Source organism: Tauraco erythrolophus, chromosome 4 (genome assembly GCF_009769465.1).
Source record: "Tauraco erythrolophus isolate bTauEry1 chromosome 4, bTauEry1.pri, whole genome shotgun sequence".
Taxonomy (NCBI): Eukaryota; Metazoa; Chordata; class Aves; order Musophagiformes; family Musophagidae; genus Tauraco; species Tauraco erythrolophus.
The window spans coordinates 67,356,806-67,645,163 of record NC_141468.1 but is presented as its reverse complement, the minus strand read 5'-3'; the positions used below and the strand labels follow the sequence as shown (position 1 = coordinate 67,645,163).

The following is a 288,358-nucleotide window of genomic DNA, read 5'->3' as shown; positions in this document are numbered from 1 at the left end:
GCTGTCCAGAGAGGTTGTGGAGTCTCCTTCTCTGGAGATGTTCAAAACCCTCCTGGACGCGTTCTCGTGTGATCTGATCTAGGTGGTCCTGCTCCAGCAGGGGGATTGGACTAGATGATCCTTTGAGGTCCCTTCCAATCCCTAACATTTTGTGATTCTGTGAAAAGTCATGATCCACTCACAATGAACATAGTGAGAAGTGGACAGCAGCTTGGATTCAAATTTGTCTGTATCGCTTGTCTACTACTAACTCTTTTAAACTAAAATTAAAATGCAAATATACTATAGCAACTGCGTTTCTACGTGACCTGTCACTTGAGGTCTTATTCATTCCTGAAGATACAAGGTAAAGTCTCACATGCCAAAAATGCTATTTCTGTTCAAAAGTTATAAATAGGAAAAAAACCAAGCATGTAGATATAGCACGTCACAGTTGACACCTACACCATCTATACCTGAGATCTGAAAGAAGTGAGTGTGCAAGCAACACCAGAAGCCTGTTTTTAGAGACCTCTCCCAAGCGTCATACACAAAGCAGGAACTCAAGTGTTGATTCCCTCCAAAAGCCCACCCAGAGCCAGGGCTGGATCTCATGCTAGTAGGCTGTGACACTTGTAACCTTCCTTCTATTCCTTGAGCCCCCAGACCTGGACCCATTTCCCAGTGAATGCTGCTCTGACTGCATTTGGGCACAGAGAAGTGCTCAGTTCAGCTGGGCATTGGACCAATCCTTCTCTCCCAAGGATACAATTCCAAGATGTAGCCTATTGCCATGCCCCTTTTTTCATCTTATACTCCATATTTGCATTATTGCAGACATTTACAGCAGAGGAAGAGCAACAAAGCCCTTGCTTCAGTGGCGCACAGGATCTACACTACAGCCACCCCAAGGGAGCGAGCCAGCCTAAATGGAGCAGAGAACACACAACGATGACTCTCTAGTACCGCTCAGAGGTTCCCAAGGTAGGGGGGGGGAAATAAAAATAAGGCTCTACTTTTGCAGATTTTGCTTATATATGTTATGTAGACATGTTATGTGAAACAGTCTCTGAAAGCTGACAGGGATGGGACAAAAGCTGTCAGTACATTAGATACACAGACAGAGAAACAATCGGCCCCAACTCTGTCACTTCAGGAAAAGACTCTGAAACCTTTTAGGGTAGAGGACTATGTCACAGATGGCATAGGCCTAAAACAGATGGGATGGAAAAGGACTTGGAAGAAGATGATGATCAGGAATGGAATGGGCCAGGAGACAGAGTGACAAGCAGGCTGTGCATTGAGGAGGATGGCTGATACAGAAAATATCTGGATATGAAGCTTAGCCCAATCAACTGTGCTGAAGACACAGGGGCTGAGGCAGTCACTCAAACACCCTGAGAGCAGGCAACTAGTTTCTGTGTTCTGACATTTTTAGAAACTCAGTGAAGGAAACAGAGAAAAATAAATCCTTCAGAAGATTCTCTTCTCAATTCAAGATGATGGTAGCTTAATTAAGCTGGAACTTATTAAGGGCTAGACTGTAAAGAAAAGCATCCTGTAAGATTTCAAAGGATGGAAACATAGAATTTAATAGATATTACTACTAAACCCTACAGAATTTAAATGAAAACTGTTACAGGTATATGTCAGATTTCCAGCTGCTAGAAGATCTGAATAATTTGATTCCCCCTCGTATAAATATTTACATAAGTCAGAGGCTGCCAAGGGATTTAAGGATGGGAGTTCTACGTCAGAAGAGTGGGATTTCCAGCATCTATTTCCAGATCTGTGATCCAGGCTACCCCACCCCACTTCCTCCTCTCATCTCTCACTGCCACAGGATAGGCTTGTTGTAAGAAGCTTTCTTCCAGAAGAAGGTTGGATGATTAAGCTACCTACCTCACAAGGCTCACGGATTATATCTTCCTCTTTACTGACCCTGAAACAACCTTTGAAAGAAAACACTGAACTCTTAATGACAAAGGCTGGAGACTGGGGGCAGGAAGGAGCAAGGAGTTCAAGCCATTCCAGTGCTGAGCTGACAGCAGCCTGTTCCCAGGATGCTCCTACCAGTTTTTCTCGTAGCAATTCATCCTCACAGGCTTCAGGAAGGCTGTATGTAAACACTTCATGCAATCAGGACCTCTGCACATCACCCACACCCTATAAAGCATCTAATCTTGGCCTTCCCTCCAAAGCAAAGACAATTCTGATTTAGACAGCTTTTCACCAAAGCTGGCCCCTAGCTATTTTGGTTTCCCTGCTCCATGGCTAAAGAAGACACACAGGATGCCTAGGAAACGTTGCAGTCTTAAGTGCTACATCAGTAAAACCACAACATAGGACTAATTTCCCGGCAGCTCCAGGCTATCTTACACTGCAATAAAGTCTCTTTGAAGAAGTAAGAATGTTGTCCCTTCAGACACAAAACTTGATCAGGATGTCAGTCCGTGCATGTGGCTGGAACAGTAATGGAAACAGCAATGTTTCTACTCTTAGTTCCTCCAAGTACAAAGCTAGTTTAGTATCCCTTGTCCCTTTCTCTTTTAATATAACACTGCATGCCCTTCTCCTCACCTCTACCAGCATACGCTGCTATACTGTAACATACAAATTGACCAGCAGAAGCACAGAGATGGGGCACAAGCCTGAATGAGACAATTGCTCGAGAGTCACAGAATTAGTCTGTACAGGAATTACAGAACGGTTGAGGTTGGAGGGGACCTCTGGAGGTCATCTTGTCCAACCTACTTATTCAAGTAGGGCCTCCTAGATCCAGTTGTCCAGGACCAGTCCAGATGGCTTTTGAATATCTCCAAGGATGTAGACTCTCTGGGCAACCTGTGCCAGTGTTCAGTCACCAGCTCTGTGCTCTGCCAGGAAGGGCCCCACGGTCTCACACCGGACACCACAAGCAGGCCTGGTTTTGTACAAGGCTGGACACTCACAGGCTCAGTCAAATTCTCTCAGTGTGGTGTGGAGTTTTTGCTTCTTCCAACCTTGGAGCATCCACATCCTTGCATGGCATCCATGCTAACGTGTGCAAGTTTTACAGCTAAGACCCAACCAGTTATGGAGGCAAAAGTCTTGTGATTTAATGTTTTGTCGTGTCTGCTCTTCAGCAAGATACGTCACTAAAGGGAAGGCATAATTATTACAGCTTACACAGTGCTGTATTTCTACATTTTAATTCTCAAAATGGCTTCACAGAGGAAGAGAAACTGCTTGTGCTTTACCCGATTGATCCTACTACAGCTTCTGCGAGGCGGAGTACTCCCACTCCTCAGATAAGACACAGATCGACAATGAGGTCAGCTTTGTGATTACTCCTGGTACTGGCTTTTTTTAAGCAGAGTCAACATTAACAAGTGAGTTTGCTACAGAGAGGGGAAGAATATAATATAAGCAGGTATGAAGATACAAAGAAATGTAGGAAGAGTAAGCAAGGCAACACCGCTGAGGGTGAAACTACAGGACTGTCTCATGAAGGAAAGTGTATGTGGAAAAGTAGGATCAAGCATAGCAGAACAGTTACATCAAGTCTCCACATGAAATCAAATCTCTATGCTTCCTCCCCATTGTCTTCATTTCTTGTTTATTCTGTTTCAGGCGAAAGGATTAGAAGACTAACAGAACTGAAAGTCCTGCTGCAGCACACCTGTATCAAACACCTCACCAGCAAAAGCAGATTGAAAAATGAGCCAAATCTCTTAAAGGGGAAAAGAGAATGGCCCTAGCTCACCGGCCAGTGCACTTGGTACAAGAGCTGTTGTTGGGTCAGTTCACAGCATCCTTGCATTGATAATCTGCTGCCACAAGCATCACCACCCTGCAGGTACAGAGAGATCAACTATCAAATGCCATAATTACAAATAGGAAAGCTGAAAGGACAGCAGCTTCCCTCTTATTCGGATGCTGGCAGACTGAGAGTCTGAGCCTACTAAAATAGGCCAATATCTTCCTTATTATCAAAAAAACTCCCCACTCTCAGTCCCTGCACCACTTCCTCTTGCCTCTGATGTAAAAAGGCCTACGATGCTTTTATACTCCATTCACTTTGTCTCTGCCCTATTTCTGAGGTCCCTTCGGCCCAAGTTTGCATATCTCTGAACCAGTGGCTGCGGTTACGGTTTTGATCCTTTCCCTGGCTGGTTTAGTTGCCTTTATTAGCTGCAGCATGTCTCCAAAGTGAGAGCTGTTTGTCTCAGCCGTCTCTCCTTTGGCATGGAATAACACATAGTACAGCTGATTCTCTCCCTAATTAGAGGACTTTTAGCATCTTTAGAATTACATATCACTGACAGTTCTCATTCATTCAGTCATGTAAGCATCTTCTCCTCCTTTGATTCTCAGTTTAGGATATTTCTGGCACCTCAAACTATTCCTTCCATATACTCTCTACCCAAAAAGAAACCCACTCAAAACAAACAAAAAAAATCAAACAAAACCCCATGCATATGAATCTCAATCTTTTCTAATAACTTTCCTAATTCCTCATTTTTATCTCCTGTGGTTGTTATACACAGTCCCAGTTCTTAATTTTACTGCATCACAAAGACACAAGATTTGTGCAATTTGGTCTGAAAAATCCAGTGCCCTTTCTGGTAAGGTAAGTTAATAGGTAAGGCAGTGAAGAAATGCCAAAGAGAAAATACAATTCATTGTCTTACTAGACCAATTACTGGCTACTGATTATTGTCTTATATACCACATATGAAGGGGAAAAAAAAACAACACAAAAATTTAGGGTTACGATTGTTATTTTAAAATACTCTGGAAATAATTTTTGATATGAAGGAATAAATAGTAACAAAAAACAAAACAGTAAAACATAGGCAAGAGTCTGTCACAGGTTGCTTTCAGGAAAGAACCCTGACAGTCTCCAGCAATAAAAGCCACAATTTTCTAGCCAAAGATGAAACCTAGAATCCTCATCCTCCTCCCCCTCAAACACGCTAAGCCTTTTGTTACAGCACCACAAGGAAGCTCAGGGGTGTTAGAGAATGGTAGGACAGGCAGAGGTACCATAATGATGAAAAAGACCTAGCTAAGAGGTGTCGAGCACCCTGAGAGAGGAGAAAGTGAGTCTTTCCAGACATCCCGACTTGACCTGGATGCTGAAGGCTTCATATCAAGTGTGATTCAGAATACAAAGAGACTTTTATAAATCTCGGTTGCTGAGCGCACAGCATAGTGTCTGATAGTGGCATACTCAGGACTGGCAGGAACAGTATTGTCCAGTTCATGATCTAGATAGATTTAGCAAGCTGGGAAATATAATGCTGGGGGAAGGTTTCAAAGCGAGTTCCATAAGTTTAGCACCAAACTTTTGTATTTTCATTTAATACAGAAAACATGAGAGACCTAGGATGAAAAATTTTACATTCAATAAAATTAGCAGGTTTTCCTGCTAGCACACTTTAGGATCATGTCATCGTAAAGGAAGAACTGGATAACCTTTAGGGATGGAGGGATAACAAGTTCTGAAACTCAGTAGTGTCAGAAGCAAGATCATGAACTTGGGAGCTAATGGAAAACTGCTTTGAACCACCAGCTCATCAGGTGGCACAAGTGAGAAAAGGGAGTTTTAACAGAGATCCTAATTGCTGCTATGATGAAACCATTTAAAGAGGGTATGTGAATTCAGAATTTATCATACACACAGGGCAGGAGGTCCTGTTACCTCGTTCCTATTCTTCCCCCCTGTAATCAACCTTCAGAGAAGAAACATTTGCACATGACAAAATTCAGAAGATTTTCTTTTAGTTTAGTTTTTCTTTTAATATAGGGATTGGCAAGTTTCCAAATTTAATATTTTTAAAACACCTAAATTTCGGAAGTTTGGGAACAGTTTGAAACACTTTGCTCTACTTCACATGCTGTCTTCTGGGACACCAACTTTATCTCAGTGACAATTTGTATGATGCCAAGGAAACATCCCTCACCTTTGTTGACTGAGTCCTCCCGACATCTTTGTGAAAGAAATGAAAAAATAACCTAATGAAATCTCACAGTGGCTGGAATACTTATCTATACTAAATTCCCCCCTCCCATTTCTTGGAGGGGAAGGGTTGTTTACTTAATCAGAAGATTACATAGGTTGATCAAAGGATGAGGGGAATCCTCTCTACCTCACGCATCCCATCTGCATGCAGATTTTGGAGTAGGGCCTCATTGAAGCCCAGTGTATGGCAACACAAATGAACTACTCCTATATTAAGTCACCAGATGTAATCCTGACAGCAACTCCAAGCTCTTGGGTTCCTCCTCCTCCTCTGATCTCTCTCTTTCTCCTGCCTCCTTCTCCCTTTGCTTTGATAACTTTGACAGCCAAGTTCTTGGAGAGTTACTCCAGGTTACAACGTGTCACCTTTAATGGAATTCAAAGCTTTAATTCAGAAAGTGGCCACTCTTGACCTCTGGCCCTGCTGCCACCCACTCTGCCACCCCCCTCCTTTCTCCATTGCCATGGAAATGAATAGCCAAGCGAAAAAATGGGAGCAGGCAAAGTCTAAAGCTTTTCACAGAGCCCCCAAAAGAAAGATGAATGAAACTCATTCATCACCGAGCAAGGGACCCAGAGAGCAACGCTGACTGAAAAGCAAGCCAGAGGGAGAGCAAGCGAAGGAGAGAGACAGACCGAGACAGAAAAGGTTACCTCATGCAGGAAGTTATGTGCGTTGAAAAAGAAAAGCACAGGAGGTGTGAAGGAACATAGTTCACTTTCAAAAACTGCAGATTCCACCAAGAAAGATGCTGTTATTTGGGGAGGAGGGGTTCTTTCCTCAGTCCCTTCCTCAGACAGAATTTCTTGTCAGACTACCAGGAAAGGATGGAAGTTTGAGGGGAGAAGGGAGAAATATTTGAAAAGAACATGCAATGAAAGCCTAAAGGATCAACAACTCACTGCAAGTTAAAAATGTAATTAGAAACAAAGCTGTGTTTGTAGTGTTTAAATTCCCTTCATTCAATGTCCTACTTCAGAGGTATTTTGCCCCCAGTGCGTACACCTGCCTTTCTCCCCGCCATCACCTCTGTATCACACAGTTTGATTTGTCTTGATATGTGATATCAATCAAATATCACGGCAATTTTTAGCACTAGGGAGCAAATGCACTAAAGAGGCAATAGCTTACTCACTCAGACATAGCACCTGTTTCCTGGTGTGTTCCTCTAATTTCCCCATTTCTCACAACCTCCCTACAACTGCCTTGGCAAAGAGGTCCTTCTTTCAGGGCATCTGAAACAGATGCATAGAAAAAGAAAAAAAAACGTTAAATGACACCATGCATCCTAACGTCAGATGAACGAAAATGTGCTACTGCGTGCTGTCCTACAGAGCTGAGGGAGCTTGCTGATGCCAGTGACAGAAAGAAAGGGAGAGGAAGAGAAAGGAAAGTCTGAAATGCAGCAGCTCCAAAGAGCTTATTTGCCTGCACCACTTGAAAAAGAGATAAGCAGGACAGAAAGAAGGCAAGCAGCAGTGGCAAGTGATTCCCTAAACCCAGTATCTTTAGTGAAGATATTAGGCAAGTATGTCATAGACTATACTAGGATACTTACATCATTAGTGACTTCCCAGAATAACCAGTCAAAATTCATCTCAAGCATACCAAAAATCAGGCAGAAGCCAGTGGGGCACTTTGGGATGTTTATGGGAGAAAAGCTGTAGAAGGCAGATCTCAGTCAGAGGTAAATTCTTACCTAAGACTTTCTTCCTGCCTTACCCTGACAGAGAAATGAAAATGAAGATGTTCTTTTCACTGAAGGCCAGTCCAAAGCTTACCCGTTAAGTACAACTCAGAAGAGAGCCGACCTAGACATTACGTGATAACTCCAGGATATAGTTGCCCCTCACAGAGCAATTATCATTCCGAACCATGAGATTCTTTTTCCTCCTTCTGAAAACTAATCGGGCATGATTCTCTTTCATTCTCCCTATCCCTTTGCCACAATTTAATTCCTTTTTTTACTGTTCTAGTGAAAAGACATCACCCGAGAGGCAGGAATCATTAAACTTCATCCATTGTTAATATTAATAACATTCTATGTCTATGTCTACGTCCATTGTTAATTCAGTGAACAAGATGCCAAGCCAAGCTTGCTGGGAGAGGCATTAGCACCTCTGCTGGCCAGTGAGCCTGGACCCAGGGCTCATACTTCAGCTTCAGTTTTGATAATCTATATTACCCTCTGTGGTGGCTCATCCTCTAGCTCTAGCCTGAGCTACCCTGGGCAATCTCCAGGGAAGGATGTTCAGGCGCACAAGGAGAAAGGTTCATTTCAGCTGTGCCTCCACTGACGGTACAGGCACAACCTCCTGGAGCAACTTGTCTCAATGGACAGCTCACAGCTACTGAAGGGAGCATATATAGCCCGTGAGTCACAATGAGAGGGACCCAGTATATTTACAGAGCCTTCTGAATAAAGAAAGATAGAAGTGACAACTTGTATACAAACAAACTGTAACTAAAGCAGACATTCTCCATTGCTGCCAAGGCTCCCTTCCACAGCTATCGAAACATGTCTATTAAAAATGGAAACAGGCACAGAAAACACTCCTTTTCATCTGTCGAATTCCTACTACTGAGGTGGGGTTTTTACCTTGTTGCTCATTTGCCCTTATTGAGGAATCATTCCCTCCAAATACCCAAAGGCTCACTAAGACCACAGTATCACCTATTTAAGCTATCAAAGCCTACTTCACCACAGAAGGATGCTAGCGCTGAAGGCACAATACAGAATCGCTGATACCTCTGTATGCTTTGTCCTTCATGAGAAGCAGCTCTGCAGGTGTAGAAGATTCAGAAGTCAGGCTACAGGCTCAGACCACGGACAGAAGGGAGAGCACTGCAATACGGCAGATGGGGAAAAAAAAGAGCTTAAGCAACCTTACAGTGCTGCTCCTCCCAACTTTGCCTCATGCGCCCCACTACTCTGGCCTGCAGGCCTCTTTCTCTCTCCCCACCCCCATGGACCTGTAGCTTTGCCTCTTCAAAAGCCACCTTGCAAACAGAAAGAAAGAGATCACTTAGGAAAGGTTTTGCTGGTCATCAAAAATGACTATTTGGTCAGGGCATGGCAATAGTTAATAGGATGATGCTCTTCCATATAGGTAGAGCAAACACACAGCTCTGGTCTAAAACAACCTCTTTTAGTGCTAAGAAGAGAAAACAGTAATATCTTAGTGAGGAATTACCCTCTAAATGGTTCTTCTCTCTGGTGGCCTCAGGCTAAGGCTTTGAATTGTCTTGAATGAAGATGTCTCAGGTTGATCCCTGCTTAATTCCAATTCCCACTGTAGGGAAGTTCAGGTCAGCTCTGTACTGCACATCTGTTTACATTAAATGCATAGATTTTGGTAGCAATCAATTGTGCCACAAATGGCTCCACAGAGGTGGGAAGCCTCATTTGGGCTTCAAAGTAACCAACTTCCTACAGTAAATTAAAAAACATCGGTCCTCCAAACCATGAAAGACACCTGCATGTCATTAAGTACTTAATGCTGAGCATACAGCTTTCTGGGTCACCATCTGTTCAGCACAAGCACCAGCTCCTGGCTGCTGTTCCTCAGTTCAGTGTGCTCCAGGGTTTGAACTCTCAGCCTTGGCAGCTTACAATTACCCAAAAGGTAGCATGGATGGATCTTCTGTGTTAACAATACAAATCAAAAAACAGTGTCCCAGAGAGAACAATTCACCCAGGCAGAGTTCAGTAAAGTCTGCTTAAGGATTAGGAGCTAATCAGAACAGCTCATAATGTATATGCCTCTGTTTGTTGTAGCTACTGCTGCCCTTCTAATCTCATCAAGATGTCTGCTTACCTGCAATTATCTGGCTCTGGTAATACTTATTGTCTGTGTTTAAACAAAGTTCTCTCTTGTGCTAGAAGGTTTGCTATTTGGACAACTACTCACAGAAGAAAGTTCAAAATTAACATGCCCTCACCTAAACAACAAAACGTGTTGAGAACACTTCGAGTAGCAATAGGAGGAGCTACCTGCATAAAGCTAGAGAAGAAACACCTCATCAGCTTTAGAAATCCAGAATGACTTTTCCTTTGCTCCACAGGAGCCAGGTTGGCCCAATGCTGGCAGTTCTATCCAAAGTTTTCAGCCTAGAGTTTCAGCCTTTTGAAGTTGAATCACCAGATGGTTCCACTACAACATCATCATCATCATTAAATTAGGCTACATTAATCACAGAGATAAAACAAAAGGCAATGGGTCCTAATGGTCACTAGGGAAGCATGACCTTTGCATAAAACAAAGCAGGAGAAAGAGAGAACAGAGGCTGCTCTAAGGTCTGGAGAACTGATGTAGGCTATAACCACTTTGCACATCACAGGTTTACAACTTCTGCTTTTTGCCCCCTGTCCTCCCCACCCAAGTTGTATAACACAGGAAAATACAATTTAAGGAAATGTACTTTGTAGAACAGTTCCATAGTCTCAGAGAGAGGAATAAACAAGTTTTTCTCATTTGGGAAAATCCTATTTGGGATTTGATATTTCAGAATCTTCTTAAATAAAGCCAGCACTTTATTATAACTATAGCCCGTGCTCAAATTGAACTAGAGTTCAAAGCTGCTAAGCTCCTCCATTCCTCTCAACGAGAGAAAAATCAGCATTTCTCTTGATTCTGGAAACAGAACTAGCTTATGCACACGACTAGAAAAGCATAAATAAAGGTCCCTTAATCCCATGAGCAAAGGAAGCCAATAAAGCTGACACCCTCCTCCTCTCTAATGCCTGTTGTTTCATCAGTCTTGCAAAATCCAGAAGACCTCCTTATCTCTGCATATCTTGCACATTCCCCAACTAAAAGAGGGCAAAAAATAGCACATAATGGTGTGGATACTCTTCTTTGAACAGGCAACACCTTAGTTTGATCTAGTTTATTTCACTGTAAAGAGATCTGTTTACATTAAAAATTGACACAATCTACCTATCTCACAAACACATCATAGAATCATAGAATGGCATAGGCTGGAAGGGATCTTAGAGATCATCTAATCCAACCTCCCTGTCATGGAGGTTTTTCTTCATTCAGATTCACTTTTCCAAGAGGCTTTATACAGGCAAGAGCTAGAGACGGTAAGACAATGCTTGGATAGAAGCCTTTTGTGCTACAGGACCAGGGTTTCAGGCATAAGGGCTGTGGCCTGCCTGTCTGCTATTAGGAAAATCATTCTTGATTGGGAAGGAAAGCACATATTTAGCTATTATTCCAGTAAGGCAAGGTAAGTATGGCGGGGGCGGGCGGGGGGTGGGGAAAGGGGGGGAAACAACACACACTGAAAAAGGAAGGAATAAGCAACTCTATACTTTGATGGTAAATGACTTCCCAGCATGGCCCTTTTAGTCTCTATAATGCACGTTTGTCTATTCACTCTGTTTTTCCCATGATGTTTGGCTCTATTCTACTAGGTTTACAGCAGCTGACTTACAATTTGATATGATAAAGGGCAACACAAGAGGTGTGACTTGCAACATGTTTCAGCCTTTGCAGGAAGCAAATTGGCACCTAAATTACAGTATTTGTGTATTACAGTTAAAAGAAGAACTCTATTACTTGTTAAAGCAAGACACATTTGCTATCTTTCAAAACACAGACATCTGCTTCGCTGACCTGCCTACATTTCACCTCTGAGCAGCTGAGAAAAACTCTTCCGTCAAGACTAACTGGATGTCCTTATGCAAAAGCCCCAAGTTAGTTCCTTGTACCATTCTTCTAGAATCCACGACTTCGCATTTGCTGTCTACACTTCATAGATGAGGAATCCACTGCCTTCTGTGAAAGCTTTTGTGAAACTATCATCCTGCCTCCCACCATCGACACTGTAAAATAGTAAATTAGTTTGTAATTGAATTTTTCTTATCATGGTTTTCCCCAGTAAGTTATAGAGGCCTTCAGTACTTGTTATTTTTCTTCCCTAAAAGATATCTACAATGTGACTATCTGTTTTTCTTGAGCCTGTCAGGCAGACTAACCTCTTTAAGTCAAAGAGCAAACTCTCCTGCCATAAATTTGTTGGAGAGTTTTTCCTTTCCTTTCTTTTTTGCATCTTTTGAAAATGCTGGCACCCACACAGAATGCCTTATCCTCATAGCTCTCTCATCAGCACCACTGCCCTAGTCTGGCCCTCTTGTGCACATGCCTAAGAATTGTTTTTAGACATTTCTCTACAGCGTTACATTCAGAGCTCATCTGCCAATGCCTACTTCCTATGATCCCTAAAATCCTTTTTAATCACTGCTTTCCAGATAGTTCTCACATATGGAGCTACAAAAGACTAAAACATGCTGTGATAAGACACCTGTATCTTTATTTTTAGTCCTGAAAACACAGTGGGGAAAACGTCACCCATCCCTAAGACAGACGTAGACAGGGGAAGAAACAGGTGGAAAGAGGCTCCCTGCCTTTTCCTGGCACCTTTCCTCGTTTCCAGAAAGGTAGAAAGAGGTCCTCGGCAGCCTCAGGCTGTTAATAACGATGCCAATGCTCAGTTAGTAATGAGTTTTGCAATATTTAGCATTTTCCTTGAAGACTAAAGTCTAATTCTTCATTAATTTTTAAAAGAAAATAATAAAACTGTATTTTCAGTCTTTAGCTTTAAAGAAAATTCTTGAAAGTGTGACCAGCGGGTTACATTAAAATAATAAAACCTATGTAGAAGGCCAGAACAAAGTATCCCATCGTTGTTTTGGTTTTTCTTCATCTAGTGATTTTTAGGCCAATATCCTGACAGGAAAGGGGGAGGAGTGGGGCTGTCAGTACTGTATTCAATGAGTATAATTACACTGAATTAGTGCTAAGAGGTTTAGAGGGAGGAAAAAAATACTATTCCACAGAGTTAATATAAAGTGGGCTTTCATGTACATACAAACCCACAAGGAGCAAGCTACTGCCTGCTGAGACCTATTTGAGAGCCAAGGGATTGATCGGACTCAGCCAGCCCTTGCTTAAGAAAAAGGCTGCAGTTGTGAATTACTGTAAAGCAGTATTCACATGATTGATGGGTTTACCCCCACCACCACATTCGTTTCAAAGATCTATTTTGTCTTCTGTGGCGATGGTGTGAATTAACCCCTCTCACCACGGCTGGCTGGATTTTGCAAGACCAGTCCAAGGTCTAGGAGCTCGATGAAGCTTTTATCTTATGCAGCAGTGTGACTGGGAAAACAGGAAAGAGATGATTTTTAACACCCAGGCTTATGAGGAGCACCATAACACCAACCTTCTCAAATAGTCTGCAAACTTTCTGCCGTCAGACCAGCCAGCTCCTCACCTGCCTGGAGAATCATCTCTGAAGGAGCTTTGCCTTTGATCTCCCTTGCAGTCTGATACTCCACCCACTGGTCCTTACATCCGACGAAGCATAAGGTATATTTATTCCATCTCTCACCTTTTTAACCCAACTTGCTGTCAGCAGAAATTTTTTTTTCTTTTTCCCCGTAGAGAGCAAGAGAAAGCGTGAACACTGTATGCAGTAAAAAAAACAGAGACTCCAGGTAGATTTGTGATGGAATTTCTCTTCAAGCCTCTGGCGATGTGAAGTAGTTAGAATGGCCAAGGGAATGGGGGAGAACAACCAGAAATGGAGGCCCTGAAATCTTTTGAGTTGACAGTATGACACAGAAAGCCAGATTTCCATGGAAGCCCAATCACATGCCTGCTTAGGAACAAGCCCACAGCATCTCAGGAACAGCTTATTCAGCCAGGAACAAATCTGTGTCAACTGCAAACTGTCCCGTGCTCTTCCTAGTTCCCAGGAAGGTACTACATACATGAATAAGATTTCTTTTTCCTTTATGAGGTAAATGCTCAAAAGGAGATGGGAAACTCAACAAACAAACAACAGAGCATTAAATACTATTAACTACACCAAGCTGGCTGCAGGCAAGCGAAACACAACCTTCCCACGCATAACTCTGCAAACGCGCTTCACACTGTGTCTGCACCATTTCATTCCTCTTGCCCTGGACTTCCATAAAACCATGTGTCTTATCCTACAGCACCTCCTCTGTATTCACAGTCCTGTTCTAGCCACAAGGAGAAAAAAAAAGGATGCATTGCCATCTGTGCTGCTGTACTCCTACAACCACACTGCCAACATTTCTTAATCGCTACCTGCAGCATCCACTGCTCCCCACAGTGTGAGAACCCTTCATCCCAGCTCCACCGCTCCACCTGCCATTCCAGATCTGGCCCTGGGAAAAGGACATAAGAACACAGCAGCTTGGTTGGTTTTCCAATGAACGTTAGGCTGGGGGGGAGCTTCTTGGTGTGTCCTGCCTTGGTTTGTCATGGCACGTTGCAGACATTCTATTCTCTGTCCTTAGGGTTAGACCACCTCGTAATCCTTTTCGGTCCTTTCTTGGACACCATCATCATCTGACTTGATAGTTACGGCAGATGTAGCAGGAATCACAAATGCCAACCCCAAATGCTGCAAGAGGTCTCCGCCTAAAAAACTCAGCCTCCAAAGGGGCAGTAGCTGAAGTAGCACCAAACAGGGTCAAACACATTCCAGCCACTACACTCGATTCTCAATTGGAGGTACAAATTCTCAGGCCAAAATGCGTCATGACTGAAAGCATCCTGTAGCTAGGTTAGTCTCTGTACATCAAAGTTATTAGCGACCCATACAAGCCCCCACTAAAGCTCAGCTGTCCTGGAGTGACTGGGTTAGCAGATGAACACTCAGCATCCTCAGCAGCATACAGAAACTGCTGTCAGACCTTCTCCTGCTATCCTACAGCCATGTTTCCAAATTTTATGTGCATGCATTTTATTAACCCCAAAGGACAGCAAGTTTCATTTCTCTGTGAAAAACTCTCTTAATTGCAAAGAAACCATCCAATTTGTCAGGATCATTTCGACTTACTGTGCTTGTGACCCCTATTGCTGTGACTTGCAAGTTCTACAGGCATGCTTTCTGCTCCAGCATGCCACCAGGGAAGGAGAAGAACAGGATCAACATCAGGCTACACCACGACCTCACAGAGCTGTCCGCAGCCTGCAAACCACACATATGGAAAAGCACACTGGAGACAATGCCATGAATCCTGCATGAGCCAAAGGAAGGGAACACGAGAGCAGCAGAGTACATTATCGGTGGGCTAATATGACACTGCTGTTTAAACAGCGACGTCAAATCCCATAGACCCACTGTCCAAAGCCGAAAGCTCACTCCAGTCCCTGGAGGCCAACGGTCTTTGTTTGTACCTGTCGTATGACAAGAACATTTCCATTGAGCCCTGATCAATACACTGACTGTATGGTTCAGTCCAGCACCAATAGCAGCTGGATGTGAAACACAGGTGTGCTGTTAAGAAAGGTCAAGTTATTTCATTTCCAAAGCCTATGCTTAATGGAGCACCATTAAAACCAGACACATTTTTCTTCTCCTTCTACCTAAAGAATGATTTACTTTAAAGAAAAGCTACTTGTTTTCACCCCTTCGTTTGCCACGCTTAGAGGTGTTGTAAGCAAGTGATCTAAAAGCACCATCATTAGAAGCAGAAGGTTAACTGCAACCTCGGTTGACGTCTGTTACTGCTGATGCTGCGTGTGTCATGGCAAAAGCTGTAACGTGTTTAGCAACTCACATGATGACAAGGAGCACTAAGCCCTTATGTCCATTCACAGCACCCTACATAAAAGCCACTTGAGCTCATCAAGAATAGGAATGAGCTCTTTCTCAAGTCCAGCCCAATCCAGTTAACAGGCTTATATGGAAATGCTGAGAGACAGGGCTTACAAGCGCCAATGCACCTAACTTACTTGCACTATTTTGCTAAAAATTAAGGCAGAATGATTGCATGCACTGCCTAGCTGAGGTTCATTACTGCCTCTTTCCTCTCTATATATTCTTTTACAGATGTTTTTCTCTAAAGACATGAATTTAAGAAGGGGTTCAAGTGGCCTTTGTGATTAGTAATCACTACTATAAATCTTGTTCCACTAGCACACACACACACAAAAAAATTCTGTTAAATACAGAAGCCCATTTCTGTCTCCGTGGTCAATTAGCCTTCCCTTCCTGCTCTTGGCATATGTTTGCGTAAATTGATTTGCTTCTGCTAAAGAGATGCCAGCATGCATCAAAATAGAAAAAAAAGATGCAAAGAGGCTTTGAGATTGTTTGTTGTGACAGTAGTTGGTGATAACACACTACTGTCCCCTGTATCCCTCACTCCATCTGTGCACAGCGACGCAACCTGGGGAGGGGGCTGTTCCTGACCTTCTGCTGAGGAGCAAACACACACAGGTGCCCAGACCCTGTCCTCCGCACCATCGCAGAGCACAAGGGATAGCTTCAAAATGAAAGATGAAACAAAAGATTCCTCCATTCAGAAATCCAAAGATTTGCTTTGGGATTCATTACTCAAAAGGTAATAACCTTAAAGTACCTGTAACCTCAACTTGCTAAGTCTTGATTTTCTATAACAGAAATCAGGAGGAACAGGGTGGAGGGAGGCATTAATTTTGCACAGAACATGAATAATTCTAGGAGTCAAATGAAAAACATTTTAGAATTATAAGTGTTACAATGAAAAGTTAGTATTAAAAACATTCTCTGAGAGAAGCAGGGAGACTAAGTCGGCATCAGATTAATTGAACACAGCCAGACTTCAGAGAAAATGGGTAGTTCTCACAGGATATTCCAACTCTGACAACATACTTGTTTTCAAATAGTTGTCCATTTACCACAGCTGGAAAGAATCAGGGCATCAAATTAGATGTACACGAGTGCAATCAGCTTGCATTTCTGATACCGCAAACAGCTTCATGGAGCACAGTTTGCTCAAGCGTTAATCAAAAAAAAAAAAAAAAGCAGTAACACAAAAAGTGTTAATGACATTATATAACCAATCTAAATCACAATGAGCCTACATACATTTTTACATACATATTTAGTTTGGTGGACTTTACATCAGGCCTTTAGCTCAAATGCTTAGAGGGGATTCTTCTAAAAGGAGAAAACATACGATCTTGAGCTATACTTGCACACATACCAAGTAAGAAAGAGGAAGAAGTCAGAAGTACGAATCTGACTTTTCAGGAGGTATGTTAGGGAAGTGTTTTTGACTACAGATTCTGAGCTACAGTCTTGAGGATGCTAGAATATAAGCCTTCAATTCAGACCAGAGACGATCAATGTAAAATACTTGATGATCAAATGATGATGACATTATTATTTTCTACAAATATGAAAACATGATGATTTTTATAAATTATTTCTTGTCAGTGTAACCAATGCGTATGGTGGCAGCTGGTTTGAAGCTTGCAGAAGGAAAGGCTACAATGAGTTAGTCCCAAAAAAAATGGAAAAGAACTGATTCTAGGAATTCTAGACTAATTTCCAAAAGGGAGGGTTGCCACAATTCAGATACGTTTCCATAGGATGTAAACCTAGAATTCTCTCATAATCCTTTGAAATCTTCACCCCAAAGTTACTACGTTATTATGGTGGTTGCTACAATTGGGAGGTTGTTATCAGTCCTAAGAGAATCAGGCTTCAAGAAACACAGTATTTGGGAGTCACTTCTTTCTGTTCCCTGTGACCCTTCCTTTAATAAAACATGCAAGGAATGAGCACAGATATTCTGAAAGGATGCCAAACTGCAATCACTGATGATACTCCTGGCTGCTCAGGAAAAGGAAAAAAAAAAAAAAAAAAAAGAAAAGACCTCTTAAATGTAGTTTAAGAATTTATTCACTCACAGAATAACCTTAAGAGAAAGAAAATGGAAATCCAGCCCAAGTGAAACTAATAGGAGAGAACAACTTTGGCAGGTGAAATGCAAAATGGAGATTAAGAGGTCCAAGAGCAAGGTTGAGGAACAAGGAGGCAAATACATAGTGACAAGTAATAAGGCATTCCTTAAGCACAAGGGAAACTGGAACTCCAGAAGAGCCAGTGGGTCCTGCAGACTGTACCGCGGACTACCCTGACGCAAAGAAGTCAATGAAGGCAGAAAAAGAGATTGCATAGAAGTTAAATGGCTCCTCTGCTTCAGTTTTCACTTTGAAGTAGGGAAGAGAGATGCATGCCCTAGGGTATACAAGTAAGGAACTTGAGGTAGAACTGCCAGACAGAGTTAGAAGAAATAAAATAAACAGGAAAAAAAAAAAAAAAGAAACAACTCCAGAAACTCAATCGCACAAAACTGCATTTCCAGAGCTGAGAAAAATCATTTAAAGGCAAGGGTAAATGAGCTAGCCTGAAATAGAAGCCTCACAAACTCAAAAAGTCTAAAAAAGCACATTTTTCACAATGATAAATCATGCCTCACTAATCTACAGGAAGCATTTAAAAACTTATCCTGGCTATTTTTCACCAGATGTAAACTATTTGGATTTTCAAAGACTTGGGAAAAAAGCTATTAAGAGAGCTTGGTAATCTTGGGATAACAGGTAAGGTCCTGTCACTCTTTAAATATTAGTCAAGAAACTGACAATCCCAGGGTATAAGAACAATAATCAGTTCTTGGTATGGAAAGGGTGTTGTAGCATCCCAAGTTCAGCCTAAAAATCAGCGTTGTCAAAGGCATTTATGAAGTATCTGAAAGAAAGAATGAAAAAGAAGATAACAAAACGTGCTGCCCATATAACATGACATTAGTCAACAGTACAGAGGTCCTTGTCCTCACAACTACCCTGGCAACAGGACAATACAAATATCCGATAAAATTCACCACAGATACATTGAATTCTATTGGAATAAAAAAATACATATTCTTACATACCACTATATACCAACGATTACTGAATTAACTTTTAGACATCAAAAAAGTTTGGGAGGCAAAAGATGCCATATCCTTGTGCTTAGTGGAAGAGTCATTCCAGACTAGACAAAACTTTAGAATAGTACTTCTAAAATTTTAAACTGTAATATGAAAAAAGTATGACTATGGAAATTATAATGTAATTATAGAATGACAGGTTAAATTTCAAGTAAATGTGCTCGCTAAAGTAAGGGCATGAATTGTGAGCACACTTGGAAATAAACAAGCCGAAACATTTTGCTCATTTAGAACTAGGTGTGGGGCTGTAAAAGGCCACTGAAAATGAAAAACATGAGAGAATATCTAACATTTATGAAGGGTGACCTATTACACGATTTAAATAGAAGAGAGGTTAAAACAAAAAGAAGTTGAGGTTACGAAAATAAGGACATTAGAGACAGTGGAATTCAGAATTAAGATTAAGGAAACCTCAGCTATTCAGGGTTATGGAAATACATCTTCAAAACCAAAACAGCTTGGATGTGGTTTATCTGTCTGGGGAAAAACCTATTTCAGATCTATACACATTTAAAGCTAAGGAAGGCGAACGCCACTTACAACGAGTTTTAAGTAGTTCACATAATCCTGGTTTTATGAAACCCAACCCATCGTCTTCCATTCGCTTTAATATCTCGTACAATTGGACTGCTACTCATAGGGCATGATCCATATCTTAGAAAAATCCAGACCTATTTCACAGCCTGATACAGCTTCTGTTATAGAAGCAGTAGCAGTCTTCAACGGTTTAGCTTTGCAAAGCAGCAACACTGGGACGGGACAGGAATCATAGAATCATAGAATGGTTAGGGTTAGAAGGAACCTTAAAGATCATCTGGTTCCAACCCCCCTGCCATGGGCAGAGAAATCCTCCGCTACACCAGGTTGCCCAAAGCCTCATCTAACCTGGCCTTGAACGCTTCCAGGGATGGGGCATCCACAACTTCTCTGGGCAATCTGTTCCAGTGCCTCACCACCCTCAATGTAAAAAATTTCTTCCTTATATCTAATCTAAATCTCCCCTCTTTCAGTTTAAATCCATTGTCCCTATCTGAGCAAGGAAACTACAGCAGTAAGTGAGGCGGCTCAAAGTGGGCAGCTCACCTGGGACCAGCTGCCTCAGCTTGTAAATTCTGCTACTCCAAAATGGTTTTAAGCCTAGAATACTTTTTTAAACCTAGGGCAATAGAAGACAGACATAAATGAGATTTAAAAAAATATCCCTTTCATTTCACACAAATCACACGCTGCATCAGGCATGGAAAACTATACTTGTTCTCTGCTAAGGGTCTCCTTAACACTGAACAAACGCTAAAATGTCTTTTGCAACAGAAGCTATGATTATATAGGGAGAAAAAAGAAAAAAGAAAAACATCCCAAACACCATGTCCTGTGAAGCAACTGAAAAGACCATGCACAAGTCTTCGGGAAAAAATGGAATGAAATTTCCATTTTTATTCAATTCTGTAATTGCAGTAGTAATAATTGCAAAAAATAATTAAAAATTGTTACAATCGTTTATCATTATTTTGTAAACAAATAACTTTGTAACACAAATAATTTTGTAACAATTTACAATTATTACAATTGTTTACAATTCTTACAGTTATATTCTAATTTTCAAAGGTATACTTTGAAAAAAAATTTAAACTGATCAGGAAAGCATAAAATCAACAAAATGCTCCTCGTTTCCCATCGCTGTATACTATATCACTCTTTTTGTGAGACACCGTGATCATAAAAATGCCATAATGAACAGCATCAGCTGGACATCATAGGGCATCACGAAGAGCTTACTGTAGCCAATGTATCTATCTCACATACAGACTGAAGATCATGTTTCCATTCCCTCAATACCCATTAAGTGCTGCAAGTGTGTGTATCTTCAGGTACACACTAGAATTTCACTGACCTGGAATAGAAAGCTTGAATTCAGTAACTCAAAAATTTCCATTTTGATAAGCCTTACATGAAATATTTCAACCTCAATTTTTCTTGACTTAGACAGATAATTTACACTTCACAGACTTCTCCTGCTTTGGGTTTTTTGTTTGTTTCAGAATTTCCTATTTAAATAAGACAAGAAATCTCCACCTACAATTACTGGAGAAATCTCAGTTGGTAAAATCCCAACTAGAATTAGAGCCTTATTGCTGAAAGTGTCAATACAGAAAAATATGAACTTGTCATTTATAGTATGTGTTGCACAATTGGAAACTCTAAAGTTGCCTAACACATTTTGCTACACATCCCTACAGTTTGGCAAGTTTCTCCGAACAAAGAGAACTCGCTTTTGATGTGTGTGTGTAAAGCACAATGTGGGGGCAGAGTGTCTACACATCTCCTCCTTTTTCGATATAAAAACGCACAGTCTCCATGTCCACTCAACCTATAGTTGTGGTTAGCACAAGAAAGAGGGGCTCTTATTTAAAAGACTGCTTCCTTGCAGATATAGTCATAAATAATTCAAGCTAAACTATAGTACATTGCAATTAAATGAACAAAGAATGTGCTATAATATCCCATCTTTGTTTTTCAGTCCTTTCCCTGTATGGCAGTACTTAATCTCCAGCCATTCTCAAGAGCCTTCACCTTTTGGGAAAATTAGTGCAAAGACGCTGTACTGGGGCACAGAGGAGCAGCCAAAGGAAGGCCAGGACCATGTAGCACATTATGCTACCAAATAGGAAAAGGTGTTTGTAAATATTATCTCAGTTGCAAAATACTAAAAGGATCTATAAATGTTTTCGAAAGCAGCCTCAAAATATCTTTTATAGATCAAAATTATGAGTAAGGGATTTCACCTACTTCTCCCCCCATTCCCACCCCTTTTTGATCTTCAAATATTTTCATCATGAAAACATGATCAATTTTGCAGGTAGTCAGGGACAGGGAGAGAAAACATTCCCCACTTTCCTACATTTCTGATTCCAGACAGGCTTACAAAACCATTTCAGACATTAAGTCCAGAAGTCTTCTCCCTTCAGAGGTAAAACCAAGGGCTGATCCCAGCAGGAAGACAGCAGCTTCCACCTCTCATCAGGATAAAGTCAGAACCTTCACAGTATCAGACGGTTGAACCGGCACAGGTTTTGGCAAGGGGTTTTGCCTGGCCCACACTGTGCCTTGGAAAGGTACAATTATTGTTAACATGAACAGACAGAAGCAGTTTACATCAGAACGTGGAGGAGAAAAACAGCTTGCCAATAATTTGGATTTTACCAAAAAATACAGAAGCAGCTCATGCTTAAAGAGATGCCCAGAAAAATATCAAGTGAAGCTGCCAAAGGCCCCATGGTAAATGCATTGCTATAAAACTTATCACAAGAGATTTCACCTCCACCAACTCATAAAGGGCCTGCACTTGAACTGTATCGTCAGAGATTTTCGTTTCTGCTAACTGTGTTAATCTTATAAATCGAGGCATTGATCAAGCAAAGGTTTCACATGCACTTTTACATTTACATTGATGTCCAAGCACATTCCACTGTTCTCAGCGAGGTGACTCATAGTCCATAAAGCTGTTCCAATGCATGAGATGTGCAAAGACTATAGGTCAAATTACAAGCGATTAAGAGAAGAGACTGACGCCTCTTAAAACACATACACCATCAATCCTAACGAGTATTAACGAGTACAAAACACAAACTAAACTCCATGTCCCACTTAAAGACAGGTTCTTGAGTTAACAGCCATGAAGGGAGTGGAGCTTGCCTTTTCTTCTTTATCACCTCATAAACACAGTTCCCACGGTATTTTGCAAGCACAGGGAAATCCCTGAAAACTAGACTCCATGTAGATACCTCTATTTAGGCAGCCAATAATCCCTGCAGCTCTTCAGATATCCTCTGCTGAGGGATGATCTATTTATGATTATTACCAGAAGGAAAATAAGAGCAGCCTTTAGGCTCCTCTGAATTCTGCGGGTCTTTGGTCAAACTGGCCAGAGGATCACCATACCGTAACTGGCTCCCCCATGGCTTTCTGTTGATTTTTTTGGTTTTTTTTTTTGTGTTTTTTAACTTGCTGCATAAGTAAGCCTAGAAGAGGAGGAGGCCTGCAGCACAGAGTAAGTATGCTAATGCCATATCATACTAACTGCCATGCCAACGACAATCACACGCACACCCGCTCACACGCTTCTGCCAAATAATGACTTAAGCAAACATCAACTACAGAGATTAGCAAAAGCATCTGACAACGCGCAAATCAGACAAGAAACATGGGCTGAAGGGACAGCTTAGGAAAGTGAGGATTTAATAAGTGAAATGACATGAAGATCCTGCATCAAAGCTTGCAGTGTTTCTGGAAGATTTCTGAAAATACTATCTGTTGGCCTTCGAGATTTTTTTCCACCTCTTGGTCCCTACTACATATCAACTGCACCCAGGCAGGCTTCTAATAAAAGCATGTGACTCTTGTGCAAACAAAAACATCTTTGTGACCTCTGGGAAGGCAGCAATCCAAACAAACAACCAGGCAGTCAGGTGGCACAAGCTATCATGAAGCAGTCATTGCATCTCAGGGGCCTTTCAGCAGAACCAGAAGGAAAGTTAAGCTACTACCATAGAAGACTGGGTTTCCAGGAGAAACAACCCTAGGTAGATAGAACAAGCTTTTTTTGTTTAATACAGTGAAGGTGGAGAAACTACTTTTGAATACGTAATTTTTACTGTTTCGACTAGAACAAAGGAGTTTCCTATCAGAATTAAGGCAGAGTATCAGAACAATCTCTTGATTTATCTTTAATTTACTAAAAGGTGCTTCGTTCCAAAGGCACTTTCAATGAAAGTAATGAGATTTTGCTGCAAGAAGTGCAAGAAGAGTCACAGCCATTTACCAGCATCATAACTCATTTGTGTCTTATTTTAAAGAATTTCTCACCAAAACAAAGGGGCGGGCACCCTTTCTAAATCGTAGGTGAATTCTATAGTCCTTATTCTGATGAAACACTTGCTGAAGCATTAACTTTGCCTGAATAACGGTTGGAAGAGGCGTGCCTGGTTTAGTATTAGTCACTGCTTGACAGGAAGAATATGATTCTTAGTGAGCTGAAAAAGATCTCAATATGGAAATGGAAGAAGTTCAGTTGTCCAAAAGCAAACTGTGACCTTGTAGTGCTGTAATGCTGCAAAAACAGCACTGTATTAGAAGTGCCATCTTTCTACCAAGGCTATTTCTAAGTTCCCTCCTATATCACTTTCAAAGACAGTAGACATTTCTTAAAAGATCCATCCATTACCGTCTAACAATGTGCCTACAAAAACATCACAGAAATGTTAAAATGGGCATTTTGAGCCTATGTCACTCTTCCCACTGTTGCTTGCATGCTGTAAACCTGTAAAAAAAAAAAAAGACAAAACACCTGTAAAACAGTTCCTTTTAAATACAAAGTTTTTGATACGAGAACTACCTACACACAGTCTTAAGCACAGTTTGGATGCTCCTGCCACAGAGGCAAAGATACTCCAGATTGTGAGCCTTCTGTTGCTGGCTACAGATGGGTGCATACATTTACATTGCACTCCTAAGACTCTTTTGCACTTTGAGATACATGATGTGTGAGAAGTATAGCTGAAAAAAAAAAAACAAACCATAAATAAATCTGTTGTACTAGTGATCCAGGCGAAACAAGGAAGCCTTAAATGCAATAGTCAGATCATCTTTAGCTGGTTATGAAATTAATGTCATTGTTCTCATGGCTCTGAGAAAAAAAACACAAGAACAAAACAGGTTTTGTGCCTGATATCCAATGGAACTGAATCTGAGAAGCCAGTTCAGTCATTTTTATTTCTTGCAACCAGACAGGGACGTTCTGACTTCCAGATATCTACATATTTACTGCTTGTGTCAATACACAGAGAATTCCTCCTGTCTTTTATACCCATAGAGCACAATTAGCTGACTTTTACCTTTCTAATCCTTAGGGACAGCCTAAGGCAACACAGAGATGCAGGTAGCAAAGTCAGATGGTGAAGACAACAGCAGAGTGGTCTATCTTCCTTGATGAGCTCAGAAGATCAAGACCAACTTTTCATTCTAGCCTGAGAAATAAGCTACCTTCAACTTGTTGCCGACATCCCTAGCACTGTGCCTGTCTCCACTGCCAGCTGGACCAGCCCCACTAAGACAACAGATCATCAGCCCAGGTGCGTAGAGAGACGTTTGCTGAAGGAAAGAAGAGCCCATCCAGCCTTCTCTTCCCTCCCAGTTGTTCTGTCTGGTTTTACTCCCAGGAGGAGAACTTGTACAGATAGTGAGTTGCTCCAAAAATATCATTTGAAGACGATAAAAATTCTATTTCATTTACACTGTTAGCTAGCTGTGGACCAGTGCCAAAACAAGCATTTGGACTGAGGTATTTCAGAATTTTCCCTCTTTTTTTTCCTTCACAGCAGGTACTTGATGATGGCGTCATCTACAACTGAATAGGAGATGTCTACAAGGTCCAAACTACACTGGCACTCTGCAGAAACTAACGAGGAAAGAAGATTTTTATAATGCTCTTGTGAAACATGTAATGAGCTCTGAAATAGTGCTGGCAGGCCTCAGAAAAGAAAAGTCCAGTTTAAAATTGAACTTCGTAGTTTACCAAATGGCAGTGGACTGGAGCCCCAAGCACTATTTATTTTCAGAGACTATTTTTATCAGAAAACCCCAAACTCCTGTAATGCTCTTCTGCTCTAAAAGTTTTTACCCCTCTGTTGTAGCTGCCATGCAATCAATGGCACTTCCCAAGCAACATGCTCCCAGGGCCCAAATTAACATATTAATACCTTTTTCTTAATGTAATGAAACTGGATTTTGCCTCCAACATCAGCTCTACTCCTTGCCTCCAGAGGTTATCCACAATGAAACCAGAATCTGTTATTCTGGGAAAGCAAGGAAGGGCAGAGGCTTTTTGGAGTGGAGAGACGGATGGGGTTGAAATCACCTGGCAGCATTGGTAATATATCTAGCTCTTTATTATATTCACATTCCCCCTTCTCATCTCTCATGAAACTGCCTACAGCTGTGATCTCTCAACCTTTGGTCTGAAAGACATTAAAAAGCATTCTGCAAGATGACTAGAGTTTTTTAAAAGTCACTCCCACATATATAAGCAAGCAAGGAAATGAGAAAAGTTAAAAAAAAAAAGTCGTCACGGTGCCACTGAAGGAGGTAGAGCCAGATATTTAAACGGTTCGGTGATTCTGTTCCTTGGAATAAAATAAGGTGAGACATATTGGCCTAGAGAGTGTCTAGTCTGGTAAAGTCCCACTGACCCTTTCCACCAAGTAATGTCAGCCATTGCTGAAAACTTAACAAACTGAACTACTTCAATACCACTATGTCAAACACCATCTGCAACATGGTCTTTTAAGTATTAAAGGTCCTTACTTTTCACTAGTGAAAAAAACTATAGGAGCCTGAAGAGGGTTTGAAAAGTATTCATGAACTTGGCATCGCAAAACCCGTTCTTCTGGCAACACAGTGCAAACAAAATTTTAAGCAGCAAATTCCATACTGACTGCCAACTCTTATTTCATGGGTTGGATCAAGCTCATGTTAAAGGTAACAGGATTAAAAAGCTTCTCCAGATGACGACCACCTCTGTTCGATACAAGATCAATGGTTTGCAAAGCATATTATAGTTTAAAAAAAAATCTACTGGTCTTTATTTAGTGTCTGTTACTGTTGGCACAGATAACAGGTATCAGTCCCTTGGAAGTTAATGACACACAGGAGATACGCCTTTTCTCATCTCGTTTTGTGTCTGCTGCGTCAATTCACAGAGACGCCACCACACTGTTTCTTACGCAACTACAATGCTCCGTAGGTTATTGTAGTAAAACACAAACGTCCACATTACAGAAGACACTGCTCGCTCCTTTAATTTCATTTTTCTACAGTGTTTCTGCTGAAGAAAGTTGATGTGAGACAACTGACTCAAATTTCCCCCAACTCTCCTCAAATGCACATTGAACACTTGACAATGCCCACTTTTCTGTTTTCCTCTCCACGGCTCCATTGGAGAGGACTCTCTGCATTCAGAGCAGCACAATGGAGAATGATTTCCAAAGCGTTAACTTGGAGCCATTGAGACTTGGATGTTTTCAAAATGACTCTATTGTGCTCAAAAGATTCTAGACTACCCCAGCTACTCTAGAAGAGAGTTTTTTTCCCTTTCTCAAAAGGTCCATCCCTCGAGCCATCCCTGGAGTGCATTGTTGGGGCTGATTCCTTAGTGCAGCGAGTTCCATCAGTCAAAGCTCAACAGATACAAATAATATCAGGATATGGATATAAATTAGTGCGACAGACCCTAAATAGTTTTGACAGGTTTGGTAAGTATATATAGTGACACAGAATGCTATTCCTGCTGTCAGACATCAATATGTAGACAGAAGATTGGAGGCACCATGGAAACTCAGTGACATAAGAGTGGTATTGATTGGACAGAAAACGAGGCTGCAATTTAAGCTTAAGGCTGCCAGAGATGCCAAGAATGGAGAATGACCTCCAGCAGTGAATTTTCAGCATAAGCTCCCTGTGAACAAGCCAGTCCAAGAAGGATAAATCAGGGACAAGCTCACCAGGGATATGGGTCGACCAAATGCAGGCTACCCGAAGCAGATGAGAATCACTCTGTGTGTGCACGCGTTACAGTGACCTAGTTTGGTCAAAGAGAGCATTTTGAATGGTTTATTATAGAGGCTTGAAACAAAGAGATTTCCTCAATTGAAGTCCTGAAATGAAACCTCTAAATGAAAATGCTTTTGATACACTGATCAGCGAGAGGTTGTAAATATTGGAGCAAAGCGTACATTGTTAAAGACCAGTTCCCACAGAAAACACTCCGGTTGGGAGTGTAGGTAATGAGGGGGCCCAAACAGAGCAGGAGGTTTGGTGAGCAGTGCCAGCTCCATCTCTAACGCCCTGGTGTTACACTAACGCACTCGTTACAACACTTGATAAATCGTATCCTCCCTCCTGCAAAAACACACTAAAATAAAACGAGAGTGTGAGTTAAATGAGTGCATTTTCAGAGCTCCTGTAAAGGATTAATTTTAGTTGCTATCTGAGGACTCGGGTACAACCATTCCCAGAACTATCGAGAAGATACGTAGGACTTGTCAGGGAAGTACCTTGCTGGAGCCGTGGCTGCAGGACGTCAGCTAAGTAATAACATACACATTAGCGACAGAGAGATGAATCTACACAAAACATCCTTAAGTACAGCTGTGTCAGGAAGAAGATAAGCCTCTAAAGTGTCCCTGGTGTCAGTATGGGTGTAGAGGAACACAGGCATATGGTACTGCGATATCAGTGCTATGTTTTGTAATACTATAGTAAGACCAACCTTCCGCTGGCAAGGGTGCATCAGCCACAGACTGCATCTCAAATAACTGGTGACAGACATCTGGATAATTGCAAAAAGTCTGTTTTTCTTAGGCCACTTCTACACTATAAACAAAGACTCATCATTTGTAAAAGAAAGATTTGTTGCGGGCTTCTCTTTTTTTCCACCCAAGAGCTTGCTCTGGAGCACGCTAAAATCAGTAAGTTTCTGTCCTTCAATTTCATCCAAAGCTTCACAAGTAATAAGTCACCAAAGAGTTTAGCTTAGCCTGAAGACAGGAGTATATTAAACCCCTGCTTTCCTTCTCTTTAGGAAGAGTCACTAAATGATGCAGCAGGATTTTTGTTACTGCTTTTTTGTTATTGTTGTTGTTCATCCTCTCCAATGAAGTACCCTCTCCATTCACTTCCAAATTTTCATTACTACAGCAAATTAACAAATTTTGTAACAAATATGCAGGTTCCTCATTCCCTTCTGACCATTTCTCTTAAAAAAAACATTCTGACTTTTTCTCTTTTTAAAAAAAAATATTCTTATTTCTTTGCAGGAAGGAAACAGAAATACATAGAAAAAAATCATAAAATTTGCTTTGTAAATCTGCTCAAGCACACTCTCCAGAAAGTACAAAAGGCAACTATTTCTTCATAACAACTTTTTGTATATCTTTACTTTCTCTCTCTTTCTCTCCATTCCTTCCCTCCTTCTCCCTAATACGAGCAATTACACACTAAGTCTATTTCCTGTCCAAAACATTGAACTTTGCTACAAGTTCAAAAAAAAACAAGGCCCAGAGGGAAAACAAGGAAAGAGCAGAGAGTTCATGAGTTGATGAGCCACAGGTAAAGTGTTCTTCCACTGGAATACAAGTCCTTTATAGCAAACAGGATCTACTTAAACCAGCTATCACTCTCTATAGTTGCAGGGTTATCTCACAGAGAAAGATTAGTGCATGTCATAAACATTTTCACAATGCTCCCAAGAACTAGTCTCTAGGGTTTACATCCAAGAATCCAGCTTCAGCACGTATCACTAAGCTAATGCACAGTAGACATTCGCCACCAAGCCAAACCACTTGCAGTGTGGAAGTCAGAGGTGTACAGCACCCATCTCAACACATAAGAGGAGCAGATGATCTCCCGAAGAACTGAGACTACTTTTTCCCCTGTAAAAAGCTCTAATATTAAAAAGGAGAGGATGAAGAGGGGTAAGGAGTTAGAAGCATCAATGCTGGAGACCATAGCACGTTTGCAGTATAATCTGTATGCTCAACAGGAGGAAACTCTGTTTTCACTGTTGTTAACTCAGATTTTCTCCCAACTGATGCCTCCAGAGTAAATGGAAGATGCAAACTAATGACGACAGTTTTACATAGATGTATCAGCACTTGCTAGATTCGGTTGTTCCACCAGAACTAAACTAGGAGTAAGAAGGCAAAGTCCCAAGAAAACAATATCAGTTAAAGTGCTCGGTCTGAGAGTACAAATTAACCTCATTATCCCGAGTCTCAGCCGGGACATTCCTGGCACAGGACAACTGGGACCTGCAGGGGGTTTGCCGCTCTGGGGTCACTCCGCTGCCCTTTTGTCCCCTCGAAACGGACCAGCCCGAGGACTCCCGCCTCCCTTCGCCGCTGGGTCACGTCCCCACCGCCACCTCGCTCCTTCTCACCCTCCTGCCTCGGCTTTTTAACGCCCCCACTTACCGACCCACCGCCGCCACCCCGAGCGGGGCGGCCGTCAGGCGGCCGGGCGCGGCGGCTTTCCCACCACGGCACAGCGCGGCGGGGACCGCGGCGCCCCCGCCACCCCGTTCCCACTCCCAGACACCCCCAGACCTCTCCCCCTACCCTGCCTGCCCCTCGGGCAGGTGTCTCCGCGGCCGCAGGTGCCCCTCACCACCTCGCTGGGCCCGGACTCCCACCCAACCCCACGGCCCCTCTCGCCGGCAGCTGCCGGGCGGTAAGAAGAGGCGAGGTGGGACCGGGGATGCGGAGCCCCGCTGGGGCAAGTCTCCGGGAGCCGGGGCAGGGCGGCGGGAAGCGCTTCCCACCCTCTCCCTGGAGGAGCGAGCGCGGGGGGCATCGTCCCTCGAGCGGACCCCGGGAACCTCCCTCGGACTTACTTCGGGCGGCGAAAGGCTCTTCTCCCGCAGCTGAGAGGGGCGAGCCGCGGGCGACCCCGGTGAGCAGCGGCTGCTGCTGCTGCTGTCGCCGCAGCGCGTCCCTTCGCTTCCCCACGAACGGGCTCGCCGGCCGCCGCCTCACGCCCCGCTCCTCCCGCGCCCCGTCTCTCTCTCCCGCCGGAGATTTCTCGCCGAGATTTTTATACTGGAGGCAGGGAACCTGATCCGCGCTTTGACTCAGCACAGCCCGGGCTGCAGCGAGGCGGCGAGACGAAGGAGGCAGGCGGGCGCCGGGGCAGAGCGAGCGGCCGCGCTGCCCCCTCGTGTGATGCGGTGGGGGCGCGTCCGCCGGGCGGGTCACCCGCTGGGCAGCCTCGCCCCCGCCACCGGGGGGCTGGGGGGGCGGGACGGGGCCGCTCCGCCGGCGGACGGGGCTCGGCGGCAGGTCCCCCGTGTGCCCGCCCCCGAGGGAGAGCCCGGCGGGGAGGTAACGGGCTTTTAAGCCCAAGCGACTTCCCCTCCTCTTCTTCACGGCACCCCCGGCGGCTGAGAGGGGCAGCCGAGGGCGGGGGAGGTGCCCCCGGCCGGTGCGGGGGCTCTCCAGGGCTTCATCTACCTTTCCAGGAACAAATATCCACAGCTTTTGGCTGTCGGGGTATGGGGAGCTTTAACTTTAGTCTCACTGACCTCCAGCTTGCCACTTAGACCGTGATGATTTTGGACTGGAAATACTGCTGGGAAGGTAAAAAAGACAAACAAACAGAACCCACAACAAACCCTCCCCACCCACCCATCTTTTATCTTGGGCTGAAAGTGCCGTGAGAACAACTTTTGTCATGGTGTTTCAACCTTTCTAGTTGCAGTGGTTGCTGGAGTTGTATCAAGGCTTTCACTTAGGAGCAAGCTTTTCCAACTTTTAGGTTCATTACATCCATTGAATAAGAGTGTTCCCCAATCCACAGTTTAATTTAAAACTAAGTGGACTTGTTCCAAACTCCAGGCAATTTCTGTGTAATTCCTGATCCCCAGAGCAAGTCTCTGCCTCGATTTGAAAGACTGAGCCCATTGACTTCTTGGGTCTCTGCTGGGGTTGCAGCTTGCAGCTCCTGCTCCAGGTTTGCACAGAAATCCAGTTCAGATCCTTCTCCTGTTTCCAGAGGAATGAGCTAAAAAAGTAATTTGTCTGGCACCGTACACATTGCATCATCTAACACCTACCATCTGTGACAATGAAAAGCACTGTGCAGCTAGTCCCTGTGCACCCACCTGGAGTCTTTCTTAGTAAAGTAAACTATTCCCTTCCATCCACACCTTGGCATCTTCTTTTCATCACACAGTTATGTGTTTAGTCCTGGCATGGCTGTTCAGGATTTACACCACCGGCAGATTTAATGACAGTGATGTAATTTAAAAAGAACAGCTTTGATTTGCAGTGTAAAGTGGTGGCTTGAGATGGAGAAAATATTCTTTCTAGCATCTGGACAAGTGGAAATGAGCACTTAATAGCAAACTTCATCTTCACGTCTCAGACTATGCAAAGTTGAACAGATTCTTGACAGCCAGCTTGCACCTTCCTGAGGGCTTCTCAGTGCAATCCTGTCATCTCAGTGCTAAGCACCACGAACATCTAGAGAAAGACACTTTCTGTCTAAAAACACCTGGTAGTGGTTGACACTTTAAGCTCTTGGAGTTTCTCCATACAACCACAAAAATGCATTTCAGAGGGTCAATCATGTCTGAGTAACAAAGAGAAAGTAGGAAAGAGGACGAAGGCTCATCCTTAAGCTCACCTTGATTGAAACCAAAACTGATAGCACCAAAATGCATCAAGAGATCTCTTCCTTTCCTAACAGAAATGTAAGTCTTAGCTAAAACACTGAACACTTAACATTTTCAGCTTTTAAGAAAATGAGAACTTGCTGCAGAAATCAACTGCTTTTCACAGATAGGTATGACGTTAGAAGCCTCATTTGTCCACTAAATTTTAGAAGCAATGTCAATAGACAATCTTTGAGCAAACTTACTCACAGCTTTTCTCCGTATCTAATTTTCCATATCTCAGAAATTAATATCCTGAAGCTGAGTTTACATGCACAGAAACTAGTTTTGTGTGATACAGCTTGAATTTTGATTCAGAAAGTGCAAAGTAAAACTGCAAACGAGGTTAGCACAGCTGCTCAGAGAACAGATTATGGTCTGAAGCACCTGTGGCTGAAACAGAAAGTATCTCAGTTTTCAATTGACAAAAAGTAAACGTGTTTTAATGTAAATAATATTTCTGTCTCAATGGCACCTTGAGGCTTAACTGAAGTTTCCATTGCAATAAGCACTATACAAGTACCGAAAGATATTCTTTGCCCCAAATTGCCCACTATATTTGATGCCTTTGATATTAATGGAGTATAACACTTGAATTTCTTGACTGAAACTTTGCTATTGAGATAGAACTTGTAAAGACAGAGAAGGAGGTGAGACAGTTGGTGAATATAGCAAGCTTGGGAGGATCAATGTAACTTCTTTTGCCAAGAAAAAGCCATGAACTATATGTTAATCACAGCCTCAAATGTGCCTATCATGCTGGTTCTCAGTAGGAAAGAACAGGACAGCATAGAGAAAAGGGTTTGATGAAAGATAAGCTATGACCATTTACTTGCCACAGGGATATTTTCCTTATTGAAAGTACTGTGAAGTTGGAGAGGCTTATTTCAAGAACTTCTCTGCTGTTTTATCTCTCCTGACTTTGTTTTCCAGCCAATGCTTTATTTCCTACATGGTGTCTGGAACTACAGCCTAATCTACATTTCTTGTGACATATAGATAAATTCATATGGAAAAAATAGTTTTTGACTATTACTTTTCTAGTCTGGATGTACAACTAACCTAGAAGGGAGAACTTGCAGATTGCCAATGACACTTACCTTCAAAATCCTTGACATTTGTTTGCAGCTGCTGGTTCCACTCCGATCAAAAAACAGAGGTGAGGAACAGATTGGCAGCTGTCGAAGTCCAATTTCTACTTTCATGTTTCCTCTTTGCTATGCCAACCAAAAATTTGCAACCTAATGAAAGAGAGATACAGGCCTGAATTTTGTTTTAAAAAGGAAAAATGAAGATTAGGGCTGTAAGAAGGACTTATAAATGGACTTCTGATTGATGCCACATACAAATAGTCTCATACACAATCCAAAAGTATTAGATTCCAATTAGAATCCCAATTCAAACAGTAAACATTCAAGGCAATTTTGGGGAAAAAAGCTCTCAGTGTTAGATATGGTTTGTGACAAAATGTAGAAAGCCACTCATAATAGATTTCCTCTCATTGAGTTTCTTTCCTTTGAAAAGAACCAAATTTTCCCTTTGAAGCTGGAGGTTCTCAGTACTTTTAGGTAGTCATTTCACTAGCCACCTGAAGAAGATAGTTACTTGAATCTCTTCAGCTTCTAACAGGAGTGTGCTTTTGCACTTTTTTTCCCAAAGATGCCCTTGAAAAATTCCGCTCAAAAGCTCAGACTACAAAGTTACAGGGCAAGGCTTTATGCGATTTGCTCCCAAGAAGCGCTTTACTGGTTTTGGTCCCACTGCTAAGCAGAATGAGGCTCTACTTTTCAAACCACCACCCCTTGCGCACCAGTTAAAAGGTCAGCTTGGGCTGAGCTTGCTGTGTTTGTTTCAGACACACTGTAAATATCAATTTCTTCCTCTCGCCCTCCCTAGCCATCAGCAGCAGCAGCTCCAGGAAGATGTAACATGATGCCAGGAAAGCAAAGAAGAGAACTCGACAATAGTTTAAAGATTTTTTTTTTCACCTTTTGCTCCATTGTTGTTCCCAAGCTATTGAGCTGCCAAACCCTGGCAACAGAGTGCCCTGCATCCCCACTCCCATGCTAAGATCAGATTTCCATTAGTGATACTGAATTATTTAGTGAATGCATCGAAGATTGAAATCAACTGCTTCTGAGCTTGGGTACTTTCTCACTCTGTCTTTCATTTCAAGTCCACACAATGACAGGCATATTGTCACAGAGACCACCAATATTATTCTATAATCAGAGTAGAAAAATCCATAGAGTTCAAAAATAATAATTCCTAGCTCACTCTCTAGTCTTAAAGTAATCCAGTATCCATATAAAAAATCAGATTTCCCACATGTGTGCAGAAGAAGGAAAACAGAGAGCATGAATTCATAAGAGTTATTCTTTCATGCACATATGCTAAAATCTGAAGATATTTGAAAATGAAGTCAATGTCCCAGAACTTGGTCTTAAGCTTCAGTCACCAAACCGTGAATACATGTTGTAACTTTACACATTTGACTGATTCTATTTTCTACAAGGGGATTAAAGCTCTTGTGCTCAAAATTATTCATGTGCACACATCTGCATGTTGCAGTTTGAAATCCACAAACATAATGCCACACAGCAGGCCTTTCCAGATCCCCAGCATTTAAAAGACTGCCGTTCATATGTTGGCTTCTCTTACCATTTTCTTCTTTTGTGCTGGCAATCCTGGGAATGGAAGTCCTACATATCCAGGATTTGAAGTCTATTATATACCAAAAAAAAATCTATGGTAAAAAAATTGCTGCTTTGAGTACACTATCACTTTTTTTTCCTATTTAAATAAACATGTTTGTTTCACTTCAGTTTTATAGTTTGGGGTGAAGTATAAACCAAAACAAAATGGCATTTTATTTTGAAGGGCTGAGTAAATGCTACCAATTTTGTTCTATTTTCAGGGGTTTTGTCACTATATATTTCTCAGTAAAAATCAAAGCAACATGCAGAAACAAAATGTTCTTCCATCGAAACAGAACCAGTAAAACTGACATTTTGATTTGGTTTCAAACTTCTGGCAGAAAATTACTGAACAAATAGAATGACAATTTCCTTTTCGGTTTCTCTCAGGAAGAACTTGGTTTGCTAATACCTATTTTTTCTCAAGGCACTACACCCACGTGCCTAACTACTCTATGAAAGGACTGGCTTTAGAAGAAGAGAAGGTAGTATTTATAATCCCACCAAATCAGTCCTTGATATTTCGTTAAGACAATCAGCTAGTATCACTCGTAGTAGTAAATAGCTTTCCCCTAGGCACTGAACTGAAATGGTCAATTTCATTCTTGGTGACAAGCCAGCAATAACAAATTTGAGGTGCTAACTACATAGCAGGCAAGTGATTGGAAAATGAAAAGTATTCTGATCGTTTGCCTATAAGCTGAATCATAATATGCAATCATTTTCCACTTAAAAGTAAAACTAGGGCAACCACATTTTGAAATACCTAATCACTACCTTTCATTCTAACGATGCTTATATAATTAAAGAAATATTTCTTAATATATTCCGTTAAGAATGAATTAATACTGTTGTGGGGAGCAACCATTAGGACAGTCTTCATCCCCAGTATGATGCAACCAGCCCAACCGTGAGCTGAATGTATGAACAAAGAAGAAACGACACTTATCAAAATTTTCTCTCACCATTTAAAATTGTTTGTTTATCAATTTGTAAAAGGTTCACGTGTGTAATTATAATGATGCTGAACTTCGCATTTAAAGACAAATGTAAGTGGTTTTGACAAGTTTTCCTTATGTGTAATCAAACGATGAGATGTTCTCCTTCAGTGCAAGTGCAGAACAGACAGCTAAATCCTTGATTATGAATTCACAGCAATAAAAGGAACACTGAGAATATAATATTGACAAGTACTTACCAAACATGTTCAGAAATACCATTACTTAGACTTCTTTGTAGCTGGCTCTTCTAAAACTTCAGTGGCTTAGCCTCAATACACAGTCAAGCTCATGAGCTTACTATTTCAATGGCTACCGTACAAGATTGCATATATCAATAAAGGGGTTTTTTCCACTTTAGCTAGTAGCACTCACCATAGTAAAATCAAGCCTGCAATGAGACTGACAGTTGCTGAAGTAACAGCAACTCATCCATAAAGTAGGACATAATAAAATTCAGACCCTAAAAATTGTCACTCTGAAGGATGATAGGGTTGCAAAGTTCTTCAGGTGATAACTTGGTAGCTAGATATTTTCAAAAGAGAATAAAATAAAAAGTGAAAGTGTGTTAAAGCTAAGTAGTACCCTGAGGAGGATATATAATAATATATAATAATATTTAGGAGGTATATAATGTATAGATACAGACTCACACACACATAATGAGAAACCAACATAAAGGTTTCTTGTTAGAAACACAGGAACTGGGGGACAAACATCTATAACCTGCGCATGTGCAATGCCTCATTAGTTAATGTAATGGCCATGATTTTTCCCCCATAAGAACAAAATTAAGTACATCTGTTCTTAACTTACTGGCAATTCCTGCTTGAGATTTGAGCCAGTTGCATGGCCCTCATAAAGCACAATACATCTTTGATGGAAACTCCTGTGGGATGTTGTTGGCTTCAACGTCAGCTTGATCTAGGTTTTCATGCTCAGGAGTTTAACAAAATGTGGCATCATCATTCACAGACCTAGACCTGGACTGGTTGTTATTAAAAAAAATGAACACATTAAAAGCCTTTAATAGTCACGTTAAAGATGTCATACTGATGTCGAATTACGGGGACTACTATGGGCAATGCTAACACTTCTTCTAAATGATATGAGACCTAGTTGCCAGCCTTATGTGATTGCATTAGACACGCAGTGTTCAATAGCAAAAAGTGAACAAACAATGGGGAGAAAGTCCTGATTCTTTCACTCCTGCTTTTTTATGGAAAAGTTCAGAATAGAAATGTTAAAAGGCTGTTAAAACAAATCCGAAGTTAATAAAAATGTTCAGAATACATGTTAAAATGTATAACATAAACACATATTATAATATATAATGCATGTAAATACTTTAAATTTGGAACCTGTCTCATGAGGTCTTTTTTTTTTTTTTCACATTTTTAACTCTTGGAACTGTCAATATAGTGAGAAATACTTAAGAAAATAGCCATACTTACATTACATGTTATTTTGTTTCTCCTCCAGCACATTCATCACTTCAGTGGCTCCTTCTGCACATCAGGAATTTGGAGGAGGTAAGAACACCGAGGAAGGCATCTTACTGTACAGAATAAATTCTGATGCCACTCAAACAATCTTAATTTTAGGCTCATTTTGAAAAAACTAATATAGTTTTTGCTGGTAATCATTTTGTCTATACCATTAATTTTCAGAGTGAAATTATGGAGATTTTAAAAGGAGGCAGATCTGTTCAAACATACCTGGTTCAGCTTTGAGGAGCTGGAACAATCAGAGTAGCTGTGTACAATCTACAGCTCTTTTGGTCTTTGGGCTTATTATTTCTACTGAGAAATGGATAGGAAGCAGGGTCTCATCCTCCGTCTTCAGAGATCCATCAGGAACTTAATGCCTTTTGAAGACTCCATGATATTTTACTATTATATATGCAATGTTTAAAACAAAGGAACACAATCTTAGCTAATGTCAGTAGTCCCTTTTGTCCTAGTTTTAGTATTAATGCTAATTAGTGTAAGCCATTATTGATTAAATTATATTAACAGGCTTCCAGAATCTAAGAAGGCAGATGAACTTTTACTTCTGTAGCAATATTCTTGTTTTTTCAATTTGCTTTTCTACACTACAAAAGATTGCATATATGTCTACTTAAAGATCTTCAGAATTGTTTTTGCCTCCCCAGGCTATTGCTTTTCCAATTATTCAGGCTAAATACTAAGATATTGCAAAGTAGACTTTTTCCAAACAGTTAGATTGAGCTCCGTCTTCCTCTCTATATCTCCACCCTCTTCAGCATTCTTCCTACCCTCTTTAAATATCCTACGTCCTTCTCTTTGTCTAAATGATGCTAATATAAGATCCTAGTAGGACAGCGTAAATAATGCATATCTAGAAATTGCACCATTGTGAAGGATTTGAAAACAGCAACACAAGATTTGTGTTAGGAACCACTGTTAACTGCCTAAAGGCAGTATGATATCTAATGAAATGTTCAAAATACGTAACAAAATGTTCATGTTCCCAGTATAATTTACTTATTTATGTTTCCTCCATCATATTTTTTTGGGAGGTGGAAAATAAGAGTCTTTAAAAAGGAGTTTGTATGAGTCTATGACCCTGCATCACTGTTGTTGTCTGTACTCTTTAGTGACATGTTTCAGACTTTGATTAACTTTTTTCCTTTTTTCTTTTTCTTTTTTTTCTTTTTTTTTAGTGTGACATCTGTTTTGTTTCAGCTGTCTGGTATAGGAAATGAGGAGCACTTTCATAGTTGGATTGCTTGTCTTTACTATAGCATCTACGGGTACCATTCATTTTCCAGCTGAAATATTGTTTTGGAATGTTGTAAAATGATACTCCCTTTATGTCTCAAATTATTCCTACAATGTTGGTCAAAAACTGAGAAACACCTAATTTTGAAGCACAGTCCTAGGACCAGATCACACGTGTAATTCAATGCTCTTTATATAATGTTTTTCCCCTGGTTGTCCTGATGATGAAAGAAGTGCTGGGAATTTATGAACTTATTTAACAAGTGTGGCTTTTGTGGGTTATTTTGTTCATGAAATTGAAAAGTGAAGATGGGAGAAGTTCCTGCAAACTGATACGCTACTTGATCTGGCCAGGAAAAAGTCATCCTTCATGAAGTCCTGGTTTATTAACAGGGATAAAAATTTTATTCAATCTCATATGGACCCGCACAGCTGGATTTCTCCCCACAGCCTGTCTAATACTCAGATTTATTCTATAAGGAATGCACAGATCAGTCTGTAGGCAGACATGCATTCAAACTCTCCTTACTGTGGCGCCTATTCTCACCTATGATTTTCCCCAGTAACATAATAAGCCGGCTGCATGAATGAGTCAGAAAAATAAGCTATCGCTTTGCTAGAAGAATTGATCTAGGAAGGGAGTTTAAGGGAAATTTTGATGGGTTTACTGTTATTAAAGAAAAAAAAAACCCACAACAGGTAAATCCATTAGAATTTACACCTTCTCAGGCTGTGATAATGATGTGTTCAGAAAACTTCAAGATCACAGGTACTCAGATTCACTGAACATCAAGCTATCGTTCATATGTCACAATACCATTATTGATTCAAACTCTCCTCTGGTTGTAACTTTTCAAAATTCAAATCTCACCCACTAAGATTATTGAGCAGAATTTGAGAAAGGCAAATGACATCATTTTAACAGTCAGATGCTTTGTTGTTTGGGACAGTTGAGAAGAGGAAGAGCACTGAATTTGGAACCACTTCAGAATATAGAACATTGCTTAGCTCAGGTTGTCTGAAAAATTAAGACAAAATAAAGAAAATGGAAAGTCATTTCCTGTTCCCTGTATGCAGAATTTTTTTACCAACCTTGTGGAAACTCTAACATTCATAACTGTAAAAGGCATTAACCAAATATTCTCCAGCTTGAAGAGGTCTTGTTTCCTCCATCTCATCAATACTTAAGACATGGGACAAGACTGAACTCCTATTTTTGACCACCATTCTTATGCCAAATTTTGCATTATGACCTCTGAAAAGTATTTGCTTAATTAACATATGAAGCAGATTAAATTACTCACTTCTGCTCAATGTTTGTTTCTCTGTGGCAGAGAAATTTTTTTTCTGCTTTTTTTTTAATACATACTTTGGAGCAACAGCTAGGAACGGGCATATTTATTTCAAGAAAATGAGTTTGAAAGGTTGAGGCAAATGAAAAAAGAAGGCTTAGAACAGTAGCTCTACTTTAAGTATAATTAGTTTTATTTAATTGTAGTTAATAACTATAGCACATTTCATTTGAGAACCAAAAGCTTCATCAATGTTATTGTCTGCTGTATTCTGGTGGCAAAACTGATGGTTAAGAAAAGTTAAATCTAGCTTTGCTTTTTTTTAAAAAAAAAAAATAGTAAGTGAAATAAACGCTGAGTCTTAAGTTCAAGCCTCTGGATGCTAGCTTGCCTCTGTGTGTATATGTAGAACACGTGGACACTCTCTACCACCAGAGTTTCTGCCCACGTGCTGTGCCCACTGCCATCCCATGACAACCAGTGGTAGCACAGCTTGCTCTTTTGTCTTGTGGCTGCACCAGACCTCGTTAGACTCCTTTATTTCATGGCTGCACAAGAAAACAATGACGAGAAAATGACTGAGACAGTGGCAGATGAGGCTTGAGTCAAATTGCTGAACTGTATCTACAGCATGACACCTGCATAGAAGCCTGCACCTAATAGCCTTGTGGCAGGAAGATGAGGAATTACTTACCTGCTTGCCTGGAAATTGCATTTGCTTCTTCCAGTCAAGCACACTGCTTCTCCATGGCCACATTTAGGTAAGCATGAACACAGCTGTACTCTGGAACAGATCATTCTTTAACTGTTACGCTTAGCTCACACTGAGATAAAAACATTTTGTTGTTGTTGTTGGCCAGTACGCTGGTGTTTGATCTTGTGGGGTAAGCAGCTCTGTTTTATTCTATGGACTAACAGAGGACACGAGCCCTAGACCAGGCCCTGTAGTGCTTTTCAACACTAGGCTGGCTTTAAAAGGCACAGAAGGAAAACAAAACAAAAGAGAAAACATTTCCATATCTATTGTTTTAGGGGCTCAGAATCAGACTTTTGCCTTGTGTTATGTGCATCAATGGAAAGAATGTGGCAGGGCTGCAGGCTGTCCCCTCCTTGTCCTCCCAGTTTTCATTTAAAGGCCCAACACGTTTGTGAAGAGCAAATCTGTTTCCTATTTTCTGCACAATAGGGATGCAACTTTTAGCTTCAGGGGACAAAAAAACCCCAACTCAAAGCAAAGTGCATAAGTTCATGAAATAACTCTCAGCACAAGAGAGACTGCAGAAACTAGAAAATTCAATAGGAGACATATCATGCAATAAAATTTGCCAGATGTGAAGTTAATGTAGTGCGAGCCAAGAGACTTGCAGGTCTATTCTTTTTTCGAGCAGTTATTTCCTGGGTGTCTTTGAGTAAGTGAAAGAAACCTCTCTCTACAAGTCACACACATTTTATGTTGCCTCGGATTACCAAAGTGGGGGCAATAACAGTCCATTTGTCTACTCATGCTCCTAGTTCCTTACAGCAGATACTTTTTCTTTCTTTCTGATTTTATATAAACTCAAGGAAGGCCTTGATAAGATCTAAATCATGATCCTAAACACAAGGATGTGACCCTGAGCACCCTGGCCTAACTTCAAAGTCAACTCTGGTTTGAGTGTGGAGTTAGAGCAGGTGTCCCACCAACCTAAATTAGCCTATGTTTATATTTCACAGCAATAGAAATTCAATGTGTGTTTTAATAAGCAGAAAGGTTTGTCATGAAAGCCTGCACATTGCCAAACTGTGGCTTTGGGACCCAGACAGCTTTCCACAGTTCCTAAAGCCTTTTTGTGGGAGGTTACTCATGGTGACTCCCACATCCGTCATGGATTCAGCAGGCTCATAGATCTGTGTGCAGTTGGTGAGCCATAACCCATCTCTCACACTAAACAGGAGGTGCAGCCAAGCCTGTTTCTGAAGTGAGATATCAAGGAACAGCAAAGACAATTTGTGAAGGCAATCAAGCTGCAAAAACTTCTCATATTGGTTAGGAAAGAGGTGAAGCAGCAACAGGGAGGTTCAATATGTCTGTGTAAGACAAAAGTGCAGATCTGAGACAGTTACAACTAAGCATCACAGTCTGGAAGCAGAAAGTTCATTTCTGACATCAAAAAGCTTCATCTCCCCAAGAGACAGGTACCAAGAAAGAATCTAAAGCAGAAAAACTACCTCTGGCCAATTGCAATGATGTTTCTGAATTATTCACCATTCCCAAGTCCTCGAATCCAAGGCCCTCACAGATGTCTTTTTTTTGATGGCTGTGTTGAGACACTGAAAAAGACTGTTATTTAGAAGGATCTGTGAATCTATATTCTGGAAAGATTAATATCAGTGTTTGCTAGCTTAAAAAAAATTATATATATAATCCAGATATTGTATTACTGGCTTTTCAAAATCAGAATACAGAAACTTATAGAAGCTTTAAAAAAAAAATATCTTAAACATAAGAAGGTTAGAGGGTATTGATACTAATATTCCAAATCAAACAATGCCTCATAATTCCAATTAGCCCTTATTCTCTTCCCCCACATATGCACAAAGATGCTTAACTTCTGGCTAAAAGTCTGACCTCCTTCATTCCTAAATGGGGAAAACACCTCAAAAGATCTGCAGAGCGTGGCAATACCCAACTAGGTGTCCCAGGAGAAGGTCACTTTTTAGAGATGGGCACTACAAGTATAATTCAGCTTGACTGGAAATCTAGTGCAGGAATTTCAAGGTGAATTGTGGAGTCATGCTCTCATGCAGCTACAGACCGACTGCTCACATGGTTTTATAATGGGGGACATTTCAATCTACGAGTTTCAATCTATAAGCTGTCCATTGGTTTACCATAGCATTAATTCTGGTCACATCTATGAATACGTATCAAATTTCAGGCCCTCACTGCAACATCAGGTGGCACATAACTGAAAATTAAAATGGAAAAGATTAAGTGACTGAAAAGACTATGGAGAACTTTTAATACCTGTGTTGCAGTGAGAAACTGTTACATACCCACTGACCCCTTATTCTCAAATCATCTTGGACACAACTGATCATATTTGCCCTTCCATGTTACATTTGGTAAAAGGCAGAGAAAGAAATAAGGAAAAAGAACGAACAGCCAGAATGATGACTCCTTAAATTTGTATGGTGCCCTGCATCCCAATATGACTTACTTCAGGGATGATACCGAGACCCATTAGCAAAAACCAGATACTCCTGGATCTAAATTTATATTCATAAATGGAGTGAAAAAGACCAGAGCTTGTTAGAATATCATCAGTTCTGTCAGCACAGAAATTTGTGCGATACATACATGCATTAATAGCAGCAGGCAAGTGATCACACCCTATTTCTAGCAAACAATCCTCAGCCTACTAGCTAATTATGTCAGCAATAAACCCCCAAATTCTGGACACCATACATGAGTCTGAATCACATAACAACATTTTTTGACTCATGGTAGTTCAGGCTGGACGAGGCTTCAGGAATCCAAAATACCATTCACAGCTACCTTTGTAATCTTACTATTTCATTTTAAAATCTCTTCTTCATTCTCCTATCACCCTTAAAAACAAAAACAAAAACAAAACCCTCCAGCGACTATGTGCCCTCTGTTTTTTGTCCAGCATAACAGAACATTCATCTAAACTAACCTATGTCCACTCTTTGGTGAGAAGCCTTCTGCTTTCCTCTAACTTCTGCAGAATGCTGCATCCCAAAACGTCTCGAATGAGAGTGCAGTTCTGAGTTCAGCACACAGAAGCCCTGTGTGTAGTTTCTTGCCAAGCCATTAGATGCTTTGGTGGCAAATGTAGAACAGACTAGGCTGCAATCAAACATTTTCTGAGAGTTGGTGCTACTGATTTTTGTTAGCTCCCTGATTAGATAGCAAATTGATAACAGATATTAACCAGGTAGTGCTTCACCTGGCTTGCCTGTCACACTACAGATTGCCCATCTGAGCTCAAGTCCCAGCAGGTAGCTCCTGTTTCATATCCATAGCACTTCAAATCTTTATTTTTCTGGGTTTTGGGATTCATAGTTCACCTTCCTACCTGTGGGATTGTTTGCCGTACTGGACGAGAGCAGCAGGACACAGGCAGTTGCCATATTCACTTTAACTCCACATTCACTTAAAAGCAGTTCCTGACAAACACACACACACAGCTAACACACTGACACATCCCTAGTGCCGCTTAAGATTACGGACAGACGGAGCAGAAGAAGAGAGGGAGTAGCTCAGGAAGTTTCCTTGTCCTATGGTATGCCCGCTGTGAACTAATATGGCTGCAAATAGAATACTTATGTATCAATATCAGCCCTTGAACGTGAAAATATGAGACCCAACACCTTGAAATTACATGACCACTTCCAATATTTCCCTATTTTTAAACTTAACTACCTTGGCAACATCACTTACAAGCATCGCTACCTCGTTTAAAAGGTCCCTTGTGAGCAGAACCACATTTTAACTGCAGAGAAATACTGAAGTCACTTGGCTGCAGTGAAACTGCAGGGGTTTGGGTTTGGTTTTTTTTTCTTTTTTTCCAAAGCAAATGATACCTGTCAGGATTCTTTTTTTTCCTCCCAATAATAGATTTTTTTCATTGTAGTTACATTCCTACTATGAAAGGCTTAGCTTTTTAAAGAAACAATTAAAAGTTATTACATTTCATCTGTAAAGAAAGATTGCATGAAAAATGGAATTCCCTACTTTAAAAAGTGTATTAGCCTATGAGAAAGCTATTTTTATATGTGCATGTGTGTATGTGTATATACATATACAAATTTCACCCGCTTTATGGAAGATTTTTGTAGGGTAAGTTGGCTACAAATCAGTCCTGAAGCAGCTGACAGAGCTGAAATATTAAGGAACGAGGGCAAAATGTAATGGATGAGCAAAGCAACAGCTGGACTCTCTTCCGAACTGCATACATGTGCGAGGCCACACACGTTCAAGAATTTGGGGTGCAAAGCCAGTAGGATGTAAAGCTGTACTCTCATTTTTTCGTAAACGCTCCACCGAGCAGCTCTGCCTGCAGGTGGTGGAACACCTCCAGATGTTGCTGTGAGGGCAGCTCTGAGCACATCAAAAAGTATCTCTTCTCCACGGACATTCCCAGAGAGCAGCTGGCAGCCATTTGGTGCAGCTCGCTGCTGCGAAGGACCCCAGGGAAGTTAGTGCTTTGTACCACAGCTCTTAAGAACATCAAAGCTGTGCTTGGTAGCGCTTTCTGGCTGTGCAGAAAGGCCCAGTGTAACTGGACTACATGCTCATCCAGCTCCAGCCAGTCTTGCACAGGCAGAACAGTTAGGGTTCTACTAACTACTACTATTAATAACAGTGTTCCCAGGCTGAGACAGCAGGAAAACGGGGCTTAAGATATCTTTTAAAAGAGACAAGTGCACAGCTGGCTGCTGGCAGCAGCGGTGAGCATCAAAGGGCTCGGTGCAGAGGGGGGAGCCAGAACCACGTGCAAGGGAGGCGTTTTGTGGCAGACACTCCCAGAGAGACAGGGCAAAGGAAACATCACACGAGGACTCAGAAACACGATTTCAGGATGGGAGAGCAGAGACAAGGGAACCATTAGGAAATATCAACTTGTGTGGGAGAGAGGCCACGAAAACTCAGTGCCAGAAACGGTGCAGAAGCTCCTGAGTGGGGCAGGGAGGGCAGCTGCTGCTGAAGATAAGAAAGCAAGGAACAGCAGTGATAGAAGTTTCCTCAATCACGTACAGCTGGGCAGAAACAAACAGAGCCATTATACGCTCATGACTTAGTCTAAAACAGTGTTAAACTGAGAACCTGAGCTAAATTGAGAGGTGAATCAGGGAGCGCGCGCTGGAGAAACGCTCCTCAGACACATAGCTAAGACTCTGAGGTGACCTATATGCCCATGTTATGGTCCTGTTAATCTCTGCTGGATCTCTTCCACACACACTGAATGCTGTGCTGACAATCTGAGTTTAATGATGGACTGAGATTTCCCTGGAATTATTAAGGGTGTCATTAACCTTTTTTGTTACCATGAGCTTGAAGTTGGCTTATCCAAAGGCCTAACGCTCCCTTCCAATCCACTCCCTGCCCCACCACACACACAATAGAATTTTGACCCTTGCAGCCCTTTCCTCCACTCCCCCTAACTCTTCTCAGCTTTCGAGTCACACCAGTCTTATTGCTCTACCAGAAGCAGCCACCCAGCTCTACTGGCAAATAACACAAGGAAACTCAGCCCAGCCAAGGCATGCGCTTCTTCACTTTTATTCTGTACATTTCCACACAAGTCACAATACAGAAAAAGTGTTCAAAAGGAATAGTAACCAGCTCTTTCACTGTATACAGATTTCCTCCTTCCCCCAGTTTAAAATCTCCTTGTTTAGCAACACAGTGATCAAGATACTTTGTATAAATAGAAAATGCAAGAAAATCAGGGAAGAAAATACTTTCTCACTTTGTTACAAAAAAAAACCCTCCCCCTTCCCATATTCCCCTTCACTGCTGATTACCTGGACCCTGATTCTCTGTTAAACAGATAGCTTCATTTTGTGGGTGCTGCTGCGTGCCTCGGACTCCTTTTGCCAGCTGGCAGCCTCATGATGCACAGCTCTGGGGCATTATGCACGGGGTCAGGCAGCATAGAAGAGCCCTTTGTGATGTTATTACAACTCCTGGAACAGATGTGGGTTCAGATAATAGGATATGTACACATACTGGAACTCTGGATGCCCATGAAATGTTGGCTGAACACGTGCATTTGTTATTTGACTTTACTGCCTAAGGGGATTAAACACACTATTTAGTGGTCCAAATTCTGACCTCTGTCACACCTTGGTTCACCTGGAATGAATTCAGTGTAGAGGAGATCAGGATTTGTCCTTTATCCTTCCTTCACCATCTCCAGGAAGCAATAAGTGAATATCCACAATATAGGCCAACGGAAACTCAGCCTTTCCAACACGATGACAACTCCTTCCTTGTTCCTTTTTGCAGGAGACACCTCCAGTTCCCAAACTCTTCACTAAGTGTTGTCCTTTCTTTATCAGTTTTCATCTCATTTGCCAAGTGGCCAGAGGAGATGCTAGCATGAAGGCCAGAGAGTCTGCTCCCTCAGATGTTTGGCTTCATTCCCCAGAAACCATTTGCATCAACAAACTCAAGTGGTGATTTCTGGGCTCTTGAAAAAGATACTGTGATGCCTCAATAATGGGATAGAGGTAACAGAAAGAAGTATTTCTGAGACGAGCTCTCCCAAATGAGACACTCTGTGCTCAATGTACTCAATATGATGGAATACAACTGCTCTAAAATTTGGCAAAATATTATTCTCTGAAGGGAGGGTAACCACCTGAATGCTTTCATTGACTAGAAATATCACCTGAGTTAAAATTTTTAATACAAGATAGCTCAAACATTAAAATCAAGCATGAGAAGCGCAAACTAGCTCATTAGAAACTTGTCATCCTCCAGCACTCTTTACTATTCCAATTTAAGCCAGCTAAACTAAAAAACATGGGACAGGGCTACTTCCAGTATCCTTCAAATAATGGTTCTAAAAAAAGCAGGATACTATGTGGGAGCAACATTACAAGGCACAACAAAAACCTCAAATACTTAATATACAGCAGGTTTTGGCCTCGTAACACAAAGCACCTTACCCGTGTGTGTATGGGGAGATGATATTATCTCCATTTTACCGATAAGGAAACTGAAGCATGGGAATGTTAAATAGCTTACCCAAACTGACTCAATGACAGTGGCAGGACTAAAACCTCAACTCCTTGATTTGCTGCCTTCTGTTCTATCCCTTTGACCACAGTACCTCCAGAGAGATTTGCTGATGAATTATAACACGCAGCAAGTGTTTTCCTTATTCTGTGATACAACCATGTGACACACAGTTAGACTTCTAAACTATCAGAAGACAGAAGCATATCATTAAACAGAGTGATCATTTTTTGCATGACCTTTATGTTTTGCAATAAAAAAACAGGTCAATTCTCACTCAGAATAAATCCCCACTGAGCTAGCAATGACAGTCTCATAAACCAGCTTCAGTCCTTACGTACATCGCATTTTCATTAGCACACCCTTGCAGCTTGAAGGGTATTTGTGTCTGCAGGAGAATCATGTTTCCCCACAACGCATCTTGGGTTTCTCCAGCGCAAGGCTGCTAAGCCATAGCTGTTCTAAAAGCTGTGCAGAAGCAAAGTAGCAATAACAGTGGCACAAAGGCAGGGCTGTAGTTTTTAGCAAAATGTTCTGCTCACTGACTCAGAGAGGACACGGAAACCTCCATGGACTGCCAGAAGGTTTGTGTGGGAGATGCAGAACACGAGTCCTCAGCTATATCACTGGCTAGACTTTCCAAAATCTTTCAAAAGCCTCCTGCTTCCAAAAAGCTGGCTGCATCCAAAATGATTGGCACAGGGTTCACAGAGCAAAATAATACAGGCAGAAGAAAAATAACCTTCATTTCACACTGGGAAAGCACATTTCACCTTGTGGAGATTTCTACAGAGAAACACTGGCAGTCCTATACCACGTTCCCCTCCCCAATGCGCTGCACCCTGACAGGCCAGTGGCCAAGGCTGGCAGCTCGCAAGTCCATTTGGAAAGGGATTTAACCCTTAATTATTTCATTTTCCAATAGAGTTGCAAGACACGGAGCATATGGAACCCACAGTGTGAGGGTAGCTAGATGGCACCAATTCCCAAAGGCAGTCCCACGCCGGCTGCTGTGGGAGGAAACAGGTAGGAATCCTCATCCTGGGTCTGCCCCTGCTCTGGCACCAGGAAGAGAAACACATTTGATAAAAAGAGCTTGGAAGAGCCCTTGAGACAGAAAGGCAGTTCCTGCAGGCTCACTGATGTCCATATGTATTTTACACTCTGCCTGGCATGTGATGGGGTGTCTGGAATAGGAAGCTTCCAAACAGACGTTATTTTTGCCAGCAAGGTGACAGTTGGATCTTTCTGCACATAAAGCATCCCTCCCTTTCCCTTTCTCTTTCCCTAGCTCTGTGAGGTGCAGCAGTAAGCTAGAGAGAGACAAAGCTCCCAAGAGCTGCTTAGTGCTTTGAAGGCTCAGCCACTTATTTTTTTTCTCCTAAAGCTGTTGCATGATCAAAGGAGGCAGATGGAGGAGAATCACTCTGGAGTGACATGTAAACGGAACAAAAACCTGATAAGACTCTGCCATCTCCCTGTGATTATTCTGAGATATATGCTGAGCAGAAAACTGTACGGTAGCAGGGCCAGACGTTTTGCACAAGAGACCAGCACACTCACTCACCAGTTGGAAGCAGCTGAGGCTTCTTAAAAACACATCATGGAGCAACAGGATCACATTTGCCCAGGCAAAGATTATTTAACAGGAAAAGTATAAAGGGAAGCAACATGAGAATAGACCCTGCCATTTTTTTTTCTATTGATCTTAAAACTGAGTCTGAAGAGGTTGACATTAACCCCTCAAGTGTGAAATACCCAAGTCCATCACACTTCCCATCTGCTTAATCTTGAGACATTACAACTGCCCTCAGAGGTGCCTTTAGTGCTGCAGGTTTAACATACCTCTAGTATAGCACAATTTCAACATGCTCTACCCATGTTTGGGCATGGTCAGAGAAGATCCAGCCATTTATGACTGATCAAGCAGGAGTGTCCTAGAGGCAAGCATATAAGTAGGATTTTGACCTTTACTGTCAAAAATAAAGGTAGCATGAGCTGAGGAAAGAAGAGGTGATCACAGAATGATTTCAGTAAGGAAGGTCTGAAAAGGGAAGAGAAAGAAAAGAGCATTGAAGATTATTTAAAATCAAATTTAAATAAAATTATGTTCCTTTGCCTTATTGCCATTAGCTGCCAGCAACCTCACTTCTTTCTCAGCTTCGACACGAATGTAGTGCTCCCACACGCCATGGAGATAAGGACAATATTACAACACAGCAAGACCAGAGGAGAAAACAACTCGCGGCTGCACCCATCTCCTATTAAAACAGGCACATCAACAACAGTTTTCTCATTCTGATCAAGAAAGAAAAACCTGGTCCTGGGGAAAGGGCAGAAGTGGGGGACAGGAGAGGAAAGACAGGTGTTCACTTTGTGTCCTGTAGCAATACTGCTTTTGATGTGTCATTGCTTCCATTCATTTGAAAGGAAAACCTCCAGTACGGCTAAGAAGAAGGGAGAGATGTCATTGCACAACTTGGGGCTTATGTCTCACTTCATGAAGCCTCAAGATTTGCAAATAGAAGGGTGTGCCCCACCAGCCTGTGTGGTGATCCCTGTGGGGACAGGAATGGCATGCGCTCTGTGAATGGATGACAAATATTGGGAGCAGTGAGCTTAGAGAAGAAATGCATTCATCTCGCTTTATTAAAAGTGGATACATCTAATTATGGTACATAATTACTCGTTACAGTGATATTCATATTCAATAGCTAGCATTGCAACTCCCTACCCAGAAAATAGCAGTGCTTGTGGAAACCATTCTGTGGGGTCCCCATTTCCAGGGACCAGCTTAGCTTTGCTTTTCTAATTTTGCCTTCTTTCATTTTTTGTGTGGAAAAAAAAAACACAAAAAGGAAAAAAAAAAAGCCCTAGAAATGTGGGAATATCTATTAGAGTCTAATTAGCCAAGTAGAAATCACTCATGTCTGCTGCATCAGGCTCAAGAGCTTCTTGAGCTTCTTCTCCATACCTGCAAACCTAACTGGTTCCTACAGTTCCTAGACAAGACATGGATTCCTGAATACATGTAGGAACAGGTGATACCTTCTCCCGCTGTTTGGCCACAGGCTGAGGAAAAAGTGATAATTGAAGGTCATTAAGGCAGTTGGAACCAGAAGGCCATTTTTCTCATTAAAATAAAGTGTAACACTAAGAAATGAATTGCTACTGTGGTTCACGCATTAGTAGTTAGATAATTGCTGCAGCACTTGCCATAATGGAGCACTGGATTGCCACCACGTACACTTTGCTGAGTGGTAGGTTACACATGAAGCAGCCTCCTAGACAGGGACTAATTGAAGAGCCAGGTGTTACGCTTTGCCAGCAAAAGGAGGCTGGCTTTAGATGAAGTAATTACACATGTAGTACTATATTGCTAAAATAAGTAGTACTTATTTCTTGCATGTCAAAATGCTACAGCTTATACATACTTTGTATATGAAATGCTGGAGCTCTTAACATATTGGTGAACTCTGAAATAGCAGTCACAAACCTGGGTTCTGTTTCTAGTGGATGAGGGCAGCATAATAGAAATAAATTTCTGAAGAAAGTAAGTCTTGCTTTCTACAGTATTCATCTTCTTGAATGTGTCTATCAAGAGAATCACTACTGCCTTAGATCCTCAAAATCTCTTCCATGTAGGGGATTCAGAAGCATAGGCTGGCTGTTTTTAAAGGGCTAAGCATCAAATTCTTTCCTGAATTATAGATGTGTTTATGTTGAAACAAATGCTTTTGTTGCAAGGCATCCCCCTGCTTAGACTTTAGAAGTCAACACATGCTACTTCAGAATAAGGGATTTTTAAAACGAGCTGCCTGTCTTTCCCACTCTCTGAGTAACTAGATACATGTGTACTGCATAGGACAGATTGTCTTTTTTTTTTTTTTTTTTTAAGAAAAAGTAGTCTGAGAAACAAGAAACTGCAGCTGAGACTGGAATGTGGCACCTTATAAATAAGGCAGGAGACAAGATGCACTCTGATGGCTGAATACAGTAAGGTTATTCAGCTCTAAGCCTGCCTAATCACTGAAGTCAAATGTAATGAATTTACTGATGTGATCAAGGCATGGGTGAGGTAATTTTTCCTTTTTTGCAGGAACGGCACCATATGTGGGCCAGGAAATCCCTTGGCTAAGCCGGGGGCCATTGCTCCAGTGCACATGGACAGGGAAGGAGAGAATGTCACTCTCTGAGGGCATCACCACAGGCAGCAGTGCTGGAAACATGCTGGGGAGGGAAAGGGAGGCCCCTGAGCTCCGGTACCTACAGAGGATCTCAGGTAGGCAGCTCGGAGAAGAGTGGTGCCACGGCACAACTTGGAGTATACTTAGCCATGGTTACTGCGTTGACTGCTGGATAATCCATAACACCCAGGCCAGCTTTTAAATCGAATTAGAAGTGAGAAACTGCCCAAATACTTAGCCTACTTCTGGGCAGCCCAAGCCAAGTGCCGAGCTGCTGCAGTCTGTCTGCACCGGTAACTCCTCAGCAAAGGCTGAGACATCCTGACTCCTCTGTATATTCTGTTCGTCCCAAGAGCTGGGTGCAGGGCTGGTTTCTAGCTCCTCTTGAGGCATTTCCAGAGTGCAGCCATGAGCTGCACCCTACCCTTCAAAGGGACTTCAAGCACTGAAGCTGGAGACACACCCTCCACATAAAATTCTAGTCTTCATCAATATGCTAGCAAGCCACTTTTAGCACGTTACTGAGTCACTGTCGCAATCAACAGATTTTGGCTGGCAGCTCATGGGATTTTCAAGCTGTAGCCATCTATTACTAAGCAAAATAGTTGCCTACATTTTTGTTAAGAATGCAAAACGAAAAAGTGAGTACCACAGTCCACAGGTATCCAGAAACACATAGGTTTATGATAAGCTGTTTCCAAGACTGCTGAAATGACTGAAGATGCTCACATTTAATGCTTTAGATTAATTAGGAAGAGAAGAATAATCCAATGTTGCTTTGGCTTAGATTCAGTGAGGAAAACAAAGGGAAGAAATAATGTCCATGGAATAGAAAAGAATAGGTATACCAGCGGTAGAAACATTACCTTCAACACAGTAGAAGGGCTCTTACACAAAACCTTGAACACCATTCTTAAAAAATTCTTCTCCATGGATGTCAGTCTAGCGCAAAAGAAGCAAGAAGTAGGGGAAAGAAAATAACAGACCTCAAATGGATCAGCATGAGGAACTGCTTCCTTCTTGGAGCACATGGAGTGCAAGGACAGAGTTGTCCTTGGAGTGTTTTCAAGGCATCCAAATTCCAAGCATGTCCATACATTTCTTGAGTACCATTAAACCCCCAGCAAGCCTGAGACTAACAATGTACCTTGCCCATTTCACAGCTTTTGCCCAGAGTCAGATCATGTCAACGTGCTTTTGTTATACTAGAAGGGCCAACACATAAGCACACCCCACAGGAGGCATCTGGGATGGCTGAAAGGAAAATAGCCACCTTCTAGGTGAGATTGTGTGTCAGTGACTTCCACTACTATGTGTGTCACGGTCACAGCAAAGACAAAAATGAGCAAAAGAGGCCATTAAATACTACTCAAACAAACCTCCCACAGCCACACCACCAGAAAAAACACATGTGCCCCATCTATTCATCCACACCACCACCAGCTCTGCAAATATAACTGGGATGATCAATGGTAACAAAACATCAATTTTGTTCTATTCTCTTTATGTCTATAGTGTTTCTATATGACAGTCCTCATGTAGCAGGGGACATCTCATGTAGTCCAAATTCAGGCTATGGCACCATGAGTTGACACAGTGTTTCTGCTGCTGCTGGGTAAAAGCAAGGGTGATAGGTGTCAGCCAAAACATCTACAGACATCTGAAAGTGCTAAAACACAGACAAGTCATCACGTGAAATGGTGAAAGAGCCACTGTAATCTGAGGCCTGTTTTGCAACGGGCAAAATTTGCCTTTAACTCCTGTCCTACATGAATAAGTCAGTCTCACCTCAGAATATTGAGGGATGCTATAATTAGCAAGAAATGTATGACATCATCATGTCTTGGAGAAGACAAAGATATCTCTAGCATTGAAACATGAAATAAGAGTAACTGATGCTATTAAATAACAAAAGTAAGTTTATTTTATGAACATTATAAATATTTTCTTTGCCTCCATTTAACTCCAAAATGAGATAGTAAAACAGTACAATGGAACAATTCAGGAGCTCCTCAGTTCTACTGAAAAGGGTCTCCTTTAATAACAAATTAAAATGGAAAATGACATTTAGTCAGTCCAGCAACCTCAGCAGCTGAGCATCCCTATGTATTTTGTCATTCAAATGGCATGGTTCTAAAAGTGTGTGCACATGTGTGTGAGAGTCTATATATATGCATACTGATATTTATAAATGTACATATATATAGTAATATACACACACAAATAGACACAGCCACAGAACAGACAGTTTCAGTAAATCAGAATGTTTTACATGTAATTTAAGTGAATTCCCAGTTGCATACTGAAATTTGGGCCCTGCACAGTGCAGACACAATGATACTGTACTAAGTTAGACCCCAAGTGCTCAAGAGATTCAATACGTACGTGTCACCTTTAACTGCTGCAGCATCTGCCTGCTTCTGGTGGCTGTCCAAAATCGAGAATCCCACGGCACTTGAAAAGGGGTAAGAAATAATCCCGCAGCATCCTGGCCCCACATTCCTTCCCTCAGCAAACAAACTTCTGATATCCCTGGCTGCATGGGAGCCATTGCAGAAAACAATATACGTACTCTGTTATCTACAAATACAATATATCACTAGAATCTAATGCATTATATGTGCAGTGTTTTGGGACACCTTGAATATTAAAGGCACTACATAAAGCCAGTGTCTGTCTTATCTCCAGTGCTGGGGTTTATTTTCAGCTCACAGTAACTGCTTCCTACTGAGCACATAGTGCAGGCAGCTTTCCAGAGGCACAACAGGCTCCCTCTGATCGTGGCATCGTACTCCAGCTGCCAGGGAAAAAGCCAAGCCAGACTCTCTCGTGCGCTCTAAGCTCCTTTGAGCAGTCCAAACGGCACAAAGGAGTTCAGGAAACTTGCTCATCCTGCCCAGCTGCTCCGGAGCCAGCCCCTGCAGCAGTCACCCCACAGTCACAAGGGATATCTCTCCGAGGGGAGGGATGCTGGGGACAGAGCGGGACCAGACCCAGCTCCCTTAGCATAATTCACACATGGCTTCTGGAAGGTATCTGTGATTAGAGCAAACCTTTGCTGCTCCACCTGCTTCATGGGACTAGAGGACCAGGGAGCTGCAATGGGCTCATTGACCGTCCTCTGCCCAGGCACCAGTCTGGCCTCAACACAGGACAGAACCCAGCCCCTGGCATCATTGAAGCTTCCTGCGTTTCTCACTTCAGTAAAACAAAGCAAAAAGATAAACTCAATGCTAATATAATTCTTATTTTTCATCAAATATCTCAAAATATTACAGCAATGTCTTTCCTCACAGCTGAGGAATGATGCAAGGCCTACCATGAAACCACAGCATGAGGATCTTCCTTGTGGAAATTTCACATACACCAAAATTATACTCTGATTTTTTTATTTTAACAGTTGCCAAATTCTGTTCTAATATATACACATACTGACCTTTGTCACAAGCCCCTGGATGATTATCAAGGGAAGGAATTTGGCTTTCATATTTTATTTTTTAAACAAGAAAGGTAAAGACAGAAAATAAGACAAAATACATTTTCATGTCGCCATTGATCTATAGATTACAAATATATATAGTTTCCTTCCAGAGGAAGAAATACTAAAGAAATATTTTGCTCATATCAAATGAACTTTTGAAAACTGAAAAAAAAAAAAAAAAATTTCAGCTCCTCCCTCTCTGTCAAAACAATCACTCTTGGTTAAAAAAAAAAAAAAGAAAAAGAAAAGAACCACATCCATTTCTCTTCCACAACTTCTACCAAGGAAGATAAACTTATCTCAATAATGACCTGAGTTATTTTCATTGTTTCCAATCTGCATGTAATCCTGATGATCAACATCTACCAGAGACCTACACCTAGTAAGGTGTGTGAAAACAAACACCGGTGGATCTTTCAAAACAATTGGAAGAATTATGCCAAAAGTGGGCCGTGATCGTCTTCAAGGGGACTGGTCAGACATAGTGGAAGTGGAAGCTCTGCTATTTCTGGCAGCTGAGTTGTCTGTACTGATTGAAAACCTGAAGGTGAACATTTTGTGTATGCCTGTATGTGTGTTTGCCTTCTCTTCTTTCGTCGTTACAATCTTTGAGGTAAGACAGAGAGCAGATGAGTACCGAAGACACGGTTTACAGCGGCTGAGCAACTTTATGTTTCCGAGCCTATAGTGGGTAACAAGGCAAAGAGCTGCTGCTTGTCCTTCTTCAGTGGGATAAAACCTCTCTGAAACTCTGTTGTCTTGAGGAATCAGATGGCTTACAGGTTCAGGCAAAGAAGGTTTTCCTATTCCCAGTGTGACTGGGGCAGTTCTCATTCATTTGTTGACAGCAGCAAGCCTAGGCTGACTGCTGATGTTCTAGGTCTCCTTCCTACCTCTGGCCGTAATGCAAAGGGGACTGAGTCCATAAGTCAGTCCATCAGAACCCCCTTCGTCTCGCACAGATCTTTCCCCAGTGTAAAACTCATATTTTCAAAAGCAAAAAAAACCTATGAACTTTTAGGCAGGCCTGAAAACCTGAGCAGAATTAGGTCGGTTATTATATGTGCAATGGTGGCGTGAGAAACCTTACTGGTAACTTTCTTCTCTGCCACACAACGTGGTGTATCCCATATAACTCCTTTCCATACAAATGACTGTCTCATGAAGATACCATAACCGTATACCCAGCAACAATGAGGACATTAGGTTTTGTTACTGCTGTAAATCTAACTGTGCCACACACCCTGGGAAACAAGGCAATAGGCAGAGACCTCTCCAAAAGCGAGAAAACTCCCCGGTGATGGAGCACGGAGGACGCAGCTTCCGAGAGGACGCCAAGGGAGGGAATGCAGCCAGTGAAAACGTTGGGTTTTTCCTAAGGGCATCCAGAGCTCCTCAAAATTTTGCTACTGCCTGACCATTTTTGAAGACTTAACACAGAGATAACAGGTACTATTTAACTGATGAGAAGTGAGGAGAATGGGAGAATAAAAGGAATGCAGGAGGACGGCCTGGTTGGGTGTTTTAATGTCCCAGTTAGTTTGGTTCCCCCACACCTTCTTTTCTCTTTCCTTTTTTTTTTTTTAATAAATTGTACAGGTGAACATGAGAGAAGTTCATGCTACTTGCTGGAAGCAATAAAGGTAAGTTTCCATGGCCCATGGATTCCACAGACCTTTGAGTGTCCCGCCTCATCCATCATGGGCTAACTTATGGAACCTAACCGTTCCGTGGCAAGACTCAGTAGCCCTTAGAAACTGGCGGCATGTCCTCAGGTATTTTTCACGAGATTGAAAGACACGTTGATTCCATCAGCTTCTTCCTCACACGATGCCCAAGCGCCTCAGGTGCAGCCTTGCGTTTTCCAAGGATCCTCTTCGATGTTTTCAGACATCAGACTGCTGTCTCCAGATCCTCGTGGGAAACCATTTGGTAGTTTTGTCTACTCTCCAAGTAGGAGGCCAGATCTGGGTCACCAGCTTGCTGAGCCCTGTCGCGAGGTGTCTTACCCTACAATAAAGAAACATGAAGAGAAAATCTTGTGCCAACGTATTCAGAAGAACAGATGAAAGCATGACACAGAGAAATTACTACAGGAACTATAGAAGCAAATTTGCAGAATTTACTTATTTGTTGTACAAGTCAAGTTTTTTCTGTCAGAGTCATGAGATTCTCAAGATTTCCAAAGTCCTTGTGTGGTTTAGGACAAATTATGGAGTACAAGGACATGCTATTTGATACATCACACAGAAGGGCTCACATGCTGGAAGGAACTGATTTTTCATTCTAGGGCTACAATCCCTGTGTGAATGAATACGATGCACAGTACTGTAGCTAACACTTGAAAAATGCACTTCACAGACTACACACTTTGCTAAGGATGTGGAGAGAGATGCCCAACATTTGAAATGAGTTCAGCTTGTCTCATTCTATCTCAAGTACAAATCATTTTTCAGTGCATCAATTTGCTACTCCATTATCTGGGCTACCTTACAAGTACTGTTAAATTGGACCACAAGTCTTGATCCTAAACTATGAAAAAAATATTGGAAACGCCTTAACGTATACCCACAAAAACATTCTGGCTCCTTGAATTTCTGGGCCGATGATGATTAACAAGTAAGAAGCCACTTGACTGGATTTCAGCTATTGCAGAAATTATCTTTTGCGATGTACAGTATTCTCATCTGAAACAGACGTGATCGCTTTCCCACTTATAGACTACCTCATTCAGCATAACAGGGTAGGAATTGTTTTCAGTTATCTTGCTGCAATGAAGGTGCTTCTGACTCTGGAAGCCAGAGATCCATCCACCTCTCAGCTGGTGACCACAGGATACTTATGTTCAGAAACGCCAGAGAGGCAGCTTCTGGACCATGTTCCCAAGTGATCGGATTGTTGTATTGACAGCATATTCCTAGGGTTTAGTTTTGCCCAGACATCTTTCTCAGCCAAGCGTACACCCAGAGAGGGCCGTGGTTAGTGTCACATCAGCGAGCATAGCAGTGAGCAAGGGCACAAGAAAATGGTTAGCCATCCTCACAAAGCAAGTCAGCCACAACAATCAAGCCTCACAGACACTATGCAATCACAGACCAAGGCTCCCCCAGGTGGTCCTTGCCCACAGGCCTCTCTTTTGACTACACAGGAGGAGGATGTTGCTGTGCCATGGAGATGCCTCATTCACACCCAACACACCAAATAGTCCGAGGCCAGGCTCTCACTATGGTGAAGATGACCCACGTTGGGGACTGAACTGAAGTTTCTTGTACTTGTTTAAATCAATACAGTTTTCTAAATCAGAATAGCTTGTTTAAAAAGAGCTGCTCTTGGCACGCACGAGGAAGCTTCAATCATGCACGCAGCAGGGACGGATGCTGATCGGTCTCGCTTGGCTGCAGTATTTTATAACTGGTTGATGGGGCTGGGTTACCTTGGAGTCCGTCTTTCTCAGAGAGGCTCCCGCATCCACCAGGATCTGGCAGACGGCACGATGGCGCTGGCAGGCTGCCTTATGTAGTGCTGTCTCGCCCCTAGACCAAAGTACAGAAACCAGCAGTGAGACACGTCACACCAATGTGCACTTACGAAGTATGAGGTGCAGAGGACAGACAGAGAAGGATGTTGTATTTCTGCGAGGTTCCCTCTTGCTAGCAGAGGCAGACTTGTGCACTCTCTCCCTTAGCATCTACATCCTTCGACTCAGCAGGAAAGGCTGCAATGCACAAATAGCAGACGAAGAACTTCTGAGGAGTGGGAAAGAAACACGCACAGGTTTTATGTATTCAAAGGACTGAATGTCACATTCTTATCCAACCACCAGTTCTGCTAATTGCTGCAAAGGCAAACTAGCCATCTTCTTATCTCACAGCAGGCAAAACAGCAACAGTGTTTGTTTCTTCCTTAATTTTCTTTCCTCAAACTCATTCTTGGATGCATCCTAGAAAAATCCTGCCCCGTTAAAGCCATGACTGGTGTGCCTGCTGCCCTGGTTCTGATACCTTGCTCTCTTGGATGTATGCGAGCAAGAGCTGTGTTTTTGTTGTCCATCACTGTACTAGTGAGCTAATGGGGAAGCTTTAACATGTACTTTTCAAAACAGAAGGTCACATAGTAGGAGCAGATTTATTGCAAAGCTCCTTACACAGACTGGGCCTACGTGTAACAGGATTCCAAGACTGATTGTAGTACTAAGGTTAAAGAAACCTATCTAAATTTGCCTAGGAAGAGGAGGAAACTATGCTTTGAGTGGACTGAAAAGGTGTTCTTAAGACTAGTGTTCAACAAATAGGGTCATTACATAACTTCCAACATAACAAATGACAAGAAATACGTGTAGTAGGACAAATCTTGCTCCTACCTATCCAGAAAGTGAGAGTGCATAAAGGCATTTCAGCATCAGTCCACCACAGTGCAAGTTGAAATATGAATAGGTAAACTTGTAATGAATCTGCCTCTGCTGCATGAGAACTAGATTCAGAATGGGTTACTATCTGATTTCCCCCTGAGGATCAAAAGATAAATTCATGCTGCCAGTTATGGCTTGAATCTTCCCTTTTCAAGAGTTCAGCAGAGGGACCCTTGCGAAGGGAAGCCCGCATAGCCATGTTCACTTGCACTTTAGTTCAGTGGCTGTACTATGCTACCGGATGAAGAGAAACAGGCAGTCCATCCAGCTTCCATCACCCCTGGACTGCACACATGCACCTTGTGCAGAACTTTTCTATCTTTCTCCATTAGCAGAGGAGGGCACTGTGGGATGAGGAATGATAGGTTTAACTCCTATGAGAAAGGCTACTTTTGCTTCCCATATATTCTGTATACTTCCCAGGATTATTCATGCTTCCCTTGTATACTCTTTGCGATACCTTGATTGTAAAACAAGACATAGTGCAGTTGATAATTGGAAAGTAAAGTCTTTTTTTTTTAATATAATAACAGAGGTGATTGAAGTTCTAACTGCTTGAGATAAATCTTCATCTGCACAGGTTGTGCTCACTTGGGACAACTAAGGCAGAGCACTCTGGATGAATCAATAAGGGACTGATGAAAAGGTGTAGAGCAAGAAAAGTAATGTTCTGATTTCTGGAATCTACGCTTGAGGTTGTTTCCTCAGTAACTGGATTCTGGAAACATCAAAGCACAATGCAGGACTTGTATTCCTCTAGAAAGATTAAGGAGGTGTGGGAAGCAATCGAGAGGAAGTCCTTTTTAGAGTCAAAGAAACGTTTGTTTTAGTCCAGAAAGCCACATGAGGTGGTTGCTGTTTAGGTTTAGGGGGACTCTTTTTTGCTTGTTTGTTTTTGAAGAGATATGTCATTTTACAAGCTTTTTTATTTAAAAGTTTGCCCTTGAAAAACAAGAGAAGTCTGCTAGGGTAAAAAACATAATGTGAAGGGCAGAGTAGATTGTACTTACGTTTCACTGTCTGTCATGTCCAGTAATTCAGACGGACCTGTAAAAAACAGTCAGGTATGTCAAATACCATTTGTCTGCATGACTAGGAGAGTATGACTATCAAAAGATTCCCAGTGCATAAAAAGAAGCCAAATGAAAGCTCAAATTTCACGAATATGCCAAACATCAAGGTAAAATTTGCTTGTGCAAGCCCTTGCACCAGCAAAATTCTGAATGCACAGTCACTGCTGGAGTGTCAGCACCAGAGAGTGGCTCCCTCTAAATTATACTGAGAATGAATATTCATGAAGTTTATTTTCTCACTCTTCACCTTGTTCAATTAAGTGGTTCACATAAGTACAGTGCATTGAAAATGCTGATATACTGGAAACCCTGATATACTGCAAGTTAAAATCTATTGTTAGTAGTAGAGGGAAAATGTCATTAGGAAGTTGAAATTAGCCAAATTCCGTCCTGAATGACATCCCTGTGCTACTCAATTTAATAGCATTATACAGAATGTAGATCAGGGTGGAATATTCCCAGCATTCTTTATATTGATATGCAAATTCTGTACTCTACTGGTTAGCAATGATCAGGAAAGTAAGATTAAGAAAAACAGAAAAGATTTTTGTTAAGTAGGACAAAATAATGCGTTCATGCTAATATTCTTTTGTCCTTGATATTCACTACAGGCGGATGTTTATAGCAGCAAATTCCATCACTGAATTACAGTAATATGGAAAAGCTAGTATCTGGATAGCATTTGAAAGGAGAAAAACCTTTCCCTTTGCAGTCTGGCTTATTATTCTTCTCTCCACTGCTCTGGAGTGTAGTGTCAGATGTATGGGGCAGTTAGCAAGGGGAACAGTGAAACTTTACAGGAATTTTCCTTCCTGTGTATGAATATTTCTCTTCAGCACACTTTGACTTTGAAATTCAAGAGTCCTCAAGAGCTTACAGCAAATCTCACCTGAAACTGAGGAATTTCACACTACTTGCTTACAAAGGCCTACACACAACCTCTCTACACTCCTTTCACTCTGAGCGTGCGCCAAAATGGATCAGAGCAGCCTGTCACTCCCTCGCTGCTTTTACAACATACGCATGCAGTATCACGGGGGGCAGCTGGCTGCCTTGGCTCCTGAAGCTGCAGGTAGCTCCTTCGCTTCATCTTCTGTCATCACGAGAAAGGAGTTGTCAAAAAACATAGGATGCTTCATCCCCAGCACACAGGCATTACATACCTACCATGGCAGTTCTCTAAATTCGTTAGCCACTGTCAATTTTTAATGCACGGCACCCTGACTGTACCGCCACACATCCTTATTTCCACACTTGGCACTCCTCCCTATTAAAAAGAAGAATCACTCAAGACCTCTGAGCTCCCGTAAGCATAAAGAAGGATACGGGGGGCTAAGCAGGGCCTCTTGTTGAGAGGAAAGTAACTAAAGAGCCTGAGAAACTAAAAAGAAAAAAAAAAAAACCACAGATAGAGAAAAAGACTCCTTTACATCTCCCAGAAGAAAATCACATTCTCTCAAAAACAGAGGCAATTCCCCATGGCTTACTGCAATGTCACATCCCAGGGACAGGTAACCAGGAATGGCCTGGTTAGAAAGTACACTGCCAAGTAAACTATTATTTCTCTTCATGGATGGTACAAGAAAATGTTGTGATGCAAAGGTGGAACAGGGTGACTGGGCTGGCTGCATTGGGCATAGAGGCACTTACCCTGGTAAGCAGAAAAAGGCATTAAAACATTAGAAGGAAGGATAGAAAGAAGCTGGAAGAATTAGATCTGAGAGGTAGCAGAAGCTGGGGCAGAGTAGGTCTGGAGAGATGGGAAGCCAAGGGTGAAGCAAAACTGGTCTGGAGCAGGAAGAAACATCAAGGCGAGGACAGAGGAGTTGAGTGCTGAGGATTGAGCGGGCCATCTGTGAGTATGGACCTAAGGAGGTGTCAGGTACAGCCCACCTGTGCACGAAGGATGCTCTCCTGGATACTGTCTCAAAGTATTTCACGGGAGTGCTTTGACTCCATCCCAGTCATACCTAAGGGCCAGATACTGGGGCTAATCGATTAGCAGCATAATGTGGTACCAGGATTCATTCATTTCTTTCTGTTTGGGCTGTCTCTGAAGCTGGAATGTCCCAACTCACACACAGCCTGAGCTGTGCCCTTTACTTCTTTATTTTATTTTCACTTGTGCTTCTCTTAAACCGTCTCACGCCCTCCTCCTAATTCCTTTTCCCCTTCTTTTTCGGATCTCATTTTTACATCAGTCTCCCTGGCGCTGCCAACCGACCATTCCAAATCCCCCTCTGCCCTGGGACAAAAGCTGCACAGATGTGGGAAGGGCTGGCACTGGGAAACCTAACGGCACTGTCATCCTGACCCAGCGGGGAGGCGGCTGTTTTACTCTGGGACAAGAGGCAGAGAAAGAAAGGGGGACCAAGGCACAGAGAGAGAGAGGACAAAATAACCCAATAGAAATCCGGAAGGGAAATGCATGAGTGAGATTTCTATCAAGGAAAACAGCAGGGGGGGAAATAAAAACAAAAGATAGAAATGTGTGGAGAGGTGGAGGGAGAGAAAAAAAGAAAGAGAGAGAAAGAGAGCGAGTGAGTTGGGGCTAAAGAATGGCAGGATGGGGATGGGGAGGGGGGAGAAGTTTGCATGAAAGGAGCTGAAAAGCATGACACACTGAAGGGAAGCCCAGCTGAGATCATTCCCTTTCCTTAACATCTCTGATAGACTGTCTGTGTGGAATTATTAACTTTTCTCCTTCTCTCCTTCTGCCCCCTTTCACTCTACCAAAGCCCATCTCCAGTTTCTCAGGAGGCAAAGCAACCTGAGCTGGGGATGGGAGGAGGGAAGGGAAGGAGACCCTCAAAAGCAGCTGCGCTTTAGCTGAGCTCACTACAACATAAAAGAGAGACTAAATGACCATATTTCAGAGGCATTTCCAAAATATACAGCACCATGCAGACCAAAAGGCCTCCAGGCTGAAGCACACCCTGCCCTCTCCAATGGATATGGTTACAGCTACCCACAGGAGACCCACAGCTATTAACCCCTGGCAGTCCCTTGTCCAGTCTGTCCTTCACAGAACTGGGGAAGAAAGGTATTTGCTTTAAGCATTAATGTCAGATACTATCAGCATTTCTGGGTGTTTATCTGTCAAAACTCTCTTTGCTTAATAACTTGATTGATGCTGTTATCAGGGGGACAAAACTGGATTTTGTTCCTTACCTACAAAGAGGGAATTTTTTTAAAATAATAGTGATCTACAAAGTCAGATCTATTTCAAGCCTTCCCTCAACTCTACACTCCTCATTTTTACCTGATGTGAAGATTAACAGCATCTGTTTTTTACTGCTAGTGTCTTTTAGCTCAGAATTTCCACTGCAAAATAGAGGGTAGTCAGGCTATGGGAGCATGCTTTCTGTCATAACTATCTCTCAGCCATGTTGACCTAAAATTTGCTAAACTTACATATTAAATTAGACTATTTTATACCTTGTGCCTTCTAAGAAAACTAAGCTGTTTTCTGCTGAGGCCCCTCACAAATGTCCACTACCTTAAAATATTCTGCAAATCTAGATATACTAGTAAATGTCAGGCAAACTCACTCTTATTCAGCGTTACTTTCTGATGACAATTCAAACTTTATCTCTGACATACACCGCTGTCATGGCAAAATTTGTTTCCCAAAAGCCTTCTTTGGAACTCCTGAATCTGGTCAGGATGCAAATCCAAATTCACTGATGGCTCTTCACTGTTGACTTTGCAATGCTAAAAGTAACAAAATCATCCTGCTTCTTACCAGATGATGCTATCTAATGGAGCAAGGACATTGAGGTTTGAAGTCACAGAAATGTTCAGGATGGGATGCTTTACTGACTGACTGTTCCACCGTAATTTCCCACCACAAACCCCTATGGCAACTGTAAACTTCTTTCCTCTTTTCTGTTTAAATTAAAAATACCCTAGATGAACTACAGAATTCTTGTTAGTCTTTTGAGCCTCTAGAGAAGAGAAGACAAGGAGAAGGTAAACCTCGGAATGTCTTGTGTAATGGTTATAAATTATAAATAGCTCACAACTTCCAGGTAAAGACTCCAAGCCAAGTTTGGTTCCAAATATGGATGATGATTTAGGAGGTCATTTTTCTAACGGAGCTTCTTAAGTCCTCCCTGATTCTGTTTGTCTTAAGCAAGTAAATAGTTAACTCTTCTCTAATATATAAGCATCAGCGTGTGAGACACTTGCTGACTGCGGCATTAAACAGAGGTGGTTCTGATACCTACTGAGTTTGGCCCTCAGTTTCAAGCTAAGTGTTCCTTAGTCCAGCTACAGACAGATCTCAAAAGGTGACCCTTCTACTACAAGCAAACGACCCCTGATTTCGGAAGGCAGTCTTGAACAACCGATAGGTCTGTGTATCTGCCCTTCCTGCACAGGGGACAGGGAGAAACTGCTTTGCAGGAACAGCAGCCAACGCAACTGTTCCTGCAGCAGCAAGCAGCTGTCGTCCTGACACCTACTACATTGGTGCTTCAGCTGCTATTCCAGGCTTGTGCAAGTCCACTGCTAAGTGTCTGGCAATCGTGCACAGCAGTCTCCTTGTGTGACTCATCTCTGCTCTTTCTAATTTAAGACGGGTTATTTTCCTCCCCTTAACATCTGAAATCATTCCGATCAAGATTATAGTATAACCTCTCACATTAACGTCCCCTCAATGTTTGCAGAAAACATAAAGCCATCTCCACCAAGAACAGTCATGGCATCACTAAACCACTTTCTCTCCTACATAATCCCTGAGTTATGGGCAGGAGGCAATTCCCTGCTCCCGTATCACATTTCATTCACACCACTAGTTTCACACTAGGCAGTTAAAATTCCTGGTATAGTGGGATTTGTCTTGTTTCATTGTTGTTGTTTTTTAAAGATATTCAGAAGATTTTCCCTGTGTGATTAATAATAGGTTTTCTGTGCTGTGTGCTGGAGGGTATTTTGCAGTGGAACTCTTATTAACTATCTCCAGCCATGTATGGGAAGCAGACAAGCTACAGAGAAAGTATGACTGGGCAGAGATAATTGCTAGAACAGGATTAAGACCCATTTTTGTCAAGGGTGGCTATCAGCAGAAATGAGAAGCTAGATACAGGGAAAGCCTCAGATATTAGTAGCATTAGTTTGGGTCTTATACACTAATTAATGTTGAGAAGATGCCAGATGCCAGAGAACGCAAGAGAAAAACACGGACATTATGATGATGATGATTCAGCAAGAGAGCTCATTTGTGACTGAGAAGTGCCTAGGGTAGAAGTGAGTTTCGTTAATTGCTTGATGGGAGGAGAGAGGAGGCTCCTGTTAGAGCATTGTCCCATGCATTCTCCAATCCCCAGAGAATGTTAAACAAACAATGCATTTGGAGAAGCCCAGAGGAAAGCTGCAAAAGCTTCCTGCCATCCTTGGGGATAAAGGGGAAAGAGGAACTGAGCTGACATTTGCTCAACCTTCTGGTTTGTCTTTGTCTAACAGTCCGTAATCCCTCACATTTCTCTATTTACTTCAAAAATTCCCATGGGTTCCCTGCTCACATCCTCACCAGCTTAAACGATCTTGTTCTAAACCTTCATCAAAGGAATGGTACCTGAGTCAGACTGTCAGTAAGTTAAGGTATATGTGCCCAAAAAAAATTCTGGAGAGGCAGCCATGACAGTGAATTGGCACAGATTGCACACTGTGAGAAGAGACCTGAGGCAGTAAGAAAATGAAGTGAAATTATGTCTGTCTATAGAATTCAGAGGCATGTATATGCAGTGTGACTAATGAGATAATCCAGAGAAGTTAAATAAGAGGTAGAGTTAGCACTGGTCAGACTTGTTAAAATGGGAGAAAACTAGCCAATATTTGGATGTAAGAGCAACCACACTTAGCTATCCACGTGTAGGTATCTATACACGAAAGAGCAAAGTAGCACTTCAGACCCCTTGAGGCAGGCATCTGGGGCACAGTTCAGTTGCCCACACACAGGTATTTCGTGCCATTTGATATGCCTGTGGACAGGTCTTGGGATGCATTTGGAATGACAGGGATGCTTGCTTGGGCTCCAGCTGCCAGTCCAGTATAGGTCTCCTACAGGCCTTGTATGTTATCTTGCAGATGTCCTGGATCTCCAAGGGCAAATGATATTATTTATGTTTAGGTAAATTAATGAAGCATACAGGTAGCTGTCAGTTGAATCACTTGCTGGGCTGCAATGACTGCTTTGACTAGGATCTCCCTTGAGCCAGTCATGCTAGAAGTCTGCTGCTATTAAAGATGTCTTCCTCACTTCCATCTGCCACTGAAAGAGGACAGGTCTCCTCTAGCGCCTCTGTCATACAGGAACAAATGAATTTGAGGTCCCTTCCAATCCCAAACATTCTTTGATTCTGTGATTCTGTGTGAGTCATGAATCTCCTGACAGTACAGGGACTTAGACCCATAGATTACATGGCACTTACATGTGAACATCTAAATTTAGGAGTCAAGCTCGTGCTAAATCCCACCCCAATTAACACGAACGTTAACAGATGGATTATTGCCTCTTCCTTTCCTGTGAGTTGTGCTTTTTTCTTCTCTCTGTACAATTTCTGCAGTAACTTCTGAGCATTAGCTAACACTTATTCCAATTGCCAGGGGCAGTCTCTATGTTTAGCACTAACACTGCTGCTGAAATAACGTAGCTGATTTTGACATCCAGAAGTCAAAACAGCCATTGATATTTTGAAGAGGGATCAGAGAAGAGCTACAAGAAAGTTTAATGGACTAGAAAACAGTGCAGGAGGCTGATCACCGGGACTTTAGCTCTGCATGCAGAGTAGTGACAGCATTACTGTACCATTCTCCAGCAACCAGTGAACAAGATTATGGTAGTTCAGCAGGCAGAAACTCTTAAATGTGACTGCCTCAAATGTATGTACGCACACAAATTGCTGCATAGCCTGTGTAAGCATGCCTGCAATTCTGTTACTGATAAAGATTAAAAGGGTCAAAAGGAAAAAGGGAAATAGCATGATCAGAGCTCAGAAATATAAAATGGAGATCACAAATTTTTGTCATCATATGGTCTTGAATCTAACAGAGACATAATAATGGAAGGTTGGAAGGGAAGCTAGGCAAATCCAGTTTAGAAATAAATGCACAGATTCCTAACCAGTGTGTTATTAAATACTGCAATAATAACAATAATCAGATGGGCTCTTAATTGCTGTAAATGTTTGAACAGAGATAAGATGCTTTCTACAACATATGCTCTAATTGAAAAACAAAGTAGTTCAGAGGATTCCTATACCAGAGGTTCTAACTAGAGCATCACACTGCTTCTTCACAGCCTTCTCAACTGATGCAAGTGTGGAAACACCCATCCTCCCCAAAAGCTATCTTTGGTTTTGCTTCCACACTTTCCCGTTTTTCTGGAGCCATCACTGTCATTGCCACCATATTCCCAGCCTCCTGCTCACACATGCTGCAAGGGGACATTTTGCTGAGGGTGACCACAGATAAGTGAGGGCACTTCCAGTCGTATGGTGTGGTTTTACCTGACTGACACTTGGCTGAAGTACAGCTCTCCGTGGCTTTGCCCACCGTGACTCACCATGCTCCAGGATGTATTTCACAATCTCGCTATGTCCAGTCTTGGCAGCATGGTGTAACAAAGAGCAGTGATCAGGTCCTTGGATTAACAAATTGGCTCCTTTTTTGCAGCATTCTATGAACTGGAAAAAAAACAACCAAACAACAACAACAAAAAAAAAAAAAACAAAACAAAAAACCAAAAACAAACAAAGAAAACACACATATAGAAGGATAAGATGGTAGCAGCAGAAAAACAAACATGCAGGCAAATTATTTACTAATTTTCATAGCAGGTCAGTACAAAAATGGAATAAAATAAAAAACATTACTTTAAAGCCAGCTTTTAGGCCTCAATGAAAAAATACCTGAAACTAGAGGTATTGACAATTACATGAGCTAAGAAGAGCAGGATGTTCTTCCTAAACAATGAGACATTGCTACTCCACTGGCGATGAATTATTCCTTGCTAGCAACACTTGCAAACCATTTCTGGTGAAGCTGCTGGGAACTTTTAAGATATATGTATTTGATAGAAAATTCTGGCTTCTCTACTGAAAATTCTAATTTTTCCTCAGCACAGGAGACAAATACTTTCCAACTAAACCAGAAAACTCCAACTCAGAAATCAGTAGGGAGGTGGGGTTCAGTGCCCCATGTCTCCCTTCTCGCCCTCTGTCCCCTACCCAGAGCTGGTGGAGGAGGAAGCACTGTGCGGGGTAAGAACAGGCAGGAAACGGCAACCAACCAGGTCCCAGAAATGCTGCAAACTCTGGAGTGGGGAGGGGGGTTGCAGTGCAGATCACTGCAGAAAAGAGGGAGAGGATTGCAATAGTGGGGCATGGTTTATGATGCAGTACATCGGCAGAAGGGCAAGAAGTTTCCCTGCCAAAGCAAGCGCAGGCAAAAAGTCTTCAAGAAGCAGAGAGGGGACAATGTTTTTATGACTGCTGGTTGAAGGACTGCTCCCTAGATGCTGCAGTTGCAAGCGCAGAGCTATAGAAGGGGCACCTGATGGCAAAGAGTTAACCAAACCATACTGTCATTTTTACAAATGGCTCCAAGCTGCCTTCTCACAGATAAAATTGAAATCATTAATCACAGTCCTCACCCAAATTCAAAGGCATATTTTCAAATCCTGATTTGGCTACTGAAAAACGCAGCCTGAATAACTGTCAGACACGGAACTTCAGACTTTGGGCACAAAGCAGGTTTGCATGGGTGCCTGCTCCTAACAATACCAAGACACTACATGTTTTGAGGCATTCATCAGATGATAAAACAACAAGCTGAGGTTTGTTCTACCTGGTCTGGTGGTTGCCTAGGCAGAAGTTATGAAGTCTCTAGTAACTCTAGGGGTTTGGCCACCAACCTCGCTGCCATAAAATATCTGTGTAAGGCTGTTCAGAGCTACCCTGCTGTTCAGTCTTGCATTTGCCAGTATAGTAATTTCCCTGTTAGCAACTGACACGTTGCTCTGTGCAGTGTGCTATGAATCCTGGGCTGAAAAGTGCTGTCTAACACCAGATCCTATTCACTCGAATTTCACATCTCACCTGACGGATGTGTTTCCCTAATATTCAGGGCTTCCTGGAAAGGCTGTAAAATGGCACTTGCCAGCAGTCCCTACAGCAGTCCATTGATGTTTTGAGCAGAGGTGTGATAAAATTTACAGTATATCAGACCTGCAAAAAGCTGTGAAAAAGCGGACACTCAGTGCTCTGTACTCACCTTCAGCAGGTCACCAGCTATGACTGCCTGTAAAAGTGCTGCAAAAGACAAACAGAAAACTAATGTTAGGCAGAAAGGATTATGCATATAGCCTCGCAGCTGAGATCATAGCTCACAGCATGTGCAAGTTAAGACCAATGCCTCAATCCACTTGCATTCTCATATACTATCAAAACCAATGCGAACCCTGCACTGGCAGGCGGATGGAAGGCTGTCCATGTTGCATGAAAGCTGTAGGGACATCAAGCCAGCCTTTCCAATGCTGCCCTGGAACTGTATGCTTCTGTCTGAATTTTTGCCTTGAGACACTCCAGGGACCTTTCAACAGTGTGCACAGAGTGGGCCCAAGTCTCTGGCACCTGAGTTGCCACTGAAGACATCAACGTCAAACACAGAGAACCTGAAAGCATCTTTAGACCTCTCAGACTTTATTCATACCGATGGCTTAGTGGTCAGTCTCAAATGCATTGAGAGTCTCAAGTTGCAGATGATTAGGTGGCAAAATAGAAATTTCTTAATAATTATTTGTATTACAAAAACATTTTGACATGCCAATGGGTAGCAAGTACCCCAGGTTTGGCAGGCAGGGTCAAACACAGAGCAGGAGCCAGTCCTCACCTTTTTAGCTGTTGTAATTTAAACAGACACAGAAGGAAAGAGAGATAAAGGCTCACAGAAAGGCAGGACAGAGCTGTGCGCAGAGCTGGGAGCTGCTCACTACCTGCTGCTGTCTGACCTGCACCTGTTAAAAGGAAGAAGGAAGGCAAAAGCCTGGGACTCTCTATTGCCCTATGTATAGGCTGCATTCAGCTAAAAACACTGTGGTGGCAAGTAACCACCAACATGACGAGCTGTTACAAATCTACTGCTATGCAGCTATTTTCTTCTTTTTTCCTCCTTCTCCCTATCATGATATATATAGTAAAAAACAGTTAGGAATAATCTTTCTGAGAAAGCACTTACTTAGTTTGCATCTTAGAAAGCATTAAACATCTGCCTCAGTTCATACTTTTTGAAGAGTGCCTAAGCCCATTTCTATCTTCGAGTCTAGGCAGTGCAATCAAGTTAAGCATTTGCTCAAGTGCCATCCTTGATAAAGATGCCAAAACCTCACACAGGGAGGAACAAAGGAGAAAGAAAACCATAGTATAGCCTTGCCTCTGAAAAATAACACACAGGAAACTGCAGTGTGAATTCCACAAGGAGCTTCTTATGGCTTCAGAAATGACAACACATCCAAGTTAAACACTGTAGAAGAGGAAGGGTGTGCAAAGACAACTCAACAAATGTCTCTTTCTTGGGAAACACCTGGGGTTGTGCATGGCTTCCTGGTCTCAGCAATGTCTTAGGCCCTGGCCACGCAGCAGCAGGAAAAGCAAAATCCCAGTCCAGCCAAGTTCTGACTTGGGAAAGCAGTAGCAGCCATTCTTGTAGCATTGGATTTAGGCCAGTTTTACAGTGGTCATGAATTAAACTAAGTACTGCAAATCCCTGCGGCATCTGTGGGACCGAGGGTACACAGATTTGAGGAATGGAAAAAGATAAACACCAGCAGGTAAGAGCTAGAACTGGAAAAATACATGTACATCTTTTCTTCAGATTTCATGATCAGTGGTTTATGTCCTTTTTTTTTCCCAAATAGTTCTAATACTGGCTCAGCCCAAATTAATAGCAGAGCACAATTTAACCCTGTGTCATTCATTTTATCTTTTCATCTTTTCCACTATCTTACTGTCAAATTTATTCTGTGGGCTGCTACAGTCTAGACTTGTATAAATATTTGCTCTCCTCACACAGATGAAAATCAAATGAACTGGTGATATCAGTTTTTCATTGCCTTCTACATTCAGTATTTTAAGACATGGCTTCCCTGAAGTTACCTCCTAAGAGGCAGAGATACATGTATTTTGTGCAAACCATGCTTAAGATTACAGTTCAGAAAAGCCAGGAGAGAGATCTAGAAGACTATGAAGTGAAAAGAAAAGCCTAGCAAGCTGTGAGAAATCTTCTACATTGAGTATCCGTAAGCAGAGGTTGGTCTGGTGATAAGGCTATTAGGATAAAGCAGCTCTAAAACACATTCAACATAATTAGACCAATCTTTTGCTCTCTTTCCTAAGCCTCCAATCCAGCAAAGCTTTTAGGCAGGTGCTCAGCTTTGAGCTAATCACATTCTTTTCACCAAGTCTACCTACACACTTAAAATTAAGTGCCTTGCTAGAGTAGAACATATTGCATAAATGAATACATTAGAGATCAACAAAACCAGCTGGCATAACAAGCAGATTAGACTAATGTAAAATAATTCAGTGCTGTAAGCCAGGATGCTGAAAAATTTTGAAGTTATTGAACTAGAAATGGAGAAAGTTTTTTTAGAATAGGGAACACATTTACGCAAACATATGAATATTGCTTAGCACACTAACCCCATAAACCCAAGCGAGACTGCCGGGCATATTAAGGAGGAGGGTGAAGATGGCAAAAATCACCTGGTTGTTAAAGAGGTGGTAAAACAAGCAAGCAGATGGCATTGACAAGAGAGAGCAGACTGAGAAATTGGACAAAAATGCTGTTAACATGCAATGCCAGGCTGGCCTAAAATTAAAAACATTAAAGTGAGAATGGTTTTATTTTTTCTGAGCAACACTCACCACTGGTGTGATATATAGCATGAATTATGCAATTGTTTTATCATATCATAAAATACCTTCAGGTCTTAAAGATGCCTCAAAAATTACTTAATTTAATATGCATTTAAACCAAGTCATTATTTTCTCAACTTCTCCTAAGACAAGCATTTGTCATGACTAATAAAAATGTTTTATTACCTTTTTCATTTATTGAGCAAGCAGATTTATTGCTGATGAAAGACAATCGCTTGACAAGACTGGAGACTGGAGTGCTTTGTCCATGTAACAAGGAAGCACTCGGCTGTGGTGGTAGACTCCCCAGGCTCCCTTCTTAGCAAAGCTCAACCCTCTCTACCGGTACACCCCTGCGGACAGCCCCTGCTCTATCCTGGCCCCATCCCTGACCTCTCTGCTGAAACTGCCAGCAAATGTGTCAATCATTGCCCAAGGTGATGGATCTTGACAGAAACAGCTACCTGCTAGGATATGGGCAGCCAGAAACGCAGACTATGTATGTAACAGCTGCTAGAGACTAGCAACTTTTAGTTTCCACTGGGTGAATTTTGAGACAAGGTTCTAACCACCCCTGTGGGCCAACTTACAAAAGAAACTTCATTTTTAAAAAACAAATGAAAAAAAAAAAACAAACAAAAAATCACCCTAAAACAAACAATCCCCCCTCCCCCAACTTGATTTATAAATTAAATATTGAATAGTTACAGGTGGATAATGCACTAACAGAAAAAAGACATGTTAAAAAGGTTGCTGATTGAATTCCAGTAATGCTACGAGTTAGTGCATCTTGAGACACAGGAAAAACACCTGCTAGTACATCCACATATGCCAAAACCAATACTTTTCCTGTGGCATGTGTCACTCGTTATTTCTGTGTTAGTGCTTACTGTTTCTATTGGAAAAAGGTATTTTTATTTATATTCTAAAAATACGTGTTAACGTCACTGAGTTACAATAACTGTTTTTGTTTCCCAGTCATAAAATTAACCTACTAAATCACGATTTCTCTCAGTTCTGCATGTGAAGTCAGCAGCATTAAAACGGTGCTGCAACATCAGTCATTAAACACTGGGAAACAGACAACGGAGGCATGAGGTGTTTGTATCCAGTAAGTTCACAAGCTGCAAGATGCCAAGGAGGTCTCACAGGGCTGCCTGGATGGTCAGAAGAGAAAACAACCCTTCATAGAAAGCAATCCCTGCAACAGTTCCTGTTGTGTGTCTTCCTCCACGGACTACAGAAGTTCTAGGGAAAATGATGTCCAACTTGCATTACTTACATTAAGAGCCAAACTAAGACAGAGAGGGGATCCTTCAGAATGGCATGATGCCAGGAGACACGTCTGGTCACGAGAATGACAACCAAACAAGGACAAAATGTGGGGGCCTCCTTTTAAGAGTTTCTAAGATATAATACTCCTGGGACCAGGCAATGCTCATGGTCTCAGAAATTTTGGGAGCTCTTTGTATAACATACAGGTGCAGCATGAGGACGTCTCATATATAAGGGCTAACAAAGACAGACCCATGACTATAACACGTCAAAAGAAAACAGCAGGACAGGAACAGAAGTCATCGCCACCATCTTGCTCACTTCAGAAGCAATGAAAATTCTCAAAAGTATCACAAATAAGGAAAACCTCAATCAACAATTACCCCTTCCCATCTGCCCTGCAGGAAAACTCCCTCCTGATCCCAAAGCTGCTGATCAGCTTAACACACCAAGGACATAAGCAGGGCTCAGCACCAGGCTACTGTCATGCCAGAATTTTGCTGCTAAAACACTTTCAGAAAGAATATGGAGAAAAAAATTCTTATAAACTCTTCTAGGTAACATCTCAGGATTGCAAGATTCTTTGTTTAAAGTAGGTTGACATGGAAGATACTTAGTAAGTTAGTTAAATAATCATTAGTGAGTCAGTGAGAAGAGTTGGCTTTCACTGGGAACAATCTCAAAGAACAGTACAGTTCTGCAGTCTGCCATTGTCAGCGGTACTGGAGTAATGTCTCTTTTTATATGAGTAAAAGTTATTCATAAACCATAAATATCTTCCAGATTTTACCAGTGAGATTGCACACCTGATCTGACTCTTTCCACACACTACTGCTATATAAACTAAGTCACAGTGAATGCTGATAAAAATGTATGACTATTTTGAAACTTTCCTACATCTCCAGGTAATTCTTTAGTGAGGGTCTAAGAACAGACACTGGAGGGAGCAGAATTATTTAAAACTATGTTTTAAAGTACAAGTACCACACAAAGGAGTTGTCATATCCAGTACTAAACCGCAGCAAATCTGAGATTTATGAATGAAATGTGCTGTGAAAGCAAAGTATTATTTTCAATAATACATCTTACCATGGGTTAAAAATTACTACAATGCATCTAATCAGTGTATGACAATGTTTAAGCACATGGGAAATTACGGCAGAAGTCTACTACCATAACTCCAACAGAATTAGGGCTTATAAAATCTTCAGTGCTTTCAAAAGACGCAATAAGACAGCTGATGATCTGAAGTGATCAGGACCTTGTAGAAACCTCATTTATCATAGAATAGTTTGAGTTGGAAGGGACCTTAAAGACCCTCTAGTTCCAAGCCCCCTGCCATGGGCAGGGGCATCTTCCAGTAGATCAGGTTGGTCAAAGCCTCATCCAACCCGGCCTTAAACACTTCCAGGGATGGGGCATCCACAACTTCTCTGGACAACCTGTTCCAGTGCCTCACCACCCTCAGAGTGAAGAATTGCTTCCTTAGATCTAATCAAAATCTACCCTCTTTCAATTTAAAGCCATTGCCCCTTGTTCTATCACTATCTGCCCTTGTAAAAAGTCCCTCTCCAGCTAGCTTTCTTTCTTTCTTTCTTTTCTCTCCAGCTTTTGATCAGGTAGTGCCTGCCACTGTCCAGCCCTTTCTAAGACACAGCTAATGCACTGATTCAGCACTTGGAATTGATATGCCATCCACATTTCAGTGTTAAATGTTTCTTACTGGTTAGAGGCAGCTAATAAAAAACATTAGACATTAGAGCTTTGGTGTGGGGCCCCCGGAATTTAAGTCTCAGTGTCCACACCATCTCCTGCTAGATTTGCTCAGGGTAACTCTTAAGGAACACCTCATGAAATATTGCCTCACTCAAACCTTGCTGAGATGATAATGAAGAAGAAACTGCAGCAGAAGGTGACCTCATCAAATGTCCTGAGAGTTGTTAAACTCAACTTTGCCTATCATTAGCTTCCACAACATTTCCAGCTCTTTATTTCTGCTGTAGACTTTGTGAAATTCATAGAGTCAGAAATTTAAAGTAATTACTGTTTTACACGTTGAGAAGTTAAAAGCTGACCCTGACTAGAAGAGTGCTTTTACACAGCTGGAGTCTTCTGAGCTGTTAAAGATCAGCATTACAGAAATGATAAGAAAACAAGCCCTCGTTCTTAATTTCCCACTAGTTTTATAGAAATCAATAATAACTTCTAGTTCAATCATTCAAAAAGCTAAGCTCTCAAGTGAGTGTGAAGTCCATATAGATTACCATTCGGAAATATATTATTTTCTCTGTAAACAACAATTTGCTTGTAATAGCTTTATACAACCCAGTAAAGATCAAATCTAATATGAAAAACTGACAGTGACATAACTTACCCAGAAATGCAAAGAACTGACTTTTTTCTACTCTAGCCATGATTTTCAGCCTTGGCCTGCAGATGAAAGGGGTGCAGGGCGCCATGGGGAATTGGTTTGCAGGCTACTTCCCTTCTGAGATGACTATGAAAAACAAGCATCTAAGATATAGAGCAGCACATACACTTGACATTTCTGAAGGGTCAGCCAGTACCATAGAAAAGCTTTAGAGATCCATGGTGAAGAAAGGTTGCAAATCTCTGCATTTGTGTTTTTACAAACTCTTTACCTCTTCCCAATATTTAACATGCTTTTAAAGTCACAGAAAAAAGACCCTTTAAAATAAGTATGCTAAACTGTCTACATAACTGAGAAATTAAATGACAAAATTAATAACGCTTTGTTGGAATGACTGTGAGCTTGCAGGTCTTTGATCTACAGACAATCTCAAGACTCACCAAAGCTGATGATGCTTAAACATTTCTCTTTGAAGCTAAGCTGAGTGGAAGGAGCAATTAAATGTTTCTTCATCTGTTTTATGCACCTGCAAGTACTGGAAGCAACTACTGAAGACCACGAAAAAAAAGTAAAAAAGTTAAGCCTTGTGGGATGAGGGGTCTCCTAGGTACTGGCAAAAAAAAAAAAATGGTTAAAGCTTTGTGTGAGTATAAGGGAGGCAAATGGCTAGCAAAAATAAAAGCAGCAAAAGCAAAATGTCCACTATGCAGACTTGTTTGAACTTCCAGAGGAGGGCCACGAGGATGATAAGAGGGCTGGAGCACCTTTCCTATGAGGACAGGCTGAAAGAGTTGGGGCTGTTCAGCCTGGAGAAGAGGAGGCTCCGGGGTGACCTGATAGCGGTCTTCCAGTACCTCAAGGGGGCCTACAAGAAAGATGGGGAGAGGCTGTTCAGGAGGGCCTGTTGTGATAGGACAAGGGGTAATGGTTTTAAAATAGAGGGAGGTAGATTCAGATTGGATATTAGGAAAAAATTTTTTACCATGAGAGTGGTAGAACACTGGAACAGGTTGCCCAGAGAGGTGGTGGATGCTCCATCCCTGGAGACATTCAAGGCCAGGTTGGACGAGGCCCTGAGCAACCTGATCTAGTTGGAGATATCCCTGTTTGTTGCAGGGGGTTGGACTAGATGACCTTTGAAGGTCCCTTCCAGCCCTAACCATTCTATGATTCTATGATTCTGCACAAGAAAATCACTTCTTCTGTGTCCACTGAAAAAGGATGTTACATCAAACAGCTGTCTGACTCTTACAACCAAATTTTCTTCCTGATAGAATGGGGCAAAGGTCCAGAATATAGGCTAATTGGTTAGGCAAAACAGGCTGCACCAAGACCCTATAAGGGACACATGCCCCCTTTGGAGCCTGTTATTATAACAGTGCACAACTTATATCAAGATAAGGACACAAACATTTGATCCTATCATAACCATCAGGACTGAATTTTTCCTTACAGCTGTGTACATGAAAAGCCGTGTTCAGGCAAAAAATAACCATTTTAACGAGAACACCCTGTAAAAATAGCCCCAGTACTGCTGGGGAATCTGCCTGAACATAAAGCTTAGTAGTGCTGTTTGACTTTTGGGTATACCTGTGTCAGGTGTTAACCTCTATCTTGTTTTCTTTTGAAGCTGATTTTTACCTCCGCATTGAAGTAAAGCTGACATACAGTAAAAGAAAAAAAGTCTCGCACCAAATAGGAGAATATTTTTGCACAATTTTTAAACTTTGGTGCTGAGCAATCAAAATGGAACATCTTCAGCAAAAAAGATGGCTAACAGACCAGGAAAACCAGTTTCACATTTTAATGCTCAAGAAACAGGCTGCATTATAACTGAATAAGGGACATTTTGATGAGGCACTTGATTGCCTATAAGTCTGAAGAACAATCAACTTTAAAACACCAATTAAAGCTTAAAAAGGAGGAAAAAAGTCTCTCACTAGCCATTTTAGAAAGTCTAGCCCTGTATGTCAGCAACATCTCTTCTCAACATCAGCCATGAGAAAGAAGATGCTGGCAGTCTACATCTGGAGGAGCTGCCTGGCGTGGGAATGGGGAAAGGTTCTTGGACTTGCTATGAAATGTGAGGAGTTCTATCTCAGCCCAAAGACGGTGTAAGAACCATGATGGAAATATAACAGCAAACAATACATGTCGTTTAGAGGCTTCTGTCTACAACATAGTATCTCTTATATTGGCTAAAGCAAAGATTCATTGATTTTTAATTTTTTTCCCAAAAGTATTTGGTTTTGCTGCCACTACCCACTATCCTAAAGAAACAGGTGGTAAACAAGATTTCCTCACAGGATTTCAGCTTTGGGAAAGGCTAAGGCTTCTTAGGGAATCCGAGAACAATTGTACCTGTCTAGGTAGCTCACAACGGCAGTGCTGTGGGACATTACTTCCACGAAAGAAAACCAAATAAAGACTCTGAGAGCTCAAAATGCTCCCAAGAGACCAAGAAAACTGACAGTGCAGCAACCTGCTGCAAGCAAAATCTCAAAAGCACATCAGCTGAATAGCAGCCAGACACAGACGTCTGATGACTATTCAGCGAGCAGAAGATTGTGAAGGCCTTCACACAGCATCTCGAGCTAATTCATCTGTACAGGTAAACGTGTGCATAAGAACACATTCTCCTGTGGTTTGAGAGAACATTTTGAAGCATGCTGGCCCTCTGAATCAGTCACACCTCAAAACCATCTATTTCTAGGATTGCACAAATAAGTAGAAAATCCTTCTAAACATTTGTGGGTTGTCCGTCAGCTACAAAAGCATGCAGCCAGTGCAGATTCAAAGGAGAGAACTGACGCAGTTTTGACTGCATCGGTTTGCCTAACTTGGGAATAAGACAAAAATTTTAATATGCAAAAAATCATCCATTACTCAGGTGGCTATAAATATGCATTACAAACCTTTGCCTTTTATGGATTTTAGATTCAAGCAACACAGAGCATCAAACCACTGTTTAGAGAGGGGAAAAAAAGTAAAAATAACCACACAGCCTTGCTAGAGGGAAAGAAAGGCTAAATTCTCACACAGAAGTCCCTTCATACAACTCTGGAAGGATAAAGAGGCTTTCAAGCAGATGTAAATTACACTCAAGCTGCCTTTAAGGCCCCATTTGCACTGTCAGACTAGTTTAAAGGTACTTTGATGCCAATTAGAGTCCACTCTGAATTGTTTATGTGGCACTGGTGCTGAGCTAAGAGTGCAGTTGATAGTTAGGAGTGGAAGTATTCAGACCCTAATGCTGAAATTTTCCTGCAAGATCATTTAACTCAGATTTACAAAAGGAAGGGATGACCGTAAAGAAAAAAGACTTCTTTTGTAAATGGTCCAAAAACCCAAAGAACAGCTGCAGATAAACTAAGCACCATCTGGCAGACATCATCACTTTTTTTCTTTCTTTTTCCCTTCCACCATTTTTACTTTTAAGCCAAGACAGGAACAATTAATGTCATTTTCAGGAGCGATGTGGTGGAGGAAAATGTCTCTGATCAAGCAAGATCACGAGGCAGGGAAGACTGGCTAACTAATGCAGTAACTTAATCAATAGAGTAGCATTACTTTGGCCGGAAGAGAGTTCAAGGTAAAATAATTAAGTGATGGTTTGTTTTTTATTTTAAAAGAAAAAGGATAGCAAAAAAAGGAACATTGTGGGCCACACTGTTCCTCCCCCTTACCTGACTTGGCGGGCCGTAACTATCACAGGCACTCCGACCACACTCCCTTCAGGTTTTTGCCACTGCAAGGCAATATTGAAGTAACTCTTCAATAAGCTAGGGCTTCACAGTAGGACTAAATAATCTGAAAGTCAGTTCAAGCATTTATTTGCTGACCAGAGTCTTCCATGGGTGGAGCGAATTGTTTTCTTGTTTTACTTTAACCAGTTTCCACTCGTATCTAACCACAAGCAGCCTCCGTCAGAAACAAAAAGCTGGAAAAATGTAGGCTGCAAGGTTACCAAGGGCTTCTGCCTGAAAATAGGTGCCCTGATTCAGACAACAGACTCCTTACTCCTACTTCCTCCTGAGTGGAAAGGGATAATGACAGTGGCCATCTAGAAAGAAACATTTCCCGGTTTTCCTCTATTACTCATTTAGATGCCCACATCTGCTAGACGTCTTCATCTCAGCTGCCTATTGACCCCTCATCCTGCTTAGATATGATGAGAGGTGGGGTGCAGGAACTTTTTAAACGTTTTGGGCAGAGAGGACCTCCCTCAGCTCCAGAGAAGCGCTTCGACAGAATGCTTTCTCTTTCTATGGTTACCACAGGTCTGCATCAATACCAGCCTCTGCTGCGCTAAAGAAGTAAATGAACAAACTCAGAGCAGATCCCCAAGCACCAGTTGGCTCAGCTGTCCACAGACATACTTTCAAAACACTAACCAGGAGGGCTTTCTTCCCAAAGTGGCTAATTAATCAAAATAAATACCTGCAGTCAGGAGCCCCCCCACTGTACTGTCTTTGATTTGTTCAGAGAAAGCATTCCAAGACATCTCAATTTGTTGCTAGGTAAACGGCTGCAACATCACCCTGAGGAATACAGTTTCTCAGCTGGAGCTGCCTGAAACCATCACTCTCTCTTTTGAAGGAATATGGTGTAAAAAACAGAGGTGCTTAGGTACTACTTTTTTTTTTTTGTTAAAAATTCTACCAGCACTGAAATGTTTAGGTTCATCTGTAGTACACTGCTCATCCTTTTAGTTAGGATGCTTAAAAAACTCTTGAAGACAACATCACTTTGCAGACTATGACTAGCAAGACTAGTAGGCAGTGGCTCCAGATAGAAGAAAGAAGGTTGAAACAGTGAAGTTCGTGTTCCCACAGGTCACCTGCTAAAATAGGAAATCCCATGTATTGGAGGCCCCAGGAAGCGTTCTCAGCTCTTGTGCTCTTTTCCAGAGCTCCTACAGCCATCTTCCTCCTCGCATGGGTTCAGACTTCCTCTCTTTAATGGAGCAGACTGCACTGGAGCAAATACAATAATGCACAGGACATTCCGCCTCCAAGGCAGGAGCAGATATTGCATAGCAAAGCATTTTGCTGTGTGAGATGGGGATGCCACTGCCTTCCATGCACATGCTTGATAACTCCCTTATAACTCATACAGCAGCTGTCTCCATCCAGAAGACATCTAGAGACAGAATTACACGTCCTGCCCCAAGCCTCCAGTTTGAACTTGGGCCAAGTCATCCCTGTGGAAAACTCTTCTAACAGAGGCTAACTTGAAGGTCAATATTATAAACTTGCTTCACTTCTAATGCACTCCTGGCTCTACACAAATCCCTCCTAAGGGTAGCACATCCAGGCTGAATGACTCTAAGTATCATCATGGAACTACCATCTGCCAGAATGAGTGTCATTGTTCATCTTTCCAAGCAGAAAAATAGTCCCTCATCTTCAGTTTTTGTATAATATTATGACATTGTAATAATCAATTCTCTCCAAAATTTCTCTTTTGAATATATTTGCCTCTTGTCTTACTTTCTCAGTTGTTCCCTATTCCTTTATGGATTTGAAATCTTTTGCAGAAAAAAAAACCCCTACAAACCCTTAGTTTAATCACACCAAAGCTTGCTAGAAGTTATGTTGATGCAGAAAAAAAGCATGTCTGCTAGAAGCAAACAAGGCAAAAAGCCCAGTTTCATGGGTTTATAGAGAAACAAGAACAGCAAGAGAACAGAGATATAAATATTTGGAACCTCCTGTCTGCAGATCAGAATGCAACTCATATGCATAAGGATTAAGCACTGGAGTTGACTGCTACTTGAGGTGCATTAGTATAGCCACTTAAAACTTTGAATAGTTCCATCAAAGGCAAGGTTCTTCTGTTTGAAGTTAGGCAAAGAAGTATTGAGCTGCATTATCTTCAAGTCTCTGTTAAATAACATGCCAATGTCCACATAGCGTTAATAGCACCACTCAAGAGTTTACTGGTATGGTTTTTTTAGAAGACTGAAATGGAAATGGAACTCATTGTACTCTTTTTAAGAACATTTCCCTCAGCTGCTCAGGTGATGATGAAGAACAGCCAACTCAGTTACACAGGGTAACCAAAGAATGGTAAAGATAACTCTGATGAAGCTAGACTAAACGTAAAGTAAAATATAAGATTATTCAATGCATTAGCAGTGGAAAATTTGCACAGATTTCTGCAGGCCAGATGCAAATAACAGTGAGAAGGGCATGATCTAGCATACATACAATGTACAGTGCAGTACTGAAAGGTGCTGGATGAAGGAAGGCTTTGGTAAACCTCAACCATCCACCTAACAATAACCAGGCAATGACTGTGTACCGGCCAGGCAATGCATTAGAAGTCTGCATTGCCATCACAGTACCATACCCGATCTAGAAACAATGGATATGGTTTCTTTACATAACCTCCAACAGCTTCAGACCTCCTGAGCGTAAGACTAGGATTTTTATAGAGTGAAAATACAGCAAGTGTTGCCATTCACTATCAGAGGAGCTGGCTGTCCCCTCCCTCATGACATCCACCAGGTCCTTTTGTGGCCTTGCCATGTGCCCATTGTTGGCTCTCAGCTAGTCCCAAAACCCAAAGAAAGACCATTATCCTCCAAGGCTGCAGGGCATGTAACTGCACCAGGGCCCACACAACTGAACAGATAGCCCTTCCATTTCATTCTTCACAGCCATCACTCTATTCTGCTGTCTAAACTACTATGCTTTAGTATTTGCTTAGCTTGTTTCATTTGTCAGTCAGTTAGGGAACGAAGAGGTTCTGTCTCCTCTTTCTGTGGTTTATTTTTTGTTTTATTAAAAAATAAAAGGAAAGAAGAAGATGGATTTCACTCTTCAGTTACGTATTTTCTAACTACCTGTACCAAGAACAAAGACACAAACCCAAAATCTTTGAGAGGTTTGGAGTTTTTTTTTCTTTAGAAGTTCGGGATTTTCTAGCAGTACTGTTTCCCTTTCTGTGCAAATTAAAATGGCTCTGTTTAGTAACTGATAAAGGTGCCCTTAACACGTGTCCACAACAAGGAGCATTGTGTGCTGTTAACAATTGTTGAATAGATGCCCAGTCCCAGACAGATGGTGCTTTATCCTCACCCTCTCTTCAAGACAGCATAATGCGTTGTCCTGTCAGGGATTAATGGAAGTGCCACTCACATTAGATGCTAATTCTGGTAGCAACTCTGTTACTACACTGCACTATGCTGCACAGCTACTGCCTGCAACTAATGCTTGAAGCAGGCAGTCCACACTGGAGGAGAAGCAAGACATTCAGAAACCAAAGTGAGGAGCATAATGCAAGAATCTATGCAGAACACAACCTCATGGTAAAGGGGAAAGAGATATTTGAAAAGGAAGACAAGAATGATGGAAAGAAAAAAAAAACAGAAACCATAAAAGCAAAAATGAGGACTGAAGGTTAAAGCAGGCAAAATAAAGATTAGGTACCAAATAGGAAGTTAAAATAAAAGATCTAACACAACAGAGCAAGTGTCTTTTCTCAGTAATGGCTAATGCATCACATCGTTAGAAAATCAGCACTGGAAAGGTACCTCATAGTAGGGAAGAGCAGCTGAAACACAGGACAGAGTAATGGCAGTGAGGGTACGTTATTCTACAGTTGGATCTTGCCCCATGGTGCACCCCAAAGCACAATAAAGTTATAAAACTACAATGAATGTTTAACATCTTGAATAGGCACACAGTTGAGTACTTATTTAATGAAAATAAGAGTCTCAGAACTGACTCCTGGATATCTACTCCAAAAAAAATTGGATCCTCTCTTTTCTGTTTAGATAAGAGATTTCAGATCTAAGACTAACCTGAGATGCTTCCACACATGCATAAAGTGGACTGAGGAAAAACCTAGGCTCAAAAGACCTTGTGCTACAGCACTTTTGTCACATTTTCATTCTAGTACTATGCTCATTTACCATGGTCTGTATGTGGCATAGCAGGAGAGAGGAAATCCAAGCATTAGACCTCTCTTTCTGAAAAGTTACTGGGGCATAGGAAATCTTTTGTGTTTGAGAGAAGCTCCTACATATTTACATGGATGACGAATCTAGTTAGATACTCCACGGTCATGAAACACAAAACTTTTAATAACTAGCACTATCTCATCACTAATTGGTCAAGGGAACATAGGTCTTTCACTCTGCATTTCAGAGGAGGTTTCTTATGGGAGAAAGGGAAGAAAGGGAAGGAAGAGGTTATTCAGACATGTTTATCAAACCTGAAAAGCTAGACCCTGGCAGCAGATGGTAGATGGCAAACAGTAAGATTTTGTGAAAAACTAGAACAGTATAAAAACAGTGGAAAGAAGGAAAGCATTATGACAGCAGGAAACACTAAAGTTTAAAGATACACAAGAAAATACATTTACACTGTCTGTTGCTCCATTAACAGATAAAAAAGGAGCAATAAAATAAATGCAAGGGAAATTAAAAAGCAAGAGCAGTCTATCACTAACAAGCTTAGGCACCAACAAGCAGCTTGAGTATACTATATATATATGCACTATACTTTGAAATAGTATATTAGACCATCACATTTTCAAATTTCTTCTGATAGCTGAAGAAATGGGGTACACTGTTAACTTCTCACAAGTCTCCAGTACTCTATATTAAGAAGCTGTAGTTGTGGTAAAAAGTAGATGAACTATTAAACAAGCAAATTACCTCTAGTTCACAAAGTCAACGAGTAGTAAATCACAGGAAGTTGATACGGAACACCAGGAAATTAAAACTGCATACTTCTGCCATTCTCATGCTCTTATTTGTCAGGGGATCCACTGCTATCGGACACTAGGAATGGACTAGACAGACTAGGTATATCTTTGGTCTGACAAGTTTGTCCATTTTTATGTCTTTCTTTATAACTTTCTTTAGTAAGAAATGACGTGTCAAGGAGATGGAAGAGAATTTATTAATGACAGTATATTTGACAGCCACTATACCGAACTAAAAAGATCTTGGCTGGAGCCAAAGACAATGTAGGTTGATACCTAAGTAATCACTCCACACTCCATGTGAACATACTTCAGTGACACACTTGCAGGCTCAGACCTCCTTACATCTCCATTTGCAATAGTCCTTACTATTCCCCATCCGGACCTTTCTTGAATAATACTTATTGTACTGTAAAGAAATTTTGCTGATTGTGTAACTGCACACAAATTGAATGCCAGAAGAAAATATATATTTATTTCTTTCGCGATCCAAAATAATATTCCTGATTCAGAGCTATATGTGATGAATTTTCTCCTCTCATTTACAGTCTCCTTTTTTTTTTTTTTCCTCATTTCTTGTGCAACTCTGCCTGTGCAATTACTACATCATTTGCAGTATGCCTCTGGATTTCAATACCAATGCAACCATACTTTGATGTACTGTAGAGCTCTAAGCACCTAAGTTTGTCAAGTTATTAACCAACTAGTGACTGGATACTCCCTCTTTAGTCCATAGGGAAAGATCAGATCCTTCAGTCTCCTTCAGAGCAAGTATATTACCATAACCTGCAACTCTTGCTACTCAAGCCATGAGATTTTTGCATGTAGAAGCTCCTAGCTGCACTAAATGCCATACAGTGATTCCAAACTGACTTTAGTGGTAACCTAAGATAACATGAGTTCAAGCCTTTAAAGCATAATACACCCTCCTCTGCTACAAAGGTGCTGTCCTATAAAAGTCATACGAGATCAGCTCATCTTCACAAAAATCATGTATCGTTCTTTAAGCCCACACATAATTTTCCATAGGTGAAGCCCTATGCAGTTGTGTGAATAAATTGCAAGCACTTGCAATAGTTCCATTTGAGTGAGCAAAATTCATTTTACAAATAACTCGAACGCAGGCTTAACTTTTGCCAGCCCCAACTAAATCAACTAAATGAACTAGCACTTGATGTCTAGAGGTGAACATTGTTTGAGCAACATCAAAGTTTCATTTTTATAAAGCAATTTTTTTCCATCACAACTGTGTTAAAAGACAGCTTACTAGCTAGTCTTTAGGCTCATTTTTAACATGGTATTAGTATCTATAAAACAGATCTTACCTTGATCTTCTGAAGAGACCGGTGACCTGGAATAAAACAACAAAGCCCAGTCAATCTTTGGTATGAGAAGGCCACATGTAAGGTTCAGTGTCACTGTGGAGAATGGGATATGGAGGAATTTGAAGGTGTTATTCTTTATTCTTTAGAATAGAGGGCTTGGAAGGCATCTGACAAGGAAAGAGCGGAAAAGGGAAGGGACCTGCTCTAGCAACAGTTTCTGAAGAGCAGAGTGGCTGTATGGAGTCATGTCCATAAGGCAGCTGTCAGCTGCACTGTTAAGAACTCATGCCTAGAGTTTCTGTAGGTACTTTGCAAAAAACTTATCTACTACTGTTACTGTTGGAAATAGCTGACATTAGTGGTAAGAAAGTCCTGATCCTCCAGAGATTACTGAAGTGACCATAATTAAGTGTGGGCCAGGAGAAAAGCTCACAACTATGAGTGGCTGAGGAAGTTACAGCTTCACAGCAATTCAAAGTCATTAAGGTGGTCATTTTTCTTACCACAAGTCAATGTGGTCGCTAGCATAAAACACTAGTCATAATTAAGAGCAGTTCATGCCATCTTCACAAAAGCAACATAAACAGACAAAAAAAATAGAAAAAAAAAGGTCTGGACAGATGCAAGCACAGTAAAAAGCAACATAACAGCAGCAACACAAGATTTACACGATACTCTAACCATTAGCTTAAGCCTCTGATAATACTCCAAGAGAGTGAGGGGTTATAAAACAAGATGGACCCCTCCACACCCCTGCTGATGAACAGAAGGGCCCCACTGAATTCCAGGGATTTGTGTCACAGCTCCCATCACTAAAGATTGCACTCCACATCATTCTGGTCAGCACCCACAACAAAGAAACATAAAGAGGTGTAAAGTATTGGCCCTCCATTTTTCCCTTTGCTGCAGTAGATTGATTGGCTTAGCAAAACTGGGCCTAATTGTACAGCCAAATCTTGAATGTGCCTTGGTTATTTAAACCAAACTGATGGTGCTCAGTGGATTGGACCATTGCCTCAGCACTTCCCCAGCAATGATTTTCAACTGCATATACAGCCTTCCCACCCAGGTAACAATGAGTTTGTTCCTGCAGTGAACGGGACAACCCATGCTTCCTTGCCAAGATATATTTAATTTTGCACCAATGTACAAAAATAACAAATTACTAAAGATTTAAAAACGTTAGTGTTGCCAGCAAACAGATCAAAGCTGACATATGAAAAGCAGCCACAGAGGGGTGAAGGGAAAAGACGGAACAAAGGGGAAAAAAGCAGATGTATATTTAACTGAGTCAGCAGGGGCTGAGGGCTGGAGGCGGGGGAAAAGAAGGTTTAGAAAGCTGGGATTTAGAGAAATAAAGGAGCTGAGGAAGGAGTCATGATCTCATTCCATAACATAGGTCTGAAAATGAAGGTTGAGGGATTACAGGAAATCAGAAGCAGATATGCAAATATGTAGATGCAAACAGGAAAGATGGAAAGAAAAGAAGGAAACTTTTCTAATGAGGTATGCAAATTTTCAGTTTTAAAAAAAGAGAGAGATTTGCAAAGAAAGAGGGGAAAGAGTTACAGCACAGTTGGAGCAATGGTCACTGTGAAAGGGAAAAATGTGATTGCCTAATTAAGAATTCTGACTGTGCAAGAAGCCAATGTGTCAGTATGGATCAGAATTAATTAATCCTTTACTCCCATTAAATCCTCTGATTGCTGCTGAACATCCTAGACGTATCTTGCTCTGGTGCCAACCAGGCCAGCTCTGCCCATGCACTTCAGCTATGTCTGTGGAAATACAATAGGAATGCAGGTAATCCAGAGGATTAGTAGGCATCACTAGGACTCTGTCCCACTGCTTGGACCAGTTAGTTAGAGGCCTTCCTCCACAGTCCCCAGCAGAAGCCCTTCTGAAGGTCGAAACTCAACACACAGTGTTTCCTACAAGGTTAAACAGTGCAGAATGGGCCACATCAAAAGGTACAAATTTTTAGTTACTTAAAAAAATTTTACATGCAGAAGTCGTGCCAGGTTCCTTAGCTCACGTATCGTGACTCTCCACCCACTTCTGCTGCAGTATCCCACAGCATCAGCAGAATTTATTCCTTTGTTTTATTTCTTAATTGCACAGTTTCATCACCTTTCAGATCTTTGTTTGAAACAATAAAGTAAACAGTACAGATTATCCTGTAATTTGGCTCTTCTTTATGCCTAGTAAAACAGATGTCATTAGTTCCTTAAAGCATCAACAACAGGAGAATACCACTGCCTTCTCCATTAAAACACTGAAGAGAGGGATGAAAAATATATTTGTGCATATTGAATGTAATGAACATTAGTATGTATTTTTCAAAATACTACTGTCACATACTTTGTTGCCTGCCTTGAACACAGTGGTTGAACAGTAACAGTAAGAAATCTAACAGGTACTACCATTGCTAATAGCAGTGTTTTCATTTGAAAGGCTTCATCAAGCTTCTTCTGGCTTTTGTAGCCTGGTATCCTGAGAAAAGAAGGTTTATACAATCACAGCATCTTGATGTGTATGTATGCACGTGTCTACCTCACCCTAATAAAGTTTGAGCTTGTTGGCAAATTTCACCCTTCATTAACAGAGGGGTTGGAGACCCCATTCGTGCTTTTGCAAGGAAACACAATAGCATAAGCACAAGCTTTCTGATGCAGCTGTGAAGCCACAAAGGGAGGTTTTGAACATCTCAGCCGCAGGAAAGCCTCAACGAGAGCTTCCACCATTGGAAATACCAAAGCCACAATAAACTAAGCTTCCTTTGTTCGACTACTGACATAGAAGTATTTTGGCAAAGAGTAGAAGGGAATTTCAACATTTTCCTGTGATTTCAGGCCGTACATTTTCGCAAGGGGGAGGTTTTCCAAACCATTCAGGTACTGGCCTAACTACACCAAGCAAAGTCTTGCTGGTAACTGTAATGTAAGGAAGTGAGGATGCTGAAAAGTCCACAATAACAGTGTCAGGCATTTTGTGCACTGTCTGATCTACCCCATGCTTATGACAGGCTCTAAGGGAGGAAAGAAAGAAAGCCTAATGACCTGCTCTAAACCACATACACTCACTCCATAGCCACAGGGGGCTTTTCTGATAGGAAAAAAAAAAATAATCCCGTGGATGCTCATATTTCCGGTCACACATCTTTCTCTCAGGTCTGTAAGAAGTGTGAGGGACATGCTGTGGCAGCATTAGTCACCAGATGGGTGTCCTGAGAAGGGAGGATTCTCAGCTGCTCATATCCACACAGTAACCATCTATCTAGCACCTGTCAGCTGCCCTCCTAGCACGATTCTAGCTGTGTCATAAAGAAGCCACTTATCTTTCTCACATCTTCCATGCCTTAAAAAAAACGGAGACAAGTCAGAGATACTTCAGAAGAACTAATATGCTGTCAAGATCTGTGGTCCCACCTGGGTAAAAACACTTTGCCACACAAAATCTTGAAGACATTTTCATTTGGTTAAACAAAACAAATCAAACCCCCAACAGCTTCAGGAAAAGGTTCAGGCACCGCAATATCCTGTTCTTGGCCATTTCAGAATGGAAACACTTATTTTTTATATCAACTGTTAGGTTTTATTCTGGTTGTATATTGGTGTAAAATTAGCTTGTAGAAAGAAAGGCTTGTCACTTTCCCAGGAGGGTAAAGACAGGCTAGATTGTCTATGACTGGCTGCATTTCCAAAATCATGAGATTAAATTAGCTCTTCTATCAACAATGCTAACAATGCTCTTTCCCATACATAATTGTGACAGGGAAGTCGAATTTCAAATATTTTCACCAAAGGCATTAACCTGACTTTTCTCCTGCCCTGGTTTGACAGATGCTTCAGGAAGAGCTGTTGCTGTAATGACTAGTTAAAGCGAAGACAAATATTACTCTGATGACAGTAAAGGAGATCAGAAGGGAGGAAGAGGGAAAGTATGTTGTCATCTCCATGCTGTTTGTCCCCTTCCTTTCACTATAGGTCCTGCAGTAGTGTTCTCCTGTTGCAGAGTGGCAAGCTCTACTCAGAAGAGATAACAGCACTTGCTGTCTGCAAGGGAAAGCTGCATGTTGCCTGCTCCACCACTCCCTACGCAAGCAAAGCAGTACCTTTTGTGCTTAACACAAAATGCATAAGGATTTCGCAGGAAATGAGGTATACATATTTAGAAATTTATTAAAAAGCCTGAATAATAATGTAAAAAGCCCCTAATCATACGTTCACCAGACTCCTCCAGCAAATTGGAAGACTTATGATTCTGAAGGCATTGAGACATGCCCACTGAAAACTGCACTGTGCCTCAGAGTTAATGGTCTAATCCAAAGCTCAATGGAATTTTTCCCGCTCACTCTTACAGGCTCTAGGTCAATTGCCAGCTAAAGTCTAATCCCCAGTATAGCCGAGACAGCCTTCAGTATCATACAAGTCTTCCCCAAACACTCACAGCTGTTTCCAAGTGCACTCTCCAATGTGCAAGCACTAGATTTATTCAGCACTGGAAGGGTGGAAGAGGGAATATTCATTTCTAAGGAGGGAAGGGCAGGGACTGTCACAATTTCAAGCGTAGTCAACTGAGGCTTAGGTATCTGGAGAAATACAGCCAGCCTCCAGCAGATGAATTCTAACAAAATTTCAGCAAATAGGTACATTATTCATGAAGACAAAAGTCTCTGGAGAAACAAACTCAGAGCTGATGTAAGGCAGCTATTTTCATCAATAAACCTGTAGAAGAAACCATCTGCACCAGGTCTATTTAAAACCATCCATTTACAATTTAAAGGCCAAATAACAACCTGTGTGCAGCAATTCTTCTGGGTTTTATGATCGTTCTCCTTTTTCCCTGCTTAAGCAATGTATTTCTGCAAACCTTCTAATTCAGTCTGTCAACAGCTGCCTGTGACAAGGGGAGGGGAAGAGCTTTCAGATTAAACCCCTTCCCTCTTATTTTGCATGTACATTTCTCAGAATAAAAAGTGGCATCCCTGTTGGGATTTATGCACATACTCCCTGACTGTAATCAAAGAAAATTTTTAGCACGTTAGGTATCTTTAAAATAAAGGTCAAGAAACCCCCTCATTCAGCTGTCTGTGTGAATGCCTCTGGGACCGCAAGTCCCCTGCAGCCCAGCTGCAGACAGTGCCTCGTATCTTACTGGTAGCAAGGCAGAACTGCTTCCTTTCCTGGTCCCTCAGCATCTCCTACTTGAAGGCGCTCCATAAGAGTTAAAGATAATACGCAGCCTGGGTATCACTGTTTTCTGCCATGACACTTGATGAAAAATAAAAGCCTAAGAATTACTGAGAGCTCCCCCACACTTCTACTTTGACCCTATGCATGCCCAATCCAGAATGACCTTGACAGGCTGGAGAATTGGGCTAGCAGCAACCTAGCAAGTTCAACAAAGGCAGACGCAAAGCCCTGCACCTCAGGAGGAATAAACCCATGCAACAAGACAGGCTGAGAGTCTAGCAGCTGGGAAACAGCTCTGCAGAAAAGGATGCAGGGTGTTAGCAGAATACAGGTTGAACATCGGTCAGCAGAGCTCCCTGCAACAGCAAAGACCAATGGCACACTGAGCTGTATTTGCACAAGCATAGCCATAAGGTAAATGGAACTGATTTTTACCCTCTACTCAGTATTTGTGAGACTTGAGAAGAAGACAGACATTGACAAACTGGATTGAGTTCCACAAAGGGCTGAGATGGTGAGGGCATATGAAGAGAGACATATGAGGAGAGGCTGAGGAAGCTGAGTTGATTCAGTAAGAAGAGAAGGCTCAGGGAACATCTTATTGCTGCCCTCAACTACCTAATAGGAAGGTGTAAAGAAGACAGAGCCAGAGTCTGCTTGAAAAAAAAAAAGAGGAGAAACAACAGTCACAAGTTGGGACATGGGAAATTCAGATTGGATATTAGGAAAAAAAAAATTATCATATGAATGATCAAAAAGAGGAACAAGGTGTGCAGGAAGATTGTTGAATCTCTATCTTTGCAGATATTCAAAACTCATGTGGAATAGGCTCTGAACAACTTAATCGAACTGGACCTATTTGGAATGGGGGTTTGTGTTAGATGACCTTCAGAGGTCCTTCCCAACCTAAATTTTTCTGCAATTCTACAAGTCTCTCTACAAAGCTTTCTGCTTTTACTATTCCAGCTTTCTTGTCATTCTGTCCTCTCAAATTTTTCTCATGGACAATGGCCATACTGTCTCACACATGTGGGAAAATGGTGACTGGAAAAGCGCCCTGAATTAAAAAAATTCCATTAATGTTATTTATTATTTTGCAGAAATTAATTTGGACATGTCCTGTTAATCCGTAACAACAATCTGGAGACCCTATTTTCTTCTAATTTTGCTAAAGACAAAGCTTGATACTTTTTCTAGCATCTCTGTAACTTTCTTCGGCAGCCTCAATCTATACCTGCGCATAAGCCATTGCCTCAGGCTGTTCACAAACAGTCCAACATACAGGAATGTATCTTGGTGCTTCTTAGGAAAACGAGGGCAGCTCAGATGTATTCCTCACTGTGTCTCAGGCATGTCTGTGTCCCTTATATTGTTCCATATCTTTTCTCATTACTGTCTAAGTTTTTCTCTCTTACCATTTCTCTGTCCACTATAGAATGCTTTGAAGGCTTGGAGCACGACCATGCAGCTATACCTGAAGTTGCACTGACACCCAGAGGAGTTGCCTGGGAATAACTGCTTAACAAGGGAATAAAAGATTTTACTGCAAAATCAGATGCAAAGCCGAACGTTAACGTTGATTTAAAAAAGAAGGAGGAGGAGAGAGAAATGTTCTAACTCATTCACCTTGAAAAAGATAGTTCTACCTTAGAATCAAGGTCAAAACATGAACTAAGAAAGCTGGCTTGTTATTTACTTGAAAAAAAAAAGGTATTTCCAAAGGACCAGCAGTATCATTGTAGGGTGATCATGAGTTGTTTGGTTTGATTTTCTTTTAAATACTTGGCTGCTTTTTCTCTTGTCACCACATGACACCAAAGCATCTCAGGGGAATGTAAGACATTCGTTTTGAAGAAAGCCTGCCCCAAGCTTCTTTGAAATGCTATTCTTCCATTTCCAGATATGAATTAAATCTTCAAAGTCCTCAATGACTTACCTATCAATTGCTTGATGAATTTGGGCTTTGAAAGGCAAAAGAAAGGCAGTAGCTGATGTGGGTCTAACCCTAAAAGAAACAAAGTGAGGTCTAGCCACACCATGTAATACTTAGGGGAAAAAACAGACTGAATGTCAAGGGACTGGATGCTGTTTGAAACAGATCTTTATTAAAAAGACCTGGAGCAGGAACTAAAAGGGCTAGGCATATGCACTTCCTTAACATACTACATGAAAATCAAAAAAAAAGATGCTAGATGCAATTAGGTAACAAATCATCTGGCCTCTTTCCTCAACAACGGATCTGTGCACATTTTTTACATTTTCCAGGAAAAGATTATCCCAGAGGTCATTTTGTTATGACTTTAACTTTTTATTTATCCCAGAGAAAGGAATTATTTTGATAATCACAAAGTCATGACAGACAAGCACATCAAGATACACTCTCATTCAGAAGACACATTCCCGCTTGGTCCTCAGGCTAGACGGAGATGAAGCACAACAGCTACTCGGTATCTTAAGACACCATCCAAATAATCTTAGGCCAGTTTGGGATTCTAAACAATCTAGAAGCTACCCTAAGTGTTGTGATTGTTACCACCAAGCAAACCAGTCACTCCTGATAAATAGTCTTTAGTGGTTTGGGGAGAAGAGAGATTGAAACACAGGAATCCTCAGAAAGACATTCTTGCAATTCTGTTCATAAGTAAGCGTCTTGATTTTCACGAGTGCTAAGCATTAAGCAACCCTCACTTGCTTTTCATCTTTTAAAAAACAAAAATTAAAAAATCATCTCAGTTAATGTGCACAACACTCAGGTCCCAGACAGAGCAGAATTACTGAGCCCTTTACACTTCTGCTACAGAGCAATTAACAGAGAATAAAATTTTTAATGGGAGTTTCAAATACATTTTGTGCTGCACTTTTAGATGCCGAGCACAGAAACAAGAACCTAGGAGTCAGGATCGCACTGGCTCCAAGCCACCTCTGGCTCTCTGATTTCAGCCCTTGGCATAATTTAGCCAGATCCATCTGTCCCTGCTTGCCCATGGGCATCAACACAGCCAGGAACCTCAGCAAGGCTGAGTGTTACAGCCCCGATCCTCGTGTCTTTCCCTCCCGTGCACACATCTCTGTGCCAGCACTGCTAAACGCTCGCTCAGTCTCAGCCTCCGAGACAAAGCTGTGGGTTTTGGTGCTCCTTTCCCAGGACAGAGGAGCAGCAGGCAAGCAGGGACAATTTGCTTCAAAAGGAATTTGCTCATTCCATTTGAATGCTTTTTAAGCTTTCAGAAGTTTCTCCTCTCACCCGAGAAACCCTTTGGCAGGCATTTCAAGAAGACACAGTACCTCCTACACCAGGACATAAAATTCCACAGCAAAGGGAATAAGACACACATCCTAGACATGGAAAAGCAAGGGCAGCTCCCTGTAGAGCAGCCGTGCCAAGACGCGCAACCTGGGAAACATATTCCCTGTCTCTCAGCTGTTCCCAGGTGAACTCAAGAATCTTTCCCCAACCCAAGCACACTAAACCCAGCCCATGTTCACAGGTACTTTCTGTTTCAAGCAACATTTTCCAGAAGAAATAAACCTCTTTCATGCAAACCTCCACCAAGCAAAAAACAGCTCACTAATATATTTTTCAAGCAGCCCTAGTGAAAACCCTCACCTTTCGTTCAATGAGTCAAGTCAAGGCTCATGTCAAAACATTACTCCTAGCCTCATCCAAACACTCTGAACATTGTGGGTCTAAAATACTAAATTGCAAACCTCAAAAGACAACTTATTTTCACATGACTATGCCTTGTGTCTAGCTTTTTGTTGCATGGTATTTTGACATTTTCCAGTTTTCAGCCACAGCTGAAATCCCAACATGCAGATATCTGAAGAATTAGAGAAAGTTAGCAAAGGTTTGACTTTTTGGAGTTCGATGCTGTCAACTCAGGCAAAGTAGTACTTCTGAGTGATAGTTGAGAGCGGTTATTTACCAAACTACATTTCTATTCTCTTTGCAATTCTATTAAACCAGAACTTAGGCATACGAACAGGGTATCAGTAAACAGTCTGAATGCATATTATGAGATGTCCTAGTGTGAAAGCTTGGACACACTATGTATTCCAATGTGTGTGTTACATATGTACAGGACTGTGCTTCGTACCCATGCCCTGAAGCTGATTAGTTTTGGCTTTGATAAGACAGCTTGGTACTGAGTGAGAGCACATTAAGAACCAGTCTCCTCTCCGAGCAGATGGCAGCTCCTTATGGCAGGGACAGAGTACATGGACACAGGTTTGCTATTCCTGTGCAACTCTCAGAAAACTAGGACTGGGATGTTTTGGGTTTTTTTCTTGCTTCAACTCTTACAAATAAGTAACAAGTACACACAAATACAGACATACATATTACCTAAAACTACAAGGTTCACTTGTTTTCCAACTTTTATTGGACTGGAAGCCTGCCGTGCTAGAGGATATTCACCCTATATTTATAACAGTGCTTAAAGCAAGCCCAGAAGAATACATGCTTTCTTTCTGTCAATCATCCTATATCACCCCAGTAAACCCAGTGCCTTTAATGTCACTGGGGGCCATAGGTCTGCTGTTTCCACTCCATAAAGCCGAAGAGAGGGATATTCACATTCTATAGTGCCATTGTTGGCTCCACTCTCTCCTCTACCCTCCTCTTGCCAGGCGCAGTTACCACACGCCTGACGTTTGCAGAAAAGCAGCAGGCCCTAAAGATCAAATTATCAAATGTCATTTTCTTTTACCCAGCCAAACAGAAAACCAGGTTACAAGAAGTGACTGTCTTGATATGTTCCCCTGACTTCTTTGCTGCAGAGCTTCTTTACTTCTCAGCGCAGATTCTGCTTCTCAATACAAGGGCTAAAGTAAGCAAGCAAGGATGGAAGCAAAGGGGAAAAAAAAAAAGGATAAAGAAAGAGTTGTAACAAGAAAAGAGAAAAAAGAATGAACCCTGCTGCTTTAGCCTTGGCTACCGGCCAGAGAGTGGAAAGCAAATTTATAGCTGTTGTGGTAAACCACAAAGAAAACCAAGGGATCTAGCTATCTGTACTCTGTCAACATCAATTTTATTCTTTAAACACACTCCAACAAAAAACACTTATATTCCACATGGAAAACTCATTTTCATCCATTATCTACTGGAACTATTCAGAAAACATTTTCAAGCCAGGTGGTATTTGACTTTTTCAACATCCAGGTAAGAAGGTCCCTTTGTGAAGCACATGCCTATGCCGTGGCTTGAAATTACCCCAAGGAGAAGAGGAGAACTGGACTGCTTGCGTTTCCCTTTCGGAAAGCGGGATGCCAGTCAAGAAGTAAGATCTCTCTAAGGAAGCCAATTTGTAGTCTCATGGTGTGTGGGAGTGTTTTGCATGTCACTGTCTGCCAAAATAATTTGTCAGCAGAGTGAATTTCCTCAGCTGTGCATCAGGTGTTGAGATGCTACAAAAATCATTATGAGCTCTCATTCTGAGGGCTCAGGGGCAGGTGGGTGGGAAGAGAGGATGCTAAAATCCCACCCAATCCACTGCAGAGAGCTACATTCTGAATAATAAAATTATTTGGTAATAAATACTGATGAGAAAAAAAAAAATCCTACAGGACGCAGTACGAGATGTACTCTATTTCCACCACATATGGAAGGGGCAGAAACACAAATCCACCTCATCAAATGTGCCTACTGTTGTTAAAACCCCTTAGCAATTCGGCACCTCAACAGTAAAGGCTGCAGACTTAATTCTGGAAAGAAACAAACACTCTTTGCATTGCACCCACGTACATAAATAATGCCAGAAACATGCAAATCTAAACTAAATTCCAATTTCTTCCTTTTCCAATTGCTGGTAACGAAAGCAAAAGCAAAAGTCGGTGTCTTAAAGATCAGTTTTACTGGGAGAGGGGTTGCCAGGATGACATACAAGTACCAAATACTAATGACTGTTGTAGAAATTTTAATAAGTAAAAAAAATGTTTTTTCTACATCCCAGTACTGTGTAGATAAGGCCAGACATTGGCAGTAGTGACATAAAAATTCTACTAATTAAAAGGGGAAGAGATGATTAAATAACGTTTTCCATGTATTCAATAACTTAAAGGTGACACCAGAAGTTGCTGAAAGTTCACGTTAAACAGTTTCCAGAACCATCTGATTCTTGCTGTTTGCAAAGGTCCCTCAGGTCTGGTGGGTGCAATCACCGTAGAGCCATGGCTCATCCCCTGACTTAGCAGGGACTGTATATGGTAAGACTTTGTCCAGTCCTGTTTCCTTATCTTCAGACATCAAACAAAATGCCAGGATCTTCCCATGCCCAGAACCATCCCTAAGATGCTACCAACATGGCTGAAGTAATGCAAAGCCTCTTGAATCCTGAGTTGAGAACATCTGTTCTCGTGTTTACTTCACATACACAGCCTGCAAGTGATACATTCAGGGTATATGAAAAACAAATCTCATGATGGCCAGTCTTCATTGAACAGATATTTTGATGCCAACATTCCTCTTCATCCCCTGTGATTTTAATATTGTTTTTGTTTCCAAACTGTGTTCCTTTTTTCTGCAGTTAAGTCACGGTGTGTTTACTCATCAGATGTGTTCAGGAGTCCCTTCTCCTGGCTATGACAGGGATGAACATGACTAGAACTAGAAATGTTGCTTGGGGAAAGTGAACATGGATTAAATGACAATGTAAGAGAGGCCCAAAGCTAACTTGTCAATTCATGCTTGTCCAGGCAAAAGTCTTATTTCCAATTTCATGACAAATCATTTGACAAATTCATATATATTTTGTATGTACACTTGTACTTGAGTACAAGCTGTATAAGCAGCTCCAAAAGAAAAAAGAAAACTTATTCTAGAAAAATTGTAAAAGCTAGACACTCAAATTAGCATTCAAATAGTAACAGATACCAGCAGCAGTAGCTGTCCTTAAAGAAATATTTGAAACCTCACAGGCTGCAAAAGCAGCACAGGGCACTAAGCAAGATGTTTCTTCATTATCAATATGGAAAGAGTATGAATTTCGTTGGGAAGTATTTCTGTCTGCAGTGCTACAGTCTTCAGATCGTTCTTCTATTCAATGATTGTACTACAAAATAAAAATAACTATCCTGGTTTTGAGTCACTCTGTACTGAAATGACTATAAAGAGAAAATAAGAGATTCAAACTATTTCTCGAAGGGTTTTATTTCAGAAACACAGGAATCTCACAGAGCGAAAACGCTCCTTTTTGTCATCCAAATTCCACCATTTTTAAGAGCCTTCCTATTGTTTATCAGGCTGAAATTTTTTTATGGATGGCAAGAAATGAAGCTTCAAGACAAATTATTCAAGCAATGCCAAAATTCTGCTAGATTTTCAATGTTACATTGTAAGTTTTTAAGGGAATGAGAAAGGTAATGAGAAATTTAGCTTTTTGGAACCACAGGCACATATTTTCAAGGTACAATTCCAAAGGAAACTCATAACTATTCCTTTTTTCTGCACTGAAAAGCTCCAAAAATGGCGAAGGTAACTAAAATCTTGAAGTACATGGGGAAAATTAATACGATAGGTGCATAAAGTACATTAAATTCACTATTTACCACACCTGGACACTAGAGTGTAAAAAAATTAACAGGTGCTGCCTTTGTCAAGAAAGTCTCTAGAAATGGGGGTAGGAGAAGATTTTCAGCAGCAACAGAAGAGAATATTTCCTAATGGTGAATAAATTGTATTCTCTATCAGGAATGTGCACAAGATTCTAAGAATTGTGACTGCATCACACTGACAATAGTGAGAGCTTTCAAAACACAGGACCAGGCTCCACACTGAGATGCATCACCTTTTCCCCACTCAGTCTCACTCAGGGAACTTGCTTTCCCTCAAAACAATTTCTTGTCTATATGTTATATTCTTTTAATTCGGGGTTAGTTTGGGTGGTTTTTTTTGCTCTCATCAAAATACTTTCTCTGTTTAACCCATGTTTACCTTTCCCTGAATCATTCTGAATTCTCTCTATATCACTTTTCCTCTTCTTTGAGTCCTCAACTTTCTTTTCAGTAATGCCCCCTCCTTTTTAATATCACTTTCCTAGCAAGAGGAGGTGAGCTGCTTTAGGCAAACTTTTTTAATGCTCCACTTTAAGGCAGTGTGAGTGACACCTTGCAAGCTATTTGTCAAAGTGTCTAAGACATCAGAAGAGAAAGAAAAGGGACAGTTGAGCATGAACAGACACTGCATTTTGTTATGCTTAAATTCTGTTATAAGGACTACACAGGAGAGTACAGTGAAGGTGAGATGGTGATTTATGCCTTCACTCAAATAAGATTTGTTTGAAAGCCATCAGTACTCATGGAGCCTCATGTGGGATTTTAAACAATGGAAAGTAGTTTGCACAGGTGTACAAATAGCTGGTTAAAACACATGCACTTCACTCTTGTGGCTTAATCTTACAAATGCAGCTTGAACTAAATCTGAACTAGAAAACTAATTCAGATTTTGCTACAAAAAAACACCAGGGCAGACTACTCTGCCTATTTAACAGCTGATGCTGAGTTTTCCAATGCAAGAGTTTGAAGGAAACACTTGAATTTTTCAAGCCTTCACCAAGCTTCAAAATTTTAAAAGTTCACTATCATTAGGCAGCTCCTGTCTGGCATGTTCAAATCCTAAGAGTGACCTCTTTATATTTTCTTAACTTTCACTAGATGATCATTCCTTCTCCTTTCTACAGGCAAACTTGCATCCCTGATGCTTTTCTCACCTTGTACCACACAAAGGTTTCTCTTAAAAAAAAAACCAACCACCCTAAACCACCTTTCAACATCTGTACTGTAACACTGATTTCCTGGGCAATGATCTGATTCTTGTGGCTAAGTTAAAACACTTGGCATTTAGCCTTTTTCTTCTTCCCTCTCAGGAACTAGGTTATTATTGCTTCATAAAGCAGTGCCTGGGTGATATTGCTAGCTAATTAATGTCTATTTAGTGTAAAGGCTGCAGCCGCTTTCCAGCCCCTACAGGCGTTTTTTTTCCTCTCCCTGACAGGACCAGATGGCATTCTGGCCAACCTTCGCCCACCCTTCATGAGCCATGCACTCAATTCAGACAACGCAGCTAGCAGCTTTGGAAACACATTACCATCACAGCTGGACAGATGCTAGATGAGTGGTTGTTACTGCCCCAAACAATGGGAAAATTAATGACTTCAATTAAAAGATGTAGATTAAATGTCTACCAAGGTATAGTCACCTTTTCAGTTTTGTATGCTATTGTGATTTTTATTTTATTTAATTTTCCAGCCCTCATCACATAACAGGGTGACAAACACACAATTAGGAAGAGAAATACATGGCCAACAACAAATGCTTACAGCGGGCTATGAGTGGATGATCATCCCCATCTCACTGCACCATTTGATAATAGGATAAACCAGCATGATGAAGCCAGACATGTTCAAAGGAAGAGTTCAATTGTATGTTTCAGTGGAGTCAGCCCAGAATACTTGCTTTTTTCAAGATCAAACACCAGTAGTCCAAGTAATCGTCTTCCTGTTGTTTTTTTGTATGCACCCCACACTAATTTGGTGTTCCTATTAAGCTATGATCTGACCCAGCTCCTGGTTACTGCATCAAGATGCTGTTTCACATCCTGCCCACTCCACACATCAGTCACACATCAAAGAGCTGTCAGAAAGTGAGCAAAACATGAAATACCATTAATCAAAAGCCACCTGAAAATTAACTAACATGAAGCTCACTTAATTAAAAAGCATAAATAATTTTCTTTCAGAAATACCCCTGCCTCAAAACCATTACATGCTCAAAAGCAACACCAAACATCATCATTATGTTTAGATCACATAATTCTCTACTTCCATTGATGGAAATAATTTAAGGGATGTTGCTATTTGCATACTTTGTCATTTTAGCTACACTCCTCACTTGTCAGAAATAATGAGTTCATCTTAAAGAGGTTATACATATAGAATCACAGAATGGTTTTGGGGTTGGAAGGGACCTTAAAGATCATCTAGTTCCAAAATCCTTGCCATGGGTAACGACATGTTCCACTAGACCAGGTTGCTCAAAGCCTTATCCAACCTGGCCTTCAACACCTCCAGGGATGGGATATCTACAGCTTCTCTGGGCAACCTGTTTCAGTGCTTCACCACTCATAGAATGAAGAACTGGTTCCTCAGACCTGATAAAAATCTCCCCTCTTTCAGTTTAAAGCCATTAATCCTTGTCCTATCACTACCTGCCCTTTTAAAAAGTCCCTCTCCAGCTTTCTTGTAGGCCCCCTTTCAGTTGCTCTTCCCTTATCCACCAACACTGTAACGCCATTGTAGGCAGCCAGCAAATTTGTCAGGCACAATTTGCCCTTAGTGAAGCCATATTGGCTGTCGCCAATCACCTCCTTTTTTTCCATGTGCCTTAGCTTAGTTTCCAGGAACATCTGTTCCATAACCTTGCTGGGCACTGAGGTCAGACTGACTGGCCTGTAGCTCCCCGGGTCTTCCTTTTTTTTTCTTTTTAAAAATGGAGGCTATGTTTCCCCTTTTCCAGTCGGTGGGCACTTCACCGGACTGTCACAATTTCTCAAATATGACGGATAGTAGCTTAGCAACTTCATCTGTCAGTTTCCTCAGGACCCACAGATGAATCTCATCAGGTCCCATGAACTTGTGCACCTTCAGGTTCCTTAGATGGTCTTGAACTTGATCTTCTCCTATATATATATGTATATACATGCACACACATACATACACATGCATGTATATATACTGATGTCGGAGGCTCTCTAAGCAGCCTGCAGCTATGCTATGATCAGCTGTGGTTTAATCTGCTCCTAACATCTGAGGAGGGTCACTCCCAATCCCCATTTGGGAGAAAAATGACCACTGAGAAAACAGCCTCAAGCCCCACTGAGTCAACTGATGACACTTTCTTTCACAGCGAGTCCCCTGTCACTTGCGAAGTCAAACATCCAGAAGCTTGGAAATACCAGAGCTCATGTCATCTGAGCATCATGCTCCAGTCCTGTTGCACTCAAGCATTTTGACAACCTTTAATCACATTGCCACCCACTACTTTCTTCTATTAGACTCTTGCCTCAGCGTTTAAGTAGAGTCCTGCTTGATATCCTTTTGTATTTTGTACATGCAGTGCGCAGCATGAAGATTTATTTATTTCACACTACCAAAACTGTGCACAGGATGTAAAATGATTAATTTCCCTCTAAGCATCTCACACAGAGTCTCCCTATAGTATCCAAGTTTCTCGTGACCATGAAATTTACCCTCACTGTGCTCCTCTATGGTGAGGTCACAATATTATCTGCATTCTGCAGCTGGGAAAATGAGAGTCAGAAGGAAGGAAGGCACAAAGTTTCCATTAATTTTAGTAATACAACCTGAGGCACACAGCCTATTTCTCAGTTTCCAGCCCTTCACTCTCTTTCAAAGCCTCCTTGTAACAGCCTCTCAGAAACTCAGTCAACTTCACAGTGGACACACGTAGAATGAGAAGCCTGTTGTTACTGGCCATTTGAGAAAAGTTTGTCCTAAATCTGCATCATTCAGAAATTCTGTGAGGGAAATTGAGGGGAGAAGCCAGTCCTCCAGAACAGCATTCAACAGCCTTAACTAATAATATCTTGATTTCTCCACAGATATCCCTCGCCTCATTTACTATACACCTCCCAGCTTGGCAGCAAACGAGTCAGTGTCTAAACATACTTCGGAGCTTGCCCATCATTATCATGAATAATCTGCATCAGCCCAGAACTCCAGACTCTGGAGAGAAAAGAGACCTGAGCAAGACCCTTAACCTGTCTCTCTCCCCTCTTACCTATCTGCACCCCATGTCCTCCTCCTTTCCATTATTCCCATTCTGTGCGTCCCCTGTGCTCCTAATTGCCAGCTCCCATCCCCTAACCCTGCTGCTCAAGCTCCTGCACACACTCTCTTTTTGCTTCTACTCCTTTCACTCTTGCAACCTCTTTTCCCTCTTCCTCCACACACTATTCCTGACCCATCTCCATTTAACCATGACTGCTGCTTCCCTTTTCTCCTTTCCACTGGAGATCAGCTGGTGGGCAGGCCTGCAACCAAGATTAAGCACATAAGGGTATAACTCCTCCGTGAGCACATGCAGACAGAAACTTTCAAAAGCAAAGCTCTTGATTCTGAGGCATCACCAACATGTGTGAACAGCCTCACGACCAGGGCAAGCTTAGGGGTGCTTTTCTCAAGACAGCAAAACGCATCACTGGCGACATTTTATTAAATGTCAAGCCTCCAAAACTTCATTCCAGTGAAGTTCATTCCACCACCAGCTTTAAAACATCTCTGGAAACCACTGCTGGATTTATTAACTTTAAAGAAGGTAATTTAAAATAGCACATTTCCCACAGATCTTGTCTTCAGAAAGAACTGACTTCTTTGCTAAATTTTTAACTAAAAGAAAAAGAGAAAGAATCAATCAAAGACTGAGTCTTACCATGAAAAATGTTAGCCAAAACAATTAAAGTTTAAAGAAGCTATAAAGAAAAAAATTTCTTATAGTAGGCAGTGACAGACACACTTTAATCTGGGCAATGCTGCTGACTTTGCTTGTAATTAATAAATCTATCAGATAAGCATAATTGTTCCAGCTAAGCAAACATTTCCAGTCATGTTGATGTAAACAAAATCATTTCTCTTATCAACTAGAAGTTAGTCCACATGTTGTCACCATCTCTCCACACTGCCTAAAAGTGGCTAAGCATAATTTTTCTCCCAGCTTTGCCAGCTCCAAATTTCAGGCCCTGCCATTCCAGTCTGTGGAAAACTGAACCTGAATTCACCACCTTTTGCGTTGCAAAGAGCGAAAAACCAAGAATTGATCCAGAATCCCCCAGAGTAATGGAAGAAAACCAGGTGTTTTCTGGCAGTACTACCCGGATCGCCCTTTCTTCCCATGACACCTCCTTCTTTTTCCAGCAGTTTCCATTTTGCTGGAAAGTTTCCAGTTTGTAGCCACATAGCTACGCAGGCTCCCGTCAATGCTGCATCTGCCCTGGAGCTCAGCATACACCTTACAGCCCTGTTCTGCACACATCAGAGACAGAAAGATAAAGTGAAACAAGGACCAAGTGTTCACTACTTCTAATTTTTCCATACTAAGTTTTAAACCTCATCCATAGGGATCCATATACAGTAGAACTAGAAATCAAAAAGAGAAGTGATGTGCACAACCATACATTATGTACTTAGGGGGGAAAAATAACCCCAAAACACTGGGATTTTTCAAAGCCAGCAACGGAGTTCAGACAGGTGTCGATTTTGGCGGCAATTATGGACCTACTGCTGGTTTTGAAAATGTAAAGTGAAAAGACCAAAAAGCTGAGAACTACTTCTAAAATAGGCAAGACGAATAAGAGATGCTCTTGCACAAATCTGAACGCAGCAAATAGGATTGCAGTGGTAGACATCTCTTACATGAGCAAGTCACCAGCAACAAAAACCACTGTTTAGTTATCCTACACCAACAACAGTATCTCTGGTCCAAGATTATACAAAAACTATTGCCTGCATCTTCAGAAGTAAGCAGCAACTGTAGAGGTTTCTGTTTTGTCAAATTGCATCAGAGCTTCGTGAGTGCTTCGATCTTTCTCATAACCAGTTGCCATGAAGGTTCCCTTAGCTGGAACTTCAGGCATCCAAAATAACGTATTTACTTTTGGAAACTTGGATCTAGGTTTATTAAGAGTGCAGAGTGCCACAGAGAAAGAAAAAAACAAAGACAAGAACATATAATAATGGGAAAAAAGGGAGAAACAGAACAGAGGAGCAAAAGAGAAAAAGCAAAAGGACTTCTGTAATTTCAGCACGTCAGCACATTTCATTCAGCTTAAAGGAGCTGTTAGAAGTTGTCTGTGGTGATGGCGACAGTGCATCATCAAGCAGAGAAATGCAGAGGGCTCTTACTGCAGCATATGTGTCTGGCTGGCGTCCTTTTGTTTGTCAGGTACCTCGTAGTGTGGGGAAATCTTGCCAAGGCCACTGTCGCTCAGCATCCTCTTTCGAACCGCTGGGTTCCACCGATCTGATATTCTAGGAAGGGAAGGAGGAAGAGAAAGGTATTCACCCCTCAGAAATTACCTGTGTGAACCACTTTGAAGGTCTCTTATGCTTACAGGTTCCCAGCATTTTTCAGCCCGTAGCAAGCTAAAATAGCTTAATTCACTATGAGTACGAGACTGTTCCTAAAGATGAATAGGAGCATTTCTGGTCTGCCCAGGGGCTGGGAAGAAACAGAGACACTTCATCATGACTCTTAGGCACAAAAGACTTCAGAGCCTTATACACTGGTATCAGAGCCCTGACCATGTAGACAAGGGGTTTGTAACTCGATCGATACAGATTTATGGTGGGGCAGATAACACTCAGAGGGTGTGAGGAGGTTGAAAGGTTTAAAGTCCATTAATCCTGCTGTGTGCTGGAGGATGTCTAATGGAGTAGATATGATTCCACTGTCCTTCTGTCATTACTATGGCTGCATCTGATCCTGTCCTCAGCTCCCCATCTAAGATCTGCCCTCCCATATCTCTCAGCCCTTCAAAAAAGGGGACCAGAAAAGAGATGCTCAACTCTAAGCTGTTGAAGGCCACATCCCAGCACCACTCACCCAGAGGCCTGCTCCACTACCAGATCAGGCATTCCCGGTGGTGTCCCCACCTGCTGTGACATTACCAGCTCTGGGTCCAGAATAAAAATCTCGTCCTGCGAAATTTCCGTCACAAAGTGCAAATGTTCCTGTTGGAGTGATACAAGGAACAAATAATGAACCTGCAGCATCACTGGTCTTTCAGAGCACCCAGGTAGCTACAGGAAAGCTGGGTGCACACCAGGGTCTCTTCACGATACTCTGTCTGTGTATTTATAAAGTGCACGCAGACACACATACACTAAAACCAACGTCACTGAAGTCACCAATAAATACTTAATCGATTTCTAGCTGAACAAGATTCCCAACCAGCAAGCTCCACATGCTCAAAAGGCTGCTACTGACTATGTCATTCAGCTTAAAACTGAAGATCTACCCAAAAAGCTGAGGTTTGCCTTTCAAAATGAGGACCAACACCCAAAGTCTGCCCTCCAATGACAGCTGACAGAATTTCCATTGTTTGAGGGTTCTCTCCCAGACCTCTATTGCTTGTATATCCTGGTTTTGCATCTCCGTTACCAGAGCTCTCTTTCTCAGTCTCTCTTTTTTGTTATTGACACAGAAGGCTCACTGTCCTGCAAAAATCACCAAGTATAAGCAGGCCTGTCTACATAAGCAAATGGGCAGGAAACTGCCCACAATGTGTGGCCTGGGACCATCACAAAGTATTGATCTTCTCCCCACAGAAACACAAGGCAGAGTAGTAGGAGGGAAAGATGACCATTTGTATAGAGTCAAGTATCAAAGAAATGCAGAATAAGGCAAATGGAGCCACATTGTCCAGTTTAGCCTGTAGCAGCATCTTCACCCTTGCTTTCCAAATGTTAAAGTACAACTAAGCATTTATACGACTGTGTGCAAAGAAGGTCCATGGTGGCTACATGCAGACACTGAACCTGAGACCTCTGAACTAAAGCCACAACTCCTTCTGCTGGAACTAAACCACCAGCTGCTTTTGCTAGGAAACAAACATATGTTCATGTGATCCCAAAACAGCTTACACAGTTCTCAGGGAGACCAGATACAAATGACCACTGTGTGAAATCAACAGTTGGCATTTAATGCTGAGCCACGAATTGGTCTGTTCTGGCTACAACTCGGAAACATTAAAAGCTCTGTAAAATTTTCCAAGTGTCTTTTAGAAAATGTGTTCAGATTGTCAAATCTATACCACAGATTTGAATCCTGTGGAGCTACTTGCTGTTTTGAGGTTCTTTGGGAGTATTTGATACAGCTCTGTTCGTAATTCTCAACTAGTAACATCATCTGAATTTCCATAGCTATTCCATCTCACACACGCAGGATTGGGACCTCTGGTGACTAAAACCATCAGTGAAAAGATAAATACTCTAGTGTCACACAGGTGCCCTTAGTAAGACTTGATAAGGATGACAAATGTAGAAAATTCTGATATATATGTCAGATCAGTAGTAAACAGCAGGTCAGATGGCCAGTCGATATAAAATTTCAGTGAAATGATGTGAATTACATCAACTCAAAAATGTCCCAGAATTTTTTCTCTACTTTTCATGAGACATCAGTAGTATTTTAGAATACACAGGAGGAATGGCAGATGATTCATTTTAAGCTGTGTTTGACACAGCTTTAAAAAAAATCTACAGAAACAGTAACCAAATAAAGATTTACCTGAGATCTGTCAATGCGGTAAAAACGATCAGCAGAAGTTGCTACAAGACAGAGAAACAACAGAGCCACAGTGAAGAAAACGGTCTGAGCAGAACTGCACAAACAATATGGGCTGAGCTAAAATCATGACCACGTACAACAACCTCTGTGAAGTCACAGCTGTTTCACAATAATAATAATCCCATTCATTCATTATGTCCATATTCCTATCCCATTAAATGGTGAATATAAAGGTGAGGCTTAACAAAACAATATTCACTGAAATTATTAACTTGAAATAAAGATTTTTAAAACATATAAAATGGATTTCAGGCTTATAAGAAGAATTGAATACATTAAAAATGTGGCAGAAAAAGCTGCATTGTTCTGATGAGATCATAGCAAGCATATCATGAAACTGATGGGCCTAATAGGATTAATTCAAATTTTGACTCTAAAGAACAATAACATACTTGGGAGCTCTTTGTAAATCAAATGCATAGCCAAAGATATTCACCCTGAATTACCAATATGCTCAAGTAAAATCTATGCTACTCATGAAAAGCACATGAAAACAGGGGAAATTCACTAAATAAATCACTTAATATGAATCATGTGACTGCCAAATATTTTATATCACTAAACCCAGAAGTATTTCAACACCAATGAATGTGCTTCATCAGATGAGGGGTTTTTGTTTCCGCTTTGAATTTAGTTTGGCCAGTGAAATCAGATTTGCTCATTCTGGAGTTTTGACACAAGAGCACAGTGATGTAGCATTGTAGTTTTTGGCAGTGCAAGGGAATATCAAATCCCTCAAAACAAAAACTGAATGCATCTACCCACCCAGCTTTCTCCAAAACCCAAGCAGATTCTCAATATGTTTTTTATCAATTTCATGAGAGACAAGGAAGAGTGATTAGAAATTGTCACGGAGAAATTGGTTTTGTTTAGAATAATAAAAATTTCAGTCCCCACATGCTAAAGTTTTTGCAAAAGTAGATACCATCCATTTGAGCTGCTAATTCCAGTGCTCTGGAGCCTGACTGTAAAGCCCAGATAAGCCGTTTGCTTTGACAAAGTCTGGGTTAAATAACAGTGCTGCTCTCCAGAGAGTTACATGAAGTGCAGTCTTCACTGAAGTGCAGGGAATGGAGGTACATTTCTGTCATGCAAACTACCTAAACACCTCCTTGGGGTGACAAAGCTACAGCAGACATTTTGATTATTAGATGAAGAGCCTGTTCCATTTTTCAGAGGGGAAAGGGAGGCACCCAGCTCCCATTTTTACCTGCTCAGTGTAAGAAGAAGGAACAGTTACCCCTCCATGGTTACACTCTTGGACACGCTATCCTTCACACGCACACCAGAAGCGAGCAGCATGCTAGGCATGAGAGAAGGAAGATGCACTTACCATCTAGGAAGCACCATCTAGGAGAGAGCCTCTGAACAGAAAGTACTCTAGGGAAAGAGCTTTCTTGGTCCTGGATAGGGCAAGGAAATGACATAAAAAAATAACAAACTTTTTTCTCTAAAAAGGACTATTTTCTAGGCTTTGCTTTTTTCATTTTGCTCTACTGACATTGCACAATGTGTAAAACCTACTGGATTTGCTCCTCACTGACAACAGAATTTAACTGCAACATAGAAAAGAATAAACTGACATGGTTAGCTTCAGTCATATCCTCGGCTATCATCTCTTCAGCTCAGCAATACCAAAAAGCTTTGTATCAAAACCAGCTCTTTCAGCTGTTTACAGCCCCCTTTATTTGAGGAGACACAGGAATACAGAGAGGTGAAAGGGATTAAAGAAACAGATCAGTATCAAATAACAGCCATGAACTCTGATTTTTATGTTTGTTTCTTGTGTGTCTGTCACCTTCCTTTATTCTAGCTCAGTATTTTTACACTCTTTCCCTCCTCTACCAATCTGCCACTCAATGCGATCACCCACTTTGTCTCTGGTGTGTCCCAAATGCACGTAAGGGTAAAAAAAAAGTGTTATCCTCTGTGCCCAGAATACAAAGACTGCAGACCTGGGGATCACCATCAGCCAATCTTACAGACATCCTACACCAACATGTTCCCATTCTAGCTATAAAGGCCTGCTCCTTGAGAGCCTACAGATGTTACTTCAGGAACCAAACCAAATGACTGGGAAGGAACGAAGACCTTCTTCCTGACCTGTACTCACCAAGGGGGTCAAACAGGCTGCCCCTTGTACTTTTTCAGCTCTGAGCTGAGGAGGCAAAATGGATCTCAGAAAGCACAGAGTGGTCATGGTTCTGCTTCATGCTGCCAGTGGATGGCCAGTCAACTTCCTAAAGCCACTGGGACACAACATTTAAATACAAATAGATTTACACAGGACAAAACACAACAGCATGGATCTCGGGCACACCCCCAAAATTTGAATTAAGCAAGATTCTATCCTTATTTACATCTGCAAACAATGTAAATTCAGGTACATATTGGCTCAAGATCAAACTTTATTCCTCCCTCAGACAAGAGACTACAGACTGATACACCAAATCACAAGGCAAGAAAACAAAAAGCAGAAGTGAAGGGGAGAAAAGGCACCTTTAAGAAAAGTATTGCTGTGCACAGAAAGCATAGAAAGTGCATAATGTATATCTACATATACTCATAATATGGGCATAGATTGACGAAAACAGACTAGGGTACAATGGTATCTTGTTGGAACTTCTCAGAATATCACACAGAAGCCCAGTACTTTTCCTGACAGCAGGATGCAAGGCAAACGGTTTTTGTATTGGGAACTGTATCGGACAGTATTGTATTGGGAGCTATATCAGACAAGTAGTTTTTTGAAGGTCCACCACCAGAAAATAAAGGCTGGCTGAAAGAGCAAGTTCCAAAAAGAAATTTCAAACAATTATGGGTTTTCAGTCAGAAGGGACAACAGTGCTACGAATGCTTAACCCCTAGCATAACACAGAAATCCACCGCTCCAGCCTGAGCTACAGCAGATCTTTTAGACAGCACCCACTCTGAGACTCCAAGTGACACAAAATCCACCATTCCCTCAGGCAGCTGGCACCATGTGCATGGTTTGAAGGAGGAAAGTGAGGCTGCTTTGTATACAAGAAGAGGAAAAGTGCAGAAACACCAACATAGAGTTAAAATCAAAGTTTGCAGTGTATCAAACGTTCAACACATCTGGAACATTCATACAGATTCTCAAAAGTTCTGTTTCCTATATATTTTCCTCTGTTTTTCCCCCTCTAGTGTTTATAACATTAAGAAAACCTAGAAGCAATAGATACTTCTGAGCAATTTATCTTAGTTTTGTGAATCTGACATATTTCTAAAATACTTCCTATTTGAGTAGCCATGTGTAAGAAAAAGTTAAGAAAAAAATAATTACTATATCAACAGAAAAATGGGAGTTTCATCAGTTCAACTCTCCAGACTGCCCAGACGTGTGTCAGTAAGACCATGGGGAAGAAGCAGTTTGCTTTGATTAACCTAGGAAAAATCTCACAGAATGCTGTTGTCATTTCAGTCTGACTGGGTAAAACAATTTCCGAACTGATTACAAAGCAAATAATGCCCTCATAAGTTCAGAGGCAGACATTGCTCTTTGATTTACATAAAGGTACCTGACACTTTTTCAGCCACCTGAGAAAAAAATGAGGTCATGCTGATGTTGTATGGATATGCATAAGTTCTTGTCTTCCCCAGCATTCTGGTCAGCAGGGTGCCTGCCTGCACTGTATGTTGTTTTCAAACAGCTCTGATGATGATTAGTCTTTTGCATTTTGATGGATACTCATTTTTCAGCCAGGTGAATGCATATGGTATGATGCTGCTACAAAATGTTATTAATTACATTTGATATCATGACAACTTTTACAAGATTCATCTTATTAGCTTCTGCCTCTGGGATTGACTGGAACCATCTACTATTGCCTTTCCTTTCTGGTTATCCAGGAAGAAAAAACAAAGACAGCTCCAGACAACTCATCTATAGTCTCCTCAGTGTCCCAGAGTTTGGCTATAGTTCTGGCAACAGCTCTTGTCTGAAATGTTACTGCAGCAACTTACAGACTTTGCTTGACTAAAAAAATGTATATACATAAATGTCTTCTGATGCATGACACCTGCATCTATAGCCACCCTGACAAAAAGAAAACAGCCTGAATTCTCTTCCATATTTAGACTCCAGGATTTTGCTTGGTCCCATAAACATTGCTCTTAGGTACAAGTTTTTATCTCCAACCTCCCTGCATTACAGAAGAGATGAAGACAACGACAGTATAACATTCCATAAAGTGAACTATTGCTGCACATGGAGATCAAATGACACATCTCAGTGGTTCAAGTATCAGATTTAAAATACACCTACATCTTCCTCTAAGATGGGCTTATGGAGTTACCGGATGCTTAGGTTTGCTTGTATTGCCACTGAGGTGTATGTGGGAGAGTCAAGGGTTTTCTGAAATCCACTAGGTTTGCTAATGTCTATATATCTACATGCACAAAGCTTTGTGCATCTTAATATTTAGCCCACTATTTGCGGAAAGGTGAGGACTGGGATACAAAGGACAAAAGGAAGAAAACATCCAAAGATAACAGCGCATACTAAAAAGGTACGTGATACAAAGAGGAGATGGGAGTAAAAATTCATAGACCTAGCTGAGCGCATAATGCTGGGAAAATGAAGATAGAGATAATGCTAGTAAACATAAATACAAGTCACAAATAGCATATTGTGATGTGCTCTTTCCAAGATGTCATTACAGTTCAACTGCAGAGCTAGCTTGGGAAGTCTCAGGCTCATGAGAATGATATTTTACATGCATTAAACTTATTAGAGAAACAAAACAGAATGAAAAACAACTCTAGCTTCGTTTTTTTTATTTGCACCTGGGCTTGCTGATGTTGTTTCTGCTGACTCCTCATGTTTTGAGCTGCAGAGGAATCACGCAAGAGAACTGCATTTATGAAATGTAAAAGTACCCATGACACTCTATTAGCGAGTTAAGAAGACAGTTCCATCAACTCAAGTACCTTACTCATGCCCTTTTATCCCTTGTTTTTCCACTTTTGTAATATGTAGAGTGATACTGACAAACGTGGAACAAACCCCAAATTAACCTAACAAGACAGTTTGTAGAAATGACCCACTGAGAATAAACCAATGTTTGAAGAATCCAGGATAAACAAGTACTGAAGACAAAACACAGAGGGGCGTGCATTCAAAATGTAGCATCATAAAAAATTGATAGTATGTCAGAGGTTTCACACTGATGTGCACTAGAGGAGATGGCTAGGCAATTAATTTATATACTGCTATAACTATAGAGGTTAGAGCCAAACATGGGGCTGATTTCCAGCATTTCATACTCTCTTTCGGCCTTCCCCATACACACAGATTTAGTTCTTCATTCTACCTCAGGCAGTTTCCTACACATGGAGCAGTCAGCAGCCACTTAGGTTAGTTTATAATGAGTGGAACAGAATAATATATGCTGTTTTATTAGCCAATTCGCTAGACATTAGCACTGTGCTAAAACTCAGTTCCAGCGCAATGATTGATACAAATGTCAAAAATATGAGACTAAAATTGGACAGGGAAATGCAGAAACAAACCATGAACTGATCAGAAGAAGTCAACTCCAGGAAAATGCGCCAAATTGCATTTTCTCGTAGCATTTTCCTGCATTCAGCACATTTACATTCAGCAGCATTCTGGCCAAACTGGAATTCTGTATCACCCAAGTAATCATTAAGCCCCAAGAAATTATCTGCAATTTCACTGCAATGGGTTCCCATCAGCTGGATCTCTGTATGCTTTCTCAGTGAACTCATTCTTGCTTGTGATAGTTTGATGTGTGGGGGGGTGTTCTGGTGGCAGGGGAGGGGATTTGCTCCCTGTGCCACCAGATCTGAGTCCCATCCCCCCCGGGGGAGGTTGAGCCAAATTGGCGCCTCTGCGAATTGCCCTATTTAAGTTGAGACAAAGGGGCGGGAAAGGGCTTTTTGCTCAGGAGTGAGGAGAGAGCAGGAGGGCGCTGCCCTCGCTCCCGGCTCCCGGCCGGGCGGCTGCCCGGGCCCGGGCCGGCGCCATGTGCTCAAGATGGTGCCGGGGGAGCCGCATGGGTGACTCGGTAAGCGCCCCGCTCCCGGGGTGCCCGCCGGGCCGAGCTCCTCCAGAGAGGATTAATATCTAAGAGAAGACAACCACAACGACCGGGTCAGCCAGGATGGAGCAGGAGGAGGTGTACTGGAGCTGAGGTTTCCCTTGCAATCGGTGTGAGATGGCAGGCGGCCCCCCTGCAGCCAGGGTGTACTCGGCGGAGCAGCGACCCACTCGTGGCCTGTGGAGAAACCCACGTCGGGAAGGAGATGCCTGAGCCCGGGAGAGGTCGTGGAGCAGGGGATGCGCGACCAGGTACTGTTAACAATGGGGCATGGAATGCACGACGAGGTCGTGGAGGCATCTGGAATCCGTGGGACGGCCGACGCGAGTGGCAGCAGCTCCCTAAGAGGCCGAGACTGGTAAAGCCCAAACTGGTGCGATCCATGGGGAAGGATTGCAATCCTGCGGGCAGGACTCATACTGGAAAAGTTTGGGGACTTTTTCTTCGTGAGTAGGGGATCCACCGAAGCAAGGGAAAAATGGTGTAAAGACTCCTCCTGCTTTAAGAAAGGCGCGGCAGTTAACAGCATGGATGAACTGACCTGCACTCCCCCATTCCCTGTCCCCCTATGCCGCCGGGGGGGAGAGATAGAGCCAGGAAGGAAAGAAAATAGGGGGTGGGGAGGTTGTTGTTTTAAGATCTGGCCTTGTTTTCTCTTTTCTCCTCTCAAGTAACCGGTTTTGTTCCCTTGTCTCCTGTTAAGTAACTGTTAATAAATTGTTTTGTTTTATTAAGAAAGCCTGAGTCATGTTTTGCCCGGGACCATGGTTGGTGGGTGCTCCCTCTCGGTTCTTGTCTCGACCCTCAGTCCAAAAAAACCACGACATTGCTGATCCCAACAAGACTTGCATCGTTAAACCTAGGAAAAGGCTATCAATCAACACTGTGCAAACTTGTGATCCTAGTCACTGTGCCAATTGACTGTTGTTTGCGTCAAGTCTCTGTGCTAATGTCAGATCAGCTCAGGAGTCAGTAGAGGTAGTCTGAATTAGTTTACTCCCAATTTAAGCACTGTGCAGCACAGTATTTTACTGAGAGAAGTATGCATTTGAATGCACGATACTTCCAACTGTAAAGGCAAGTTCCGTATTGAATAGTTTGTACAATAAAGTAAAATGCACAGAGACACTGATTTTAAAAACTAGCCATCTAAAAGTAGAACCTGTTTATCACCTATAAAAGACACTTTTGTGCTCTGGATGGATTAAAAAACTACTCTGAAGATTATGTTAAAGTAGAGGTAGGTGACTGTAGTGCACAGAATTAAGAGGTTAGCCCTGCTAGCACGACTTTTTTCTCAGTATAGAATTTAGCACTACAGCTACACAATATAAGATGTTATTGTTCAGTTTCTCAGACAGAGAAACAATTTTACTTTTGTCATTTGTCCTACAGGACACATTCTCTTACTCACTTCAATATGCAAGGAGCTGCTATTGCAATACCACTTGCACCATCATGCTGTGCTAATGTTAAAGATAACTTCATAAGGTTTGCAAGGGAAAGAATTGTCCCAGAGAAAGCAGAACACCTCCAACATTTGAGGGTAGATGATAATAAAAAATTCATCTAACATAGAGGTCTCTAACAAAAAGAAAACCTAAGTTCAAACATAAAGAGTGCAGTGCACATTGTTAAGCCTCTTTTTGTTCTGATACTAAAAGGAAAGCTTATCTTACCTGGTAATGAACTCTCTGTGTAGTAGAAGTTACCGACTGAAGGTCCTAGTAGGAGGATGAAAGACATGCCGATGATGAAAAAAATTAAAGCAACAAGAGGTGTTTGCAGTTCTACTATCTGAAGTGGCTGGGTAAACACAAATAGTTTTGCAAATATTTGTCACCAGTTCTAAGTATATTCAACAAACGTCACAGAATAGTCATGGAAAGGTCACTTAAACTTTGGATTTGCTTGCATTTGGTCAAAAAAAAAGTTTTTAAAATATAGAAATTATGTTAATGGATCTTTACCATATCAGAGCCCTATTTGTTTCATTAAAATATCTGAATTTAGAATGTCAGCAATAAAATAAAAGAAAAGATGCTAAAATCCAGAAATCCTTTCTGCAAATATTTCTAAATAATTAATGCACTAAAGAAAACCACTGGCAGTTCTCCCTGGTTTAAGACAGCCTCATGTCAGAGAGGTCATATCAGAATGACCCTGGTATTTACAGGGTTCAGGAATCTAATTTGTTTTAACAGAGATTTTGTCAAATAGTTTTAGCTCATGACATAGCCTTCCAAAATGCCTAGCCTACAGACCATAGCTCCCCAGTTGGCATGCAAGTTGGCAGAGTGCAGAAAGCCCTGGCACCTCCATTCCCAGCAAATGGGTCTGCGCTAAAGCAAGCTCACAAAAAAAAGGTAGCACAAACCCTGCAAAAGTTTGGAGAAATGCAGTTCCTCCACAACTACTACGGGTAATCCAACCAGGACTTCTAGCTATGCTTCCTCCAGAGCTGTAGAACTACTCGCCACCCAATACTGGCCATATTAAGTTGCCTGAGCACAGTCTGAGATCACATTTGTAATCTGCTGAGAACATCATCACAATTATTTCATCATAGTTTTCTATCACCAATTATCTCAAGTATGCATCACCTTCCAATATGTGTTTATGTCTGGTAATAATAGCCACACCTCGGGTCTGAATGTTCAGAAATGCGTTTGATGAAGGGAATCCTGGCTGAAATACAAAAATGTAAAAGCCTGTAGCAAGATACTAAGGCTCATATTCAGGCTGCAAGTGCAGAGTTTCAAAACCGCAGGGAAGTCAGTGGCTTCCAAAGAGTCCAGTGGGAGGGATGAGATTCATAGCTCCTATGTAAATTTTATTTAGAAACCTATGTAATGTACTCACACTTGTAAATGTTGTTGAAAAATGTCGGTAAAAGATTAAAAACAGTCAGAGACAGTATATCAATTAAAATCCATTAGTTTTATCACTCAATGCATACACACTTAAAATTATTCTGTTAACGTGGCATTTGGAGTCTCCATTTCTCAGACTGTATTGTAGAATGTACTCTTGTGAGACAAGGTGTTCAAGACAATAAGAGCAACATTATTAGCTGCATTTCTGTATATTTGGAAATATGTAGTTGGTATTTGTAGTCTTTATTGGTGTCTCAGATTACTCCATGACAGTATTAGAGAATGACATTTGCATAATTAGATTGACTTAAATATCATTATGTTTATCCTTACATAACACACTTTCTAATCATTAATTCGTGTAATTTCAGCAAGGTATGTGGAGAGTCCTGGTATTCCACTCCAATTCAAGGAGAAGTAAACACACCTATCCGTGTCAATTCTGTTATCTTTTACAAGGAGTCAGTAAGACTTTTCATTTCCTATTTAGAAAATTTTTCATATCAGAACTCTAAAGTTTTGTTTTCAGTGATAGGCAAACTGCAATACTCTTAATATATAGTTGTTGCAACTGTTAGACCTCTGCACTCAGAACTGAAAGAAGCACAACATAGATTAATATATGAAACCTGAATCCACAGAAACCTCACCTCTTGTAGACGGTCAATGTACATACGACAGGTCTCCAAGTCACAATCTCCTCGTACAACTATAATTCCTAAGGGAATGGCTGAAAATCAAAAACAAAGAAAAACTTCTTTAATTGAAGTCTCTTGAACTTTAGAAGATTTGCAATATACTTCATGGTTGTTTTTTTCATAATGTCCTCACAAAAGCTTTCTGCTCTCTAAAATGTAAGTCATCTAAAAGCAAGAAAATATTATTCATCATCAGTTTCACCCGTTTATAATTATCAAAGATTCTGTTTTTCAACTGCTTTCGTACCAAAGAAGCTAAACCAGATTCAGCTGAACTGTGTACTTCATCATCTAATGTCAATATCAATTATTAACTGCAAAGAAAGGCAGATATCCCAGGACAAGAGTTTAGGGAGGGGCTCTTATACATCGAAAAAAGAGAATAGTATTTCCTTTTCAGAACTCTTAAGGTATATAAAAATGATTTAAAGAAATGAAAGAAACAGTCTGAAGTCACAGCCTGATTTCAAAGAAAACTGCACCATGTTATTCTGATGTAAGGTTGCTTTCAAATCAAAACAGACATTATTCCATCTACACACAAAATTGACAAAACATCTTCATGTTTTCTCAGAGAAAAAAAAGAGAACTTGTAAAAATACAGCAAATCATTCTCCTCGACTGAAGGCAGCATTTATAATAACAGGGGATTTAGGTTTCCACAATCATTCTGTTCTGCCAAAAAAAACCTCAAATCAAACCCACAAAAAGAAAAAAAGGAAAAAAGTACATGTCCACAAGGAAGGTACCAAGAGAGCTACCTACTAAGATCTCATTAAATAGAAAGAAAATAGGTGAAAACTCTTGAGTACCTGATTTTCTAAAACTGAATCACTGAATAAAGTTCTTTTTTTCTCCCTGGAGGGTCTTTAATCAAACAACGGTCAAAAAAAGTAGAGAAGCAGCAGAAAAGAGATATAAATCCTCATCCGAAGTATTCCAGAAGGAGAGCAGAGTATCAACTCATAAACAATTTTGGTAACTGAATAACAAGCAGCAACATAAAGTCACTGACAGTTCTGAGATAAATAATTAAAAAAACTGTGCTGCAGCCCCTCCTGTCATTCAAAAGAAGTTCATTAAGAAGGAGAGATATTTATCTACTGAGACACTCTTCATTCTGATAAGAGAACAAGACAGCACTAAAAGATAACGGAGAACGTGGCTTATATTTTTGTGGCTCGCTGAGGCTAGAAGCACAAAGAGAAGCTCAGTGGTCCCAGGGAGGAGAGTAGGGAAGCACCTACAGCAGTCAAGGTCATTACGGGCCTCAGAGACCAGCGCAGGGCTCTGGGCACACACCACCAATGCTGCCAGCGTTGCGTTTGGAAAGCGATTGGAACAGCAGAACAGCTATGAAACTGGGAAAACCAGAAACAGGGAAAAAGAGCTGGAGGGAGAAACAAGAACATAAAGAAAGGATAGGCAGGAAGACCAGGGAAGAAGGGAAGAGCTGACACTTCTGAAGCGACTCTGACGTGCGATAGCGATGCCATTTTCAGAAAGGCCGGAAGGGAACAGTACTCATTGCGACCACCCAGAGCTTTTCATTACAGGACAGAGACTGAGACCAAGAGAGTGGAACGAGGGTCGGTCTCAACATTTGCTCTAGGTGCTCCAACGCTCTGGGTTACAGGCTGATTCTCTTTGTTTAATGTTTATTATTGCTTAACTTGCTCTGACAGGAGATCCTTAAGCTCTTTGTAGAGAGAACTTAATGGCTATCTAGTTCCAATTCAGCAGATCCCTCTGCAGCCCTTAGTGAAAGAAGTGCTTGTTAAATTCATTTATAGCACTAAAAAGTGAATTGCAGCAGACACGACTACACCTCCAATAGCTACAGAGCACCATAGGGAGCTACACTACTGGCTCATAAACTGCCACCACCGATTTTGCCTCCTTTCCGTGGAATTCCTTTCTCATGGAGGAGTATATGCACTTAACAGGGACCAGAACTTTGACCTGCTGAAACATCGCAGCTAACACAGAACTCAAATCCATAACTATCACCATTCCTAACAGCCCAGAGGATAAGGACTTTACAAACATTTGGAATTCTAAAGAAATCCACCAAAATGTCTGAAAAGAAAACACTCATATGCAATAGATAGTTTAGCAGTGACATTTATGGGCCTCATATACACGAATGAAGAAGAAAGTCGTGATTCAGAGGCCTAATTAAATTATGTCCCATCTATTCTTGGTAGTCAGAATAATTCTGGAATTCTGGGCTAGGTGATTGTTCTTAAGAAGAGATGTGTGACTTTTGCTGCTTGGAAATCCTGAATAAGCACAAGGTATGGCTTTATGGGTCAATGGCTAGCTAAGGGATAAGGTGTGTGAGGCGAGTCTCAAATGGTTCCATTCCATATGGTTCATACTCGCTTGAATATCTTTTTAAGTCATTACTAGGTAACACTATAGTATATGCTAAAATGTTGCTTGCCAAAGGGGTTCTTTTTGTGGGTTTTCTGGGGTTGGTGTTTTTTTTTGGTTGGTTGGTTTTTTTTGCAAGACCCATTTGGCTTTCAGCAAGGAAAATGTTCCCAGCTCTCATTTTTATCATAAACCACAGTAAGTACAAACAATGCACCACGAAGCCAAGATTTTCAAAGTGCTTCACAATAGCTGCTGTTTGAAAGCAAAAACAAATCCTCATGATTGATAATGAGATTGAAACTATGGGATTGTTGCTCATTCTAAATATAGGGCAATGCTTTGCAATAGGGGCAAAACGAGGTAAGTTACGATGAATCAGGTAAAGGCATAAAGTTAACATGCATGGCATACAATATCATTGTGGGCACTTCCTTTCAGGAATAAATAAAGTTCTACCCGTTCTGAATAGCCTTGTGTAGACGAGGACGTGGACAGCACAGAACAGCGCTGTGGAACACGGTGATAATTAGATATGTCAGGTGAGAGATGGGAGGACAAAGTCTTACATTAGGAGCACAGGCACTGCAGACTAACTTTCCTGTATTCCCTCACACTCTCCAGTCCTGTGAATATATGGATATATCTGGACATAGGAATATGCCAAAAATAAGGAATAGTCTCAAATCTGGAGCCAATTCACAGCATTCAAGCGCCAGACATTTTTCTCCTGAGGCGCTTGTTCTTCTGGCTCCTTCCTTGCATCCAGCTCCCAGTTTTCTTTGTGCTCTCTGATGGTGGAAAGGACTTTGTCCAGGGAGCTGTAGATACAGACTCTAACGCTGCAGAGGTGAGCAGCAGTGCAAGAACCCCAGGAGATGAGACAGGCAGACAGTTGCCTCATATTCTGAACCAGTACTGTGGAAAGCTTTTTGTTCCCAGCAACACTAACCAAAATCGAGTATCAGCAGGAGGAGGGTGGGGTAGCTGCAGCAGTATACCTAGCATGATGCTCTAATTGACTGCATGATTTCCTAAATCCTCATGAAATTAGCTATGGAATTTATAAACAAAGAAGAAATCTTCCACCTATTAACTGCCCAGTACGCTAAATACCTAAAGCTAGTGAACTCTTTAATAGTACTGAGAACAAAAATGGAAGAAGCCTGAATAAACTGCATATGACACCATGCAGAAAAAATAAAATTCAATTAACTTCCCCATTTATTGTTATGAAAGGATTCAATTTGTGATCTAAACACCATGATTAACCCACTCAAATCCCAAACAAAACAGCCTCAAGACAGATCATTATGGTAGCTGTGAATGCCAGGAAAACTCATTCTGATTCTGAAATACCTCAGGGGACTGGGGAGATTAGATATTGGGTTGTAAATGTTTAATGTAGCAAATAAATGATCCACTACTGAAGACGTTATGAGAATGTCATTTTCCTGAGGGGTTTCCACAGATATTACAAATGTGAAGGACCAAGTAAATTCTTGGGAGATAATTTGAAAAAATTCAGACATTTACATTAAGAGGTTTGGCTTTCCCAGTATGGTTTTAACACAACTGAGTTTGTATAAAAGGATTTTCTTACCACGGAAATCTAAGCCATGTGTCTCTTCAGATCCCTTTTGCTTCTTATATTGACAAAAACTAAGCCTCCTTAGGTTCATTGGTTGTTAGTTTTCTTGGCACTAGTGGTCCAGTTTTAAAACCTTCATGTGTCAGGAGGTGAAACAAAATGGATGTTACCAGACTAAACCAGATCACATTTGAGAAGGTGGTCATCCCCTCCAGGGGACTTCTCTAATACCATGCCACAAAAACCAAGAAGCTGCCCAAGTCAAATGAAGAGAGAACTTATCCCAAACACCACACAAAAGGAAACAGGTTATAGAAAGAAAACTATGAAGAGCTGGGAATTGAAACTGTCAGGGAATGGATATCACAACCAAGCTGAAAGAAGAGGTCTGGCTGAACAATGAGTAAGGGTTTAGGATTAAGAAAAGGAACAGGAACCTGAGCTATGAGATCTGCAGAAACAGCTGTTAGAGCAAGGCAGTGACTTTTACACAGCGAAATTTAGTAGACAGTCTATAGGTAATTCTGCCTTCTCCAGAGCTTCTGCAGATAAGCCATCATGTCCCCTAAGAGACCTCCTGACAAATACGTGACCATTGGTGCTTCCTTTACAGGATGGAAGAGGAGGTTTGTAGCTACACAACCCATCTCACCTAAATCCATCCAGATCAAAGTTGCTTCCCAACATAAGCACATTTCCTTCAGTGGCTAATCTCCCCTGTCCCGGCTCCATCTGCTAATTCAAGTTCGCCTCATCATAGTAGTCACCTAGCAGGAGGTCTTCTGCTCCCCTATGTCCTTTGCATTATGGATATTCAGGATGTAAATACAAAGTTCTCAGTGTTGACCTTTTCTTATTTAGCAAGTTGCTCAAAATCACATGGAATAGTCTCCAAATTAACTTCACCTGCCACAACCCTGAACTTTAAAGTATCAGAATGCATTTCATAGATCAGTGATTCTCAAACTGCAGTAAGTATATCGCTGGTATGAGGAAGCTACAGTATCTGTACACGTACACCTCACAAATGACTCACAAGCTTGTCATTCCATGTATCTCTGTGTACCTAGGATAAGAACTCCTAGGATGACCTCGAAACTCTCACATAACCTACAGAAATTAAAGACAGGAACATATGCAATATAGACATCTGGCTAGACATAATCAGAGAGAGACAAGGATTTGAGGTTAACATCACAGCATGTTACACGAGCCCCCACTTCCCCCCACACACAGAGCAAGGAGGCTGCAGAGAAAAGAATGATTAGATTGCAGATAGTTTGTTATACAAACGGAACTAAATATTCTTCAACATTGCTTTTTAATCTAGTGTCCCATTTTATTCAAAAGGAGATAAGGAACAGCTGCCTCTATGTAAGAGACAGTGTAGGAGACCCAGAACTGTTAGAGCTGAGTGTTATTTCCAGAACTGCCACCACTGCAGTCAGGTATGATTCCTCCTTAACCTTAGTAGTACAGAGCAAACTAGGATTGGTTCACCATGGCTAAAGCATACAAATCAACAAATTAAAGGCAGTAAGAACTGATATATTCTATTAAAGAAAACCACAAAACACAAACCCTTGTGCAACTACTGTTGATGGTGAGCTATTTCACGGCTCCATCTTCATGGTGCAAATCTACAATAGTGTTGTCAGGAAGGACTAAGAAGGGTTGAAGACCACTCAGTCACTAACTAGTTTATAGTTGATTTATTTGTTGTAGATTATTTTTAAAAATATAATTAAATTTGCAACAACCTCCATTGCCAAGAATTTCTTAGTAACATCAGAAACGGGAAAATAGGGTGTCATAAACAGAAAGATTATGCAATTTTAAAAATAACTCAATTGTTTCCCCACAATGCTACTTTGGATCACACTTTCCTGCAATAACAGGAAATCAGAGGGAATACACAGAAGATATGTGGACAAGAGAGACAATTAAGTTTCGTCCCTCTAGAAACATCAATCCAACTCATTTTTTGGATATGATTGTCTTGGTTATGGTCATGTAATGCACAATTATCACATTGGGCAGAAAGTGGTGAAGTTGGTGACTAGGGTGATAAGTGCTTGGAGCATGTATAGGGAGGTGTTAGAGAAGACAACTACATTTGCAGCGAAGAACATTACAACATAACTAAAATGCCAACATATATCCCTTTCACAGAAGGGTGCATGAAAACATTCACCTCTCCTCGCTGAAGGATCAATAAGCATCCCCTGTACCATCATCAGTCATCTCACAGACAATGCTGAGATGTTGACAGAAGAAAGAATGAAGGAGAAAAGAAGGAGCATGGGGAAGGAAGAAAGGGACAAATCAGAAACAGCGTCTTGGTTAAATGCCAGCTGCAGTGACAAGAGAAGTAGAAAACAACAGAAGGAGAATGGGCTAAGAATGGTCATGCCCTTCAGAGGACAAAATGACATTCTTTAATTGCTCAGGAGGTTTTCAAAATGAGGTGTCTACCTCCAGCAGAGCAAAGATTAATCTTTATGGAACAGTTTGTATGACCAGTTGTTATATGTCGGGAAGTGCAATTTTAGGTGAAATAGTTGATAGAACCAAATCAGTATTTCAAACAAACAAGGGCAGAGAAATGTATTTACTGAGAGCTAAAATGATCCAGATTATTACACTGATGTCAGAGCTTTCAAAACTCTATTATGGAGACATGTAACAGACAAAAAACCATAATAGCTTCTTTGCTATTTTTCCTTCAGGGATAACAGTATGACTTGTTATTAACTGGCTCCCTTTTCCTGTTCAGATTGCTGTGAGATTCTGGTTTGGTTTTCAAATGATTTAGGGAGGTAAAGTGCTTTTAATCCTGTGGGCAGGGAATGGATAGTAAGTATAGTATTCTGAAATGAAGTTGTAGGTATTCTGCCAATACTCAAGACTCAACCAAGTTGCAGGTATTCTGCCAACCAAGACTCAAAGACTTGAGTCTTTTGCAAGCATCTAGCAAGACATACCTGTACCTGAGAGCTACAGTGGTGCTGAAGGAAGCTAACCTCACTGGCAGTAACAGGCCTTGTAGAAACACTATTGTAGAAACAGGGCCCAATACAAGTGCTCTTGTATTTTGCTAGTGTGCAAGCATTATCTGCATTTAAATTTTTAATTCAGACTGACAAAATTTCAGTTATTCACCTGCCATGGAAATGCATTTATTTCCACTCCTCTCCTCCCATAATCACTTTCTTTGGTAAAGAAAGGCAAGTTCTTCTCCTCCCTCAGCACTCCCCTCCTAGTAACTTCTAGTGGCGATGCTCCATGAAATGATTTGCTGATGAGGACGCAGTCAGCAGGCTTATTTCGTTTAAATATTTAGCATATGATAGAGCCAGGCAGCCAGCAATCCATAGACCTGCCACCAGAAAACCATTTAAAATGTATCCAATTAGCTATGACAGCAATACTATTAAAATGGCTATCTGCTCTTCTTAAAAGGAAGATTTATGTGCTTTTCCAGATTCCTTCCTCATAAAAACTTAAGTTATGTAATCCTTTAGTGTAGCCATGCAGCTTGATGGCTGGCTATGCCTCAGTTCCCAGAAGAGATGCAAGCATCTTGCAGTAAGTCACAGGAAAACTGGGATGTTAGGTTTGTGCTCAGTGAACCACAGGGATTTTCCATTTTTTACTTCATGGAATTCAAGCAGCTGGCTAGAATATTTAAAACGGTTTGGTTTCTGACAGTTTAGAGAACACTTCTCTTCCTGTACATAATTTCCTTTAGTCACAATTAGCATCACCCAGAAGTCCTCAAATAAAGCTCAGCATCCTGAAAACTAAAGGTTGGACAATTCTGATAGGAGACACTTAAGCTATATGTCCAGAGATGTAGGTTGATGATCATCAGTGTATGCCATAAATTACATTTTCTTACACAGGACATTCCTAATCACTGCAAAGGGTAAGGTGAGATATCTTTTCCGATTTATTTTAGGTTGATGGGGATATTATTTGCTTTCTCTTATTTTAATGAAACAGTAAATGCACAAGCATTAGTGAGACAGCTAAAGGAGGACAGGTAGGAAAAACAACTTCATGAAACACATCTGGGAAGGATGCTCCAGTCCAGCTATGTTATGCTATTAAGCTGACCATGCAGCAACTTGATAAAGAGACAAATGGTCTTACTTTAAATAGCCTGCCAATGCCTGAAAGCAATCATTTTAACTTTTGGTAGACAAACATCTACTTTTTAAATGAAAACCTCTTACGCACACATCCAGCAAGTGATCAAATGCATGTGTAATCTAAAACCAAATCTCAAAGGTTCTAGATCATTCTCTGGCATTTTTTATAATGTTATCATTATGGTTTTTTGCAGGTGACAAAAACCGTAAGTACTCATTTACAACTGCAGTGACAACAGTGTAAAAAGTTGTATATTTTGTGTCAGAACATGTAAATGGCTCTTAAGGACTACATAATATATATTAAATATACACAAACAAAATTTACATCCATAGTGAGAGTGGATGAGGACAGTTCTCCTTGGATGGGAAACCACATGATGAACTATCAAATGAACCAGATTGTTTCTGAGAAAGTTGGACAGATGTGGGTTCAATATAGCTTGAAGTCTACTTAAGGTCAAACTCTCAATCTAAACTTGAAGCAAACTCCTCTCTAGTGAGCCATAATTCTCATCCTGTTAAAATTCTTCTCAGTTCAATGATGAAGGCTTTGATTGCTTTAATTATAACCAAAATCCACTAACAGAAACTTCAGAAAAGGCTGTCAGGACCTACAGTAAAATTTAAGCCGTTTCAACTCTTTTGCTGGAAGCAGAGCTGGTGAACTGGGAGAATAAGGAAGGGTGGGACTAGAGGAATGAAAGTGAAACAGTTTAACTATCTTCCAACAGTAAGATAAGCAAACCAATTAAAAGGATTGTCATCCTGTAATTACCAGACAGTTCTTTATTACAGAGGGAGCTGAAGCTTTGTTGCACAACAAACGGTCGTGCTTGTAATTTAATATGAATAATGAGCCAGATGCATGAACAAGACTATTAAATTGTTATCACAAGCAGCCATGTCTCTCATTGATTAACGACTGTGTGTCACCAAGGAAAGAAACTCCATTTTTAAGTATGGATCATCATCATCAATGTTGCCAAAGCAACCGACTGTCTGCTTTTGACTTACCCCTGAATGTGGCAATTAAACCATTACATGAGGAAACAAAACAGTGATTATTCTCTTCTGTGGAAAACTGAAGGCTGTTAAAGTATAAGGGGGACTGGGGAAGCCAGATTTGTTTCCCAAGATAAAAGCACCTTTGCAAGAACCACATTCAAGGTCAGAGCATATTCTCAATATGCAATTAATCATGGTAGCCCCCCAACTCGGTTTCAAATTTGATGCTAATCATAAAGTCTTGAATAGTTTCATGCACTACTAGAAACCCATAGCACCAACAGAAATACATGAATAAAAAAACCCCAGGGTTGATAATACTTATTTTACAGTAAATAAAATCAACTTGCAGAAGGCATAGTTAAGTAAGGAAACAGATGAATTCTCTATATATTCTTTTTATAGAGAGAGTATTTATGCAGAGAGAATACGTGCATGCATATATACAGACAGATGAATATACACTCTATGTGACTCATCCAAAAATGTATGCTTGACCCTGTGTTTGGGGTCTTTTTTTGTTGTTGCTTTGGGGTTGAGTTTTTTGTAATGCAAGATTTATACAGAATATATCAAAAGCAGCTACAACCTGACTTCTTCCAACTTACAAGCTTCCCGGAGTTTTTCCTTGTCGTAATGTAGCCCCTCATATTCCTGTAAATTAATCCTGTTCACTCTGATGCGCAGGCGATCTGGGATGGAATGAGGACTGCAAGAAAAGAAGAAAGTTTCTTAGACAAAGTGTTCCACGGAAAAACAAAATGAAAACAGGATACAAAGTGATTTTAATCTTTTCTGAAAGAGGAAAAAGAGCAAGCCTCTTCAAACCTGGGCCAACTACTTACAGGCCCATCACTGCATTTGAAATTATGACAGACCCCTGCACAACAACATAGACATAGACTGTAAATGACAAGTGGGATCAAGGAGCCCATTTGCTGGCTGGGTGGTCTGGAATTACAGAGGTTTTTCTGAGTTCTCTAATCTCAATATAGCCTTCCCTCCCCTCTGCAATTTGCCTTTTTTTACATCCCTAGGGCCCTACCACAGCCAGTAGATCTGCCAATGCTTTCTTGGGAAGTCTCTCAGGACAACCATTCCTCTGCTCATGAGAACATCCACCCTCATACCCCTGGAGGATCCTCTTCCAGCATCTCTGTTCTGGGAAAGAGGTAACAGAAATGTGACTAAGAAATGGATTTCCACAGTAGTGAGTCCAATACACAGAACCCAGGAGGCCTTTCAAAAGCAAGTAGCAGGACAAGAACCTCGGTTCTACACATTTCAGTCAGATTTAGATGTCTCAACTGTCTATATAATAATTTTGAAACACTCAGTGGGTCCCTATCTATAAACTTAAGTGTCCATATATTGACAGAAAGTTGTCCTGAAAATCTTTGGTTTGATTTCATGCTGGCTTCCACCTTACTGTAACCTATTATTTGATTTTGTAAGTTGAGCTAAATGCTACATAAACTAACTTGGTCACAGCTGTCTTTTCAAGAAAGATCGATAACCTGTGTATAATAATGCATATATCAAATGTCTGTCCTGTAAGAACTGGCCCCTGGCTCAGTTAAAAGTAGATTCTTAATCCTGTACTTCCACCAAAAGACCATCTATTTTCTCTATTTTAATATCATTAGTAACAGAACTCTGCCAGTGGTATCACCACCAAATACACATGCCCCCTTTAAAAGTTGAAATACTACGCACCGTCATAAATATACAGGCTTACTTTTTATTTTGTCTCAATTTTAAGATATATGACCCACAGCATTTGCACTGCTAGTTTAAATGCCAATCAGGACAAGCCACATGTCAAAAATGTAAAGTTTTTCTTTCTTTTTAAACAAGTAAACAATTTTATTTTTGACCTGAAAATACTACAGACCTGGCAAAACACATAGTTTGTGGCATCTCTTGGTAGAGCAATTAGCAATTATTTCAGCTTTAGCTTATTACATGCTTTCTGTTGATATAAACAGCTCTGTCACATATGGACAGATGAAAATAAAGATTGAAAATCAAGTCTCAGTTAAAAAAGCTCTATCAGTGCAAATACTCTTTACCTAAAAAGTGATAAAGCATAATGAATTGAGGATGCTTACACTGGAGTGTAAGACAACATGCTAGAAGGAGCTGCACTGAAGAAATTCATGTTCTGAATAGGAGTTTCTACATTAATGATAAAAATAAAACTAAGATACACAAAGAATATCTTAGAAGAAATCCTAAATGCTTAACTGTAGCAAGACTGATACACTCAGTTTTTCCTGCGCTGATTGGCAGGGACTATTGCATCAAAGTGCCCCAGGAGATCAGCAAACTGCCCATATTTAAGATAAGAATTTGCAGTTTGATAACAGACACCTGGGATGGTGACTTCCAGCACAGTTTCAGGGGGCAGCTTTCTAACTCAGGTGCCCTTATGTTATCTTACAGAACAGCACTCTCCACCAGCAGGCTCTGGAGCTGGCTTAGCAATCCAGAGAAGATGAGTCCATGTAAATGGAGGGGAAAGGTGCATAGATGGAACAAGAAGATAATTGCACTGAGTCTGACACTTTTTTCCTTTCTTTCTTTTCTTTTTAAGACGAGTTTAAATGTCACCTCACTGGCTGAGAAACAAACCTGGTATGAGCAACTATGTTCCCTTCCAAATTCTGTAAAATGTGAGTTCAAAAAGAAAATCATAGGAGATTTTCTTTTTTTGACAAGAAAAGATAAGAAAATGTTTAAGTCAGAAAACATATGAATTTAACTGTATAGTCTTTGTCTGAGGGGAGAAAAGAATTCACTGCGTGTAGTAGGGTTCATGAAAATGACAGACTGACAGCTCTGAAAAGTGAAGTCTTATGCACTGGTACAATACAGGAAGCAGCTACATTGCTTTTTCCATAATGTTCTGTCCCCACGTTATGATGAAGGTAGCTCAGTCTTCCAGCTGATCGGTTCACAACCCGGGGGTTGCTGGTAGCTGTGGGGAAGCGACCGCTTGTGAATTACCTTTACTTCTTTGAACTGAGCTGGGAGGAAAAGGAGTAGGGAGACAGGAGAATTCAGCAACAACTTATTTCTGTTGTAACACTCGACCATGCTACAAAAACAGCCATCCTCACTATGTGCTGAATTAAGCCAACTGTAAACTCTACCCAAAGAACTGTCTCAAACTGTTGCTTCTCCTGAAATCAGAACCAAGTCTACACTGTTATGTTGAAATCTTTGAGCAACCCAAGTTGGAACTCTATAAAGTATGCTTTCCAATCCCCAGTTCAAAAGAACCACTTGATCAAAAGCTGATAGTCCTGCGCAGGAATTACTCAACCCAGCACAAGGGATGTTTGTCGTCCAAACCAGAACCACATGATAGCCGCCCCCTACTTGCCGTTTTCCATTTCTTCCTTGCTACAAAGTTCATCTGTGTATGATGCTCAGACCCTCCCTTCCACTCTATGACCCTGTGCTGTGGTGTCCAGTGCTGCTCTCCATACTAGATGGAAAACTCTATCACAGGAACTTTGCATGTTCCTGAAGTGAACTAATTTTAACTCCTAGTAGAAGATCATTGACTCCTTTTTCTCCTTGATTTGTCCTTTTAGATCTTCCATAGCAGATATCTGAGTGATACTTCCTTTCAACCATCCATTGCATCTCATCAGTTTGGCTTCCCCAGCAACCTACTGGTGTCCTTCACTGTTAAGAGATGAATTTCTGTACTTCTGTACCTCTTGCACTGCCCATGCACTATTTACTACAGTTATGAGATCTTTAATACTTCCCACTCACAATTTTACTTCTCCTTCCACACACTGGCCTTTCTCATGTTCCTTGGCGGACTACAAGACAGGAGTGTGCCTGATACAGACAACTGGGAGACAAGCTCTGTTGTGGGAAATACTGGGGTCAAGGAAGGTGATCCTCTCCCCAGTTTCCATGTATCCCTGTGACTTGTCTCAGTCATGTAATTGTTTCCATTTCCAGATATTGAGATGAAACAGTTCAAGCAAGCTTGGGGTCACTGAAAAAAATCAACTGTTCATTAATATTTTTTTGTCCGATCCAGAAAAATCATCATTGAATCAGAAGTGATTTTAAAAGTTGCTGTTACAATATTTCTGTTTGGTACTCATACGTTACTATCATGTTTGAGTTTTCAGAATTTTTTTTTTTTTCTATGGTCCCTGGTTAGGTAACAAAAATAAAGGAAAAAAAAAAAAAGTGATATAGCCAAGTTTACACACCTAACTTTTGACAGAGGCAATAATTCAACAGAACTCTTCAGCCCAAAATGCAATCCCTTATTTTAAGGCCATCTACCTTCATTTGAGTAAAAGTTAGATTTTCAATAACAGAACAGTGATTTTTCTGTGTTGCTTCATTCCCTAGAATCCCACCTGGATTTTTTACTTGTAGCTGAAAATGAAATGCCTGAAAATATTTGGATGATTGTCTGAATAGTTATTGCTACAAATAATTCAAACAACTGTCTATATTCTCTATGAAGGCTTTTTTTAAATTATCATTCAGACCTTTTATTTCTCTGGGAAGATAATGTAAGAAAAGTCAGCAGAACTATCTTCCTTTTATAGTGCTTTGCTTGTAACAACTCATTTGACACAAAAATACCAGGAATACTGTGTAAAAGCAGTTATGGTAGTAGTTTTTGTTTCTCAGTGTTTAAGCACACATTCAAACATGAATTTTCTTGGCCACCATTATCAATTAAGTAGTGGAAGACTGTCCTACAACACAACCGGCCTCATTTCAAACACATCACCACTATGGATCTCATGAAAGGGAGAAAGGAAAGGAAGAGAGAGAAACAGCTTATCCAAGTGTATGTTTGGAGCCTTTATGTCATGGTGAAGGGATGGTCATGTTGACCCTTTACTCAGTGCTCAGGAAGACCTGGGAAAAGGCGGGGGGTAAGGGGGGTGCAGGATGTTAAGCCTCATGCCAACATCTGCCAGTTCTTAGTTAATTACCATCTGTCTCCTTGCAACCTCCCTGTGAGGACAGAATAGTGTTTGGATGTCAAGGGGAAAGAAAGACAACACCGATTTCTGTAGCTATGCTGACTCACTACTTAATGCCACGTAAGAAAGGAAAACATGCACCTTCTCTTTATAGATGATATTTTCTGGCTTGAAGACAGCAGCAACCTATTGCATTTCCAGCATCACCTTCTTGAGTGAAATTAGTCCTTTCATCTGAAAGGGAGCAGTGAACAAGCCCTTTTTATTTGCTTGGGACTGGAGGAGGAAAAAATATCTAAAAATCAACAGCAAATCTAATATATTTTTGTTCCTCTCTCCAAAAGCACCTTTTAACTAGAAAATATCTAAAAGGTTACTTCCCATGCTTTTGTAAAAAGTATAATTTTTTGGTACATCAGTGCACTATATATCTTCAAATTTGCTTCTGTAGAAAAACACCAAGACATCATCTTAAATATAATATATTACCCGAGGAGAAATAGTTCCTTTCCAGGTTAAGTGTGGGAGGGTAATCTGCTGGCAAGTGTCAGAGTTTCCTGTTCTCCTGTTTCTCCTCCTTTTTCTAAAGGCATGGAACTACTACTACATAAACAAGCTGTGTGCACCAAAACATTCAACTGGAGAGAAACAGGACTTCCCATTTTGCCCATTTGAAAAGTTTAGTTAATCTTAGTTATAAAAATGTACCCTTGGAAACAGAAGCTTTCTATAGAAAATAAGCTATTATCAGAAATATGAATGCTAAGAGGTCTTTTCTACAGGGATTTTATATACTTGGCTAAATCCAGTTACAGGTAATACGTTCATAAGTCACACCTATATATGTATATGTATGTGCATCCATACACCTATAAATATGTGTATATATACCTACATACACAAAAAAGCATTTATTCAGTGACTGAAATCCGATGGTTTCGTTCATGATTTATTTGCAAATACACTTTGCTCTGTCAGAATATGGTTGTTGGCTGACCTTATATTAATGTCTCACTGAATTTTATTACCTATTCAATATAGCTTTGACTTTAAAATTCACTATGTGAATATTCATTCTTTGTGCTTCCACACTGGCAATTGATACCAGGGACTATTGTCTCATCATCCAACTAATTAACTCATTCACTCACAGAACTCATGAGCTCCATACAGTGCTCTATTTAACGCAGCTGAGGAAAACACTTCCACCATAAATACTTCTGTAGCCTTCACAGATATTGGTAATAATCCATATTATTATACAAATTGCAAAATTTATCTTGTTCAGACAAACTCAGTGTATTCAGAAACCACAAAGCATAAGTACATAAGCATGCCCATGTAAAAGCTAATAATAGGGTGATGAATGTCACCAAAAGCAAACATTAGCACAGTATTAATAGAAATGGATGTTTCTAAACACTGCATAAAACAACTTGCTCAACTGTAAGGAGAGGAAGAAAAGCTTTCCAGATTCAGTAGTAAGTAGACAATTTATAAATAAATTTGAGAGGATTGATGCACTGCAATTCAGCCTAAAATATTTAAATTTCTTACACTTATTATTCTTCAAAATGGTGCACTATATAGTCAATGAAAAGTAATTTACAGTACAGATGAATGAATTCCATTACCTCCTAAATAATCTAATTAAAAACCTCATTCCCCAAACACACCAATCCACAGAATTACATCCTAAAGGTCATATACCCCATGGGATCATAAATACAGATTCAGATCAAAAGAAACATTCTATTCATTCACGTTGATAAGCTATAATGGTTTAATTTAAACAAAAACTTAAATATGAAACTTCTCAAATTGGGAGCATAGATAGGCTAGTTCACCATTTTGGATTTTATCTGATCGACTTTTGATTAGCATGGACCAAAGTGCATATTCAGGGCATTATTAAATAACAATCCAAATGAGCTTTGTAGAAAAGCTACGCTTATAATTTAGCTGGAACAAACTATAAAAGATTCTACAGAGATATTATGAAGCCCTCTCAAAATTATTCCACTCGCATCAAAAAAATACGTAACTTCAGTAATAGATAAGTATTTTCTTTCCTTTTTTAGCTGTAAAATGGTTGACCAGTACAAGGAAATTTTATTACTTTCTATCAGACAAACAGCATTTGACTTTTCCACAAGAACGCAGATCACCTAGATATTGAATAATTCTTATTATAACGAAAAGGGCGTGTTTTCTGGAAATTCTTAAAACTTGTAGACATTCATTAACATAAATAGTTAATTTAATTTTTGTGGTTCTTAAGTCTACTGTTCTGTGAGAAGATATCCATTCCATGGTACACCAGGTTACACATCAGAATCAGAACCACTCTTTTTACAGAGGTAGGTCTTAGAAAGTCAACACCATATAGCATTTTGGGGATTGTAGAAGTGTTACTATCACCACCATCACCTCCCCCTCCAAAAAAAAAAAAAAAATAAAAACCAAACCACCAAACCCCAAAACTCTAAAAACACAGAGCTTTGACAAGAAATAACAAGAAGGGCTTATTTTTTTAACAATCCCTTTCATTCTACCACTTGTTCAAACCCACAAAAGCCAAGCCACAGGTACCTATTCTGAGACTACCAGCAGGACCTAATCTACTTCCATTCACCAAGAAAACACACTCAGCCTTTGATGAAGCTGTGACTTCCTCCTCTCACCCCTATTAATCATCCAGCAACAGGCAAGAGGATGCCAGCCAACTCACTTGGAGCACAGCTGGTTTTCCTAAGAAACGCGCTCTTGCCTCCAGTCAACCAGCAAAGAAAACAGGCAGAGGGAGCTTGGGTCCTGCCCCTGGCACTCCTGCACAGCAACCTGATAACACTTCTGCCATGCCACCAGGTTGGTTCAACTGGGAAGACAGACTTTTAAATTATCTATGCCCTAATCCTTGTATCAATTATGTATGAACTCTGTGAACGATTACTTGTGCTTTGTGTCTGCATAGAGAAAGGAAATAATAATAAGAAACAGTCCAACAACTCTACAGAATCCAGGGACAATTTTCTGATAGATCTTCCAGAATGCAGACCACACCAGCCTACACACAGACAGATTTTAATATGGTTCAGTAAACAGAAAAGGAAACCTTCTCCTGTCTCTTCCTCGCAAAAAATAAAGTAGCACAAAAAATTAAAAAAAAAAAAAAATCACACTCCTCTGGGGCGTGTTTGCAGTGACAGATTAATGAATTACCTATCTCCTAGAGAAGAAATAAACATGCAAAATTAATTAAACGTTCCAGTGTTTAGAACAATTGGAAGAAGGAAAGCAGTAACCAGAGGAGAAAAAGAAATTAACCTTACTTTTGGGATCTCATTCGCAGAGCTTGGAAATGATACATTCAAAATAAATGTGTTTTTCACAGCATTTATCTCCTTAAAACATAATAACTGCCACAACAGAGCAGAATCATCCAGCCTTTTCTGATGGAAAAATTTCAGTGCTTCACAAAAGTCCACTGCTATTTTAAGTCAAAGATCTTGCTAAGCTCTTTACCTAATAAAATATCCCTAGAAATATAAGATCCATTACATTTTTTTTACTTCTGTTTGATGAGTGTTACTCCAACCCAACGCTACTAAATCCTTTTTCCACTTTCTTACCACACACCTGTTTCACAAAGTGCTTGAGCATTTTGCTGTATAAAGGCTACACACACTCGCATACACTTAAACACCCGCTGAAGTGCCAGGTACAATCCTGGTCTTCATTTTCTTTCTCCTTCACCATGCCAGCTGTAGTTCTCTTGCACTTTACGCTGCCAAGCACAGTGGATTCTTCAACAGTAATGATCCCACTAAACAGAAGCCCAGATGCTAAACAGGAAAAACTGACAAAGAAAAGATGAGACTCAATTCCCTATAATTCATGTAATGAAGAAAAGGAAGAAGATATACATATATATATGTATAAAAGCATTTTCATCCTTAACTATGCATTTGGAAAATAGTTCACTCTAACACTTTCTCCCTTATGCCTGTCTCCTACTATTCTTTACCAGGATCTCCTCCTAAAGACAACATCCATATTCAACCTAAGCCACAAAGCTGATTCTGTTTGGCATTCGGATCTCTGAAAGTAAAAAACTATTTCCTATTACTCCTTTGCTGTTCACACAGGTTTTATATAATGCAACCATTATACTTTTTTAATAGAGTTTACAGAATAAACTATTTACCAATAAGGTGATACTTACATTTTCATTTACGCAAATTTCATAATCAAAAAAAGATAAAATCACAGCATATCCACAGTGCTTATTTCATTATAAAAGGACAGTAACTGCTACGTAAGTCAATTATGTTTTATTTTTCAAATGGTAATTTTTCTTCAGAACTCCTTTGCATCAACCACATGATGAAAATATACTCTCACAGATGCATCTTTCTCTTCTCACTCAACAGCCAGCTGGAAAATGACAGTCTTTACTCTCCTTTTAAAAGAGCCACAACTAAAAATACGACACTTGTATTTACTTACACACCCTGTAGAATCATAGAATGGTTTGAGTTGGAAGGGACCTTAAAGATCATCTAGTTCCAGCTGTACTTGTGCTTGGGATTTCCCTGAGCCATGTGCAGGACCCTGCACTTGGCCTTGCTGAACTTCATGAGGTTTGCACAGGCCCACCTCTCAAGCCTGTCAGAGTCCCTCTGGACGGCATCCCTTCCCTCCAGCGTGTCAACCACACCACATAGCTTGATGTCATTTGCAAATTTGCTGAGGGTGCACTCGATCCCATTGTCTATGTTGTCAATAAAGATGTTAAACAATGCCAGTCACAATACTGATCCCTGAGGAACGCCACTTGTCACTGGTCTCCACTTGGGCATTGAGCCGTTGACGGCAACTCTAAGTGCAACCATGTATAAACATTTGAAATGGATCACACTGCAGTTCTACCGATTCTGCAGCAAAGACCATATGTGCCTAATAATTTTGGCTACCCCAAGCTCCCACACATATCCTGCTGCAGAAAACCTGAAATTTATCTAAGATAGGCTGTATCCATAGCCAGGCCTTGCAGAATCTGCCCTGCTGTTCAGTACTAACCGGAAGTCCGGCTCTTTCTATATTGTTCAACAACAACAAAAAAAGGAACATTTGAATCTCAAAGCCATCACAATGCAAATTATATTTCCGTAATACCTCATGGGTTCTAATTTTGATTTGCCAGACACATTAATTGGCAGCCACAGTGCAGCAGCATGCTTAATCTATTTTTACAGATTTTAAGATACAGAACATCTTTGACTTAAAAATTAGTTTGGGGCTCAAGAGTGTGCTGGTTTTGGACGGGATAGAGTTCATTTTCTTCATAGTAGCTAGGATGGGGCTACATTTTGGATTTATGCTGAAAACAGCACTTATAACACAGGGATGTTTTTGTTACTGCTGAGCAGCACTTACACAGTCAAGGCCATTGCTGCTTCTCACCCCACCCCACCAGTGAGTAGGCTGGGAGTACACAAGAACTTGGGATGGGACACAGCTGGGACAGCTGACTGCAACTGACTAAAAGGATATTCTATACCATATGATGTCATGCTCAGCATATAAAGCTGGGGGAAGAAGAAAGAAAGGGGACACGTTTGGAGTGATGGCGTTTGTCTTCCCAAGTAACCATTACACATGATGGAGCCCTGCTTTCCTGGAGATGGCTGAACACCTGCCTGTCCATGGGAAGTAGTGAATGAATTCCCTGTTTCGCTTTGCTGGCATGTGCAGCTTTTGCTTTTCCTATTAAACTGTCTTTATCTCAATCCATGAGTTTTCTCACTTTTACTCTTTTGATTCTCTCCCCCGTCCCATCAGGGGAGAGTCAGTGAGTGACTGTGTGGGGCTAAGTTGTTGGCTGGGGTTAAACCACAACGAGTCTCTCTCTCCCTGCCTTATCCTGACAGCTGATATCAAATGAGACATTCAAATGAACTGTATCAAAACTTGGAGGTCATTTTCCAAGGGATAATCCTCAACTTGGGAAGAATATCCATTCTGCCAGACCACAGCTTACTTGATGTTCTGTGTAAGCAGTAAGGCTTATCTCAACTTTTTTCTAGAGGCTTGCTTAGAAACTGAACCAGTGAGACAAGTTATTCGTATTACTTTCTGTTCCTCAGCAAAATACAGAAAATGTGATTCAGGGATAAGGCACACTGAATTGGAAATCTTTCCTTGTTTGCAAGATAACAATGAGGAATTTGCAGCTTTCTGAAATTTCACAGAATCACAGAATGGTTGAGGTTGGAAAGGACCTCTGGAGGTCATCTGGTCCATCTCTTTGCTCAAGCAGAGGCCACCTAGAGCAGGCTGCCCAGGATCTTGTCCAGGCAGCTTTTGAGTATCTCCAAGGATGGAGACTTCACAACCTGTCTGGGCAACCCATGCCAGTGCTCAGTCATCCTTACAGTAAAAACATTTTTCCTGATGTACAGACAGAACCTTCTGTGTTTCAGTTTGTGCCCATTGCCTCTTGTCCTGTCACTAGGCATCGCTGAAAAGAGCCTGGCTCAGTCTTCTTTGGACCCTTCCCTGTGATACCTATAGACATTCACGAAATTACATCTAAGCCTCTCTTCCCCAGGCTAAACACACCCAGCTCTCTCAGCCTTTCCTCATAGGAGGAATGCTCCTGGACTCTCTCCAGTAGCTCCATCAGTCTCTTGTACTAGGGAGCCCAGAACTGCACACAGCACTCCAGGTGTAGCCTCACCAGCGCTTAGTAGAGAGTAAGGATCACCTCCCTTGACCTGCTGGCAACACTCTTAATGCAGCCCAGGACAGTATTAGCTGCCTTTGCCACAAGCATATGTTGCTGGCTCATGGTCACCACAGCGTCTACCAGGACCTACAGGTCGTTTTCTACAAAGCTGAAATTTGGCCTTAAAATTATTCAATCAGTTTTCCCAAATAACTCTTGGTTTGTTAAACATTTTATACGCCATCTATTGCACATGCTTAGTCTTTAGAACAGAAAAGTGTTTGTGGGTTTTCTTTTAGCATATACCATTGACTTTCTTCTATGATAGAATAAGAATCATTCTTGGAATCAAGTTTCTCCTCTGAATATCTGGATTTGTAGCTCTGAAATTTGTTATTTTCCAATATGTATTTCAGATTCCTTTGTTTGATAGTCTTAACCTGTTTGAAAAGATATCCATTATAGCAGTGGCAAAGCAAGAAGACAAAAGGGATGTGAACACAAAGCAAAACGTGTTTTTTTGACTGAATAGTAAAAAAGCATTTCTGAAGACAAATTACACTGCCTGAGATGACATATCATATTAAGCTGGGTTTTTTTTTGTTTGGGTTGGGGGGGAGGGTTGGTTGGGGTGGTTTGGGAGTGGGTTTTCTAGTTGGGTTTGTTTGTTTGTTTTTTCGTTTTTAAATTGTGGATGCACACACATTTTCATAATATGCCATGTTTCCATAAACGGGATGAATTAGAAGACACCAACATACAACAGTACAATGGTACAAGTGTTTTTAAGTGCCAATTCACCACATCTTTAAAAAGACATTAGACTCTTGAATAACTTAGCTACTGTCTAGCAAGTTAGTACAATGGGGTTGCTGACAATCAAGATGTTGCCAAGGTGGGGGGGTCCTCCATCTCCAATGCAGCAGCAGCCAACATCACATCACTTCTCTGAAGAACTAGTTTCCTGTTTTGGTCAGCTCTATCTGGAGATATGGCTTACAGCTGAGTTGGTTCACAGTATGTTTTTGACTAAAAGCAAGGGAGAGAAAGCGCTCATCTCAACTGTTTCCAGGGATGGTGCCTGGTACTTAATTTCAGACATACCTGTTGCTATGGATTTGTCTGGTGAGCCGGACTTTTGACTGAACCTGTGGTCATCATCACCAGACACGCCCTGCTCACTTACTTGTGTACTGTGGAACTGTGCTTTTGCTGGTGAGACCACACCCCCATGTCTGCCATGCTTTCACCCACTTCCCAATTGTCACTGGATTTTACTGCCCCGTCTCCTGGTTGAATAACACACAGGGCAATAGCAAAAAACTATGGAACTTTGAAAGTAGAAAATAGTCAGATACTCACACAATGAAGGAATCGGGGGGAGCTGAGACTCTTCTCAGGTCAGCAGACTGCACTTTATGGATACTATAGGCAGCAAGAAATGAGTGGTCGGCAGAAAGGCAGCACACAGTGTGGATAGACAAGGAAAAAGGCAAGGGTGAAGGAGAGAGAGAGAGAGAGAGAGAAAGAGTGGAAGAGAAGAAAGAAAGAGAAAGACATACAACATTTAAACAGAAACAAAAGGAATGTGTCACATAAAAGTTGAATGAAGAGACATGCAGAGCTCCAAATTCACACTAGGAAGCCAAGAGCAAAAGAGGACATGCAAACAGAGAACATCACTGCTACATGGCACACTGGAGTTTTCTAAAGTACATGAGTGAGGAGGACCAATGACAAGCTAGGCACATGGCTATACAAGGAAGGCAAGGAGCCCAAGGATTTGTTCCACAGGCACTGAAAAATTTCAAGGCAGCAGATTTTGGAAGCAGGTCCAGAAATGCAAACAAACATCAAAGCCAAGATCTGAATGGATGGAATTGTCTCCAAAGGTTGGCCAACTTTAGTTAACGTTTAAGAAAAATAATACCCTTACTGACGATTTTGTATCCACAATGACAAATTGCTGTCTCCATTCTTCTTTCACGTACCTTAGGGAAACATGCATTTTATATATAGTGACTCCCAAGACTGACTCTCTTCTAGTGTTTATGCTCAGATGGTCCCTTTGTTTCTCTAAAGCGTATGGAATGTTTTATCTATAAGTTCTTCCCTCTTCTTTCTCTTCCATCATGCAGGACATTCTTCCTCAACCCAAAGTAAAAGCCAGTGAAAGTAAAATAGTGTCTTTTGAGATTCAGAAAGTGATCATTAACTGAAACTTACTGAGCAGCATACTAAACAGTAGTTTCTAATCAGAAAATGACTCCTAGAAAACAGAACTACAGCTTCTCTTCTTATTCTACATACATTTTGCTTATACCTTACACGAGAACCACATTCTTGGCTTGATCACAGAAAACCAAGCTCTATTTTGTCTCTTTCACATATTACCATGATCAACAGTGGAGAATAGGAACGAAACTTAGCCAGCAAGTCTTTTGAAGGTAAGAGAATAAGAACATAATTCAGTCTTTTGCAGAAAAACTGAGTCTGCTGATCTCATTGTAGCAAAAACTTGCTTTTGATGGTACAAACAGAAAAGACATATGAGAAGAAAAGAACCCATCTTTTTTTCCCCACAACCTACTATCCATAACCAAGTGTGAATAGTACCACCTTATGCTGTATATTCCTTGCATGCAAAATGTTGTTTCTGGCTTGAAATATTTTATTAGATTGTTACTTGTCTCCATTGTATGGAATGCACTGTAGGATGAGGAATAGATTATGCCTGCCTTTTACATTTGGACAGCCTCCATTAGAAACAAATTAGAAGCACTGTAACTGTATTCACCAAGTAATGACTTTCCTCCATTATGCTTCAATTAAAAGCTTTAAAGTTATCAGAAGAGTACAAACCATAAACAGGTCTTCCTCACCTACTCAAGAGTACTCACATGATCTGCATGTGACATCAAACCAGCTTAACTTTCCAAAAGGAAATACTAAAAAAAAAAAAATGAATGCTTGATGAACAGTAAGAAGAAAGATCACTAGTTGCAGCATGAATAGTTTGGGACAATTAATATACTAAGAAATTTCTTTATAGAAAATTCAGCTGCAAAAGATGAAATAACTGAATAAAATATTAATTGTCAGTAATTTGCCCAGCTACGACAAAATGCAGCATATTATATTTACTTGTTCCCTAATAGCTTGGATGAAGCTTTTCATGCTGCTGCTATCAACAGGGAAGGGAGGCTCCTTCAGTTTAAGTAGCTCCGTATAAACACTGGATTTTTATTCCTTAATTTGATTCCATAGTCAATTTTTTTTTTTTTTAAAGACTAGGAACTTTTACACTGTCAAAAGTGCTGCTGAATTTTTCCCCACACCTTGAAAAAGTCAAATTTTTCAGTAACAAATAAAACAAGGACTCTTAATCTATAGGAGCTTCAACCTTGTAAGTCTGTGTAGAACCACATTGAGGCAGTTTCTGTGCAATTAGAAGGTGCTGAAAGCACAACGGTGGGAAAATGGAAGGAAAAACAGGTCAAAGAAGGTCAGATACCTTTTTCTCATATACAAGTGTCCTTTCAGAGTGTCTACAGGTTTTGAAGGACAACAGCTGCAATCAGGATGACGGGTAATACTTACAGTCAGAAGAGAATCATGTTTCTAAAGCCCTTCCACTCCCAAGTGAGAGAAGCACGAAATCTTTATTCTTCTCACTCAGCTACATTACATATGAGCTCTTCAATTTTAAAATACTATTATTCCCTTGAAAGTCAAGGCAAACAACAAACTCACTATCCTCTCTAAAGCCCCTCTTCTTAAAACCTCCAGAACAAAGAAAACAGAAATATAACGTAAGACTGCTTCAAATTAAGTATTTTTCTACTTATAACACTGGACTAGCTAAAACTCCAAAGAGCATTCCTACTGCTCTCCTTATCTAGCAATAACATCAAAGCCAACAATAGCAGCAACTCTGCGTTACCGTGATGAGAGATAATTTTTTAATCACTTTCCTGGCAAGGAGCTCAAGAACATCTGTCTAACAATTAGTAGGATAGCTCCAGACCCACTTATCTCACACATCCAACATTCAGATGACAGTCATAAGAGAACAATCTACCACGCTCAATGAAATATAAGGCTTTCTGGGAGATTTCAATGGAATAGGGAGATATATTCCAGATATCAAGCTAAGAAACATAGATAAACATATGTAATTGAAAATTTTCTGTCTTGGAAATACTGCAAATCAGCATCGTATTGAATGAACTTCTTACAATACTAAATGCTACCTAGAGTTTAACCTTTAACATGCCATTTACTTTTTATCACACCAGGAAATTCAACTCTTCTCTCTCATTCTCCTTCAACACTTGAAAGTACATACACACAGAGATATATAGGTATAGATGTAGATATAAATATATACACACACCATTTATGATACCTGAGGCTGTGACTACAGTGCCTGACAGATCATTTGTGTTTTCGCAAGACATAGGTCTGCAGGTAAATATCTCAGCCAAATCAAAGGACTGACAGCAATGTAGTGTACCATAGCACATTGAAACCAAGCTAAACCACAAACAAGATCCTCTTGACAACTGGCATATATTATGAATTTGTATTTCCCTACCACAGTTTAAACTCAGATCTCAAAATCCAAGCCTAAATATGCTAGTTATCAGATAGAAATAGCAGGAATTTTCATTTTACATTTGCATTAACCTCCCTCAGCATAGAAGAAGATCCCCAGGATTGCTCTTTGCTCAATCCTAGCTTTTTCAAACAATTGAGTTGAGGTTGGATGAAATCAGGCATCGCGGCCCACAGGCAAGAGTCTGCTACTCTTCACTGCTCAAGAGAGATGAGTATACCTTCTGTATTTTCCAGACAAATAGGAGTTGCACATTACAGACATGGGCTTCTACTGAAGCTTCAAGCATTAGTCTCAATAAGAGAACACAGAGTGCTAAATTGAACAGGAAGATACTGAAAGTAACCAGGGAGGTTTTGATTACATGAACAGATTGACAACCAGCTCTAAATTGCTGAAGCAATATCTTCCACTAGTTGATATGGTTGAAATACACAGATAACCTTTAAGATACCTGAAAGAGAACAGGCACGCCTGAAATCCTGTCTGTTTTCTCCAGTTATATGAGTTAGTCTAATGAAAGATATTATATCTCTTCATAAACTTTGCCTCACCATTACAGCTGCAACAGCAAAATCCTCCACCCAACTCCCCAGAAAATGAAAACCTCAGTGTATGGATGTTTGAACAAAATGTGATAACTTTAGCTCGGTACCTTTGTAGAAGGGACAGACTGGCTTGCTTCACTTTAAGAATATGTGATGAAAAACAGCAAAGGCACTTACTATGATGTCATTTATTTTAATGGCAATGAAGGCCTTCTACATGAGAAGTACAATAATCAACTTTACAAAATAATCTAAATTATTTTATTGGATGGGCATTTTTATAGGTTAAAATTTGATTTTTTTTTTTATGTTAAAATATCTCTGCAGTACTTAGAAATAATGTTTAATTATGAAGGAATGGCAGTCCTGTCTTTTCTTCTTCACATGTTCCTGGTTTCCAGTTATCTTAGATTTTCTCTGTTCATCTTTAGACTACTCATTTCTCATTTGGGTTTTTATACTGGAGCAGGATTCCCTAAAAAGTTCAAACAGCCTTTTCCGGACCTCTAGGTCCTTCTCCATAAACAATCCCAGGCAGCATGCTCCCACATCAGAGACTACAAGATGCCCTGAGTAATTCTAGATTGTGGCAATTTGTTATAGCATCTCCAATAGAGCTTAAAAAGCAGATCAATAAAGTCAAGAAAATGAATCAAAAGAACTTCAAAGGCAAATGGCATACGTATGCAGAACTGCCTGAAGCCAAGAAGCACACTGCTGAGCCTGCACAAACCTCTCTAAGTAACTGAAAGATACAACACCTTTCTAAAAGCAAGACAGAGGGCAACCCAGAATATAAAAGAATTTAAAAAAAAAATCAGGTAAGTATTTACAATATGGTGGAAAGGGAGTTCAGAAGGCGTGATATTTATTTGTTTTATTTTGTTTTTTGTAAATGCTCTGCAAGTCCAGTACATGCAAAATCCATGACTAAATATGCTGCCCCAAAGGGGCCTCCTGCCATTAGGACATGCACATATCCAACTCACTCATTCAGCAAAGGCATGGATGTTCTCCTCTTGCTCTTCTGCACCATGTTGGCTTGGTTCCTCAAGGAGATTCGAATGAGTGAGGGAGCCAATCGACATGGTTCACCATCCACTTGCATGGGAATAGACTTGTATGTTAAAAGTGTCACCTCACGGCACTGATGTAACCTCTCTCCGTGACCACCCACTTGGAGAGCAGCCTGAAAAAAAAAAAAACCCAAACACAAGAACAACAACAAAAAAACCACACATATAAGAAAAAAAAACAGGAATGACAAAGAAAAGACACCTCAGAACAGATAGCTGAGGCAGTTAAATCCAAATGCAGTTTTGCTGGCAGCATTCATTACACAGTGTTCCATGTGTGAGGCATTCTAACGAGTCGCAATAAATATATTTTCACTCCAGAATCGCAAAGCAGAACTTAAAAGTTTCACAAGGCAAAGTGGTGGGCAACAAGCAGATATCTAACCATATGCATTGAACGTCTCATCATCTTGGTATATGTCAAGTATATTACACACACACATACAAACACCTACACTCACGCATGTGCAAGTAAAAATGAACAACTGTGTTTATTCTTGAAGTTTTCTATTTGTTTTGGTTGATTTATTTTTACACTAACAGTAATGCTACTAATTATTTGCTCTTTAAAACAATAACTCTAATTGGGTACATCTGCGAGACAGAAAAATGATTTCCCCTTCCTGAACAGAATACAGTCCTCAATGTGAATTAGATAAATCTAAAATCTAAAATCTAAAATCCTAATAAATCTAAATGAAAGTTTACACAGCAACTCAACCTTGAGACTAGACAGACTGAAAAGAGCAAGCGGAAAGACTTTGTTTAAAACAATTAAATACCATGGCCAAGAATGCATTCCAAAAAAACGTAACAAGGCAGACAATAAGCAGATCCTTCAAGCTCTAAGCAGGCATGTTTGGGCAGAAATGTATTTTTTTAATTTGTAGGTGACTATTACCTCTCATCCATCAGATGCAGAAAAAAAATCCTATATTAATATACTACTAACAGAAAGCAACCTAAACACAAGTCAAGACCTTAATCCTGCTCTGTGTGCTTAATATTATGGATCAACTAATAATATGGTCAATAATAATCATAATAACACTTCTTACAAAGTACTTCTCGGACTTCTCATTACTTAAGTCTCACAGACCTTCTTGAGTACAATCAAGTACATCTGGGAGACATATAGAGCAAGTTAGGATATATCAACACAATTTAGGGTTACAACAGTTCCTCGGCATCACAACCAACGTAGATTTGCAGACCCTCAGTTCTGAAATAGGCTTCCTTTAAAGAGAAACAGCAGCTGCAAGAGCCCTACTACTTAAATTCAGTTAGTACACACTAATTAGACTTCTGACAGTGTTTTCAGAAACACACCCTAAAATCTTCAGGGGTGAAGTAACAAATGTTCATTCCACAACATGTAGTAGGCTAATAAACAGAATTCTGCTTACTTGTAGGTTATTTCCTTAATCCACTAGATCCACCAAAAAAAAAAAAAAAAGAGAGGTCAAAAAAGAACCCTGAAGCCAGACTTCTAAAGAAATGATTGCTGATCAAGGCAACCTTTTGCTTACTTTGAAGATTAGATTTGTCTGAATTTCTCTTTGAGGAAGCAAACACCATTATCATGAGTATTCACCGAATGCAACATGCACTGAGGGCAGGTCACACAACAAATGGATGTGTGAGTTTAGTGAAAACAGGCTTATCCATGTGAGCTTTAACCTAGTCCACACAAGACATAGCAACAACAAAGGCCAAGAGTATGGACTTAAGCATGACTTACACAAACCTGGCAGGAAGCCTCGATACGTGCCTTCTGTGGGCCACACTAAGTCCTAGCTGCAGTGCCTTAGGTAGATTAGCGCTAGCACGAGGACAGCTACCAACTCTGCATTTAATCATCCTCGGAAGAGACTGCCACTTCAGCGCTGTAATAGTAGGACACTAGGGTATTTACAGTGAGATCGCTTTTAGAGTAACTCAGCTTTAGTTCACCTTAAGGACAGCACTGACAGAAAGTGCAATGCCAGATCAAAATTGTTGGTTGAATTTGCTTTGCCTAGCAGAAGAACAAGAGTGTTAACATTTGTGCCAGAAATATGACTAAATTTTCCACAACCATTACTAAATTTTCACAACATTTTTAGTGGTCACATGGAAACTGTATGGGCATATAATTTTATATGATATTTCATATTTGTTTCCAGTAGCCACTTTCACAAAAGAATTTGAATTTTTATGCCATAGATTGAAAAATACAAAAGCTAAAAAGAAACAGCAGTAATTATCTGACCATAGAACATGCCCACAGTAAAAACATGCATGGATGCTGTTTTTACTGTAATAATCTTGCAGTTTAACTTGGGAGCACTGTGCATGCAAATTACCCATATTTTGCAAAGATTACATTTTTATTACTAAATAACACTTCTTTTATTAGAAAGCTACAATTCGTTCCTCTCATTTAAAACCTGACACCAGAACATGTTTTGGCCTCAGCTGACTGAATATGTGGGATCATGGTGGTTTTTCAGTAATGAGGGCAACTTTGCACTCTGTAATGCCACCCACAGAAATCACCATGTCTGGCAGCACCTGCAGGAAGGGTAGCACCTGCAATATACTCACCAGCGAGGCCATGGTGAACCCAATGACTTCAATGTAGCCATCATCATGACGTTGAGGCTCAAAGTCTCTGTGATCTCCAGGATTTCCCCAGGGCATTGTGCCAGCACAATACCTACAGAAAGAGGTTTGGAAAGCAAGCTTTGAGAAAGCAGTTTGCCCTGATGGGTCTTGACTGGTCGCCTGACTAGTAGCCTGTTCTGCTGTCCTTCAGAATTATCCAGCTATCCATTCCAGAATTCAGTCCAAGGACAATTAAAAGTTGTGCTGGCAAGGACTGGACAAAAGGGAAAAATTTGTCTCTTGTTTCCAAGCTGGTACACCATCCATAAATTATCCAACATAACCTTTAGCAAGTTCCTTTGTGAGAGGAAAGTTGAGAAACACCAGGAAACATATAACAGAGCAGCAGCTCTTTATTCTCCCCACTTGCTTTGCTTTCTGCAGATGATCCACTGAGCCAGAAAGCTGCTTAGCCCCTATGCTAGGCAGGCATGGAGCTGCAGCAGCAACTCCAGCCTTGGAGCTCCATTTCCTCACTCCCTGCTGGCTCGGAAGCTCTAACAGCGTAAGGAATGCAAAATGTTTCATAGCTTGAGAAGGCAGGGAGATATAAGAAGCAGGAATAGATGCAGCTACGGCATCTATCTACCTGACCACTAAAGAATGAATGTAAAAGTGAGCTAAGAGTGTTAGAAGGGGGAACTTTGGATAGGTGACACCAAGTAGAAACTTGCAGTGAGGGAGGGCAGTGGAGGACTCAAAGGATAAATTGCTTGGCACTGCATGTGGAGCAAAGTGGTAGGTTGTCTAAAGTAGTGTTCTCTAAGGTGTGGTGCATGCACCACAGGGAATGTGCAAGAAAAATCCACAACTGGCAGGACAATTAGGATGCGTGAAGAAAATATTGTTTGCATTTTTAATAAATAATGAAAAAAATCCATTAAAATAGTGTTTGTTTCATCTGTATCACATGTATTCTTAATTTCTATTTTTATGTATGTAATACATTAGTACATGTATATAATTTATAAATAAATATATGTATATTAGGGTGGTGCTTAAAAACTTTTTTGCTGATAGCAATACACAATCAAAAAAATTTTGGAGACTACTGATCTGTAGAGTAGGAGATAGAAATATAGCTATTTTCTTAAAAGTTGCCTATCTAGGACACTTTCTAACATGTTAAAAAAGAGTATTTCTTTCAATGGTTTAGTGTTCCTTTACCAGAAAAATATTGATCCTTTCCCCCTCCCCACTTCCTGCCCCCGCCTCCTTTTTCCACACTCCACCTCTAATTAAGCAAAAGACCAGGCATCTGTGTCTTTACCGTCTTGTTTGCAGGTTATGTGCACAACTTTTGAAAGTGAGTTTGTTAATCGTTTCCACTACCACTGTATCATGATATTCAACTTCTTTTAAAGGATGGTTTAGCTGTACCCTGAACTCAGATCCCATTCCATATTGCTAATTAACAGTATTAAAAGCACCTAGCTCCCAAGAAGGCAGCACAGTGGCAATACTCTTTCTGCTCATCCGCCCAGTCTACTACAACTTGTAGGTATCTTATTTTACTTTTTTCAGTTCTATTTTATAACTGCAAGCATCTGTCTTGAGCTTACCTGGGTATGTTTAAAAACACTATACACTGGAACTTCAGCTCCTGGATCTTTGGAGTCAGGTCTGTACCATCACACTACAAAGCCAAAGTGACAGAGCACAGAGAAATTGCTGAATGGAGCCACAGATAAGAGAAGTGTTGCTGCTTTGTAACAACTTTCCCAAGACTTTCCTTGGAATGTGTTGCAAATGTCATGCTCAAAACTGAAAAGTAACAGAGCCATTAAACTCTCACCTCGCTCTCTCTCCCTTCCTCCCTCTTCCCACAGTACTATGACACAATTTCTTATACTTACCACAACTTTAACATGCTTGGATAAATCTCTTGAGCTTCTTTGCAGAAAGTCTGTAAAGGCTGCCTGCAATGGAAGTAAGTGCAGGAATTGTCATCAGCCCTTCCCCTCTTCTCTTTCCTCATTTCTTACCCCACCACAGAGCTGATTACCAAATGCCATCCTTTCATCAGACTTACTCTTTCTTGCTCTATGGAAATATGATTTTATTTTTGTTTTTCTTTAAATCATGTTACTTCTGCTTTTGAGAGGTTAACCAGAGAAGGCTCTTGGGCATCCAAGGATTTAAATGCAAATTCTTGCTTACATACTTGTTTCCATGTTTAAGGCACATGGCTACAGTGGGAGTCATCATCCAGAAAGACATTGTGCTATGCATTATCAAATTAGCATTGCACTCGATAAAAGCATTGTCCATGCACCTCCTGAACACAGAAGTGGGTAATTTTATTTGCATATTCAGATATGAAAATGAATCACTATGAAGAGCTGATCTTTGCCCTCCACTCCTCATGACCCTACACATCCAAGGCTATGCCTCAAAGCTACCAAAGATACAGGCCAACACTTGAGGAATTTCTCTAAGGCGGTCAATATCAATGTATTGCCCAAACCCTGAAAGAAGCAGAGCAGTTTGTTGAGAAGCTTATAAGCCAGAAGCAGGGGGAAAAAGACATGACCAGTACTATGTCCAAAGGAACAGCATTTCTCTCACCTGCTAAGCACTGTAAAAAAACAGTGCTTCAGGTACTTTCCAACAGACACGTGTGTGGGGCATTGCCAGAAACAGTGTATGTGCACTTTAAATTGTAACAGGCAAAATGAACGGGCATGAACTCCTGATGTGAGAAAGTGAGAGGGAAGATACTTAAGAAAACATTAACACAACTAAGTTTGCATCATTCTGTAAGATGAATCACAACTCACCCCTGCATAAAACATTTTATTTCTAAATCGGCTGTTGAATTTCTCTGGATTTGCTTCTGTGAAAGGATAAAAAGGAAAAATACAAACACCTTAATAAAACAAGTGGACTCTATCGTACCTTCCAGTTTCTGCTAGCACTGTAGTGCTTTTAGCACACATCCCTCAGTGAAAATATTAACATAAATACAGTTTTCCTGTGTGAGTCCCCCATTTGTGCCATTATCTGCTATCAGATTTCAAACACTGATATTGAATTCTTCCCCTTTCCTGTAGAGTGAAAATAGATGGAAACATGAACAAAGAGGTAACAAGAATACAATCAGTTAATTTAGCATCTCTCAGACTATTCATGTTATGACCCCTGAGCACCATTTGTGAGACTTATATATCTACCAACACAGACAGACCTCTAAGAACTACTAGAAATCCATGAAATGCTAACCCATGCTTTGAAGCAGGAGTAAAGCATTAGTAAATTACCAGATGAAACAGACACTTAAATTCTGATGTGTTACAAAGAGGTACTGAGGAATAGACACCTCTACTCAAATATTCCTCCAGAAAAAAAAAAAAAAAATCGTTACTCTAAAACCTATTTAGAGAGTTGTTTCATTTTGATTAGACTCTAAGTGATGGAGAATTTTAATAGTCCAGTAGTAATGCACATCTACTGGTTAATTATTCTCACCTTTAAAATAAACGTGGGGTTTTTTTCCTATCTTGAACTTTTCAGACTTCAACTGCCAACTGCTAAATCTTATTATAGTTCTCTGTCAGATTAAAGAGCCCCCAAGTATCAGATAACTTCTCCTTGAATAAATACTTACAGGCAGTGATTAAATCACCTCTTAACCTTCTTTCCGATAAGCTAAATGGAGCTCCTTTAATCTTCCAGTATACGGCATGCTTCCCAGAATACAGGTCATTCTCGTGCCTCCCTGGGAACTGCTTTCCTAGCCTGTGGCAGCCAGAGATTTCAGAAGCAGCCGTTCTGGCACTCTATTCAGTGTTAGTACCAACCAGGTATCCTTGCTCAGTAATTCTCTATTGAAAACATCGAAGTATCAAGATAGTCCTTCTGGCTAAAGCATCACACCGGTGCAAACACTTCCAAATTACTTCTTCTCAAACGACCACTTGAAATCATGTTTCTTTGAAGCCACTACATCTCACAATATAAGGCTCCATTTTGTAAGAATAAGCTACTTACTCCGTGTTTCTTGTTTGATTGTTTGCCCAGCTACTGTTATCACCCATTTGTTGTTTTGCAGGTAAGCCAGGAACACAGTCAGGGCCACCTGTTCTTAAAACGATTAATTTAACTGCATAAGTAAATCTCATCTCACTTACTGAGCTCACAGCTCTTTAAAGAAAGTCTCAACATTCCAGGCTAAGAAGCGGGAAGCTCCTGAGGCTCAGTGCCCATGCTGCACTTTCTTGATGTGATTATCCCCCAATGGCTCTGGGCAGCAGCCACCAGGTCACTGGCTCTTGCATGGATCTTATGACAAATACTGACCAGAACCAAAGACTCAGCTTGGAACTGGTTAATCAGAAAAGGAGCCTTTCTGAGGTCAAGAACCTTCAATATACTGAACTGCTCCTACCTCTGACATAGCAGATGAGCATGGGTAGGAAGGGAGGACTGCCATGCAGAATAGAGCCTAAAGCTGACTAGGGTGCAATTTTGATTGTAGATCACTGACTACATATACAAGGCTCACTCTATTCTCACTCTTCTCAAGCTATCAAGAGAGCAGGAAAAGGCAAATGTTATCATGTGTGTGTGCGTGCACGAGTGGGAGTGAAGGTGTCCTGTAAATGAACAGTCCTGGAGAGCTGAGGGAGCAAACAGCATGTCAGCATGGATAAGGTAAATTGCATCTCCCTTGATCCACCAAAGCATAAAGATAACGAGGGAGGAAACCGTGACTCTGGAGACAGTCACTACCCAGAACACTTCCTGAGGAAGCAGAGCTAAATACATTAGGCTTGGAGACAACCCTCAAGGCTCAATCTGATTAGTCACAAGAAAAGTGTAGAAGTTGCCATGGAAAAGGCCACATTAATGTACAGGTTCCTCCGAGACACTGCAATCGCTCCTTATTCTAAATATAACAGTTGACCAATCTCTATTGCATAAAATGCCCTGATAGGCTGGAAGTTCAAATCAATATAATTTATTTCGGTTTGGCGGGGAGAGGGTGAGGAGGGGGAAGAATGAGGCACCATGGTGTGTGCTTGTTTTAATACTACATGTGATTACAATAGCTCCACATAAGTAACTGCATACAACTACTTATCTTAATGGACCAAGTGCAACACCCATGAAAGTGCTTTAAGTTTTGCTAAAGGTTTGCTAAGAGTTCCTCTGGATTGTCATAAATTGTAAATGAGATGGGAATCTGTTTTGCACTGCTGAATTCCACACTAAACACAGTAAAACCCACACACCAGCAACACCTCCAAGGCTACAAGCTTTTCTCTCCTAAAACACATAGGACTCATTTGAGTATTTTAGCATTTGAGAGGGGAAGGAAGATACCAGCGCTAATGACTTGTAAGAGCAGACAATTGTGCTGTGAAAAGCTCTCCTGGCCACACATACCCGCTCACAGACACACAGCTTGCTCTGCCAAGTATTTTTTCACCCATGTAAATTTTTAAAACACTGGCGTCTCTGGAATAACATCCATTCTTTATAGGGCTCCATTACTTCATTATTAAGTAATGCCTCCATTAAGTGAGAAAGTAGCCATGCATTTCATCTATACAGTATATTCACAGTCACATTAGCAATGCATAGTGATATGCATTCATTAAAAAAATGCATACAGCTGTCATCATTCATTCCTGTGCCCTTTTGTGGCCTCTCATTATTATTCCTAAAGCTTGGAGCAGTCTTAAACATTATTAAATATGCATTAGCTCATTCCATCAAGAATTCTGCTCTTTATTTAGCATGGCATTAGAGTGCTATCTTTTCATCTTGAAATGACACTCTGGTAGTATGAAAGTGAAGAGAAGGGAGGCTGTCATTCAGAAAAAATACTTGCATATGAAGCTGAAATGACCAAAAGCTGAACACAGACAATTGAACAAGGTTTGTTTATATAAGCATGCTTGCCTAAACCATATAAATGGGGCAGCTCACATCAGTCCAAAGCTCACCTGTTAAGCCACATTTGGATCTATATGGGGTGGTACAACTGCCCTTGGTGAGGGGACAGAGAAGACTCTACAACAGCTCGAAGTCCTGACAGTTTTGTGGATTTCATTAAAACCTTTCACTTGCATAGAGACACTCTGGGTCTGCACCAAGTCCCCTGATATTATGCTATACTCATCCATAGGTAACAGCTCTTCAGTTTGAGAGCACAGTTATCCTCCTGCTACCCTGCTACTTAAACGGCTTCGCAGCTTTTGTCCTCCCTCCAGCTCCACACTGGAGGGAAAATTGGCACGACTCGTATCTGGTTTCCTACTATTCTGATATTTGTGCATCAGCATAAACTTCCTTTAAATCTGTACTTGGTATATCTTTTAGAAGATCAAAAACTTTTAAAAGCTCCTTTTCTAGCCCTTTTCCTCCAGTGAATGCCATTTTTCCTTGTACTGTTTTCATTTTTAAAGTCCTTTGGAAACTCATGATACAATCACTTTCTTCCTACTTGTGACTGTATATTGGATTTTTATCTCCCAGCTTTCCTTCTGAACTATAAGAACAGGATGTTAAATCCAACTCGATTTGTAATTCATAACATAACTGCCCATTCCCAAGGCTAAGGAAATAAAAAGTTCCTATTACCTCTAGATTCATGGAACTCCAGTGTAACATGTGCATCAAATCCAAGGCTGAAGTAATTATTGAAGACACTGAGTGGAAGCTGTAATTGGATAATCAAAAGACATGTGAAAATAACATGAACTAAACATTCCATGACACACCAGGAATCAACTACTTTAAATCTGGCATATCAAAAAAAAAAACCTAAGAAGAAGAATGTGGAACATGTTAGGGAAATGTACGCAGAAGGTTGCTCTGAAGGTTAGTAATAGCTTGTGGAATATGACCAGATACAAAAGCCTAAAGAACACAAACACATCTACAGTGCCTTATGATCATATATGTATCTTTGTAAACACATCAAAGGGTTCTTTATGTTGTCATCGAGATTTCTCACAACGATGCTCTACTTAACATGTCAATACAAAGGTTTTCCTAATTGCTGGCACTTCAAGCTCAGCATGGTGAATGCAACTCAAGCTGTGTTCTTCCTGCATCACATATAACCAGGAGCAATGCAAATTCCAGACAAGAAGCCCTAATCCTATTGAGGGTGCATGAGACAGGGAAGCACACATCTGTCCTCTTCATCATTACACATGCCCAGCAGGGCTGTAGAGAGAGAACAGTAGCATCAGATAGATAAGCTGGAAATTCTAACTGAGAAGAGAAAAATGGTTCACAATGATTTTTTAATGATTGTAACACTTTCAATATCTCCAGTCCAAATGACATATTACTATAAATGTGATTCCCTCACAAAGATTTTCCCATTTTTCAACTATCAGGATCACATGGAGACCTTGCACACAAAGAAGTTAAATTCAAAAATACACTATTTCTTGCTGTAAAGTAGGAAACAGTTGGTATCCATTAGCAAAATCCAAAGGAAGAAAATTCTACATCCCGTTTTTATATTTATATCTCTAATTTAGGAATCTAATTTAGGTGGTCACAAGGTTGCTTCTCCTGCTACTTCACGTTAGCTACAAAAAAAAAACCAAACAACTACAACCTTTCAGATAAGATGCCAGGGATTTTTGACAGGACTTAGTTCCTGAAGTAAATGCTCAATGTCTGAGACTTACAAACAACAAATAAATGGCTGGTATGTACTATGTTTCGCACACCTCTGGAAGCATTGACACATGAAAGGAGTAAAAGGAAGAAATGCAACTAGACAATCGAAAAGTTGTAGAGCTTCCCAATTGTGCATCTTATAGAGTAACCCAAAGATGCTCTTAAGCATCCTGTAGTCTCCTTGGGAAAAAGAAGGCTCTAACCTTACGTGCCCCATCTTCCAGCTCATCCTGTGGCAAATCAGGGTTGCGCTCAACCTGGAGATTCCAGCGGTCCAGCTGGACAATGGTCCCATCTTCTACATGGCACAGGATCTTGGACACTGGCTCATCTGTGTAACCCTGACAGCAGAGGGAGTGTCACCAGAGTATCAGCCATGGACAGTGAAAGAAAAGCAAGTCACTTGCCAATTACCTGGCTGACTTCCCTCCTTTCACAGAGGCCAGATCAACTATTCCTTAGAACACCTCAAAGTATTGCTACGTTTGGATACATCAAGCATTTTAACAAGTTATTGCTGAGGTACACAAGTCTTGGACAGGCAAAGTAAGACCATATTGAGACGAACTCAAAGTGTATTTGCCTTGTCTGGAGTACACTCCAGTGGTGTAGTGAAGGATAAACATAGAGAAATAAAGTTTAAACTATGCTTAAATTAGAAGCCTGCACATACTCCTCATTCCTTGGCCTGAAATACCAGACAGATACATCCGTATACACTTTTATTACACAACTACACGGCAAGAAATTCAAGATCCCAGACTGGAAATTGAACCAAACCATTGTGCCTAACTGAAGCAGACCTTGGACACAGCCCTGCCTACTATTTTAAACAAAATGAAATGTCACCCTACTACACAACTAAATCAGACCGGCAAGTTGAGAGCCCGCACATAAGGATACCCCTGTCAGTGCTTACCCCACCCCAGTTGAGGGTGCGGGCAAGGTCATTCCCAGTGCCAAGCGGAAGGACAGCCACAGGAGGCGGGGGGCTGAGCTGCAGCTCGTCGAGGATGGAGAGGATCCAGCCCACCTATGAAATGGAAAATGCAGAAAACTGTTAGTCAGGAAGATTAAAAGGGACAGGAAAAATAGAAAAAGACGTATTTTGATCATATCCCCTTCACAGAGAAGATGAAGTAAAACAAAAGGGAGAAGGAAAAATGAGCATATCTGAAATTTAACTCTGCAATGAAAACATACAGAACTACACCTGACTAAGGCTGCCTAACTATTGCTCTGAAAAACACTGTATTGAAAAATGAGCGAAGAATAGTACAGATGATTCAAGATGACATTTTTTATGTGTCTGTATGCTAAAAGAAACTCAACTTTTGACAACTGTCATGAAAGAAGATGTGAGAAACACATTAAAACAGTGTGGTATCTCAGAGCATGTCCTGGCACTAGAAGAGAGACTTGCCCACAGGTCTCCCATTCCCCAGACAAGACCTTAGCACTGAATTATTTTACTCAGTGCAAAGCATAAAATATACATATTCTAATGATACACACACACATATATATATATAAAAATAGAAGACTAAATGACTAGAATAAAAGACAATTCTAATGCTCAGGGTTGAAGACTTTGGGTTAGAACAATGAATCTGTCTGTTTTGTATCATAAGCTATTGGTTATTTTAGAGAGCTGTTTCTCTCTCCTGTCTCTATTCTGGACCACATAAAACTTTTAAATAGAAATTTAGCCAGAGGGAATAAATTACTGTAAAATATTTTGTTTTCATTAAATGGTAATTTCCAAGATGACAAAGAAGAGTTCCTGAAAATGTTCTGAAACTTTTTATGACTGAAATTCTTGCTACAAGAAAATATGACTATTTCTTAAATGATTTCTCACTTTTACAAAAAAAAAAAAAAGAATCAAAGTCTGTGAAAGAACCTGTGCTGCATTTTTAAATAAATAATTAAGGGAAAAAAAAAAGATCATAAAATCTAATCTTTTTTTTTTTTTTTCCTGACTCCAGTGTTCAAAGATGCAGCCTCTACTGAAAACGTAAGCTTTTAAATACGACATAAAACTGAAATCCTGACTGCAGCTGGACAGGATTTTTCCTCCTCCAACTATGGCGGGAGGAAAAATTCCCAAATCCCTATTACTATGATTCCAAATAGGTTCTTATCCCAAACTAGGGTGAAACCTGAGCTTCACAAGAGGTACCCAGCATAACATTGGCATTAGGAACTACAGCTGAAATCTGACGGAATGGAGAAGGGTTGGCCTGACAGTTATAGCAACTGCTACCCCATTCGGTATTCTAGGGTATGTCTTTCTCCAAGTCTCTTGAAGAAATTTAATCAAGTACAAATGGCATTTATCAGACAGTTGTTTATCATAACCAGTTGTACAATTATTAAAGCGTTCATCCGGGATGTGAACCCACATTAGAGCTCATTGTCTGACAACAGTCATCTGAAGCACTTACAACTCTCATGAACTCAGATGTCACCAAAGGTACCTAGGTCTATCAGAGGCACCATGGTAGGACTAAGTAAAGTCCTGAAGAGATTTTCAGAGATAAGTAATCCTTTACCTTTCAAAATTCTATCCTTCAGTATTGGTAACAGGAGACAGAATAAAGACTCCCGATAACTTCACTGGGGCCGGGACTTCTTAAAGAGTCTCTTGTCATTAGCCCTTTGTCATCACCACTGACTTAATCCATATATCTGTGATGTCTCAGCCTCCCACTGGTGCAGGTAGCATTACAATACCTATCACTTTTGTAAATGCTTTTAACTGATAAACAGAAACTTCAAATTACTAATTTATAAGCACAACATTGCTTTTTAACTTGAAGTCATTTCTAAGCCTTGCACGTTAGTTTTACAATCAAGGATGACAAAGACTATAATTTCCCTGTAAACAGAAAGCTCCTGACTGCTTTGAAAGCACAGCTTTCCACTTATGCCCTGGAAAGCAACAGCAAGCAGCGATGATGGAAAAGTTAAAATAAGTTCTGATTCACCTCCATAAAGCGAGGTAACATCTGGTCTCATTGAATATTCACTAAGACCATTTGAGTCAGATTTTTCATTTCTAGATGTAATGGCTTTGGGAATAACTAGATATTAATTTGCTTCAAACTGAGCAGCAGCGAAGGTAGTAGTGGAGCACTGCTCATACTAATGAGAAGGTGCTGCCACCTGTCGCTTGCACTGCTCAGCAAAGGGAGAACAAAGGATGGTCAAACTCAATGTAGTTGCCTTAATTTCTATTTTAATATTTTCAGGATGAAATTCCCCCCCCCCCCTATTAAAATATCAGCTTCCTCGGGTGGAAGAAAAAGACTTTCAGAAACAGATTGAAACACTTTTTTTGCACCTTATGCCTCCTGCTAAAGCAATGTCTTGCAAGTTTCTCAAGGAAAGTTCACAATTCAGTAACAAGTAACATCTTATTTTCCCAGGTACCAGCAACTCAGTAGACTAATCATGGGTTTTTTCCTTCACTTTTGTAGGGGAAGCACTGGTAGTAATAACACCTATAGCTGCAGTTTTAAAAGAACCCACAGAAGCTGAACAGAAAATACCCCCAGAAATTCAAGCAGAGATGCTTTAAGGGTGGGGGTCCAGCTCACTGCAAAAAAAAAAAAAAAAAATCCTCCCTGTGCCCTAAATATCTACATATATCTATCCTGGCCAGCCATTGCACCTTGCAAGCAGTAAAGTATTTTCCTTACCATACTTGCTGTTACAACTATTATCAAATGTACATTTGGGGAACTGAGCTTCACAGAGATTAAAGGTCAGTTTTTCAACTGTATTTAAGCACTCAGTGGCACAGGCTTATATTTACAATATTTCTAAGTACTGAAAAGAGTAATGTGGTGGTAATACCTCCATTACCACTCATGGCCTCCAGACCTTGAACTGTAAAGCCTGTCTCCAACTGAAGGTGTCCAAATCCTTTGTAGATTTGACCCTATTCACTTATCCAAGAACACACAGAAAATTCAGTAGCAAAGAAAAATGATGAGCCTGGATCAGCCAGATCTCAAGCTAGTACTATGACCAATGTGATATCCTTCCTCACAGATGTTTTGTAAAGAAAGCGGGGAAACTCACTTTCTCACTTTCACAAACCCTATTTGACTGTACTCGGACATCATGGAAACAACAGTAGGAAGGAGTGGAAATTAAGATTTAAGTGTCTCCCAGACACTGACTTAACCTGCTAGACTCTCAGATCTGTGTGAACATATCAAGAAGAGGCTAGCAAAGTTAGTCTTTATTCTTTTTAAGCTGTACCAAATCTTTATGCATAAGCAGATGGGACCTTGGAATTAGGATCTGGTCCTACCACTATGCAGACAGGTCACACAGAAATTATTTTTTTTAAAAAAAGCAGATTTCACGAACATAAGGTAGGTTATCCAGCTCTGCACGCATCACAAGGTGGGAAACTCACAACTGTGAGGAATTTAATCACTTGGCCGATGACCACAGGGGCTGCCAGGCACTGGCCACCTACCGTCCCATCCCCACCGCAGGCCAGGATCCGCAGATTTGGCACTTTTCTGTACAGCTCCAGCCTGGCCAGAGGAGGGAAAGGGAAAAAAGGGAAAAAAAAAGTCAGAACAATAACGCAGGCACTTTTTATGCATTTTTCTGAGTAACAGTTCAACCGTCGCTTACTGTATTTTCTAATATTCATTATTAAGAACGTGGGTGGAGGTAGAAAAATAAAATAAAAAAAAAAATCTCAGCGTTACCAAAAGACTTGGCAGTGAGGAGGCACCAGCCCTGGCAGCCACAGGTGGCATCGATCCCAACCAAACCTGAGCCCTGTGGCTAATTTCACATCTTCACACACACACACACAAAACCACCAGGATGTGAAATGGGGTCTTCCTCCATGGTCAGGCAGCACCTCCTGAGAAGTATTTGATCAGTTCAGCATGTTCCCATGCTAAATCTGAAAGGCCAGATTCTTATGTTCTCTCTGGAGATGACAAAAGTTTAAATTTTTCTCTTATCCTAAAGAAAACACATATAAACATTGAGTTTTTTTAAACAAAATTTAGTGTTCCTCATCAGGATTTGCTGAGCCACCATTTCTGAGGCATATAGAACACGATCACTTCTTCAACTGATAAATATTTTTTTAACACCACAGAAGGCAAGAACATCTAATAGAGTTCTTTCTCTGGATAGTTGATCTAAGATACCAACTGGAGAGCCAAAAAAGGGCCTGTTGAAGACTTGCTCCTTCAGTTGCATGAAAAAGAGACATAATGATATACCTCCTAATGGAGGGGGTACATTCACATATAGAGAGCTGAGTGACCAGAGGACCTAATCCTCCTTTAACTCCATTACACAGCTTGGAAAACCATGTGTCTGTCTAAAAGCTTTTACACATTATGAGAGGATCAGAAGTGGAGGTGTTTCTGCAGGGAAAAAAGCTTGGGTGTCTTGAATAGCAAATATGTGGACTGCTCTTACACAGGTAAATATTTGATTTTACATTACTACTACCTTTTGGTGCTGCCTAACTTGTGAAACTAGTGCTGAACAGATGGTTAAGTAAAACAAGGATCCCTGTCTCAAATACCATAGAAGGACAGTCTCTTAATCCTTCGCAGGGAGAATCAGCTCTTTAAAGACACATCTTCCCTCACTTGGAAGAGGCTCACACTTCAACTATTTCCCAGATAAGCTGAGTTACTCAGCAAGCAGAGATAGTTGCATGCTACTGTCATGTATGGAAACCTGGAGGCAGCCTCACTCCATTGCATTGCTCAGCCATTAGGGAATGGTCAGGACCTGAGATCAGCAGCAAATCCGTCTTGAAGTCATCTGGAACTGGCTGTGTCTGACAGCTCCTGATCTCTTCTCACAGAAGCCAGCACTGCAGCCCTCCTCGCTGCTACCAAAGCCTGAATACGTAAACCTCATGCACAGTCTACTAATCTACCCAAGCTAGACCTTTGCCTGCTTTTCTGATCAGAAAATAATTATGGTCCGTAGTGCTGAAGGTTCAACAACTTACGCATCTCTTGGCCCTTCCTGAGAGAGATCAAAGACCTGCCGTGGATTCAAATACCACATAAACATTTGGAGAACCTTGGTGCCCTGGGAAGAGAGAAAAATCAAAGAAAAGGAAATTATGAATAGTTTAATGATTATTAGAAATAGTAGTGTTCATTGATAACTATATTTGGACTGCTTTTCTTTCTTCTGTGCTTAATAAAGCAAACAAACCAAGAACAAGACAAACTAGAAAGTGGCATAGCAGATGACTGCTCTACAGAATAGCAACCCCCCAGTCCGGGCGGGGTGCACACACATACATATAGATGAAATTTAACAACAGATCACTAATAGTTCACAAGAACAGGCATTTGGAGTCAGACCAAAGGTTCAGCTCCCACAGCAACCTGTTCTCCTGCCTCTCACCACCTGCAACAAGAAGAAATCTCTGTTATCCCACACCAATCTCAGCCATCCGTGACAGTAAGTCGAACAAGCTTGCGGGCAAAGTCACCACCACATTGAACAGTGTCCTGCCCAACATCCAAGCAATGGCATTGCTTTGACCTCCATCATCACCATCAACATTCATAACTGTAGCCCTCTGCCATCTAATGAAACAGGAGTCAAGGACTCTATGGGTTACAGCTGGCACAATGCTCCTTCACTCAGCGCAGTGTGGCCAGCATATGACCTAAAGATATAATTTCAGCTTTCTCAAACTTTGGGGTTCATATTCCAGACACTCAATTTCCTTCCATCATGTTCTGCCCAGACACAAAGTGGCAGGATCTCTTACTAGCGGAAGAGGGCTAAGAATCCTATGGGGCGAGCTTGTACTCCAAAGTAATTCAAGAATGCCTTTCAGACATGGCCTGGGGAGTGCAAGTCAGGAATTTTCAATAGCTTCCCCCTTCTGAGGGATGGCTCTTCTGTCTGACATCTTCCCCTAAGTGGAGAACTAAGAACAGCAGTCAAAGTACCTAGGAAAAGGTATAAGAACAGAGAAAATAAATACAATGTTTGCTGTAGGTATTCTGCCAGCCTCAGCTATTTGTAGTTCATAGAACTCTTGAGCCAGAGGTGGGTAAAGGACTTTAGTAACCTTCAGGGTTTTCTCTTCCAAATCGCTCCTTCAGCCGGTGTACTTTTAGCACCCACAACATCCTATGGCAAATTTTGCAGCTGAACTACACACTGTGAGAAGGACCAACTTTTTTCTTTGTTTTGAATCAGAGTCTTAGCAGTTTCATGTGATATCCATCCTAATTCTTCTAACAGAGGAGAAAGTGAGCAGTGGCCATGCTATTCTCCATGTTCTATAGGACTCTGTTGTATCTTACATCAATCCTTTCTTTTCAACTAGAAGGCTCAGTTTATCAAAAGGCACTCAGATTATTCAATATTCAAAAAGTGGCAGAACTAATCTGGAAAACATTCAATTGGATAAGTTTTAATTCTAAGAACCCTAAGAAAGAAATCTGCCGCATATTAGTCACTACAACTTGTTCTTTATGGTACAGTACAACACCAGGAATGATTTTTTAAATGCCATAGGAATGGATCATTTCACATTCATCAATTTCACTAGGCTTTCCTAGTAAAATTAAATCACATTTTGGATAAAAGCCTAAGACTTCATTGGCAATCTAAATTTTCCGTGAAAAGCTGAAGTCTTCTGAAAACCTCCGAACTATCATTTTAGATTCCTTTCAAGATTCTGAAGATAGGAGCACAACTGCTCAAACACTCGAGTATCCATTCCATCCATCCAATGCCACTGAAGTGGAAAGGGCATTCGGCAGAGCAAGGACCACTTCTGGAGGACTGCAGCTCAGGCATAGATTTCTATCTGACTGACCAAGAAATAGTCTCATTTACAGAAACACTGTTGTTAAACTAAAAGTTTGTGACTCGGATCCAGGTGATGTTCTTACCTGATTCCCTCCACTTTTTGGATTCACAAAAACCAGCAGCGGCTTCATGAGTGGAGAAGAGATAGGCTTTATCACAAATGGCCGACCTTTGTTATCCTGAGAAACAGAAGCAAGAAACAACTTTAGTACAAGCTATGTATGTTTTCCTGGCATAGCACATGCAGGAGACTCAATCTAGCGCTGCCAAAATTACCTCAGGTACTGGAAATGGTACAGCCATGTTAATGTGGTGCTCAGCTGGGACTAATTTATCCAGCTGAGACAACTGAGTAAGAAAATGGGGGCAAGGGGCAGTGGGAATCACTTTAGGACAGCACAAAACTATTTTAAAATTTTACTCAATGTTATTTCAAAAAAACCCAATTATTCACACAGTGCTAATTGCGTGTCAGACAAAGTGCTATTTCTAATATGAACAATTACCCAACGGAAAATAGAATGAAATAAACTACCTATTTCATTAATTCCATCTAACAGACAAGCTGTATCAGCATTTATTTGCAGATCATCTGCTCTTGAATTCTTGGCCTTGCCGCCCTCCCACCCTTGAACAAATGCCACAGGTCAAACATGAAGTGTCAATGAGAAAATTATTTATCCCTCTACTCCCTATGCCTGTAGGACACCAGAGAGCCCAGTAGTGAGGGCACTCCTCTGGGCTGTGGCAGACAGATTCAAGTTTCTGGTCTGCAGTTCTCTCACCACCCAAGTGAGGACCTTAACCAGACAGCCCTGGTTATGCAGAGGTGAGTCTCCCTCCATCTCTCCTATATAGATGAAAAACAGCCTCATAATTAATCCACTAGGCAGGGTCTGGAAACAAGGTCTTCTATAAGCTACGTGGTAAATCAAATCATCAGATCATTCATCTGTTTTTTCTCTCTCTCTGTGACCCAATGTCAATTTTCACACAAACAGAATATTTCCAATATGAGATCTCCTGAGGGAGACACCCTCAAACTGGGCCAGACCCTTGCATCAGTGCACTCACCGTGGATTTCACAACCTCAGTTTCACACCCCTGCTCTGCCTAGTGAAAACCAAGGATCTGAGCTGAGTCTCTTACATTCCAAAGGAATGCTGTTTCATTAGGCTGCTGGTCCTTCTGGAGTCTGGTATGTTGTTTCTTGAAAAAAAATCAACTCAGCAAATAAAACTTCTCATACAAGTTTTACCAAAACCGATCTCTTCTCACAACAAGTTCAATAGCGTGGAATTTTCCGGTGGAAAAAAATATATTAAGCACTGCAGTAAAAAATATAAACTTTAAAGTCTACACTTAGACATTTAAACAGGAGACTGATTTCCAAAACACTTGAATACCTACTTCATTGCCTCTTTTGCTAGCTTTTCTTTTAAAAGATGTTCTCTTCTTTCGCCGTGTTGAAGTCTTTAATGAGTTCTACATCAAAAGAAAAAAGAATACATGAAAAGCAAAACAAAATTTAGAAGACAGGCCCAGACAGAGCCCCTTTACGAAGCTCCTCCATGCATGTCCACTTGGAGAATGATAAGAGTATCTGGCACATGCTTGAGATTTAAATTACATGCGCTGCATGCTTTACACTTCCACACCACCGTTTATGGAGAAAGCCACACACGGAGACCAGACTGGTGCTTTGGAACTGGAAACTTTCCCACGCTGTGAGGGGGAAAAAAGATCAGATGCTCCCATAGACTCACATAACACCACATGTTGTACCTGCCAACCCTCCCAATAGGGGTAGGAGACGCCCGTTTCCCCTTCGGGGCTCCAGTCTCCTGCCCAATCAGGCTCGTCTCCTGGTACGGAGACCACCTGCATAAAGATGTAATAAAAAACATGACAAATGAGATATTTTTCATGTTTTTTTTAGGAAAGAAAACAACAAGTTTTAGCTCTGGCAACCATTATGACTCAACATAACATAGGCCACCATGGCGTATGATGCTGCCACTGTGGAGACAGTTCCAGCCTATCAAGAACTTGTGTAATCATCTGCTAAAGAATAAACTAAATTGTTAACATTTAAGGATTTGGGCAACGGGGTGTTTGTGGGGGTTTTGTTTGCTTTGTTTTTAAATAACAACATCACTTAACTACACACGGGAAAAAAAAATAATCACCAACATAAAACTGCTTGTATTTTTGCTGGACCTATTAAAATAAAACTTGCAAAGCTATTCTTCAGGCTGGCAATAGCCTGCTCAGTGATATTGAACAAAAAAGTATTCTAGTGTGATAAGAACAGTCCAAAAAGGGGAATTTTATTTTATTTTTAAATTATTTTAATTCTGTAACCTGCAGGAAACCCTAACTTTTTCCATATGATTGAAATTTTGTATTATAGGAAATACTGTAAATATTTTCTCAGTTATTTCAATTTCTAGTCTAGTTGTCATCAGGAAATAAAGTAACACAGAGAATCAGAAGAAAGTTTATTGATTTATTTTTTCTGGCTTCAAGAAGGGAAGCAAGATCCATTCAGCTCATCCAAAAGTTGACTTCTGTCCTGATCTTATTCAAAAGTGTACCACTAATGAAAAAAGTCAATGACCAGATACCATCAAATCTGTAAGCAGTAACGTCAGTCCTTAATCCTGCTTGTTAACCAACATTAACAAGAAGAGTTATTAGATTGTGTTTAATACTAACAACCACTTCCAGAATTTCAAGACTTCAGTACGACACATCAGATATGCAAGTTAATGTCTCCACATCTCCGAGAAGTTGAGAAAAACTGCTATCTAACTTAAAGACACTGTCCTTTTTCACCCAGACCAAGAGAAGCCAGCTGTAGAGCACAAGGTCCCAAGCTTTTTGTCACCTCTGAACATTCCTTGAGAACCACGATACAGTCATGCCTTGCTGCTTACTAAAAATACTGAAGACAAGACAGATCTGTAGAGCAATTACAAGATATTTGCCCTTTTAGACCATCTTTTGAGAAACCACCTAAAGAAGTATTCATTCTCTTCCCCTGCTCTGATATAAATTGATCTTGAAAGCACGAAAAACCACAAAGACTGGACTGAATACAGAAATGCATCAGCAATAACATCTGTATGGACTTTCATTGCCCTACCTGAGTAATTAGATTGACTGTAGCCAAAAGTTTATGTCAATAGAAAGGTACGGGACATTACTCTCAAAGCTGCCTCCCGTAGGGGCCTTAGTCTAGCTCCTCAGCCATTCTGTGATGAAGGATTCTGCCTGGCTTGGGGCAAAACACAGGATAGAGAGAGAAGATCTAGTCTAGCCACAGTCTTTCCAGTAGTCTGCTGAAAGGTCACAGGTATATCAAGCCTTTTCCCTGTACTTCAGTCTCTCCAGGTGTAAAATTCAAAATACTTATCCTGTTGGTAAAGTGCAGTGAATTCTGCTGGCAAATATTATCCCGTAACTCAAGTTAGGCATTATACTAGGCAAGTACTTAACTGCATCTCTGGAAGAAGGACTGTGCTTGTTACTCTACTCCCACAATGGATGGACCTAAGCCCAGTGAAGTTCTTCTGGTAACGGCAAAGATAGTTCAGTAAAATCCTGACTAATTTTAAAATAATAATTTAAAGAATGTTTAAATGTAGTTGTCATTAAATCCCTTTATAACATAACTCTTTTCTTGCCTATGGGTGGGGTGGGAAGAGGCACACAGCTCTAATAGAGAAACAGTTTTAGTCTAAGCCTCCATTCATGATTATAACAATTTTTGTTTCCACACTCAGAAAGGCACTAAAATACGCTACATCACACCTGTTTTATTTTACTTTTTTTTTAAGCATGCCTAGACCTATAGTGTTAAGAGAACCTAAAGCTTTGCTACGATGGTTGCAACCACATGTCCATAGCAGATATGAAAAGCAATAAAGCTGATTAAACATACACAGGTTCTCTTTGCAAACATGCAGAAGAATAACAGCCAAGAGTACTCATCAGTCTTTGCACACTGAAGTGAAGAAACGGATGCATACTACCTTGTCCACATAACAAGGTGATGAGTATTTTACAGACGTGTATTGTTATTCAGCGAAGTACCTGATAGCAAAGCATACCTTTAAACAGGCACCATATGTAAATCCTAACTTGCCTCTAGAGAGGAAACCTCTCCTTTGTGGATGTCAGTTTGGCCATCTTCAAAAAGAGATTTTAGGTATTATTGAATGGTCAGTATAGTTCGCAGCAAGCTTAGCAAGATGAACAAATGAACTGGAGTCCTCCTTGTATGGTGTTAGGTGGTATGAGGGCCACAGACTATCTCAAGCAAAACCAATGGACCCTTTCAACCTTTTCCCTGACAACATTTCAGACTTCGTTTTCAAAGGCTTTTAGAATGTTGAGCTTCAAATGACTTAAACAGCCTCTTGGAAGGTCAATTTTGACCATCCTCTGGTTGTTCACAAACCACCATCAGACAAGCCATCTGCACTCAGCAATTGTGGAAACAAAGAAAAAAAACCCAGAAATTAAATATTCACCAGCACTTTTTCAAAGCCCTCAAAGGAGAAGAAAAAAACACCATGTTTACTCACCTTGAACAGAAAAAACTTGGAATTTTACAGTTACTGCCTTTGCCTTCCCAAACAGAAGACAGAATGAGCCAGTAAGTTCATCAGCCAGATCCTCCTTATTATCTACTTGCTTCCACAAGGAAGCACACAGCAATTTCATTCCTAGAGCTAACACCACTTGGGCTACCATACCTCACCTGTAACAAAATACCACCAGTCAACAGGAGTGACCTGCTCTCACAAACTATGAGATGGAATTGATTTGAACCCCAGGAAATTAGAGCTGGTATCGAAGTGCTGCTAGCACAGTAGAGAAACACTGGAAATCAGTAAAGAAGTTATAGAAGTGGTTCACATTATGAAAAACATGGAAAAGGTACTGGGAGTTTTCCATTCATGTACATGAGTCATTACATACAGGGCTACCACCAATCCCAAAGCTATTTGAATCATTCTGAATATTCTTCGTCTTGCAATCAATTGCTTGCAAGAAGCAAAAGCTCCCCATTTAGAACGTAGGTTGTCAGTAGAGATTTGTCCTTCAGCAATTACGCCACGATGCTTCACTACTGCAACTTTTCTGGCAGTCAGAGGAGGAGTGTGCTCTTTATTCAAGTCCAATATCTGAAAGGTGGTGACCCATGTTGTACAAAATAAGCATGGAAAACCATTTTTGTAGCAATAAAAAGAAAAATTAAAATTAAAAATCAGGGCAAGGTTTTGCTACAAAAAGCCATCTTATTTGCTTAAAAGAACCAACCAACAAACAGGATGAAGGCACCACTAAAATCAATTTCATATGAGCAGGGAATTCAGTTCAGGAGTTGCCTGTGACCAATGTAAGTAGTTAATTAGAGCTGAGGAAATATTTTATTATGAAAAGGATTCTAGCCAAATATATTCTGATTGTAGAATATGTGAAAAAACGATAGCTGGTTACATATTTTTTACTGTCTGAATTTACAAAAAAATACGAGTATTGTGTTTGTATTCTGTGTATTGAATGTAGTGAATGTTTCATAGTGCTTACAAAACATTCATATAGGGTGAAGAGGGTCATAATACACAGAAGTAGAGCTGGCCAGAAACAGCAGGAGAGAAGAAAATATTTCCTAAAAATATAGTAAATAAAAAAACAAGACTTCTGCCAAAAATCTGAAAACACATCTGAAAGATGCGACAGGATTTTCTACAGCAATAAGGATGCATTCCCCAGAACTGACACTGCAATGGGTGCTGTTAAGAAGCTTCATGGAAATATACCCATTCCTTGTGCTAAATATCTTTTTGATCTATCTAGTGCTTCAATTACTCAAGATGAGGTTTTTGCATGCTACTGACCATGAATTTCAAGGACTCCAGATGTGATGGAGAGGGAATATTGAAATACTTCCTCTCCACTCATGACTCAGGCACACAAAGCTAATATATATTTTCTTTTAGTGTAACATTTTAAACCTTTATTTAGAAGTATTTTTCCCATGAATTATAATTAACTAGATCAGAATTATGTTTCTATTTGAACTTTTCTGAAAAAATAATGGACAAGAAAGAAAATTATCTAAAAGTATTACAAGAAAGGTACTCTGCTTTGGCCAAATGCCAAATCAAAAGAAAACTACCAGTGTTGTTTTTGGGGTTTTTTTTTGGTTTTTTACTAAAAATTAAATAAAACAGAAAAGATTGAAGAAAGGCTTCTTTTAGTAAGGTCAGACATGGATACATCTATGAAACACTACACAGGTGCTGAAAATTAACCAAGGAGATTAAGTGTCTGTTGAAGACTCAAATATTCTTCAAGAAGACAGAAAGAAAGATTTCTCTGGAGGAGGCTGGAATAAAATTAACATGGAAAGAAGAGTGTGGGGGAAAAAACACAAATGCCAAAGAAACCTTTTTCCTCAGAGTGGAGGTGGCTAGGAACCTTGCTTACTCTCTCTGGACCTAAACGAGAAATAGTGGCCTTTTAGGTTGACTTTTCGATGACTCTATATGCCTATTTCCCCTTTCCCCCTGTCTTTAATATCCGGCTTGTTAGAAATGCTACTCATGCACAAATCTGACAGTCATATTGCTAGGCTGGAACTGAAAACTGAGCAGCGTCACAACTTAGATCTTTTCCAGTTTCATTGGACTAATTTTGTCTTAGTGCCTTGCCTGCAGCCTGAACTTCTCAGCTTCGTGCTGACAACCAGGACACAGAGCCAGAAAGCCCTGTCCCAGGGACAGACACACTAACGCTAAGAACCACACACCACTACTCTATGAAACCAGCTTTCCTGTCAATGGAGGAAAATTACAAGAAAACATGAGTGGGAAGTTTCGGTATGCCAGACACTATTCAAATCAGGAAAAAAAAAACTTGTTTCAGTCTTCTGAAATAACACTTTTACCAGTATTTCTGACTCACTGGTATGTTCAGCGTTTGTTTATCTGTTTCTTTCAGTTCAAACTGGAGTGAAAACAGACTTTTCAGGAAAAAGAATTACTTATTGCATGATGTGAATCTCCTTTTAATTTCTGGCCAGCTCTCTTTTGGATACCTTTTCTCCCTGTTGTGTTCACCAGCAAATTATCCTTTCCAAGATGTATCACATCCATTACAAGAACTCTGAAGTCTAATGCTTGTTACCTGCAACTAAATGAGCATGTGGGCTTACTGCTGACCTTCAGCAAGCACTGATGTAAACAAGACATGATTGTTTAAATGTTCATTTATGGCAAATTCAGAGGGATGCCAGTCCAGACACAGCCAATTCTTACTGCAGTTCAAGTGAATGTCTGTGAACAGTTTTTCCCTGTATTCTCTCAGCTCTATTTAATGAAACATGCTCGACTGCCTACAATACAGGGGATTTCTTGCAGTATGCTTGCTGAACTCAGTTACAGGAACAAACCTGAGCTGGATTTGCTCAGAACAAAAGTCGCGTTCATTGCTAATTGTCCCAAACTGGGAAATCTACTGAAGGGCTGGATGGAGGGGCAGGAGGATACAGGTTCATAATCACCATGGATGTATGCTGGTTTCAGGGATAGAGACAGGGTTGAACAAGCATGCCTTAGTGAAGGAGTACTGAGCGGCGAAGCCAGGCTGGCCCTGCACAGCCATACAGCTTCAGAAACAGACATCAGCATGCAGTTACCTGAGGTTTCTTCACCTTAATGATCCAAGTGGGAGGCACAATGACAGCAGCGTGAGCCCCCAGGGAACACGGCTCCTCAATGTGATGTAGCATGAAACAGGTGACTTTGTTATGAAACTGGAAGAGAGGAAAAGGGTAGAATCAATAAGGAGGCCAAGAAAGACAAAGGGGGGAGCATGGAGGGGAAGAAGAGGGTGATGGTGTAGAAACTGGAGCAATGTTCCTAATTCCACCATCTTCAAGTCCTTCAAACCAAGGAGTTTTAGGAACATATAACTAAAGATCATCTTCCCTAGCCATGTCTTCTTACAAAAAAAAAAAAACCTAAAACAAACAAAGAAACAAAACTAAAAAAAACCCAAACCACAACACCAAACCAAAACCAAACCAATCACACCTACTTAAATGCAGATCACAGATATAAGACCACAATCTAGTTTGATGCGGCTGTATGTATTAAGAGCCTTTATGCAATATGAGCTAGCAGCGGCAGGGCACTGATGGGAGGTAGCCAGTGACTACATCGTGCAGCAAGACTCTCGCCCTAGAAGACTCTTGCATCAGCCAGGTGAAGTTATGGTGTCTTTGAGCAAAATGAATATAAATGGCAAAACTGAGGGTGAATCACAGAGAGGGAACCCTGAGAGGCGGGCAAAACAAAATTGCTTGCAGTGTGGCCACTCTGTGAAGCTGCTACCAGTCTCCGCAAGTATCATTCACTTACCGCCAGCTTGCACCAGGAACAACTGATGGCCACAATCTCTTTACTATGGAAGGAGAATTTCTGCTGAAAGCCCTAGAATAGGCAGAAAAAAAAATTAAATTTCCCCTGACTACAAGAAAATTTTCACCTTTAACTCCTGCCAGGTGACTGTGCTAGGCTACATCAGTTCATTGCAGTCAGATACATTGGTTCAGCCTCAAAACTCTTAAGACACTAAACAGATTTTTGGGGGATAAAACAATAACAATTCATAGAGAAGGTTCTTCAACTGAGGTATTTTCACATACACTTTTAAAAACACTTCTCCAAAACATTATGCTTTTTCTTACATTTTGTAGTTAAAAACAAAGGAAGAAGAAATAGAGAAGAAACGTCTATTTTAATGGATTTCTACAGACCTGACAGATTCAGATTCTGTTGACCAAAGCATTCTCTCATTGCAGTCTTGTTTGCTCTAAATATAAACAAGAATTTGAATTCCCCTCTTTTTTTCTTCTGAGTGGGAAATTACATTTATTGCTTTATTTAGTTGACTCGGATCAAAAATCTTTTTAGCAAATTCCAAAACACCAAGATGGTCTGATTCAGATCAAACAGATGAAATATTTCTTTATAGTTTCAAAGAGGAAAAAAAAACCAAACCACCATCATGAGCAAATATGAGATTTTATTCTCCCACAGAAAGGTTTCATTTGTAGAATGCAATTTCAGCAGACATATCACTTTGCTCTAAATTCTAAGGCTGGAAAAGACACAGGGTCATATACACCCTTCTGGTACAACACAGGCAACAAATGGTAAGTTACAGCCTAAAAATTTGTGTTCAGTTAAAGTTTATTTTAGCCAGAGAGAGAATTTATGGGAGTTGATGGCTACAGAGATGGAAAGTCCAGAACTTCATTGAACAGTTTGTCATAGACACCTCCACTGCTTAGATTTCAGATTTGCAGTCATCTGGATCCTTTATTCACTGACTTCTCTCTCTCTACTACATTAAGTAGCCCATCACCACCCAGAATTTTCTAATTCAGTCTCTCTACCAAGTCATGAACTTGTGAGCTAGTTTTCTTTTCAACAAGTCGAGTTTTACCTAAATCTCCTATGTGCTGGGCAATGCCCAAGACCCAGTGCAAAGAGTTATAATCTGATTTAGTGACATCTAACAGGACATTGCTTCACTGCTTCTATAATTAAGGTCCTATCCTGGCTGCTGTGGGAAAGAGCAGGAAGAGAGCACCTGCAGGAAAAATGAGCCTATTAGCGCTCGATGCAATGACAATGTCAAGCACACCAAGAAGGAGGACTAAATGAACAATCAAAAACCCATCCAGAGATGCACTGGTCTTGTTTAAGTGAGGGATTGAGCTACAATCTGTCCATGTGTGGTAGCTGAGGACAAACCTATCAACACTCTGAAGAGGAGGAGGCTCTCCCTATTTGCACTGCCATGCAGAAGTGCATGTTGCAGCTACTTCTTCAGGTGTCCCCAGCACATATTCAAACCAGCTTGTCAGATTGATCACATCACCAACTAAGACCTACTCCTAAAGAGGCTTGTATCACCTCTGCCTAGATTTTATTATTTTTTTTTAATCCTTCCCCTAATGCCTCAGGTTTTACACTCAGAAGAATTCAAAGAGTAGATTCTTCATAATGATGGTGATTTGACATATGTAGATTTAGCAATGGAGCGTGGTCAAATGGCTTCACAAAGGTGCTTCTGGCTGGACAGATCTAGCCTGCCATTCCATGTGGGCACAAGAACAGAGTGACGGTATTATGATACGAGTGTTGGAATGGAGGTCTGACAATGGACAAAATGCCCTACTGTCGTTCACTTAGACTAGTGCTTCTTAATGTTTTTCACAAATCTTACTCTTTCTTGTTCCAAGGTATATTAAAAAAATACTTCAGCCCCTCATGGGCATGAAATGTTTTGTTTTGTTTGACTTTGTAACAAGCAGGGGAGAAATTCTTCTCTCCCAAAACCTCCACTAATAAAACCTAAAATTCAGTACATTAATTCCACAGCCCATCAGTGGTCTATTTTAAACATATGGACTGAGCAGCTTGTCTGGTTCTGGATGGACCGTTTTTCATTTATTCAGTAAGCCATTTGGCTTTTTAGGAGTCATTAGAGAAAATGATACAGCAATAAAAGCATATTAATGATAAGTAGCAATAAAATATCACTTTTCTTCCTCAAATTGCTTTACTAATGTGAGCTAATTCTTCCTAAGGATACACATTTGAGGTAAAATAGCAATTATTTGAAAGCTAGCTTTACAAATAAAGGAACTGATGAAATGAAGTGATGTACCGCTGGTCACAGTGAGATTTAACGGGGATTATGAGGTTGAAACACAGGAACTCCCTCATATTCCATCAGAAATCATCTCTTCTGCCTTCTCTCAGTGAGAATGAAAACTAAAATTCAGCTTTTCTATCTAGTTCCTAAGTCATGCACGGAAATCTTCTGCATAAATCAAGAGATTTTAAGATAGAAAATTAATTTCACCTTTGTGAGAATATCAGCCTAACAGCGCCTGATTAGCCCTGATTCACTGACACCCAATTCCTGTACAACACATGAAATCACATGCTGTGAGCTGCTCCTGTAGAAATACACAGTTGTGTATACCATAGGAAATATATTTGGAGGAAAAGAGCACCTGAATCCCCAGCTTGTGTCAGTGATTACAATCTGCCTCAATAATTGGGCTCAAAGCCCACATTAATACTCAGACCCAGGCATACAAACACAGCATATCATTATTACTAGCTCCAACATGGTTTGGTTATATTCTCAAATTTATTTATCATTAAAGAGTATTTTCATATCAGCGTTAAGGCTACTAACATATATAGTTACTTTTGCATGTATTTTCTTATGATATTTATTCCCTTTTTAATGCTCTCAGAGACACTCCAACACAATATTACTGTAGGAGAGCCAGGTACTATTACAACTCAAATACAGACAGCAACAGAAGCACATGGACAGTGATCTCTGCTAAAATAACAAAGAACTGGAATTGCCTTTCCACTACTAGAAGTTTCAATCCTACCATTTCCCTATGCAGGGAAAACATACAGCTCTGCATCAATCCACATGCCTTTAAAGTGACCAGAAGTAGAAACAGATTGACAGTGTAGCTGCACACTGTATGTATATAGTGGACACACTGCTTTGGACACTACAGAAAGTAAAAAGAAATAAAGTGTCTGTTTAGCCTGATGGTCCAAGATGCATTCTCAGCCTCAATAAATCCTTAAGCCACTGGTAAGTGGAAGTACATGAAGAAAGAATCACTCCGCACTCATCCTTAAGCTTCTGTTACTGAACAGGAAAATTATGAACTGGATGCTGGGCCACATGGTCTGAACGTTCTTATGTTGTATTATGTAAAGAAAAAAAAATAATTCTGATTTCTCTGATGATCCCAGGTAACAAACAGCTAATAACAGCTAAAAGCTACAAAACTATCTTTTTTCCTGCCTGCAAGAGAAAGAAATGAGTTCTTAAACATCATGAATGGTGTAGAGACTGTGGTTTGGAAGTATTTATTTACCACTACTTCCAACACCAGAGCAATGAAGCATTAGAAAAAAAAACTAGTAAGTGACAGGTTTGAAACCATCAAAACATGGTTCTTCTTACAGCATGTAGTCAAGTTTGGGAATTCCTTGCTAAAGGACGTTGTAAATGCTACAACTTTACGGGAACTCGAGGAGAGACTAGACAGAAATCACTGTCCAGAAATCTCTTCTGTGAGAGAAGAGAAATTTATCAGAAGCTGTTAAACATAAAGGCACCACTCCTGGAAATTCATGAGACAAATTCTTAGAGGCCAGGATATTGTTTAGGGCCAGGATATTGTTTAGTTTATCACTAAACACCTGCTCCATCTTATACTTTTCCATAATAAGCCAACTGTTGAATACTGGGCTTGATGATGCCTTAAGAGATATCCTTCTATTACAGTCTCCAGTTTCAAAAAAGGGGAATCATCACAGCAAGTAGACAGAAATAGATCATTTGGTTCCACTTCACTCAGTAAGATTTTCAACAAGACTTTCCAGGCCCCCTTCCCTGGCACCGATTTCTTCATGCAGTACTTTTGCAGTACAGCAGTGAAATCCCCCCTGGAAAGGAGAAGAAAACCAAAGCCTAGGTGGGACCATATAAGCTGTATCTGCACTAGCAAGAAATATGTAACAGTGGGAGCACAGGCTCTGTTGGTACTGAGGACACTACACACAAGGATTTTCACAGAATTTTACTTTGGACTAGCTGTAGTCTGGTCCTGTGGACTGAATACCCATTAGTAGCTGCAGAGTTAACTTTCACTGAAGTTTAATCTAAAAGGAATTCAGTTCATTTGCTGCTAGACACACATGAACCATGGTAAGTGACGAAAATCAGAAAAATTCCTTCCAAACTGCATTTCTGATCTAAGGTGGAACGCTGACGGACGCCTCTACATTCCAGCTCTCAGGAAGTGTCAGCTGTATCACAGCAGGTACACAGAATATAAAGCCACAAAGTCATGCTAAGGGTGTCGAGGAGCATTAATGCCTTTCCACCAGCTTATGACTTGAAGCATGAGACGTGTATATCCAAAACACTTTCTTTACTTGAAGTGTTGTTAATGATCATTAAAATACTTAACCGTCCAGTTCCAGCCATGGGATAGGGCTAACATTATACAACAATGAGATCTACCAAAATCATTAGGTATTCCATGACTAATACTTTCTTTTACTGCTTGAAATGTATTGCTATTCCATTTCAATGATAGTTCCCTTTTGCATGACAAGAGAATATAAAAGATGGTTCTCACTCAGAGGTATAAGAAAAGTAGCAGTGGAGCATGAGACAGGCAAGTACTTTGCTGTAATAGAAGACTGCTTGGCCAATAAAGATAATGGGATTTTTTTTCTTGTTATTTTCCCTAATCCTTTCTGTTTCTTGACAAAGAACAACTCTACTACAACACAGTCATATTAGTCTTAACTGAATATTTCTTACTTAAGGGGAAAACTTTGAGTTCCTCTGAACTTCTCCATATCAGTCAGGGCTGATGATACGAATTTTAGGATGGACTGGTCATGTTGCCCATGTGAACGCACCCAGCACAGGTTTTGATACGACAGGCAGTAAGCACTCCCATTGCAAAATGACTCCTAGTGCCTCTAAGGGAGACCCAGGCCAAAATGGCAGGGGAGGAAGGCAATATCACTGCAAAGTCATACCATAGGAACACTGCATGCTACTTGCTATAAAAGGGCATCACACTTTTATTGTACGCCTTGTTGCAGCTGGTGATCTACATCAGTATCCAGATACAAATCTGATTTTCCTCTGACTAAAGTGCTGTGCCATGGAGACAAGACACAGTCTTTCTTACTAGTTGATGTTAAGAGAGAGGCAAAAGTGTAACTAGTAACTAGTATAGTAACTACTAGTATACTTGTAATTAGTAACTAGTATAACTAGTGCTAGAGAAAAGAAATTAAACCTCTGTGTTAATTTAATTTTTAAATATGTCCCAACAGATTTCAGGAGTTCATAATACTTCAGAAGAAAGGTCTTCAGTAGCTAAGGCACTTCTTACACCTTTCTATAGCTTTTTAGAAATAAACTTTTACAATCTATGCAGCAGAGGGAATGTGAGACAGTCTCACAAATCTTAGAGCCTGCTGGGGCAGAAAGAAAGCAACAGCCTTTCTTTTTCCAGAAGCCTGAAAAAATAGGCCATCACCATTCTGGCACAGAGGACAGCACTACAAGAATGCCATACTGGCACAGGGTTGGCTTAATGAGAAAGAAGCTCAAGAAGCCACAACCTTTCTCCCTCCTCATTTTCACCAGCCAGGACAGCACAATGTCCCAGGACACACGATATGCTCATTTCTGCAGATGCAGCTGCCTTTTTTCCCCACCTGTGAGTCAGAGCTGCTACCACTCAATGTACCAGCCTTGTCATTTTCTGCTTAAGAGAGGCCAAGAGTTTAGGATAGAGAAATTTCAGTGACTAGAAGGACCTACTGACTACCCTGAATTCACAAGTACCCAGTGCCGTGCTCGTGTTGCACTGGAAATCTTACCTTTCCACACTGCTTACACTTCCCCTCCTGCCTCCGCCTGTGCACCCAGTGGTGTCGGACAAAGTTCTGCAAAAGACAGACAAAAAAATATGTTAAAGGAAGCAATGGCAGCTTGCACTCCAAGGTATCACCTGTGTGAAACTGGTTTACAGACACCATAGGAAAGGTCCCTTCAGCCAATGTAATCATTTCTGGAGCAAAATGCAGCAGCTGTCCCCATGGGAAACCCCAGACACAACCAAAACTGCAGGAGCAATAAGGATGAGATGGTGTTCTGCACACCAGCGTCCAGCACTACTCTCTTGGTACTCTGCTACAAAAAGAAGAAAGTTCATTACATGATGTGGAGATAATTATCACCTAAATACAGAGCACAGAAGTGCCCAAACACTGCTGTGTCCAGGCACAACACAGGACCCCACTCTATTCTGCTGGGAAATAGTCTTATAATGCAAAAAAAAACAGAAGTCAATGCAGGAGAAAGGAAGGAGGGGAGGAAGGAGCAGTCATTGAAGCAGTCTTTTCTCCCTGTTTGGACTATTTACATCCTGGAGGGCAGGAAGGGGTGCACAAGAGATGGGAGGGTGAGTGGGACTGCTGCTCCTGCTTCTGTGCAGGCAAGGGGGTCAGAAAGGGTCTGCCTGTCCCATGCTATTATGCCAGCCAACACAGAACTGTTGATGTGATGGGGAATTGAGCTACCTCTGGCCACCAAACCAACTATAAAAGTTAAGAGGTATATTTTCCCCTTTTTTTAATTAAAAACAAACAAAAGCCCTAAAAGTGTAAAATAAGTTTCAACAACTATTTTGATTAGGAAGCTGTTTTTTTTAAAAAAAAAAAGCAAACAACAAACACTGGCTTATAACTATGTAAAACAGATATAGAAATACAGCAACAAGAACAATAAATGTCCAGCACCTTCAAAAGAAACTGAACTCATATAGTAGCTGGTCACAAACCATTAGGGTTTTGAATGTATGATTTTTTTTTTTTTTTCACTAATAAAAATCTTAAGACAGTAGAGATACTTCTAAGAAAAAAAATAAGGGAGAGGCAAGTGGAAGGAGAGAGAAGCAGGGAAAATAATAAACACTAGTTCAAAAATCAGGAAGGAAAATGAAATGCTACCCAAAAAAAAAAAAAAAAAAGACTGAACGAATGGGAAAAGAGACAGTAGAAAGAGGAAATAGTTTCTGTCAGTATAAGTAATGGAGAGCTTCAGTTAGAATTCATTTTACACTTATTCCAGGGAGAAAAACATGTCCCACTGGGAACCAATACTCTGTCTAAGACTCTTCTGAATCTAAAAGCACCGCTGCAGCTCTACACCAGGTGGACCAGCACAAATCAAATAAAAAGCAATCGTTATTTATCCATTACTTACTTCTCTTGGAGATCTGGAGCCTCCTTCTCGGAAAGTCGGTTTGCAGCGAAAATTAATCTGGCATTAAAATAAAGCTGTTAGAACTGAAAGTGAGCTGAGAGAGAATTTATTCCAATATTTTGATCTAGGCCAGACTTCCAAAATATTTACTATCTATTAAAATATTAACTTCACTACACTGAACAAAGTAACTTACCTGGATGCCAGAAAACCTCTTTTCATATGCTACAATAATTTCCTTGCAAGATCTCTACGCAGCCCTCATCTTCACTAATGCTATTGCTGCCTGATCAGTTCAACTACTTAAACTGTCTCTCCCTTGCCTAGAAGGAAACCACTTCATCTGTTGTCTTCTGAAAACCAGTTGCAACCAAAGTGGACTTAAGCTGAGGCCTCAAAGGTTAATAGGAACTGGAAATCTAACAGCAAGACCTTTTTGCACATCCTAGCTTTACATCTTCATAAACAAAATTTGTGGAGAAATCTTCATTCACATGAAGAACTGTGCAAATTACCCTACATTTTTACCTTTTGCTTACATCAGGCTGCTTTTATCCACCTCTCCAACCACAAACCATTTGAGGAGTATTGTACTGCCTCATGCAGTGGTGTTGCTTCCTTTGGATGGGAGAGGAAAGACAGGAAGAGAACAGCAGCTTCCATAAATGGAAAACATTTTTAGGAAAATGAAGCATTTAACAAACAACAAGGGAGTCCTATGAGAAAAACTCAAAAACTTTTGAGAAAAGAAAAGAGCAGGAGGGATGTAGAGAGGGAAAAAAATACACTGAAGAAGAGAGAGGCACAGAAAAAGGCCAAAGTATATGTGTGGTAAGGATGCACTAAATGAAATGGACTCAAGCTTAGGCTGACTATCCTTCAAAGAATGAAACACTTAAGGATACTGCATAGCCATGCTTTCGTCATGAAGACAGATGGAATGAGTTTCCCCAAATTCAAATACAACCCTTCCCATATAAATAAGTTCTTCCCTCATTTAATGATGGCCTTCAAAATAATAGCTCAAGGGAGAGAGGTTAAAAAAAAAGCAAGATAAAAAAGTAAACAAAATACTTATTACTTAAGAAGAAGTAAAAGCCGTAGCAATATTAGTTTTCCTTCATTGCTTTTCACTTGGAATTCATTCATTCATTCATTCATTCATAGATTTCTAGGTTGGAAAAGACCTCAGAGATCATCGAGTCCAACCATCCCTAATCCCCATTAAACCATATCCTCAAGTAGCTCATCCACCCTATTCTTAAACACATCCAGGGATGGGGACTCAACCACCTCCCTGGGCAGCCTATTCCAGTGGCTGACAACCCTTTCAGAGAAGAAATACTTCCTAACATCCAACCTGAATCTCCCCTGACTAAGCTTATGCCCGTTTCCCCTTGTTCTATCACCCATCACTAATGTAAAGAGCCCCTCCCCCACCTCCCCACCATCTTTTCTCAAGTATTTATAGGCCGTAATCAGGTCTCCCCTCAGCCTCCTCTTCTCCAGGCTAAACAGCCCCAACTCCCTCAGCCGCTCCTCATAAGTTTTATTTTCCAGCCCCTTGACCAGTTTAGTCGCCCTTCTTTGGACTCGCTCCAGGAGCTCAATATCTCTCTTAAAGCGAGGGGCCCAAAACTGGACACAATATTCCAGGTGCGGCCTCACCAGTGCCGAGTACAGGGCATTACGAATTACAATTCGTTGTTTCACTGCTGAGTCATGGCAGGCTGGAAAGACCCCCAGCTTATATTTATTTTACCTACAACGTATATCTTTGCAGAGAGGGCCAAGTAGAAGACTTATGCACCAGTTTTAATCTCCACAGCGTTTAAGATGGATGAAGGCTTTATAAAAAACCTCTGCCAAGATGTGAATTTCATGGTCTCCAGAACGACACAAACAAGCTCAACAGAATGAGTTTTATCTAAGTGCTCATTTGCTCCTGCTGCAATGCCACCAGCTCAGTGGGCTATGGAGAGTCAGCACTGCTGCTGATGAAGGAAGTAATGAAAAATTCACTGGTAACATTTTGTGCTGAAAGCATGTGCTAATGCTAATTTCACTGTGGGTAAAAGCATTGGGGGTGGAAATGTTACCTCTCCAACTTGGTATTATGGCAATCACTGTGACATTTGTCAATGCAAATCCAAATACTTGGAAAGGAAAAACTCTTTCCAAAGGGTTGCTGCTATAAATCTGTTATGCATCAACTTCTTTTATGGACAACAACATTGCAAAACATACAGGAGTGAAAATGAAGCTCTAATGAAACCAACAGGGAAATTCCTACTCATACTTCTTTACACATATCCCACCAAGAAAGAAAAACAGTCGGGGGAAGTTTCTTTAACACATTAACAGTTAGGCATGATGAAGAAGAATCACTGATGGGAAGAGTACTCAGCGATAGATATTCTATAGGCACCTGGAGGTAAGGAGGGCCGCCTTGAAGGAACAGAGAAGCAGGACAGATGCTCACAGAAATAATAGCACAATAAAGGAAAGGTGTGGTGTTTTCCATTTTAAAAACAAGAACTTAATATCTGAGGTTTTGAGGACAAAATAATATAGTTCAGTAAACACAGTGAAAAAGTTCATAGTAGCATCTTATGCTGCATTGCTCATAATAAATATAGCTGTCATAAGACGAATTACACTGTGTTTAGTAAAGAAAATTTGAAAAAACAATTTTGTGCATGAAAGGATACTGCATCTTCCAGCTTTAATTTTCAATCTAGAAGTAGAGGGCAATTACTTTTTTAATCATAAAAATTGTGAAAGCATTCCGTGCTTTTTTGTTGATGAGTTTTTTTTAATGGTTCACAGGGTTTGAAGAAATCTATTTTAAAAACCAAACTGGAATTTTAGGTCAACTTTTTAAACAAATATATTGTCAAAACAGCTATGAAAACCTGCTTTGGCATATGATGTTTTCCAGACTGAAACCTCAGTAAAAGAATTACACGAGTGTTGTCCACGTCAGGCTCCAGAAGATGGCAATGTCTTACCTTCTCTAACTGCTCCATGCACGCATTATGGACCACAATCTTGCAGGCAGCACACTTCCTCCGCAGAGCAGACTTCTGCAAGAGGAAAGGGAGACATGGAGGGGCGCTACTCCCAGGAGGAAAAAAGTTAGCTGTGAAACAGGAGATGTGTCTCTCTATGCAATGTATGTATTTTTTCTTTCTCTCTTTGTGCTCTCAGCTGTTCTGTATAGCGAAAAAAGGTCTGAACCTCTTCCAGTTAAGAATTGGACTTCGTGAAAGACAGAGAGCCACCATACTCCAGCTTTTGAACTAGAAGTAGAAGGCTCCCTTTAGGTAGCAGATAAGGCTGTTACAGTGCAGCTCATGGCTCTAAAAGGGAGTAGCCTACAAAAAGGATGAGCAGAGCCAGTGAAAAGAGGAGAAAAACCATATATGCAAATCAGAGAGCTCAGACCAGTATGTCATTTCATGCTTATCACATAATATTTAATTTGATGGGCCTGACCATTGCCTTGCAGAAAAAGACTTGGGTCATTTATCAGAGAATGATAACGTTCTCACAGAATGTTGTTAAATGCTTATGAAATGTTACAGTAGGGATAAAATTCTCAGTCTAATTATGCTGGTTAGTTTTATTAATTTCAGCAGGGCTTTTAAAATAATTCCCATTGAATCCCCTGGGCCAAAGCATATCAAAGCCAAGAGAATCCATCCAGGAGAGAGAATATATTTACTTTTTTTTCTTGCATATATTCAATGTAATAAACCAGATAGAACTCATTTTCATAGAAATTTAACTTACAGATCTGTGCTTGAGGGACAGAAAATTTATAAACACACGGTAAATTGAGATTGCTTTGCCTCAGATTTTTACATTCAATTTATTCGTGTTCATTTAAATCTCTAATAAATTATTTCATTTGAGTTTTCAGTATATTGTAAATAAAACTCAAGAAGAAACAGGGAATACAACTTCAGCTCACATTATAGAATAATTATTATAATTTTACTGAGTCTCATAATTATGAGTCTCAATTATCTAGATACACTCTAACTGTGCATGTTGACTTGTATGTGGAGTGTTGTTCTAATATTTCATCTGAAGAATCATGACACTGTATAACAGACTAAGCTTTCATGTGTTTTGTGACTTGCTAACTTGAAGTATGGTTTTAGTCTCTGTATTTACCAAGAAGAGTGAGACAACATAAAGGAATCGATCCTTAAGGTGAGAAACTGCAAAAAGAAAACAAAGGTAACACCTTAAGAGCAGCTGTCTTTTTAGTGTCTTGTTTTTTAAGTCATTCTCATGATTTTTGAATGCTAGTGGCATTGCAAGTAGTTACAACCATTTATAGTGAGAGGCAAGTAAAAATTCAGATTATCTTTTCCATTACTTCTAACATATTTGATTTATTATGAAATGTCAGCTTCATATTCCAGAGATTACAAGTTCATGTTCTGTATAGGATAACATTTTATGCAAAGTCTGTGCAGCTGCAGCTTAATTATTTCTCACCACTTTTCCATTGACAACATTTGATCTTAAATAGTCTACATGTAAAAGAGTTAAGTCAAAAGAAGACCAGGACAGGCACAGAAAGACGCAGTGTCTTCAAAAGATTCAAACTGGAAAAGCATTAGCCTTTGGACAGACCAGGTTAAACTAGCCACAACTAAAGCTAACTGGATTTCCATTTCTATCTCTAGTTCTTAAGCTAATGAAAGCCCCATACACCGTAACATGTTATAAACACAGATAACCATTTCCCTAAAGGGAATCAATACTCCAGTACCTAGTACCACATCTACACGTCTTTTAAATACCTCCAGGGACGGTGACTCAATCACTTCCTGGGCAGCCTGTTCCAATGCTTGACAACCCTTTCAGTGAAAAAAATTTTTCCTAATATCCAATCTAAACCTCCCCTGGCACAACTTGAGACTGTGTCCTATCGCTTGTTAATTGGGAAAAGAGACCGACACCCACCTCGCTACAACCTCCTTTCAGCCAGTTGTAGAAAGTGATAAGGTCTCCCCTCAGCCTCCTTTTCTCCAGGCTAAACAACCCCAGTTCCCTCAGCCGCTCCTCATAAAACTTGTTCTCTAGACCCTTCACCAGCTTCATTATGCTTCTTTGGACACGCTCCAGCACCTCAATGTCTTGTAATGAGGGGCCCAAAATCGAACACAGTGTTTGAGGTGCAGCCTCACCAGTGCTGAGTACAGAGGGACAATCACTTCCCTAGTCCTGCTGGCCACACTATTTCTGATACAAGCCAAGGTGCTATTGGCCTTCTTGGCCACCTGGGCACACTGCTGGCTCATATTCAGCCGGCTGTTGACCAACATCCCCAGGTCCTTTTCCGCTGGCCAGCTTTCCAGCCACTGTTCCCCAAGCCTGTGGTGTTGCATGGGGTTGTTGTGACCCAAGTGCAGGACTCGGCACTTGGCCTTGTTGAACCACATATGATCGGCCTCGGCCCATCGATCCAGCCTATATATTTGTGTGTGTAAATAAAATAGGCTAGTTTCTGCAAACTTTTCTGAAACATCTGAATATTCTAACCTTTTTTCCCTCACCATGTTAGTAAAGCCACTCATTACATCCATTCTCACTGTGTAAATAATCTGTGTCACTCAAAATTGTTTGGGTCTTTTTTCCCAAGCAATAACGTATTTAAGCAGCAGCCTTTTGCCTCTTTCGCGTTCCTTCTCCTGAAACATAAGCATCATCAACAACAAACAATTCAAGCTTCCAAACGTCTGAAACTGTATCAGTCTGAAGTCAGACTTGTTAACCTCAGAAAGAGAGAAGAAAATCTGAAAACAACTCACTGAGAATTTGACTTGGCAACTTTCCTCTCCCAGGTAGCAGAGGTCCCCAGAAACATTTGTTTCCAGCCACAGATGCTCTCCATTCACAGCATTTTCCTGAAAAAAAAAAAATGATTGTTACTCTGGTTTGTGAAATTCAGCAACGTGAATATAGAGAAAAGAGAGATCTGATTTTTCATCACAAATTTAGAAAAAAAATTAAAAACAAAAAAAGCTCAAACAACCACACAATCATACGTGGGTTTGTTTTTATATAGCACAAAGCCATAACAGTATTACCCTGGCTGACCACCTCAGCTTAAAAGGATGCTGATGATACAATAAATTATGTGTCACCAATCACAACCAAGGTATTTTTCTCTATAGTTCAGTGAAACTTTGCCTGTGTTCTTCCCACATGCTGAAGTTTAACTGGGCCTCTAGATTTCATAAGCATGAGACATATACAGAATTTTAAAGAAATAGAAAATCAAGAGAGATTAAACAAAAACATGACTACTCAACTTTCAACTGAAGAAGCCTAAAAATTTGAGAAGCGGGCCCAGAAGTGCAAAATAACATACTGACTATAGCTTTAGGACGACAGGATAGTTTAGACAAGGAAGAATACTGAATTTAAAATTGCTGGATCCACACTGCATGTTTATGAAAACATCAACAGAACATTAAGTGGACAGGAAAGATCAGACTTTAATTTTATACCTGGAAGAATACATTCAACTGACAACACACTCAAAAAAGAACCAAAGACAACCAAAACCAAATCTACCTTGCACACTGACAATTAGCAGTGATCAACAGGGTAATATCTGATTTTTCTTTGACGGTCTCGTTTGACCAAATCTGTACCTTAATTCTATAAAAATTCTTGTTCTGAGGAAATTTGGTTGTAGAAAGACTACAGTTTTCACTTGACTGTAACCCTAGCTCGACTGAAAACCCTAAGAAGTCTATTGTACACTACTTGAGCTAAGTGAATAAACAGGATTTCTGTTCAGCCAGAATTAGAGCATGATGGAAAATGCTTTGACAGTCTCTGACATTTGGTTCCCACACTGCAGAAGTCACAAATGATGACGCTTACCAAACAGATGGCGTCCGACAGCAGGATGCTCTGAAATAGCCATCTTGGTTAAAATAATTTATATAAAATACCAGTGACAGTTTCAAAGTGATGAAATGAGAAAGCTTCTCTTGCTATGCAGATTTCTAAGGTAATGTAGAGAAAGAGAAGTGGCAAAATCCTTTGCCTTCTGCAGTACAAGTGCATCCAAAATAGCCAAGACCTGTGCAAGTCTGCATGTGGTGCCTACCACAACTATGACACTCACTTCAAATAAACCAAGAGGACAAGAACAACATTGGGTTTTTTTTTCTGGTGAGAGGTCTACCTGTCCATAGGCCTTCTAACTTCATCAGAAATGTTCCCACTGATGTCATACTCGATATTATCCCTCAGGAAAAGGGACTGGATGAGAGAGAGACTTGGATACCAGCCTACTGGCATTGCACCCTGGTTAATCTTCATTTAGTGGCACACTGTTCTGTCCCTCCATTTCTTCTTATCCTTTTGTCTACCTGTCCACTTGAACTGTAGACTTTTCCGTATTCTCCAGACAGAGATTTTCCTAAACTGTACAGTTCAGTGCATGATAATTTAGGTGAGGCTTTTCAGCACTTTTATAATGCAAAATAGCTTTCAAGGACTTGAACTAGTTTAAGAAATTCTTCAAGTCTTACTCAGATGGTAAGTTATTCAAGTTGTAAATTCTTTCCCTTCAAGTTTATTCTCAAATTAAAGCAATTTTCTCTGGTAAGAACTAAGTTTTACAGCACTTCATGGAAGCCTAGTCACATCATACTAATAAAATTATTATGTCCACAGTATTGCCCAACGTATTAACTTCCTCTCTAGTTTATGAGGAGCAAGACAAGAGGACCAAAACAGGAGGATATGAGCTCAAAGAGTGTTTGACCTGAGCATGTTTTCTGCTGACAAAACAGTGTAAACTCAACATTATAACCCAGAGCTAAATTTTATAGATTATGAAAGATGTTTAGCAAGGATCAACTATGAAAGCTAAGTAAGAAAGCACACAGCTCCTGGGACATAATTTTTAATGAGGAATCAAAATTACATTTAAAAAATAGATTAAACACTCCTACATTCAGACCATGTCCACATAACTTGCCATCCAGGATTTCTAAAGATAAAGTGGCCTATTTCCATAACCTAGTTTAAAGTGATTGAGTTTGTTTTCTCTTGTTCCAGCTTATAGCATAAATTCACATGTCAGACTTTACATCACGGTGTAAATAAAATCAGTAAGTAGCCTACAAGGATGACCTTTGTAGCTCATGCTATGATAGAGTTCTGACAAGACTAGATAATAAAAATGTAAATTACCTGATGTGGTATAAGTGGCATAGCTCCAGATACCTACTGCCGCAAACAATTTCATAGCACTGTGTGTGAAAACACAATTTCAGTTCCAGGAAACTGACATTTGAAAAAATCTTCTTTCATCTTGAATCAGAGCGAAGAGCTGAGACTTCCCAAGATGAAATGCCCTCCCTCAAAATGCTTTGCCTGTCAATTACTTTGTCTCAATAAGATCAAAGGGAATTATTTGAACTTCACTTTTTTAAATTTTACAGGGCACTGTCATTTACATTATGAGACACACTGTTGCCGCTTACGAAAAATCAAGATGATATAGTCAAAAGAAAATGCTTTGACCTTTTCCAAGCCCAATTTTTCATTCAATTCTAACTGAAAATTTTGATAAAAAAAAAATCAATAAATTCCTATGAAGAATTTTGACTTCAGCTAATCAGTATCTTCTACTCCAAAATTTACAGGCAGTATTCTACAATGTGCTGGACAAAAGGGTACTCCATCTATCAACACATAAGCTGACAGAGGTCACTGGGACCACCTATGGCATGAGCTCCTGTTGAACACAAAAGTAAAGCACAGTAAAGGCTACATCATCACTTGCATATTTTGACGCAGATATTTTTCCACAAGAGTTTTGAGTTCAGTAACCTCTTCATAAATAATTTGCTAGTTTGGTTTATTTTGCACTTGATGTCTTTATGGAGGCAATTGTCCTCTTTCTGTCCTTGACCTCTTAGACCCCAGTCTCATGCTCTTGCCATTTTCCTCACATGACAGATCCAGTGGCTTTGAAGCTACACATGAATCAGTTCAACTGATGGAAAAAAATAGATAACTTTTATCTACCAAACCAGCTAGACAAAATGACTCACCCTGTGACCGCATAACTGCTGGATCTGACACAAAACGTGGTGGGTTAAAGGTGGGTTCAGTGGAATCGACGCTTTTGGCACTAACTCAGTGTTAGAGCAGCTTAGCTGATCTGTCAAATCATGCTTTTAGGCTTATGTGCTTTGCTTTGACTTGCTATGTAGAAAAGGGATACCGTTCTTCATGGTGGAGCAAACAGCAACGGCGGCGGACTAATATTCTGCAGTTAAAAAGAGAATTGGGCACTCTTGTTTCCTCGTCTGGCTTCCCAGCCCTTAAAAGTGTGTGAACTCAGTGTCCTGTGAAGAGAAAGAGCCCCTGCTCGCCGAAGCGGAGGCAACCGTGCTTTCCTGGCAGATGCAGCCTGCCTCACAGGGGACACACGACTCAATATGCTCTCCCAGATGGAGACCTCCCCATTTGATTGCTCCTGATCTGTTACTACCTTAATAGCAAACAAAAATAATTTCAGTACAGTAAACGTTCCTTGCATATGAAACAAAAACCACACACAATCTCCCCTGAAGTGAAAGAGAAATAGGAATTCAGGGACTAGGAGTTTGGGAACGATGTAATTACTTGTAACTTGCTGTGCACATTTCACTAACTTGACTAAGTTTCTTCTCTTAAGTGCCCTAGCATGGTTAAATGACAGAGCAAGTATTACCATTTTTCAAAAGCCCCTAAGGATCTCCATATCACACTGTTCTTCAAGCTGCAGTCAGCTTGGTTTCAAAAGCGATGCAGATAAACCTGGGTAATTTAACTTGCCATGTCAAGCAGTCATAGACATTCAGCCAAACAAATACATCAGTCAGCCCAACTTTCTAGTTCAAAGAAGTTGTAACTCCAATTGTAATGAGAGGAATGGAGCTCTCCTCCACTCCTACCATCACTGGTGTGCTGCAAAAAATTATGTAAGACAGATGTCTAAAATAAGCCATTGAGAATTTTTTCCCTTTGTTAACACCCCAGTGAGAGATGAAACTTCTTATAAATATACATTTGGGTGATAAACTTATGATTAGTGTAAAATTAGTGCTCAATCTAAATTTAAACAAACATATTTGTAAGCAAAAATTATTAGCTTTAACCTTGTTCTTTATGCAGTTGCTATCGAGCAGAAACAAGTTTGTTCAGGTGTCTTTTTCCTAAATGCCGTTCTCTCATGCTTGGCTTGTGTCTTTCCCTTAACTCTGAAATTCCAGAGTTTATAATGCTCATGTTATAAACAACAGCAATGTCCAAAATGTTTTTCTGTTGATATATATTCTCAATTTTAACTCCACCTTAGCACGTTTTATTTTGGGAATATTCTTCATGTAGAAGGCATCTTTTCTTTAATTATTACAAATATAATACATGCACATAAAACAAAATGAATCATCAACAGAGATACGGTACCACATCATTTCTTCAAAAAATTTGAAGATATGTAGGCTCCAACTTTCAGAATTATTTTTGGGTGTTCTACTTTTAGGTCTAGGTTCACCACATTCTCTAGCTTTTGCTGCCATTCTGCTTTCCTGCCGAGCTTTTAAGATTGTTGTTACCATCATCTGAAAGACCGTCTGTATGCAGAAGCAGAATAACAAAGTTTGTCTTCATGGAGGCGCAATGTCCAGATGCTATCAACTGATGATGACTCTATGTTCTCATGAACCATTATTTTTGCTGACAACAGCTTAACTACAGTCCTTCTGGTAGCAATTGGAAAAAAATACCTATTTTCAAGAAGAGCACCTTCTCTAATATCACTGCATCCTCTATACTGCTGGGAAAAAAAAAAAAAAAGATGGCCACCATTCTGAAACATGACAGACCTCTTTTTTCTCTTTAGATCTCTCTGGAAAGAACATTAGTTATCAAACCTTGATGAAAAAGAAATAGCAAAGTAGGAGTACTGATCCTGAACACACTGCTTCAAGAGTCATCTGCACACAATATTTCAGGAATTCTTAAGTATTCACGGAGCTTGCATTAATCACTATGTATTTTAATGGAACTAAAGCTCCCAGTGCCTCTGCATGTTTTTATGCGACTAATGGGATATCCATACCCCATGTTTCCCTTCTCATGTGAGCATCTGATAATGTACGTCTCTTTTCAACTGGACTCTCAGTTCTCAATTACAAAACAGTCTGACAGACGCTCTAACGGAAGGGAAATATCCTTCAGTGTAAAAAATTAGTACAGCTTTTAGTATATGACACCAAAGCCAGACCCTTCACATGGAAAATTAATACACCTATCTAGGTGGGAAATATTTCATCATATGTAAAACGTGTATTAACATGCATGTTAGTTATCTAAAGTGTAGTATATCACTAGGCACTTAGTTTCATGGGCACTAAGTGTTTCTAAGTGGACTGCACTTCTGCCAAAAAGATGCAGAATATAACGCAACAGATTCATCGCAAAGTCACATTCACTGATTTTATCTAGCCCATTTATCCTATTGTCTATTTATCTAGTCCATACTCCATCAGTTTGTCTACAAGGATGTTACATAAGATAGTGTTGAAAGCCCTGCAAAAGTCAACATAACAGCCATTCTTCTCCCCTCATCTACCAAGTCAGTAATCTCATTCTAGAAGGCTGTCAGGTTGGTCAGGCACGATCTCCTCTCCATAAATCCATGTTGACTACTCTCAATCACTTTGTTATCCTTAATAAATGGCTTCCAGAAGGATTTGCTCCATCATCTTCCCAGGAATCAAGGTAAGGCTGATCAGCAAGTAGTTCCCTGGATCTTCCTCCTTGCCTTTCTTGAAGATATAGGATTGATATTTGCTTTGCTGCAGTTCTCAGGAACTTCCTCTGATCATTATGACCTTTCAAAGACAGACTCGCCTTGCAGTGCATTATGCATCTCATCAGGTCCCATTAACTTCTATATGTTCTGTTTGTTTAAATGTTTCCTAACCTGGTCATCCTCTAAAAAAAGGTAAGTCTTCCTTGCTTCAGCCACAGGTGTCAGGGGCCTGGGATTCCTGAAGACAGGTCTTATCAGTAAAAATGGAGGTAAAAAAGGCATTGAGCACATTTATTTTTCCATATCCTTTGACACCAAGTCCCCCTGCCTCATTCAGCAGTTACCTAATGTTTTTCCTAGTGTCCCTACTGCTGCCGATATGCCTACGGAAACCATTCTAGTTGCCTTTCATGTTCCTGTCAGAGTCAACTCCAGATTGGCTCTGACTTTCCTTACCCCACCCCTGTGAAATTGGCTAATGCTCTCTACAATCCTCCTGGCTGGCCTGACCCTGCTTCCACCTGTTGTATTGGGGCAGATGTGTTCAGCTTTTGGGCTTTTTGGGGAAGAGTGGAATGTGGGAAGGGGTAGTGTTGGGTGGAGTTCTTTCCATTTTTTTAAATATTTGAGTTTTGTCTGGAGCATCCGTGCAGACCTCCTGATGCTTTTGCTTGACTTACTGCATTTGAGGATGGACCATTCTCGAGCATTGAGAAGGTGATCTTTGATTTTCAACTAGTTTTCCGGGAGCCCTGTTCTCTTCAGAGTCACTTGTTACTCTTCCAAATGGTTCCTTGAACAGACCTAAGTCTGCTCTCTTGAAGCCCAGGGCTATGATGCTACTGTTTGCCTTGTTCCCTCTTTTCAGGATCCTCAACTCCACCATCTCATCATTACTACAGGCAAGACTGCCCTGACCTTCACGTTCTCCAGACTTACTGTTTGTAAGTACGAGATCCAACAGAGCACCTCCTCCCATCAGTTGCTCTATCACTTGTATCAGGAAGTTCTCACCAATGCATTCCAGAAACCTCCTGGATTGTTTGTGCCCTGTTGTTCCTTCAGCAGATATCAGGATGTCTCATGTTGTCCACATGAGTACGAGGGCCTGCAAACATGAGTCTGCTTCTAGCTGTCTGAAGAAGGCCTCATCATCTACCTCTTCCTGAACCAGGTATCTGTAGCAGACACCTACAACAATGTTGCCTATGTTGGTTTGCCCTGTAGTCTTGATCCATAAGCTCTTCACAGGCTCATCATCCATTCCATAGCAGAGCTTCAAGCATTCCTGCTTCTATCACATATGAAGGTCAACTCCCCCCTCCTCGCCATCCTGGCCTTGTCCTTTCTAAAAAGTCCATATCAATCCATTGTGCCACTCTAGACATGTGTGCTATTGCATTATGTGATTCTAGTGAGATCATAGCCCTGTAATCTTCTGATATTTAGTAGAAAGTATAAAGAACAAGTTTTTCCTGCATGTTAAAATATCTGTACAACTGAATAGTCCTTCTCAACAAACTAATTTTAGAGAAGCAGATAAAAGTAAAATCTACAAAACTGGTATCACATATTGCCAAATACCAGTTTTCAACTTCTACTCAAATGCTCAAAAAACTCAAAAGTTTTTTATTCTTGTTAAAATCTGATAGATTTTTTTCTATCTTTAATACATATAATTTATGGTATAAGGTTGTAATACTTCTCCTCTGAAGAACATTCATCTTGTACCCAGAGACCTCTGTGCACTCACAGAACACAAAGCACAGATCATTCTCAAGTTTTTTCACTGAACTTCAAGAATGGAAGCTGCGTGTCTTCAAATGCCTCTTAATGGACATAAATAGAGTTCTAAGGCTTGTAGTCATCAACCATAAATGCCTACTAATGAGAAGGCAAGAAATGCATCAACAGACAAATGTGTGATGGACAAAAAAAAATAATGAGACTATTCTGGCCAGTGGGAAGTTCAACACACTAACATCCTAGCTGGCTGTCAAGATTTTTGTAGGCACCGAAGAAAACAAGAGCTAGAAGGCAGTACTTAAAAGGAAATTACAGAATGACTTTGCACAAAAGCTTATGGTTATTTTCCTTGGGAGCAAATGGCAGTATGAAAATATATAAAGACCTAGATACACAATGGTACACAGGCACTGTATGAGGTGGTTCAGGCCATACTTAATTGAGAATCTGGGTTAGAAATGCTTACTTTGTCATTTAACTTGTGGGAGTGATGCCTAAAATGAGAGAGGGTGGGAGAAGAGGTTATGCATAAACATATTACAGAGACAGGCAATTAAGGTAGTTCCTTTTTGGTAAGGAATATTCTGCATTGTCCTCTGGCTACAACATCACCTACTCCAGAGAATTTATTCTGCATGGCCCTGCTGTGAAAAGATAGCATTAAATTAGAAAACAAAGCTACAAGTTAACTTGAATTAGGTGTAGCAAATGTGATGAAATTGGGCATTTGTAAATATGTGAGAAAAGAAACCTCAGGGATGACAGATAGTAACAACAACTATAATATAGCAACACATTCTTATGTAAAGGGTCTTAAGAGACATCAGAGTCATCAGCTCCATTTTACAGCTAGAGAGGCTAATGCATTGAGTGGCAAAACAATTCATCTGAGCTCGCTCGCAAGGTAAGTGGCAGAGCAGGGAATGGAAATCCCACTCCCTGAATCAGTGTCCTGTTCACAAGATCATCTGATAATGCAAGGAGTTATCAAAATGGAGACTATAGCCAGGGAATTATTTCCAGTTTTTACTGTGAAAATAACAAGGAGGAAACATTTGATACTGCAAAGTGAAGTGACAACTTATGTTCGTGCCGCTTAGACTTTGGAAAGATTTCCCGCCGTGAGTCCTTGGAGAATGATTCTCAGAAATACTAAAGAGCAGGATGATATAGATGAGGATGCAACACACACTGATCAATGCTGCCTTCCACTGATTAAATACAAAGACTTTCTGTCTGGCTCCAATACATCTTAATCCAAATATCTTTTCACTCTACCAAATACACCCTGGAATTAAACATCAGTATTTGAAATTTAACTTTTTTTTTAATTGACATTCACATAAGCTTGGGTCCATTTCAGCTCCTTCACACCTCCAGATCACCTCCCTATTATCTCTTTTACCTATACTGTGCCTCAGATTTGAGAAATGCCTTTCTCCCCCACATTCACCAGTTACTACAGCTGGTCAGTTCAGGCTGCTGCCAGCCACAGATGTCTTCCACTCACTATCCTGCCCCTTTCCCCACATGCCACGGGATTACCTCCCTTCTCCAATCTGTCAAGTCAACAACACTGTCAATCAGCAACACTGATCTGAGAAGCTGGAACAGCTGAGAAATTTAACTGATCAAAAACCTAAACCATAAACCATGAAGTAAAGTGCAAGAACAGCCTCCCTACACACTCACAATTAAAACCTGCAATATTTAATCAATATTCACCAAACTATATCAAGTCCTGCAGTGTTTATGTATTGGTGTCATATGAAGAAGCACCTGGTAAAATGAGTAGCAGACAATCAATTTTGAAGAGTAAGTTTTGGTTGCTGAGTTTAGGGGTTTTTTTGGGGGATGTTGCTGCTGTTGTTTTCTAAGTACAATTTTGATAGGCATTTAATTCAGCCTGTGCCTAACCCTTCAAATATGTGACTGATCCTTCAGATTTCTACTGAACAGCATTGATGACTCCAAGCAGGCATGTGTTTTAATGTCTTGCTGAATCAGGACCCGAGTTTTCCTGGAGGGAAAGATTAAGGTATTCTCCAAAGCTCTTCCAAGAGGATTCTATGTAAGCTTTCAAACTCATTTTAATGCTCTGTGTTAAAATATAGTACTGTAGAAGATCATAGTGAATCTAATCCAGCTTTCTGTAGCACAGCCTGTAAAATTTCATCGCCTTAAACTTCAAATGCAACAGCTGGGGTTGAAGCAGAGCATGCCATCTAAAAAGTCATTCAGTCTTGGTATAGAGAACAGAGATAAACATAAGCCATATTCATTAAAACGTAAGTTATCTTCCCCTAAAAGCCACCTGAGTGGCTGGTGCCTTGACAATGCAATGCACTCCGTTCTTTACCAGTAGCCGAATGTAAGATCTTCTATATGCTTTGCTTTAAATGGGACATTTGCATGACCCACTGGTTTAACACTCGACTTCTTAGCATGTACCAGTGCTAGTCCAGAAACATAAGTAAGAGAAACAAGATCAGGGGGGTGGAAACATATGCTCTCTGTGTCTATAACCCAGCCTGAGGCCAGAAGAAATCTACCCATACCTACAAAGCATTGTGACCAAAGGTTTCTACTATCTACTCTACAGATTCTGTCAACTCAACATGTGTCTTCAACCTTAAATTTTACCCCATCGAGCAGCGGTACAAAACCCTGCAGTGCTAAAATCAGATAACCTTTGGATGGCAGACCTTGTCAAGAAGGCAGTGAGCAAAAGCAGCCAGACAGTTCCCAAGATGGAAAATCTGAACAGCTGTATCCTGTGCTGCTCAAGTGTCCGTAAGTTAGGCTACGGGGTGATCTCTACAGCAGTCTTCCAGTACCTAAAGGGGGCCTACAGGAAAGCTGGAGAGGGACTTTTTACAAGGGTATATAGTGATAAGACAAGGGACAATGGCTTTAAACTGACAGAGGGGAGATTTAGATTAGATATAAGAAAGAAATTTTTCACTCTGAGGGTGGTGAGGCACTGGAACAGGTTGCCCAGAGAAGTTGTGAATGCCCCATCCCTGGAAGTGTTCAAGGCCAGGTTGGATGAGGTGTTGAGCAACCTGGTGTAGTGGAGGGTGTCCCTGCCCATGGCAGGGGGGTTGGAACTAGATGATCTTTGAGGTCCCTTCCAACCCTAACCATTCTATGATTCTATGTCTCTGCCTTGTGCTTCATTTCATAAGGGAAACATGTTCCTAATGACTACAACTAATTCTTATGCTGAGTCTTATGTTAAGGATGGAGAACACTAGCCAGAGATATCGCTCAAATTAACTGCCAAAAAAACAGACACCTACAGTCCACTCTAAGGCCGCCCTTGGTTCCTTCACAGGTCCATTGGAGACTGCAATGTTGAGGGAATGCACAGGAGCCAAGTGCTGGAGGCCTGACCTGGAGATTGCTTTCCTGAAAATTGAAAAGAAAAAAATGAATAAATGGAGTGTATATGCAACATAATTACTCAATATAATTACCCACCCCACCCTTCTCCAGAAATCAGAAGAGGCAGTACAGCATCTAGTTTCAGCTTGGGTGAAATGGTGCTTGAATGCCATCTCCTGCTAAAGCAGTTTAGGAAAAGAATAAAGTAATCTGATCATTGAAAATTACTGTTTAATGAAGATCAGTTACTCATCTGGCACTAAGTTGAATCATCAAATCCAGTGAACTACATATGGTCTGTTTGCCAGTTTCAGTGGAGCCCTCATTCGTTACACCTATTCCTTACATACTAGCTGAATCTGCTGCATCAATTTATGCATAACTCCAAATAGCCTTTATTGGAGGAATGACATATGAGTTTATACAAGGACCGCAACAGCTGTTACTTTTACTTCGTTTATAGGCTCAGAAAAGTCAACCATTCAGCATCAGACTACGTAAAACAGGACATGGGAGCACCGCTTAGGAAGGGGAGTCATACACTACTACCTTTTTTGATCATATCAGCATATCCCTCAAGGTATTAATGCTTCTTTCCACTTACATTTCAATTCTATCTTTTTGGTCCAAAGTCATTCCTACAGCTCTTGAGGCATAGGTATAGCCTCCTTCAAAAGTCACAGATGGTGACCAGAAACACTCCTGGAGTTCCACAAGTTCTGACAGCATATCCACTGCCTGTTTCCCCAGCAGCACTCAGCCCTGCCAGATCAGCCTCAAATAGCGAGCCATCAGGTGGAATTCAGACGCACAGTACATGGCTGATACAACAGCTCAGCTGCACTTGGACAGTAGGCTTCATAAAGCTTCATAACATTTTTGCCTTTTATGTTTTAGCACCTGATGGTGGTGGCCAAAACGATCCCACAGCTTCAGCTGCAGTGATTCAGAAGAGGACGAAAACATCTCAAGGAGAGATCTCCTTTTGTAAGCCAAATACACTCATCCCCCACAAAGCAAAATGACAGCCTGTTTGTGTAAAGCGCATTTTTGTGATACTGCTCCCACAGTGCAACAGCTATTTATAGCATCTCCTAATCTTACCACTGTCCCAAGGCAATAAAGGTCAATAGAGCCAGTGATGACAATCCAGGTCAGCCATATGCTAAATAAATCTTTTCATTGTCCTGAAAATATACAGTGCAATATATATTCACAGTAAAGAAGCTTGGAAGCCTCAGTGCTCACAGCAGACGTCTGGAAAAACTGAGCGGGCTGAATTCCCTTTCCTATGGGTAGCATGAAGAACTCGGCACATTAACATCAGCCTCTGATCATCCAGTGCCTCCTTTTCCACTTAACAACACGGGCAAGACATTGACACTCAGGGTTTTTTCCAAAGTATTCTGCGTTTGATGAAAACCCATTAGAGGGAAAGAGCCTGAGGAAAAGACTTTCATTACCTGGCAACATATCAAGACAGAACAATTTAGCAAGAAAGATTTTATGTCGTATATGTCAGTACAACATAAGCTACACGTATTCTCGATGATCAGATTAAGGCCTTCAAGAAATAAACCACTTAGAAACTACAAAATATTTTTTTTAAATATATTTTTCCAGGAAACTGTCCAATATTTGACAGCCTCCTTCCATGGAGTTTCGGGTATCAGTTTAGTTATTAGTGCTTCTTAAATACAAGAGTACATTCTTATGTCTATTCACGGCTTATAACATGGCAATTTGTTTTGGTGGAAATGGGACAGTATCGCATTTTCCACCCTGCATCACTGACAGTGATAAAGCAAACCTCCTCAGTCCTACCCTCATAACAGAGCAAGGTAGTATCCACTTTGTGCAAAGTGGTACTTCAAGCAAAGGTGACAGAATAATAAAACGTTAGCAGTTAATTATTATTTGATGAAAAATGCCAACATTTTTAGCCAACACGGCTTGCAGCCTATTACTTGTCAAGTGATACAGCCCGTAAATTTGCATGCATCCACTAAATGAATTTACTAAGGCAAAGTCTGCGATGAATGTTCCTAGGAACAAATTTATCTGACCAGCCTGAGGACAAGGCTTCCAGCTGGAAGGCAAATTCAGCAGAGACTGAAAGGTAAATATGACTAATGAACAGCTATAGACATCTCAGCGTCAAGCCTTAGATACGGTTTCAAGTCAGAATTAGTGATGTGCAAGCCTCCTGCAGCAGAACCTGAGATTTGGCCGGCGTTCCTTTAGAAGTGAGCTGAGGCTGATGAGCCTTTTGGGGGAGACTTGGCACGGTTTTGTGCCAACAGCCTGCCCTTCCTCTGCATGCCAGGCTGGATTTATGGCTTTGTCTGGAAAGCGCACAGAACACAGACGTGACAGTAATGTGGTTTTTTTTTCAGATTTGTTTTAACATAAAAGCTTTAAAATTATCTCAGGGATTGCAAATTTGCATGAACCAGCCAGAAGTGACCCTTAGGCCCAGAGGCAAGGTTAAAATGCCTACTTCTACACAGCTTCTTATCAGAACTTTGTCTCAGAACAGACACACACACAGAGTGTTGAAACACACTGCGTGCACTGCAGAAGCCTTTCCCACAAAAAGCACAAAAGGTCAGGTTAAAGAGCAAACACATGATCTTCTAATAAGCATAAGGCAGATGAGAGATGAGAAAATGGGGGGAAAGGGAAGGCAGTACAAATTTGATAACAGAGCAGATGCTGAGTATCCAGGTGATCATATCTCATATTACTTTTAACTAGCAGATTACCCCATCTGGCACTTTTCCAATAGTAAGGTAACACGAGTGGCTTTTAGTTATCTTTCCCAGCAATTTCATCTCCACTGCGCTGAGTGCATGAACGAAAACACAGGCTTGACAGGCAGCCTTTCCATTATAAGCAAAAGTAACCGCTGTTCCCCTGATAAGAGGCAGTTAGAAAAACTGAATCCATGCTTGCATGATATATTCCGTTCTCCAGACCATGAAGTCCACAACTTTGTTAAACTGGGCACACCAGCCAGCAACTAACAGCAAGGAAATGTCACATCATAAGTAATGAGCTGTATTTTGATAATTACTTTTTCATATCCGGTAATCGGTAATTTGTAGTAGATGTTATTACCAACTTAGCTAACACACCACCATCGTGAGCAACCATGGGTGCACATACATGTGTATGTCATTAAATATACAACAAACAAAAACATCTGATATTATTTCCATAGTTGATACCATTAAAGGAATTCTGTAACAGAGGAGCTGACTGTCTTGGAAACTGAAAGCCATCAGACATTCAAGCTATTCAAGTATAATAACTGATTTAAAAAAAAAAAACAACACATTACATTTTCATTTTGTTGAAAAGTCAGGCGAGACTCAACCTACTTATTAGATCAAAGGATACATATTGGATTAGGGAGGATTTGAGTTTATATCTGAGACTTTGGCTTTACTGAGTCTTTTCCTCCACCTAAGGCATATAAAAATCCTCAAATGAGTTGTTTAGATGCAATAGTCACACCTGAATCCTCAAAGACCACAAAAGACAATTAGTCAATAGTATGCAGCTCATTTAAATGTTAGAAAATTCTATTTGGAAAAGAAAGAGTAACTTAGTGCTGCAACTGGTTAACACATTTGAGTGTCTCTTACTGATGTTGTCACTGGTGTTGGAGTGGCTGCCTTTCCAGGCTGGAGTTATCACCCTCCTTTCAACATGGGCATAAGTTAACATTGGGGTAATCTCTCAGCTACAAGATTGAGAGATCATAAAAATGCAGAGATGACCTTCCATGGATCCTAGGAGAGAAATTTTTGGGAGTCTTTTCTCAAAGTTAATCTAGCCGTTTACTGAGACAAGGACAGTCATTTTTATAACAATCTTTAAGCTACAATAGCTCTGCTTTTCTTTGTATATTCAATGTAGATAAACCCCATGCCCGTCAGCTCTCAGCTTTGCCAACTACAACTTGGAAATCCCTGTACAAGGCCAGACAGTACCTGCACATCGTATGAACAATTTATATGCACCCAAGTTTGTTTGGAGGTGGTTTTTACTCCTGCAATTTGCCGCTTATGAAAGTCATGAACAAAATGTACCAGCTAAACTCTGGAATTATTTAAGTTCTCCCCACGCACCTCTGCTGACCGCACAGTGCTCCTGCAACCTGCTGTTCCCAGCTTGCCTTCTGGGCATGTAATGTTCTTTTGAACTGACCATGGGAAGTGACTATTTCACTGTAACATCAAGATTCCCAAATGGTTTTTTGCATTCAATAGAAAAGGAGTCAACTTGAGACAAATCAAAAACATCTGCCTGGTCCAGCATCCCATTTCTGACAACAGCCAGTAGCAGGTGTTTAGAGACGCACTGGTACAAATTGGGTGATCCTTCCCCTGACATACTCCAGTCCCAGCCTCCAGTAATCAGTTGTTTAAGGACTTCCTGAGCTGGAGGCTGCTTCCAGACCTTTGTGCTTAATAGCCAGTAATGGCTCTTTACTCTAGGAATGTGTTAGTCCTTCCCTGAACCCATTTATACTTTTAGTCTCCACAGCAGCCTACATAATGAGCTCCACAATTTAATTATGGACAGCGTAAAGTACTTCCTTCTGTCTGTTTTAAAAATTCTCCTTGATAATTCAATTTTTGTATTATATTGTGAAGAACAGCAAGTAATCATTTGCCTCTCTACACCTTCTGTGATTTTATGAATCTCTATTCATATACCCCTTCATTCACCCTTCCCCCTACCAAATGGAAGCACCCTAGACATTTTAGGCTGCTGCTGATACCGAAGCTTTTCTATCTTTGTCAATGTTTTCTAGCTTGATTATACCTTTTTGACATAGGATTGCCAGAACTAGAAAAAGCATTCAAGATCTGGCTGCACCAGAGGTTTATCAGTGGTGTCACCATACTTTCTGCATTGTTCTCTTCTTTCCCTTCCTCGTTCTGAGCCCTTTACTTGCCTTTTTATCACTGTGAGCACTGAATTAATCATTTCATAGAAGTACTTAAATTATCCAAAGATCCTTTTCCTGAGTGCTAAATGCCAATACAAAGTCCGAACTTTAAAGCTTTTTTTTCCCCCCATGTGCATTATTTTGCCTTCATCAATCTCACATTTCAACTGCAATTTGCTGCAGAGTCATTCAGCATCATAAGAGCCTTCTGCAAATTTTCCACAATCAGCCTGTGCCCACTCTAACTAATTGCGCAAGACAGCAGCAAGCTTTACCCCCTTCACACTTTGCTCCTTGTGACCAGCGCTGCTCCCATCACAGGTCCCCGGCAGTCTCCATCAGCAAACTCCTAGGTAAGACTGAAAACCACCCACCAAATGATTAAACTTGCTGCTGGGTTACCCCATTAGCACTCTGAGCACCCCTATGTGACCACTCCACTCCTTTAGGACTGGAGCTGGCTTAGAAGAGCTAATATAAAGCTCTCAGCAATTTCTTATTTGAATTCCATCAGAATACTTGGCAAAATCAAATCCTAGTGATTAGTTATTGGCCCTTTTGTCAATGTGGTCTTTAGCCTCTTGCATTAACCTTCCATTTTCCTCAGCTTCATCCATGCGAATAGCAGCTCAGCGTAGGACACTCTCAGGCACACTCAGCAGTGAACGCTGAGGCAAGAAATTCAATTAACACTAAAAGAAATAGACTTTTCAAAACTTCTCTTGGAATACTTGCTTATGCACCTTATCATTGCCTGTTGCCCAGGGAACCAGGGTGTGGAAAAGCAAAGATTTAGGTAGCTTCCCAGACACTCAACACCAACATCTCTGAGACCCCAACAGATCTTTCCTCCTTCTTTCTCAACCACTCACCACATAGACCAGTTTCATAAAAGCTGCATGGAAACTGGTATACCTCCACAAAACATTGCAGCTGTATGCAGCTCTGACCAGCTCTGCTTTCAGCCTCAAGCCCAGCCCTCCTGCATGTCACAGGCAGCTCATGTCCACTACAGACCAACCAGAAGACAAGGAAACAAATTTCCACTAACAATCTTGCCAAGTACTTAAAACAGCAGCCGCAGAGTTAAGAGGTAAGTACAGTACATCAGCTCCCTGAGTAAGTAAGTTCTGGTAGGACCATTTGGATCTATCACATCAAATACCATATTCAGCTTGTATTGATCAGTCCAGTTCTGGGTAACATCTGGACTGATCCAGATGTATTTGGGTCCAGTTCTGTTTAACATCTTTATCAATGACCTGGATGAGGGGATTGAATGTACCCTCAGTAAATTTGCGGATGACACCAACCTGGGAGGCTGTGTCGATCTGCTCGAGGGTAGGGAGGCCCTTCAGAGGGATTTGAACAGACTGGATCGTTGGGCTGAGGCCAATGGCATGAGCTTTAATAAGGCCAAGTGCAGAGTCCTTCACTTGGGGTGTAAAAACCCCAAGCATCGCTATAGGCTCGGGGAAGAGTGGCTGGAGAGCTGCCTGGCGGAGAAGGACCTGGGGGTGTTGGTTGACTACCGGCTTGATATGAGCCAGCAGTGTGCCCAGGTGGCCAAAAAGGCCAATGGGATACTGGCGTGTATCAAGAATAGTGTAACCAGCAGGAATAGGGAAGTGATCCTGCCCCTGTACTCGGCACTGGTGAGGCCGCACCTGGAATATTGTGTCCAGTTTTGGGCCCCTCGCTTTAAGAGAGATATTGAGCTCCTGGAGCGAGTCCAAAGAAGGGCAACTAAACTGGTCAAGGGGCTGGAAAATAAAACTTATGAAGAGCGGCTGAGGGAGTTGGGGCTGTTTAGCCTGGAGAAGAGGAGGCTGAGGGGAGACCTGATTACAGCCTACAAATACTTGAGAAAAGATGGTGGGGAGGTAGGGGAAGGGCTCTTTACATTAGTGATGGGTGACAGAACAAGAGGAAACGGGCATAAGCTTAGTCAGGGGAGATTCAGCTTGGATGTTAGGAAGTATTTCTTCTCTGAAAGGGTTGTCAGCTACTGGAATAGGCTGCCCAGGGAGGTGGTTGAGTCCCCATCCCTGGATGTGTTTAAGAATAGGGTGGATGATCTACTTAGGGATATGGTTTAATGGAGATTAGGGACGGTTGGACTCGATGATCTCTGAGGTCTTTTCCAACCTAGAAATCTATGAATCTATGAACCAGGTGCAAGACCAAGCAGAGCCACCTAGCCTTTCTGTGACCATCTCCTTGAATAAAGTAACAAATCCAGTAGACACAAGTAATACACAGGAACCCTACAAAAGGAAAGAAGAGGCAAAGCAAAGGAGCATAAGACCTGCAGAAAGTTTGATCAGGATAACAGAGGAAGAGCCTCTACCACATGATGTTGTCTTTTCTGAGTGAAAGAAAAAGTAAAAGTCATGTGGAGTTCTCTCTGAGTTCCGATCAGGTATACGTATCATTGGGTATCACCCATTTCTTGGTCTTCCTTCTGCTCACTTGAGGGGTTTTTTTTTTTTTCCTTTACTGTTAATTTATTCTTTAGATATCTTTCCAAACAGGTTTAAACATCAAGGAGCACTTATGGTAGATGGTAACTACCTTATAGGACCAACAGGATCCCTCTCAATTTTTTGTTTAAATGTGCTATTTCTGAAAATATATGTACAAATGTGGTGACTACTCTTACCACAGAAAGTTACAGACCTTGGAGGACTCCTTGCAGTAACAGAAACATCAACATTAATTTGTGTGTGGAGGAAAGGAAAAAAGTGATACAGTTGGTGATGCAATAAAGATGAAGTGTATCCTTTATCCCTGTAATTCACCAAGAAAGAGACTAACAAAGGGGCCTAGGAAAGCAGGAAAAAAAAAAAAAACAACAACCGCACAAATGCTTTCTTGAACCAAATTCTTTTGTTTTATTTTTTCTGCAGTCAAAAATAATTTGGTTTAGGAGAGAGGTTTTATTTATTTCTTAGCCTTTAGCTTTCAAAGCTATGAATGCCAGATCTGGAGGAGACCTACTAGGTCATGAAATCTAGTCTTCTCTGTTTCAGGCAAACTTATTGTATGTTTGAACTCATAAAGTTAAAGACTCATCTCAAATCTAGCCTGGTTGTTCCCTCTCTCTCATTCCTACTAAGCAGCTATGCCAGAACTCCACTCTTCTCATCAGTAAAATAATTTTTTGTAATTTCCATCCAATAAGCATCCCTTGCACAATCTTCCTTAAGTTCTTATTATTAGGATTTTCACATTTCATTCAAAGAGGTAAAGTTGAACCTAGAACCTGTAGTTTTTATACGATCCTTCTACAGCACAGAAGGCACCAGAAAGCCTTGATCTAGAAATCGTTCAATCCTTGGGTCAAAACCCGTGGAGTGAGGTTATGTTAGGACAGAGATGTGCATAGGGAGTTAGAAGCTCACATTTCAAAGATAGTGGAATCAATCGAGTAACTGGGATGATAAAATTTAATCACTGTCTTTCGAAGTAAACAATGAGAAATGCTCTAGGGAACTCTGAGCATAAATGATTTCCAGCTGCATCACAGACTGGACATCAGCATTGCAGAAGATTGATATGTTTTTACTATTTCAGAAAACAAAGAAAGTCTGAATGCAAAATATTTTCATGACAATACATTTGATCCAGACAAAGTCATAGCATATGCAGAACCTGTGTTCTGTAGTTAAGTGTATACAAAAATGATGACAGCAAACTGGATGGACATGACTACAGTATGATTATGTTATTTATTTTTTTTAATCATATGCTAAAATAATATATACTGATTTTAGAAAAGGGTGCAGATAGTCTGTGTTATTACTCTGCCAACCAGAGGAAAACAAGAGAAGACTGAGGTCTTTTTTTCAGGGTACTTCTTGGTGGCATCAAATAATCTTAATTTGATCTGGAAGATAAAGAAAATGAAAACAAAACAGTACAAGGCAGAGAGGGAGGAGGACTAAATCCTCAGCAGTTTAAAACAGCAAAGAAAAAAGTAAGAGTTATTTTTATTTTTTAACATTAGTCTTGGAAATGTTTTCTTGCTTCTCAGATGCTAGCACATTGCTTTCAAAAATAACCTAATTTAAGGTAATTTCTCTATCAGACTAGGATCCCTCCATTGGCATAAGCTGTTTACACAAGCTGAAATGTCGTTATGACTCGAGAACTATAAGGCCTTACACAAACTATATAATCAAGTACTCTGATTTTCTTCTTTTCTACAGATACGTGCCTTGCAGTTTTGCACTAAGCTTCAGAGAGTTGTTTCAAACATGGATTTTTGAAATCTATTTCCATGCTCTTGAATTGTTAAGTTTCTTTTCATTGTTTGTGTAGCCTCCTTAAAAATAGAAACAATCATAAATTCTCACCATCCATCTCCACATTGTTTTCCCCATTATAAGCTTTCATTTAGCAAATAAGGGTCTCAGAGGTTAAAGAGTCTTCCATTTCTGAACATACAAACAAAAATTGAAAAAGGTAATGAAAAATCCATATTCAATAATCAAGTGAAAAAACTTCAAGAGGTTTTTTTAGACTGAATTTGCCTACATTCACTTTTTATTAGAGTGACACTTGAGAAAGGTAGATAAAAAGTAAAACTACCCTTCAATAATCAAATAAATTCTATTTCCTCTCTAAGGACGGAAGCCCAGCAACTGAGATAAGACAAAGCTTCTGCCCCCACCTTCCCTCCCCAAGACTGTACGAGATACAAAAACAGACAAAAAAGTGAACAGGTACGTTTTTCTTCTCATTCCTCACCACAAAGACTATATAGTTTGAAAGTGTATACTGCTGTGCTTAGAAAAATATTGTTTTGAGCACCTGGAACAAGAAGTCCCTCATTCCTAGCATGGCTGGTGGCTGCCAGGCTGGCCAAGTGCTACCATGCTCCTATCACCTGCACCTTTGTCCCCTCCATACCGTCGCTGACTTCTTTCCATTCCCTCTGGCATGGTTTGCATGCACCAGACTAAGTCCCAAGGGAGCAGGTGCGTGTCCACCACTTCCAATTCCTCTGTTTGAAACAAGCTGAAAAGGTACAGTGGATGGCAGAGAAAGAGGATGTATTGCAATAAGTGAAAAGCAGATGTAGAAAATAGAAAGCAAGTGATGATTCCTCAAGCAGGTCTCTGTAGCAACCATTACCTGCAGGGCCCCATCCAAAGCTCAAACTCAATCAAAAGGTTTTGATTACTTTTAACAAGTTTTAGGATCAAAGACTGGAGGCTCTGGGATAAATTTTCAGATCTTTACACAAGCCAAAAAACCTAAACAAGGAATGAAGGATTTGGGTAGAAAACATAAATCATAATAAATCACCATCTGTCCCTCTGCCCATCACCAACAACCGTCGGCAATTCAGAAATGAGGAGAAAAGTACACCTGATGTGACAATATTCCCTCTTCCTTCAATGCACAGAAAGCAGGAAACTTAAGAAATAGCTTAAAATGAACTTCCAGAACTGGAAGAGCAACAGAGCAGGGCTTGAGTCAGAGGCATTAACCTCAGAATACCCAGTGTGTTTATAAAACATGAATTCATACTCATTTAGCCCTGAATAAAACATGAGTTGTCTACCAAAAATACTTATGTTCACAGCTTATTCTTGATAATCAACTTTGGAGTCACGCGTAACCATTCAAAAAAAAAAATCAGTCTCTCTGTACCAAACCTTAACGTTTCTGCCTGGAGGGGAGTTTCACATCAGATGAAGACGACAACGATGACAACATCGCCCGTGTCATGCAACGTTGCAAACCTCACAGGAATCACACTGAGGGCCTACTGCCTTCAGCACTCAGCGTGGTGCTGCAGCGAGGGTCCAAGGCACTCCCAAGTCTGGAGGAAGATCGTCGCACTCCCTCTCGACCCCAAGGGACAGCTATCACAGGGCCATGCCTAGGACTGAGTCTTGGAATAGGGAAAGCTTTCGGGGGGACACCAAATCACCAAAGTACAGGCGGTACATCAGCTGGAGCAGTGATCTTCGTGGCTGAAAAGAAAGTGGAGATCATCTGCACTGCACTCATTAGCAGCTCTGCTGGATCTAATAAAAGAGAAGCTGTAACTCAAGTCTTTTTTTTTTTTTTTGAACTAATTTCAAAAATGCTCATTTTTCTTATGATCTGCCCTTTAAACAGTTTCTCCTTTTTTTCATCTAAATTCTGTTAAAATCTACATATGGGGTTTTTCTTCCTCCTTGTTGACTCATCAGTTGTATATAAGCAGGCTAAAAAAAAACCACCACAGTACAAAGCACTGTCAAATGCACATAACAAAAACAGCAGGGAGGAGAAGATTTGTTTTTCCTCTAATTTCTTTTTGGCTACAGTAATATGGGATGCTGCTTCTGTAGCATCTATACAGCTTTAGGAAAATAAATGGTAAGTTGCTGGTGCTCTATCAGGGTCAGATATACCCTCAGACACCATGACCTGACAGCAGCCTTCTGACTTCAGCCCACCTAGGGCTGGAGGAAGATCTGGACATGAACCAGATTTTTTAAAAAAAAACTTCTCTTAATTAAACCTAAGTAGTACTTTTCTTGAAAACTTGTTTCATTATATCAGCTGCACCAAAAGCACATTAAGGTACAGAAATAAACTTACTATATTTTTCCCTCCGCTTATTTTAATGTTGCATCACCTATTCAAAAAGATACACACAGAGAGAAACCATTTCTTTAGATAGTAGCCATCTGAGGGATGAAATCACACCTTGACAACAAAATAACAATTGCTATAATAGTCGGAAACAAAAATATCCCAAGTGCTTTTTGCTGCTGACAGATACAGAAGATGCCAGTCCAGGCTACCCTCTGCGAGCTCATGACACACGTATAACTTGAGAGATAGAATCTGACCTTTACTTAGCATGGAAATCCAAACTACTTTAGAACACCTGATCTGGTGAAATCAAAATATGTATGTGAAAAACACCCAAGCAGAGGACAGCTACATTACTTACAGTTACTTCTTATGTCACCTCCCCAGCACTCAAAAATGCACTGAACCACTAGGCGTTATGCTGATTTTGATATTACATCTACTTTAAAAAGAGAAGTAAATTATCTCCCCAAACTTCATTCTGTATATTGCTTGAATAAACAAAGCCTTCACAAAATACTAATGGACAGTGGAGAGAGGTGGGAGAAGAAATTTTTTTAATAGGGTGCTAGTGAATTAGTATTGTTGATATTCCTTAGAAGAGGTAACAGCACAGCTAGACCAAAACAACTTGTGTGCCTGGGGACCTGACCCACAATGTATGAGTCACCAAGGAGGAGGGATGCCAAGGAGGCTACATGCATCCCCCTCCAGCATGCTACTGCATCGAGCCGTTCCAGCTTCGTTCTTGTAGCTGCCTTTACCAGAGCAGAAGGACAGAGGAACATAGTGAAGAGGTTGAGAGAATATGAACAAGTGCCACATCGCAAAAGATAGATAAACCATGAAATTTTAAGGAGAGCACGTCCAATCACTTCTCTAGCTAGGATTTAAATGTACTGTTTAGTATTGATTCCTGCTGCCTTTAAGGTGAACTGATGGTGATAGGGGAGGTATCCACAGAGGAACTGGTTGGCTAGTATGAACTGGTAAGCTGTAGACCAGAAGCACTAACAGCAGAAGCACGGTTGCTGTGAGTATAGCTGGCAAAGCGTCCACGTACCGACACATCTATATCAGCAATGTGGAAAGAAAGAGGTAATCCAGCGCTTCCAAATTTTGCAAAAAGTATGTTACTGGCAAAGTCAATTCCACCACGAGACCCATCCTTGCCGGCTGTGCTCACAGCAGGTTGTCATGACAACTCCGCAGGCGATGCTACTTTCTAACCATCATGTTCAGGCTTTCAAGCCACGAAGTGATACTGAAAGGTTAAGAAAAGTTCCTATGGAGAAAAATCCACCTGGGAGGCAATTGTAACTACCAAGTAGGATCCTCGCAATTACAGGCTGGTAACTTCTGTAAAGCAAATACAACACTAAAGCTTTTGCACAGGTAGAGCGCTAGGCAGCAAAAGAGGGAAAAAAAATAATAATCTCTTATGTGGGAAAGCAAAGCAATCAGACAGAAATAAAAAAATAAAGTGAAATACTCTTGCCAGCCCACTCTTCTCTAACACTTAGAGACAAGCAGCAGCCTTGCTGGGAAATAGAGACCGAATCCTCAACTGGTGAATATAGTGTAACTCTGGACTTCAGTGAAGCAATATCTCTTTGTATCACTTGAGGCATTATCCACAAATTAGTTGTTCTTAACCAACATTAACATGCTAAATCAGTTATTTAAAAGTAATACCAAGCGAGGACTGACTTAATTTTAAGCACTTTCAGGGAAGATTAAAAAGAACAAGAAATCTCCCTAATTCCCATTGCTGTTGGGAAACATAGAAACCTGTAACTTCTATGTATGGTGAGAGCAAAAAAGCACAGAACACAGACACTTTGTTTACATGAGAAAATTGCAGTACTTCAACTTAAACGAATTTTTAAAGTACTTTAGTCTTACTAGTGCAAATCAGAACATGGAAATGACTTCCTCTTAATAATGCCTTACTGTGGTTGAGGTCAAATCTGTGCCTCTACGGCTTAAGGTAACCTAAAAAAAACTGCTAAGGGAGTGCCTACAGAAGAAGTTGCAGGTGCTCTGAAGTCATTCAGTTTACACCAATATGCAAGTCAAGTGTAAACTGCCCTCTTAGTAAAGCTCTAAGAAAAACTTAACAGTAAATTGTGTACAATAATAAAAATCGCATAAACTACTGTGCAATGAATAATAAATCAAGTTCTCACAGGTACCCCAGAATCTCCATCTATTTTGTTATTCTGATTGCTTTGGGTTTTAAGACATCTGGCTGCAAAGAGCAATACTGAAACCACAGCCCATCCATAACACAGCAATGCCTGCTTGAATTCACAGAGAAACTGATGCAGTAATTTTGGTTATAAAAGGGTCATGATTCAAATGCCAATGACATCACTTCAACACTGTTGACAATGCACTGCTAATCAAAGCCTACGAGAGAGATGAGGATGCATATCTACGCAGCCTATTTGAGTGACTGCTCATTTTGGGTAAGCTTTTAAAACAAGATTGCTGGTAGCAGCAATACTGTAAACTTCATTTTCTTCACAGGTCAGGATTCAACTTTCCGAAGTTGAGAAACGCTGCATTAACTGATGAAGACTGTAATTGCATCTGGGGGAACGCGATAAACTTGAGCTTTGTTTACGTGCTCTAGCATGTCACCAGAAACCTTTGCTGGAGTTACAAAGGTACTATAAGCAGATGAGAGTGCATTACCTCATCAACAAAATGTTTCAGGAGTTTTTCCAGAAGCAGCAGCAGAAAAATAAAGAACAACCAAACCTTGAGAGAAACTATTTGTTCTACCTTATGAGTTAATTTATAATGCCAAAATGTACTGTTAACTAAAGTAACAGTTTGTTTAGAACTTCATTTTAAGCTCATCAGTAACAAACACAGCTTTACAGCACTATGAAATGTGAAATTTCATTTCTGTAGAGTTGTTCATGTTGTAGATTTTAAAATACATTACGAAGCAGGGAGTAAGCCAGCACTATGTACATAGAACCAAGAGAGTTATCTTCCTCAGCCATAATTTGTTCCCATAGAGCTCTGGATTTCAGAATCAGCTTTGGTCAGAGCAGCTAATATTTTCATCAGATGCCGAGGATTAGGATTTATTTAAAAAAAAAAAAAAATCACAAAAAAAAACCACAGAAATGAAAGGAATTTGCCATCGTACCTCATCCAAATGACTGTATTCTAAATTTAGACCAGTATATTAACCTTCTAATCTATACAAGACCTTGTTCCGAGATCACATTCACTTTAGTGTGTTCATCTTCATTGGCTTGAAATTCAAATGAGAAAGGGAAGTACTAGCAACAGTTTTCTGATAAATACTTCTAGGGAATACCTATGGGGAGAACGAAGGATATTTTTATTCAACAGTATCGTACACATGATCTGTCTCACTAACATTACATTCTTCGAAAAGCCACCTGAAAATGAAGTTACTATTAAGCTAATCACTCCTAATTGTATAGCTCACCAACCTCATCTCTCCCCATGATTTCATCTGACAGAGATGCTCTCAATAAAATGAGGCCAGAGTCTATATAGAGGGAACCAGGCTAACTCAAAACTTGCAGAAAAAGTAGGTTGCCCAGAAGCAAGAGATCTGTTGCAGGTGCCCTGGGCCACTCCCTGCAATCCCCACATTTAGAAATTTCCCCTGTCACACTGAAGATAAGTGGCAAGTCTAGTGTTACTTGTCCCAGCCGGAATATTTCCTTCCAGACACCTACATGCTCCTATCTTCTCATAATTTTTAAGAGCTGCCTGATGCTGAAGTAAATGCTAACATGCTTGCCATCTTTGGTTCAGGTCCATATGTGACATCCTACATTCAGGGAGCTCAAAGGGAAATGATGTTACCTCCCTTCACTGGCAAGGTTCAGAGAGGCAAAACGTGATTTTATCAAGGTTGCAGTATCAGAGGAGGAATCACACGGAAACAAAATTAAAACCACTGCTGAATCCAAAGCCACCTCTGTATTCTCATTTTACTATTTATAGGTAATATATCATGAGGTATCTAGTCACATTTTAGGTGTAATTATCTACGTCGCTCCTTTGACACTCTGGCAAGGGACGTTTTTATATGTAGTTCTCATTATTCCAAACAGGTTTTAATATTTGCAATTGAAGAATTTTCTGAAGGTTGTGACAGAAATGAACAAAGTTCAGAAGCAGAACAAACAGGAACAGCTTCTATTCAAGCAGAGAACAGCTTCTATTGAAGAGAAAGAGAGGATTTTTTAAAATCAGAACAGGGATTTGACTCAGACGTGGAAAAGATTTGGTGATTTGTAAGGGGAAACAAGGAGATGTATAATGTTAAAAATCTTCAGCTGAACCAGGTTTCACCTAAGGCAATAAGAACACCACCATCAACATTGATTGGATCAGTATTTTATCCCTCAACTTCAGTAACTGTGTTAAAAACTGTAGTTTCCTGTGCCACTGGCTAAGCTTTTAAAACCATATTCTTTACCTTGCCTTTAGTGCGTTCCATCTTTCCATGCACTGTCCATGGCACCAAGTAAGTTACAAAGTATTTTGTGAGTCTTTTGCAGTAAATATACTGCATATACTTAAAAAATAAAACACATACCAAGCTTGAGCATTCACAGTATTAGAATCATGTTAATTTATAATATCATTTATAATTTATGTTCTTTTATAATACCATGTGTCTCACACTAAATGACTACCAATACTGACCTACACAAAAAAATAATAAATGTCTGCGCAGTTACTGGCTTCCTTTGACATTAAACAAAGAAAAAAAAAAGTCATTTAGACATAAATTAATCTTGCATCAGGAAATCCATGAGCCTAATAATGAATTAGAAAAATGTTTTAGATGACCTTCTTCATCTAGCAGCTGAAATAATAGAACTAATACATCCAATACCTGTTCAGGAATTTATCATGTCTAGCTATGACTTCCAAGTGATAAGACTCCCATCGCTTCCCTTGGGCATCTAACCCACAGACTACCAGACCTCTGGGACAAATTCGTGGCTGTTGTGAACTGGTATCGTTCCATTGGCTTCGGGGTAACTAGTCTGATTTTTCAGCAGCTGATATATTGTTACAGGATTGCAGAGCAAAGTTAAGTGTCACTTTTGTATCTGTTCACCTCATTTAACACAATATCTCTTAAAAGATTTCAGCACTGTAGACTTTGTTTTAAATGCTTAAACAGGAGAGAAAACGCTACCAAACAAACAAAGGACCTTTAAGATTCCAAAGTCATTTCCCCATGTTTCCATGGAAATGGGGACCTCGCTCTTTAACCAAGATGACATTAATGATTAGGTGCCTGTAGTCACACAAAAGAGAGAAAGAGGACAGAAATTACCAGCTCCTCAACAGTGTGCCAGTCTGGACCACAACCTCCTCAATTAGGGGTAGGACTTGATACCCCTTTTGCAATCGCTAATCTTCAGCAGAAACAGCTCTTTCAGTGTTAGAACAGGGGAGGGTTGATGCTTTATTTTTAATCTGGCTTGCTATGTTTGCTAACTATAGAAGTAAAACAAGTAAAACAATGTCATCATCATCCGAGGGAGGAAGAGGAGGAGGAGGAGAAAGAAAGGGCAGCTTTAATAAAAGCAACACTATAAATGTGTTGCCACGCTCCAGCCCCCTCGCAATGTGTCTGTATCCCAGTTTTATCTAGTCCTGCCACCCATTGCTAAACGCTGGAGACTGGAAAGGATCACTCTAGATTGCTGTGGCTGAGATGATCACCATTACAGCACGAGCTGAAACCAAAAATCAAGGCTTTACTGAGCTAGGAAAGCATACTGTACTGGTCTAACAGTGAGTAGAAAGGAAGCAGAGGTGTGAAATGCCTTGTCCAGGTTCAACCTTTGCCATGGCCAAGACAAGAGAAGCCAGATTTCCCCAAGGTCCTCATCGCATCCCTCAGCCACTGGATAGCTCTGTCTCTGTGCTGAGAAAACTTTCAACCTGGCAGATCTGAACTGGAGATGACTTGAGCCATATCCCTTTCTTGACTCATTTGTGTCAAAGTGTCCTGACTCTCCATTTGTCCGAATTGCAATATCACCATTTTTCACTGAGCAGAGCTAGAGTTTTTAAAAGGATTCAAATGAAGAACATACCAGATGAGTTTGCACAGTGCCCACCCAAAGGAGAGGACCTGGGCAAAGAAATATCACCCACCACACAGGTCCTAAAGTGTCAAGGAAACAACCCCTCATACTTCGACCAGAGAAATCCTTCAGTGTGCCTTGAGATCCAAGAGAGGAAAATAGAACGACATAGAAAAAATAAAAACTGTATGTCACACACACAGGTATACATTTGGCAGAGAAAACATCTGCCGAATTACTATTTTTCAGGACATAAAAAAAGGATATCAAAACCCAGTATTTTCTGATTTTCCTACATAAGTATTTCTACTTCGGATCCTCCTGTTCAATGCTGCTCAGAACACAGATCTCCTGAGCTGTCTCTTGGACCAACCTCTTGGGAACTGCTGCTGCTGAACTTTGGGTTTTTTTAACACAGAATTAATACCAATAAAGTGAAATCAAGATTGGATCTGTAAGCAGTCTTGCCAACAGAAGTCACATTGTGGAAATGAAGATCAGATCTAATTTATTAGTATGCTTTTCTGGACATGAAAAAGCCACAGAGAGACTATATATAGAAAAAAAATGTTCCCTTTCTCCTCTCAAATTTAGCTCTATGAAAGACAGTGGCTCCAAGTTAGTTACAAAGCAGAACAGCCTAGGGTCCTTTGCATCTTATGACAACCTATGAAGTCAATCATTGAAGGTCTGGGGCAGCATATCTAGAAGTCTAGGATTTTTTTTATCAATTCTGTATAAAAGTGTGGGTCAGATGAGCTGAGGACACCACAGGGTAGAAGGAATGCCAAAGGTGATTCTTTTGCATAGATTAGAATAAAAGACTAGCAACATACAAGAGTTTTTAGGTTTGTTTGAACATGAAACTCTCAGTAGATTTCACTGTGAACTAGAAACAGAAAATATATGCAAAAGAAATATATTCAGAATTTCCCAAATGCTGCAGTGATTCTACACATTAATCTGGAAACAATTATCATTTTTCAGAACACATATATTTACAGTGTTGTAAAAAGAGCTGGAATTCAGAGAACAAGAATAATTTTCAGAGTAATATTCATTACATATGCATATAGTACTACCTGCAACAAAAATGTTCTGGCAAAAAAGTAAAATTTAGGTAACTCATTTTACAGTTGTGATGTTTTCCTTCTTTTTATTTGAAATATGGTCAAGTCAAAAACCTCCATAGAGGTCCAATCACCAATCTGATTCTGGATTGACCATCATGCAAGTGATCAGCTTGAGGCCTAGTCACGATGACAGTAAACTAACGATATGACATTGAAATAAGATCGATGAAACGGAGTACTTTATGCAGAGGAAAAGAGCAGTTGATTTGTTTTGGCTTAGACCATATTAATCAAAAGCAGCAGTGCTTTGCCAACTCGGACTCCAAAACATAGCTTTACATAAAGACCAGGACTAGAAATAACTTCATGTTTTGGGTAAATTCAGTGAAGATACAAAATGTAAACACTAAACACAATCTGTGATATTGATTACAGTAAATGTATGAATCATGGTGCTGTATCTACATGTCAATATATTTTATACTGGGATTGCCTTTGAAGTTACTATACCTGTAAATCAATTAAAATGTAACCAGCTGAGTACAACAACAGTCAACTTATTTGGCTTTTGCCGCATTTAGTATTTCAACATCCTCCGGCATTTATTGATTTTTCTAATAGTGCCACCGTGATAGAGAACCAATAATATTTTGACTTTTAGAAATTAAAATGGAAACAAGATTACACTGGTGGCTTGTTGAACTCCCTACAAAAACTCAAGAGCATTGAAAGAAATCAAAGCTAGACTCTCAGATCATTACTTGAAGCAAGAAGATCCACATGTTTTTTTCCACGTCTATTACTGCTTACTGGTAACAGAGCACTGTGCTAACCTAACAACTTAAAAAAAGCTGATGGATGGTGTTTGCATCTTCTCAAAGCACTATTTAAAGGGAACAAATGGAGAAATGTCAATGAAGCAGGCAAGACCGAGCATAAGGGGAAAAGAAATGGTGAGTGGGTGTAAAAACAACTTTGCCTTTCCTATTCTTTAATTTTTTCCCTCCCCTGTGGTTCTCTAAGCATTAATTTTAGTACAGGCTTGGGGCTCTATTCCAGTACAGGATATCTCCAGAGAGAATTTTAAACAACATATAGGTAACGAAACAAAAAAATTACCATATCAATTTACTTTAAAAAAACAAGTAAAAGTAAAATGAGCATTAGTCTAGAAGAGTGTACAGTCTTTGGGGTGAAAACTAGAAACACACAGTCCATTATGGCAATCAGATAGGACAGTTATGAATGTTGAGGAGTAAAGTAATAAAGAGACCAAGCTCCTAACGATATTCTTGTCAATTGCATTTGGAAGACATGATTTCAGCTACCAGAGCAAGAGTCCGAATAGTAAAGCAGTAAAGACATTTTTCGAATTAAGTTACTCTTCTTTGCATTCAAACTTAGTTTAACAGTTTTTAAAAGCCACTGGATGAACGCTGCCACGAATTCAGTTTAAGTCTATGCTGCAGCATGCTGTTCCCTATCAAGATGCTAGAACTTGCTCTAGCACTGGAGGATGTACAGACACATTAGCATGATGCTCTGGATGGCAGAACCCACCCTGCCAACAAGCCTAGAGTTACTCTGTGCCTTTTTGTCCTGCGTCCTGTACCCATTGCTCATGCCTCTGCATTACACCATGCCATGTGGCATACACGCACCACCCACGTTGCATCTACCTGCTGAGTAACGTCAGCATGGCCAGTGGAGACGGACACTCCATTTACTGTCCTGTTCCCCAAAGAGACAAGTCCTTGCTGTGAAGGCAGCTCTCTTGAAAGGGTGCAGAAATCACATCCCTCCCTGCCCAAGCTCACTCAAGCACATCTAGTGGGAGAGCAGGGGTAGCCATCAGGAACAGAAATAAGATGCTACAGCATTGGATGAACCAAAAAGTGATCTCTTCTGGTTGCTGCTATCTGTACCACGGCTATGAAATGGCTGAAAAAAAATAATTACAAAATATTTAACTTCCATGACACTACTGTAACGTAAAAAAAGATAAAATCAAATCAGGACTCGTCAAACATCCATACTGAGAAAAACTACAGCATTTACTATATCAGACTCAACTGTCCAGAGGCCAGGCAAAACTTCCCAATCTCAGGCCCTGTTTTTAGTTGCATATGGGCTGCACTATCCTTTAAACAAACAGGCTGAATTTTCCCATGACAGGCTGCTGCCTTAGGATGATGAGGGTTTTTTTTTTTTCAGCTTTACCAAAAATACTTTAGCTGTAACCCAAAACAAAACCAGAAGAAAATGTATTGTTTATTTGGTGTTTAAAACACTCAGGAACTTTATTATTTGGGGTTTTTTTTCAGCAGTAACTTAAATTTGGCAGAGGACAGGGGACTCTGTGACAGACAAACATCTTTTTTTGTCTTATGAAAATCCACTCAAAGTTGTCCAAGGGGTGAGCCTTTGAAATGGCATACATCTCTCATGTCTTCTAGAGTTTGCTCTGAATTACAGAGTTGAACTGCCCAGAGACCTGCACTGGAGTTGAACAGGCCTTTCCCTAGAGTTGCCAGTCTGGGCTGCTAAATCCAGATCCAGATGAAATGAAATTAAGGAGCCTGTCTCTGCTCTGCTGCCCATAATTCTAGCCACATCTGAACAGCATGAAAGACAAAGACCTTTTCTGAAGACATGGGAGAATCAACTTGAGCATACCAAGAACTAAAGCCAGGCAGAAGAAGAGGAAAAACCTAGGACTGGGATTAAAAATGGGGCACTGGGAATGAGGATTATAGCTCATGGAGATAAGGAAATCAGAACACTTGGTAAGGCTGCTTGTATACACTCAATGTTCTTGTATTCCCATTTCATGAATGGGGCCAGCACAGCATCCAGGATCAGACAGGGCCACTGCAGAGCGGTCATGAAACACTGGCCACTTACACCGTGGTGAAGACAAGCAAGAAAACAAAATAATAAAGCCATCAGCAATTCCTCCCTCATTTCATGGCCTGAGTAATGTCATGAGAAACAATAAGGAGGAAACAAAATATTGAATAGCTTCTCATCCAAACAGCAGTGGACGTCCTGTGCACAGAGGGAAACAGGAATTCTGTGGTAAAACAGTGTGCAACTGTGTAATTAAAGACTGAATCATAACGTATACGCACAAGCGGGTGGGAAAATTAACGTCCTAGCATTTCCTAGCTTTTGCGTATTTAATTTTGCAGTCCTGATGACACTTTTTTTCCATAGGGCATGAATGTGTGTCCAGTACATAAACAAACACTCCAGGCTATAATTCAGCATTGTGCTCCCCAAATTGAACGGTTGTACCCTGCTGAACCTCTTCATTGCAGGTGCAGCCATCAGCTGCTACACTTGCATCACGACAAGGACTATAGTCACCGGGAGTACTGCTACTGGGGAGAGCGCCCAAAGCCAAACCAGTTTTATCCTCACTCTATAGAAGTGCCCTGCGACAGGATTGTAAGAACAAGTCCATTTCTGTAAGTGAAAGATTGACTAGAAAGGTAATTAATACAGTAGGAATAGCAAAAACAGCCTTTAAAAGAAGCTTGTAGCTAGTGCACAAAGACTAGCATTCACAAGCAACTTGTAGTAGCTCAAAAGAAGGGAATCCAGAGGAGAAGTCAGTCACTAAGGGAATAGATTCCAACATCAAGCTGTCAAAGAGTTGTTGCAGCATCAGTGAGAGGATGGAGGAAGAAAAAAAGGAAAAATCCCAACAGTGTTTCCTTTTAAAGGACTTAAACTGGCTGCAGACACTTAACCCATCTCACAGACCACACTCCCGTTCAGGCAAGTTCTCCACCTTCCTCCTGTAACTCCTGCCTGCCAATAAAACACATGATAAAGAATAATTGGATTTTGGTAATCTGTTTTTTGCCACTTGAAACACTACATGAGCAGTTCAGAGGCTGTTGGTATGCATTGTTTCCTCCGCCTGCAGAGATATGTTTTTGGTTTAAATTATTCCACCTCAAAGCCAATGCAGTGACTCGAGGACTCCAGGGGCTGACTGTACTGTATTCACTTCCAGAAGAAAGAAGGAAGGTCACATTTCACATTCGGATTACCTATAGAAAACCTTGCAATTCTTCCAGTCATTTGATACAAAGTGTTATTTAATAACAAATGAACAATTAATTTATTTCATAGCAAGTTTTGTAATTTTCACCTCCTCTGCCTGTGCACTGGATGCATGTGGAGAAGCACAAGGAATAGAAAACAGATATCAAGAAAAAGAACAGCAGCACATCCTAGGAATGCTGCATTTCTACTCCCGCTCCTCTCTGATCAATCTTCCTCAGTTAGCATGTCTCATCCCCACCTCTCTCAATGACACCCCATCCTCAAACCACATCTTGCGGTAACGCACTCAACTGCCGCTATCTCGCCAATTCAACTGGAATTGCTGACAGTCTCTCCTTTGGAGAAACTGAGCTGTGGACTACATCAAAACAGAGCATCGGTTAAGATCAGTCCTAAGAACAGAGCAGAGAAAAAGTACTGGGAGAGGGAAAGGGAAAAGACACACAGCATGAGATACATTGCTAGCATGATCTCTTTACACTGTCATAGGTGGATGTGCTTTAGTAGCAAGATAATACAGGTGTCTTGCAGTCTGTTCTCCCTCCTCCCTGCGCTTTAAAGCTCGTCTTATATTCACCCATAATGCTGCCAAAACCACTCTGCAGAATTCAGCAGAAGGTCAAATCAGATCAAAATAGATGTACCTCCAGGGCTTTGGGTGTACCATAGATTCATTTCCTCCTTCCAACACACACTTGATGGCAATCATCTTATTACCTTAACACATACACACAGCAATATGTGCAATAGCCCAGCCAAGACTCCATTTTAATAGATCATAGTCTGTTCTAAATCAACTAATTAAACATATTTTGCTCAGAACATCCCCAACGAGTTTTTCTGTATCTCTCAGTACGCAGTATGAAGCTAAGAGTTTGCAGCTTTGTTGCCAAAGCTAATCCACCCTCCATATTATAATAACAAATACAATGAACAACAGACTAAGGAATGACAAAATATGTTCAGCAAGAATAAGAGTGTCTCTGTGCTGCAAGTCAGTTTTGTCTGAGATTATGTTAAGAAAAATGTATTTTTTCCTTTGCTGCTGGAGCTATCAATTTAGATTGGGGCATCAATTCTGATGCAGCAGTTTGGCTGAGTCTCCCCAGAAATGTGCCTCTGTTGCTGGTCCGTGTAGACTGCTTCAGAGAAAACACAAAAGAGCAGCAATAGTCGATCTGATTCTTTGGGACAGCTCTGTTATAGGTAGAAAAATTCCAGCATAACTAGAAAATTCCCATCCCAGTTCCATCTGATAGCCAAGGTACATCATCACTGCTGAGATTTCCTTTCCTTCAGCATTAATTCAACCTGCTGCAGTTAACTGCTTTTGGGCTAGTGCGCTCAGTTATATTTATTTATACTACCAGTGCCTACCACTAACAATTCATGTTAACAGTTGAACTCAATATACAAGTGAATCTGGCAGTCAATGTTAGAAAATACTTTCCAGCAACACTTAATGTACTACCAGTTAGTTTCAGTGAGGGAAGTGAGTAGAGCCCTGGTGAACAATTCTCTACTCTACTAGAGTAGAGCCCTGGTGAACAATTCGGTTCTTTTTGAAATAAAAGGCACTATTTTGAGAGAGGTGTACAGAGTAATTTTCAAAAATGCCTAATGACCTGAAAACCTAAAAATAGCCTTAGGATTTTAGTGCAATCACCATGATTTGGCAGTCAAGGCTACAGTCAAACCTTCAGATTGAGGGCAGAGGCAAGAGACAAGCGAAAGAGGACACAAGTCAAGAAAAAGGGAGTTAACAGGGACACACAGGATGGAAGAGGAGAACAGGCTATGCCATGGGCTCAAGCCTGCAGTGACCAGACAGCAGTCTGACCTCACAGCCACCATACATCCATGTCCTGGAGATCCCGCTCTGGGGACAACCTACGACAGCTCCTAATAGCTCCCAGCACCTCCACAAATTGCTGCAGAGTGTACCAGGGAGATGCCAACTCCTTGCCCATGCCAAGACAGTGCATGAGGAGACCAGGTTTTAACAAAGAAAGTGAGACCTCTTAAGTCACCTAGGTTTGTGGGGGTTTTTGTTAAGATGTTACTTCTGTCCAGGAAAGCTCCATTCATCTAAAAGTCACAGGAGAGCACACCTCCTGCGTGAAGCCCTGGCTCTGGATTTAAAGTGTTTCATTTAAGCTTGACCCTGATCAGCTAAAGCTACACTAAGAAAAGTATTGTCAGTAGAAATATTAGAGTCCAGATTAATACTGTGAGTTTAAATTTATCTCCGAAGTTAAAGTTCCTCCTCTCAGCATGACTTTACTTTGCCAAACAATTTGTCTCCTTAATCATCTCTACTTCCTCTTTTCTTTGGAGCTTCCAGAAAAAAAAAAAAACAACACAACTGAAAAACTCACTAATATTAAGCATCTCCTACTACATTTAGAATAGACGAAGAGCAAAGAACACAAGTATTCACAATGGCAATGTGAATGAGAGAGAAAATATAAGAGCTACTTTGACATGTAAGATCTGTTGGAGTCCTAGCTGGTTCCCTTGGGCTGTATCAGACAAATGAAGTTAATTCCATATGGATTGGGTAGGAGAAGGGTGAGGGTATTCTCTCTGAAGAGACTTGGGATAAAAAGAAAGTCTTGATTTTCCACTTTGAGTTCTAATGAATTTTTCACACACAAAAGAGTACCAAATACAGATATAGCATAAAAGAGGTATGAAGTGCTTTTTCCACACCAAAAAGAAGGTTTCTTATCTTTAATAGAGACACATATGGAACATCCAGCCTGTAAAACTGATTTAAATTGAAATTAAATGCATTATTGACAATAAAGTTTTTCTTGTATGTGGTGTGTTCTTCCACATCAAAAGTGCTTTATAAAGCTTGATTTAGTTTCTTTATAGACTTCTTTATCACTGCTCACTCCAAAAACATGAGTGGCTTGAATATTCCCCTTATTTTCATTACTTTACCCTCCCTGTTATCCTCCACAGAGATAAGGTTCTGTATCCCCTTAGTTTACTTCCTGCACCAGTTCAAATCATTATCCTGTTCCCTTTTAAATCCTCTCTGAAGGCTACTTCTCCTGCTTTACTTTTAGAAAAGTAGGTAAGCATAGCTTTTGTTCCCTTTACCTAATTGTCATGTGGGCCAAGAGTCAAAGCAGAGGAAACCGGGAGCTGAAGAATAAACAGTGCTGGAAAAAGAGGATCTGAGCACTTTAACAAAAATAAATCAAACAATGCAACAGCTTCCAAACCACATGCCTGTTACTTGCAGCCATCGCTAACAAACCAAACTGCTGGTACCACCTTTCATCCCTCCCAGACCTTTCAAATTCAAAACAATTTTTACATTTCCTACTTTTGCTGGTAGAGAGCTTGCAATAAAGTGGTTTTGTGCGAAAACGTTTTTTTTTAAATATCTAACCAAAAAGATTGGAAGCAAGGAGGTATGTTGCTTTTTTAAGTGCAGGTCTTTCTGTCAAAGTATCTATTTTCTCACAGTTTGACGCATTACCTTATGATACATAATGTACTGGGAGGCTGCTATATACACTGGGTACACCTCAGAAGGGTTCTGAAAACGAGCAGCCAGAAGGGCAGGTCCTTGTGCAAACTTACAGACTTTACATGGGGTTCCCCCTTTTCTGTTTAATCAATCTTTCATGTGATTTTTCCAGGTTGTTTATTTCGGCCAAATCAGAACATCCTTTTTAGTTCTATTACACTAATGACTAACAAATCCCACTGAACTGGCACTCCCACTGTGAAGAAAACAATTAAACTCCTCCAAAACTTTATTTTCCTATAGATGAGTGTGATATTTAACAAAACCTACAGCTTTTTTTATCTTTTCTAGGCTAAACTAGCTGGGAGGAAAACATCTCTCCAGCCAGCTAAAGCAATAAGCCATTCATTCTCCAAGCCTTTGCTGCTAAAGCAGAGAGGTGCCAAACCGACATACGAGATACATGAGAGCAGGCAAAGGACACTGGCTGTTCCTTCAGCTGGTAGCTGCGTGCACAAATGTGTCAAGACCTGTTATGCTGAGCAGGAGCCACCCGCATCATTCTTCAGCTGCTCTCAGAACAGGACAGAGACAGCTCATGTAGCACCAGCCTCCACTGACCCAATGCTCGTATTTCCATACCACACATTACTTGCACCTCTGAAGGCCCTATTGAGCAGGAGTCGTCAAGCTAAGGGGTGACGTCTCAAGTCCAAGAATCCTGGTCTGCACAGAGAGCGAGAAACCACTTGTTGCAGGTTAGCAAAGTCTGCCCTGGATCCCATAGGGCGTGGGGACGGCAGTATTCTCCCACTGTGCCAGTGTCAGGAAAGGTTGTTTTCCATGGTCAAAGGTAACCTTCAAAAGATCAGCACAAGGGCACAGAAGACCTCCTTGAAATGAATCAGACACAATATAATCGATCTCATGCACCTTAGGTTTGGTACTTTATACACAGCTAAGAATGAATTCTGTTCTTCAGATATCTTGCTTTCTTCTTCCACATTTCTTCTTGTAAGGTCCGTTTTCCCTACATTTTGGGGTGGGTTTTTTTGATTGTTTGTTTTTTAGTTTGGGGATGGGTTGGGGGAGCGGGTCTTTAGGTTTTTCCCCTCTCCACAAATTGCTTTGCATTGGCAAAGCAAAACATTTTTTCTTTCTAGTTCGCAAGACGATGAGATCCTTGAGATCAGAGGTAGATAAACTAGGGCATCTGAAAAATCACTTAACCATCTCAAAACTTTCATTTTCCTCATGAGAACCATATACATCTTGTTGCAGGACTAGGGGGACGACCTTGACTTCTCCTTCAACCCCAACTACAACCAGTCAGGGAAGATGCTCAAAAAAAAAAAAAAAAAATTAAAAGTGAAGGAAAAAACCAAAAGACTTCTGAACTGGAAATTGTAGCAAAGAGATGAGGTTTACAACAAGCCAATGTTTTCTTTCTTTAAACCACATTACCCTTCCTTAATGTAACAGCCAAACCTCAGAGGACTGGTGGAGGGCACTGTGTGCACATATACAGGAACTGGAAACTACTTTTCATTGTTTTTCCTGGAAACTGTGTGCCAGCTTCTGTAGAGAAGCTCTCTTTGGCATGGATCTCTAGGATGCCACATGCTGAAGGAAAGTGGATATAAATTGAGCCCACCGAAGTCAATCATACTGACTTTGCATCCAGTTCTGGAGCCCCCAACATAAGAAGGACATGGACCAGTTGGAGAGGGTCCATAGGAGGGCCACGAAGATGATAAGAGGGCTGGAGCACCTTTCCTATGAGGACAGGCTGAAAGAGTTGGGGCTGTTCAGCCTGGAGAAGAGGAGGCTCCGGGGTGACCTGATAGCGGTCTTCCAGTACCTCAAGGGGGCCTACAGGAAAGATGGGGAGAGGCTATTCAGGAGGGCCAGTTGTGATAGGACAAGGGGTAATGGTTTTAAAATAGAGGGAGGTAGATTCAGATTGGATATTAGGTAAAAATTTTTTACCATGAGAGTTGTAGAACACTGGAACAGGTTGCCCAGAGAGGTGGTGGATGCTCCATCCCTGGAGATGTTCAAGGCCAGGTTGGACGAGGCCCTGAGCAACCTGATCTAGTTGGAGATATCCCTGTTCCTTGCAGGGGGGTTGGACTAGATGACCTTTGAAGGTCCCTTCCAGCCCTAACCATTCTATGATTCTATGATTCTATGACTTGCAAAAAACCTTCGCTACAACTTCGACCAAAAAGCAACTGCTGGACTATTCACAAATCAGGTTTTCAGCTGGTATAAACACGGCGACGGCCATGTTTATGCCAAACACAGTATAAACAGAGCAATATCAATGTGCAGTGACCTGTATCATTCTGTACAGCCCTGCAACGAAGACTAGAGCGTCAGGAAAGGGGGGGAGGGGGCGGAGCACAACAGCTTCCATTCCTGTTCTCTTGCTTTGCAAACACAACAGAGACCTGACAGATGTAACCATTTCTCTGCCTGGCAGCTCAGCAAAATTCCTTCCTTGAGACTCATCTTTATGAAGTTTGAGGGATTTTCTGAGCATGGGCTACACGCCTTCAACAGCGAAACTAGAAGCATGTGGGTAACACGGATTACTTCAAGCTTAGTGGACTTTCGCTGCAGTTCCTATCTGGTTTTAGGCTATCAAGCCACACACAGGCACAGATAAAATTTCTGCTTTCAGCACAGATTGAAACACTGAAACATGGCAGGAATCATTCATGAGAAAAATGGGCTCCAGAACAAAAGCTCAAGGCAGAAGCGGATTCATGTGTTTTGAGGTAGACTTTTGTAATGCATATACATTTTTAGATAACTGGCCTCACATTAAGAAACATGGGCTATCTCCATAATATTTTATGGACAGGAAAGGGATCAGATTATTTTAAGTAGCGTATCAACTAAGCTAGCTAGTAGGGAAATTCTAGGAGTGTGTGGCAAGGGTGGTCTCTATCTCAGCTCAGAATTGCCTCTCAGCCTCTGCGTCAGTGAGCACCTCCACATCTGTACCACATCATGTGGATAGAAGTCAGCCCTCTCAGCATGCTGAGCCACTCTGGGCCAGCAGGATCCAGCAATCCTGCTCATAGGGTTTTATGGATCAGTCTCAGTATCACGTCAACATGGTGAGCTGGTTTTCAGGCTCAAGCTCACAGCCTGTACTAACTCAGGGCAAAGGGTACAATAAGCTCACTCTGTCTACTGTAGGCAGACCCTAAGACTAAGAGAATAATCTTACAGAGACAGACCAAATGTTTAACTAAGGCAGCAGCTTTTGCCTGCAGCCAATTGGTAATGGATACTTACAGAGATGGAACAAGAACATGGCAAGCACAAAGGTATATTGGCTTCCACGTTTCCATCTTGCTTTTTGCAAGGCAAAGCTTCAGCCTCCTTGAGATGGGCTGTGTCAAATCCTCCCACTTCACGCTCACCAATGGATTGTTACGGTGTTCATTTAATACAGATATGTTTGTCTCCATGACATTATGTGGCAATGAGATCCACAACATAATACTGAATTCTGAACAAATTCCCATTATTTTAAACCTGTTTGACAAGTCTATTTGATGCTTTCCGGCTCTTATGTCATAGGAAAGAATAAATTAGCATTCCCTACCTGCCTTCTGCTTGCTCCTCATGCTATTCAAGCTGGTAAAACTTTTTTTATCAAGTCTTTTCTCATCCAGAAATGGTTCTGTTTCGCTGATCAAATTACTATTGCTCTATTTGCCTTCTCTGACTTTTATTTGCTTCTTTGAGCAGTAAGCAGAAATATTCATAGAATTATCTACAGTGACTACTAAATCTCTCCCCAAATGGGCAATAACTAATGCACAGTCCATCCTTGCCTGAGTTAACTTTAAAGTGATGTAGACAGAGAAAAGCAGCCCTATCAACGCACAATTGCAACCTCCATTTTATAGTCCGTTCATTCACTACAAGTAATCCTTTTGCAGCTCTACAATTAATTCTCATTTTAAATAACCGGGAGACAAGTTTCATCACTCCATAGTTTATTTCCTGTTTCCAAACAATTTCCAAGAGCATATTTAGCGACAACAATTCTAGCTCCACGTGAATCCCTGATAACATCCCTCTAGACCAAAAACTGATCACTTGCCCCTAGTCTTACTCTTTAATCAGTTATTAGACTGAGAATCTTCACTCACAGACCAATGCAATTTAGTTTCTTCTAGACTAAGAAGAATGCTGTTCAGAACAAAAAAGGAAATGCAGATACATCGCGTCAATCAGATCATAAAATAAACAGCTTTGGCAAAGGAACCAGAAGTAGTGTGACTAAATACTGCCACTTCAGCCTGTCTCCAGTCTTGAGCAGTTTTACAGTCAGGCTTAGGGATTTGTATGCATATCAATATTAAATCCAAATCCCTAGAGGATTCAACAGTTATCTCAAAGCTCACATGTATTGGAAATAAAGCAGTAACTGCTTGCCCCTAAAGCTGTAACGTACCACAGCTCTTGATCACAGGTCAGTTATTGGTGGTCCAAAGAAGGTGGCTATAAGAGGACAGTAGTTCTAATAATTCCTGAAACATTTCTGGAGGTTGAGGTGTGAGGGAACGACATGCGTTAGCTACATGCAAAATAAATATCTCCCTTTCTTATAACTCCAATACCCTATAAAAACACAGAGGTAACAGGCATTGCTCAAAGTTTTCGCTGTGTATATTTAATTTAAATAGACCTGAACACACTTGGATTAAATGCAATCAAAGCGTGCCTCAATAGCTGCTTCCACCAGACTGCTCAGGCACTTATGTTGCCTTTCAGCTGCCAGTTAACCCTGATGCAGTAACTGCCTCGCACCATGTCACCAGTAAGGCCCGCATGTCCCAGGTGTCTGCAGGAAACTGGGAATGGCTGCACAAAAGAGAAAAGAGGTGAAGGTGGTCAGAGCCTCTACAACATGAAACCAGGTTGCTAAGGAGGGTCCACCAAAGAAATTACTGTAGTCCACTAGTAAGGCTTCATGAGAAGCACTCACAACAAAGAAGAAAGTCTGGGAGCTCTGCTGCGTATATTTTTTTATTCCTGCAATTCCCCTCAGTTCACTGGGCTGTGCAGACAATCATTTTCTACACAGCCCAATAGCTCCATTTGTTGTCTCTGACTTCTACCAATTTCAAGCCCTGTAGACTTCAGTTCTGCATTGCTTTGTTTTAAGAGAAGCATTGTAAATCTATTTAAATTCACACACATCTCTAAATTCAAGTGCACTTCTGAAGCCTTTCTCAGCTTTTCCCCTTAAAAGCGTCAGCGTCCCTGATCTGAAAGAGTACAACTACTGTTCTTCTGTGTCAATGATTTTGATCATAGAAAAGACAATACAGACTGAAATTTGTTTTCCATAGAAATATGTTTAAACAACAAGGGAAAATCATTACAAAAACAAAGAAAGAGGTCCCTCTCCTATAAATGAAAGGCAAAAATTGTTGCTAGCACTGTTTTTCTGATGCAAGCAGTACAGACATGAAACTTTTCCTGGAAATTGTAAATAGGATGCGACTGCAACAAAAAAGACCACTGTGCTAAATAAAACAGCTGTAGCCTGGAACAGAAAGTAACACAGTTAACTGTGTTTGAACCCTACCTCTTTGCAGGGTTGAAGTAAAACTGAAAAAGGTTCAAGCATGAGCCAAATAATTTCTAAGAGAACTGAGCCTCATATTGACCAGGACCAAGAAGTGCCAGGCTATAACTGAAGCCCAGAACATTTGGATTTGTTCTATGTTTAGGAACACCAAAGTTGATATCAGTCGAAGCATTTTCAGAAAACTACCACCTTTTTACATAAGAAATGGCAGAAGACGATGCAAGCCAGAAAAATGTCAGCATAGACCAATTCAAGGGTTTATTGACCCTATAATGACAACAGTTTTATATTCTCCCGTAGAATGTAATCCTAAATGGCTCAAGATGTCTCCTTGTTTGGGTGAGACCCTTTCTGCACTATAGAGGAAATAACTCACATCTTTACAAGTTCACCAAAATATGAACTGACCCCCTACGTCAATGAGCTTTCAAGTAGTAAATAGTGGAGAATCAATATTGTTCTGCAACTAACTTGAGGCACATCTTTCATGGAAGTCACATCACAGTGCAAGATCTGCTGGCACAGGGTGATTTATATGAAGACCCAAGGACAAAAAAAAAAACCCAACTCTTAAATGATACCACTACGCTAACAATTTTACATGCTAATTTTCTCACCTAAAACATCCTGCAGAGTGCGAAGTCCATGTTAGGTAAAGCAGCTATACAGAAAGGTCATCTGTCTACTTTGCTTTGAAGCAGACAAGATCCACCTGAAAACGTACACAGGAATCTATAGAAAAGTGAATGGAAATACGTCAGGCAGCACATAAATACTGCACTGCAATGGCCTCCTTGTCTGTCAAGAGAAGAGAAACCCCAGGGGCTGCAGTTACATGCCTAGACTGATGAATTGCCAACATTGCCAGTGAGACACCAAACCCATCCGTTTGAATAACAAGAGCTTCCACAGCTTCTCACGATGCTCACCTCCCTGCCTGAACTCACCCCAGCTCACCGGAGTCAGTTCCCAGCCTCATCTCCGGGCAGGCGAAGCGGACGCTGCTCCTACACAGCGTTTTTCCCTTTGCACAGAGATTTTTGCCAAAAAAGAACTGCTGAGTGTTTTTAGTACTAATTTGTACTACTCACACTCATTTTGACACCACCTGCTGAATGCAGCAACATGAGACGTATTCCTGTTGTCAGCAAAATCTCAGACCGTATACTCATGGGGAGAAATGAAGTTGTGCATCGTCTGCTCTGCCTCTGTATCACAGTCTTTCCAAAACACCCAGATGCCTGGCCATTTCTCTCCAGTGAAGGGGCATATACTCAAACTTAGAGCTCAGGAAAGGGTTACATATATCAATCCTTATACTTTCTCCATGCCCCTACACCTCCAATGCTTTTGCTAAGGGCACAATCCTCAGTTTTAAAATCTTTTCAAACCTGATTTAAAATAGCAGTTTCCCACTCAAACACAGGGCCATGTGAGCTGCTCTCAGTTCCTTACAATTGCATACGTATTCACCAGAAAAGAGAGCAGAGAAGCAACAAAATAAAGCGTTCCAGATGCTTTCTTTAAATCAACATAACAAAGACCTTTAGCAGTGGAGCACTGTGCGCCTCCTAGGAGCTCCTCTCCAGCCAAAGGACTCCAGTGATTCATTCACAATTCAGAATGATTAGACCAACATTTTCCACCCTGAAGCTGAGGGAAAACCTAGAGTTAAGGGAATTTCAGTAAACATGGAAACACCTGGCGAGTTTCATTCAAGATCTGTGCAGGAGAGGCAAGAGTGGGAGTTAGGCAAAGGTTTCCTACCTCAGTGCTGCTTTTGATTAATTACAGTGAAAGCGCAGTCTTTCATCAACGATTTTAAAGTAGAATAAGATTATTGCAGGAGAGACTGATCCCTGAGAAATTACAGAAGACATGGATGAACCCAGAAACCCACTTAAACACAAATCTCTACTTTACCACTTCTGTGTTCCCCAGAAGTGCCCTCCTTTATTCCCCTGCCCCCTTTTTTTCAGCTGCAGTAACAGTCTGCTTAGATATCCTCACTGAAATATCCACAGTGGATTTATTCTTTAGAGAACCCCACAGCTTCAGAGCACATCACTATATGTGAATTTAGACCGTTTTTGCCAGTACACATTACTTGACATTTAGAGAACGTTGACATGAAACATAGTCCCTGGTGCACTGAAATCTACTTGGAAATTTTTTTCATCCTTTACAGTGTCTATCAAGTACTTTCTTCTCTCCCTTTTTTCAAACAGGAATTTACTGGAAATGAGAACTGCCCTGCAACAAGCCTATGAAACACTGCTTCTCCAAAGAACACACAGGCTGACAAACAGATGGAAATCTCAACGTTCAGCTTTATCTCTATATGCTGATACCATGATGCAAAAGGACTAACCTCCTAAAAGAAGGGGATGCTCAGGGTCTAAAGCCCATAGAGTTCTTAATCTCCCTTGTTCAGTCAGATTGCCATTTAACATCAGTGCTGAGAGCACCGGGCTGCAGAGGCATCCAAGAGTTGTGAACTACTCAGCTGGTCCCAGACCCCTTTTTAAACAAAGCCATAGGACTGTGTATGCACACTTTCCTGCGTCTGTGGCGTTCTGCATGGGCACAAACACTCATCTGGAGTTTTAGGAGAACATGTCCTGACTAAACTCGTCTTAAGAGGATTTGGTTGCACTGGGGTTTTTTGAGACTATTCAAGTGTTAGGAACATTTGATGAAGCAGCCCAGTGCATGCAGATCTCTCAGAAATCAAAGAATAAGGATACCCTGATGAGCTATGTTCATCCACTTCCAGAGTGAGATATAAAATGTACGTGCTGCTTCAGATCAAAACAAACAGGAATTTAAGAACCTACTATCTAAAATGAGTGTTTCATTCATTGGCAGGACAGAGGTGAGAGCTGGCAGAAATTACACTCACTTTCTAATTGTTATTGTCACCGTTTCATGATACGTATTCCAAGTCTTGACATGTAACTTACTCAAAGAAAAAGTCTTCTGAAAAAACCTAGTAACTCAAGCCTACTACAGTACTCAGTCCTTACTCTGCATTCATGTGTAATCACACATCTGTGCAACGTTCATTCTTACAAAGTCTAACAGGTGTAAGACTCCTCCTTTCAAATGAAATGGTAATATGACCCTAAACTCACACCAAGCCAGCCCTTGCACCACCCCCTCCCGAGATTCGCATTCAGTGTCCCTGCAGCAACGAGGCATCTTGCCCACCTCCTGATTTCCAGGACCTTCCTGCTCCATTTTGGAGGTAGATCCCACACTGGTGCTTTGTCAATTGTCAAGAACAGCTGTTGATCTTTCAGGCTATATCACATGTCCTCATCAGTACTTCTGCTATTTCACACTTTATTCCCTGCAGTAACTCAAGATGTATCATCCGGTCCAGGTGATCTGTCACCCCTTGAGTTCTCAAGTTGCTTTATATAAATCCAGGCACGTGCAGATCAAAACCCAGAGTATTAAGAGTAAGTAATACAGAGTAATGTTTTGTTCCTGATGTAAAAATCTCAACATTGCTTGCAACAAATATTTCCATTTAAGGTTAACAACTTGATTCTAAATTTAATCATCCTGGAAAGCTGAAGTGATCTTTGCCTCAAGATCACCATAAATGCACACAAATCGGAGCTTGCCATCCTGAAGCCTACTGCAAATTGCTGCTGTCTGAAAATTTTTAAATATGAAAACAGAATTCAGCTATACTTCTCTTACATTACAGGTTCCCATCAGACTTCCAGCTTTCTCACTGGTATTTCCAATTACCACTTCCCCTTATTTAAAAACAAACAAACAACAACAACAAAAAAAACCCAACAAAACCAACAAACAAACACAAAAAAACCCACAATATCACAAATGTAGGTTTTGGGCAATCAAGGACTGACACAAGAGTTTCCAGTGCACAGCAACTACTACCGTCACCATTAAGAAGCTATGGCAAAGTAGACTTTCAGTTACAAACCAAGTGGAAAAAGACACCTTCCAATTGCCTATACAATTGCAATTAATAATTTGACCTGTGATATTATCTTTGTTCAGAAACGACTAAACTTGTTAAAGATACCCAGCCTAAAAACAATTTATGAAATGTTGACCATAATTAAAATATATATGCATTTTACAGATGAAGAAACAAGCAAACATACACTACATTCATAATTTCCAAAATGAGGGGAATGAAAATGTTACTTCCTATTACTTAAATTTTCAAAGTTAATTTGAAGTAAAAAGTTCAGCAAATAAACAGTCTTGAAAGGGACATCATTTTCAAAAACAACTATACTCCCAGGCTCAGCAAATTAGCTTCTTGGCATCAACATGGGTATCCAACATAATTGCTTTAAAAAAAAAAATACAACAACAAAAAACAAAAACAATATACTCAATTTAAAACTTTGTGCACATTCAGAAATTACATTATTTTCATTAATAAAGTCAATAGCAGCAGTGAGGCACTTATCTCCACAGAGAATAAATAGCACACTTGGCAGTAGCCATCCAAGCAGAAGAAACAGGTAACACAGCCAGAATTATTCCAAACTGCCAGACCCAGGAGCATGTTCAGCATCCCTTGTTGCCCCTTTTTTCCAACAGTCACTCCCAATATCATAAGGGGAGAGGGAGTCTCAGCTCGCTTTTTGGTTTATTTGGGCTTTTGGTTTTTCTTAGGGTTTCAACTTCTCAATAGTGCCAGATAAGCTTGACTGCAATAAGCTGACCTGAAGAGCCTTCTGAAAGCATGAATTTGGGCACCATTGCTCTGCTTCTATGCATGAAATCTTTCTGGAAATCGAAGCCACATATGTCTGAATTTGGTTCAAACATTCATGCTTTTCCAAGAGTTTATTCGGAATTTTCCAAGCTTTCGTCTGCAAGATCGGTCTGCAACCTCCCATGAGGACTAGCTTTCCTCTTGGGGTCCTTGCTGCTTGCCTACAGGCACAAAGGGAATACCTACACCCAAGAGGATTCCTCCCCCTGCCTTTTACAGGTCAGTCAAAACCTCAAGGGAAGGTTGGCAAAGGTCTACAATTATGAGACACAGTCCCCATGCTGAGACAGAACAGTAGGAGACACAGAAGCAGAGTGAAAACTGAGAAACAGCAAATCACTAAACTTTCTAGTACCGAAGGGAGTGCTTTCAAATTCCCCAGAGATATTTCAGCAGTGAAAGGAGTTTTGTTTTTATCTTAGATGACGTACATATCAGTATTAATTTGTAATCATTAGAAGGTATTTTCTGCTGGAAAACAAACGTACTAGGCAAGGGAGAACTTTCTAAATACTATGAATTGAAAATGAGGCACAATTCTCACACACATATCACTTATTACCATTTTTCCATTGCCTTGTAGATACAAATTTCACTGAAAAATGACTGAACGTTCAAGCAAAAAATGTGACTTCAGAAGCTTGGTTCCTCCATGCGTGCACTGCTATTTCCCCTACATGGATAAGTGCAAAACATGAAGGACAACATCCTCTAAATGAAACCACAGCATCACAGAGTTCTGCCAGCTCAACTATTACTTTGTTCTGGAGAACCCGTTTTCAAAAATAACCTGAAGCTTGTAAGTGTCTTGTTGCAAACAGGATGCGATCCTACACAGGAGCTGAAACTAGGGTTGGAAGATCAGCTCTTTAATTGATTGTCTGAAATGTTCTATCTTCATCAGATCAGTCTTAAATTGCTAGCTGAAGGTGGAGAATTATTCCCCTGCCTTCTTTAGAGGTGACAAATGAAAGCAATTTTCTGCAGTGGGAAGGGGAGAGAAGTTTTCATGTTTCATCAATACATGTCAATATGGTATTAATATAAACCTCTCTCTGGATAGCTCTACAAGAGCCAAAAAGCCATTTTTGTGTTAAAGAAGAATAAAACGCACTTAGCAAAGATTACTGATCAACTAGTCTTTGTATAGAAATCTATCTCCAATTAACATGATAAGGTTCCCTTGCTTTCCTAGTTAATGAGCATTATTCAGTATGAAACTATATATTTATTTTTTGTTTGTTTGTTTTAAGTGTGATTGATGAAACCAAGTGCAACTGAACAGCAGGATTCCTCTGGTCCATACTCAGTATGATGCAGAAATTGTTGTGAAGGTCACATGGGCAAATAACTTCTGCCATTAGCATATGCCTGGAAAATGAGGGAGAGGGTCTACAAAGGCAGATGTAGGGGAGAAAAATCCAACCACAAAGCAAAGCAGAACATCGTAGGAAACAATAAGAGCTACAACTGAGCCTAATCTAAAGCCCCATGCAGATGATGGCAGTCTTTCCAGATCCATCAGGAAGCTCTTGGTCAAACCCTCTGCATTATGCAGCAGAACTCCGCTAGGCTTTAGAGCCTACAACAAGCACACAACTTGAATTTCTGGTCCCTTGTTTGGCAGAGGCAGGGATGTCTTTCCAAAGACTGTGTTAACTTTTGGAGAGTCTCCTATTCCTTTCTTCTCAGCCAGGAAAGACCCTCAATTTTTGCAATGAAGACCCTTTCAAATGGGAAGGAAAGGGTTACCTGAGAGCACCCAGGAGGAAGAAATCACAATGCTCAGGTGTGAGAGTCACCCAGCAGTAGAGAGAGCTACTATTTCCCAGAAGCTAATTCAAATGTTCATTACCATAGCCCAGAAAAATGGCGTAACTGATAACTATAAGTGAAATGACTGGCATTTCTGAATGCACACTGTGCCATCCCTCCATCCTTCCCAAAGCCCCTCTTCTCTCCCCATCTTAATTCTCATGCCATTTTCCACAGTGCTGTGTGTGTGCACTGAATGCCATGAGCAAACATGATCCAGCACAACCGGTGAACTGTGTTGAATTCCGGTGCATCTAAAACCATCAGCATATACAGCATCACACATGATAACTTTCATTCTTCATGTATTATTAGAGGAAGGAGATATAGAAAGCTTGAAATGCATTCAGTGCTTGCAGACAGCAGTCAAACAAGACTGGCCATTATGTCACTGAAAAGCTTAAAATTCAACAGTTCCTGCAAGAGCCCACTTACCAGCTATCCAAGGAGCCTGGCACAGACAATTTACACCTGTTCTGTTTCCTGCTGCTTTTGCAAAAGAAATCCATGCATCCCACACTCATAACTTCCAGGAAAAAAATCAGAAAAATCTGAAAGTCCAGGACTTCAGAGCCAGGCTAGATAGGAAAACGGAGAAGTGTTCAATTTTTGAGGAAAACTTCTCCAGTTTCAACTCATAAGCCCCTTCTCCTGTCTCCCACCACAATATGCCAAACTGGATCAGGGAAATCTAAAGCAGGAGGAAGAAAAGAAGAAGTATCAAAGGCCAGTTCTTGTAAGAGAAATGGCGCTTGCAAGCTGGTCAGTATGAGCCTGCTGAAATGATGCATGGCTAGGTGGGGAGGGTATATGTGCACACACATGCACACAGACGTCAGACCCTTGGTTGGAAGTGGATTAGGTGGCAGATGGTGTCAGAACCTGAGCTGCTGTCAAAAGCAGAGTTCACGCTGTCCTGCTCCCCTGCTCTTAGAGAGGAAAGCAGCAAAGACAAGCCATAGAAATCTAAAAAAATAAAAGGCTGATAAATAGCTGACAATCAGCTTTGTCATTGGCAAGGAGTGGAACGACACTCCTTCACTTGCTCCCTTCTCCCCCCACAGTCACTAGAGGCAAAATCCTCTCTGAAATAGAGACAAGAAGAAACACACACAGATGTGCAATCTCCAAGTGTGAGAAATATCAGGGGCTCAGTTTTCCACGGGGAAAGTAGAACCTGCTATTACCAATCCAAATATCAGAAGCCAGGACAGAGAGAGGGGAGGAGAACACCCAGCTTAAGGTCTATTAAAAGCAAAGGCAGGGAGAGGGGGGAACCTACCGCCCTCGATTGCCAACACAATGAAAATAAATGAGGGAAACAATGTTTGGGAGGGCCGTACCAGCTGAAAGCAGTCACAATGACAGTGTGCAGGCACTTCTGTTATTAATAATTATTACAGATAATAAGGGTTTTCAGGCTGAGCAAAAGGATCTTTTTCAGTTCCTAAAACCTCGCCTCTCCCTGTCCTGTCACCTACCTCCCCCCTTTTTCCTCCCTCCTCCTAGCACCTGCTTTACACAGCTTTCCTTGTATTATCATTAGCTTCATGGATAATTGATAGCCGAGCTCGCCCAGCCGATGCTAAGAAAAGAACGACAAGGTGGTTAGACACACGCCTACTATAAATAGACACACAACATGGCCAGAGTTTGCCAACATCTGATGACGCCTTCCCTCCTGGGTCCTAAAGTTATCTAGTTTCTGAAAGTCAGGGAAGCAAAAGAGAGCAAGGTAAAATGCTTTCAACTAATTTTGCAGAGATTGAAGGGATAAAAATAAGAGTGGAGCTTTATATTTTTATGACATGCTAAAAATACCCACTTTATGAAACCTCTGGCATAGTTTGCAAAGCACACTTTAAAAGTCTTTATTTTAATTTTTTTTTTTTTTTTTTTAGCAGCAACCGTGAAGCTCAAAATGTTTAGCTGGTGGCTGAGGTCTTTGCCCACAGGGCTGAAAAGGGTCAGGAGAAGATCTCTTTGCTGAGCACAGCGTGCGGGAGCTAGACAGCGAATAAAGCAAATCTCACAACTGCGCTAAGCCCCGAGGTATCTCTGCAAAGCATAAGTGCTCGTGCTGGGGAAATCAGAGGGCAAAGGCTGCCGGTCGGAGAGTGCAGGGGAACGGCAGCTGCCTCTGCACGGCTGGCAGGAGACACAGGCTGCCTCGGGCACTGAGTCAGCAGCAAAACTGCCAGCCTCGTCGCTGCCTGGTTCTGGACACTTCTGGGGCAACCTCCTGACCCGTCCTTGATCGGATATGCCAGGAGGTAGGCTTCCAGCTGGAAAATCCTTCATCTTGCTTGGCCCATGGCCAAAGGCTGGGGGAGGTATGCTGCTCCACTATGCAATTGCCTTTTGCCTACACCTTCTTGCTGGTGACCCTCCCCACCATCCCTTCCAGTCCTGCGGTACAGAAATCACCTTTGCGTGATTGAGCCAGGCTCTCCGGCACGCTCACGCTCCTGCACAGCTCAGCTCACCTCTCCTCAACACTCGGTCTGCAGAGCATACAAAGAACAACCTGCCTTTCAGAGCAACCTGCTTCTCAGGAGCCAGGTGGTATTTTCCGCCTTTGATCAGGGCAGAAGTGCTGTTGGAAAGCCTCCTTGGAGCGTTTCTACCTCTAGCTGCGGAGGTCTGGCACAAGCACACTCCACACTCAGCGCATTTTGTCTTCTTCCTTTTTACAAAAAGAAACCCCAACATAGTGTAGGTCCCAAAAGTACTTGTTCCTGGATTGAGGCAAATGTTTATACCTTTTTGTCTCATTGTGTCCAGTTGCACTTTGCAAATCATATTGATTAAATGTTTGGTTTTTTTTCCAGTGTAAAATGCTTATTTCTGGAAATTCTTAGCGCCTTCTCTCTACAAACACTGATATAGGCTATTTCTATTTGCCAGGTCTCACTCATCGACAGCCAGCTAAGCTTCATCAGTACAAATAAGGCAAGCAGCAGTTTAAAATTCAACCTGCCTAAGGGAAGCAGCTGCAGCTAAGTATTTGCCCCAGCACATGCTGGGCTATCAGCACTGGTTTTGTCCTCACAGTAGCTACCTCCGTTTTCAGAGCTGACAAACTCGCACATGCGCTCAGGTCTTTCTCATATGTTTTTCTTGGTGCTAATCTCAGGCTGAACGCCATTTTAGACTGCAGGAGTACAGCTATGTGAAAATAAGCAACCGTTTGTCCTAATTCTCAATCACATATTGAGATGGAGAAAATCTGACACTTCCAATAGGAGAAACCATTTGTGTCTCACAATTTATCACGGCAGAGCTGTCATCATGCACAGACAGTGCCCAATCATGACACAAGAGCAGTATTTCAGACCACAGGGAAGGGGAAAAATAAGAAGAGAACCTAAGCCAAGCCTACATGCAGCTCTGTGACAGGCAGCAGGCACACAGCAGGAACGGTGGTACAAAGCCATGCAAGTTTGAGGAGTAGGAGGAGGACTTTTTCTTAGGAAAAACTCCAGAGACCTGCATAAGGTGGAGGTTTCATCTTGAGAAACTTGTATCTTGAAGCTACCCAGAAAAGCTGCGTCAGGAGCAAAAGAAAAAGCCTCCCTTTTACAAAATTGCTTACCTAGCCAGTGCTGGAGGGCAAGCACACTACTGGGGAAACAAAGAAGAAAAGCATTCAGACAGTTTTTCCTCTCACCAGCCAAAAAATACACACCAAAATGGAAGCTTTGAATATTTAATGTCCAAAACAAACAAGAGAGTTTCCCAAAAACAAGACTGCTGGTTCAACACAAACCAGCAGCACTCACAATTAAGACAACAGAGGTTTTACATGCAGCTGCACTAATACCAGTTGGGGACAGGTAAAACCCATTTAGAGATGAAAAGATGCAGCTTCATTTTACGGTAGCAGAGAGCCAGGGATCAGGCAGAGAACGACTGACCTTCTTCACCTTTGTTAGGCTTGCACGAAGCAGTTAATGCCACCAAAAGAGTGGGAGGCAGTTTAGCAGGGATCAGTGCTAGGAGTCTCAATAGATTATGCTATTATTTTGAGATTCTGTAAGAGAACAAATTAACCTTCTTTATAACTCTCGGCTTACTTTAATAGATTTAATGGATGTCATAGGCTGGAAATACTGTCTTACATTCCTTTAATTTCCGTACTGATTGTCCTCCTTACAATGAAAATACACTATTTGAGACTTTGCCGGGGGAGTGCTGGTGCTGTTAACCACAGCATCAAACCCTCCGCCGCTTGACTGGCGTCTTGCTCATACACCCATGACTGAAGCAATCACCACTCCGGGACCAGCAACGCCTTTCCCACAAGCTCAGACCAGCAGAAGCCATTGGGAGTTTTCCATCTTCCTTAAAGCAGATGGCATTGTGCATTTCCCCAAGATCATCTGGATATTTTCACCTCCAGATTCCCACACCTGCAGGGACCCAGGAGCCTGGCAACATCTAACATCTCTCTTGATGGCTCCTTGTGGCATAGAAAAGTTTTTCAAATGTTGTGCTAAAGAGCTTAATCTTGCTACAGGGATATAAGAGTTCCTTACAATTGGTGATACAAAAACATTTAGAAATTTTTTCCGCTACAAATTCAGACCGTGCAACTGTTATACAGTTACATGGAATCACGGGGACAGGACCCAATGGCCAGCACAGTCCCATCCCAAGCCTTTATTCCCCCTCACTTTTTTTTTGTTTTCAAATCTCTTTTGGTTTTCCCACCATCCTTTCAAGGATTTAAAAAGGGGTTTTTGACAGGCACACAAGCCTGCACACCTCACACAAGCAGAAAGACATTTCTTCTGTAGATTAGCCAAAAGCGTGATTGATTTCCACGCATGTTCAGCCAACTACTGAAATTCTGAATACTGACATTTCAGATGCATCTCTAATATAACACCTGATTTTACTGCAAATAGGGCTGAACACCTACAAGTTGCTACTAATGCAGAATCCCAGTGCAGAGCACACAGAGAAAACAGGAGAGAAAGGTTTCCAGATGAAGGGAAAAGGTCATTTCCCAATGAAACGATAAGTCAGTCAGAGGAACAAAAACCTGCTCCTGATGATGACAATTGCAGAAGGAAGTCTTCTGACTGGAGATCAGATTGGGCAAGGTGATATCAGGTAGGCTGAGACTAAGCCTGGGAAAGGGAAGCCTTGCTTAGAAACATGGTCATGTTGGTATCAGACTCCACACGAACTGCTCAGTCTGCTAGACTCGCTGTCTGGCTGAAGACCCCCGAGGCCTCACCCCATCCACCACTTACTCTGTTGTCTCTATCTTTGACTATAAATGCTATAAATGGGAAATTTATAACAGGTCTGGTAGGCAGAGGGGTTGGAATCGCTGCAACCTGCTCCAGAAGAATTAGTTCACGGTGCTTACAAACCAGAGCACGTATTCAGCACTTCCTTCTCTCTGACTGAGTTCAGCCACAAGTGAGTGCCTAGGGTAGGCATCACAGCTTTCCTTAATATGCCATTTTGCAGGCAGACCAGAGCAAGGGAGAAATAATATACCGCAGGCTATACTCATGAATTCATTCAGAGTACAAGATGCAGTGAGGTCTGGCGTAAACGGTGGCGTTTCCAGGCACATCACTGTTGCTGCAAGAACAAGTCTTATGGCTTTGCAGGAGAATCCTATACATCCTTCCTGATTTCTGCCATAACGGGCATTTCCCTATAGCTCTGCTGGCCACAACTTGTCATGGTTGCCCCAGGGCATCCAAGACAAGCAAAAGAGAATGATGACAGGCGCCCTCCCAAGACAGTTTGGGCACTGGTCACAGGAAAAATTTGGAGCATTATAGGGTCATATACTGTACAGTTCAGTCTGTCAGCCACTCAAGATACACTGGTCACATCTGCTTCTTGAGGACAGCATTAGCTCCTACCACTAAATTCAAGTATTTAAAGTCAGGCCTTTGAAGAAATTACTCAAAACCACGTATGCTACCCAGCCCTATGTACACTAACAGTATTCTCTGACAAGAAGGAAGGCATTAGAAACTGAAATTAGAGTGTGCCTGACCCTAAATTTATGTAGCAAATGTACGGGCAGAGGCAGCACAGAGGGCGTTTTTCCTCGGCTTGTCAAGAGGCACAGCCAGTAGCTGTGGAGATTTCATTTCCTTTTGGAAAGGTATTTGTGCCCTGGCTGCCTACTTCTGGGGAGATGGGGTTTAGGTTCAGAGGGAATAAAAAGATAAGCTGATATGGGAGCTCACAGGAACATGTCTATCTGAGGAGCTCCTGATGGCACAGTGTCTGCAAAGTAACACACTGTCACCCTTGGCTTTTGTTTCTTTTTTTTTTTTCCTTCTATTTTCCCACTTTTTTTTTCCTTGTATAGCTCTGTTCTCTTTTTCTGAGGTTTTTGATGTGCACAGCTCCCTCACACATGCTTTAAAATGAGTGCTATGTATTTCTAAACCCCTTTGCTTTCCCTAGGTAATAGGACATTTTCTCCTCCTTTCCCTGCTCCCACCTTTTGGTATCCTCCCCCCACGCCTCTCTAATTCAGTATTCTCATTACACTACTTTGCCTACCTTCCTTCTTCCACCTTCTCTATTAAACCTCCTCCCTCCCATTGCCTTACAGATCTCTCCCTTTCTTACCCAGTTCATTTTCTCCACTAACCATTCCTCCCTTCCCCTTTTATTCTGTTCGGTTCCTACTCCCCCATTTCATTCCTACCCACACAGCAGCATTGTGCCTTCCCCCCATACCCCAGTTTCAAACCTCCTCATTATATTTCTTTTTCCTGAATTCTATTCAGGTTCTTGTATCAGCCTTCTCTAGGTTCAAATGCTTCCTTCATTATGTTACTGCACATTTCCCATTTTCCCTTCCCTGTTCATTCCCCATCCACCCACTCCACTTTTTAACCATAGTAGGATAGGTCCTCTTATTAACAGCTGTGACCTACCAAAATTCTGGATATAAGTTTTCCTGGTAAAGAACAAAGCCCCTGCATCCTCCTGTGCTATTTACGTGTCCATAAGCTCCATGTATGCCTCAGCCCTGCTACATGCAGTCATCCTCCATATGCTTTCCTAACCTAGGATGAACCGTATAGTTTAGCCTTAGATAGCCAATGCTCATGGAACCACGCACATGTTACATCACACAACAGCTCTTTCTGGTGGCACAAGCTCACAACTCGCTCTTTATTCCATGAATACTAAAATCAGCCCAATTTCAGACTTCACTAGCAGATTGATTGACAGACTCTCTCTCACAGCCTTGCCAGCATGAGTGTCTGTGTGTGCATACCCCAGGATGAGGAGGGGATGCTGCCCTGTGTCCACTGCTCATCAGTAAGATGAGCTCTAATGGAAGCTACACCAACCACCAGATGCAAAAGGACAAATATATTTTTTTCCCAGTGTGAGGTGTGATTTTTTTCCAGTAGACAGAAGGGCATGATTACAACGAGTTATTAAAAAAAAAATAAAATAAAAAAAAACACCCTAAAACAACAAAACCAAAACCACCAAACCAAAACCCAAGAAAGTGAGATCAACAAAAAAAATCCAATTAAGGAAATCACTCAATCAACCTCCTAGGGCTGGGGTTGATCAGAGAACCATTCAGTACAACCTCCAATACAGAAACTTGAGGATGTACAAAGATGCCTATTTTCCATGCTATGCTGATCTAAACAAAAGCTATACTTAACCTCCTTCACCCTCCTCTCTCTCACAGAATCAAATGGCTACATGCTTTGGCATTTTAACTCCAAATGGAAAAAACACAACACCTGGTGAGAGATGTTGTTCTCAGCAGGAGGGCTGGCATGGAGCAGAGAATGAACACAAGCACTGAGCACCCAGGCTCTTGTAGATAATACAGCACTGTAGCCAAAAAATACCCCAACCAAACAAAATCGATGTTTCAAGTTTTCTGCTAAAAGAGCAACCTTGTACCTACATTTATCCTCTCTGATTTTGAGATGGGATGGTCTGGTGGCCAGAGAAGAAAGCTGTTCTCCAGGCTTCATCAGATGTGGGAGAAGGAGCCGTGGCTCCTAGGACCTCCCAGAGCAGGGCTGACAACAAGACATCATATCCACAAGCCTTAACTAATGCCCCTTCTGCACTTGCCGCTCAGCTTCTAATGTCCTTCCATCTCCCCCTCACCATCTGCCATCTCCAACTTCTCTCCTTCGAACCACACAGAGAGGGAACATAACTCAGGACCATCTGTAAAACACTCTGCCTCATGACTTTAAAGCCTAGCTAAACTGACATGGAGAATTCATCCTTTGCTTTTGGTGCTGGCTACACTGAAATGTTCTTCAGCAAAGGAGCTGATGCTGCTGCAGCTGGAAAGAGTCTTTCTAATCCAAAATGTTGGGGTCTTGTGCTAAACCATTTCATCATTCCCCCTCTCCTCCCCAAATCCTTGAGGTGCTTCTGCCAGTAGCCAGTTGCCATAGGAACCCTAATCTTTATCTGTTTTGCTTGTTAAATAAGCTGGCATCAGTACTCTGCTTTACGGGCTGCTCAGTCCCTTTCCTCCCTTTAACCCTCCCTCCCTCAAAAAGAGATTTAAAAAAAAAAAAAAAAAAAAAAGAGGAGAATGTGTTTGACAACCCTCCTTTCCTCCCCTCTGCCCCTCTCCACAGCTCCTACGAGCTCTTCAAGTCCAAAATCCAGAATTTGGCAGAGCAGACACCATGATTCAGAGGGGTGCGTTAGGCCTGCCTGTTCTCTGGATTCAGCAGATAGCAGAGGAGGCAGAGCCAAGACGGTGAGCAACAGGTAGGATAACACAGCTTGAGAGCCAAACGCTACAATGACAGAGACACCTAATGCCAATTATTTCAGATAAAAGCTTTCCAACACTTCTTATGACATCTCCCACCTTCTGCAGTCCCCAACATCAGCCTTGTTCTACCTCACTATGCTTAAGCAGTGCAATTTTAATGCCATTAGTGAGGGAATAGCCCTGAAAAGATGTTTCAGAGCTATAAGCTGAAAATGGAAAGCAAAGCAAGCTAAACATCCAAGAAACACTAAAAAGACAAGGTGTCTGCAGTGGCCTAGAGCTTTTTAACATGAAGCAGGTTTTTTTCCCTTCTATGGACCAGAGATCTAGGCCAGAATTATGTAAATTGCAAGCAAACCTTGTTTCAGCTGGTCTTAAGCCAGTTCTTGGAAGGTGATAACTCCCACTCAGAGACACCTTTCCCCCCCCACCATGTGTTTGCTTGAAAGAGAGGCAAAGAACTGATATGGTAAGGGATCCTGGGTGAAAGAATAAATCTGTCCAGCTTTGTGTACACGTGCAATAGTCTAACCGTGATTTCCGTCTCGGCAGGTGTATATGTTTGTTAAATACAGAGATTCTGAAGCTGTTTTTCTCTTCATAACGCTTTCTAGTGCGGCAAACGTCATCCAGAGAATGCGTGATCCTATCTCATTCATTTGCACGGAAAAAAAGACCTAGAAAATTGATAGTGTGAAGATGGGAAAGAACAGGCAGAAGGGAAACCTCAAAAGATTGAATTCCCACTGCATGTGACACGGAAGCAGACTCACAAACTGGGATCCTATCTACCTGAAACTGAAATGACTAGGTAATCCTTCGGTCACACCACAGCAAACAAAAACCTCACACCGTAGCAGAGGCATTAATGTCAGGATCATTTGGGCATACTCCGGGATCTTCAGCAGCTGTTTGCTGGCATATGAATTGTGGTCCTCATGGAAGACACTGCAATGCTCAGCCTGCCTCCAGAGGATAAGGGCACAATTCTGAAAGCAGCTGGACTGCTGATTTCTAGCTAAATTGAGACTTGGGCTGGCCTGCGTTTAGCTGAAAGATCCAGCAGCTCCAGAGAAGCAGCTGCTGTTAGAGTGTGTTTTACAATTACTTGCCCTATTGCTGCGCTTTGCACTTCGGTCCCCACTGCACTTGACCAGCACACATGGATGCTCTTACATCTCTATTTAGCAGGACTGCAGCTAGGCTTCCCCCTGCTCTTTTAGAAATATACCTTCTTAAATTAGCAGCCCTTTAAGTTCAGAGTTCAGGCATAATGCAGGTGAAAACTCGGATATCCAGCTCTACTAATGCAAACTTTAGCCACGCTAGTCCATGCTCTGCCAAACTGCAGTCTCTTTGGATCTGGACCCTCTTGCATTCCTTCTACTTCTCGTCCCCAGGAAGGTTGGAAACAGCACTCAAGCAGCCCTCTCTGGGGATATTTATGCAAGCGTGGTCAGGCCCACAAATAGTAAGAAGAGACAAGTGAATAAAACAACATTAAGTAAAAGTTCAGCTAAGGTTCATCCATGTTCTGGATGAAGACGTTGCAAATTCCTACTTTAAAAAAATCTGTCCTCTGCCAGAAGTCTCTTTTCCTTGATAAACATGGTCCTTGTTCTTCAGGAAAGCAATTTTTAAATTCAACCTAAGTTTCCTCTCCCCCTCTACTTTGCTTTTTCCATTTCTCTGCAAGGGCTGCTTTTTTGAAGAGGTGCACACAGGAATCCCAAGTGACTTTGCTAGCCCCTTTTTATAATGTATATTCCAGGCTGACAGAGTGTACAAATCAGCAGTAAAACATTGTGGGGGTTATTTCTTCTGCTTCAGTCCCCATGAGTCTCCCACCTCCAGTTTTGCTCAGAGGTTCATAGCTGAATAACCTTAAAAAGAAACTCAGTTAAAACAACAGAGTTTCCTCTGAGTTTGTATCCAAACTAGAAAGAGGTGGCCAGGGACCAAGGGGGAAATTGTGCAAGACTTATCCAATAAGCATCAATCGTTTGCTGTTTATTTGAAATTAGACTTCCAGTCACTCAGAAGGTTTGCATGCCCTATTTTCACAAACTTCACGAGGCAAGCACTGCAATCAAATAAGTGGGCATTGCAGAGAGCTTGAGGGCTTCTTTGTGAGAGCTTGGCACAGCAGTTTTCATTGCTTTCCCCTCCCAGCTCAGCCCATGCAAAATTTTCACAGGGTCCTCCTCAGTTTATGAATCCCTGCTATGCTAAGACTTCTCTGCCACCACCTCCACTCCCTAAGTGACTCAGACTTATTAAGATAACTTCTCTTCTTCTAGTTCCTCACCTCCAACACACTCAATGCATTAAGCCACACACTCCTGCACGTATGTAAAATCCTCCCCCAACCACCCTCTCTCATCCAACTTTCCTCCTACAGTTCTTGCACTCCTCCATCCTGGGATGACAGAGCCAGTCAAAACCTATCCAAATGAGCTCCAACTTTACTCGTGCTCCTGGCTTCCATCGGGCATCTCATTGGGAGCTGGTGCTTGTAGGTACCAGGACAAATAGGTCTGGGCTAGGAGTATAGATCTCTTCTTCTCCCAGCACAGCTTTTGGCAAAGTTAAGGCTTGTCATATAGAGAAGACCAGCCATGACCAGGCGTGTGGTGGGGAAAGGCCACAGTGCTGTGCTGCACTTAGGTGCAGGGCTACATAGGAGGTCTGGGTCTGACCCATAGGCTGTTTGCAAGCCACAGTCATGGTGTGCTAAGGACTGGTTTTGGAAGCTACTGGCTCCTTAACAGGGCAAAGCTTTGTCCCATACAAGATGGGGGATTTGTACATCACTGTTTAGCCCTGCTTTAAGAGGTTTCAGGCAACAAATCTTCTCATTGGGTTTTAGGACCGGCAGGTACCCTAATTTCCCACCAGACTATGGATGCTATGTAGGCAGTGATGCTTGGATGGTCACCATAGGTGGCCTATGGTGATCACCATAGGTCAACGGGAGGCTGAGGCAAGACAAGAAAAAGAGTCCTTCCAGTTCCTGAGTCTCATTGCCTGTGCTGGCAGTAGAAGGACCATGAGCTGCAAAGAAACACTGGCACTAAAGGGGAAAACAGGGTTTTGCCAAAGCCAGGGATTTGCTTAGATTAATGTCTCTGTTGCTGTACAGGGCTCTGTGCACATGCTTGTGCTTAATTTTGTTCCTGCCTTCCCATGGCCAGCAACAGGTGGGGAGGAGTGGGATGCGCATGAGGAAGGAGGACGGGGCGGGAGGAGAGAACACATTCCTGAAATTCAGGGATACGTGTAGGGAGAGACGTCTGCCTGGATCAGAAAGGGCCTTGGGACTGAGGAGGCAGAGGGCTTGCTGAGCTGTAGGTCACCTAGGAAGGAACAGGGACAGACTTCTAATTCTGTCAGCGTCAGGTGGGAGGAAGGAAATCGGCTGAGGAGAAGGTTGAAGCAGAAGGAGTGCACAGATCAGATTTAAACAGGGAATCTGCATCCTTTGTACCGAATGTAGTCGTTTTTAAAATCACATTCTGTCACACTTCTGTACTTATTAAGAGACAGTGTTCACTTCTGAAGCGTACTTCTGTGCATCTTCATTTCACAACTGCTGGCAAACTGCTGGAAACACCTGGAGTAAGGCAAACAGCTTCGCTTTGTGTGCAAACAGTTTTGCCATTTCCCTAATCTGTCCAGATGTATTTGATATGCACCAGTTCCACTCCAACATGAAAGTCTTTCTTGAGCAAAGACTTCCAGGTCTAACCAATTTGTGATGTGCATAAGCAAGTGACCCTCCTGGAGAACTAGGAAAGAATTTGAACCTTGGACATCTTGGGTGAAAGATCTTCATTAATTGCACTGCAGCGCTTCCAACCACCTTCTCCAGTTGAACGGGTTTCTGATTTGCTCTGCACTAATCTGCTCTCTGGGAAACAGGAGTCAAATTCACTTTGTTCCTCACTTAGAGGCAGACACACGGCATAAATAATCTTCTGTGTCCAAATGTGCAGCGTAAGCCTCTCACATAGAAGACCAGAGGGAAACATAGCCAGGGAGAAGAGACATAGGACAAAGAGAAAGGCTGCCCTCTTCACTTCTTCGGGTTCTTTGTTGGGTTGCATATTTCACACTCAGGAAAGTTGCTGGACTACTTTGCTCAAAGTGATGTTTAATCACTATAATCATGATTCCTGATAAGAAGACAGAACTGTACGGTCACTATTCAGAGAGCAGTTAAGACATCAGCAGTAAGAGAGCAGCAGCAGCTAAGACAAGACACCTCATCTTTGAGCCTGAAGATATTCCTGCCAGAGAAGGAGATACTGGCATCTGGACACGTACTAACCTAGGCCTCTGTCTGTGATGATCTGCCAGTAAGTGCTTCAGCTCCTGTTAATTATGGTGGTGTTTCTACAATGATGAGATGACTTCTCTGTGGAGAAGAGCTCTCATCAGGAAATTGGTTCTATTGCAATTAACATCTTTGAATATCCAAATTTAACATCCTCCTTGAGCCTTCTCCCTTATTTCAGGAAGTTTGTGATCAATCAAGTCCTGAAATAGAGCTGGAGATCTGGGATTCAGAGAGTGGGGAGGAGTAGTGTGTTTGGGGGCAGGGGGGTTAAGTACACAACAGCTTCAAAATCAGCTAGCTGATGTCTCTTGCAGCATTTCAGCCTCCCATCCTCATACACATTATTTCCGAGAAAGCTACTATCATCATCATCACCACTATAAGTCAGAATAGGTGACACATCCATTCCCTTGCCTCAGTCCTGTCTTCAGGTTCAGCTATAGAGCAGGATCTGAGACACAGATAGCCAAAAAACACAAACATCACCTCGCAGAACAATTAATACAGCATGCCATACCACACACCTTTCTTCTTCCCCCCTGCTAAAACACGAACACATCAATTTTCACTTTCTACGGTGCTCTGCCACTCCACCAGTCCCCACCTACTGCAGCTCCTCATAGAGCTGAGGGGAGCATAAGCAAATGCCAAAGGACAAAACAAAACCAGCAACACACTTTGCTGGTCTTGCTCTGGACCACATTGCATCTGAAACATCCAGTACATCCAGCAGCAGCCCTGCCATAACCTAACTCACAGGAAGAGGGCAAATAAATATTTCCAATATACATATTTTGGGGGATGAAGGAAAACAGGTTTTTCTGTCCCAGGCACACTTGAAGAAAAGTGAAAAGACCTAGCCAACAAAATTTTCCTCATCTTGTACCACAACAAGAAATCTGAACACTTAGACACGCTTATTTTATATCACTATCAACAGCTAGGGGGAAAACCAGCCATACACAGAAAGGATCTAGCAAAAACTTCACTGCCAGCTAGCTATTAAATTTTAAAAATAAAATTCACCGTCAATGCAATCAGAAGGCTAAATTTTATGTCTCTAAGGTCATAACCATGAAATAGGATTTTTTTTAATAGTACGAGAAAGACCCAAAACAACTTTTGCTGTATTATATTCAGTTATATAAAATTTGATTTCCTGCTAGATGGTATTAGACCTTCCCCAACTCTAAAAACCCAACAAAAACTGAGTGCTTGTATATTTAGCTCGGCAAATAATTTCAACTTAGAGAAATGCTACATTTGGTGAAATTAAAATAAAACGTAATACCACTTTGGGTTCTACACTGCGATCTCTTGTCACAAATGTCAAAAAAAAAAAAAAAACAGCACAAAAATTTCAGTGAAACTTGAAAAATAGGAGGCACATAAGTAAAGCACAGAGTCCTGGACCACAGCTACAGTCATCTGCATCTATTAAAAAAAATAAATAAAATATGCTCCAAAATCAGAGTTGGGCAGCAGGAATCACTGGGAATCTGTTCTAATGGATTCCAAATCAGACATGATACGAGCACAAAGCTGAATAAATTAATACTGAGTCAATCTTTGTTTTCAACGGGGGATACTGCTGAGACAGACACAGGAAAAGACTTGGATAACGGCCTGTTCAAAGAAATCTAGGAGTTAGAATAAGAGAAGTGGGAACTAGTGAGCTGATGGGTTAAAAAAAACCCACTGCACAGCATGAGGGCTTAATAGCTGAGAACACAGGGCAGAGGGGGCTTGTGATGTTCATCCCGCCTGTGAGTATGCCCCCAGGCAACAGAAGAGCAGAGTCAAACCTCCTGCAGGGCTGCATCTCCCAACTGAGCAAGTGGGTGAGAGACCACAGCAAAGTTATCAACTAAATAACATTTACAAAGAGCTACACCCAACATTATGAGTTGTTAGTGAAAGATAGGAACTAATAATCAGGGTTGCCTTGTCCAAAATTATTCTGTATTTCATACCCTCTGTGCAGCAGCTGTTGCAAACTCATCACCCTGTCTTCCAAATCACTGCAATATGTCTGCATTCACAGTGAAAAACGTCTCGACTGCGAGGAGTTACAAATACAATTTTGAGGGGTCGCAAAACTACTAATTTTGGGGCTTTCAAAACCAGGTTCATTTCAACAAAGTGAGAAGGAAAACAGGAAAGCCAGCTCTAGGGAATCCCACAAGGATTCCACTCACTGGTGGAAACCAAGTGGGGAATAACCATCAGACGTGGGTGTTGGATCTATCCACTCAGGTAACCAAACGGCCGTGCATAGAGGAAAGGTTGCCTCAAGGCACTGGCAGTCAGAAGGTAGCCCAGCTTCCCGTGCCTGCTGCGTTCAGAACGTCACACTCTAACTGCAGGGGGAATGGGAATTGTGAAGATCACGAGCATTAAGTAAACTTCATTCTCAGGGCAGGTCAAATTTGGGTCCTCTCACTCCTGACAAAACCACTCTAAAATTTTTGCACTTGAAGGCATAAATTCACAAGAGGTTATTAAAAGCGTAACATTATTCAGAACCTGAGAAGTCCTCCGTCACACCCCAGCACTTCTAGTGTTCCACACCATCCATCTAAAGCCACTTAGTCCTTGCTGACATTTAGAGAGAAAATTCCCCTTCAGCTCCTCACTCAAATTGCCGTGACAGAAACCAACAGTGTGACAGAAACCAACAGTGTGAACCTTTTAACATTAAACAGCATCTTTGTTTCTCTACTACATAAGCTCTGTTATTGTACACATATGGACAACATGCTGACGCACACATTAGGACAACACAGCCCACATAAGTGGTCAACATAGATACATACACATGACAACTTGTACCACAGAGATGTATACATGCAAGCATATATAAAAGTTTCCAACCTCCGTGTATTCCAAGGATGCTTGTCTTTCCACCGGTCCCACATCCCTAGGAAGTTCTGCTGGCTCCCACACTCCTGCCCTCAGCACGTGGTGGTCGTCTCTCTTGCCAACTGTGGGAGCTGCCTGGCACAAGTGGGAAAGTAGTAGACCCCAGGAGGCTTGAGGAGTGCCCTGCGACTGCCCCAGGGTACTTGAGTGGGAAAAAGGTGGAAGTGGGGGAAGAGTTGGTTCCCGAGATGTCACTGGAACGGCTGTTGTATCAGTAGGCTCCACTTCCCTTCCCATTTTTTATATTTAGGTCAAAACATGAGTAGTTACTTATAAAAGGAAAAAAAAAAAACACAACACAACAACCACATCCTTGGCTTATTTTTTTTCCATGAAGGATCTGACAATGTTTGAATGTCAGGACAGCAAGTAAAAACAGAGTAAGAACAAGCAAAACCCATACAATTTCCAGATCCTCCTGAAATCTTACTTCAAATCCAAGGACCATGAGCATCAAGAGCTAGAGTAGGAAATAAAGAATCCCTTGCCTTTGCCTCAAACAGGTGACACCACTGTAGCTTCGCTAAAGGCTCTAAGTGTTATAGCCTTTCATAATGAGTAACAACGTCAGGCAAGGCATGTAATAACACTCACCTTCACAATACTGTATAATAATAATACGCTACCACAGTTTGCTGGTACATCTTTACACGAGTAGGAAGAAGCTACTATATTCATCTTAGAAACATTAGGAGCTTTGCTTACAGCCACACAAAAAGTCGGACTGGATTCAGGAATAAATTTACTCAATTTACAGTGCACAGCAATAGTCCACCCCATGCTAATGGCAACTCTTCTGCTTTTTGTCAATATTTTCTTTCTATCGGGAATTTGGATGGCTGTCTAGCTGGTTCATTTGCTATTTTGTGTCACACGTCATCAGCTGTTTTCCGCTGGTGTTTTCCAGCCTTGCAACTGAGGATTATCCCTTTGGGCTGATCATCCTTTTTCCAAAAAGGTAATGCTGTGAAATACGGGAAGCAGGTATAACAAATCTGGAGGGGAAAAACATTTTGTAGATGTCCACCAACTCTTTAATCTTTCCATTCCCTAAATGCACACTTCCCCTTAGTGCCTACCAATCTCCTACCAAAATGGCTGAGCTTCAGTGCACACAAAGAAAGATCTCCACCTCACAAGGTGGTCACAGCATCCTACCCTCTACAGCTCACTCAGGCTTTGCCACCCAAGGGGCAATAACAAGCCCCCACGGACTCAACTCTCAAGCCCAGCTCCAAAGGCTGCTGAGCCAGCTCAGTCAGGTAGCAGTTTAGTCTTTCTCCTTCCTAGGACATCCCAGTCACATTTTTCTGGCACCTCTGTCTAGTAAATCAAGGGACTCACTGACCTGGTCTTGCATTGCTGACCTTCACCTTGAGTAACTTCACCTTGAATAACTGCTGTTTCTGCTATAAGTGACCAGCCCAGGACACTGAGGATGATACTCCAGAAGAAGCACCTTCAATTTAGAGTGATCTCATCATTACTACTACTTTTAACGCTTGCTATCGTTTCTGCATGAAGATAAATAAATCCTCATCTTCTCTCAGAGACTGAGAGACTCTTCTGAAATATTTCCATTCAGCATTTTTTCCAAACAGCTTCTTTATAATGTCTTTTTTTAAAACCAAAGCTGACTCACCCTCTAATGCAAGATAGTCTGACTCACATTTAACACTTGGATCTCCACAGCCTGTTTTGGTCAGCAACTGGCTTAGCCATATCCTTGTACTACATGTAAGGGGAAAGAAAGGAGAAAGCAAAACGTACTTTAAACATCCACTCAGTTCCAGACCATTGAGAAATGCTCAGGATGAATCTGCAGAGAGAGGAAAATTGTTTCAGCACCCAGAGACCTATTACAAATTAGAACAGAAATGAAGTTTTTCAGCAAGAGACAGATTTGCACTTTCATGTTTCCAGATTCAGATGAAAAGGGGGCTCCATATAGAGATATTTTGCTAGAGGGGTTTCTTTTTCTCATTTAGCTTCATCAAAATCCTCACAATAAAACTGAACAGCACCACTTCAGAAGCGAAATAACAATCCAGGAATAATTTCCCATTTACATATAACTTGCAGTGGAATTATTACTTAATACCACTAAAATATCTAAAAAGGGGAGCCCTAAAAAGTGAGGCCCAAATTTAGGTCCAATATAAACTGCCACTGCTTCACCCATGGAAGTCCTCAGTTCAAACAGCAAGGGTGGCATCAACATCCCTGTTAGAGCCACACAACCCTGACCCAGGGAAGGCTCCTGTGAGGTGGATCCAGTTAAACCACCCGTAGCAATTTTCCAGAGGAATCCAAGAAGCTGGGAAGCAGATCTTGTTGACATCGATAGGATCTAGGAGATTCCTTGCCTTTAGCCTGCTTTGAAAGATCTCCAGGTCAGCCTTGGAGTCTGGTCTTCACCTTGCTGTCGAGATCAACAGTAAAAGCAAAACAAGGTCTTCGCCTGCTTGTGAGCAAACTACTATCTCCTACACAGAGGCCCTGGGTAACTTACAAGTGGTAATAGACTTCAGTCCCAACTAAAGTGAAACAAATATAAACTCACAATCTAGAATTTAAAAAGTTGTTTACTAGGTTTGGGCGGGTTTTTTTAATCATCTTCTGATTAAATAGGATGAAAAGCAGATAAGAGACTAGAGGAGAAGAGAGGAGAGTTTGACATAGCAAGTGAAAATTGATTTAAGTGACAGAAGGCGAAACAGGCTCAACTTATGGCCATGTTTTGGAAAGCAGGGTGCAGGGACCTCGAGACACCCATATAAACACATACAATGAAGCATTCTTCCTCACGATTCTTACCCAGACATCAACAGAGAAAAATTCCCCCTTACTTCACGTACTTCCTCTGTGCTCTGGCAGATGTTAGCACCCAGACCCGCCGCACCCACACATTTTGGAGTTCAGTCTGTGTTTAACGTCTCGTGAGATCAACGACCCGCACTTTCAGCGGACACTTTTGTGCTAGCCTACAAACGTATTTCAGGCCACATTTGAAAGGAGCAACAGCCATATACGGCTCCTCGCCCCCAGTGGAGGCATGTCGTAAGCTCTCCTGCCATGAGAGACACCTCCACTACCAGCCCCAGCAGCACAGCAAGTGCTCAGCAGAGAGCCAGGCTCAGTTCTCCTCTGGTACGAGGTAGCCAAGGGTCCAATCCATCACATGCCTCCACAGCTTGTCAGCGGCACGTGAGCACTGGTGAATAACGTTCTCCTGCCCAGCTCAGAGGCACGCACCCTCTCCATACGCAGGCAGGCGCACGTCTCCCAGCCACCGCTGACACACTCATCCCGTGCTTCACGCACACGGCCATTACAGTGAGCGCACACAAAGCCATACCTATCGGACCAGTCAATCCTCCTTTCATCTCAGGGATACGAACGCTCTGCCTCCTTAGCCCGCAGCGTTAGGAAGAGGCTGCATCACACATCTGCCAGGCAACACAGGAGCAAAGCCAGGCGAGCGCCCTGCCACCAGGACAGCGTACTGCCTATCCCCTCCTGCTCTCACCGGGACACTTTTCCTTCCAGCTGCACACTTTGCCTTTGCTGTAATGGAAAAGGGAGGAATGCGGTGCAGACCATTGACAACAAAGAAACAAAATCCCTCTGATTTCACAAGGTCAAAGTCTCTAAACCACATAGGATTTAAGGGGAAAAACTGCATCTGAGAAGAAGTCAGGGCAGAGCTTGCTCCCAGATGCACCCCCTGAGCTTCCAGCAGATCCTCGCAAGCAGATGACAGACCAGGTGGCACCAGGTCCCTGGCACAAACCTCAGGGAAGCCTGGCACTGAGCTGAGGTGTTGCTGGGGTGGCCAGATCCCCATACCTCCATGTGGGTAAGGAAGAGCTTGCGGACCTCTGGACAAGCACTGATGGAAAAAATAACGAAGTAGTTCCTTGGGCATCACAGTCTCCAGTTAATGGAAGTTGCATACCCAATGGTGGGCGCACCTCCTCAATCTGGAGGAGCTGATAATATTTCTAGTGCTGTCCTAGCTATTTCCCAAGGAATTACTATCACGATTTAGTAGGAATCTCAACTAGATCAGCTGTTTCTGAAGAGAGCCGCCCAGGTCTAGGCAGCAGAGGGTTTTAGCTCCCTGCTGAAGCCTGGGTCAGAGCAGCTTGTGCTGGCACCAGCCGTCCACCCTGCCCTCTGCCTACTGCTCCAGGACTCAGGAGCTCAGACCTCCCCAACCTGCCTGCATAGCTCAGAGCAACAGTGTTCCTACTTTGTAAAATTCCTGACTGCGCCGGTAGGATTAGCCGGAGCACTGCTCATGGCATTTACAAGTTGCTCTTCTCAAAGCTCTGCACAACAGCAGGGTAGGATCCTTGGCAAGCAGATCCTTTGCCTAGGGGCACAAGGGCAGATTGAGGCAAAACGCTGTATATCAGGCTGCTTCAACCAGGAGGAATGAAGGTCAAGGGCTTTGGGAGAGAAAAGACAGCTGAAAAACTGTACTAGGAGGGCAGCAGTCAGTGAAAAAGCATTCAAACCTACCTGGCTCTACACCCACTGAAACCATCTGTAACGCTGGAAAGATTATCAGCCTGGCTAAAAATTAGAGAAAGTCTTAGATGCCCCAAGCTCATGTGCCCCCAAGCAGGTATCCAAAAGAGCTATCTACATCTCTAGCAAACTTTTGGAAAATTTATAGGTTAGCATTTATTCCTGAGTTTCATCTCCTGCGGTTAGAGGAGAACAGCTTGCCCTCTGCTATCCCAGCGGTGCTGCAGGGATTAATTTACTTCTGTACAGGGTTTTGAAAACCTCTTTAGAAGTCTCCAGAATTTATCATTCTTGCCAGAAAATGCATCAGAGAGAGGCTTGTGGTCAGGGCTGGAGCCACAGAGACCCACCTCAGCTGCTGCCAGTGCCCCAAGGCAGAGGGTGACCCCAGCACAGCATCACAGGGATACCTGGTGAACAGGTATCTGCAAGCCAGCGTGCTCCGGTAACGATTCCCACACACTATGACAGCCGGTGCAAGAGTAGCTACGCTTGAACACTCAGCAGCAATAACCAGACGGTGCTATTCTCTCTCCTCTTCGAAAGTCACAGCAAGGACCAACATCATGGCGATGAGCAAGACAGCTGGATCCCCAAAAAAACATCAGGAGCCCTGTGTTTATGCACCCATGAGGGCAGAAATGTACATTCCTCTCCAGTTCATAGAAGAGGCACCAAGAAGAGTAAGAAGGAGGGCGACAAAAAGAGTTAAGCAAATGTCACAAGAGCAAAAGATGAAAAAAAAGCACCAACACCCACAGACAAGCCCTCAGGCAGTTTCTTGCTAGCGAGTCCATTCCATCCCCAGCGCTACCCACAGCTATTCACACTACTTTCCGTCCCCAGTTATGTATTAATAATTTTGTCAATGGCCCTTCTGCTAATACAATACGGAGTGGTTCGGGTCAAGGCAGTAAACAGCAGCAAGAACAGTCAAGCCGAGCAGAGCCTGCCTGGCTCCGAGGGACGACAAGCGCCTGAGAGCACAAAGCAGCCAGCACAGATATCAATGCTGCAGAAGTAATTCAGCATTTTTCAAAAATTTGCTTTACAAAGCAAATGCATACAGTCAGTAGCATGGAAAAATTTTATGAACTGACCATTTAACACAGTAGTTCAGATCCCATCAGCTTGGGCACAAGAACCCTGTTTGCCTGATTTAGTTTGCTCCCTGCTAAGTAGCCCTCCTAGCCCTTATAGCACAGGCAAAAGGTAGGCATTAGATGACCTATCTTGAAATATTTTAGCTCCAGGAATCCTGCTTTTCCTGATACAACCAATTCCAAACAGACCACCTACTAAAATTCGAAGCACCCTCAGAAAGGAATCAGTTAAGTTCCTCCAAAATTAATTTATCTTTTACGTATCACCACCATCAGGTTACCCATATTTATTTTTTAAAGCAGCTACAGGGGAATGTGAACTCTATTTGCACATAGTTTTCCATGCTTCAAAACACAACAAAAAAGATTCATGAAAGGAAAAGTATGGCTTCACACCTGGAAAAGTCCAAGTGAGACAGGAGATCTGCTGCTCATTGTAGCAGCTCTATAAAAATGAAATTTCCTTTACACCACAGTACCCTGACAGACCCCAGAAGCTTAGAGCAATATCCTTTGGATGCACAACTGTTCCTTCAGTGCATATTTACTGGATTTCTTCTAACCCATCAGTCTTTATTTGGAGCTATATTTTTATGCACAAAACGGTAGTTTTCAGAGAAGGCAGGAGTTATTAAAAAGTTCATCTGTTCCAGCTGCTTATTCCTCACTTAAGCTCATCATTAATCCTCTTTTTATGACACCATAATTGTCCCTATGGCAACCAATTATGATGTCACAAACAGATTAGAATTTTAGATAAGGGAACAGAATTAGCTTCTTCCTTATTTGTTTAGGTCCCTAGCGGCTCTCACGCCTGATCAAATCACTGGCCTATGAGTTCAAGAACTCTCAATATCCCACCGATACCTGGTATTTTAAGGGAAGGCAGCCAGAAAGACAAGCAGCGACGTGTGCCCAGCAAAGGATGAGAAGTTGTATCACATGGAGAGAATCTCTTTCCAGCCCCTGCAGGTCATTCTCTTACCCCCTGAAGCAAGAAAGCATTGGCACTGATGTGAGTATACTCAGGAGTCAGGCTTGCTACAAATATGATTCATTTTCATATAAAAGCCTAATCTTTCTTTGGATCCTACTAAATATTTCCCTTCAATGTTTTGCTGCATCAGTGAAGTCCTTATTAAACACACATGAAACAATCATGTGTGGCAAGTAAAAGAAAAGCCCGTGAGCTCACTTATTTCATCATATTTTCTTCTCCTCATAAACTAAATAACCACAGTCTATCATCTCTCTTCCTGCAAAATAATCACAAATACACATGAATGCCTGAAGTGATTTACATTACCCTTCTCTAGTCTTTTTTCATTTCATCTGCACTTTTTCAAACTCCCAACAAATCAAAGAAAGGAAAAAAGGAAAAAGAACAAAGAGGTCAAATATCAGCCATCCAGGTACCATTCAGCATGTCATCAACAATTGGAGGTGTCGCATTGTCAAGATAAAGATGCCTCATAGCCATTCATCCTCCCACAGGTTTGGTTTGTGTTTTCCTGGCGAGGTGAACGAGTTCATAGGATCATAGCATGATTTGGGTTGGAAGGGACCATAAAGATCATTTCGTTCCAACCCCCCTGCCATGGGCAGGGACACCTTCCCCTAGATGAGGTTGTTCAAAGCCCCATCCAACCTGGCCTTGAACACTTCCAGGGATGAGGCAGCCATAACTTCTCTGGACAACCTGTTCCAGTGCCTCACCACTCTCAGAGTGAAAAACGTCGTCCTTAGATCTAAGTAGGGTACCAATGAGAGCTAAGCTAACAGCAAAGCTCATCAGAAAAGATGTCTGGCCCCTGGAATGGCACAGAGACCTGCACAGAGGCATCAGCCCCTCCACCTCTAATACATGCTCCTTTCACCAGCCAGGACTGGCTTCGAATCATTAAGGAACAATCCTGAGACACCACCATAGTCATGGGCAATCCATGCATTTTACTTTCCAGGTAATTTATTGTAGTTCATGGAAAACATAGCAAATGTGCCCAGATTCCATAGAAAAAGAGACAGAGAGGGCAAGAGATTTACTTTCATGTCCTGCATTGGAACTGAATCACAGAAAAACTGCTTTCCAGCTGCCCTTGCAGCTGGCAAAGGAGTTCCTTTTAAAGATGCAGTTCACAGCAGACAAAATGGTAACATCTCTATTTGGCTGTAGAGCTACTGCAACACTTTTTAAAATTTACATACTTGCCAGTGCACACTAAAAAAAGTCCTTACCTCCACTTCAAACCAGATTTCTCTCTTGCCAAAAAAAAAAAAAAAATCCCCTAGAGCTGCTTCTGAAAAAAAAAAAAAATCGTGCTTTTTACAAAAAAATTTCCTATGTTTTGCTTTTTTTTTTTTCTCCAATTTGGAAACATTTGTCAAACACTAGCAAGTACATATGTCTATTCATCCTATTTGTAGGAGGGGTCCATATAAACGATTTTAGCTTTGTAAGACTGCTCTCCACAGACTGTCTGCAGTCGATAGAGATGGGATCTTCCAGAGGACAATTTGGAGCCAGAGCCTGAATTAGGCTGACAAAATGGTCCTCTGGAGAAGACGCTCTCACTTGCTAATGACTGGTGAGGCCATCAAGGGAAGGTAGCTGCCCCAGCCCAAAATCATCCTTTAAGAATAATTCCTCCCCTCTTCATATTGACTTCTTCACACATATCAGTACTTGCAATTTTTCCAGAGCCAGTAAGAAGTGACACCCACCATCAAGGCGTGCACATGGGGACTGATTCATCACAGCAGAGCCATTAGAAAGAAATGCATTAGTCTTGATGGCAAGAACTGCACACTGACACGGTCTCTTCCCGAGAGAGTTCTTAAATCCTGTGAGATTCAGGTGTCAGGAACAGCAAAACCAGTACAAGCAGACACTGTTCTTTGACTGACAAGTCAGCAATCCACTGCCCAGACATATTTTATTATAACAAACACTGTCTCACTATTTTGCCTATCATTTATATTCCTTTTGGTGCTGTAGTTACCAACATGCTTCAGCCTTGAACAGAAGACGGTCATCAACCCTTCTCATGTAGCCATTAAAAATACGCTGGCTCTCTCTTTCTCCACTGCCCAGATTAGCTGCATGGGAGGGTCCTCAGTCCTGAGAGCCAAATCTCACGGAAATTTGAGTTCTACAAACTCCCATTGACCCGAGCACACTGTGATGCAAACCCAGCAACCAGTGTATGGTGGGAGAGACCACCATCCAGCCAAGATCCACCACCTTGATACCCCTCCCTGAGAGAGTGTAAATACCGATCTGACTGCTCTATGGTCAGAAAGGAGCAGCAGAAATGGCTAAAGAGCAGGTCAACACTTCGCGAGGGCAGAAGCCTTTTCAGCCCTAACAGCAGAGATCACTTTCATTCTCTACGACAAGAGCTGGTGTCCAATAAGTGACTACCTGGGTTGTTATTAACCAGGTGCATTCTGCCAGTAGCTGCAGAGGCAGACTCGCAGGCACAGAATATTCTCAGAAAGAGAAGGAACAGAAAAAAACCCCACCACCATTAACCATACACCTGATGTACATTCAGCTTTCAGACATCCCTGGAGAATGACCTCCTTGTTTAGCTACAAAAATGTGATGGCCATCCACTACCCAATATTACTCTGATAATATACTTAAATCATGACATCAAGCTGCTCCTGCTAGCAGTCAGGGGACAATTCATCTTCCATTTTCATTCAGTCTCTGGTCCTTCAGAAGAGGCTAAGTATCATACGACTGATTAACACTAAGTGTGGTAATTACAACACATTCCTTTCATGGAAAATTAATCATGACCAAGACAGTTTCACAGATGCTACCAAATAACAACTTTGGCTTGCCAGAACTCAGCATTTCCATTCTTTGGGAAATTCTCATATTTCAAATAAAAACAAAATATATTTTTTCTTCTGAATCAGAGTAAAAAAAATAACTCAGTATGAAGAAATTCCAAGGAATTATAATATCAACTGTTCTATATTTCAGTTATTAAGATGACTATATGAATGTGTTGCTCATCTATTTTTTTGAAAACAAAATCAGAATCTTCCCTAGAAGAATTCAGTTGGAAAATATGATGTCAAAATTCTAAAAACAAGAAAAATATTCCACTGGAAATTTTTCAGATACACTTCTCCACTATTGCAGACTGAAATTACAAGCAAACGCCTATGTTGTGGTACCTTCACGAGCATTACCTCACACCCAATTTAATTTTCTCTTCATTTAGAACGAGCGAGAGGTCACTGTTTTAAGGAACAAGCGTGTGTTTTCCCCATGCCGTTCTGTTTGAGCAGACTCTTCACAGAACATCTCTGAAATCTTCCTTGTGTTCTTGCAGGCACCGGCAACTCAGCCTTGCCAGACACGAGCCCTCCGGGCATACCTGCTTGTTCCCACCAGGCCTTGCCCGTACACCTCTGCCATTGTGCCTGCCACCACCTAACGCTAAGACGCTCTCACTGGTTTGCATTTATCCTCCTATTATTTGTGTTTTCACACATAATAGAAGCCGCTTTGTCTGCCTGCCTAGTAAATTCGCCTCATTGTCTTACAACCTTGCTGCGAAAAGCTGTTAGGATTGATTCACAATAGGGCCAACATTTCCATCAAGTAAAAACCACTCTCGGCACCTGACAAACTGTGACACCGTTCACAGAGCGTCTGAATCAGAAACAAAAGCTCCTGCTGGATGCTCGGGCAGGGGCGGCTGGGGAAGGGGCTACTGCACAGGGAGCGGGGGCAACTGCCCAGGCAAGGCTCAGCTGCAGCAAGATCTGGGAGAGCCCCACGTTTTCTGGCCGCCATCCCCAGGTTGAGGGAACAGCCTTCTGAGACAGCAGGCTGCTGCTCCAACAGGAGGGGAATTCACATCTTTGTCTTTTTCAGCCTTTGGGGGAAAGCTGGGCTACGATTTTCCATCTCAGCTTATTTCCTCCTCCTTTTCTTTCTCTCTCCATTTCACATCCCTAACAAACCTCTTTCCAATTTGGGAAAATTACTATTATAAGCATCACCTAGTGCACCCTAAGCACCACTTCCCACCCTCCCTTCCTTTTCTTATCTCATCTTGTAATTGCTTGTGACCCACTGAAAATGCCTATCTTTGGTCCCCTGAAGGGTCCAAAAGACTGGAGCTGAAACGATCAAAGCTTCTTGTCATAACCCACAGCTCCATCAAACACAAGCAGACGGGAGAAGCAGGCACACACCAGAGCTTCCAGACCCAACTGCAGGCCCACGTCCACCATCCTCCAGGAGACAGTCAGCTGCGGCTTTTGTTTAGTAAGATGCACAGATGCAAAGGATAGAAAAATAAGGTCATGGGTGGCAGAAAGGCAAGGCCATCTGGTATCTCGGCACTTCACGCGTGAAAGGGGATGATCTCTAATTTTCAGGAAGCAAAAGACACAAGTAATCTCAGGATAAAGGCCAAAGACTGAAAAGAAAGTGAATTACCTTCTTTTTCTGCTAAGTCAGGAGAGAGGCATAATCAGCATGTGATGAAAGCTTTCCCTGCCACTGTCTGCACTGCAACTCTCCCTGAACAAACAACGGCCCTTAGCGATTTGGAAATGAGGACGAATGAACCCAGAGCTTTCACAACCACAGGTCAGCTCTCCTCTTCCTTCCATCTCCCTCCCAAATGTAGCCATCGTATCGTCTGTTCCCGCAGAGAGACAGCAGAAGCTGTGAAAAGAGAGGAGCCCCCACATTGGGGTTCAGCAGCTGTGGCTTACTCCTCTTCTGTATTCACTTCGTACCCTTGTTTTATTCGAATTCAGTACAAGACCAGGTACTAATACGAACACCAAACTCAAAGTCTTTCTTCAAAAAAGGGAACTGGAAAGGTAAGCAGCTCTTGTACAGACAGGTTGAGGATATTTTCACAGTCCCATCAGAGCTGATGGCAGAATTACATTTGGTTGCTTTCCTTTCGGTGCTAAAGAGGTGGGTGTAAGGAGAGGAAAGCGCATTGCACAATCCAGGGATTAGGGAGAAAAGACCATATTGCCCAAACAAGGAATTAGAGGAGGCTTTTCTTTCAAATTCCCTGTTATCTGATCTCTCACATTTTCACCAGACGTGAGATGAAAATTGGGAAGAATGCATTACTTGATCTTGAATAGGTGAATCTGGATAACTACATATGAGGAAATTAAAATTACTAAAGATTTCTCCCAGCTACCAGTAATAGCCATCAGACATTGCTTAGTTTTGTGTCTTTCATTAAAAAAAAAAATAAATAGAAAAAGGAGCAAAATTTACTTCATTGAAAAAAAAAAAGATCATCGCATTTGAGGTTTTTCTGAAACACATTCATTAAGGGTAGAGCTCACACACAAGCTCAAGCTCTCTGGATCTGTAGAATCATATAATGGTTAGCATTGGAAGGGACCTCAAAGATCATCTAGTTCCAATCCCCCTGCCATGGGCAGGGAAACCCTCCACTACACCAGGTTGCCCAAAGCCTCATCCAACCTGGCCTTGAACACTTCCAGGGATGGGGCATCTACAACTTCTCTGGGCAACCTGTTCCAGTGCCTCACCACCCTCTGAGTGAAAAATTTCTTCCTTATATCTAATCTAAATCTGCCCTCTTTCAATTTAAAGCCATTGCCCCTTGTCCTATCACTACATGCCCTTGTAAAAAGTCCCTCTCCAGCTTTCCTGTAGGTCCCCTTTAAGTACTGGAAGGCTGCAATAAGATCACCCTGGAGCCTTCTCTTCTGCAGGCTCAAAAGCCCCAACTCTCTCAGCCTGTCTTCATAGCAGAGATGTTCCAGCCCTCGGATCGTCTTTGTGGCCCTCCTCTGAACCCAGTCCTGCCCTGGAGAGCATTTCTCAGGGTGCTTCCACCTTGAGACTGCCCATGGGCTTGAATGAACATACATAATGCTTGCCTTATGTTGTTGAAGGCCATCACATCCCCAAGAGGGGTCTAGACAGAAGCTTTCTGTGGACTAGGAGAGTCCAGGCTATTCCTGGAGGGAAAGGCATGCAGTATCCTTTCTGGAAAACAGAAAAGCTGAGCTCCAGCCAGCCCTCCCTTTTGAGGGCACCAAAGTCTTCCAGGCTAGACTGTCCACAGTCGTCTCTGCTAAAGGTTATGGTTTTTCTCCCTCTCGAGTGGATTAAGGTTTGATAGGTAAGGGGATGTTTTGGGAAAGAACTGTTGCTCCTACATCACTTGTCTGAAGGCCATCAGGCTAGCAGTTTCTAAACCCCACAGATAGATAAGCTTTGTGAGGGGGCATCTTATCTGCTATATTGGTCGTGGTCCAGCTCGTAACTGCCCCAGCATCACAACCAATGTTAATCATCCCTCCCACTATCTGCTGAAAGAAGAGAAACGAAGAGCTGACAAGACAGAGACCAAATAACCCAGCACTCTGTAATTTTGCTGTTCACTCTGGATCATAGTGCATTTATCAAATGATCATATGGCCCACATCAGACTCCAGGAAATGAAAAACATTGTTTTGCTGTTTGTCGTCCAGGCTGAATTCAGATTCACAAAGCCAAAAAGAGAGTCAACACAGGCATCACAACACTACCCTGTATCCAAGCCACTGTGAGTCTACTCCAGCACCCAGCACTGTTTATTATGCATCAGCAGGGCTTGTCGAGCACCTTTCAGTATTCCTTCAACATTTGAAAAAGTTGGAAAAAAAGAAAAGCTGAAAATCTGGAGAAGGCAACTGATGCCTCCTCCTTTTTGCCATAGGTTTGCATTGCCTTCACAGGGAGAAGTCCAAAACCAGTCTCTATCTTCTTCTCCAGTTACACATAAAACATGTACATAAGCACTTTGCAGCTACTGCAACATAGTCTACCACCGTAGGGCTTGAAAACCTCCAGCATTGCAAATGTAAAGGGGAAAGAAAGCAGCTTATTGTGAGCATCTTGATAGTAAAGAATCAGAGATGCATCACTGGACGATAAAGCTCACACTAGCCTTGGAGGCAGGAAAAAACTGTTGGAGCAAGCTCAATGCCTTAAATCTAACCTTGTAGAACGTGAAGCCTGTGTTTCTGTACTTGTGTGTTCTTTGTTCATTGTACCATGCACCACACAGCCCCAGGTAGGTAAACCCACACGGAGCATCGGTGCCTTGGCAGAAAGAGAGAGGGACGAAGGCAAATTACGGAATGAAAAGGGAGAGGGAGCAACACAAAAATAAAGAAATGCAGACACTCTAACACAGTAAAAACTGGCCAGGGACAAAGCAAAGAAACTAAGTGCTCCAAAGCCAAATACACTGCCCTGCAAGAGAAGTAACAGTTGCAACTGATGGCTACCTGCAGAGATAAAAATGAAAAATAAAGAATAGCTTCAGTACTTCTCACTAATGGAAGAACACTCGCAATCAAATATGCCAGCTGCATCAGTACTGCTGCTAATTCCTTCTTCAATGTCATTTTAAGTCAGGCTAAAACCTGGAGGTGAATATAGTGCCAGCAGCAAAGGATCCTACGAGCATTAGCAGCTGGCAAGACACTAGTACTGGATATCCCTTAAGGCAATAGCATCAAAGGCACTTTAGTTTCTTATCTACATAGGTTTTTAACATGTGAATTCTCTCAGTGTCTCAACTTACAACAAACCTCAAAGCTCATAATGAAACTTTATTCACATCTTTGGCATTTCACTTACTTTCGCAGGAGAGTCCATTGCCCTCTAGGGCATCATCTCAAAACCATAAATCAGGCTAACATCAGCAATTAATAACCAAGAACCTGGTCTAGCATGCACCTACACATGGCATTCATTGCCTTCAGAGAACCTACAGGATGCAGTGCTGAGTTGGAATGAAACGCAACGTGTTTTCACAACAAAAAGGATATACTCCTGGGATCATTCACTAATTGGATAAAAGCATAAGAACTACCCCATTACCTTCCCTAGAGGAAACTCATTAGCAACCTAATGAAATAAAGTGATGACAGGAAGGTATTTTCTCATCATCTTTTAATGCTAACAGGCTTCAAAGCCATTTTGCTTCCTCACCCTCTCCTATGGTGCCCAGAAACCCCACGGTACCTCTCGGAGCATCACAGGCAGTCCCATCTCCTGCATATTACACAGCATCAGGGAGCAGTTTCAGAGTACAGAGGAATTCTGAGATGTTCAACTCATCATCTTTGATGAATCTGTGCAATTGAAGCTTAATCCCTGCCCCACTTGGAAAATGTTCCCCCGTGGGTCAAGCTTCCTGATGAGTCATACAATTTAGAAGGCAGGCAATCCAGCTATTAGGGGCTTTACTGTTTTGTTTTTATGAAAAGCCAAACTTGGAAACGTTTGAAAGAAATGAGGAATATTGAAACAAATTTTACAACTTTGAAATATTTCAAAGTTAGTGAAATTACAAATATTGAAGTACTACATAAGCATAGCGCTTCTTAGAATTATGTCTAGATTAAATATGAGAATTTATTTTTCTCCTCCTGTAAGAAGTGTCAGATCATACCCCTAAACACTTATGTACGATATAGCCCTAAATAGACATACTTTAGACCTACATATTAAACACACATTCCTTAGTAACAGCAAGGGAGGAATGGAGAATTTTGTATCCATCTGAAGAGGATAACAAAGAGCAAGACAAAGTATTCACCCACCACATTCCCACTATCCACACCTACATCTCTCACCACTAAAACACCTTCCTCCAAGTCCCTGGACATTCAAAAAGAGCCCACATCTCTCCACTAACGGTTCTTACATATAGTCAGGCAGCCAAAGCTATCAATATTATTTATCTCTGCAATGCATCCATAGCCTAGCTGAGGCTATAGGGCAGCCAGCGGCACCATTCCCCCCCCCCCCCGCCAATGCCAATGAGTAAACTCATTGCTGATGACATATACCTCAGCAGCAGCCTGAGAGTAGCAACCTACATCTTCTCATGTCTCATGTTTACCCACAAAGGTGCACAGGAGGAGCAATGATGCGTTAAGTCAGTCTGCCTCAAACCTGAGTACAATTAGACACCTCAGTTCTCTCTGACTACATGGCCATTTGTCTACGACAATGGGGATTAGTGTTGAGTAGTCTACAGGGCCAGTGAGCTGGAAAGCTTTCTAGGTAGAATCTGAAGCCATAACCCCTCAAAAAAGGGTAGATGAACCAGATGATAAAACAGCAGTTTCTCATTATGAACTGTAAATTTTGCAGTTAGATAAGCTTTCAAACAGCTGTGAAATGGAAAGGGATTCTGGCAGTGCCATTCAGAGCTGCATTTGAAGAGAAATCCAGAACTGAAAAGTTCAGGAACTCGTTACCAAGCCTTTTTCTAGCATTAAGTGTTTCAAACCACCAAGCTTCCTCAAAAATGCAGTACAGAAAGCACTGAGGAAATACCAGGCTCAATCCCAGAGTACAGACAGACTCAGCCCTGCACCAGCATATTTTGCCAACAGCGCAGTAGTTAGTGACCATTAGTTACTCAGAACCCCTCTACCCACCTTTATGCTGAGCCATTTCAGTAAATTAATTGCAGGTGCCTCAGGCTCCCATAGCTCTTTAAAAACAAACCCTCCTGTTTGCTAAATGCACAAGTAATTCACAGATAAAACTTGGGTATATATTGTACTCTAAACAAGATCAAATTATAATATTCATGCACAGCTGTCCTCTGTCTCTCCCCCCAACTTTCAGATTTCCTCTGAAAGTTGCAGTTTCAGTTCTCTTCTGTTCCCCTCTCCTTTTAACCTGGATAAAAGGCCTTGCTCTTAGAACTAGGGTTGAAGATCTGTTCCTACTTTGTCACACAGACTCCATTTGCCATCTTAAACAAGTCACTTCATCTTCCTTTGTCTTTGTTTCTCAAAGAGGATTTGCAAAGAATCAGGTCCTATGCTGCCTGCATTAGGTAGGTATTATCACTTACAGATTACAGCCTCACAGGTGGAAAAAGCTGAGACAGAGTATAACGGACAAGTATTAGCCTTTTTTGTTTGAGGTAAGGCTCTGAGCAGCATACCAGATCTTTTGGTGTTAAAAAAACAAACAGCCACTTCCTTGACACCACATTGCCTCCATTTGTGGGTCTTCTCTGCAGATCAAGATAGGGGGCTGAGGTCTTTTGTAACTGAGAAGCTCTAGTGAAATTTAAGGTGAAAAACCCTATGTTTCTTCCTAACCACAGTCACTCCAAGCCCAGTGTTAGCTTCAGAGAGGGATTCAGGCACACTCTGGACAGCGAAGGTTGTGCAGGATCACAGCCAACCTGTGACACACAGCAGCCAGCACACATTAGACAAAGGTGGTGCTGGTGAGAGGGCCACATGCATCTTAATCTTCACCAACAAAATCCTCCCTGAATTTGTTTATAGGCAAAATCCAAAAGACAAGTTTCCAGAGAGGCGGGGGGAAAGCCTTTATGATCTGGCTGAGATGCTATCAACTTCCCTGCTGGGAGCACAAAGCGGGTTGCATGTGCATCAGCGTCAGCCTTACCAGAAGCTCAGCACCCCAAGAGACAGGATTATGGGAGAATCCAGGGGCTGGTTATGTGGGCACCAGGCAAGCAGTTGTACCCACAGGCCAGCACATCCACATCAAGAGAAGTAGGAAAAGAGAAATAAAAAGTGTAACATAGACAGAAATGAGAAGTGAAACCAGAGAGACCTGGTGGCTTTAGACAGGCCTGCAAACCTTGGATTCAGCTCTTGGCACAGCACTTTCCATCAGACTTAAGGCCTTCAAAAATGAGCAAATACATTAATATTTTATATGCATAAATATGTACTATCTTCAAAGAAAGGACAGTTAAATAAAGGGAGAAGAACCACACACCAAACACTAGCATAATGACATCCCTTCATCTTATGTTCCTGGGCATCTATACAGAGCATACACCAAGGCCCCTGAACACACGGCCCACCCTGGTACACTTTCCTCAGCCCACACAAGGTCCAGCAATTGTTTAGTAGAAACTACAGATGGTTTTCCCACACAGTTGCAACCTGCAAAACACACAGCAGAGTCTTCAGTGCCCATATGTCCTGTCATACACCTTCTTTCACCCTGAAGTTACTCACCGTGATGCCATCTTACCCATCCACAGCTATCAAATACCACACGCTAACCTATAAGGAGGCTCCCATAGACTGTACACATACATAGTCTTCTCTTAATGTCCTCTTACACGTCTTTTCATATACATCCAGTCCCACATAGCTTTTCTCTGTTAAGAGTGACAAATTGTCAAATAATTCAAAAAACACAAGGCCAGGGTGGGGGGAAGCTCAAACATCAGGGGCATGCAGGTGAACGGTGTAATTGAGTTAATGTATCACTCCCATGTACAAAGATTTTCAAAAAACAGAACTTTTGTAGAGTGTAACACACAAAGGAGCTCCAACTTTCCACATCTGTTTTATTCCAAGGCAGTTTCTCGTCATCTGTTCTGTAGCTAGAAGAGGTTGCTACAAAGCTCCTCGCCTCCCTTGCCTGATTATTTTCTTCTTCTTTCCTTCTCCCTCTTTTCCTTAAAACTCTTTAGCTAATAGTCAGTGTTTCATGCCCAGACTGTGCTGAATTTACCAATAACAAGGCACCAAGAGCACAGAAGACTGTTGCATGTAGGCATCGCCTTCCCAACATGTTGGCCAAGTTACCAAATAAAAAACTAAACCTGTCAAAAGCCTGGTGAAGCTTCAAGCAAATAATTTCATCAGCCCCATGACTGACCCAGGTGAGAAGAGCTGACTACCTGCTCATTTCCTCCCAAGGACTAGCCAGAACAAAAGTGTTTTTCCACCCTGTCAAAGTTACATGGCATCTGATTCAGCATTTATTACCCAAGTAAATTTTCCACCTGCGACAGTCCCAGGGCAATCTGAGTCTGCGAGTCTGTGCCTGTGCTACACAACAACTCTCTTATGTGCTCGTAGAGGCTCCTGCTTTCAAATCACTAGTGCATTTATCTCCTTCTGAGTACTATGTAATTCCACTGTGTTGCTCACCAGCCTGGGCTGCAGCTCCAAGGATATCATTGCATCTCCCACAGCCAGGGGGAAATGGCCCACCTTTTGTAGGCAGGGCCTAAATCTTAATTATGTAATTACCAATACAAGCCAGCTGGGTGATATCCATAATTCCCCCTTTTTGTTTTACATTTTTTTTGGTTTTCAGGAAGGCTTTACAGTGAGCAGAGACCCAGTTCATTCATTCCGACTCCAGCACGCTTCCCTCTTTCAGGGTAGCGGCTTTACCTTCTTTATCAAAGGACTTCTTGCTCCGGCTCTAGCTCCAGTGAGGGAGTCGGGGTCAAGGTCTTCAGGGTCTCTCGTGAGGGTATCACGTCAGGGTCATCAGACATTGCTCACCAGCCTAGGCTGCAGCTCCAAGAATGTCATTGCATCTCCCACAGCCAGGAGGAAATGGCCTGCCTTTTGTAGGCAGTGCCTAAACCTTAATTACATAATTACCAATTCAAGCCAGCTGGGTGATATCCATACCACTGCAGCTCACAGGTAGCTTTACCCAGAGTTATCATTCACAACGTGTCTTTTGTAAAGTGCTGGTAACCTCGGGTACAAAAGGGAGAACATAAGACATGCTCTAAATTCAAAGACAGTCCTCCTTTGTGTGACCTAGCAACACTGATGGTCAGACTTGCAGTCACATCTCAAAGTCAGGGGAAACTTTAAATGTCAACCTGGTTTTTCCCATGGTATTATTGTTGATTCTGAACTACCTTAGCCTCTTTCTGTGTTTTGCTCCAACCAAATTCCAAATTCCACCTCAAAGCTTTGTAAATGAAAAAGCTTCATGAAGGCCCCTTCACGTACCAAAGACATCCAGTGGTACTCTTGGGGAGAAAACGATAAAATGGTGATGGATGTTTTGGGTGACAAAGTAAATTGAGTCACTGTTATGCGAGTGGGTGGTAACAACTCTGTACAGTACATACCCAAAACTCTTAACAAAGACAGTTGTAAGCAGATCTTATGAGATTAGGCCCGAGAGCGAGAATTATTTTCTTGACATTCGGTAGAAGACAAAAATTCATCCATCATTTACAAGCAGAACCACCTCACTCACTCACAGAAATAGGATGTATTAAGATTCAAGGAAACTTAAGTAAAATAAATGAACGCAATCAAAAGATCAAAGGCTTGTGTTGGGTGTTTTCATTTTTACAAATGTCATTCAGCTTTAATTATTTATAATACTTCACAGTACACTAATAAATGCTGTCATATTTCATAAAATAATGAAGCCTTAGTAACAGGAGACACCTCTACCATTCTGTCTCTATTTAATATTTACTGAGAAATGATGTGCCTTTTACGATCATTATCATGTCTGTAAATAAATGAAGCAAAATAAGAGGATGTTTCCTATCCTTTAATTTCTGTTTTGGTCTGAGGCCCCATTTGTAATCTCACGTACTTAAATGCTCATCAACAATGACGAGGCTTGTGTTATCAGGATTTCCCAGGATTTCTCTGCTATAACTTTTTCCCCCCTTCAAATGCAATAACAAAATCCACTCTAATTGTAACTCCAGCTACTTGTTGCCACCATAGACAAGCAGTTACTGCTGATGGTACAGGAGAAGAGGCCAGCTTGATTCTTGGCTTCTGTTTGCAGAGAAAGGGGTCAGGAAAACACACAAGACACATCCCCAATGGATTCATTTGGCACATTGGAGAGAAGCATCACTCATGGAAGCTCAAACTGCCTATTTTAGATAGCAACATTTCTGAGTGGAACTGGACAGCCAACGGACACGGTGAGTTAAGAAAACCACCGCCTCCAGCCACTTCCATTACTAAAAGTGAAACACATGGTTTCCCGCTCAGGCGAGCCACCTTAGCCAAATAAAAGACATATGACAACCAAGCTCGCCTATTAGCAGCGTGAGACTCTGGGACAATTTGTTTCGGTCCTGCTTTTGGAAATCCCCAAGCTATACACAAGCAAGAATCCTAACGCCTGCCACACACTGCGTCAGTCAGGATTTCTGCACTTGATCAAAACGAAATTACGTTTCTCTAGAAAAAGTATTCCCTAGTGACAAGTGTTTGCCAAACACGACTTGAGGTCTCACAAGAGGGTCATTAAAACTTACAACTTTATCTTTATTTCCAATGCCACTAACCAAGATTCCCTGGATTTCTAAAGAATAATTAAAAAGAAATTAAAACCTGTTTGCATTATTGATGGTTTTGATTAGTTTGCTTTTTGGGTTGTGTTGGTTGCTTTGTTTTTTGGGGAGTTGGTTTGTTTGGTTTTGTGTTGGGGTTTTGTTCCTGATTTTGTTTTGTTGTTGATTTTTTTACCTTTTACCATTTCTCTAAGCTTAAACATCTGAAATGCAGCCTTGCCATTTAATCAAGTTTTTAGAGCTGCAAACACCTGCAGGAAACCTGCCAGACAGAGCTTTATTTGCAAGGTTTTCTCTAGCTATAGCTTTTTATTGTGCGTCAATATTCTTATTGAGCATCTCTTTGGTATAATCTCAATTTCTTTGTATTTCAGGAATTACTTTGGGAAAGCTACTTTAATCTCTACTTCAGCTAAAAGAGACCGTGAAGTTCCTCACAGAACTTTGCAGTGACAAAACCATAAAAATTGAAAGAAAAATTTACCTACTGGCTTTGTGTCACCATGTCTTGTAATTATTCTGCTGGGTCTAGAAACATAGAGGATAAATACTCTTCCAAGAACCAGTCAATCTGTAGAGACTGTTTCTCTCTGGCAGGGCTACATATTTAATTCACTTTTTTTTTTGTTGTTTTTATTTGTTAATTTCTTGTTTGGGGTGGGAAACAGAACTTGTGTTTCTATCAGTTTATTAAAAAAAAAACAAAACAAGCAACAAAATAAAAGAACACCACATTTTTCATTTTGTGAGCCCGTAGTTCAGATTTTAAGCAGACAAGCCAAAACGTCTTTAAGATATGCTTAGCTGTTGGCATTCTGATGTCAGCATCCAACCATTACGTCAGTTGGTCTCATTTAAGTGCACGAGGCTGAAAAGGGAGACCGTTTCTCTGAGCGTTTCTCGGAGCTCTCGTTCAGTCTGCACAAGGACTGGCTCCGCACCATACCCCCCATCAGGGGATGGACACCTGTGACTGCAGACCCCCTCTCTCCCCTCCCTCACCAGCCCCGCACCACCGGCAGCGGGCCCAGCGGTACCCACCACACCGGCTGAGCTCCGGCGGCGGCAGCACCCCAATTACACCAGGCAGGGTAGGCGCCCCGTCTGCAAATTAAGATCCACTTAAGGGATGTGTGTTGGCAGCACATACACACACACACAGAAACAGACACACTTTAAACCCATTAGCTCACGCACGAGCACAGATAAGTGGCATATCCCCACTGTGTGTGTATACATAATTATAGCATATTACTAGAAAGGAAACAGCAAGCAAACATCTACTCTTAATGGAGCGACGAGCTTTTGGTGCAGAAAAAGAGCTTTGGGAACATCAGGTGCAGGGTGGTTATGGTTTGGAACACAGCAAGGTCAAGGGGGCTTTGGAACTCCCTATGAGGCACATCTAAAATATTTAAAGCAAGTTTTTCCTTCTGATGGCTTGAAATGGGGAACAAACATGTCTACGTTGGTATTTACTACACAAATTCGTTACATATTTAGTACAGTAGTTTCTGCGTTGTAAGCCACTGGCCATGTCAGTAAAAAACATTGTCATCTGAACTATGTTACTCTTGGTTTTGGTACAATTCTAGAGAAACTAACAAGTTATTTGCATGCAACAACTACATGATTAGCTAAACAGATCTGCATTACAATGAAAACAATTGCTGGTTAGCAACAAACAAAAAAAAAGGGGGGAAAAGACAACACTTTAAGCCAGATTCAGGTAAACCATAGTTTCATAATAGGGAGTGATTAACATAAAATTGGTACAGGAAATATTTTCCTTCTTCTTTTTTCCCTTGTGACAATACCTTGACCTGTCTTTCAGCCACTTGTCTCATTCCTTCAGTTGCCACCAAGAGATTTCTTTCGTGCATTTTCATTAATCTTTATTATTTTAAGCAAGTTCCAACTACGGGGTTCTTTTCTGCTTGTGTAAATACAGATATGTGGGTGTATGTCAATGTAATGCACCTGCATAGGGAATCCTAACTGAGCTGTTTGAAAGTCCGTATGGTGTCTTGAATAACTTCCATTGTACCAGTGGATAAGGGAGTCCAAGTGCCAGCATAAATAGATTTTTCTGTATATAATATAGTCATTTACATTTACAAATGTATTTCAGCACCATAATTTACCGAGAGAAATGGTAGCAATTTAAGGAGCCTAGGGGGTGCAAAGAGCTCAGTGGAGGTCTTTTGTGGAAGTTTTCTATCTACTCAGATTGTGCTTGTTACGGACAAATGAGAGAGTGCGTGTCATTTGTAGGAAACCAGCTCCAAAAGAAGAAAAGATGTGGAAATCCAGGGATGCAAAGAAAATGTACTTTCTCACACGTGTCCGAAGTCAAGTAGAATGAGTAATATGCATCAAGAGATGCTTATGAAAAGGCTTTTATATCTGAAGATTCAGGACTTTTTGTACACTTGCCTAGATAGAGAAGAGGCAGGAGGAAGATGAGAGAAAAACCTCAACATTGCCTCCTAGAAGCATTTGTTATGAAACCCTTACAAATACCCACCATGAAGAAACTTCAAGAATACCCTTGTCTTTAATACATTTCTAGATAATCTAGAGAACAAGATCTTATAAACAGATATTAATACCCACCCCCAAAATGGGAAGATGCCAAAACTAATGAAATAAAAACGAAAGTGTAGAGCCTGAGTAGAAGCTCCTCCAAGGTTTATTGCAGACCCTATGCCTTCTGTAGCAAGAGCAGACATGTTAGCAAACCTATCTCATTAGCAGTTACTTCAACAGCCCACCTATAGAATCTGCCATTACCTGCGATAGACTACTTGCCCCTAAATGACATGTGCTTAGAAAACTGTCAGGGTAGAAATGCAAAAGTACCGAGACATGACTGATGTAATGCTCTTTAGGTGTCCAGCGAGTTTTCCTTTTCCCATCACTGACCTTATCGAGTCTAGCATGAAATTTCACACTCACTGCAAGACCACCAGCCCTCACAGGGAAGTCTCTCTGCATATGTGAAGTCTTACATAAAACTTCAGCTATGAGCTGAGAGTGTTAAATTACAGCAGTTTTAAGCCCTACCACACACCGACTCAAACCATTACTAAGCTATCTCAGATGTAAATTGACAGCAAATTAAAAAAAAAAATGTTAGGGGAGATTCTTCAGCTAATTTACCTAGAACTGGAGGCACTCTTTCCTTGCAGAGACAAAATAAGTACCAGCTCTGTGTTTTCTATCCTCCAGTCAAGAGGGCTCATCCCTAAGCACACTAGAATACCAATTGTTAATGATGTGCTGCCTCCGCTGGGGCTTCACAGCCAGAATTAGGTAAGACTCAAGAACTTTTTGGCATGAAGCTTCTCAGACAGCAATCGCTTTCTGCAGCTGCTTATCATTAACAGATCCGAGGTGGTAATAGAAAAGCAGACCAGTCCCACCAGCAGCCCCTTCATACCGATGTGTTTACAGAAGGAAAGAAACCCCTTCATTTGACATCAAGGATGTGGGACAAACGCATGGCCACAAAAAAACATAATTCTGGTTATGAAAGTAACACCCTGCTTTGGTTACTGCATGTCATGTGGCAGCCCGGTGCATGCCCGCTCTCAGCCCACAGCCACGCGTGGGGCCGCTGGGTACAGCAGCCCACTTACCTTGTCCATCGCTGGGACTTACGCAACGGCTGCTGGCACGGGTGGGGAGCGGGCACGGAGGGGAGACCTGCGTTCCGTGGGACTTCTTATAGAGAAAGCCCTCTCGGGAACAGCGATGCCACCAGGAAGGTTTTTCTGATCCCTTTTGCGAGCGTTTGGAGGCGCCGGCAAGAGAACCGGCTGCCTTTTTATGGAAAAGGGCAAAGCGTAAAACGAACCTATTCCCCTAGCAGCTGGGCAAGATTTCCGACTCTCTCTGAGTAACTCCGAAGTTCACCCATGTACACCGTCCCCCTCCCCACCTCCCCGAGCGCTGCCGCGCAGGAGGAGTGCCGCAAACCTGACGGCAGCGGCGGGGCTGGAGGCAGGTCGCTGGCTTAACAGAATAACGATAACGGGTGTGTGTGTGTGTCTCTTTTGGGTTTCGGGATGAAGAAAAAACCCCACAAGCTCCGCACCGCCGCCGGACCCCGCCTGCCGCCTCCCCACTCGCGGGTACCCTGTGCCGGAGAGATGTACCCGAGAGGAGCACCGAGGGCGGCTGGGCTCTGCCCCGCCCGCCCACCCCGTACCCACCTGTAGGACACCTGCTTCCTGAAGGTGAGGCTCCGCAGCTTCTCTTCCAGTGACTCCTCCGCCGCGGACAGCCCCGGCTCCTCCGGGACCCCGGCAGCACCCACCGCCTCCCCACCACCCTCGGCCCCCCGGCAACCGCCGCCACCCGCCGCCCCTGTCTCCTCCCCGCCGGCTGCGGCGGGGGGGTTCATTGCGGCGGGGCAGAGGGGCCGAGAAGGAGGAGGGGGCAGGCGGGGGGCAGCCGGCGGCTGCAGGCGCTGGGGGGCGGCGGGGGCCGGGGGGCGGCTGCTCCCGTGGCCGCGGGGCGCGCTGCGAGCCGCAGCGGCTGCAAATGGCAGCGCGGCCGCGCAGCATCCATCGGCGGCCGCACTGCAGCGGGGCATTGTGGGAAACTCCCGGCCGCCACCGCCCCCCCGCCACGCCCCTCTGCCCGCGGGCCAATCGTCGCGCCGCGCGCGCTGCCACGCCCCCCCGGCCGCCGCGCCCTCCCGCGCCACGCCCCCGCGTCGGCGGCGCCGTCGGGCCGACCGGGGCGGGGGGAGGCGGCGGCGGCGGCGGGTCCGCAGCGGCCGCAGGGAGCCGGGGCTGCCGGTCAGGTTCTGGCCTCCGCCGTGCCCGGCTCCCTCCCGGCGTGACGTTAAAAATACCTTGGAGAGCGCGAGCTCGAGTGCCCCCGCGCACCCAGCGATGCCCTAATCTTCTTATACCCCATCCTTGCTTACATATTAATCTCTTGGAAATTTTTTTCCCAGGCAATTTTTTTTCCCTCAATTTAGCACGACCAGAATCAAAGCACCCAACTCCAAAGAGATTTCTTTCGACACGAGCCTCACGGTGCCTCTTGGTAAAACAAATTGTCCTCCCGCCTTGTTCCCTTCTTCTCCCTCTGGTTCCCTGGGGGAGACTAAAGAAAACTTTCCAGAGAGGTGCCAGCGGGGAACTACTGAAGCCCATCAGCTGATAGTGACAATAAGACTAAAAAGTACAGAAAAGGTCAAGATCTGGGAACAGGCAGAAAGTGTAGCAGGAACCCTGCCCAGCCAGTGCTTTATTTTCTGCATCCAAAGCTTCTCCAAGGCAATGGGATCCAAGGTAGAAAGACGTAAGAAAAAAAGAGGAGAGGCATGAACGATGACACTCTACAGAGAAGGCCAACCCCACAGGAACAGATTTCAGACCCACTCCTTCTCCACAGATGACTTTCCTGAGTGGCCTTGCCCCTTCGTGGTGACCCTCCTGCCACAGCGCAGCCGGTGGCACGATCAGAAGTCAGAGGTCAGAGCATTGACCTGCTCCCCATGTGCACCAGCGTGCACGTGTTGGTGAAATCTTGGGCGTGAATCAGACGTATGACAGTCTACAGGCTCTTTCCACCTGATTCTTGCTCCTTCTCCAACCCTACTTGGTAAAGGTTCAGCCTCTCCGTAATTTAGCACATATAGCGCATACATCTTTTGACTTCCGTAATGACAGGCTCTCTAAGGCAGCCAATTAACGTTTTCCTTGTTGGAAGCAGAGAAAGGAGATGAAAAGTGGATCTTTTTACTACAGTTGAAGCATTTAAAAGTTTAATCAACCTTCAAAATTATATGCTACCTCTATGCATAAATGATGCATATATAATCTACATGCCCATATGCTTCCCCCAATATGTATATAAGTTTTCTCCCTCAAATCTCAGAGCACTTTTAGTTACTAATGAAGCACGTAGAGGAAAGCATAATTAAGCAATGTAATGCAAGGCTTATTAGAAGCAAAACTAAACCTCTTATGCAGAATTGTTGAAATAAAGTCTGGATCCTGCTCTGAGCTGCGTACAGAGAGATCTGCAAACCAGCATGGAGCTCTACTGAAGGCATCAATGTCTTTTCCATGGAAAGCCGGGACCTCAGTTGGAAAGTCTCCAACTGAACTTTCAGTGAAATCAGCAGACAACGTTGCTAGTGAAAGCATCCAACTTAAGAGCACATGGCAACTATTTTTTTCAGAAAGAAACTAAATCATTTTGAGGTGGAACTATCAAAGACCAGTTCAGACCTAGCCCAACAGCCAGCTTCAAGGATGAGGAGCAGTGCCATAAGCCCCTCTCTCATCAATGAGATCTTGGAGGTTTTGTCGCTGATGAAACTGTACGGTCTGTTGCTATGAGAAGATGACAATGGCATGTGCAAAAAAATACTTTAACCGCAAATTTTGCACTTGGAGAGCAGAACAGTGCGCATCATCTCATAGCTTTATTTTTTTAGCCTTTGGTCCGCATGAGAACAGCTCGGTGGCCTGTGCCTCAGCAAATCGCTCCACCTCCCCCAGAGCATCTGGAGCAAAGCCTAATAACTAATCAGAGTATCCTACCACTCCCCCCAGTGAACATCCATGCTGCTGAGCCACGTCCTCCTCCTCCTCCTCCAGCATAAACCCTATTGTAGCTCCTGCTTGTCAATAACCGTTTTGCCCACATGACCACATTTACACTGCGCTCCGGGATTACCTGTTTTTCCTCTGACTGCTGCAATTTGCATGACTCATTTGCAACATGAAGTGCTAAATCGACTTCCTATGCCTTTTTCTGAATATGAGCAATTAGGAGAGAATCTGAGGCTGGTGAAGGAAAGCCCCGCTTGCACAATGACACCTGTGGCATAGCTGTCAATTCCTGGGGCTTGAGACAGGTGGCAACAGCAGAAACTTCATCAGAGCATCACGCACATTTGCACAAAGATGTGGCTGCAGACATACTGCTGGATCAGGAGGGAAAGGATGAGCACAAAAGGAGATTTTTAGCAGGTTTGGCCAGTATCTGGGATTACTCTGCTGGCAAAAGCCTGAATTCCTACGGCCGGGATCTAATTTCTTAAACTGGCAACTCTGCCAAGGGCCAGGTTGTCAGGTTAAGAGGAGCACCTCGCATCACTCCGCCGTGACTCCCCAGCTCATCTGAGAGAGCTGACAAGCTTCAGCAGGTGGGGAGCTCTTTTTCCTGGGTGGAAACTTCTCGCCATACTGCATGCCTTGAATAGCAGGGTGGATGGTGGGAATGAAAGAGGAAATGCGGAGAAAGGAGGGAATTCAGCCATTTGGAAAAGCCAAGGGAAGGAGGTTTATTCCATTACTCACATGCCTGTTAAATCCCATTCTGAACACTCCAGTGTGCACAGGCTGTGTGCATTGCGGTAGGTTTTGTTCAGATTGGGAGGGACTGAAAATTCTATTCCTAATGGGAAAGAGGATGAAAAAAAAGATGTATGAAAAAGAGGAGTGGGGAAGAAAGGGGTGAGGCCATCTTACTTGTTCGGCGTGCCAGGCGAGCCAGTGAGAAGTCAGTCTGCTTTAAATGCTCCATATTCCTTAAGGTCATACCAAATTCATGCCCAGGATAACCCTCGACATTCACCCTCCAGGAAAACTTAACAAAAATACATGTATTTATACACATAAGTGTGTACGTATGTATTTGCATCCCTCAAATTTTGTTTTTTTAAACATGACTGAACAAGCACCCAGCTTCCCTTCCCAGACCCAATGCTGATAGATATGCCCACAAAAACATTCACTTTTGGTGAGCATTTGAAGTTCAAGTAGAGCACCACTTACCCATCGGGTAACTGAGGGATGCTGAGGCTTAACATGGAGCGACCTGCCCTCACCTCAGCAGATCATCCTGTTGGGCAGAGCCGCTTCACCCTGCAGCTCTGCCAGCGCTCGCTACGATGAGCTTTCTGGCGAGCTACTGCTTTCTGCTACATTCTATTTTTTTTACCATTTTTCAGCTATTTCGCAGCACTGCTCCCCTTTCTGTGCGTAGGCTGCCACAGCTAGGAATATGCCCCGATTCCTGTTGCCAAGGTGCTCAGTGGAGGTGACAACAAGGGCTTGATCCTGGCTTGGAAGTGCCTGGGTGCTGCCCCTTCACAAATACCATAGATCAAACCCAGGTTTTTACCAAATAGGTTTCAAAAGAAAGGGCTAACCCAAAGCTAAGCATTTCTTTAGACAGTGGAACTGAGACAACCCAACAGACATGGACTTTCTCTACAGTGGTTATATTTCCTCAACTGTATCACAGCACAGATAAGGGCCTATAAGGGCCAGAAGTTGTAATTTCCTCCTTACTGGAGATACACAAAAAAGTAACCTTATAGCAACGTATAGAACTCATGTAAGAATAGCTTAAGATTAATTAAATAATAAAAAGTTAAACAAGACATTCCTGCCTTCTGTGTGGACCGTCTGAAGCTCACAAGAGACAGCACCAAGAAAAATTAGAGATTAAATCAATCACTTCAAGTTTTTGAAGCACAAACTGGAGGGAAACAAGACATACAAGCATTATTCATTCAACACAAAGTGAAACATGCTTTTGTTTCTAATTACTACCTCCTCTGGATCACCTTGCTTTGGTTAATCTCAGCGTGCTTTATAGAGAGGAGGAAGCTACCTCTGGCCTCCTTTTGCAGACTGGGAATCTGAAGCGCAGAGAAGGGTCAGCCAAATTCACCAGCACACCAGGACTAGACTCAGCAGCTCATTTCCCCAGCCCCTATCCAGTGCTCTCTCTCTGCAGGACATAGCTCCTACAGAATTATTTTATTTATGCCAAAGATGCAAGGTCTTGCTCACTGCTTTTAAACTCCAAGCTAACGAGGTCCACGTTTCCAAAAAAAAAAACCTCAAAGCAAATGAACAAGGAAAGGGAGCACCAGTAATGAATCTACCATGAAATACCTGCAGGGCTGGTGAAGTTTCTGCTGTTGTTCCACTCCCTGGAAGTGTTCAAGGCCAGGCTGGATGAGGCTTTGAGCAACTTGGTGTAGTGGAGGGTGTCCCTGCCCATGGCAGGGCGGTTGGAACTAGATGATCTTTGAGGTCCCTTCCAACCCTAATCATTCTATGATTCTATGATTCTAAAATAGGTACAAACAACAGCTAACAGCAAAGGGTGAAGACTTACTCCCCAAACCACATTGTGAGAGGTGCTGCAAGCTGCACTTGGACACTCTTCCTCCTGCCCTGCAATAGGAACCAGCCTGAGAAATGAGTATCAAAATTCAACCTTGAATTCAAATAGTAACATGCTTTTTGAAGAACAGCATGTACCGGAGGGCGATAGGTAGCGAGGCTGACAGCTCATCACCCAGCATTTCTCCATTGTGTGTGGGTTTCTTTTTTAATCACAGACTCCCTGCAGCATCGCCTACTGTGTGATGTTTTAAGGATAATACCGAGACCCGAGGAGATTCTTAACCAATCGTTAATCACCAGTCGGTGTTTTGTATGCTCGGAGGAACCGAGCTCAGCTATAACTTAGCCGAGGGTAACTTCCCTAATCAGTCACAGTCTAACGATTTTCCTCTAAAAATGTTATGTATGGCTTGATGCCGCACACAAGTGCCCTCAATCAATAGTTATGGCAAGTGAAATTGCCTGTTCGGAAAGCAAGGGGCACCCAGCAGCAGCAGGAGAAAGAGGGCGGCTGCAATAACCTCTGAAACGATGAGAGCAAAAGAGTGGGATGCAAAACTTCAAGGACAAAATAATGCCCTTCTCCCCTCACTTTCCAAGAGAAAGCAACACAGACCATCTTCATTCAGGTACAGAAACTAAATTTAGTGAGAACGAGCTGCTTCGTCATCTGCTGTGACCAAGGAGGGGTTAGATAGTATGTTCTGGTGCTGGAACCGGGCTCCATCTGGGACAGCTGTTCTGTTACAGCACTGCACGGAGTCTGTGTGTGCAATGGGACAGACCAAAAAGACTGGATAGGTGAAAAATAAACCTCTCACTCCAATTTCCTTTTCTTGAGATAGTGAATGGTGGTGGGCAGCAAAGGCAATCCTTGGGTTAAAAGCACCAGAGTACAGCCTAGGAGGAAAGAGCTTTTCTGTTTTTTTTTTCCTTCACTGCCAATTTCTTTCGCTACTTTAACCTCTTTAGCCCAAAATGAAGGCATTTCTGAAAATCCGCATCAGCCACAAATTTAGTACAGGCCAGGGTGTTCCAATTTTCATGGTACGCTGCCTTCCCCAACCTCTAAAGCAGGCTTCTTTAAGAGGCCTTGAAGAAGAATCACCAAAGCCATCTGTCATGCTCCCATTTCCAGTTCAGCAAAGCTGGATCTGTTACTTCCATCGCTAGTATTTCCCATGGAGGATAAGCTCTTAGTCACTGTTATATGGATGCACGGTACTCATATACAAGGTCCCTTCCCTAGTAGAAAACTGGCGTAACACAAATGACTGCACCATTTGTGAAGCCAGCTCTGCACGGGGTAATTTTCACATCTGCACTAGGCCGTCCATCGCCAAGGTCCCTGGAATACCCGCAAAGCCACAGAGTCACCAAACTGGAAGAAATGAGGTATTTTTTTTCCACGTCTACTCAAAGCAGCAGAAGTCAACTCTGTCCCCTGGATGCTGCTTCTGGGCTGCGGGGCATCATCTCGACTGTTCACACAGGCAAAACAGAAGCTTCTGAATTGCTGGAGAAAGCTCTTCAGCTGCCTCAGGGGTCAGCGAGAGTAAGGGAAGGAGCCGAGGCCAGCAGAGGACTCAACCCCTAAAAGCCAAAGCAGAAAGAGCTCTTTTAAGAGTCCACTGTCCACTTCAGTTTAAGCAATTAGGTGCCCAGAGTAAAGTCAGAGCAGGGAAAGGCCTTGCCTTCCGGGGGCTATCTGGCCCACAGGTATCAAGCTCCAGCGTGCTATAGCAGACTGGTATCACTAGGCTGAAGCTAGTGTCTCCTTGAGCATCAGCCTTCCTGGATCCTGCTTGTGTTTAGAGAGAATTTAATATTAACGGAGCTGTATCACATAGTTGCACTCAAGTGCCATTATCATTACTAAATGCCAGCAGCCTTTGCCCAATTCCTACCCATTGTTAACAGATACAATTCTCTTCTAATCTCAAAAAAATGGAAGGGACGGCCACCTCCAGTAAAAACCCACACCACTGCTTTTAACCTTCTGTCTAGCAACGTACTAAATTGCCGGGGTTCTGCTGTGCTTAAGACGGACACACTGCGCACAGCGTTGCACTTGGGAAAGCCACAGGATCAGATCTTTTTCAACCATCAGGAAAGCAAACAAGTTGTACTTGCTTTTTCTACAGAAAATATTTATTTGCAAGAAATGAAGAGCATAACATACTTTGCGACATACATGTTTAGGCTACAAAAGCAGGTAGTCTGTTCTCTCGTAGAATCAAGCAGACGATTTAAAAAGGAAAACCAGCAATTTCTTTCCACCCAATGGACATGTTTGCAGTGTGAACAATCAGGTGGGACCATATCCAGATGACAGCGCTTATAGAAAAATAGAGAGGCCATTGAACACACAGACACGGAGTTAAATAGACTTATGGCAAAAGAAGAGAGATATCCGCAGTCAGAAGAGGCTCCAATGCAGTTTACCATGGAGGTTAGGAGGGCTGTGCTTTTGCACTAGTGTCACTGTCCTTTTCACCTTAGATAGCTTTAAATGTTTGCACAAACCCATGCTGTATCCACAGGAACAGAGGGAAAGATCAGCTGAAATGCCTTAGGGCTGTCACAGGCAAAGTGACTCAGAGTCTCAAGGTATTGTTTTGCATGGCCCAAGGCAATGGCTTTGGCCCTGGATATGTATTTCTCTTCAAGAGGGTAACAGCAGGTAATTTACCCTCCAAACGCCCAGCGAATCTCAGGGAAACTGTGATGTACTTACATCATGGCCTGGACCTCTGAGAGCAAACTGCTTCCCCTTGCTGGCATCTCACGGCACCCCTGGGGCGGTTAGGGCAGTAGTGCTCTTGGGGAAGGGGGATATTTAGGCTGTCTCCCAGAAGACCAGCTCAACAAATTGTGTTCCTTGAGCTGCCAGCTCCCAGGGGCCACTTTTTAAGGCTAACTTACACCATTAAAAAAAAACCCAAAACATTCAAAAGCCATAATTTTGCAGAACAAAAATGACACCTGAAGATACAATAAAGCCTAAATATTTTTTTGTACCAAGCCAGAGCTGTCCTACAGAAAGGCCAGACAATTTATGCATACACACAAATTGACACAGTGCAACAACTCGCAGTTGAAAATTGCTAATAGGACAGACTTCAGAGAGCAAGTCACGCTACAGTTTTACAAGTGCTCGGTGATGTGGAATGTGAACAGTTTTCAGAGAGAAATGCCTGGACTTTCTGTTGCACCAAGTGGAATGTGCCGTGTGTTCAGATAGATGCCTTTATTTAGTGATGCTTACTACATTAAAAAAACAACCCTGCATTGTTGTTTTTTTTTTAATTGCTCACCACGCACACACGCACAGATACACACACGCTCACACTCGTTCTTGCAAACCGTACAAATGAAGAAAGCAAGACGCTGTTAACATCAGCACCATTGAATTAAAATCTGATATGGCAAAGTCAGATGCGAGCAGAGTTCTGTTACAAGAAATTGATTACTTGCCTCTGCTTCCCCCCCCTCCCTTCCACTCCCTTAATTATGGGCTGCTAAAGTTCAAAAAGATTTTTACCTGCTAGTTGGAAGGGAAAATGGCATATACAATAAAGGTCAGATATGCATAAACAGGATTGCATAGTATTAAAGAGCGAGGGGAAGAGTAAAGCTAAAACAAGGGGGAAACTAATGAAAAAGACTATCATTGCTGATTTATGGAATCAAGAACTAAGAAGTCTCCCCATGATGTCAGAAGTCCCCTCATTGGCCATTTCTTTCACTTTTTCTGTAAGGCAGGTCTACAAATCCAGCTTTCCCATGTTTTGTTCTCACCTATTCAGTTCCAATTCTTAAGAGGAAGAGTATGGAGATGGGCTTTAGGGAAGAGAAGAGACTACTGGTAATAAATAATATCAAAACTCCATTTCAGCATCACAAATGCAAGTTTCCTGTGAGATGCACTCTTTTCTTTGTAGGAAGTCAATTCAGATCTACACCTCGGTAAAGCAGAAAAAGGCCTAACGTGAAAACCACAAAAACAAATTGCAATTTCCCTCTTAATCCTGGAGTGTCCAATGGATGCTGATCACCTAAGCAATGCAATAGTAACTGAGATCACACCCTCAACATATCCCTGAATGTTCACTGCCATTTTCGTGGCCATGAGAAAGCTACAATATCCTGGCCGGTTGATGGAATCCTGACATCTTATTTGTAAAAACTTCAACACATAAACCAGTTCATTCATCTTTGCAACCCTCAGAGTTGTTCATCGTAACACTATAGTGCAAAGCAGCAACACATCATAGCACTACACTACTTATATAGGCGAGTATAACTTTTGTAGTTACAAAGTACTGACCTACCATTTCACCTTCAGAATACAAAATGTTCCCTTTCTAATTAGTGACTTGAGAAATATTTTAGTCACCAACAGTATAAAAATACTCCACATGCTTCTGTTCTTAGCTGCGTGGGTTTTGTACAATGGCCTCTTGGCATTAGCTAGAATCTAGAGCCCAAATACTCAGTGGAAATCCCTCCCAATGTAGCAATTAGTATCATTCATTTACTTGACCTACATTCTAAACGCGTCTAGACAGAATTCACTGCTGCTAGTTTGGGGGGGATGCGAGTGGAGAGGTGAGTTAATTTTTTTAGCAGGAAAAAAAAAAAACAAAGAAGAAAAGTTTTGGTATTCATTTTCAGCTCTACATTGGAAATCAAGACTACATTGAGACACATTGTTGCACAGAGAGATATGGAAGAGGTCCTCTGCCAGTATAAATCAGACCTGCAGCCTCCAAGAGCGGTGTGCTGCATTGTATCAGCTGGGATCTGGCCTGAGAGCCTCAGCCTAATCCACTATTAGTCTGTGCTGCTGAAAAATATTGAATGGTACAGATGAAATAAGAGAAACGCAGCAAAGAACTATAAATGGCCTGGGGAAAAACAAACAAACAAACAAACAACAAAAACCAACATTATCTACATGCTGGTAACAGGGTTAGAACTGTCACATGCCCCGTGCTTGATACTTTTAAAAAATATATATATATAAAAAAATAATGCCCTACATTCCTTTGTAGCTTATTTCCCTAGAAGCAAAGACCTGACAGATCTAGACATGCTTTAAAGCGATGGGCCAAAAGGTAATTTTACTAGTGTGTATAAAATTGTGCTGACAAGCAGCATAATGTTACAGCTGAAGACTCTAAGGATCACTTAAGTCCTCTAGTGGAAATGGAAATTAAGTAGCACATAAGGCCTTTGCCCACTCTGTCCATACACACACATTATTCTACAGCACCAAGTCACTGATCACTGGAAAAAGTATACTGGCAGAAGGCGAAGACCTCAAGTAATACAGCTGCACTAATTAAAAGCACTTACACTGGCATCCTCCCTGAATATGCCTTACTACTCCTTCCCTATGCCCTTAACACAGAGCACGTACAGCTGCCTCTCCACGTGGTCTGCAGTGCATCAACATTCACACTTGGGTCACCCCTGGACTGCTGAGGCTGGCAGTGCAATTGCAGGTGTCCTGCCTCCTCTGTCCCCCTGCTAGGTACATAACACGGGCATAAACTGCCTCTGGAGATAGTGAGGTCCTTGTCGCGTAACAGCCTGTGGGTAGGTGATGACAGGAGATTCTTTGGCCCCTGGTACCTAGCAGAGAAACCAGTTCTATTAAGGCCTCTGAAGATAAATGATCAGAAACATACCAAAGAAAAGCAAAGGTTTTCCTTATTATAAAGAAGTAATATTTAATAATAATAAATCCCCAAACAATGTGTGTGCTAGGTCAAGAGATCCTCCTAAGAGTTCCTAAAAATAATTTAAAGGATTACACAAATTAAGATTATAGAAGTAGATTATCAAACAGTTACAAGAAAATTGGTATGGCTATACTGGTTTGGATGAATTAGTTCAGATGCCTGACTCAGACCGTGGGCAATTTAAAATGCTTCAGATGAAAACATGACTGTCTCCCAATCAGTCCAATTTGAACTGACATGCCCAAATTAAGCAAACAAAATGGCAAAGCTTTAATGGTGACTAGTGCAGTAGGTTTTGGGGCAGGGGCGTTGTTTGGGTTTTGTGAAACTGTCTGCCCTTAGTATTGAGAAATAATTAAATTTTGGTTTTAATATAGTGAAGCCAGCTGTATCCGCGATGGGAGGTGATCCATTTAACTGGTAATGGGCATGAGCTCAGGCAGAGCAGCCTCCGACTTATGCACAGTGCAAATGGCAAGAATAGTAAAAGCAGCGTTGTGCTTGACAGCCTGGGGCCTCTTGCAGAAGACGCAACCATTTGGTCGCCCTCAGCAGTGGCAAACCATGGGTGCTCTGCAAAAAAAGACGGCTGAGGGAATTTTCTAAGCTATGACCTTGCCCTCCTACAGTGGCCAGCCATAAGGTAGTGGAAGGGTCAGTCCCAGCCTTCTCCTGTCACTTTGCTGACCTCATGTGGCAAAACAACGCAGCCATCCCTTGTGGTACCCTCAGTGGCACCCACCAGTACTCATTATTTATGTGAAGCCTTAAATCATTGCTCAAAAACCCAAAGTGAAACAAAAGTTGTTAGTGGATACTGGAATGATGCAAAGGACCCAGCAGGATCACTGTGAAGGGAAAGAGGCTTTAGGGAGGTGACTGACCCACACCAAAAAAGAAGGGAACACTTGGGAAATAGACTACAACGGCATTTCTCCTCTCATTGCCAGCAGAGGTAAAATAATAAAAAGGCACTTACACAGAAGAATAGGGCATTACCTAGAAAGCACGTCTGTACACCAAAACTCATCACAATTTCATGGAGTCAGGTACATGTTTCACTGTCACTAACGTGAAACACCTTCTTAAATCGCCACAGTGGGGACTGATCCACAGCCTGCTGTAACTCACTAAATTCTTTCCATTCATTTCACTGAGTTTTGAGTCAGGCCTGAGGTTGTCAAAATAGGATACCAAAGCAAAAAAAAAAAATCTAAGGAGCATGAAGAACAAGAAAAGAGCTGGTGTGGCAACTGCTGTAATAAAATACAAATCCAATATTTTACAAAATAGAATACTTGCAGGAAACATCTACTGTACATGGTAAAAAATTACTTGTAAGGCTAGGTTAGTTTTTCCCTTATTATTAGGAAAAAAAAAAGGAAAAAACTTCAAAATTCTTTATTCTTTTTTTAAAAATTGACTACTTCTGGTAAACTGTAAAGTAGCTACGCTAGTCTGTTGAATTAAGATTTTCACATTAAATCCATCCTCAATAGAGTCTGAGCCCCCTTCTGTAGTAACCAGATACAACCCTGCTCAAATCCTGGAGCAGGTTTCACTGTGTCACTCCAAGGACAAATTGCAAGAAGCACAGCTTGGGCAAAGGCATGACCAGGGTACCCAGAGAGGGAGAACCCTTAAAAACAACAGCTACATGGGACAAGGAGGAAACAAAGCAGGGAGAAGACCAGGAGAGACTGGACCAGGATCAGACCTGAATATCGCTCTTGGCTTTTCCACTGAACTTGGGCCAGTCACTTCACCTCTCTATGTGCCCACCTCATCCCTCTTTTGCCTTATATGCTGCCTACATACTCAGCTCCTCAGGTCAGAGGCTGTCTCGCCATCCAGTTACTACAGTAACTACCATCTCCAGGCCTGAACTGTGCCTAGCTGGGGCTACTTATACCCCTATCTTTTTGGCTAAGCAGTTAGTCTAAGATCACATCTCTGGAAAAGGAGGTAAGAGGACACAAGGCTTTATTTTAGGGCAATTCAAGTTTTGGGGGAGGGAATGGGTGTTCAGTAACATTTGTGTCTGATTCTGCCCAGACCACTTGCAGGGTTAGGGAAGCTCAATTCTCCTCATTGTGACTGCCTGAACAAAATTTTGCAAAGCTAATAAATACTATTTACAATAGTAACAGGAAGATGTCAAGGAAAGGAAAACACAGGACAATCAGAGACCAAGTCTACACAAGAAACTCCATCAACGCATCTAGAAGCCAATAAATTAAATCCATATGGTCCTCTCAGGAGGCACGCCTGGTTTGAGCCTTACATTGATTTAGTTTGTTGGGAAGGAACTGATTTAAGCTAAACAGATTAGCCCAAAGCAGACTAAAGGACATCCATTCAAAACATTGCATAAATTTAACAAAACCTGCTTTCTAAACAGATTTAGTTAAACTAGTGTAATTCTCCCTCATAGACAAGTGTGACAA

General features: G+C 41.4%; 1 protein-coding gene across 4 annotated transcripts; it reads right to left on the bottom strand.

The window, feature by feature from the left end:
- Positions 1-57,100: 57,100 nt before the first annotated feature.
- DGKI (diacylglycerol kinase iota) lies at positions 57,101-275,585 on the bottom strand. Of its 4 annotated transcripts, none has more exons than XM_086610377.1 (34): positions 275,203-275,585; positions 195,575-195,683; positions 184,501-184,596; positions 181,681-181,755; positions 178,670-178,726; positions 177,283-177,348; positions 171,172-171,243; positions 170,448-170,564; positions 164,519-164,614; positions 164,144-164,218; positions 162,817-162,912; positions 160,899-160,981; positions 159,378-159,438; positions 155,802-155,915; positions 155,086-155,223; positions 153,824-153,902; positions 150,016-150,071; positions 149,092-149,154; positions 148,798-148,871; positions 147,176-147,287; positions 144,503-144,702; positions 127,247-127,347; positions 117,462-117,541; positions 115,615-115,659; positions 109,183-109,252; positions 107,790-107,830; positions 106,104-106,231; positions 105,404-105,529; positions 86,296-86,321; positions 69,965-70,002; positions 68,256-68,376; positions 60,626-60,662; positions 58,641-58,740; positions 57,101-57,217 (listed from the first exon to the last, which is right to left on the bottom strand). In XM_086610377.1, exons 1-34 carry the CDS (start codon positions 275,583-275,585, stop codon positions 57,101-57,103), a joined length of 3,252 nt encoding a protein of 1,083 aa, XP_086466503.1. The 4 variants fall into 4 exon arrangements, with proteins under 4 accessions (XP_086466503.1, XP_086466505.1, XP_086466504.1 ...); XM_086610379.1 differs by lacking the exon at positions 164,519-164,614 and adding an exon at positions 139,710-139,772 and having other exon boundaries at positions 164,132-164,218; positions 275,203-275,255; XM_086610378.1 differs by lacking the exon at positions 164,519-164,614.
- Positions 275,586-288,358: the final 12,773 nt, after the last annotated feature.

What these genes read in the sequence shown, in the direction of transcription:
- DGKI (XM_086610377.1), bottom strand. Translation starts at nt 275,585, where the DNA reads ATGCCCCGCTGCAGTGCGGCCGCCGATGGATGCTGCGCGGCCGCGCTG. An exon ending in AGTGTAAGCAGTGTGGAAAG is followed by an intron (nt 171,244 to 177,282) that starts GTAAGATTTCCA and finishes TGCCTATTCTAG; the next exon opens with GGCTTTCAGCAGAAATTCTC. An exon ending in CCAAGCATGTTAAAGTTGTG is followed by an intron (nt 148,872 to 149,091) that starts GTAAGTATAAGA and finishes TTGGCTTTGTAG; the next exon opens with TGTGATGGTACAGACCTGAC.